General features: G+C 36.2%; 1 pseudogene; it reads left to right on the forward strand.

Moving 5' to 3' along the window:
* The first annotated feature begins 215,478 nt into the window (after positions 1–215,478).
* Positions 215,479–215,576, forward strand: LOC112587702 (annotated as a pseudogene).
* Positions 215,577–288,358: the final 72,782 nt, after the last annotated feature.

Consider the following 288,358-nt stretch of genomic DNA (forward strand, 5'->3'; position numbering starts at 1 on the left):
CAAGGGGCATGGGAAATATATTCTACCTCATTAGTGGTGGGGTGGAGGGGAGCAGCTGGAAAATCACATTGTACAAAGGATCCAAATATTTAAATTAATAAAGCCAAAAAAAAATCTACAGTCAAAGGAACCTCTGCTTTGCTGATGCAGGTTTATTTCATTTCACACTTATGTTGAAGTACAGGCCTTCGGCATTTTGTCTATGAACACAGGCTTTATGGAAAGAGCATAAAATGTACCAGGACAAAAATGAATGCAATGTTTTCAGGGCGTTTTGCATTCTAAAATATTATCAGTAAGGATTAACAAATAGGCAGCATTGATTGGTTGTTGAGCTCCTGTACTAAGACACAAGCTGCCGTGGTTCAAATCTCATTTTTCTCTGGTACTAAGTTAACTAGTTTTCAGTTGTTTTTACAGATTTCTTATACTTTCTTTTCCTCCATTTTCTTTAAGAAACATGTGATTATGATAGTACCTAGCTCATGGGAATTTCATTAGATTAAATGAGTTAAAACATGTAGAAGCACATAAAGCAATGCTTTATATATTACAAGTACTAAGATTAGGAAAGGTTATTCTGAGGGATGATATTTTAGTAGCTAGTTGAACAATAAAGAAAAATCAGCCAAGGAAATATATGTTAGATCATTCTAGGCAGAAGATACGATAATAGAAAAGCCCAAAGGAAAAAAGATCTTGACATCACTGAGGAGCAGGAAGAGTTAGTATATTGTTCATTCATACACTTGAGTTCCTTCAATGAAGATAAAGATCAATGCTTCATTACCACACTTTTAGTATTTTAAATTTTTATTAAAATTGGGGCTTTTTACTTAATTCCTGGTAGACTTCCCTATCTTGCTATCTACACTCCCTTCACAAAATAGAATTTTGAAACTGAATTATCAATTTTCCTCAAGGAGTCACGTTTTTCCTCCTTAATCAAAATGAATATCATTCACCAGATCCCACAAATAACTGGGATTTTCCTTAGATTTCTCAGCACTCTTATCTCATTTATACAGGTTTTATAGCTCCTATGTGGTATCTCTTAATGAAAGTGAAAGAGGAGAGTGAAAAAAGTTGGCTTAAAACTCAACATTCAGAAAACTAAGATCACAGCATCTGGTCCCATCACTTCATGGCAAATAGATGGAAAAACACTGGAAACAGTGACAGACTTTATGTTTTTGGGCTCCAAAATCACTGCAGATGGTGACTGCAGCCATGAAATTAAAAGATGCTTTCTCCTTGAAAGAAAAGCTATGACCAACCTAGACAGCATATTAAAAAGCAGAGACATTATTACTTTGCCAAAAAGGTCCATCTAGTCAATGCTATGGTTTTTCCAGTAGTCATGTGTGGATGTGAGAGTTGGACTATAAAGAAAGCTGAGTGCCAAAGAACTGATGCTTTTGAGCTGTGGTGTTTGAGAAGACACTTGAGAGTCCCTTGGACTGCAGGAGATCCAACCAGTGAATCCTAAAGCAAATTAGACCTGAATATTCATTGGCAGGACTGATGCTGAAGCAGAAACCCCAACACTTTGGCCACCTGATGTGAAGAACTGACTCATTGGAAAAGACCCTGATGCTGGGAAAGATTGAAGGCAGGAGGAGAAGGGGACAACAGAGGATGAGATGGTTGGATGGCATCACCAACTCTATGGACATGAGTTTGAGTAGGCTCTGAGAGTTGGTGATGGACAGAGAAGCCTGGTGTGTTGCAATCCATGGGGTCACAAAGAGTTGAACATGACTGAGTGACTGAACTGAACTGAACTGATGAGGTATCTGAAATACTGTCTTTTCCCTTATTGTATCTTCATTTAATATATCAATCCAGTTCATAATCACTTCATTCATGATCTATCTCCTAGTTCACTTTAGTCAATGTTTAAGCAGGTGTTAGGTTACTAGTTATAACTATGTTTATTTATATAGCAATTGTCACTCCTCAAACTGCTACCCCTACTCTTGCTTAAATAGTGTTTCCACTGATGAGAAGACTATCATAGTGAAGAGTCCTCAGTATCACAACAGGATCTTCAGTGTTTCCATTAATAATTATTTAAGTAATTTACTTAATATGTCCAAGACTAAAGGTCTTCAACTTTAAAATAGCATAAGTGATATTTCATTCATTCATTTTTCAAACCATCTAGTCTTTCAAACATGCATACATTCAATAAATATCTATTGTTTACTAAAGTCCAGAGTCTCAACTATAAGTAAGAAATAAAATAAATAACAATAAAACTTCATTTACAAAGAACACTATTCTCACCATTCGTATTTTTGTTTGTATTTCAAAGCAAATCAAACACAGACAAATGAGTTTAAATACAGTAGTTCAAGAAAAGTATATTATCAAAATCAGATTTTCTTAGATACCTATTTAAAACTTTATCCTTTGTCCATCTAAAAACAGTATTTTTCTGACATGGCAATTAAATTTTTTTTCATTTATTAGATAAAAACAATAAAAATGTACTCATTATGGTTTCTCCAGACTTACTTCCCTAGAATAGTTTTGTAGGAAACATTAAAGAAAGGATCATTTGGGGGTGCTTAATTTTCAGGTGTGACAATGACTAATAAAATCTTTGTTTTAAACAAATCTTCCTTGTCCTTGCCAATGCATACTTTAATTAAATTGATATCAATGAAGGTAATACAGCATAAAACATTACAGTGGATTTAATGTTCACTAACTTAATGTTCACTATACTATTTAGATTGGGATAATTAAACCTGGCATTTTTATTAAGGAAAAAACATATCAATTTAAGATTTCTCTTTAATGAATTTATTTGGTAGTAAAATCTTTATCATTAAATATTTAAAAGAGCTTATGAATATATTTTATTCCCTCAAATATACTAATGAATTTTTAATACTAAACAAATGTTCTGTTTTATTTCTTTTTTCTCTTCTCGCTCTGTGTATGTTTTATTTCATCTTTCCAATACTCTGTATTAATGTTTAAAATTGATTTCAACAGACTGTTTATAACTCATAAGAAACCTTAATGTGGACATCTTTTCTCTTTTTTTTTCTGTATAGATGAAATAGTAAATCCTGGCTTCACAGACTTTAAGGCTAAATGAAGGGAGGATTTAAAAGAGGATTTAATGTATTTATAGGCCAAAGACTAGGAAAGTCATGTCCTCAAATGTTCTGCCTTCTTCAGTGGAAAGCTTTCTAACTCTTAAGGATTAAGATCCTCAGGTGAAATTTTCACTTCCCTTTGCTAGACTCAGATTCAGCTCTCAAACATAATTAACTTAAAATAAGAGCCTTTAAAGTATCTTGCCAAAATCTAAATGATATTTCACAGTAAGATCATGGAATAATCTTGTTCAAACTGCATAGAGTGCTCTTCTATAACACTCTGCTTTGGGGAACGCTTCCAGCTATCACAGATCTGATTTATATTAAGGTGGACCTCTGTGATTTATTCATGATTTTTCTTTTCTCTTTTGGCCTCAATTTTTTTCCTTTAACTTTAATTTTATTGATATATAGTTGATTTATAACATATTAGTTTCACGTGTACAGCAAAGTGATTCAGTTTTATATATACACACACATATACATATATTCATTCTTTTTAGATTCTTTATTCTTATAGGTTATCACAGAATATGGAGTAGAGGTCCTGGTGCTACACAGTATGTCCTTGTTGGTTATCTGTCTTATTTATGCAAGACATAAGATATGTGTATGTTTATCCCAACCTCCACACTTATCCCCTCTTCCTCACCCCTGTGTTTCCCCTTTGATAACTATGAGCTTGTTTTTGATATATGTAAGGCTATTTCTGTTTTAAAAATAGTTCATTTGTATCATTTTTTAAGATTAGATTCCATGTATGTGTGGTATCATATGATATTTGCCTTTCTCTCTCTGACTTCCTTCACTTAGTATGATAATCTCTCTAGGTCCATCCATGTTGCTGTAAATGGCATTATTTGTTCTTTTTATAGATGAGTAATATTCCATTGTATATATGTACTGTCTCTTCTTTATCTTCTATCAGTGGGCATTTAGGTTGCTTTCATATTTTTGCTATTGTAAATAGTGCTGTAGTGAACATTGGGGTCCATGTATCTTTGTATTATTTTGAATTACAGTTTTCTCTGGGTATATTCCCAGGACTGGAATTGCAGGATCATATGGTGGTTCAGTATGAAAAGGCAAAATGATAGGATTCTGAAAGAGAAACTCCCCAGGTCAGTAGGTGCCCAATATGCTACTGGAGATCAGTGGAGAAATAACTCCAGAAAGAATGAAGAGATGGAGCCAAAGCAAAAACAATACCCAGTTGTGGATGTGAATGGTGATAGAAGCAAGGTCCGATGCTGTAAAGAGCAATATTGCATAGGAACCTGGAATGTCAGGTCCATGAATCAAGGCAAATTGGAAGTGGTCAAACAAGAGATGGCAAGAGTGAATGTCAACATTCTAGGAATCAGCGAACTGAAATGGACTGGAATGGGTGAATTTAACTCAGATGACCATTATATCTACTACTGCGGGCAGGAATCCCTCAGAAGAAATGGAGTGGCCATCATGGTCAACAAAGAGTCTGAAATGCAGTACTTGGATGCAATCTCAAAAATGACAGAATGATCTCTGTTCATTTCCAAGGCAAACCATTCAATATCACAGTAATCCAAGTCTATGCCCCAACCAGTAATGCTGAAGAAGCTGAAGTTGAACGGTTCTATGAAGACCTACAAGACCTTTTAGAACTAACACCCAAAAAAGATGTCCTTTTCATTATAGGGGACTGGAATGCAAAAGTAGGAAGCCAAGAAACACCTGGAGTAACAGGCAAATTTGGCCTTGGAATACGGAATGAAGCAGGGCAAAGGCTAATAGAGTTTTGCCAAGAAAATGCATGGGTCGTAGCAAACACCCTCTTCCAACAACACAAGAGAAGACTCTACACATGGACATCACCAGATGGTCCAGACCGAAATCAGATTGATTATATTCTTTGCAGCCAAAGATGGAGAGGCTCTATACAGTCAGCAAAAACAAGACCAGGAGCTGACTGTGGCTCAGACCATGAACTCCTTATTGCCAAATTCAGACTGAAATTGAAGAAAGAAGGGAAAACCACTAGACCATTCAGGTATGACCTAAATCAAATCCCTTATGATTATACAGTGGAAGTGAGAAACAGATTTAAGGGCCTAGATCTGATAGAGTGCCTGATGAACTGTGGAATGAGGTTTGTGACATTGTACAGGAGACAGGGATCAAGACCATCCCCATGGAAAAGAAATGCAAAAAAGCAAAATGGCTGTCTGGGGAGGTCTTACAAATAGCTGTGAAAAGAAGAGAAGCGAAAAGCAAAGGAGAAAAGGAAAGATATAAGCATCTGAATGCAGAGTTCCAAAGAATAGCAAGAAGAGATAAGAAAGCCTTCTTCAGCGATCAATGCAAAGAAATAGAGGAAAACAACAGAATGGGAAAGACTAGGGATCTCTTCAAGAAAATCAGAGATACCAAATGAACATTTCATGCAAAGATGAGCTCGATAAAGGACAGAAATGGTATGGACCTAACAGAAGCAGAAGATATTAAGAAGAGATGGCAAGAATACACAGAAGAACTGTACAAAAAAGATCTTCATGACCAAGATAATCACGATGGTGTGATCCCTGACCTAGAGCCAGACATCCTGGAATGTGAAGTCAAGTGGGCCTTAGAAAGCATCACTACGAACAAAGCTAGTGGAGGTGATGGCATTCCAGTTGAGCTCTTCCAAATCCTGAAAGATGATGCTGTGAAAGTGCTGCACTCAATATGTCAGCAAATTTGGAAAACTCAGCAGTGGCCACAGGACTGGAAAAGGTCAGTTTCCATTCCAATCCCAAAGAAAGGCAATGCCAAAGAATGCTCAAACTACCGCACAATTGCACTTCATCTCACACGCTAGCAAAGTAATGCTCAAAATTCTCCAAGCCAGGCTTCAGCAATATGTAGAACTGTGAAATTCCAGATGTTCAAGCTGGTTTTATAAAAGACAGAGGAACCAGAGATCAAATTGCCAACATCCGCTGGATCATGGAAAAAGCAAGAGAGTTCCAGAAAAACATCTATTTCTGCTTTATTGACTATGCCAAAGCCTTTGACTGTGTGCATCACAATAAACTGTGGAAAATTCTGAAAGAGATGGGAATACCAGACCACCTGATCTGCCTCTTGAGAAATTTGTATGCAGGTCAGGAAGCAACCGTTAAAACTGGACATGGAACAACAGACTGGTTCCAAATAGGAAAAGGAGTACGTCAAGGCTGTATATTGTCACCCTGTTTATTTAAATTCTATGCAGAGTACATCATGAGAAATGCTGGACTGGAAGAAACACAAGCTGGAATCAAGATTGCCTGGAGATATATCAATAACCTCAGATATGCAGATGACACCACCCTTATGGCAGAAAGTGAAGAGGAACTCAAAAGCCTCTTGATGAAAGTGAAAGTGGAGAGTGAAAAAGTTGGCTTAAAGCTCAACATTCAGAAAACGAAGATCATGGCCTCCAGTCCCATCACTTCATGGGAAATTGATGGGGAAACAGTGGAAAGAGTGTCAGACTTTATTTTTCTGGGCTCCAAAATCACTGCAGATGGTGACTGCAGCCATGAAATTAAAAGACACTTACTCCTTGGAAGGAAAGTTATGACCAACCTAGGTAGCATATTGAAAAGCAGAGACATTACTTTGCCAACAAAGGTTCGTCTAGTCAAGGCTATGGTTTTTTGTGGTCATGTATGGATGTGAGAATTGGACTGTGAAGAAGGCTGAGCACCGAAGAATTGATGCTTTTGAACTGTGGTGTTGGAGAAGACTCTTGAGAGTCCCTTGGACTGCAAGGAGATCCAACCAGTCCATTCTGAAGGGGATCAGCCCTGGGATTTCTTTGGAAGGAACGATGCTGAAGCTGAAACTCCAGTACTTTGGCCACCTCATGTGAAGAGTTGACTCATTGGATAAGACTCTGATGCTGGGACGGATTGGGAGCAAGAGGAGAAGTGGACGAAGAGGATGAGATGGCTGGATAGCATCACTGACTCGATGGACATGAGTCTGAGTGAACTCCGGGAGTTGATGATGGACAGGGAGGCCTTGCGTGCTGTGATTCATGGGGTCGCAAAGAGTCAGACACGACTGAGCGACTGATCTCATCTGATCTGATCTGATGGTGTTTCTACTTTAAGTTTCTTAGGGAACCTCCATACTATCTCCATAGTGTTTGTACCAATTTACATTCCGAGCAACATTGTAGGAGAGTTTCCTTTTCTCCAAACCCTCTCCAGCATTCATTATTTTTGGACGTTGTAATGATGACTATTCTGACAAGTGTCAAGTGATTCTTCAGTGTAGTTTTGATTTACACTTCTTTGATAATTAGTGATGTTGAACATCTTTTCATGGGTCTGTTGGTCATTTGTATGTCTTCTTTTGAAAAATGTCTACTTAGGTCTTCCACCCATTTTTTGACTGGATTGTTTGTTTTTTGTTTTTTTTTTTTGACATAATGTTGCCTAAGCTGCTGGTATATTTTAGAGATTGATGCATTGTTAGTTGCTTCATTTGCAAATATTTTCTCCCATTCTTTGGGATGCTTTTAGATTTCTTATTGTTTTCTTTGCTGTTCAAGAGCTTTTAAGTTTAATAAGTTCCCATTTATTTTTGTTTTTATTTTCATTACTCTAGGAAGTGGATCAAAAAATATATAACTGCAATTTATGCCCAAGGGTGTTCTATGTTTTCCTTTATAGAGTTATAGTGTCTGGCCTTACATTTTGATCTTTGATCCATTTTGAGTTTATTTTTGTATATGGTGTTAGGGAATATTCTAATTTCATTCTTTTACATGTTGCTGCCTAATTTAAGCAGAGAAGGCGATGGCACCCCACTCCAGTACTCTTGCCTGGAAAAATCCCATGGACAGAGGAGCCTGATAGGCTGCAGTCCATGGGATCGCAAAGAGTCAGACACGACTGAGCGACTTCACTTTCACTTTTCACTTTCATGCATTGGAGAAGGAAATGACAACCCACTCCAGTGTTCTTGCCTGGAGAATCCCAGGGATGAGGGAGCCTGATGGGCTGCCGTATCTGGGGTCGCAGAAAGTTGGACATGACTGAAGTGACTTAGCAGCAGCAGCAGCCTAATTTAAGAAACCTTTCTCCATTGTATATTCTTGCCTCTTTTGTTTTAGATTATCATAGGTGTATGGGGTTATTTCTGAGATTTATATCCTGCTCCATTGATCTGTATTTGTTTTAGTGGCAGTACCATACTGTTTTATTTCTGTAGCTTTGTAGTATGACTTGAAGTCAGAAAGCCTAACTCCTTTAGCTTTGTTTATCTTTCTCAAGATAGTTCTGGTTATTTGGGCTTTTTGGGTATCAGTATTTTAGATGCAGAAGAATTTAATACATGATTTGTATTTTTATTATTTGTATTTTATGAATTGGTTCTAAAATTGCATTTTTTCTAAAAATTCATTTTTCCTGCATATCATTTACCTCTTCTTAGTTCGAGATCGTGTTCTCTTAAGTGTAGGTACTGAAGATAAGAAAATTCTTTAGGATACTTTTTAATCATCTCAAGGTAAATGATAATCAGTGTCTAGATTTCTTTGTTTTACTTAATGTTCATTAACAGTAAATTTTATTAACTTTCTATTAATTTATCAAATGAATTAAAATTAAATTATTTGTAATTTAATTACAAATCTGCCTGGAATAACAGGCAGATTTGACCTTGGAATACAGAATGAAGCAGGGCAAAGGCTCATAGAGTCTCATGGTCATAGCAAACACCCTCTTCCAACAACACAAGAGAAGACTCTGCACATGGACATCACCAGATAGTCAATACTGAAATCAGATTGATTACATTCTTTGCAGCCAAAGAGGGAGAAGCTTGATACAGTCTGCAAATAAAGACTGGGAGGTTATTGTGGCTCAGATCATGAACTTCTTATTGCAAAATTCAGACTTAAGTTGAAGAAAGTATGGAAAACCTCTAGACCATTCAGATATGACCTAAATCAGATCCCTTATGATTATACAGTGGAAGTGACAAATGGATTCAAGGGAATAGATCTGATAGACTTACTGCCTGAAGAACTATGGACAGAGGTTCATGATATTGTATAGGAGGCAGTGATCAAGACCATCCCCGAGAAAAAGAAATGCAAAAAGGCAAAATGGTTGTCTGAGGAGGCCTTACAAGTAGCTGAGAAAAGAAGAGAAGTGAAAGTCAAAGGAGAAAAGGAAAGAGACACTGGTTTGAATGCAGAGTTCCAAAGAATAGCAAAGAGAGATAAGAAAGCCTTCCTCAGTGATCAGTGCAAAGAAATAGAGGAAAACAATAGAATGGGAAAGACTGCAGATCTCTTCAAGAAAAATAAAGATACCAAGGGAACACTTCATACAAAGATGGGCTCAATAAAGGACAGAAATGGTATGGACCTAACAGAAGCAGAAGATATTAAGAAGAGGTGACAGGAATACAGAGAAGAACTATAAGAAAAACATCTTATTGACCCAGATAACCATGATACTGAGATCACTCACTTAGAGCCAGACATCCTGGAATGCAAAGTCAATTGGGCCTTAGGAAGCATCACTATGAACAAAGCCAGTGCAGGTGATGGAATTCCAGTTGAGCTATTTCAAATCCAAAAAGATGATGCTGTGAAGGTGCTGCACTTCACAAATTTGAAAAACTCAGCAAATTTGGAAAACTCATCAGTGGCCATGGGACTGGAAAAGGTCAGTTTTCATTCCAATCCCAAAGAAAGGCAATGCCAAAGAATGTTCAAACTACTGCACCATTGCACTCATTTCACACACTAGCAAAGTAATGCTCAAAATTCTGCAAGCCAGGCTTCGACAGTATGTGAACCGAAAACTTCCAGTTGTTCAAGCTGGATTTAGAAAAGGCAGAGGAACCAGAGATCAAATTGCCAACATCCATTGGATCCTAGAAGAAGCAAGGGAGTTTCAGAGAAACATCTACTTCTGCTTTATTGACTATGCCAAAGACTTTGACAGTGTGGATCAGAACAAACTGTGGAAAATTTTCAAAGAGATGGGAATACTGGACCATCTTACCTGCCTTCTGAGAAATCTGTATGCAAGTCAAGATGCAACAGTTAGAACCAGATTTTGAACAATGTACTAGTTCCAAATTGGGAAAGGAATATGTCAAGGCTGTATATTGTCACCCTGCTTATTTTATATGCAAAGTACATCATGAGAAATGCAGGGCTGGATGAAGCACAAGCTTGGATCAAGATTGCCGGGAAAAATATCAATAACCTCAGATATTCAGATGACACCACCCTTATGGCAGAAAGCGACGGCAAGAGGAGAAAGGGATAACAGAGGATAAGATGTTTGGATGGCATCACCTACTGAATTGACATGAGTTTGATCAAGCTCCTGGAGTTGGTAATGGTCAGGGAAGCCTGGCATGCTGCTGTCCATGGGGTCGCAAAAAGTTGAACATGACTGAGTGACTGAACTGAACTGTCTTTTTTTTGGAACTCAGTCTTCTTTTAAAGAAATTTGTATACTTTTCTCACCTTAATCATGGTTACAAGACACTTTTGTATATATGATCCATTTACTGGTATTGTTTTTGTTCATTCGCTTAGTTGTGTCCAGCTTCTTACAACCCCATGAAATGCAACATACCAGGCTCTTCTGTCCTACACTATCTCCCAAAGTTTGCTCAAACTCATGTCCATTGAGTCGGTGATGTTATCTGACCAACTCATCCTCTGTTGTCCCCTTCTCCTCCAGCCTTCACTCATTCCCAGCATCAGGGTCTTTTCCAATGAGTTGGCTCTTTGCATCAGGTGGCCCAAGTATTAGAACTTCAAAATCTGTCCTTCCAACGAATATTCAAGGTTGATTTCCTTTAGGATTGAGTGATTCCATCTGCTTTCAGTCCAAAGGACTCTCAAGAGTCTTCTCCATCACCGCAATTCAAAAGCATCAATTCTTCAGTGTTCAGCCTTTATAGTCCAGCTAGCATATCTGTACATGATTACTGAAAAAAACACATACCTTTGACTATCTAATCTCACTTAGTTATTACTGTTGATTTCTTTATAAATGGTCACTTGTGAATTGCAGTAACTAAACTCTTTATGTTGGTGAAAAGTAATTGCAGTTTCAGATTGTGGATTTCAAATAATTATAGCCTAGCTATAGCTAGGCTCAAATGCATATTTATTCATCAAAATAGGAACCATTATAATCAACATATTTGTGTCAATGAGAAATAATTTTGTCTATTCCTTTAGTTAAAACATCCACGCTTTGGTATTCAACAAGCTTTTATAAAGCATTTTCTGCCCCCTGCTGATTGTGGAAACATTTTCCATGCAAAAAGTTGTTGAGATGTGAAGAACTGGTAGTCAGTTCAGTCAGTTCAGTTCAGTTCAGTTGCTCAGTAGTGTCTGACTCTTTGTGACCCCATCAACACAGCACTCCAGGCCTCCCTGTCCATCACCAACTCTCGGAGTCCACCCAAACCCATGTCCATTGAGTTGGTGATGCCATCCAACCATCTCATCCTCATCGTCCCCTTCTCCTCCTGCCCCCAATCTTTCCCAGTGTCAGGGTCTTTTCAAATGAGTCAGGTCTTTGCATCAGGTGGCCAAAGTATTGGAGTTTCAGCTTCAACATCAGTCCTTCCAATGAACACCCAGGAGTGGTCTCCTTTAGGATGGACTGGTTGGATCTCCTTGCAGTCCAAGGGACTCTCAAGAGTCTTCTCCAACACCACAGTTCAAAAGCATCAATTCTTCGGCACTCAGCTTTCTTTATAGTCCAACTCTCACACCCAGGCATGACCACTGGAAAAATCATAGCCTTGACTAGATGGACCTTTGTTGGCAAAGTAATGTCTCTGGTTTTTAATATATCTAGGTTGGTCATAAATTTCCTTCCAAGGAACAAGTGTCTTTTAATTTCATGGCTTCAATCACCATCTGCATTGATTTTGGAGCCCAGAAAAATAAAGTCAGCCACTGTTTCCCCATCTATTTGCCATGAAGTGATGGGACTGGATGCCATGATCTTCGTTTTCTGCATTTTGAGCTTTAAGCCAACTTTTTCACTCTCCTCTTTCACTTTCATCAAGAGGCTTTTTAGTTCTTCACTGGTTAGTCAGTTGGTGAGAAATCAGGTGAATATGGCAGATGAGGCAAAATTTCATAGCCCAATTCATCTAACTTCTGAAGCATTGGTTATGCGAGATGTGTGGGCACTTGTCATGGATAAGAATTGGGCCCATTCTGTTGACCAGTATTGGCTGCAAGAATTGCAGTTTTTGGTGTATCTCATGGATTTGCTGAGCATACTTTTCAGATGTAATGGTTTCACCAGAATTTAGAAATCTGTAGTGATCAGATGGTTAGCAGACCACCAAACAGTGACCATGACCTTTTTTTAGTGTAAGTTTTGCTTTAGGAAGTGCTTTGGAATTTCTTCTCAGTCCAGCCACTGAGCTGGTCATTGCAGAGTGACATATAAAATCTACTTTTCATCACATGTCACAATGATTGAGAAATGGTTCATTGTTGTTGTGCAGAATAAAGGAAGATAACACTTCAAAATAATTTTTTTTTAAATTTGGGATCAGCTCATGTTGTACCCACTTATCTAGCTTTTTCACCTTTCTAATTTGCTTCAAATGTTGAACGACCGTAGAATGATCAATGTTGAGCTCTTGGGCAACTTCTTGTGTAATTGTAAGAGGATCTGCTTCAATGATTGTTGTCACTGTGCTCCTCATCTTCAAGACTAGTCTGCTTTGTAAAACTTCTTGAACCACCACTGCACTGTATTAACATTTCCTGGGTCAAATGCCTTGTTGATGTTGCAAATTGTCTCTGCTGCTTTATGACCCATTTTGAACTCAAGAAAATTGCTTGAATTTAATTTTCGTCTAACATAATTTCTTTAGGCTACAATAAATATAAAATAAAGAGTAAGTAATATGTCATTAGGGCTTCTGTGGTAGCACAGATGGTAAAGAGTCTGCCTGCAATGCAGAAGACCTGGGTTTGGTCCTTGAGTCGGGAAGGTCCCCTGGAGAAGGAAATGGCTACCAACTCCAATATTCTTGCCTGGAGAATTCCATGGACAGAGGAGCCTAGAAAATCATTAGTAAAAGCAAAAATCATAAAATGAGAAATGCACATTAAAATGATGTAACATAGCCACATTTATTTAAGAATGTATTCTAATATCAAACAGCAAAGTTCAACAATGCAAAACTGCAATTACCTTTGCACCAACCTAAATATATCTAATTTTGCAGTTGGAAGAATATAAAGAAAGGAAATAATATAAAGAACAACAATAATAATAATAATAAAGAGGTTTTATGATTTTTTGTGTATGTTACTTCAGTTACTGTTAATTCATTATCTACATAATTCTAAGGAGGCTCAAGAATTAATCATGTTTTGTCTTGTACATAGTCATCATGACTGATTTATCAAATGCTTGGAATGATATGGACATAACTAATATTTTATGCTCTATACTAGTACATTTGATTATGTATTTACTTTCTTCACATCGTCTCTTCCACCTGTTCTCTCTTAAATCTTATCCAGTTATGTTATTTTTCTCACAGTCTACCAGCCCTGCTTTTGTCAAGGTCATTCATGATTTTCATGCTGTTAAATTCAATAGTTGGTTTGCAGTGTTCATCTTACTTGATTTATATAGCTGGGCTGATATGTTGATTGTTCCTTTACTTATAAGAACTGCTCACTGGACTTCAAGAACAAAATTCTCTTGTTTTTTGTGTATTTAGCACTTACACTTTTAATCTCCTTTTTATGTTTTCCCTTTTATTCTTAACTTATTAGTAGTGGAATACTCCAGAATTGAGAATGTCTTTAAAACTCTATTCTTTGCTATTTGTGTTCTCTCTTGGTGAACTCATGTAGTCTCAGGACTTGAAGCACCATTTGTATTCTGAAAATTCCAAATATATTTTCAGATCTCTCACCCTAAATTACAGACAAAAATACAACTGCCTACTCATCTCTATTTGCATTTCAAATAAATATCTCAAACTTAATATGTCTTAATCTTTTCCCCAAACCTTGGTTTTCCCTCTCTCTTCCCCTTAATGTTAACAACAACCCCGTTTTTCCAGTTTTAGATATCAGAAATCTTGGGGTCACTCCTTTACTTCTGTCTTCTTCTTTTATCCCAAATACCTTTCTTCAGAAGATACTGATGGATCATTATATATATCTAGAATCCAACTACTTATGCTAAGACTGCCATCCAAGCCATTATTATACTCTACCTAAACTTCCCCAGTAGCTTCCAAATATTTGTCCACAAAAAATCTACTCTCAATGTAATAGCCTCAGGGATCTTGTTTTATTAGGATAATGTCACCCCTCTGTTAAAAATCTTCCAAAGGTACTATTGTCTAAAAAGTACAAGCCAGTGTTTTCTATAAAAGCTGGTAAGAACTTACATGATATGGAACATGTTTCATTCTGCCTCTCCTTCTCTTGTAGCCTTATTGACCTCTTAGCGCATATGGGCCACACCAACCAAGGTCCAGTGTCCAACTGTGCTAACAGTTCCTGATGTCTGGAATGCCCCTCTCCAGATATGTACAAGTCCACTCCCTAATTCAAATTAGAAACTATTTGTCATAGTCTCTTCAGGCTGCAATAAAAATACCATATGCTAGATTGTTTATAAACCACAGGAATTTATTTCTCTCAGTTCTACATTCTGGAAGTCTGAAATTATGGTGTCATCATGGTTGGGTTCTGGTGAGGGCCATCATTTAGGTTGTAAACTACTGACATTGTGTTGTGTCCTCATTTGTCAGAAAGAGGGTGAGAGAGTTATCAATGGTCTCTTTCATAGCAGCTTAATTGTATCCATGAGGGCTGCACCATCATGATCTTATCACCTCCCAAATTCCTACCTCCCAGTCCTGTCACATGGTGGGGTAAGGATTTAAACATTAATTTGGGGAGAACACAGAGATTGTATATGGTGACCTGTTTGGTAGCCATTAACATAATCAAAGCTAAAAATAAAGAAGGTTGACTTAAGCAAGGGCAGAGGAATTAAAAAGTGGGTGGATTTTTATATACTGTGCAATACATCACTTCTAATTTTAGTGTACAGTGTGCAGAGAGTAGAGGATAACAATAAAATTAACCTTCATGAGAGCCTGACCATGTTGGTTTTTGCTTGTAATATGTAAACCTTGTATTTGTTTCAGGGGCTGGCCGATAGTTCACTCTCCAATAAGCATTTGATAAATAAGTGATCATATCAATTTTAACACACTACAAGTTTTCATAAAATAAAATAGGTCTGGTTAAGCCATAAATCATATAAATAGACTCTTATATCACCATGACTCTAAACAAGATCTCAAAACAGTAGGTACTTAACAGTCCTTATAAATAATGATGAAAATTCTTTACTAATTTTCTCTCTAGATTTATTATGATAAGCAATCTGGAGCCAGGGTGTTGAAGAGCATCTTAATCCACTCTAACACTGCAAATTATCACACCCCTTTTGAATGCTTTGTTGAAAGGACTGTAAATGTGACCCTGGCCATTATTTATCCTAATGATTCTCAAATTGATGACCCATTCTGTATACAGCAGATTCCTTCATTTTTCTATCCACAAGAACTTGTGCACCAGGACATTTCCCTGCTCTGTGATCCAGGCAGTAATGCCAGGCTGACTTCATGGTTGCTGCCTTGGTGCTTTGGTGGATGAGGAGATTGGCTTCCCTATTAAGGCATTCTCAGCGCCTTCCATTCCCTTGTTTTCCCCTGTTTTAATTAGCATTGGTGATTTAAGGCTAGCTACATTTTTCATCCAAGTTTTTCTTTCAAGTCACTGATCAATAACTCGTTAATGAAGCCAGTAAAAAAGAGAACGGAACATTCTGAAATGTCCACTACTCCTCCCTGAAGCAAACAAATAAACACACCAGTAGCTGTCCTGAGAAAATCATTCAGCTAGCTAAATCATGGAGCTGCTATGAGAAAGAGTAATTGATTTAGTGAGAAGGGTGCCAACATCCCTAAATATTAAAGTCGGTGCATGATATTTAAAAGATGTCTTTAATGACTATTAATATTTGCATTATCATTTTCAATTTAACTTTCATGACAGGTTATACAGTCTTAATAATACACTTTTCAAGCTATAGTTCAACTTAAGAGCCATTACTTTAACCTTCTCTAAATAGAGTTCCTTAGAAGACCATTACATTTTGAATCTCCAAAGGAACAGAGCAGTGTGTGATGCATATCCTCAGTATTCATGCAGAGACTAGACAAGGTCATTTGCACTTGTGTGCCAGACGTTTCAAAAATAAAGCCAAAACGTGGAGGTCTCAGTGCACAGTACTGGGCTCTGACCACTAGGTGGCAGAAGCGTTCCTTCAGGTCTTCTGCCTCTCCTGGTGTGGGCTGTAATTAGGTCAGTGTAAGTTAAAGTAGGGCTGAGAGATGAATAAAGTAGATTTTCTCCTCTGGAACACAGTGCAGTTTAATTTCACTTCTTTCTACATTGTGCAATGAAGGTGGATTTAACTTTTAAAGGCAAAGAGACAAACCTCTGTCAGGATAAATGAAAAGACACAGGGAGGGCAACAGGCACAAAACATAAAAGAAAGGAAATGCTTTCTGGCTGTTTTCCTAATTTTGATATCCGTGTCATCATCAGAAATCATTTTCAAAGGTAAAAATGCTATATGTATTATATAAGAAGTGGGGATGCCTTCTGAATCGTAAAGGGGCATGCTTATTGGAGGTAGATGTTAAAAATGGTCTCCTACTGGTAGCATTAAATGAAATAAAATTATTTTATCCTTGAAGCTGTTTTTCTAATTTTGCCAGCAGCCAGAAGCATTTTAATCTGAAGGGAAAACTCCACACCCCAGCACAGATTTCCTTTTCCTGCTTGAATGAGTCACTAAGGAGGGAAGTGGTCCTGAAGGTGAAAGTTGAAACTGGGTGTTCTACTGAATGGTGTGTGTCAGGGGCCCTGGGGAGGACAGGAATCCCTCAAAACTGGGGTCAGGCGCTGTGTGTGAAGCAGCCCCGGTAAGTATCAGGCCGCACTTGGGTCGTTTCATTATCAAAGAGCATCGGGGGTCATTGTGGTCACTTAGGTATAAATGGTGAGGAAAGGAAAAGAACAATCACAGGAAGATCTCTCCTTTCTCAAACTGCTGCTCGGGGACTTGAATAAGCAAGAACCAGAATTTTTTTTTTAATAAAGCAAATAAAGGCAAATAAAATATAAGAACAGGCATTAAATAGTCTTGTTTTCTGACTTTAAATTCTCTAGAGGTTGAGAGCATTCAGCTAATTTAGACTGTATTTTTGTTGTTGTTGAATTACTGGTCATCTCACGGCAGTGAGACGAGGAGCAATTGACAGCCTGGAAGCTGCTTCTGAGGTAATTGAGGAGATAAGCTCCGAGACAGGTGGTTCAGATAGACTGAGATTCTTCAAATAATTCTTAGATTTTTATAGAAAATGTTTAAGGTTGGACTTGAGAGTGCTTTCTCCTAACACCTCTTCAACATTGCCCAGTAGCTAATGTCTTTGTGTTTGTTACCCAAAGATTTGTTCAAACATATTGAAACTGGAAATCCACCTGGTTAGCAATACCTACTGTTTGTGCAGGCTGTTTTCCATCTGTAGCCACAGATGATATGACTACAGACTTTGTGTGCAGTTCAGTGTTATTATGTTTGCCTACGGAATCATAGACAATCACATTAGAGCTATGTGCAAACATGGTACATGACTGAATTCTCCATTCTTGAAATGATATTCTGTGTATGTCTCAATATTGTAAGAAAGGAACAGGAATCAGAGAGATTAGAGAAGAGGGCAAAAAATAAAGAACCGGAAAAAGAGACTCTTGAAATCTTGTTTCAAGGGCACAGTCACCGTATTGTAGCTTTTTGTTCTACTTATATGCTATCAGTTTCATCTGCTGACAGACACTAGTCAGATACGGGACAACTGAATACTGATAGAATGAAAACAGAAAAGACTGATGACTAATTGTATTGGATTCGTTGGATTGAATCTGAAGTTGGATTGATCTCTGATGTATATCTTAGAAATCAGGTATATATTTTATCAGGGTTTGGAATTTGGAGACAGATATCTGAAAAAGACTCTGTTAGCTAATCAAATTTGTTGAGAAGATACAGTGTAACTATGGAAGTAAAGATACCCTCATACACATCGGTACACACCCTCATACACATAGGTACACACACAAAGAGATTTGGTTTTAGTTGAAATCTATTAAAAATCCTCACTTAAAACTTCTAAATAGTTGTTTCAGAATATAATTCCAAAATTACTTTTGGGAAGCATGTGTTTGGTTCATTTGTGAATTTCATGAGAATAGTCTAACTATTCAGTCTTTTTAAAGTATAAACTGTAATCTCACCAAGTTTATAAACCAGGAATAGCTGGAAGCAGCATGAACAGTCATTGGATATAGTATAGACAGGATCCAATTCTTTCTTAAGAATATTTGCAGTGACCTGTTCCTTACATGCACAGCATGCATCAGAATTTCTGTGAGACACTGGTCCAGGAGTAGAGTCACAGCTTGGCTTTGGCTGTCACCCTGTTGTTATCCTCTCACATCTGTCCTTGTGTGTGTTTCTGCAGACCCATCCCTGTAATCCATTGTGTTTAATTATTCATTTCTATCTCTTGAGTCTGTGAAAAAGGAGATGAATAATAATTCCATTTATTTTAAATTCTCAGGCTGAAAAAAGCCCAGCATATAGTGGACATGTGATCAATAATGGGTTGAATTAATGAATACATAGCTAATTATGACATGCAAAGCTGTTTAACTTCTATGTAGAACAGAACTAAATCCCAAGTTTCTAATTTCTCTATGCCAAAGGTGGTGGTTGTTTATTTTGATGTTGTTGTTTTTGTTTTGTGCTACCAAACATTTCCTAGTGTTTTTGTTTTGTTTTTCATAGGTATTTTTATTCTATTTTTTTATTTGTGTGTGTGTGTTTTGATCCTTTTGTTTTTAATTTTATTTTATTTTTAAACCTCAAACACTGTATTAGTTTTGCCAAACATCAAAACGAATCCGCCACAGGTATACATGTGCTCCCCATCCTGAACCCTCCTCCCTCCTCCCTCCCCACACCATCCCTCTAGGTTGTCCCAGTGAACCAGCCCCAAGCATAGGTATTTTTAAAATTAATTAATTTATTTTAATTGGAGGCTAATTACTTTACAATTTTAGTGGTTTTTGCATACATTGACATGAATCAGCCATGGGTGTACATGTGTTCCCCATCCTAAACCCCCCTCCCACATCCCTCCCCATCCCATCCCTCAGGGTCATCCCAGTGTACCAGCCCTGAGCACCCTGTCTCGTGCATTGAACCTGGACTGGCAGTCTATTTCACATATGATAATATACATGTTTCAATGCTATTCTTTCAAATCATCCCACCCTTGCCTTCTCCCACCGAGTCCAAAAGACTGTTCTTTACACCTGTGTCTCTTTTGCTGTCTTGCATATAGGGTCATCGTTACCATCTTTCTAAATTCTATGCTGCTGCTGCTAAGTCACTTCAGTCGTGTCCGACTCTGTGCAACCCCATAGACAGCAGCCCACCAGGCTCCCCTGTCCCTGGGATTCTCCAGCAAGAACACTGGAGTGGGTCTAAATTCCATATATATATGTTAATATACTATATTGGTGTTTTTCTTTCTGACTTACTTCGCTGTGTATAATAGGCTCCAGTTTCATCCACCTCATTAGAACTGATTCAAATGCACTCTTTTTAATGTCTGAGTAATACTCTATTGTGTATATGTACCACAGCTTTCTTATCCATTTGCCTGCCTGTGGACATCTAGGTTGCTTCCATGTCCTGGCTATTGTAAACAGTGCTGCGATGAACATTGGGGTACACATGTCTCTTTCAATTCTGGTTTCCTCAGTGTGTATGCCCAGCAGTGGGATTGCTGGGTCATTTGGCAGTTCTATTTCCAGCTTTTTAAGGAAAAACTGTTCTCCATAGTGGCTGTACTAGTTTGCATTCCCACCAACAGTGTAAGAGGTTTCCCTTTTCTCCACACCCTGTCCAGCATTTATTGTTTGTAGACTTTTGGATAGCAGCCATTCTGACTGGTGTGAAATGATACCTCATTGTGGTTTTGATTTGCATTTCTCTGATAGTGATGTTGAGCATCTTTTCATGTGTTTGTTAGCCATCTGTATGTATTCTTTTTTTTATTTTATTTTATTTTATTTTTAAACTTTACATAATTGTATTAGTTTTGCCAAATATCAAAATGAATCCACCACAGGTATACCTGTGTTCCCCATCCTGAACCCTCCTCCCTCCTCCCTCCCCATACCATCCCTCTGGGTCGTCCCAGTGCACATCTGTATGTATTCTTTGGAGAAATGTCTGTTTAGTTCTTTGGCCCACTTTTTGATTGGGTCATTTATTTTTCTGGATTGAGCTGCAGGAGCTGCTTGTATATTTTTGAGATTAATTCTTTGTCAGTTGCTTTGTTTGCTATTATTTTCTCCTATTCTGAAGGCTATCTTTTCACCTTGATTATAGTTTCCTTTGTTTGCAAAGGTATTTTTAATGTATCTATTCCTGTTCCTCTTTGGAGAAGTACAGTCAGTTGTCCATAGTGTAAAATATTCTCAAATTTCTTTTTATTAACTAATGTTAATCACCCAAATCTTTTAAAGTCAATTCTGCCACTAGTTATATAAAGGCAATCTTTAATTGATATTTGCTCTGCAGAAGTATGTTATTCAGTTTAAGAAATGATGTATTTCCTGTTTCTTTTATTCAGGCAAAATTTTGGAAGAAAATAACATCTCTATATAATCATCATTATAACAATACAATTAGATGTGTATGTCAATTGATTATAATGGGAAACTTCTGTTACTTACTAGTAGAAGAAATTATGATATTCATTACTGATCCAAATTACAGAATGCTGTCTTCTGTAGAAACAATTATTGAGTAATCTGTTTGTTAGGCTATAGGGTATAAATATAAGTACATATATTATATTAAATTATATAAAATATAAATATATGTATTTATATGTTTTATTTTTGTTGGAGAAGACTCGAGAGTCCCTTGGACTGCAAGGAGATCCAACTAGTCCATTCTGAAGGAGATCAGCCCTGGGATTTCTTTGGAAGGAATGATGCTAAAGCTGAAACTCCAGTACTTTGGCCACCTCATGCGAAGAGTTGACTCAGTGGAAAAGACTCTGATGCTGGGAGGGATTGGGGGCAGGAGGAGAAGGGGACGCCAGAGGATGAGATGGCTGGATGGCATCACTGACTCGATGGACGTGAGTCTGAGTGAACTCCGGGAGTTGGTGATGGACAGGGAGGCCTGGTGTGCTGCGATTCATGGGGTCACAAAGAGTCGGGGTCACAAAGAGTCGGACATGACTGAGCGACTGATCTGATCTGATTTGTAAAGCAGTTTTTAATAGCTATGTTTATATTCTTTTAGACCGTATGTATATGCTTAATTACAATGAGGCCATTTAAATTTCTCTTTTTATGTAAAGCTTTTGAAAATGTATTATATATACACTAAAGATAAATACACAGTTTGGTAAATTGTCATATATTGAGCACATCTGGGGAATCAGAATCCAGTCAAGAAACAAAATACTCCTCAAGGTCCGTTATGTTCCTTTCCAGTTATTATTCACCAACTTACTGATAATCATTACCCTGAATTCTGACTGCATAGATTAGCTTTGTCTGATTTTGAATTTTATACAGTTTGAATCATACAGTATGGTCTAGATTCTTTCACTCGATATTTTATTTGTGAGATTCATCTGGGTGGTTGTATGTATGTATAGTTATAATGGTTGTTGTTTAGTGGCCAAGTCATGTCCGACTCTCTGCAACCCCATGGACTGCAGCATGACAGGCTTCCCTGTACCTCACCATCTCCTGGAGTTTGCCCAAGTTCATGTGCATTGAATTGGTGATGCCATCCAGTCATCTCATCCTCTGTCACCCTCTTCTCCTCTGCCTTCACTCTTTCCCAGTATTAGGATCACTGCTGCATAATGTTTCATTGAAGGAATGTAATACAAATTATTTGTTCATTTTATGTCAACAGTTAATTTTCCAACTTTGGAATATTAAAGAGGTGCTAAATTTTATACATATATATCTTGGGCTTCCCTAGTGGTGCAGAGGTTAAAGCATCTGCCCGGAATGCGGGAGACCCAGGTTCTATCTCTGGGTCAGGAAGATCCCCTGGAGAAGGAAATGGCAACCCAGTCCAGTACTCTTGCCTGGAGAATCCCATGGAGGGAGGAGCCTGGTAGGCTACAGTCCATGGGGTCTCAAAGAGTCGGACACGACTGAGTGACTTCACTTTCTTTCTTTCTTTCTATTATATGCATCTTTTGTGAAACTTATATAGACTTATATTTGGAAAGCCTATATACAGAATGTTGGATAAAATATGTACATTTCCATTTTTTGGACATACTAAAAGAATTTAAAGTAGATGCAGAAACATAATTTTATTAATGGCACATAAATATTTAATTTTATCTATGTCTTTGCCAATACTTGTTATTCTCTATCTTTCCCAATTTAACCATTCTGATTTTGCCTCTTTTCCCATAGAAATACTGATCAAACTAGGAGATGTTTACAGCCATATAGACAGTAGAAGCAGTTAGATGACTCAAAATTATTTTATTTCAGTTAGTTAGTCAACTTTTTGAATCTGTATATTAAGTTGATATATTCCTTAGGATCCACTGTAACTGCAAAAAGAAAAGTGTAATTTTGAATATTCTTTATGTTAGAAATCAGAAAAGACCTTAACTATAACTTCAATTTGTGAACATCAAATTGAAGAGCAAATGAATTCCCTTACTATTAAAATAACCATGAATTAAAAAAAAAAAAGTTGTAACACAAAGTTCAAAGAAATATTCATTATGCCTCTACCACTTTTGTTAAATTAGCCCCCAAGAGTGAAATCAGTATGAGATATACCAAAGCATTCCCCAATCATGAAACAAAAATTTTTGCCAACAGATACTGGGAAAATTAGAAATAAACCTGAAAATTATGTATCCTGCAGAATGTGTCAGATACAAATAGCTCATTTATATTAAATTAATGAAAGCAATTTTTTCTTATATAAAATTTATCTTATGATATCTTTCATAAAATCATTACATACCATCCAAATTCTATTTTATAATTGAAGCCACTCCCTATACTTTCTAATGTGATCAATAAATTTTATGTGATATATTTTAATAGATTGTTTTGTAGCCAAAAATGTGAGAAACTATGCATCATGCTACAGTTCTCTTCAGTCAAAACTTACAAAAGATATTGCAAAAGTCATGAGTGATCTAAATTATAGATATTGTTTCTTACATAAGAACAGGCATTTGATTAATAAAAAGTTTTGATCATTAGACTATCAGGGCAAAATCTTTAATATATATGTTGAGAGTGTTTGGCAAGTTTTTATGGAGATAATTCCAACTGATTTCTTGCTATCTGATTCACCATATATTATGGAAATATAAACTCCAATATTTAAGTAGTTAAATTCCAAATGTCTCATGTTCCATAATTTAATTAATATTTAGGCAGAATTTATTACATTTTACTACCATGCAAAGTTCTGTGTGAGGGATAGTCTTTGCTGAGAAAATAGTAATTTTAAAGAAGATTGGTACCATACCTAAAACAATTGTCCCTTTTATTTATTTAATATAAATTTATACTGCTCTGATAAGAATTGTGAATCCATTCCATGACTTCATCCAAATCATTTAAAATGTTTAAATCTGTAATTGCTTTTTATCCAGAATTATTTGTATAATTTGGAAGTTGAAAATTACAGTGGGGATTTTATGGAGACAAAGTTAATAGTTATAGTTAGAACACTATTCTACAAAGCTATGACTAAGGCTTTTTGTTTTGGGGAGGGGAGTATTTGGCAAAGATTTTAGGAGAGTTGTAAATAACGAGATATTTATTAGTCTTTGCAGATTCAAGCAAAGAACAAAATGCTCAGTGTGGGAGGCAGTGATCTTGGTTGGTCCTTTCAGCTGAATCTAAATCTATTGTTTAAAATCACTGTCAGGGTCAATGCCTTACCAAACGTATATTTATAATATAAAATATTCTTGAAGAAAAACATCTGATTCATTTCATAGCTTCAGAACAAGTGAAAATTTCAGTAAATCTTTCATATTTCTTCCCCTGTGTTTTCTCTGATATGTACAATATCAGGAGACTGAACTTCTCATTGAGTTAATACTTTAATGGAAATTACATATAATTAAAAGAACATATACTTTTTCTAGTGGGGATAAAATGTTTTCTTTCCCTTTAATACAATGATTATAGGAAAGGAGTTCACTAATGTGTGTGCGTGTATGTGTGTGTGTGAATGTGTAAAAGGAAGGTGAAGCAGCAGGAGGCAAAGGGCCTAAGAAAACAGTCTGTTATCAAAGAAAAATGTCAAAAGGTTTAGAAATTATCAACCATTTTACCCAAACAGCAAAAATACATTTATGCATTTACTATCTATTACTTTTCGTGTATCTCTTCTTTACCATTTTTATAAATAAGGTATTACAGCTTGAAATTACTGATTGAAGGAACACATTACTGACCATTGAAATTTTAGGAATTTGGTTCTCCTATTTCAGTGCAGTGTGGTCACTCTAACAAATGCCTCCTATGTAGGTTTCAGTGGTCCTTTGAGATTAGAAAAAGCTTTGGCAGACAAACATCAAATGAAACATGATATCCAGGCAGTCAGAATCTTGTCTGACCTTCATTCCCACATGGTCATGATAATTATTAAACAATTAGACCATTGTTTTACAACAAAGCATTTTCTTAAAAAATGCAAGTTTACTGCATCTCTATATTAGTCAAATTTTAAACTATTTATCATTGACATTTTGACTTTCATATTTTGGTCAGAATCTAGTCTACCACAGTTTTCTTTCTCTGGCTGTCTCTCTCTCTTCTTCTCCCTCTCTAATGGTAGATTGCAGTTCTCAAAGTTCTTCTAGATTGACTAAAATCACAAGCCCAAGATGTCAGTTCAGATAAGTCAGTCAATGTTTTACTCTTTGATATGTATTGTTTGTTTGAAGCAAGTATTTTCACTGAATTTTATGTTCTGGGGTATTAGAAATCAGAAACAGTACAAAGAAAATGACAGCATTACAGGGAACCAATTATATTAGAAAAATAGAGAAATTAATGTAAGTTTAGATTGCAACAGATATTAATATGGTATGAAGTAATTAAATTGGCTATATTGCCAACTTGGAGTAGCCCACTTCCAACTAAATTTTCATGATTCTGATAATATGTTCACTCTACTGCATAGTCTGAGAAATTTGAATATAAGATGTGAGAATCACTAATTTAGATAAACACTTTGATATTTAAATACTGAGGATTAAAGAAATGTAAATCCAAAAGACAATTTTTGATATATTCTTTCATGCACATGTACTTGCATATTTCAGTTTCATCCATCAACTTTTTTCCTGAATTTTATATTAATTAAAAAATAAGCTGATGAGAATTGCTTTAGAAGGATGTATGTATGAATATATGACTAAAGTAAAGGTTAACTCATTTTAAGATCTTATGTTAAAAATAAGAAAGGCAATATTAAAAAAATAAAAACATCTTCATTTAGAAAAGAGCAAAATTATCTAGTAGACAGAGAAAAGCCTCCAAGGTTAGAACACATAGAAATCTTTAAAACTCAGTTACTTTGGGGGTTCTAGAAGCAGTGGGAAAGATCAATTAAAATATGAGCTGATTTTTGGAAAAGATAAACAAAATTAATAAACCTTTACCTAGATTCATGACAAAAAAAGAGATAGGGCCCAAGTAAATAAAATTATAAATGAAAAGTTAGAAATGAAATACACAAATACAAAAAATCATAAGAGATTACTGTGAACAATTATATGCCAATAAAATGAACAACCTAGAAGAAATGGAAAAATTTCTATAAATGTACAATCTCCCAAAACTGAATCTGGAAGAAATAGAAAACATGAACAGATCAATTACCAGTATTGAAGTTAAATTGGTAATTTAAAAAACTCACAATAAACAAAAGTCTAGGAACCAGGCAGCTTCAAAGATGAATTCTACCAAACATTAAAAAAATAGTTGACACCTTTATTTCTAAAACTATTTCAAGAAATTACATAGGAAGAAACACTTCTGAACTCATTCTACTAAGCCAGCATCACCCTGATAACCAAAACCAGACCAACATACCACAAAAAAAGAAAATCACAGGGCAATATCACTGATGAACATAGATGCAAAAACCTTAATGAAATATTAACAAATAGAATTCAACAATACGTTAAAAGAATTATACATTATAAACAAGTGAAATTTATCCCAAGGATGCAAAAATGGTTCAGTATTCACAAGTCAAACAATGCGATGCACCATATTAACAGATTAAAGACAAACGGTCATGTGATCATATCAATAAGTGCAAAAAAAAAGTTTTTAAGAAAAGTCAACATCCAAAAAAAAAAAAAAAATTCAACATCCATTTAAGATTAAAAAAAACTCTTAACAAAGTGAGTATAATGGGAACATACCCAACAAGGTATATATGTCATACGCGCTGAAAGCATTTCCTCTAAGATAAATAACAAGACAAGGATGCCCACCAGCATCACTTTTATTCACCACAGTACTGGAAGTCCTAGCAAGAGCAATCAGACAAGAAAAAGAGATACAAGAAATCCAAATTAGAAATGAAAAAGGAAAACTATCACTGTTTGCAGGTGATATGATACCATATATAGAAAATCCTAAAGATACCACAAGAAAACCAAGAGAATTCATCAAGGAATTCAGTAAAGTTGTAGGGTACAAAATTAATATACAGAAATCTGTTGCATTTCTGTACACTAACAATGAAGTATCAAAAGAGAAATTAAGTAAAAAAAATCCCACTTATAATTGCAACCAAAAGAATAAAATACCTAGGAATAAATCTAAGGAGGTAAAAGACTTGTGCTCAGAAAACTGCTAAGATACTTCTGAAAGAAACTGAAAATGATAGAAAAATATACCACGTTCAGGGATTGAAAGAATTAATATTCTTAAAATGACCATAATTCTCAAGGTAATCTATACATTCAATGCAATTTCTGTCAAAATTCCAATGGCATTTTTCACAGATCTAGAACAGATAGTAATTTTTTTTATGCAAAAGAAGCATAAGAGATCCCAAATAGCAAAAACAATCTTGAAAAAGATGAACAAAACTGAATATATCATGCTCCCTGATTTTAAACTATACTACAAAGCTGTACAGTATCCAAGCAGTGTGATAATAGCAAAAACAGACCCACAGATCAATGGAACAGAATAGAGAGCCCAGTAATGAACCCACACTTATATGGTTCATACTTATGTGAACCCACATTTATTAGTCAATGACAAAGGAGCCAAGAATATACAATGGAAAAAAGACAATACATTTAATAAATTGTGTTGGGAAAACAGAACAATTGCATGCAAAGGAATCAAGCTGGACCACTTTCTCACACCATATACAAAAATAAACTCAAAATGGATTATAGAATTAAATATAAGACCTGAAACCATGAAACTTCTAGAAGCAAACATGCTGCTGCTGTTGCTAAGTCACTTCAGTCGTGTCCGACTCTGTGCGACCCCATAGACAGCAGCCCACCAGGTTCCCCCGTCCCTGGGATTCTCCAGGCAAGAACGCTGGAGTGGGTTGCCATTTCCTTCTCCAATGCATGAAAGTGAAAAGTGAAAGTGAAGTCGCTCAGTCGTGTCCGACTCTTAGCGACCCCGTGGACTGCAGCCTACCAGGCTCCTCCATCCATAGGATTTTCCAGGCAAGACTACTGGAGTGGGGTGCCATTGCCTTCTCTGGAAGCAAACATAGGCAGTACATTCATTGACATTGATCTTATGAATATTTTGGGGGAGGTATGTACAATGGGCAAATGACCTGAATAGACATTGTTTCAAGAAGACATACAGATGATTAACAGGTACATGAAAAGATGCTCAGCATCACTAATCATCAGGGAAATGCAAATCAAAATGGCAATGCAGTATCACCTCACACCTGTCAGAATGGTTATTATCAAAACAATGATAAATAAGTGTTGGCAGGGTTGTGGAGAAAAGGGAACCATTTTGCACTATTGTTGGGAATGTAAATTGATTCAACCACTGTGGAAAACAGCCTGGAGGCTCCTCAAAAAATAAATAAATAAATAAAAATAGAGCACTCCTGGATATTTATCCAAAGAAAATGAAACAATTATTTAAAAAGATATATCCACTAATATTTATCACAGCATTATTTACAATAGGCAAGATATAGAAGCAGCTTAAGTGTCCATAGATATATGACTGAATGGATGTGTGTGTGTGTGTGTGTGTGAAATGGAGTATTACTTAGTCATAACAAAGAATGGAATCTTGCCATTTGTAGACAACATGGATGGGCCTAGAGGGTAATATTCTCAGTGAAATGTCAGACAGAAAACTGCTGTAGGATTTTGTTTAAAAGTGAAATCTAAAACACAAAGCAATTGAACAAACATGACAATATGAAACAGTGGTGCTAATGGTAATGAACCTGTCTCCCTATGCAGGAGACATAAGAGACACAGGTTCAATTGCTGGATTGAGAAGATCCCCTGGAGGAGGAAATGGCAACCCACTCCAGTATTCTTGCCTGGAGAATCCCATGGACAGAGGAGCCTGAAGGGCTACGGTCTGCAGAGTCGGGCACAATTGAAGCTACTTAGCACGCACACAATAGATGCAAAGAGTAAACAGTTGGTTGCCAGAGGGTGGGGGAGGATAAAAATAGGTGAGGGAAATTAAGAGGTACAAACTTTCCATTGCAAAGTAAATGAGTCACAGGTATGAAATTTATAGTATAAGGAATACAGTCAGTAATTATTATCTTTGTATGGTGACAGATGACAATTAGACTTATCATGGTGATCATTTTAAATGGTATAGCAATACTGAATCACTATGTTGTGTACCAGAAACCAGTACAGAGTTATAGATCATTTATATGTCAAGAACAAACAAACTCATTATAAAAGAGATCGGATGTGTGCTTACCAGAGGTAGTGGTTGGGGCGGGGGTGGGAAGAAGGGACTTCCAATTATAAGATAAATAAGTACTAGAGATATAATGTACAAATGATAAATATAACTAACAGTACTGTATTTTATATGTGAAAGTTGATAAGAGAGTATACCCTAAATGTTTTTACCACAAGGACATTTTTTTATTTTCTTTATATCTATGAATATATGAGATGATAGATGGTCACTAAACTTACTGTGGCAATCATTTCTTGATGTATATAATTCAAATCATTATGCTGTATAACTTAAACTTGTACAGTTCAGTTCAGTTCAGTCGCTCAGTCGTGTCCGACTCTTTGTGACCCTATGAATCACAGCACGCCAGGCCTCCCTGTCCATCACCATCTCCCGGAGTTCACTCAGACTCACATCCATCGAGTCGGAACTTGTACAGTGGTGTATGTCAAATATATCTGAGTAAAACTGGAAGAAAATTACCTAGTTATTCTCAGTAGTCTACAAAAATCTTAGGAATTGTCAGTATTATATATCAATGGAATTGAAAGTGAAGGTGAGCCTAAATACTGAATAGATGAAAGTGTGTCTAAAAAGCAATTCAGTTGTCATATACCACTCTGTGCAATACTAAGGCATTATATGAGAGATTCTTTTGCAGGAGAGCATAAAACAGACGGTCAATAGGCAAAGTGCAGTCCAGGGTAATGTGATAATAAAGTGGTTAAGGAACATTTGCACATCAAATCAGAAAGGCCTCATGCTTTAATCCACAGAGTTCCTAGAACTTTGTCAATTTAGCTTAATGTGTTACCACATTCAATATGGTAAAAGTCTTCTTTGAGAAACTTAAACACACCAAGAGCTATGATCTATAGACACTGAAGTCAGAGAATCCCCAGTGAAATAGTTTATCCAGATCTTATTAACATGAAATTTACATTTGACAATCCCTACTTGTGCACATAGAGCTTCTGATAGTTTTTCTTTAGACTTCTTCTGGATATTGTTTTACAAAACATATATAGACGCATATAGGCAGATGGAAAAATGGGCAAACAGTAATTGTTACTTTAAAACTCTCAAACATCATTTGCTTATAAATATTTCTTTTATTAAAATCCTGGTGTAAGTATTCTTAAAGAAGATGAAGGAGGAAAAAGAGGAAAATAAAGAGAACAGGGAAAATAAAATAACAGTGATGCCTTTCAGATAATGTGATAAGAATATTTTATCATTTGCTCATGCCAAGAGTAGATGTTAAAATCATATCAGGTGTTGCCTGGGCCAGTATCTTTAAAAAGCCACACACCTGATAAAATGTGTCATCTCATAGTAAGGATTATACAGAATGAAATTGTTTTCAAAGTAGTAAGTTATAACTTTTGAGCAAAGTTTTTTTTTCAAATACAGATTCAGGTATATTTTCAAATACATGTAAGGCTGTGGTGGAAATAGAAAGATTCACTAATTTAAAAAAAGTAAACAATTTTGATGATTTTCTCCATTATCATTAAATTTGTGATGTAAAACACTTTGTTCCAATTAGTAAAAGAGTTTAATGCAAGCAACATTTCTGTAATTTAACAAGACATGAATTAATTCGTTTAATGGTTACATTTTTTATTTAAAAATAATCATAGTTTTGTTTTATTTTCTTTTAAACATTTATCAGAAGTGAGATATGACTTAGGAACCCAGTAAGTATACGATTTATACTAGAAAATTTTTGATATAGGTTTTATTATGTCTGAAAAAACTTCTAGGCACATTCAGTTCAGTTCAGTTCAGTTGCTCAGTTGTGTCCAACTCTTTGCGAGACCCCATGAACCGCAGCATGCCAAGCCTTTCTGTCTATCACCAACTCCCGGAGTTTACCCAAACTCATGTCCATCGAGTCGGTGATGCCATCCAACCATCTCATCCTCTGTTGTCTCCTTCTCCTCCTGCCCTCAATCTTTCCCAGCATCAGGGTCTTTTCAAATGAGCCAGCCCCTTGCATCAGGTGGCCAAAATATCAGAGTTTCAGCTTCAATATCAGTCCTTCCAGTGAACATCCAGGACTGATTTCCTTTAGGATGGACTGGTTGGATCTCCTTGCAGTCCAAGGGACTCTCAAGAGTCTTCTCCAACACCACAGTTCAAAAGCATCAATTCTTCGGCACTCAGCTTTCTTCACAGTCCAACTCTCAGATCCATACATGTCTAGGCACATTAGGATATATTAATCAGAAAAGAACATAATGATTATGGATGCTTTACTTTTCATCTAAACTTGTTCTTACTATAGCCATGTAACTTTCTAATTTTGATAGATTCCATGGATTCTATGTTAAGCTTGAGTGAACAATTTCAATTTCATTGTAGTGAGAAATAGTGTGAATTGCTACATTAGTGTGACCCTAGGTGAATAGAATAGTGATTATTACTTCCTGGTTTCTCCAACATGAAATTTAACATGCTATTGCAAAAGACAAGCTAAACTGGTCAAGTTTTTTGTGGGTTTTATATGTGTGTGTGTGTTTGTTTTATTTTTGTTTTTTTAGTATAAGAAATATACATTGATTATTTACTACACTTTCGGTTTATAAAATGGAAACAGACATTTAATACTTAATACTTTATAAAATTCCTCTTACATATATTCTAATTGTTAGATACTTTCTAAAAATACTGTTTCCATTCAGTGGTTCTACTCTCTTAAGAAGAAAATTTTAGTATTATAGATATTTAGAGAAGAGGGCACTTTGGGTGTTTAGATATCTGAGTTAAGGCCCAAAGAAGCTTGTATGGTGATTTCATGAGAATAAAATTGGCCATGTAACATATTTACAATAAATTATAGCAGAGATATAGGAACAAAGATAAACAAAATATTTTCCAAAAAATCTTCATTAATTTCCATATAAGAAGTGAGAGATCACTAAACTACAAGAAAAGTGTATACATTTCTGTTAAGAGAAAGGAAGTTAGCTGTTCAAGGAATAGAGTCAATAATGTTTCTTGACGTATGGATGACATGTTCTTTACTGGCTCCTTTTTTGCCATGTTGCTTCTTATGAATTCTATACACAGCTGTGATCTGTGGAACTGGAGAGCAGAAAGTGAGCCTTACTGTGTGAATAAAGATGTTTCTTTTGGTTACAGGTATAGGAAAGAATAATAGGTCATTTCCCTCTGAGATGAGAAAGAATGCCAGTTGAATAATTGCATGGACTCCTTTTGTGTCCAAAAGGTTTCATAGTATGCTTTTCTGTATCTTTGAGGGAAACTAAGAAACAGATTAAACTTTGTTGAATTCTATTTCTGAATAGCTATGTTAGCTGTATGTTTGAAACTCCAGATTGGACCGTGATCTACATAGATAACTCTAGACTTTTTAAGGCAAGAAAAATTCCTTCACTTCTTTCAAAAGATCCCATTATAACCCCTATAAAAACAGTTCAAGCCCTGAAGCATGAAATTTGATTGCCAACTCATCCACTTTCATTGCTCCCTACACAGTATCAAGATAATGTATCCTTGAATTTTAGTGAGATTTATTTCCACTACAGATTAAAAACCAGCCATTCCCTTCAGAAACACATTTGCCACTATCTTTTTAGATTTGAGAGAACTTTGTTACTAGCATTTAATGTTGCTGCATCTGGGTACAAGTTTGTTTATGCATTTGGAAATCAGGAATACAACAATTATACTTTCTGGAATTTGTAGAACTCCACAGAACACAGAGTTATTTGTAGAACTACACAGAGTCCCCAAGACACTTATAAATATCATATTTGTGCAACAAAAATTAGTCTTTTGTACTGTATCCATACTGATAAGTCTACTCTGGTCCTAGTCATGGGAATCTAAGCTGGCAGATGGAAATTCAAATATATATTATTTAAACTGGGACTACTTTGCTCACCTTCTTCATTGGTGGTGGTGGGGGGGTACTTTTCCCCCAAGTGTAAGATTTGAAGCCACTGTTAATGGTGCACACACTCAGAATAATCAGTCACGTTGAATTTGTAACAGAAGAGGTATGTTTTTGTCCACAGGAAGAGATGAGGAATTTTCAAGACTCTGTAATTCTCCATTATTGTTAATTAGTGAATACTTTGGTGGACAGTTAAAAGACAAACACATATCATTGACACTGAATCTTGAATTATTAGAATGACATATGCTGAGTCAGTCATATATCAGACTATTTATAAAAGTAAATTATGAAATTGATAGCATGTCTGCAGACAAGAAAAATAGAATTAAACAAAGGCAATATTGAATGTGATACTCTGGACACCTTTAACTGATTACAGAACTGCAAATAAAAGGTTACCTTTACTCAGTAAGTTTTCTATTGACTGTATTATGTGTGTAACAGTTTCAAAAATATTTTTGTACTTATTGTTAGAGTATAAAGGAAATGACTAAATATACTGACGCTCTTGAGAAGCAGTGCTTTCACTGTGGAGAAAGACAAATACACGAATCAAACAGGGGAGGGGACACTGTGCTTTTAGATTAGAATTTGAACTACTGTCTCCAATCCATATTGCAAAATTCAGTACCTATTCATGATAAAACTCTCAGAAGACCAGAAATAGAAGTAAATGTTCCTAATTTGAAAAATGGCATATAGGAAAAACAGAAAATTTATTCTTAATTGTTAAAGGCTGAATATTTCCCAGGAGTATCAGGAACAAGGCAGAGTTTAGCATTCTGAGCTATTGGAATAAAAGAAACAAGAAACCTGAATAAAACCCTGAAGACTAAAGAGGAAGATTTATAGGCATTATGAAATTATCAGTTGAATATTATGAATTTGTAAAAATATATAAAGGAGATCAAATTAGTAAATCGTAAAGGAAATGAGTTCTGAATATTCATTGAAAGGACTGATGCTGAAGCTGAAACTCCAATAATTTGGCCACCTGATGCGAAGAACGGACTCGCTGGAAAATACCCTAATGTTGGGAAAGATTGAAGACAGGAGAAGGGGATGAGAGAGGATGAGATGGTTGGATGGCATCACCAACTCAAAGGACATGAGTTTGAACAAGCTCTGGGAGTTGGTGATGTACAGGGAAGCCTGGCGTGATGCAGTCCATGGGGTCACAAAGAGTCAGACACGATTGAGCAACTGAACTGAACTGACAGAAGAATTAAAAAAATTATTTTAGCAAAGTATGAGCTTTAAGGTTAAAATATAAAAATCAGTTAGACATCTAAACTTTCAGTTCAGTTCAGTCACTCAATTGTGTCTGACTCTTTGCGACCCCATGAATTGCAGCACGCCAGACATCCCTGTCCATCACCAACTCCCAGAGTCTACCCAAACCCATGTCCATTGAGTCCGTAATGCCGTCCAACCAACTCATCCTCTGTTGTCCCCTTCACCTCCTGCCCTCAATATTTCCCAGGGTCTTTTCCAATGAGTCAGTTGTTCACACCAGGTGGCCATAGTATTGGAGCTTCAGCTTCAGCATCAGTCCTTCCAATGAATATTCAGGACTCATTTCCTTTAGGATGGACTGGTTGGACCTCCTTGTAGCCCAAGGGACTCCCAAGAGTCTTCTCCAACACCAGAGTTCAAAAGCATCAATTCTTCAGCGCTCAGCTTTCTTTATAGTCAATCTCTCAAATACATACATGATACTGGAAAAACCATAACTGTGACTAGTGGACCTTTGTTGGCAAAATAATGTCTCTGCTTTTTATTTATTTATTTATTTTATTTTATTTATTTTTTGTGTTTATTTTATTTTATTTTTTTAATTTTATTTTATTTTAAACTTTACAATATTGTATTGGTAGGTTGGTCATAACTTTTCTTCCAGGGAGCAAGTGTCTTTTAATTTCATGGGTGTAGTCACCATCTGCAGTGATTTTGGAGTCCCCCAAAATAAAGTCTGTCACTGTTTCCATTGTTTCCCCATCTATTTGCCATGAAGTGATGGGATGGCAATCAAGATTGCGGGGAGAAATATCAATAACCTCAGATATTCAGATGACATCACCCTTATGGCAGAAAGTGAAGAGGAACTCAAAAGCCTCTTGATGAAAGTGAAAGTGGAGAGTGAAAAAGTTGGCTTAAAGCTCAACATTCAGGAAACGAAGATCATAGCATCTGGTCCCATCACTTCATGGGAAATATATGGGGAAACCGTGGAAACAGAATCAGACTTTATTTTTTTGGTCTCCAAAATCACTGCAGATGGTGATTGCAGCCATGAAATTAAAAAACGCTTACTCCTTGGAAGGAAAATTATGACCAACCTAGATAGCATATTCAAAAGCAGAGACATTACTTTGCCAACAAAGGTCTGTCTAGTCAAGGCTATGGCTTTTCCAGTGGTCATGTATAGATGTGAGAATTGGACGTAAAGAGAGCTGAGGGCCAAAGAATTGATGCTTTTGAACTGTGGTGTTGGAGAAGACTCTTGAGAGTCCCTTGGACTGCAAGGAGATCCAACCAGTCCATTCTGAAGGAGATCGGTCCTAGGTGTTCTTTGGAAGGAATGATGCTAAAGCTGAAACTCCATTACTTTGGCCACCTCATGCGAAGAGTTGACTCATTGGAAAAGACTCTGATGCTGGGAGGGATTGGGGGCAGGAGGAGAAGGGGACGACAGAGGATGAGATGGCTGGATGGCATCAGTGACTCGATGGACGTGAGTTTGAGTGAACTCCAGGAGTTGGTTATGGACAGGGAGGCCTGGCGTGCTGCAATTCATGGGGTCACAAAGAGTTGGACACAACTGAGCTACTGAACTGAACTGAACTGATGGGACCAGATGCCATGATCTTAGTTTTCTGAATGTTGAATTTTAAGCCAACTTTTTCACTCTCCTCTTTCACTTTCATCAAGAGGCTCTTTAGTTCTTTGCTTTCTGCCATAAGGGTGGTGTCATCTGGATATCTGAGATTATTGATATTTCTCCCGGCAATCTTCCTTACAGCTCGTGCTTCATTCAGCGTGGCATTTTGCATGATGTGCATTTAAGTTAAATAAGGAGAGTGACAATTTACAGTCTTGAAGAACTCCTTTCCCTATTTGGAATCCGTCTGTTTTTATATGTCCAGTTCTAACTGTTGTTTCTTGACCTGCATACAGATTTCTCAGGAAGCAGGTAAGGTGGTCTAATATTCCCATCTCTTTAAGAATTTTCCGCAGTTTGTTGTGATCCACACAGTCAAAAGCTTTGGCATAGTCAATAAAACAGAAGTAGATGTTTTTCTGGAACTCTCTTGCTTTTTTGATGATCCAGCGGATGTTGGCAATTTGATCTCTGGTTCCTCTGCCTTTTCTAAATGCAGCTTGAACATCTGGAAGTTCATGGTTCATGTACTGTTGAAGCCTGGCTTGGAGAATTTTGAGCATTACTTTGCTAGTGTGTGAGATGAGTGCAATTGTGTGATAGTTTGAGCATTCTTTGGCATTGCCTTTCTTTGGGTTTTGAGTGAAAACTGACCTTTTCCAGTCCTGTGGCCACTGCTGAGTTTTCCAAATTTGCTGGCATATTGAGTGCAGCACTTTCACAGCATCATCTTTTAGAATTTGTAAGAGCTCAATGGGAATTCCATCACCTCTACTAGCTTTGTTCGTAGTGATGCTTCCTAAGGCCTACTTGACTTCACATTCCAGGATGTCTGGCTCTAGGTAAGTGATCTCACTATCGTGGTTATCTGGGTCATGAAGATCTTTTTTGTATATTTCTTCTGTGTATCTTGCCACCTCTTCTTAATATCTTCTGCTTCTGTTAGGTCCATACCATTTCTCTCCTTTATTGTGCCCATCTTTGCATGAAATGTTCCCTTGGTAGCTTTAATTTTCTTGAAGAGATCTCTAGTCTTTCCCATTTTATTGTTTCCCTCTATTTCTTTGCATTGATCACTGAGGAAGGCTTTCTTTCTCCTTGCTATTCTTTGGAGCTCTGCATTCAAATGGGCATATATTTCCTTTTGAGAAGTTAATGCCAAGTATATCTGGAAATGCAAATGACCTACAAGTCAAAGTGTATTTAGAAAATAATTGAGTTGAAGGACTTATACTTCAGGATTTGTAGTTTACTATAATAAAACAGTAATAAATGCAGCATGATATTTACATAAAAATAAATGTATAGATCAATGATACATAATTAGACTGATATAGTATACACCATTTTTTTTGGACAAAAATGCCAAGGTAGTCAGTGGGGATAGGGTTTCATTTCAACTAGTATTCTGGAATATTTGACCACAGTACCACATAGTTACCATTGGACAGAATTGAGGGAAAAAAATCATGATTTAGAAATAATATAAGGTCTGTTATAAAGACAAAAACTACATTCCTGGTTCTACTTATAGAAACAGCAAATAAAATATTGCTGCTAACAATGTAAAACAACCTTAAATCCAAGGTTTTTAAACAGTGAGATGTTTGTGAAGTTCATCTTCACACTTCTTTGATATTTAGAAAGCAGTATTGCCAAAGGGAGTTAAGTATAGATTAGGAGAAACAGAAAGCAAATCTGGACTTTAAATGTAAACAAAATAATAAATTATGTTGCAGTCAATTGCTAGTTCATTAAATACAAAGTCAACTTACACCACATATTATTCAGTATCTTATAGCTTCTTCCACAGTTATTTTAAATCTGTATTTCAGCAGCAGCTCAGAACTTATTGCTAAGTTCTTATGTGCCTCAGGGCATATTTTGTGTACCACATCTGTTGTTTTTCGTAGTTTTGATAGGAATTTTTGAAGTATGTATAGGGCCTTCACTACCTCTAGGAGAGAAATGCATCTTTTTTTTTTTTTCAGTTAGTTTCATAGCATATCCAGAGACTGAATACACTGTTACTGCATGCAATGTCTTAGAACAGGGAAAGGGAAGCATTCATTACAAGAAAGTGTAATTCTAAATAAAATAATTTCTTTGTCACTATTTTAAAGTGGCTATTAAATGGTAGTTCTTAATACAAGTTCTCCAACAGTTATGCTAAAATTCCTGTTGAAGAGTGACAGCAAAATAAAAGTAAACTGAAAAGCGAAGAGACTTTTATTTCTGGGAAGATGAAGTTAGGTATCTCATTTTACTCTTACTATGTAACTACAATGCCCGAACTTTGTATATAAAGCAAACATACCATTCTAAAAGGCAGGGAGAAGAAAATAACCAACTAAGACTTAAGGACCTGAGGGAAAACCTGGGGGAAGTTCCTTGGATTTTTCTTTTCTTCTCATATACCCCATAGCAGTTAACCTGAGGAGCCAGAGACCTAGAAGTGCTAACAGTTACAAACAAACGAAAAGCATTGGAGAACTCTGCTGTCTTTTGCTGAAGAGCTAGTTATTTTTTAATAAAATAACTGCTTCCTGCAGATAAAGAATAAGACAACTGTCGCATCACCCCCACTAGCAGGCAGAGAATCCAAACTTCCACTCTCACTAGGCTGTGGCTTCCATTCCAGAGCGGTGTCCGAGAAGGAAGTCATGGTCAAGAACATTCATTGCCAAGCAGACTCTCCCTTTGCATGGTCAGGGGAGACTTACCTGGGGAGCATGGAAAGTCCCCACCTGAAGGCAGTGATGTACTTCTCACCATCACCCCTGAGGAGGTATCAGATGATGCCGAGGAGAAGAGTCAGAATTCTCATCATCATTCAGCTTCAGTGAATCCACCCTTCACTTCTGTAGCATCAGTGGAGGCCACGTGGGGAGGAGTAATGAGACACTTATTGCACAAGCAGCCAAGGTAGTATTAGTGGAAGTGAAAGTGAAGTCGCTCAGTCGTGTCCGACTCTTTGCGACCCCATGGACTGTAGCCCACCAGGCTCCTCTGTCCATGGGATTCTCCAGGTAAGAATACTGGAGTGGGTTGCCATGTCCTTCTCCAGGAGATCTTCCCAACCCAGGGACTGAATCCAGGTCTCCTGCATTGTAGGCAGATGCTTTACTGTCTGAGCCACCAGGGAAGTCCTAGTGTTAGTATTAGTGAAGGCATAGTGAAAAGCCTGAATCCTGACCCCAAATCTAGTAGCAGCAAAAGGCCCCTTTCTCTCAGAGATAAAACAGAGAACCTGGACTCATTTCTCAACCTGGCCATAGTAAGGTGGTAGCCCCCTTCCCCAGCAAAAACAGTATCAGAGATACACTGTTAAAACACAAGATTTAAAGAAGATCAAGAGGCTCACAGGCTTCTCAGGTTGTACAGTGGTAAAGAATCCACCTGCCAATGCAGGACAAACAAGAGATGTGAATTCGATTCCTGAGTCAGGAAGATCTCCTGGAGTAGGAAATGTCACTCCACTCCACTATTCTTGCCTGGAAAATTCTATGGGCAGAGGAGCCTGAAGGACTACAGTCCATGGGGCTGCAAATTATTGGACATGACTGAGCACACACAAAGAATCTCACAACAGATGACTTAAATTGTTCATTTCAGTCAAGATCACTTATTATTGTAAGAACCAAGAAGATCTCTGATGAGAAAAGGCAATGGAGGCTGACTCTGAGAAAAAACAGATATTAGAATTATCTCAAGGATTTTGATAGAAGCTATCATATAAATGTTTCAGTGAAAATTATGAACATATTTCATTTTATTTATTTATTTTTGGCTGTGTTGGGTCTTCATTGCTGGTCTGGCTTTTCTCTAGTTGCAGCAAGTGGGGGCTACTCTCTAGTAGTGGCTTGCAGGCTTCTTATTGCGGTGGTTTCTCTTGTTGCGGAGCACAGGCTACAGGGCATGGTGGCATGGGCTTCAGGAGTTGCAGCAAGTGGGCTAAGTAGTTGTGCTTTTCTAGCTCTAGAACACAGGCTCAGTAACTGTGGTGCACAGGTTTAGTTGCTTCATGGCATGTGGGATCTTCTGGACCAGGTATCAAACCTGTGTCTCCTGCATTGGCAGGCGGATTCTTTACCACTGTGCCACCAGAGAAGACCTGAACATCTTTTAAATAAATTAAAAAAATTGAAAGTTTCAGAAAAGAAATAGGATATATAGAGAAGAATGAAATGGGAATTCTAGAACTGGGAAAAATACAATAACTTAAATTTCAAAAATGCAATGATTAAGCTCAACAGAAGAACTGAAAGACCAGAGAAAATCAAGTGAACTTGATGATTTAACTGTAGAAACTACATAATCTGAACGACATGATAAGGAAAAATAGGAGTAAATGGAGTGTCTCCCTTTTCTTCTCGAGTTTTGGAAATTATGTTTGGCAGTTGAAGCAAAAATCATAATAATATCTGATGTGGTTCTAAATGTATGTAGAGGAAATTTTATTATTTAAAAATAATTCTATTATAAATGGGGAAGGATTGCTGCTGCTGCTGCTAAGTCGCTTCAGTCGTGTCTGACTCTGTGTGACCCCACAGACGGCAGCCATCCAGGTTCCCCCGTACCTGGGATTCTCCAGGCAAGAACACTGGAGTGGGTTGCCATTTCCATCTCCAATGCATGAAACTGAAAAGGGAAAGTGAAAAGTGAAAGTGAAGTCGCTCAGTTGTGTCTGACTCTTAGCGACCCCATGGACTGCAGCCTACCAGGCTCCTCCATCCATGGGATTTTCCAGGCAAGAGTACTGGAGTGGGTTGCCATTGCCTTCTCCAGGGAAGGGTTAAGCCATGTAAAAAGAGATCATGTTTTTACAGGTCACAGGAACTGGTAAAATGACTACAATATATCATACACATATAATATAATTCAAAGCAAATTCTAAAATATGATTATTTAGCTCATAGAAAAATAAGGAAAACAAATTAGTGAGAATAGAAGAACAAAGAGAATAATAAGAAACATACCAATACAGATGGTACGTGGGGTCATAAAACAAGCTGCAGCAAGTTTAAATGTAGCTAAATCATGAAGAATTTTTCTGTTAACCACAGAAATCAAATAATTAGTGAAATCAAATCAAATCAATAAGTGAAAGATTAACAGAAACTCCCCAGATGCCTGAAAAGACACTACTAAATAATCCATGGGTAAAGAGGAAATCTCGAGGAATTCAACTGAATGATGAAAATATAACGTCAAGCTAAACTAGTGCTGGTATGGAAATTTATAGCATTAAATTCTTAACTTTAGAAAAAGGGGAAGTCTCAAAGTAATATTCTAAGTTTCTACCTCAAGAAAGTAGATAAAAGAGAACAAAATAAACCCAAAGTAAGTAGAAGAAATGAAACAGTAAAGATAAGAACTGATAGCCATGGGACTGAAACAGATAAAAATAGAGAAAATCTTTAGCCCAATATAATCTTTATGCTAAAGTGATATATTTTGAGGTGGCATATTCTGTCATCCTCCATTAGACACAAATGTCAATTAAATAATAGGATGCTTGTAAATATCCCCACACAAGTACAGCCATGTGGTATTTCATCCCTTCTTGGTGGGAATGTAAAATGACACAGCACTCTGGCAAGCAAACAATTTAAATAAACTCTGGTATATCCACACCGTGAGATACTTCTTAACAACAAAAAAGATTGACCTATCAACCTGCTCAATCTCAAAAGATTACATATGTGATGATTTAACTTATATAAAAAATATAAAAACTAAAAAATAAATTAGCAATTGACAGGAGTTTGGGATAGTAAGAGGATTTTGCTTTATGTGGGGAAATTTTTACCTTGATTGCAATGGTAGTTACACAAACCTACATGTGTGGTAAATGGCATAGACCTATATACACACATGGGCTTCCCAAGCGGTGCTAGTGGTAAAGAACCTGCCTATGAATACAGGAGATGAAAGAAATGTGGGTTTGATCCCTTGGTCAGGAAGGTCCCACGGAGGAGGGCATGGCAACCCACTCCAGTCTTCTTGCCTGGAGAATCCCACAGGCAGAGGAGCCTGGCGGGCTACAGTCCATAGGGTGTCACAGAGTTGAACACAACTGAAGTGACTTAGCATGCAGCATGCACATACACACGTACTGATATTAGTCATCTGACTTAACTATTGTTCTGTAATTACACAAGGGGAGCCTAAGTGAAGGGTATTGGGGGAACCATAAGGGGAACTTAAGTGAAGAGTATGTGGGATCTCTGTGCTATCCTTGGAACTTTCTATGAATCGATAATTATTTCAAAATATTTTTTTAAAGAGTGAGGATTTTGTCTAATATTGTTTGTAGAATCATGGAGAAATTGACTTTCTTTCAGCTGGTGGAAATGAAGTAGGAACAAACAGTTGTCCAAAGTTTTTTTGTTCATGCCATACTTTCCTCCATAATATGGAGATTACTTGACAAATGGTGGGATGTTGCTTTGAAACGTTCCCTTCAGCTTGACCTAGACTCAAAGAATCCTGTTGTGCACAAGTCAAAAAAAAATCTTAGAACTGTTCCAATATGTACTGTCTAGGGGCTGCTAAGCACCTCCCCTCCCAGGCTATGAACTTACATGTATTTCTAAACTTTGAAAATAGGAGGGAAGGAAATGGGATACCCAGGGGAGGGCGGATGATGGCAGTTACTATTATCAAGAATTATTTTTTTTTATTACTCATTAGTAAAGAGCTGTAGACAATGATGGAAAGCCAGTTACAGTAAGTGCTTCACATTTGTATAGCAGAAAGCAAGACAGATGAGGTAAAATGAGACCATATCCCTCCTGAATGAAACAGAATCAATACAGTACCCAAGAAAAATCATGCCATAGTTAAAAAAAAATGATAAAAAAAGCACTAAATTTGGAACATGTGCTTAGGTTTGAGTCTCTTCTCCACCATATTTTCCCTGAATTCTCGGAAAATAGAGTTAAAAATGCCTACAGTGAAACTTGATTTAAATGATTAACAATAAAATGTGCACAATAATGCAAAAATAGATTATGATTCAGTTCAGTTTTCTGTTTTTTCAAATAGCAATAATATTAAAGCATAAAAAGTAATTAGAAATCATTAATGTCATCAGTCCAGTTCAGTTCAGTCACTCAGTCATGTCCAACTCTTTGCGACCCCATGAATTGCAGCATGCCAGGCCTCCCTGTCCATCACCAACTCCCAGAGTTCACTCAGACTCACGTCCATCGAGTCAGTGATGCCATCCAGCCATCTCATCCTCTGTCGTCCCTTTCTCCTCCTGCCCTCAATCCCTCCCAGTATCAGAGTCTTTTCCAATGAGTCAACTCTTCGCATGAGGTGGCCAAAGTACTGTAGTTTCAGCTTTAGCATCATTCCTTTAGAATGGACTGGTTGGATCTCCTTGCAGTCCAAGGGACTCTCAAGAGTCTTCTCCAACACCACAGTTCAAAAGCATCAATACTTTATTGTAAATTTCTGATAAGACTGAAATATCTTTCTTACAGCCATCCAGTATATCCTCAGAAGTAATCATAATTAAAAATTGTGTGCATTTTTTGTTTTACATATGTTGTTACACATTTTGCAGGGAAGTATAATGTCAAATAAAAAAGTTTGCAGACTTCTATTTTAAAATATGTGTAATATCATATAAGAAACAAATCGCCAGTCCAGGTTCAATGCAGGATACAGGATGCTTGGGGCTGGTGCACTGGGATGACCCAGAGGGATGGTACAGGGAGGGAGGTGGGAGAGAGGTTCAGGAAGGGGAACACATGTACACCCGTGGTGGATTCATGTTGATGTATGGCAAAACCAATACAATGTTGTAAAGTAATTAGCCTCCAATTAAAATAAATAAATTTAAATTTAAAAAAAGGGGGGGGGGAAGAACCTGAAAATCAGGATTGTAATTCATTGCTTCGCCTCAGAATTTGTACAATTTACCTGCACTTAGAACACCTTGTTCCTGCTTTAATAATGGCATATATTAAAATAAAGTTTAATATAAATAATTAAAAAAAAATAAAATATTCACTGAATGGTTAGTCATAAATATAGATTCTCCAAAAGCTATGCTGAAATTTCTGTGAAGACTCACTAAAAACAAAAATTTAATTTCAAATATAGTTGGCATTCTGTATTCAGGTGTTCTGCACATAGGCTGATACAGAAGGCCTACTATAGGGAACTTGAGTACTCACAGATTTTTGTATCCATGGGCATCGTGGAACCAATCCACAATGGGTATGATTAACCATACATATATATAGTTACATATTTTAAATAAATTAAGCATTTTCATTTATCTTACATTTCTATAAGAATATATATATGTATCTATGACATTTTTGGGCTTCCCTGGTAGCTCAGCTGGTAAAGAATCTGCCTGCAATGCAGGAGACCTGGGTTTGATCCCTAGGTTGGGAAGGGCTTCCCTGGTGGTGCAACTGGTAAAGAATCCACTTGCAATGCAGGAGACCCCTTGTTGTATTCCTGGGTCAGGATGATCTGCTGGAGAAGGGATAGGCTACCCACTCTAGTATTCTTGGGCTTCCCTGGTGGCTCAGACATTAAAGAATCTGCCTGCAATGCAGGAGGCCTGGGTTCGATCCCTAGGTTGGGAAGATTCCCCTGGAGGAGGGCATGGCAACCCCCTCCAGTATTCCTGCCTGGAGAATCCCCATGGACAGAGGAGCCTGGCGAGCTATGGGGTCATAGAAAGTCAGGTATGACTGAGCAACTAAGCACAGCACATGACATTTGTATTTAATTAATATACATTTTATCACTTCCCTGGTTAGTGCATAGGCTCTACTTATTTCTCTTTAATGACTACATGATTTTCTATAAATGAATATATCATATTTTATTTAACCATGTCCTTTTGATGAGCATTTAGTGTCTTTGAAATGTACAAATGGGATTATAATAAGCATTCTAATATATTATATCCACAGACACACTGAGACTGAATTCTTAAGTGATTTTGAATTTAATACCTGGTCAAGTAGTTTTTCTAAGCATGAAAATCATAGAAATGTATTTTTACATATGCTAGGTCTCACAAAATAAGCATCCATGTACCATGTTTAAAAATAATTTTAAAACAGTTAAAATTAGAAAAGAAAAAAGATACACCTTATAGATTTTGACTCTAATTGTAACTTTTTTAAGGGAATAAAGAATTAGATTTTTTAAATGCTAAATTTACAATAACAATACTAGAAACAAAATTTATTTAGCAACTTCTTCTAATGGAAGAATACATTCTTAATATTTTTAAGAAAATTTTCTCAAACCAAAAACCTGTATCATATTGACTAGTAAACCCTAGAGTCATTCCCATTAAATTCAGTACAAGAATGGAATTTTTAACTTTTATCATTGGAAGCTGATGAAAATTCAATAAGATCAGAAAGCAAGATATAAATTTTGGAAATAAGTAAATCAGTATTTCTTCAATTTCAGGTGATCTTTATACAGCATGACAAATGGGATCTGTTGATATATCATCAATAATCAAGATTTTAGTTACAGAAGATAATGTAATAGTTTGTAATAACTTAGAAAAATAATGAAAAATAACTATATATAAATATTACTGGAATTTAAGTGGCTCCAGTATGTAATGTCAGTTTTTTATCCATCTGACTTTTTGATAAATAAGACATAAAACAAAGGTATTAAATTGATAGCCTATGAACATCATCTTTCCTGAGGAATCTAAAGGAAATTGGCTTTCTTCAAATAGTGAACCCAAGAATTAAAGAGACTTAAGACCTAAAATAGTGCTGGATCACTGCATGCCCCCAAAATGGTGGCCTGCACCTGTAAAATGTAGTGTGGAGGATTATAGCAGAACATGCTAGCTCTAAGGGAAGTTCATACCCAAGAGGCAATGGAGAAGTCTTGGATGATTGCATCAAGTTTCTCCTTGCAAAATCATCAGTCAGATGAAGTTACTCCTCTTCAAGTAAGTGTAAGGATAGAAAGGAGAAAGAAGTGATATGCTGGTTGAGCTGCTTCCACTAGGGAGGCAAGAATGATGTGAGGGAGAAGCAATCCAAACCAGCATTAAGCAGGCATAAGAATATAGTGTACAGGATAGATATGTTTTGTGTAGTATAGATATGAAGAGATCTACAAGAGTTGAGAGGGGAAATTTTGATTAAATTTTGGGAATTATGCAGTGCTTCTAAAGGGAAAGCATTTATTATAATGCTATTAATCCCTAATAGGATGCCAAAAAGGCATTGCTTTCAGTTCACTCTGTGGTATCTGGTTTAGCGTTTAATCTGCCATCTATGAAGAATGACTTTCTGCCACTTACATGTACTAGCTGCAAAGCAGTTTGAATCTTGCCCTAGGTAAGCACCCAACATGCGAAGTACAATCATGAGATATTTTTATAAATTGATCTCCAGTTTTGAGATATTTCACATTTCTGATTTAGAAATTACATTAAGTAGCATGTTTTAATAGAAACCATCATTTAAAATATGTGTATATGCTTTTATTTTCCTCTCTAGTGCTATATGATAAAAAAAATTCAGGGCTGAATTACATATTTAAACTGAATGATCAGAAAGTCTTCCTTGAGCAAAGAAAAACACTTAGCATTATACCAATCAATGGAAATATCAGTATGGTTTAAAAATTATAATCCTTAATAGAAAGTTCAAGATAACTCTAACTTCATCTAGTTGGAACACTTAAAAATACTGAGAAATAAATGCACTGTATTGAACTGGAGTCCTACTTCATTGACTGAGTGTGGAAGAGAAAGCAATCAGTGCTAAGATCCTTACCACAGTCATGGGATTTGTTGAGTCTTCTGTCTCCAACTTGGGAAATATATCTAATTAAGGGAAGTTTGCCTTTAATGATTTGCCTTAGGATCACAATTAGTGGAGACCTCTAGGGACTGTGGTTTCTATTTAGGGTCTTCCGGTTTGACTACACTGCTATCCAATACAGGAATTAATGAAAGTTTCATGAAAAATATACATTGTCTGCTCTACTGAATCATTTCCTCTTAAGAATATGTTTCCTTTCTTAAATATTTGTGTCTCTCTACATCTTGAAAGGAAAAGTTTCCAAATACTTCTATTTATGTATAAAGTATGACTTTTTCATTTTAAGTTATGACAGATGTCCACTATCTTTACGGGCCAAAGTGAAGATGAGTGATTATCTAGAGGTTCATCCTTCAAAAATTTTTGACACTCAGCCATGCAAACTGATTTTTCATATAAGAAGGACAACATGGTACTCATCTAATTCATGTTTACAATGGTAATGCATATTATATAGTAGTGCTTTATATAGTACTCTAAAAAAATATTGTGATAGGCAGCTTACAAGATGGCTCTTAATGATCCCCATTTGTTGGTATTCACAAGTTTGTCATCTGCTCTCCATGCGGACAGACTGGGCCTGCTGATACGCTTTTACAAATAGAATATGGGAAAGGTGAGGGAATGTTGATTCCATGATTAGTCTGTTAAAGACAGTGAGTCCCATTAGCCTGCACTCTCTAGGTTTTCTGTTCTTGCGCACTGTAGTCAAGCAAGGTGACGTATCATGAAGGGCCTTGTGATTTTATGGAGTAGTCACATGTCAAGGAACTGAAGGTATCCTTCAGCTAATGACCAGTGAGACACTGAAGTCCTCTAAGAATCCACAAGGAATTGATTCTTGCCAACTACATGAATGATCTTTGAAATCAGATCCCAAAGTATCTGTCCCCGAAGGCTTGAGATTTCTCCAGCCCTTTCTGATATATTTTTTTTTTTTTTCCCTTTCTGATAATTTGACTGCAACCTTGGAAAAGAGTCTGAGAAAGAGTAACAAAAAGGTTGAGCCTGGATTTCTGGCCCAAAGAAACTATAAGAAATAAATGTTTTAAACTATCTGGTTTTAGAGTAATTTGTTATGAAGCAGTATATAACTCATGCCAACCTACATGCCTATAATGTTTAAAATAGATGACATTATCCCAGGGGATAACCAATAATGAAGGGAGATGATATTACTAGTATCACCAAATTTTCCTTAGACTCATTTGAGTTTAAACAGCTATACTAAATATTGCTGTTCTTATAGTGTAGGCAGCTATGATATAAAACTACTAGATGCAAGTATCATTTTATATAAATGTAGAGGCTTAGTACAGTTCAAACTGGCTTGCCATAAGACAATATTGAGTTTGAAAATAATGAAATCAACCACTAGATACTTTTTGAATTAATGAAACTCTGTAAATACACTAATATTCTGTCAACAAAAGAGCAATTTATAACTATTTAAAAATAAATTAAATCTGATTTATTAGATTAATGATATAAACTGGTTTCTTCAGTTTATGCTGTAAGTTTTTGCCCTAGTTGAGTTTTTATTCAAATAGACTTTATTTTTTAGAAGAGTTTTAGGTTTAGCAAATTTGAGTGGAAAGTACAGAGACTTCCTATATCCTCCCTGCCTCCACACCTACATAATCTCTCCCATTCTCAACATTCCCCACAAGAGTAGTGTATATTTGTTAGAACTGATGAACATACATTGATACATCATTATTGCCCAAAGTTCATAGTTTACAAGGGGTTCATTTTTGGAATTATAAATTCTTTGGGGTTGAGAAAATGAATAATGTCTGTACCCACTTTCATTTCCCTAAAAATCCTGTGTGCTCTCCCTGTTTATCTTTTCCTCTCCATAACCGCTGGCGACCACTGATCATTTTACTCTCTCCACAGTTTTGGTTTTTTCAGAATGTAAAATAGTCAGAATCTTATAGTACAGTATAGTAGAGTAGCATGTAGCCTTTTCAGACTAGCTTCTCTCACTTAGTAAAATATAAAGATTCCTCCATGTCTTTTCATGGTTTGGTAATACAGTTCGTTTTTAGTTTTAATAATATTATGTTGCCTTGATTTATCACTTTATTTATCCATTCAGCTACTGAAGGTGATTTGTCTGAAATTAATATATAATAACTATTTCTGTTTTCTTTTGATTACTGTTAGCATGATATGTCTCCATTTATTAGCTTAATCTATATGTCTTTGTATTTAAAGTGAATTTCTCATAGACAACATATCAGTTCAGTTCAGTTCAGTCGCTCAGTCATGTCCGACTCTTTGCGACCCCATGAATTGCAGCACGCCAGGCCTCCCTGTCCATCACCAACTCCCGGAGTTCACTCAGACTCACGTCCATTGAGTGAGTGATGCTATCCAGCCATCTCATCCTCTGTCGTCCCCTTCTCCTCCTGCCCCCAATCCCTCCCAGCATCAGAGTCCCTTCCAATGAGTCAACTCTTCGTACGAGGTGGCCAAAGTACTGGAGTTTCAGCTTTAGCATCATTCCTTCCAAAGAACACCCAGAGCTGATCTCCTTTAGAATGGACTGGTTGGATCTCCTTGCAGTCCAAGGGACTCTCAAGAGTCTTCTCCAACACCACAGTTCAAAAGCATCAATTCTTCAGCACTCATCTTTCTTCACAGTCCAGCTCTCACATCCATACATGACCACTGGAAAAACCATAGCCTTGACTAGACAGACCTTTGTTGGCAAAGTAATGTCTCTGCTTTTGAATATGCTATCTAGGTTGGTCATAACTTTCCTTTCAAGGAGTAAGCATCTTTTAATTTCAAGGCTGTAATCACCATCTGAAGTGATTTTAAAGCCCCCCAAAATAAAGTCTGACACTGTTTCCCATCTATTTCCCATGAAGTGATGGGACCAGATGCCATGATCTTCATTTTCTGAATGTTGAGTTTTAAGCCAACTTTTTCACTCTCCCATTGGATCTTATTTCTTGAATTACTCTGACAGTCTTTTATGGTACATTGGTCTTCTAATTGGTACATTTAGACCACTGACATTCAAAGTAATTATTGATATAAATGGACTAATATCTATATGTGTCATACTATGCTTAGTCACTCAGTCATATCCAACTCTGCCACCCCATGGACAGAGGAACCTAGAGGGCTACAGTCCATGGGGATTCTCCAGGCCAGAATACTGGAGTGGGTAGCCGTTTGCTTCTCCAAGGCATCTTCCCAACCCAGGGATTGAATCCAGGTCTCCTGCATTGTGGGCGGATTCTTTACCAGTTGAGTCAACAGGGAAGCACAAGAATACTGGAGTGGTTAGCCTATCTCTTCTCCAGTGGATCTTCCTGACACAGGAATGAAACTGGGGTCTCCTGCATTGCAGGTGGATTCTTTACCAGCTGAACTACCAGGGAAGCCTGTATATGTGTATATATACACACACACACACACATATATGTATGTATATATGTAATTTGTGTCTTCCTTCTCATATTATTCTATTCAGAATGCCATAACAAAATACCGTAATGGCTTAATCAAGATAAATGTATTTTCTAGTTGCCCTGAAATATAGAATTCCAAGATGAATGTTACAGCAATGTTGCTTTCTGTGAGACCTCTCTTCCTGGCTTGCAGATAACTGTCTTCTCATGTAGCCTTTCCTTTGTACATACAGAGAGAGATCTCTGGTGTTTCTTCCTCTTATAAGGATACAAATCCCACTCGATTAGGGTTCCACCCTTACAACCTTATTTGGCTTTTATTATCTCCTTGGTAATAAGGATGTAAGAGATATACCTTACATTGCAGACACAAAATAGTCACATTACAGGGGGAGTTAGAGCTTTAACATATGAATTTCGGTGTCAAAATTTGGTTCTCATTTTCTTGGTTAACCTGACTATAAATTTATCAATTTTATTAATCTTGCCAAAGAATCAGCTTTTAGTTTTGTTGACTGTCTCTATAAATTTTTTTTTCAGCCATAGATTTGTCTTTTATTTATTTTTTTTTAATTTTTAATTGAAGAATAATTGCTTTACATAATTTTGTGGTTTTCTGTCGTATATCAGTAAGAATCAGCCATAGCAAGCTTTTGTTTTCTTTTACTTTCTTTAGAGTTAATTTGCTCTTCTTACTCTAGTTTACTAATGGGGAAGGTTAGATTTATTTTAGATTTTCTTTTTTAATATCTGTATTCAATACTGCAGATTTCTCTTTTTGCACTGCTTTCAATGCATTCTGTGTTATTTTATATATTGTATTTTCATTTAGTTTAAAATATTTTAAAATATTCTTGACTTGTTTTTCATGTATTTTATAGAAGTATTTTACTTCATTTAAAAATACTTCAGGAGTTTCTAGCTATCACACTGTTACCGATTTCTAGTTTAATTCCATTGTGATCTGAGAATGTATCTTGCATGACTTCTCTTTTATATTTGTTAGTTGGTTTTACAACCCAGAATGTGATATATCTTGGTGTGTAATCCAAGCAATCTTGAGAATAATACATATTCTGCTCTTGTTGGATGAATTATTCTATAAATGCCAATTAGATCACATTGATTGATGGTGCTATCCAAGTCAGCTCTATTCTTACTTATTTTTTGTCTGCTTGAGCTATCAGTTACAGACAGAGAAGTGTTGAAGCATGAACTATAATAGTGGATTTATTCCTTCTTGAAGTTCCGTTCATTTTTCCCTCATGTTTTCTGATGCTCTCTTATTTGATGCATACAGTTTATATTGTGTCCTTTTTGGAGAATTAACTCCCTTTTCATTATGTAATGTCACTTTTCATTTCTGAAAATCCTCTTTACCTGAAATGAATAGATCTATTCCTAAGTGTGGTCTGATTAGTGTTAGCATGGCTATCTTCTCCATCTCCCAGAAGGAGAGCATGTGAAGACACAGCAAAAAGGTGGCCACCTACAAGCTAGGGAGAGATTTGGGGAGAATTTAACTCTGTTGATATCTTGATCTTAGACTTCTGGTCTCCAGAACTGTGGAAAGATAAATTTCTGTTATTTAAGTCACCAAGTTTGTGATTTTTGTTATATTAGGCCTGGCAAATTAATGTATACATTACAGATCTCTATAGGGTGTGAATCCAAATTAATAACAGAATTTAGAATTATTAGTAATATTTACCTCTGTTTTACTGTCTTGAGGGAACCTGTTATAACATTGTTTTGTTCAACTTTAGAACTTTTACATATTTTTATTTTTAATTTATTATAGAACAAGTCATTTGTCACAACCCAAGTAATTTTTTAAAATAGCCATGGAATGTGTAACTTTTCTGTATTGCATTTCAAAATAGATCTTTCTGTTGATTTCTTAAATTACAGCTTGTGTGTGAAATCATCTGAAATTATGCTGAAGTTACCCTGGTATTCTGGTAATTTTTTTGTTTGTTCTGTTTTCACTGTAAGAATAATTATAAGCTTTTCTTCTCATGTCTTGTAATTTAAGTATTATGTTATAATTTATTCACAAATGGTAATTGTTCTTATCAATCTACATATTATGGACTCTTCATTGCAAAAAAATGTTATATGCATGATCATAGATCATAGCATCTGTTCCATATGCAAAAGTGTCTTTTCAAGAACATTAATTGTCTCTGTGTTCATACGTTCATCTCTATGTCTTCCCTGTACTTCACTATCTCTCACATTGTGTTATTCCTTTATCTTTGCCATGTGAAATTTTATCCATTGGTTCACATAAATGATTTAGGTCCTCATTGCCCTTCATGAATCTAATATTTGCTTAGTCCTTTTTTGTGTGATATTTTTTAAAACTTTAATCATTTTTTAATCCTTCTTGTAGCCTTTTTTATCCCCCTTTGTTGAAACACAACCTGAATCTATATATAACTAATTGTTAAAATGTATCATTATTTTTTAATGAAAATTATGGTATTTATTTTGGTCCTCTAAGCCCAATTCTCACCTTTGCTTTATTTCAAAGGTCCCTGTGAATATTTTCTGTTTTTATAGTCATTTGATTAAATGTGGTAAGATTCTATTTTGGGCCCACTGGACAAACAATGTTTTAAATTAGATCACTCCTTAAAAACTGGGGTGAGGAGGACTGACTACCAGAATCTCCAAAGCAAGATCATTATAGTTTGTCAAATGAGCAGTTGTTATAAATATGACAGTTATTTAGCTGGGACAGTAAAGAAGATTTTGAAAGATGTAGCTGTCTAAATATAGCAAGGCTGTGGTTAGGAAAACCAAGATATTTTTCTGGATGCAGCAAACTGCAGATTTTATCTTAAAGTATAAGCAATCTGTGTAAGATCTAATATAATGATTTAAATTGCTCAGAGAATTTAAATATCTATTTAAATATAAATATTTATATAGAGAATATCATAGGTGTTCATATACACCAAAATAACCTATTGCCAAAGATCTTTTTGAAACAGATTCATTATTTTGGTGGCTATTTAACTAAATAGTTTTTCCTACTATGACATTGTGTGTAAAAGGCATAAAGAAACATTAAGCAAAGCTTGATTTTATAATTTATATGGCCTTACTGTTTGAAAAGAGGTATTTAAAATTTTATTTTCCTTCATTTGAAAACCCGTACTTCCAAAATGCTAGAGTGTGATACTAATGATACAGTTGATGAATGCAAATTGGATTCTAAAGTAATTATGCTTTCCAGTCCAATAATCATAAATGACTTTAACAACTTTCCTTTTGCTCTAGATCAAAGTAAAATATATTTAAGTTAGTTATTTAGAAGTAAAAGGCATGCATAAAGGATATATGTAAAAGAAAATAATGTCTTAAAATTGAGTATTTATTTGTCAGATAGAGGCAGACCATTTCACATGAGCAAAATATGTAGTTGTTAGAATATTTATAAAAGTATTAACAGTTCAATCATGTATTTCTTGTATACAATTTTTAAATTGCTACCTAAATTTCTAATAAAATCTAATATGTTTCATCCTCTATAATATTGCCACCAGTTCAAGATTAAGAAGTCTACTGTTCATTTTATATTTACTGATTTAAACTAAATAAAATTACACATATTGATGAATTAATGGTTAGCAAAGTAGTTAAATTCTCTGTGCTTTACTTCCTTCCAATTTAGAAAGTATTCAATTAAGGTATCTCATCTGAGGCTATCCTGTGAGATATTGCTTCTAGGTACTCAGAATAATTTTCCTTTTATGTTAGTACCACAAGTGGCATTTTACCTGTTTAACGGATAAAAAGAAGCTCCCTTCCTTGCTGTAATTTCTATCTGTATATGATTTCAAAAATGACTTAGTCAATGCCCTCATTACCCTCACTGTGCCTGTATGCAAAGAAAACTATCCACACAATTTTCCACTGAAAATTACAAACCTTTGATTAGGTTGAAGCCGAACATAAAATATTCCCTTTTGTGGGAAATTAAGGTTGTATTTGAAAATAGGTATGGTGTTTTCACTTAGCTATAAATATATGTATATTTTTGTGTCCATTTTAATTTGCTCTTATTTCTAAACAATGACTTAAATTTACAGGGGTATTCAGTGTAAATGCAAATGCTAAATGTTCCATTTGAGTAGATGTAGTTTTATATATTTTCAAGAAAAAAAATATTAAACATGTTAGTTATTAAAGGCATTTTGACACAAAGCATTCAGATGGAGGACACTGTAGACTTAACTATGTATTTATCCCATGGCCACATAACTGTGAGTCTCAGTGCTGTATCAGGGAAAATGCCCATATTTGGAGCATAGTAGGCACATAGTAAATAATTGTGAATGAACCAGAATGAATAAAATAAACTCTCTGGTAGGAAAATTGAATGTCAGAAATTTCATATACTAATATTCTTCACTTTTTGAAATAGGAGAGTCCTTCAAATCCTCAATAACAAATAGCTTATGTACTATTAGTGGAAAATTAATTTCACAAATTTAAATGACAAGTTATTAAGGTCCTCAGGAGTTTAGGAGGAGCATACATTTTCAACAGGCTATGTAGTGCAAGTTTCAAAAGGGAGGTCAGCTAAATGTTGACCATAGCCACCCTGGAGAATAGAAGCTGGCATGATTGAACCACATAGAAAGCCTCCAGTACAGTTCCTAATAATGATAAACACTTGGCATCACTGGAGGGATGAAGGGGCAAAGTAAAGAGTCATATATCTCTAGAGCTCCAAATTATTTCACTAGGTAAATGCTTAAATTTAACAAGGTCATTAAACTATATTAATGTTCAGCATACTATGTTTGTGAATGTAGGAACAAGTCTTGCAAATTAATTTGCTAGATTAATACTAATAATATAACTAATAAATACATATTAGTTCCTACATTTAAGAATATATTTATATTCTTAAAAATAAAATATTTGTGAATGATGGATATAGTTCCCTTGCCTCTGAAATTTTTATATGACAAATACTTCATTTTTCAACAATGCTAAGCATGGCAGACTTCCCTGGTGGCTCAGACGGTAAAGCGTCTGCCTACAATGTGGGAGACCTGGGTTCCATCCCTGGGTCAGGAAAATCCTATGGATGGAGGAGCCTGGTAGGCTCCTGTAGCAGGCTACAGTCCATGGGGTTGCAAAGAATCAGACACAACTAAGGTAGTAACACACACACACACACACACACACACACACACACACACACAAAGTATGCGTTAGCTTTTTTCTTTTCCCAGGGTTCAACAGAAGCAGTATCTTTCATAAATACATATTAGTACTGCAAGTAAAGACAAAGTAGGTCATTTGCATTTATTATTCTCCTTATAGTCCTTAGAATACAGATTTATTTTTGCTTTTGGAAATTCCACGAATGTTCATGATTTTATACTCATTAAATAAGTCAGAAGATATAATTTAAAAAATATTTGTTCTTTTTTGCAGTCTGGGCACTTGAGATTGGAGAAGGCAATGGCACCCCACTCCAGTACTCTTGCCTGGAAAATCCCATGGACAGAGGAGCCTGGTGGGCTGCAGTCCGTGGGGTTGCTAGGAGTCGGACACGACTGAGTGACTTCCCTTTCACTTTTCACTTTCATGCATTGGAGAAGGAAATGGCAACCCACTCCAGTGTTCTTGCCTGGAGAATCCCAGGGACGGGGGAGCCTGGTGGGCTGCCGTCTCTGGGGTCGCACAGAGTCGGACACGACTTAGCAGCAGCAGCAGCAGCACTTGAGATAGCTGTCTCCTAAACAAATTTAGGCCTGGCTTCTATACCACTGCATATAATATCTTCATACACATTCTTGAAATAAATATTGATTTTCATATTATTTTATTAGCACTTTGATAAACACTTCTTTCTTTTTTGATGCTTTTATTGAGTATAATTTATATACCATAAAATTCACCCATGTTAATAGTAAATATCAATTAATGATTTTAATAAATATGTATTGTATGGTTATACACTTGTCATCAAAAATGATTTTTAGGACATATCCATTACACCTAACTTCCTCCCTGCTATTGTAGCTAATCACTGCTTCCATCCTTATGTCCAAGCAATTCTTATCTTGTTGTGTGTGAGTGTGTGTGTATGCGGACACTTCTAGAAATTTTAAATAAATGAAATTATGTACCATATGGGTTTCCCAGGTGGCTCAGTGGAAAAGAATCCACAAGCCAAGCAGGAGACCTGGTTGGGTCCCTCGGTCAGGAAAATCCTCTGGAGAAGGAAATGGCAACTCACTCTCGTATTCCTGCCTAAGAAGCCCTGGGAAAAAGAAGCCTGGCAGGCTACTGTCCATGGGGTTGCAAAGAATAAGATAGGACTTAGAGACTAAACAACAACAATATAGCTTATAGTCTTTTGTGTCTTTTCCTTAACATTATTTTTTGAGATTCACTAGTGTCCACTGACACTTAGTTCAAGTTTACTTGTAAGCACATATACATCCTGTTTTGTCCATTCACTGGTTGAAACATATTTTGTTTGTTACAATTTTGAACTATTATGCACACGTTGCTGTGAGCATTTGCATATAGTTCTTTCTGTGGACATGTTTTCATTTCTCTTGGATATATTCCTGAAATAAATTGCCAGGTCCTATGGTAAATGTTTGTTTTTCTTAAAACACACACACACATACAGAGCAACTGCCAAAATCAATTCTCTTTAATTTTAGCCATTTCAGTGGGCACACAGTGGTATCACATTGTTGTTTTAATTTCTATTTCCCCACTAACTAGATTTTTGAGCATCTTTTTATGTGTGATAATGCTTATATGTCCCTTAAACATCTCCTTTGGTTATGTGTTTATTTAAATCATTTGCATATTTACTTATTGGGTTATCTTATTGTCAAGTTGTAAGAATTCTTTATGTATTTTTGATTACATGTACTTTCTGAGATTTATATTTTGGAAGCATTTTCTTCCAGTCTGTGTCTTGCATTTTAATTTTTTAACTGTGTTTTTAAGGACAAACATTGAGAAAGACAAAAACAAATATATCACTTATATGTGAAACTTAAAAAAATGATACAAATGAACTTATTTACAAAACAGAGATAGACTCACAGAAATAAAAAACAAATTTATGGTTACCAAAAGTGAAAGGTGGGGGAAGGGATAAATTAAGGGTTTTGAATTAACATATACACACTACTATATATAAAATAGATAATCTACAAGGGCATACACAGGGAACTTTATTCAATATTCTATAATAAACTATGTAGGAAAAGAATCTGAAAAAGAATTGAAAGATGCATAACTGAATCACTTTACTGTATACCCGAAATTAACACATTATAAATCTACTATACTCCAATATAAAATAAAAATTAAATTAAAAATAAAAAATAAATGGCTATGTTTGAGATGTTTTTAGTAATGAACTCTTGTCCAGAAGAGAGTTGACTGTTTTAGTTGGTTTTATGACATTTCATTCAAAACTTTTATTGGCAAAGATACGTATACATTGCCTTTATGATGAAGTGTATATATTCAATTTTGTTTTTTAACTTTCTCTGATGTAATATGGAGTATTATTAGTAGTAGAAACACATGCTGCTTGTGAAAAACATGCTATTTTTCAGTATTGAGGCAGCATTGTCATTTTATATCTTTTAGACTATTCTCAAAAATTAAAGCCTTGCATCTTTTCCCTGCATTTAGAAGCAATACACTAACTTCTGTGCATGCTATTAGCCACTATGAGCACAGGCTTTGTGATCAAATAAATAAAGTTGGATAGGTTTTGTTTGATTAAAAAAAATGTTAATTTTGACAGAGTACAATTTATCAAGATTTCCTTTTTACAATTCTAGCTTTTGTTTCTAAGGACGTTTGCCTAATCCCAAAACACAAAACAAATTTCTCCCATGTTTTGTGTCAGAAGTTTTATAATTTTAGTAATTACATTTATCTGGAGAAGGGAAAGGCTACCCACTCCAGTATTCTGGCCTGGAGAATTCCATGGACTATACAGACCATGGGGTTGCAAAGAGTCGGACACGAATGAGTAACTTTCACTTTCACTTTCAATTACATTTATGACTATGATCAACCATGAGGTAATTATTGTGAATAGAGTGTGGTGAAAGCAAAACTTTTTTTTTTTGTCATTTGTGTATCTAGTTGTTCTACCACTACTTACTGAGAATGTTATACTTTCCCTATTGAATTTCCTTGGCACTTTCGTGAAAAATCAATTAACCATATGTCTTTGGGTCAATATCTGAATCTCTACTATGTGTAGGCTTTAACGAATAACACACTGTTTCAATTACTATGGAACCCCAAGGTGGAGTTTGATATCATATAAAAGAAGTCTTCCAACTTGGCACTACTTTTCAAAATTGTTTTCACAAGTGCAGATACTTTGGATTTCCATATAAATAAAAAAATCTGCCTGTCACTTTCTGAATAAAACCTAAGATTTTCACAGGCAATATTTTTAATCATAATCAGTTTAGAGAAAATTGACTCCTTAACAAGATTGAGTATTCCAATACATGAAATGGTTTATGACTGACACCTTATATAGATCTTCTTTACTTGTTCTTAGCATTCTTTTACAGTTTTTAGCATACATGCATTGCACATCTTCCATTAATTTTTTTTACAATTTTTTAATTGTTTTGTTAATAGAATTTTTGTAAAATTTTGTTTTAAATTGCTTGGTAATTGTATATAGAAATATAATTTATTTTTGCTATTGATTTGTATCCTGAAACTTTGTTAAATTCACTTATTAATTTCAGTAACTCTTTCATAGAAATTGTAAGATTTTCTGCACATATCATACCACCTGTGAATAGGTAAGTTTGCTTCTTATTTTCCAGTTGTGTGACTTTTTTTTCCCTTTGCTTATATTATTGACTAGAAATCCCTTTCCAATATTGAAAAGCAGTGTGACAGCAGATTTCCTTGCCTTGTTCCTGATCTTAGCTTTCTAATGACTGCCATAAGGTTTGCATTATGTATTTTTTATTTAAAATAATGTATTTAATGTTATCATTTACTGACACTGGTTAAAAAAACAACTATTCCCTAGAAGATCTTCATTTGCTTGCTCTCTCTCCTGATGTGTGGTGTGTGTATATCATTATTTTTAGTTGCTTTTATACTGACCATTTCTAGTGTTCTTCCTTTTTTCCTGTCCAACTGAGTTACAAATCTATGGTCACTTATTCTCAATCTGAAGGACTTTATTTGCTATTTCTAGTAGAACAGTACTTCTAAACATAAATTCTCTCAGTTTATAAGAGAAATATGAACAGCTTTTTATGGTTTTATTTTACGTTGACTTTTGAAAGAAAATTTTGTTGAATGTAGAGTTCATGGTTGGTAGTTTGTGTAGGTGTGTGTGTGTGTGTCTGTGTGTATCACTTTCACCTTATCATCCCTCTGCCTTCTGCTCCCTATTGTTTCTGATGAGAGGCTGCTGCTGCTGCTAAGTCACTTCAGTCGTGTCCGACTCTGTGCGACCCCATAGAGGGCAGCCCATCAGGCTCCCCCGTACCTGGGATTTTCCAGGCAAGAACACTGGAGTGGGCTGCCATTTCCTTCTCCAATGCATGAAGGTGAAAAGTGAAAGTGAAGTCGCTCAGTCGTGTTCGACTCTTAGCAACCCCATGGACTGTATGTAGCCCACCAGCCTCCTCCATCCATGGGATTTTCCAGGCAAGAGTACTGGAGTGGGGTGCCATTGCCTTCTCCGGATGAGAAGGTAGCCATTCATTAACAGATCGCTGTTTCCTATGTGTGACGCCAGTTTTCTCCTTCTGCCTTTAAGATTTTCAGTTTAGTTTTGGCTTATAGCAGTTTGATTGGAATGTATCTATTCCTAAGTCTCTTTGTTTTGATCCTTTATGGATTTTATTGATCTTATTGGATGTATGAATTAAAGTTTTACCTAAATTTTGGAAGTTTTCAAGTATTTTTTTTTCCAATATATGCTTTTCGGTGGCTCAGATGGTAAAGACTCTGTCTGCAATGTGCGATACCCGGGTTCGATCCCAGGGTCAGGAAGATCCCTTGGAGAAGGGAATGGCTACCCATTCCAGTATTCTTGCCTGGAGAATTTCAAGGACAGATGAGCCTGGTGGGCTACTGTCCATGGGGTCGCAAAAGAGTGGGAAATGGCTTAGCGACTAACACTTTCACTGTCATGTACTTTTAATTCTTTCTCTCCTTTCTGGGAGAGTTATTTATATGTTGGATTGCATAGTATTGTTTCACAATATTAGAATATGGGCTCTCTGAAACCATGCAATGTTAAGTTTGCTCTGATTTTTGTATTAAATAATCACTACTAATTCATTTTTCAGTTCAATATTTCTTTCTTTTTCCATCTCCAAAATGCTGCTTAACACATTGTGAAGTTTTTGTTTTGATGACTATATATTTTGCCAGTAGAATATTGTTGCATCATCCTTAATATGTCCATTGGTGTTAAAAATATTTCACTTTTCTGTTCAGTTCAGTCGCTCAGTCAGGTCCTACTCTTTGCAACCCCATGGATTGTAGCATGCCAGGCCTCCCTGTCCATCACCAACTCCTAGAGTTTACTCAAACATGTCCATAGAGTCAGTGATGCCATCCAACCATCTCATCCTCTGTTATCCCCTTCTCCTCCTGCCTTCAACCCAATCTTTGTCTTTTAGTTGTATGAAAATATTAAAATTATTGGTTTAAAGTTTTTGTGTGTTTAATTCAGCATGTGCCCACACTGAGTCAGTTTCTGTTGACTATTTTTTTCTTCCTCAATATGAATAATCTTAATTATGTTTTTTTTTTTTGCTTTTCTAGTAATTTTTGGTTGAAAACTATGTATTACAGATTATACTTTAGGGATGTTTTTCTGTTTTATTTTTTTAAGGTTACTGATTTTTCATTTGCCTGGACTCAAACAGCACAATGACTCCCTTCCTTACCCTGTGTGAGACATTAATGTCACCATACTTTTTTTTTTTTTTTAAAGCCTAAGCTCTTAAAGGTCTTCCTTTTGCTTCTTTTCTCTGCAAAGTACTCAGCCACCTTCAGTTTCTAAAACTCTGCTGATGGAGCTATATTTGGGTTGAGAAACAGTTTCAGTATTGGATAAATACTGTAGTTTCTCTTGAATTTTGCTCCACAGGCTCTTTCAGGATCAACAAGGCTAAAGTTCCCAGAAGAGCTCAGCCAGAGTAAACATTTCTAAATTTGTTGTTTATTGTTTTTTTTTTTTTTTCACTTCAGGACACTGGAAAGTCCCTTTGAGACAATTTAGTCCAGTTTTATTTTTGTTTTCTTCAGAGAACTGTCCAACTATTTTTATGCTACAATTACAAGAAGTACCTCCCTACATAATGTTTTTAATCAATACTCTACAAATACTTTGAAGAGAGTGGAAACATGTTTTTACTTATAGGTCTTCTGAACTAAAGAAAGTATGGTGCTCAGTGCTCACCGTGCTCATTTGCTAAGTTGTGTCCGACTCTTTGCCACCTTATGGACTGTAGCTGCCAGGCTCCTCTGTCCATGGGATTTTTCCAGTAAGAATATTGGAGTGAATTGCCATTTCCTCCTCCAGAGGATCTTTCCAACCCAGGGATCAAACCCGTATCTCCTGAGTCTCCTGCATTGCAGGCAGATTTTTTACCTCTGGGCCACCATGATGCTCACAGATATTAAATAACTTTGAGTTAATAAATTACTGTTATTTCCATGCTTTAATCTTCTTTTGTGTACAGTTTCATACCAGAAAATAACCTTTATAATTGTAATAATAGAATTTCACTTTATCCTCTAAATAGAATTTCAAAATCGTTCATTCACACTTCAAAATCTTGCTTTCATAGTGTTCTCCTAAAATTACCTAAATATATTTTCTTTGTTTTTTTTATAATATTGTAGTATATCTTTAGTTTTCTATGATAGTGTACAAAAATAACCCCCCAAAATCCTCTTATTGTTTTGACATAAAAAAGTGTCTTTTAATCTGCATTTTATGCAGTATCCCCCAACCTTTTGGCCACTGGGGACCAGTTTCATGCAAGACAGTTTTTCCATGGACTGGGGAGAATGGAGATGGTTTGGGGATGATTCAAGTGCTTTTCATCTATTGTGCACTTTGTTTCTATTGTTATTATATCAGCTCCAATCAGATTTTCACTATTAGATCCCAGAGGTTTGGACTCCTGATCAAGAGAGATTCCTTGATTTGTTGGTCCTCTAATGTGTGGTATATAAAGCTAAACTTTTCCCCTTTGTGTTTATTGCCAGGAATATATAAGTGGGAATAAATTAATCTATTTCTTAAGTATTTTGAAGAAGTTTCCGCAATTAATTGCAATATTTCACTGGTTAGCAACTTGATTGTGTTAAGGAAATTTCCATTAGATCTTCAAAGAATATCTTAAATGTATTTACTTTCTTCTGCCATAAGTATCTTTGTTTAGTTGGTTTCTATCTTTGAATTAAGTTTTATATATTGCAAAGTAATCCTGGTATATCTTGATAAGCAGTTGTTTCCCTAAAATATTTTGTTTTTTGGAAACAAAATGATCTAAATCTCAAATATCCTTCTATCAATGTGTTTTTTAAAAGTTACAAATTGCTAGGAATATTGAATAGTTTCAATATCTTGAAATATCTTTCAATATCTTGAAACTATGTTTCAAGAAGAAGGACACAGTACTAATACTAAAATTAAAACTAACCTTTGTTCTCCCATGAAAGGATAATTCCAGTGGAATAATAACTTGTGTGAGCCAATATTAGTCTGTGAGAAATGGTTTCTCAGATGCCATGTTTCGGCTGTGATTAGATCACATCCCCAAGGAATCTGACTATATTTTTCTTTTACCAATGTGGAAAGTAGAATAGTTATAACCTCAGTAGAAATCTATGAGACATTAAGAAGTTAATCTTAGAGAACTAAAAGCAATCTGGGACTAGGGTTATCTAAAGATACAATCTCAGGGAAAATATTATGCTTCTACTATTAAAAGACTTAGTTATTCAGATAGCTTTATATTTTAGAATTATTTGGAGATAACATTAACCTTATTTGGAGGTTTGTTTAAACACTTTATAATTCATTCCAAGCTTATAAATTAATTGAAAATAAGAAGTCTCCCAAATCCATTTAAACAAGCAATCCGTATTTTGTGTTCTAATTTGGTCTTCCCCAAATGCTAGTGACTGATCAGTTTTAAGCAGTGATGTCCACTTCTCAACTGATCTTCAAACCTAGATGTAAATCAGTTTACTTGAGATCTCTGCACTAGGAATCTCAAGTGTATGATACTGTTAATGCCTTCCTAAACTATTAATGGCTAAGCTTGCAAACCAATGACCCAGTATCCAATTTCCACTTCCAATGTATTTTCCTCATTGACTTCAGAATTATCTATCTACAGCACATATCTTAGTAGTAACATCAGGGTGCTCACCATTCATTTCACCATTCTTGCACTACTATCTGAGTAGTAACATCTGAGTGGTCACTATTCCTTGCAACATTGGGTGCTCTTTTATGTCTTACTTTTTTGTTACTATTTCTATCTCTACAACCTTTCTTTGTCCTTTGTATACCAGAAAGACATCTTCTGTTATTCAAGACCCAGTTCACATGTCACCTCATCTGAGATACTGTATTATTTATGCTCTTTAAGTTTTCAAGGAAGAAACACTCTCATGTTACTATCAAGATTGTTAGTTTATGGTAAACTTACCTGGAGGGTTGGGGGCATTATTTATTTATCTGTACAGTCACCCTAAATCTTAGTGCTTCCACATAGAAGGTGTATGGTTAATGAATGTAATTTTTTGCCTTATTATAATCATAGAACATTTCGGTATGTTTTCTTATGTATCAATTTCTATAAGTCCTGCTGTAGATACAGAGAAGGCAATGGCACCCCACTCCAGTACTCTTGCCTTTAAAATCCCATGCACAGAGGAGCCTGGTGGGCTGCAGTCCATGGTGTCGCTAAGAGTCGGACATGACTGAGCGACTTCACTTTCATGCACTGGAGAAGGAAATGGCAAACCACTCCAGTATTCTTGCCTGGAGAATCCCAAGGATGGGGGAGACTGGTGGGCTGCTGTCTACGGGATCACACAGAGTTGGACACGACTGAAGCGACTTAGCAGCAGCAGCTGCTGCTCTAGATAAACCCAGGGTAGTTTATATGACCAAATAAATTAGAATATAGTACTTCATTCTTAATTAATGTATACTTCAAGATGCTTGAGGGATAGAATGCTCATAGTTCATTAATTCTCCAACACATGTGTATCTTCATTCAGTAACTCTTCAATTTCTGCTTAAAGTTGGAGAAAGATATTCAAGGAGGGAAACATGAAAATGACATGTGCAAATACTATCAAAACACGGTAACTGAGCCCTGAACTTATGTAGAATAAGTGTCCTGAACCTGATTTAACTGACTTGACTGATGTATTAGTTAGAGTTTGGCTAGGGAAGTATACCAGAATATGTAATATGAAATAATGAGGTTTACTATATGGATGGAATTACATAATTGTGGAGGTTGGTGAAGAATTCTAAGGAAGACTTACATCATTGTCTGCTGCTGAACCTAAAATTGCTGTAGGTCAGAAAACTGACAGACTGGATAAAGCTTGCCTTGGAAAAGATGGAAATCAAAAGCAAATTGGAACTGATAGGAACAAACTGAAGCATGTGTGAATTTTTAACTGCCTTCAACCTCAAAATGCTAGTTTAATACAGAAGTTGCTGGCATCATTTACAGTGGGGCTGCATGTGTGCCATGACTTGGAGCAACTGAAGTAGAAGAGTTGATGGACTGTAGGATAGCGGCCCACCCGACAGGGTGAGTCAGTATACTGGCAACTTGAATAAGCTAAAGTGAAGCTCAGGCCATCATAAGGGTCTTCCAGCTTCAAATTTGCAAGCATTTCTGTTGTTTAGTTCAGTTCAGTTTAGTCACTCAGTCGTGTCCACTCTTTGCAACCCCACGGACTGCAGCACGCCAGGCTTCCCTGTCCATCACCAACTGTCAGACTTTACTCAAACTCATGTCCATCGAGTCGGTGATGCCATTCAACCATCTCATTCTCTGTCATCCCCTTCTCCTCCTGCCTTCAATCTTTCCCAGTTTCTCATCAGGTGGCCAAAGTATTGGAGTTTCAGCTTTAGCATCAGTCCTTCCAATGAATGTTCAGGACTGATTTCCTTTAGGATGGACAGGTTGGATCTCCTTGCTGTTCAAGGGACTCTCAAGAGTCTTCTCCAACACCACAGTTCAAAAGCATCAGTTCTTTGGTGCTCAGCTTTCTTCACAGTCCAACTCTCACATCCATACATGACCACAGGAAAAACCATAGCTTTTGACTAGACAGACCTTTTCTGGCAAAGTAATGTCTCTTCTGTTTAATATGCCGTCTAGTTTGATCATAACTTTTCTTCCAGGAGCAAATGTCTTTTAATTTTGTGGCTGCAGCCACCATCTGCAGTGATTTTGGAGCCCCTGAAAATAAAGTCTATATCTGTTTCCATTGTTTCCCCATCTATTTGCCATGAAGTGATGGGGCCAGATGCTATGATCTTAGTTTTCTGAATGTTGAGTTTTAAGCCAACTTTTTTACCCTCTCTTTCACTTTCATCAAGAGGCTCTTTAGTTCTTTTTCACTTTGTGCCGTAAGGGTGGTGTCATCTGCATATCTGAGGTCATTGATATTTCTCCCAGCAATCTTGATTCCAGCTTGGGCTTCATCCAGCCCAGCATTTCTCATGATGTACTCTGCAAATAAGTTAAATAATCAGGGTGACAATATACAGCCTTGACGTACTCCTTTCCCAGTTTGCAACCAGTCTGTTGTTCCATGTCTAGTTCTAGCTGTTGCTTCCTGACCTGCATACAGATTTCTCAGGAGGCAGGTCAGGTGATCTGTTAGTCCCATCTCTTTCAGAATTTTCCACAGGTTTTTTTTTGTGATCCCCACAGTCAAAGGCTTTGGCATAGTCAATAAAGCAGAAGTAGATGTTTTTCTGGAACTCTCTTGTGTTTTCAATGATGCAACTGCAGTTATGTTGCAATTTAATATCTGGTTCTTCTACCTTTTCTAAATCCGTCTTGAACATCTGGAAGTTCAAAGTTCATGTACATTTAAAGCATGGGTTGAAGAATTTTGAACATTATTTGCTAGTGTGTGAGATGAATGCAATTGTGTGGTAGTTTGAGCATTCTTTGGCATTGTCTTTCTTTGGGATTGGAATGAAAACTGAACTTTTCCAGTCCCATGGCCACTGCTGAGTTTTCCAAATTTGCTTGCATATTGACTGCAGCATTTTCACAGCATGGTCTTTTAGGATTTGAAATAGCTCAACTGGAATTCCATCACATTCACTAGCTTTGATTGTAGTAATGCTTCCTAAGCCTACTTGACTTTGCATTCCAGGATGTCTGGCTCTAGGTGAGCGATCACACCATCGTGGTTCTCAAGGTCATGAAGATCATTTTTTATAGTTCTTCTGTGTATTCTTGCCACCTCTTCTTAATATCTTCTGCTTCTGTTAGGTCCATACCATTTCTGTCCTTTATCGAGCCCATCTTTGCATGAAATGTTCCCTTGGTATCTCTAATTTTCTTGAAGAGATCTCTATTCTTTCCCATTCTATTGTTTCTCTCTATTTCTTTGTATTGATCACTGAGGAAGGCTTTCTTATCTCTCCTTGCCTTTCTTTGGAACTCTGCGTTCAAATTGGTATATCTTTCCTTTTCTCCTTTGCCTTTCACTTCTCTTCTTTTCTCAGCTATTTGTAAGGCCTCCTCAGAAAACCATTTTGCCTTTTTGCATTTCTTTTTCTTGGAATGGTCTTGATCCCTGCCTCCGGTACAAGGTTATGAACCTCCGTCCATATTTCTTCAGGCACTCTGTCTATCAGATCTGATCCCTTGAATATATTTGTCACTTCCACTGTATAATCGAAAGGTATTTGATTTAACATTCCTGAATGGTCTAGTGGTTTTCCCTACTTTCTTCAATTTAAGTCTGAAATTTGAAATAAGCAGTTAATGATCTGAGCCACAGTCAGCTCCCTGTCTTGTTTTTGCTGACTTTATAGAGCTTCTCCATCTTTGGCTAGAAAGAATATAATCAATCTGATTTTGGTATTGACCATCTGGTGATGTCCCTGTGTAGAGTCTTCTCTTGTGTTTTTGGAATAAAGTGTTTCCTATGACCAGTGCATTCTCTCAGCAGAACTTTGAGCCTTTGCCTGGCTTCATTCTGTACTCCAAGGCCAAATTTTCCTATTACTCCAGGTATTTCTTGGCTTCCTACTTTTGCATTCTAGTCCCCATAATGAAAAGGATGTCTTTTTTGGGTGTTAGTTCTAGAAGGTCTTGTAGGTCTTCATAGGTCCATTCAACTTCAGCTTTTTCAGGTTAGGGCATAAATTTGGATTAGTATGATATTGAATGGTTTGCCTTTGAAATGAACAGAGATCATTCTGTCATTTTTGAGACTGCATCCAAGTACTGCATTTTAGACCCTTTTGTTGACTATGATGTTTACTCCATTTCTTCTAAGGGATTCTTGCCCGCAGTAGTAGATATAAGGGTCATCTGAGTTAAATTCACCCATTCCAGTCCATTTTAGTTCACTCTAACCTGCAATCACAGGGGAAGAGAATTGGGGGGAAAGTAGTTTGCACATAGCTAATTGTCAGAATAAAATCATATCAACTGTTTCTTTGTCTAGAAATTAGGACAAAATCAGCTTATTATATGTGGCATTTCTTGTGGTTTCTTTCATATGAATTGTTCAGCAAATATTTCAAAACAAATAGAACTTTTTTTTTAAACAGATAATTTGTCTTTGAGTTCTAAGTCCTCTATTAATCATCTTATCAATATATCAGTAAGCTTAAAATTAAGTATTTTCCCCCCATATCAGGGTTCCAATATTTTTATTATAAAAATTTATTTGCTTGTTGATAACCTTTTAAAAATGTAGTTTTTAAAATTAATTAATTTATTTTATTTTTGTTTGTGCTGGGTCTACGTTGTTGCAGGTGGGCTTTCTCTAATTGCAGCAACTGGGGACTACTCTTTAGTTGCCACGTGGGAGCATCTCATTGTAATGGCTTTTCTTGTTGCAAAGCACAGGCTCTAGAGTGCTCAGGCTTCAGTAGTTGAGGCTCCCTTGGCCTCCAAGCTCAGACTCAGTAGTTTCAGTGCTCAAGCTTAGTGCTCAGAGCTCCATGGCATGTGGGATCTTGCTGGACAGGGGTGGAACTCCTGTCTCCTACATTAGCACTGAGCCAACAGGGAAGTTCAAAATCGAGGTTTACTGAGCAGTTTAACTTTATAAAAATAAGTACCTGACCAAATTTTGTAATAGGTTCAAATATTTCCAGAGAATAATCAGTGTTTAGTGCCATATCAGGAGAAGGCAATGGCACCCCACTCCAGTACTCTTGCCTGGAAAATCCCATGGAAGGAGGGGCCTGGTAGGCTGCAGTCCATGGGGTCGCTGAGTCTGACATGACTGAGCAACTTCACTTTCACTTTTCATTTTCGTGCACTGGAGAAGGAAATGGCAACCCACTCCAGTGTTCTTGCCTGGAGAATCCCAGGGACAGGGGCGCCTGGTGGGCTGCTGTGTATGGGGTCGCACAGAGTCGGACATGACTGAAGCGACTTAGCAGCAGCAGCAGCAGTGCCATATCATGTCATAAATTCTTTGTGTTTTCTAATGAAAGTCAAGCAAAAGCACCATTTGTATTTATGTGATCAAATAAGAAGAATTATTTATATATTTTTAATAAAGATGCTGTGTTATTTAAGAATAGGATAAGCTGAGTATAATCTGATAATGACTTTTTTCTTCAAATTGATGATCTAAAACATAAATTTGTGTGAAAAAAATTATCCAGCTGTGCCATCTTTTGTTCTCATTCTGAGAATCCTTTATTTTGTTATTATTTTAAGTGAATTACTAAATTAATTGTTTAAGATTGGCTTTGTTTTAAAATTAAATATTTCTCAAGAGCATTTTACTAACAAATCTATAATCAGTTAATTGGCATATTTATTTATACTTTGATATAATAATTAAGATAATTTTTATTTTGAAAGAAGACATTTTGTGGAAGTGTGTCATGTACTAGTTACTCAAAAAATAAAATCAAATTTTTTGTGTTCTAAATAATGTGTCTTTCCCTAAGTTTCCTTGGTACAGTAAACTCAAATGGACACAAAACAAACACACTCAAACTTTTTCTTAATTAAAAAAAATACTTTAAAAATTCAGATAAATTCTTTATACAAATGACTATAAATCTCAATTTCATAACCAATGATTATTCATGCATATATTTGTATATAAGTATATACATATATGCTTGCATTCATCCTATATACTGTACTTTTCTTTTTTTTCCTCCAAGAAAGCTATAATAGTAGAGTGGTTTGGCAGATTGCACTTTTCTCTTTTTTTCAGTTTTATTGAGATCTAATTGATGAACGTGAAAGAGGATAGTGAAAAAGTTGGCTTAAAACTCAACATTCAGAAAACTAAGATCATGGCATCTGGTCCCATCACTTCATGGGAAATAGATGGGAAAACAGTGGAAACTGTGTCAGACTTTATTTTTGGGGGCTCCAAAATCACTGCAGATGGTGATTGCAGCCATGAGATTAAAAGACACTTACTCCTTGTAAGGAAAGTTATGACCAACCTAGACAGCATATTCAAAATCAGAGACATTACTTTGCCAATAAAGGTCCGTCTAGTCAAGGCTATGGTTTTTCCAGTAGTCATGTATGGATGTGGGAGTTGGACTGTGAAGAAAGCTGAGTGCCGAAGAATTGATGCTTTTGAACTGTGGTGTTGGAGAAGAGTCTTGAGAGTCCGTTGGACTGCAAGGAGATCCAACCAGTCCATTCTAAAGGAGATCAGTCCTGGGATTTCTTTGGAAGGAATGATGCTAAAGCTGAAACTCCAGTACTTTGTCCACCTCATGCAAAGAGTTGACTCATTGGAAAAGACTCTGATGCTGGGAGGGATTGGGAGCAGTAGGAGAAGGGGACAACAGAGGATAAGATGGCTGGATGGCATCACCGACTCGATGGATGTGAGTTTGAGTGAACTCCGGGAGTTGGTGATGGACAGGGAGGCCAGGCATGCTGCAATTCATGGGGTCACAAAAAGTCAGACACGACTGAGCGACTGAACTGAACTGAACTGACTGAATTGATGAACAGCTCTGTATACATTTAATTTTTACAGCAAAATAAGCTGAGTCGCATACATTGCAAAACGATTAGCACTATTTTTAGTTATATTCATCATTTCTTGTGTAGCTAACAAAAACAAAAAAAAGTAATCTTTTTTTTCCTTATGATGAAAATTTTTGGGATCTATTCTCTTAGGAGTTTTCAAGTATACCGTACAACAATATTAACCATAAAGATCATGTAGATTATTTGTTTCAAAGATGGCTAAAACAGTATTTCCCATTACACATTCCCTTTCTGTAATGTAGTTTTGCCAGCTGTCTCATTGTGAAGTAGTAATGGATCCAGTAATGTTTGTGAACTTGACAAAAATAATGCTCTGTGATTTCTAAAGCTGGATTATCAAAATCAAAATAGTTTCCTTTTGATTCTATTGAGATACCTTTCTTGGAACTGAGTCATTGTGCTGTGTGGAAGACTAAGTAGACTGTGGAAAGGTCCACATGGAGAGAAAATAAGACATCACCCCCTACCCAAGATGTGCACACATAGTGACCCTGCTTGGGGTTCCGGGCTGCAGCCAGTATCAATTTTCCAACTATGTGGAACTGAGTTTTCTTGAAAGTGCATAACCTCATCCTCTGTTAAGCTGTCCTCTGAATATAGAAAGACATGAACCAGCCTCACTAAGCCCTGAACATACTCAGATATTTCAAAAAGTATATAATTGTTTTTGTTTTATGTCATGAAATTAGATCATATAAGGCAACTGAGTCTCCATCAGTTAACTTGGAAAACTTGCCTTTCAAGTTCTGAATGCCACGTTAGAAATCCAAGGCTACCATGTCTATCTACCATGCTGTCAAGATGCTCAAGTCACATAAAATAGTATTTGTAGATGAATTGACAGAGTGTCATCTACTTGACTGTCCCAGATGGCAATCACAGTGGCCATCACCATCACTGATGATGCCACCGTCACTAGTGGCATGTAATGGAATGTAAATGATGAAGCCTCTAGATGAGCCTTGCGCTGCTTCAGCTAGTCATTACCAATCTAAGACTTCTTCCCATTGAGTTCTTACATAGCAAGTTAGAGACAGGAAGCCACCTCACTGTGCCCTTTCTGAACTGGCATTTCACAGAGTATGTGAGCATAATGAAATGACTGTTTTAAGCCATTAGCTTTTGAAGTAATTTTTATAATAAATAACTAGATATTTTATCTAGTTAGATAACTAGTTATCTATTTTATAATATCTGCTTTATAGTAGATAACACTAGTTATCTATTTTATAGTAGATAACTAGTCTATTTTATAATAGATAACTACCAGTAATGGAATGTTGCCTTTAACAAATCTAAAATATGATGCAGTGCTATTGGTATGAGTGGTTGGGAAGAAGCTGAAAGGGCACTGAAGAAAGTATTAGTGAAAACCTAAAAGTCATCAAAGACAGTGTTACTAAAAGTGTAAAGCACTATAAGGAGGCTGATAATGGGGGTTTTAAAGGAAAGAGAGGAAAATGTTGTCAGGAGCTGGATGAAAGGAGACCCTTTTAGGCAGAGGCTGAAAGCATAAAACTGACAACCAGAGTAATGTAGAAAGTAGAGGATATACTAAGAACATGATGATCTAAGGTTAGGGCGTTTCTAAGCAAAGTTTTGAGTGTGCTGTCTATCATTTTCTAGCTGCCAAATACAAAAAGAGAAAGGGGAAAATTTAGTGTAAATATAAATGGTCCTAGACTTGCTGAGTTTGTAAATGAAGCTGTTTCTCATTCTTAACCTCCTTTAGAAGAGTCATAATGTAAGAAATAGCCATAGTTCATAGATCAGCTCTCAGACACCATCAGAAAAATATCTCATGGTAAAGATGAAACTTAGGGTGAAACTGTAAAAGTGTTTGCTAAGACCTCAAAAGCTAAGACCTCTATAAATCCTTTAAGACACACAAAATGCCTTCAGAATATCTTAATGAAATGCTCTGTGGCCATCTCTGTTAAAAAACAGGGTTTCTAAGAACCTTGAAAGGCTTATCACTTGCTAGATTCAAGGGAGCCCCCGGAGAAAAGTTTTTGTGGATATGACCGTTGTCTAGTGGAGTCTATTATAAATGAATACCCCCTTCATATTTGAATGAGATCCTTGCTGAGTACTGTAATCTGGGTTGCAGGTTTTTCACTTTGATCACTTTAAGTATGTCCTGCCATTCCCTTCTGGCCTTAAGAGTTTCTATTGAAAGATCAGCTGTTATCCTTATGGGAATCTCCTTGTGTGTTATTTGTTGTTTTTCCCTTGCTGCTTTTAATATTTGTTCTTTGTGTTTGGTCTTCATTAATTTGATTAATGCATGTCTTGGGGTGTTTCACCTTGGGTTTATCCTGTTTGGGACTCTCTGGGTTTCTTGGACTTGGGTGGCTATTTCCTTCCTCATTTTAAGGAAGTTTTCAACTATTATCTCCTCCAGTATTTTCTCATGGCCTTTCTTTTTGTATTCTTCTTCTGGGACTCCTATGATTCAAATGTTGGGGTGTTTGACATTATCCCAGAGGTCTCTGAGGTTGTCCTCATTTCTTTTAATTCCTTTTTCTTTTTTCCTCTCTGCTTCATTTATTTCCACCATTCTATCTTCCTCCTCACTTATCCTATCTTCTGCTTCAGTTATTCTACTGTTGGTTCCCTCCAGAGTGTTTTTGACCTCAGTTATTACATTATTCATTATTGAGTGACTCTTTTATTTCTTCTAGGCCCTTGTTAAACATTTCTTGCATCTTCTCAATCCTTGTCTCCAGACTATTTATCTGTAACTCCATTTTGTTTTCAAGATTTTGGATCATTTTTACTATCATTATTTTGAATTCTTTTTCAGGTAGACTCTTTATCCCCTCCTCTTTTGTTTGGTTTGGTGGGCGTTTATCATGTTCCTTTACCTGCTGAATAATTCTCTGCCTTTTCATTTTGTTTTAATTGCTGTGTTTGGGGTAGCCTTTATGTATGCTGGAAGTTTGTTGTTCATCTTTATTGTTGAAGTTCCTCCCTGTGAGTGAAGTTGGACAAGTGGCTTGTCAAGGTTTCCTGGTTAGGGAAGCTTGCATCATTGTTCTGGTGGGTGGACCTGGATCTCTTCTCTCTAAAGTGCAATGAAGTGTCCAGTTGTGTTTTGAGGTGTCTATAGAATAAAATACTTAAGAATAAATCTACCTAAAGAAACAAATGACCTATATATAGGAAACTATAAAACATTGATGAAAGAAATCAAAGATGACACAAATAGATGGAGAAATATACCATGTTCATGGATTGGAAGAATCAATATAGTGAAAACGAGTATTCTACCCAAAGCAATCTATAGATTCAATGCAATCCCTATCAAGCTACCAATAGTATTTTTCAGAGAACTAGGAAAAATAATTTCACAATTTGTATGGAAATACAAAAAACCTTGAATAGCCAAAGCAATCTTGAGAAAGAAGAAAGAAACTGGAAGAATCAACCTGCCTGACTTCAGGCTCTACTACAAAGCCATAGTCATCAAGACAGTATTGTACTTGCACAAAGACAGAAATATAGATCAATAGAACAAAATAGAAAGCCCAGAGATAAATCCATGCACTTATGGACACCTTATCTTCTATGAAGGAGGCAAGAATATACAATGGAGAAAAGACAATCTCTTTAACAAGTGGTTCTGGGAAAACTGGTCAACCACTTGTAAAAGAATGAAACTAGAACACTTTCTAACACCACACACAAAAATAAACTCAAAATCAATGAAAGATCTAAATGTAAGACCAGAAACTATAACACCCCTAGAGGAAAACATAGGCAAAACACTCTTTGACATATTTCATAGCAGGATCCTCTATGACCCACTTCCCAGAGTAATGGAAATAAAAGCAAAAATAAGCAAATGCGACCTAATTAAACTTAAAAGTTTTTGCACAATGAAGGAAACTATAAGCAAGGTGAAAAGACAGCCTTCAGAATGGGAGAAAATAATAGCAAATGAAGCAACTGACAAAGAATTAATCTCAAAAATATACAAGCAGCTCTTGAAGCTCAATTCCAGAAAACTAAACAACCAAATCAACAAATGGGCCAAAGAACTAAACAGACATTTCTCCAAAGAAGACATACAGATGGCTAATAAACACATGAAAAGATGCTCAACATCACTCATTATCAGAGAAATGTAAATCAAAACCACAATGAGGTACCATCTCATGCAGGTCAGAATGACTGCTATCCAAGAGTCTACAAACAATAAATGCTGGAGAGGGTGTGGAGAAAAGGGAACCCTCTTACACTGTTGGTGGGAATGCAAACTAGTACAGCCAGTATGGAGAACAGCATGGAGATTCCTTAAAAAACTGGAAATAGAACTGCCATACGACACAGCAATCCCACTGCTGGGCATACACACCGAGGAAACCAGAGTTGAAAGAGAAACATGAACCCCCTTGTTCATCACAGCACTGTTTACAATAGCCAGGACATGGAAGCAACCTAGATGCCCATTGATAGACAAATGGATAAGAAAGCTGTGGTACATATACACAATGGAATATTACTCTGCCATTAAAAAGAATGCATTTGAATCAGTTCTAATGAGGTGGATGAAACTGAAGCCTATTATACAGAGCCACGTAAATCAGAAAGAAAAACACCAATACAGTATACTAACACATATATATGGGATTTAGAAAGATGGTAACGATGACCCTATATGCGAGATAGCAAAAGAGACACAGATGTAAAGAACATTCTTTTGAACTCAGTGGGAGAAGGCGAGGGTGGGATGGTTTGAGAGGGTAACATTGAAACGTGTATATTATCATATGTGAAGTGGATCACCAGTTCAGGTTCAATGCATGAGACAGGGTGTTCAGGGCTGGTGCACTGGGATGACCCTGGGGGATGGGATTGGGAGGGAGGTGGGAGGGCAGTTCTGGATGGGGAACACATTTGCACCTGTGGCTGATTCATGTCGATGTATACCAAAACCCACTACAATATTGCAAAATAACTAGCTTCCAATTAAAATAAATAAATATACTTAAAAATAAAATAAAATGGGAATGTTGATACACAAAAACAAACAAAATAAATGAATACCCCCAAAACCTAGGCTTTTTTAAAAATGCTATCATATTGAGTTGAAGCCAGGAGAGACTATATAAAATAAAATAAGGTTTTCACACTCCTTCAAGTAATACAGGCAAGAAGCAGGCTGAGAAAACTACTCATTTACAATCACAAATAATTTCTTAAGGAAAAGGGAGGACCCTTCTGAAGGCAAAACCAAGATCTCAGAGTACATAGCCTAGGGCACCAAAAAATCTGTCATGAGGATTTCAGTTCAGTTCAGTCGCTCAGTCATATCTGACTCTTTGTGACCCCATGGATCGCAGCACGCCAGGCCTCCCTGTCCATCACCATCTCCCAGAATTCATTCAAACTCATGTCCATCAAGTCGGTGATGCCATCCAGCCATCATATCCTCTGTCGTCCCCTTTTCCTCCTGCCCCCAATCCCTCCCAGCATCAGAGTCTTTTCCAATGAGTCAACTCTTCGCATGAGGTGGCCAAAGTACTGGAGTTTCAGCTTTAGCATCATTCCTTCCAAAGAACACCTAGGACTGATCTCCTTTAGAATGGACTGGTTGGATCTCCTTGCAGACCAAGGGACTCTCAAGAGTCTTCTCCAACACCACAGTTCAAAAGCAGCAATTCTTCAGCACTCAGCTTTCTTCACAGTCCAACTCTCACATCCATACATGACCACAGGAAAAACCATAGCCTTGACTAGATGGACCTTTGTTGGCAAAGTAATATTTCTGCTTTTCAATATACTATCTAGGTTGGTCATAACCTTTCTTCCAAGGAGTAAGCATCCTTTAATGTCATGGCTGCAATCACCATCTTCAGTGATTTTGGAGCCCCCCAAAATAAAGTCTAACACTGTTTCCAGTGTTTCCCCATCTATTTGCCATGAAGTGATGGGGCCAGATTCCATGATCTTCATTTTCTGAATGTTGAGCTTTAAGCCAACAGTTTCACTCTCCTCTTTCACTTTCATCAAGAGACTTTTTAGTTCCTCTTCACTTTCTGCCATAAGGGTGGTGTCATCTGCATATCTGAGGTTATTGAGATTTCTCCCAGCAATCTTGATTCCAGCTTGTGCTTCTTCCAACACAGCGTTTCTCATGATGTACTATGCATATAAGTTAAATAAGTAGAGTGACAATATACAGCCTTGACATACTCCTCTCCCTATTTGGAACCAGTCTGTAGTACTAAATAATTAATTGGCTACATGTACCTGGCTGGATTCTGAACATTTTATATGGACCAGTTAACTGTTGTATCTCCTGTTTTTGAAGGGGGGTGTCTATATTGGCTATTCTATGCCTGTCCTATCACTGTATGCTGCCTATGTGGGAAACATATAATGTGCCTTTAGTTCACATGTCATCAGTTTGAGAGAAATTGTATTCAAAGTGATATGCACAAGGTGCAGGAGCTGAAGAGCTTCAGTTGTAGCTGAACCCGATTTACCTGAGATCTTGAACTTTGATGGACAGATATTGCTATGGTAGAAGGCTTAGGGGCTTTAGAGGGCAGATGTTGTTATACTTTCTGTGTGAGAGAAAAATGGACTCTTTTAGTTAGAAGGCAGATGGATTGTACAATAATATCTCCTCTGCCATATGTTCTTCTTACAATGTGTTTTGACAGCTTTTCCTTCCAGTGAGAACTGAGGTCTATGTTCTATTCCTTTTAATCCCTGCAGGCTTGTTAGTGTGTAGCAATAATAAGACAATGGTAAATCCAAGTATAGACCATAAAAGGTAATATGGTCTCCATCTGATCATTGGAACACTTGCTTTTATAGACATGAGCAACCATGCAATATATGTTGTTAAAAAATCAAGGCCACATGGTGACGCTCTGTGTAGGTAAAGCCCTCACCTTTTGCATCATTAAATTTAATTGATTTACATTTTTATAATCATGGCTATATTTAGATTTATGTCATATTTTATATTTGATGAATTTATTTTTTCTCATTTTAAGAACAGATCAATTTTTCTTCTGATTTAAAAATACTGCGTATTTCAAAAATCTGGTGGTTGGTTGTAATTTAGTAAAACTCTATTTGGTTCGGATTCCCTTGCAGTTTTTAAGTCATTGATTATTTTATTTTTCTCTTGGGCCAGAATAGACATTAAGAGTCTCTCTAGTCCCTGACACCTCTCCCTCTCATTGTATTAATATCTTCTGTGGTTTTAGTCTACCATAAAGGGATAACATTTTCAATTCTTTTCCATTTTTATTCTTAGTGTTTTTATATGATAATAACTTTTATTAAATTTTTACTAATCCTTGTTTTACATTTTCAATTAAGCATTTCCCTAAGTTGTTGATATTAATTCAATAGGCTACCCTCCAATACATATTTGTGTATGATAAAATCCCTGAGGTATCTTAAATTACATATTTATTTAATATATCGATTTAGTTTGCCATAAAAATAATAGTATGGTGCAATTCTTTATCTTTTTCATTTTGAAAACAATTTTCCACTGTGTGCCTTTGGTGTTGCTTATAAATCTAATAAAGAGTTAATTAGATTTTTCATTGTTCTATAAAATCTTAGTTTCACTATTATGTATCTGGTTTTGGCTTTTTAAGAGATTTTTTTCTTTATACTATGAGATAATTTAATGAGATATTTAATCTTCCTCTAATATTTGGATCTGTTCAAACCTTCCTGCTTCAATATCTTCTCTGCTCCATATATATTTTAACTCCTTCTAATACTCTTATTTTAGGGAACTTCATGTCTGTTTCTATCCAATAGATACCTAAAGTTCTTATCTCGTCCATCTTTTTTTATTATTTTCTGATGATTTCTGAAAGGTTTTTTAAGCTTAATATACTAGTTCAATAAGAGCATTTTTTGGCTGTATTATTCCATTATAAAATCCTTCTACTGAATTCTTTATTTCTTTTCTTTTTTTTGAATTCTTTATTTCTAATACAAGTATTTTATTTTTATGAAAGTGATTTCCATTTGGTTTTGTTTTATAATTTTCTCATTTTCATGTTAACAGTTTTTATAGTAGTTTTGCTTCCCTTTTTCTGAATATTTCATTTTTCTGTATATCATAACCTTTTATGCTTTAGAGGATTAGCATACAGAAAATAGAATACAGAAATGGGGTCAGAAGCCCCAAAATTTGAATTTAATAGCTAAGTTGAAAGTCATCAAGGACAGACAGCTGGTGCACTGACATTTCACTCCAAAAAATGTGAACTGCTCATCAGTTCTATTTATCTGCTTTTATGGAGTGTCTCCCCTCTTAATTAATCCTCTAGCCCTTGAGAAATGCAAGAAAGGGGGAGACAACAGGGACTAAGTCATCAGGAGGTCCATTTTGATTTGGCTTTATGCTTCTTTCTTGAGTCAAGTTCTGGCAGAATCCTGTAGCTTCTCTGCATTAGAGTCAATTTATACTAACCAATACTAAGTGCCAGTTTTATATATATAGAGAGAGAGAATTGACATAACATTATATTACTTTCAGGTGTACAACACAATGGTTCGATATTTGTATATATTAGAAAATGATCACCATATGCTCTACCATCTTCTCTACATTAGAGTCAATTTCTATTAAGCAATTCTAAGTACCAATAAAATGTATTTTCTGTTTATCTCACCCAGACCATTAAGTAGAAAATTGCATTATTTTTCTCTTTAGATTTCAAGAGCAATGTGCACAAAAACAGAAACTAAGAGAAAACCAGAGAGCCTAATCCCATACATTTTTTTTTTTTTTTGTGGGTTGAATTTAAAGACTTGCTTCTAAAAAATAGAATTAATTGGAAGAAACAATGTTTGTCTTTAGGGACCAGTCCATAAAAGGCACTGCCACTTACATGTTGTAAGGCATGATCAATGGAAGAAATCCATGATCCATGATCCATCAAAAATGTCTTCTCTGTATTCAAGTTTGTCTTGAAGTTCTTCTGTTATCTTCTTGCATTTTACATTTAGATATATATTCCATTATAATTCAATTTTTATGAAGAGTAAAATGTCTGTGTCAAGAATCTGCTGTTTGCATGTGGATGTCTAGTTATTTTAGTACTGTTATTTAAAAGACTGTATTTTCTCCATTTACTGACTCTGTGTAGTATACTTTTTAAAAATCAGTTTTATTTAGGCATGATTTTTATGTGGTGAATTTGATCAGTTTTAAGTGTAATATTAGATGCCCTTTGACATATGATTACAGTGTGGACCTACCATCATAATTATAATGGAGATTATCTTCATCACTTGAACCAGTTCCCTGGGGCTTTTTTGTTGTTAATCTCATGCCCAAGTACCAGTCTATGGCAATCAGTGATTTGATTTTCTATCAGTATAGATTTGACTTTTTGTAAATTCCATATAAAAGGAATTAAATATTATCTTTCTTGTATGTCTTTTCAATTAGAGTAATTCTTTCAATATTCATTTGAGTTGGGTGAATTGGTTATAGTTTGGGGCTTTATTGTATACGTCTACTATAAATACTTGACAGATCTTTCTTTGAACATATACTTCACATGATAAGTAAATACATAACTGTGAGAAATAGTAATTGCATTTTTACATTTTCACTAACAGTGTATGAGAGTTTCAGTAGCTCCCCATTCTCACCTACTCTTGATACCTTCAGACTCTTTAGTTTTAGCTATTCCACTAGGTAGATAGAAGTATCTTTCTGTGGCTTTAATTTGTATGTACCTCCCACTCCAGTACTCTTGCCTGGAAAATCCCATGGACGGAGGAGCCTGGTAGGCTGCAGTCCATGGGGTCGCTAAGAGTCGGACACAACTGAGCGACTTCACTTTCACTTTTCACTTTCATGCACTGGAGAAGGAAATGGCAACCCACTCCAGTGTTGTTGCCTGGAGAATCCCAGGGACGGTGGAGCCTGATGGGCTGCCGTCTATGGGGTTGCACAGAGTCGGACACGACTGAAGCGACTTAGCAGCAGCAGCAGCAATGACTAATGGTGCTGGGTACCGTTTTAATACAATTAAATCTTTTCCAATAAAATATGCAATAGAATATTTTGTCTTTTTTTACTGTTTATTCAGTTAATAAGAACTATTAATATTGTTATTGAGATTTCTATATATATTTTGAATAGAAACCTTTTATCAGATATATGGTTTGCAAGTATTTTATCCCAGTCTCAGAAGTAGTTTTGTATTTTCTTAGCAGTTTGTTTTGAAGAGTGGAAGTTAAATGTTTATGAAATCTAAATTTTATATCCTATCGTCCTTTGCTATGCCAAGGACCGAGTATTTTTTTTTTTCTTTTCTCTTCTAGAAACTTTATAATTTGACCTCTTACTTCACTGCCATAGTTCATTTTGAGTTAGTGTTTGTCAAAGAGTGAGCTATGGGATGCAGTTCATCCTTTTAGATAAAAATAATTAATTTTTCAGAACATTTTATTTTCCTTTTTTTGATAAAGATTATCCTTTTCTCTTTTTTCACTTTTTGTAAAGACCTCACATTACTCTTTTTGGAAAATAAGTTGACCAGATACGCCTCATTTGGATTCTATAATCTGTTCCTACTGATCCATTTGAGTCTCCTATACTCTAAAACCACGTTGGAGATTACTTTAAAAATATGAAATGCTCCCTAGATATTAATATTACTGCAGTAGTGCTTTCTTCTTAAAGCAAACCAAAACTAAAAAAGAAAGAAAGAAAGAAACAACTTATATTTTCAGTAAATATCTGCAATGCTTATTTGGAAGTGTCTGCATAAACTAGGGACTTTTTCCCTTAAATGTGTGGAGGGGAAATTAACAATCATTTAGCACATTTTAATAACTGAAAATATACAGTTAAGTGATAACAAATGTTTGGTTCATTTGTATTTTTATCGAGTTACAAAATGCAAAAATATAATGACTGTAGTGGTTCATTGTGAAAGATTTATATTAAATATAAATATCACTTTGATTTTATAAGCTCTTCAGAATTTAAGTCATACTTCTTAAAAATAATCTGCATAAAAGTCTTTAAAATATATGAGGGCTATTTATTTTTTCTTACCAAGGAAATATGATGTCACAGCATCATTAACAGTGAATTTTAGTAGTCTTAGATATTCCACTAAAATTGTACATATTTCCTAAATGTCACATCTCTTTTTAATATAAGTACAAAATTAAAGACTTGCTTCAGTGATTTCCATATTTATTTGTCTTATAAAATGCCATAATTAATAGAAAGAGTAAAGGGAAAATGACATACAATCTTGTTTGCTATGAATTATATTATATTGGGATTCAAAACCCTTGTTTTCCAAATAACTAGCTAATTATTTTTTGTATATGAATTAGTTTTCTCACTGGTAAATGATAAAAATTGGACCCAATATAATATCTTAATAATTTGTTTTTTTCAAATAATGATTAGTACTCTAGTTTCAGCTCAGCCTTGTAGAGAGATAAAAAGGCAGTAATTCTCACATTTATAAAAGTGAAAAAACTGAAAATTAATTACTTTTTGAATCCATAAGATACTGAGATTAGAGGATGAACTGCTAACCTGAAATCTAAGGAGAGCTCTGCAGGGAGAGACAGAACCCGAATATGTGCCTGTTTGACACTATCCATGGTCACCAAGCCAGTGCAGAGACAGAGCTAGATGTCCTTATATTGCTAAAGGCCAGAGGGAACCCACAGATGGAGGAGAATGTACTTCATTTTTGTAAGCTTTTCCTCCGGGGATACTACAAGCTCAAAGGACTATTCGGGAAAACCACAAGAAAGCTTGCCTCATGGAGCTACCTCGGGAATAAGAATAGCAGCCACTATCAAATTTGTCCAGGAAACCATCTCCCTAACTTCCCTATGGAACAAAATAATCTTCAGTGTGATAAACAACAAAATTGTAGAGTGAGGGTACTGGTGGTAACCAACTGCAGCTGGGAATTGAAGAACAAGGGTTAAAAAACAAAAAACAAGACTCAAAAGCTGGGGGAGGGAATGGCATACATATCAGAGCCTATATATATCTGGAGGAGAGGCAGGAACATTTCTAAAGGCTGTATCCCTGAGACCCACATTCAGAACACTAGAGAACTCTCTTCTTGCCCTCTATCCTGAAAGGGACAACTACCACTACAAGTGTTGGGAACACATAGTATGATAATGCAGCTCGGATAGTGGTAAGAGAGTCTCTGAGAAGCAGCACAAAGAGAAGAACCGGTTAGAACACGACACTCAAAATCTAGCACATTGCAAAGCATGATGTACTTTTGTCTGGTGAAACAACACTACACAAGAAAAAACCTAAAGCCTGAAAGGAAGGCATTCTGTCCATCCCCCTCTCTCTCTCTCTGAAGAGGCAAAAAAATGATCAGAGCCATAGTTAGATGTGATAAACATTTTAGACCTCTCAGAAAGGCATTTTGAAATAACTATGATTAGTATGTTAAAAGTTCTAATGGGAATAGGTAGGCAATATGAAAGCTAAAAGAAATAATTAAATTGAGATGATAAAAATTAAAAAAAAAACACGTAAATAAAGATTAAGAATATGTTAGATGGGCTTATCAGTAGACTTTGAATAGACTAGGAAAACAGCCTAGGAAAGATTTGGACAGTTTGAAGACAGGTCAATAGAATTTCCAAAGAGAGGAGGAAAACTAAATTTAAAGGGGAAAAAAGTGGGAAAAAAAGCTAGTCCAGGAGATCTATGACTTGAGGAACAATATTATTGTCATGCAATCTAAGGTAAATCTAGCTGAAACCTCAGGAGAAGCAGGAGAAGAAAGATGCAATTAGGATGAAAATATACTTCATGGAGTAATTGTTAGTGAAAGTGAAAGTTGCTCAGTCATGTGACACTCTTTGTGACCCCTTGGACTGTATAGTCCATTCTCCAGGCCAGAATACTGGAGTGGGTAGCCTTTTCCTTCTTCGGGGCATCTTCCCAACCCAGGGATTGAACCCAGGTCTCCCACATTGCAGGCAGATTCTTTACCAGCTGAGCCACCAGGGAAGCCCAAATTAGTGACATATATCAACCAAAATACCCAGTATTCTCAGAAATCAGAAAGTATTTAGCAGTTCACACTAAACAAAACAGCAAAAACCAATGTATATTACATTCAAACTGCAAATATGATAAAGAGAAAAAATTAAAGACAAATAGATAAAAGGGACATACTGATTAAAGAGAAGCAGATTAAGAATATAACACACCTCTCACCTAAGAGCATCAGGAAAAAATATAATGGAGTGATATTTTTAATGTGCTGAAATAAAAACTCATTTATTTTTGGCAAGAGTATAAAATGACTCAAGCACATTTTCAGTTAGTCTGGCAGGTTCCTTTTCTGTTTTCTTGATGTTGTTCAATCACTCAGTTGTGTCCAACTCTTTGCGACCCTAAAGACTGCAACATGCCTGGCTTCTCTGTCCTACACTATTTTCTGAAGCTTGCTCAGATTCATGTCCATTGAGTATGTGATGCTATCTAACCATCTCATTCTCTGCTGCCCCCTTCTCCTTTTGCCTTCAATCTTTCCAAACATCAGGGTCTTTTCCAATGAGTCAGCTCTTCACATCAGGTGGCCAAAGTATCAGGCTTCAGCTTCAGTATTAGCCCTTCCAATGAATATTCAGGACTGATTTCCTTTAGAACTGACTGACTTAATTAAAAAAAGTTCTGTTTTGGGATAATATATTTTAATAAGAAGGTACAAAGATAAAGGATAGTCTGGGAAGTTCTGTGTGTGTCTTTCACAGTTACCTTAAGTGGTTATGTCTTACCTGCCTATAGTATCATATCCAAACATACAAGATGTGTATATAAATCTGTTTCACTTTATAATATGTAGAGCCATGTAACTATCACCCAGAACCATGATAGAAAGCTATTTCATCCACAAGGATTTCACAACTTTCTCTCCAATAACCCTAACTCTTGAAAACCATTTTGTTCTCAATTTCCATATTTGTGTCACTCAGCTCTATATTTTTGTGATGCAAGATATTTTTTCACTCAGCATAATGGCCTTGAGATCAATCCAGATTATTGCATGTATAAATAATTTGTTCTTTTTTTATTACTGTTTATTATTTCATGGTATGGATTTGGGCTTCCCAGGTAGTGCTAGTCATTAAGAACTGGCCTGCTAATGTAGGAGACATGAGAGATGTGGGTTTGATCCCTGGGTTGGGAAGATGCCCTGTAGGAGGGCATGGCAACCCACTCCAGTATTCTTGCCCAGAGAATCCCATGGACAGAGGAGCCTGGCAGGATAGGATCCATAGAGTCATAAAGAGTCAGACACAACGAAAGCGATTTAACATGCATGTACACACCATATAGATTTAGCCATTTGTTAAGCCATACATACATTGTAGGGCATTTGGATTATTTACATTTGATTATGATGAATAAAGCTACTATGAAAAATCACATACAGCTTTTTGTGTGGATGCAAGTTTTTATATCTCTAGGATAAATGCCCAGAAGCATGATTGCTGAGTAATATTGTAAATTTTAATGTGCAGGTTTTCATTCAGAGGGGCTCTACAATTTTACATTCCCACCAGCCATAAATAAGGACAAAAAATTGGAAAGACACTAAAGATTGAATGTATATAAACCATTAACAAATTGATAAGAAAAAAGGAAAACAACTGCAAAGTGGAAAACGTACAAATAGCAAATCAGGAAAGGAAAAAAAAGTACAAATGGGCAGTTAAACATGTGAAAAGATGGTCAGCTTACCAATAATCAAGGAATTAATTACAAGTTAACATATAGTAAAACATTACTTCAATATCAAATTGACAAGAAATTTAATATTCTCCTAATAGCAAATATTGGTGAAAAGGCAAACCATTGGAACTTTTTATATTTTTTTTTGCAGAATTGTCTTTGACCATTGCCACATTGAGGAATAGTTTGGTACCATCTGATGAAGTCAAAGATGCAGTTTAGCATAACTCAGTGAAAGCATCCCTACACATGCATGTATCCTAGAGAAACTCTTATATATATACATCAAGATTTATTCAGTGCATAAAGATTTAGTAGATGCTGTTGATGCTTGACCCATGTCCCTTTGCCTGCCTGAGTTCACCTACTGCTTCTGTAAACAGCTCCTGACCTGCTGCCAGACCCTGACTTGTGTGTCTGGATCTTCCTTCTCTGGTTGTTAAGCAACAGAGGTTTATTTTATCACAATTGTGGTGACTAGAAGTCCAAGATCAAGGTTCCAGCTGAGTTATCCTTTGGTGAGAGCCCTCCCTTGTGATTTCAGACAGCTACCTTTTGCTTTGTGTTTACCTGATCTCTTCTTTGTGCATGCTCTGAGAGGGAAAAAGAGCAAGAGGGTGGTGATAGGAGCTCTCTACTGACTCTTCTTACAAGGACACTAATGCTATCAGATCACAGTTCTACCCTTATCAGGGCTTCCCTTGTGGCTCAGATGGGGGTAAAGCCTCTGCCTGCAATGCAGGAGACCCTGGTTTGATCCCTGAGTTGGAAGGATCCCCTGAAGAAGAGAATGGCAACACCCACTCCAGTGTTATTGCCTGGCGAATTCCATGGACAGAGGAACCTTGTGGGCTATATGTTGCAGGGTCTCAAAGAGGCATACACAACTGAGTGACTAACACTTCCACCCTTATGATCTCCTTTAACCTTAATTACCTCCTAAGATGTTCTATCCTTGGTCACAATGGGGCTTGGGGCTTCAACATACAAATTTTAGGGGATACAGACATTTAGTCCGATAAGTTATAATGAAATGGTCTCTCATTAATTACTAAGAGGCTTTGAAATTATACACAAATAAATTGTTTTTCAATGTTTATTTTTGGTTTCTAAGAACTTATTACAAAAAAAAAGAACTTATTACAAACTGTAATCATATAGAATATAAGGTTTGGGATAAAACTTTGAAATTATCCACAGTAAATACCCAACATAATTTACTTCCATGTGTTCTTGCCAAAATCATACTCTTAGACACAGGAAGCAATGCATTATGTTTACTTGAATATTTAAAAAAATTCTTCTTAATATTGGCCTGTAATAAGTATTCTTATATTATTCACACATTAGACCTATATCTGCCATCTGGAACACGCTGAACATACATGTTCTTTGCTTTCACATTTCATATAATTCATCTTCACGTTCACCTAACCCTAGAACAAATCAGGTGCTCAAACAGAATACTGTGATATGTATATTGGCTGTCAATTAATATGTATTTTTCCTATGATTTTCTCATAAAGAGAGTTAACATAGTGTAGACACTTTTTCTCATTTTATGCAATATCAGACATACCTGTTTCAAAATGAAAGTTATGTTGTGGTGGTGGTTTTTTTTGCTAAAAGAAAGAAGAGGAGGAAAAGAAAAATCAATTACATAATTACATTCTCCACTTCTCTCCTTTGGTATATATTGCTGCTGCTATCATTGAATAGTTGACATAGAGTTAAGTCTGGAGAAAAATTTATATCATATATACATGCTAAGTTGCCTTAATTTTATCTTTGTGACCCCATGGACTATAGCCCATCAGGCTCCTCTGTCCATAGGATTCTTCAAGCAAGAATACTGGAGTGGGTTGCATGCCCTCCTCCAGGGTATCTTCCTGACTCAAAGAATCTAACCCACGTCTCTTGCATTGGCAGGCAGTTTTTTGTTTGTTTGTTTTGTTTTGTTTTGTTTTTACCACTAGCGTTAACTGGGAAGCCCATTGGTAAAGAAAAATTCAATGATTGTCTCATTGAAGAGCTAGCTATACATGAGGTATCATTATTGTTGCTATTCCTTTAGTACTTTCAGGGATTGGATTCCTATTGTATTCAAATGTAGTTCTTCTAGATATTTTTGTAATATGATCATCTCTGACTTTCTAAGACACTTCCTATTCCTTAGGGGCATAAAGACTGGAAATTATAAGTGCTTACCATCCTTGCCATTGTGGTTTGATTATACTAAGCTGGTGAGAGGCTATCTCATGAGGTTGTGTAGGATTAGAAGCCAGTGTTCTCATGTGATAGTGGAGGGTAAATGGGCAGATTTTGGCAGATGGCAGATGTGGGTTTTTTTTCCCAGAGATCTTGGGCTATCTTGTTGATGGTTACTCTCAGAGCAATGGTAGGCAACTGAAATCATGAATGACTTCCTAAGATTCCTTTACTTAAGAATTCACTGAAATCAGCCCTTTTGATCTTCATTCCTCACCTCCCAATAATTGTATTGGCCTCTAATTCTATATATTAAACTCTTTTAGATATGCAATATTTGCAATGATTTTGATAACCAAATCCTGACTATTGGGTAGTGTATATTTGGCATTCTTTGATGTTGATAGCAAATTCTTTTTGTTTTATTAATAGTTTTATGGTTAGATGTGAGGAAAACCCCAGAATCTTTTAAAATTGATTTTATTAGATTGATTATGTGTCTCCATCATACCCAAAGCTCTGTTTTTCTTAATTATTTCAAAAATTCTTCTTGAGAGATTAAAAAACTTGATGCTAATGGTTTTCACAATTTATAATGTCAAAAATGGAGAAAATATGTAATAAAATAAAGTTAGTATCAGTACATTATGACAAAGACTGTCTCCTTGACCAGACTATTGACTGGCTCCTTGAGCCTGGCTTCCTGAGGCATGTCCTCAAGATTCTTGCTTAAACGCACGAATCCTGTTAAGTGAGAATTTACCACTCTGGATATCTGATCAAGTTCTTCATCTTCCACTACTCACAAGGGTTAGGTGATAACCCTGGTCTGATTTAGTAAGAATTGTGTTGAATCTTCTAAGCCAGAATTGCCACTTACCCCTGAGGTTTCCATCCACTGATCCTCTCAAACTGCCCCTTTGATATAAATCTCAACTTGTCCATGTTGTATTTGGAAATGAGATCAATATATACTGAGGTTCTCTTTTCCTCTATTGTAATAATTCCTTTGTAAAATCTGTTTGTTTCTGCTTCATCCACAATCTGGCTCTGATTTTTCTTACTTACTTTTATATTGTTCTATTTCTTGTTAAGATTTATTTATATTATATATGTTGCAAATGAAGTTTATCCAAAATTGGAATAAAAAACATTGAAAGATATGAGATAAAGTATCAACCCAATCTTCTTAATCTTGGCAAAAGAGATATTAAAATAGACTGTACTGTGGAAGACTCTTTGAGGCTTCCAAGTGAAATAGCAAATGTCAAGTTATATTGCATTGCTTCAGGAACTACAGAGGTTAGCTATCACATTCAAAACTAGAAAAAAAAAAATCTCAATCTAGTGAACAGGCTTGCGGTTAAGATTACTTCTTAGTTGGAGGGCAAATATTTAATAAATGACAGCAAAGAAACCAGATCTTGGTACAATAGCATTAAAAAGCTAAAAGTTTTTTTTTTTTTTTAAACTATGTCATTGAGAAGAAATAAGCTTATTTTGAGGTTTCAGTTTATTAGAGTTGTTAACATTGCTGATTTTTACCTAAATTATGGCAAGGGTTGGTTAGAAACCCGAAGCTCTGAAGGAAGTAGCTTAACTCTTTTTCCAGAATTTACTAACCACAAGTCCTAGAAAACTCCCAAGGGCAAATTTCACATTTCTGGCCTTGTTTAAGACTGAAATCATTTTTGGGAGAAATTCTGAAGAGCTTAGAGAAAGCATCCAAAATTTCAATTGCTTCTCTGAAACCTTGGAATCCTGCCTGTTAATAATCTCCATGCTCTTTGCTTAGAATTTACACACAAAATCAACTGACAGGAAACTGCCTATCACCACCCCCCACCCCGAAAGACTGTGCCAAAGCACTCATCAGAAACCACAATGACAAAAATAGATCCATTGACAATTATACAGTGACTAAGAAGTGGATGTTGGGATTGAAGCTATCTTACTCTTTTTTTTCTTGTTTTGATAATGGTGTTAAAAAGAAAGAGAAAGCTATGTAATAGCATCTGGCCAAACAGCTTGTTCACTAAGTCTAGCCCTGTGTAATTTAAAATATTTGAGTTCTTATAACATCCTTGAAAAGCATGGCATTCAATCCAAACACCACAGACATACAGTATAGAACATCTCACTCCAGTCATGCTGCTGGGTATAGCTTGCAGCAAAAGCAACAATAAGAAAAGAAAATTCTCTTTGTACAGCTGAATGGCTGCACTAGAATTTTCAGTGTTCAGATGTAATTAGAAAACAGCTGTGAAGGAAAATCAATTGTTCCTGGTAGTCAATGGCTAATTTTCCACAATCAGAATAAAGAATGCAATATGACATGTTTGTAATGAGCAAGTAATTGTTTCTCTTTCGTTTATTGTTTTAACATTTTTCCCTTTATTTGTGAGAGCTGTCATTTGCTTGCTTCAGGACAGCTTCTCCAGTGTCTGCTTCTCCCATCCATATTTAAAAACTCTCAACTGCCAAGCAGGCTACATAGTCCAGCTCAATTTATTCAATACTTATGATGATGATTTGTAGACTAGCAAGGAAATGTTGCCCTTGCTTTTATAAATTCACAATAAAGCTTCCATAAGTGGAATGGTTATTAAACACTAGCATTTATTCATGGGATTTAACTTTGATTCTTTCCTCAAAGGTCTCATGTGTCAAAAAGAGGCAGTTCCCAGAATTCATTGACCTGCTGGTCCAAATGCCTCTGCATTGCAAAATAAAACTAAACTAGAACAACCACAGGGCCCTTTTAAAAGAAAAAAAAAAAAAATATATATATATATATATATCCTTCTTCTATCATTAGCATAGACAGGAAGGGATTGATTGCTTCAACAGATGGATGGAAAACTAAACCTCTATGGTGCCCAACTGGAATGTAGATGGATGGGAAATGAACTTAAATGCTACAATAGGCCAATGAGAGTAAAATTGTTTTATCATGCAAAAGAGTCTGGTTGAGAAATACCAGGAGGAATAACACTCCTCTGCTGCTTCCAGCTGATAAAAAAAGACAAAAAGTACTTACATTATTTGGTGAAATTAACCTTTTACTTATTTTTTAATGCTTATTTTTTTTGTAGAACATTCTTTGAAAGCTAATGTAGTGACAGTGGAAGAAAGTAAAATGAATAGTAAGTAAGAATTGAGTCTCAGTTGCTGTGTAATCTTGGGACCATGCCTTAATTTTAGTTTCCCCTACATTTGTTTTTAAGAGAAAGATGATAATACATAAGTGAATATGTGCTCTTTCTCTTCCTAATAATTATGATACAAAATACACTAATACAGTAATTAACATTTGCAAAAATCTGAAGTCCTAGAGGAAAAGGATTCCTCAGCTTTTCAAAACTGCATGATTAGCAACCAATAGCCAGTAGTGATAACTGATTTCATAATGTCTATTTATGCTTATGATTGACACATAAGGTTGAAATTATAGTTAAATTTTTCTTAGCTTTTTAATCTTCAGAGAGCTTGCTCCAGATTCTGTGTGGTGTTTGTTACATACTATTTTCTGGGCCCCCCAAAAGATATTATGGGCCAAAGTAACAAATTATAAGAAAAAGAACTCTGTATTTTTATGAAGCAGTCTAAATTATTGACTGGGAGCTAAAATTTGAAAACCACTTGCATAATTAATATGCTATGGGTAATAAATATTATACATTTTAAGCTGAAATCTGTTTTTCAAATGATTAAGGTATTATACGATTTTTAAATAAAATTTCAGAAGGCACTGTCCTGTATGATTATCTGTCCACCTTTTATACAATGCTTCACAGTTTGGGGTACAATATGGGTAATTAAAACACAGACACATCCAAAAGATGGTTGACTGATTTTAAGTTTTATTTTTAAGAGTAAAATTTCACACATACAGTTTTATAGTTTTAGACTTTGTGCAAGAAAGTCAATGGAAGTTGGATAGAAAAATGAAATAAGAGAAGAAAGATGACACTTGTCATCCCAGAACTGTAGGAGGAGGTGATGTAACTGAAAGCTACTTAGGTGGTGTAATTATATATACATTCTAGGAAAACAGACAACCAATTTAAGTGAAGGAGAAAGACAACAGAAAAAAGTATGACAACTTCTCTACATTTTCCAGGATGGCAGCTACTAAATTATCATATAGTATGTATTAGTACATATCACATACTTTCTCCATGCTACCAGAAGCCTGTCACCCACCACCCTGGTCATATATCTGATAAAATATCTTTTCATCTGGCCACAAATGCAGGCATCTGGCAGAGGCTGTGTCAATTATAGTTATCTATTAGGAATTTTGAAAATTATGGAGTAACATACAGAGAGTGAAGGCTGTTAGAATTAAGTTGGAGTTAACTTATGACAACCTTAATGGTTTCATAACATCAAACTCCTGCTGCTGAAATTCCCAAATCTTCCCCTTTCCTTGCTCTTCCCAAGAACTGTTTTTTCAGCTTTTTCTCATTTCATGATTAACTGAAAAACTTGTCTAGGAAGTTCTATCACTCAGCTATCTCCCTGATTTTATTTAGTTGGTTTGTGGTACATGACACTCAAATACATTAAATCAATCAATCAATAAATTAAAATAATACAAAAGTTAGTACCTGAGAGTAGGTCACAGGCAACTGTTCTTGAGTAATAAATGTGGTTTTGGAATTCCTTAGACCGAAGGAGGGCAATAAGGAAAGTAATACCTCCTGGATGGTAATGCAGTAGTCATATCTGGCAATGGTAAAATACCTAATAAGATCTTTATTCCTAATCTTCTGAGAGTATCTTCCACTGACAGAAGCTCTGTGGAAAGGTAAGTGCTTGCATAGGCTAGTTTTTATAGGATATAAGCAATGACAATGCTCAAAATTCTCCAAGCAAGGTTTCAACAGTACATGAACTGAGATCTTCCTGATATTCAAACTGGATTTAGAAAAGGCAGAAGAATTTGCTGTATGGTTCAGGAAACTCAAACAGGGGATCTATATCAACCTAGAGGGGTGGGAAGGGAGGGAGGTGGAAGGAAGGTTCAAAAGGGTGGGGATATATGTATACCTATGGTTGATTCATGTTGAGGTTTGATAGAAAACAGCAAAATTCTGTAAAGCAATTATCCTTCAATAAAAAAATAAATTAATTAAAAAAAGAAAAAGAAAAGGCAGAGGAACCAGAGATCAAATTGCCAACATCTGCTGGATCATAGAAAAAGCAAGAGAGTTCCAGAAAAACATCTATTTCTGCTTTGTTGACTATGCCAAAGCCTTTGACTGTGTGGATCACAACAAACTGGAAAATTCTTAAAGAGATGGGAATAACAGACAACCTTACCTACCTCTTGAGAAATCTGTGTGCAGGTCAAGAAGCAACAGTTAGAACCAGACATGGAACAATGGAATGGTTCCAAATTGGGAAAGGAATACATAAAGTACTTCTACCCTGCTTATTTAAATTACATGCAGAGTACATCAGGTGAAATGCCAGGTTGGATGAAGCACAAGCTGGAATCAAGATTCCCATGAGAAACATCAATAACCTCAGATATGCAGATGACACCACCCTTGTGGCAGAAAGTGAAGAAGAACTAAAGAGCCTCTTGATGAAAGTGAAAGAGGAGAGTGAAAATGTTGGCTTAAAACTCAACATTCAAAAAACTAAGATCATGGCATCTAATTCCATAACTTCATGGCAAATAGATGGGAAAACAATGGAAACAATGAGAGACTTTGTTTTGAGGGGCTCCAAATCACTGCAGATGATGACTGAAGACATGAAATTAAAAGATGCTTGCTCCCTGGAAGAAAAGCTATAACCAACCTAGACAACGTATTAAAAAGCAGAGACATTGCTGACAAAAGTCTGTCTAGTCAAAGCTATGGTTTTTCCAGTAGTCATGTATGGATGTGAGAGTTGGGCTATAAAGAAAGCTGAGTGCTGAAGAATTGATGCTTTTGAACTGTGATGTTGGAGAAGACTCTTGAGAGTCCCTTGGACTGCAAGGATATAAAACCATCCAATCCTAAAGGAAATCAGTCCTGAAAATTCACTAGAAGGACTGATGTTGAAGGTGAACCTCTGATACTTTGGCCAACTGATGCAAAGAACTGACTCATTTGAAAAGACCCTGATGCTGGGAAAGATTGAAGGAAGGAGAAGGGGACAACAGAGAATGAGACGGTTGGATGGCATCACGGACTAGATGAACATGAGTTTGAGCAAGGTCTGGGAGTTGGTGATGGACAGGGAAGCCTGGCATGCTACAGTCCATGGAGTCACAAGGAGTTGGACATGACTGAGTGGCTGAATTGAGCTGAAGAAATGGCAAATCTGTGGGAAGGGCTAGTTGCTTCAGATACAATGGAATATTTAACATAAAATATAAGAACCCCAATTCTTCCTTCAAATAATGATATGAAACTTAAGTTGGACTCTAAGCAGGGCAAAACCTCCCCCAAAACGAAACTAAAACAAAGCCAAAAGCTGACTGTTTTGCCAATAAGAGTAAGAAGAGGGATAAAATCCACGTTCAAAGATTGATTCTAAATATTCCTGAAAATTTTCAGAATTGGACTAGTACACAATTCAGTCAGATTTGTTATATAAAAGCTTGGGTGTTGGTTAGAATACACTGAGTCCGTTATTTTGGGAATATCTTAGAATATGCAAACAATTTGGAAAGACATCCCCTAACCTCCGAATATCTTTCTTCTCCATCTGAAGAAGTTTCTATTTTATATTCTTTGCTAACCGAAGATGTGATTTTATGCTGAAAGGGGATAATTATTCTCTGAAATTCCATATTCAGGGCCACATCTCTCTTTGAAACTCGTTGCTGGATTAATAAAATCTGTTTTCACAAGGTCATAAAAATAGCATATGTAACTGACTTGGAAAGAAGAATTACATATATAAGTAAGTACAGAAATTTGGTACAGAATGTCATCAAAAACCTTATGGGAATTTTCTCAGTAAGGGTGAATATAATTTTCAAACAGGTTGGATTTTTTTTTCTACATATGCATTCAGCAGATAATTATCTATTATTTGTTTGGGAAACCATGTGGCTAAAACAAACTTGAAATGAATAGTGATATATACCATGTTCCAATTTTTTAATTTAAACTCTCCATGTAATATAGAGAATGCAAAGTAATGACAATGAGAAATAAGGATGTTGAATTAATTGTACCTTCTACATAACTCACCTGGTCTATATCCAATTCCTGCATCCATAGTTATATATTCTGTTCTCTTTTCTATTACATAAGTTAAAATATTTCTGATCACATCTAAGGCTAAAACCTCTACCAGTACTCTGGATTTCCTCTAAGAATATAGTCAAGATTGTTGTTCTTGCAATTAATCTTTCTCACTCCATCATCAAGTTCTCCTGTCTACTAAATACCTCTTTTGTAGTTTATAAACTTTTACAATCTTAAAAAATTAAAAATAAGCCTCATTATATATCCCTCCGGAGAAGGCAATGGCACCCCACTCCAGTACTCTTGCCTGGAAAATCCCATGGATGGAGGAGCCTGGTAGGCTTCAGTCCATGGGGTCGCTAATAGTCGGACACGACTGAACAACTTCACTTTCACTTTTCACTTTCATGCATTGGAGAAGGAAATGGCAACCCACTCTAGTATTCTTGCCTGGAGAATCCCAGAGATGGGGGAGCCTGGTTGGCTGCCATCTATGGGGTCGCACAGAGTCGGACATGACTGAAGCGACTTAGCAGCAGCATATATCCCTCCCCCACATTCAACCCTTATTCTTAGCTTTTATATATGTCAAAATTGTTTTACTCATTTTCTCAACTTCCTCTTGTCCCACTTTTTTTAGTCCTGTCTAAAATTCAGATTTTATTTTCACAACTCAATATCAACAACACTTGTTAAAATCACCAGTGATATCTAAATTGCCAAATTTGAAACTCAGTTCTTAATATCTGTACTAGAGACTTAAAATATAAACCCAATACAAGAGATAAGCTCACCCCTTCTTGAAATGCTTTATTCATGTGATGTATCTGACATCACTTTTTCTTGATTTATCATTCCTTCTAAACCTTCTTTGCTGTTTTTTCTTTATCTTATTGAATATAAATTTAGGAAAGCCTAGGCTCAATTCTTGGCCATTTTCTCTCTCCACTTTTATCTTCTAGCTGATTTTGTCCAGTCCCAAGATTTTACTATCATACAAAAAGTGATGTCTTCAAAATTTATACCTCAATTACCAATTTTTCTCCTGAAATTCAGCTTCTTATAGTCAAATAATGTTTACTTGGATGTCTAATAGTCTAATAGTTAATGTTACCATGTCTAAAATTAAACTTTCTTTTCCTAAGTCTCTACCTTCTGAAGAGTTAAAAGTTCTCATTGTTTTACAGTATTATAATGTATAATTATACCATATTTTTATATCCAACTATTTGGCATTGTTCCAGGTTTGGGGCTCATATAAATAATGCTAGTATGAACAACTTCTGTGCATATTTGGAAAATATATATGTTTTTATCTTAGGTATAGATCTAAAAGTAGAATTGAAGGGAATGTGTGAGATCAATTTCAGTAGATAAGAGCCAAAAGGTTTCTGAAAGTGGTGTGCAAATATATACACACATCAGCAGAGTATGAGGTCTTCACCTAAGGTATTTTATAACCAATACTTGGTACTTTGTCTTCTTTCTTTTGCTCTTAGCAATGGTAATTAGAAGTGTTTAGTTGTCATTTTATGGACATTGCTTTCATCATTGTTGAATTTGTGTATCTTTACATGTGTCCATTGGCTATTTGGTACACTTTACTTTAAGTGACTGTATTTTTCCAAGTTCTATAGGATTAACAGTTTTGAAACTGTCAGTATTTTGTAATATAAAGTCAAAATATGATTTGCCTATATTTTTGTCTATCAGTTTTGCTGTTTTAACTTTTATATTTAGATTTATAATCCATTTAGTTAGAAGTAATTATTTTGTGTAGAGATTGAGAATAGGGTTTAATACAAATTACTTTTGATTAGTGTTATGATGATTATATATATCAATTTAAGAACAGTGGAAATATTGGCAAAATATATTGTCTTCAAATCCATGAACATTTTCTATTCCTTTTATTTGGGTCTTTAATTTAGCTCAGTATTTTGTGATCTCTGTATATATATTTTTTCATCTTTCATTAAATTTATTACTAGATATTTAATGGCTGGCAGGCTTTTTATGAATTAATTCATTTGCACATTTAGTTTCTTTTTGTTGGTATGGATAATTCTTTTAAATAAGCCTTCTTTCTAACAGCTTGCTAGATAACTAACAACTTGCAAAATACTAATAATTGGTAACATTTTAGTATGGAACAACAGACTGGTTCCAAATAGGAAAAGGAGTTCGTCAAGGCTGTATATTGTTACCCTGTTTATTTAACTTATATGCAGAGTACATCATGAGAAACGCTGGACTGGAAGAAGCACAAGCTGGAATCAAGATTGCCGGGAGAAATATCAATAACCTCAGATATGCCGATGACACCACCCTTATGGCAGAAAGTGAAGAGGAACTAAAGAGCCTCTTGATGAAAGTGAAAGTGGAGAGTGAAAAAGCTGGCTTAAAGCTCAACATTCAGAAAATGAAGATCATGGCATCCGGTCCCATTACTTCATGGGAAATAGACGGGGAAACAGTGGAAACAGTGTCAGACTTTATTTTTAGGGCTCCAAAATCACTACAGATGGTGACTGCAGCCATGAAATTAAAAGACGCTTACTCCTTGGAAGGAAAGTTATGACCAACCTAGATAGCATATTCAAAAGCAGAGACATTAGTTTGCCAACAAAGGACCATCTAGTCAAGGCTATGGTTTTCCCAGTGGTCATGTATGGATGTGAGAGTTGGACTGTGAAGAAGGCTGAGCGCCAAAGAATTGATGCTTTTGAACTGTGGTGTTGGAGAAGACTCTTGAGAGTGTCTTGGACTGCAAGGAGATCCAACCAGTCCATTCTGAAGGAGATCAGCCCTGGGATTTCTTTGGAAGGAATGATGCTAAAGCTGAAACTCCAGTACTTTGGCCACCTCATGCGAAGAGTTGACTCATTGGAAAAGACTCTGATGCTGGGAGGGATTGGGGGCAGGAGGAGAAGGGGACGACAGAGGATGAGATGGCTGCATGGCATCACTGACTTGATGGACGTGAGTCTGGGTGAACTCCGGGAGTTGGCGATGGACAGGGAGGCCTGGCGTGCTGTGATTCATGGGGTCGCAAAGAGTCGGACACAACTGAGCAACTGATCTGATCTGATCTGATATTTATGACCATATCCTTTGTAAAAAATTTTTTTTATCCTCAAATTTTATACAGCTTATTTATTTTTGTTGACTTATTATACTAACAAGGACTTGTACAATGGTACCTGGAAATGGTTATAGGGAGTTGTTGTTCAGTCACTAGGTCGTGTCCGCCTCTTTGCAACCCCATGAACTTCAGTATACCAGGCTTCCCTGTTCTTCACCATCTCCCAGAGTTTGCTCAAATTCACATGCCTAGAGTCAGTGATGCCACCCAATCATCTAACCCTCTGTTGTCTGCTTCTGCTCTTGCCCTAAATCTTTCCCAGCATCAGGTTCTTTTCCAGTGATTTGGCTCTTCACATCAGGTGGCCAAAGTATTGGAGCTTCAACATCAGTCTTTCTAATGAATATTCTGTGTTGATTTCCTGTAAGATTGACTGGCTTGATCTCCTTGCCATCCAAAGGACTCTCAAGAGTCTTCTCCAGCACCACAGTTCAAAAGCATCAATTCTTTGGTGCTGAGCCATCTTTATGGCACAAGTCTCACATCTGTACAAGACTACTGGAAAAACCATAGCTTTGACCATCTGGACCTTAGTCAGCAAACTGATGTCTTTGCTTTTTAATATGCTGTCTGGTGGCTATATGCAGGTCAGGAAGCAACAGTTAGAACTGGACATGGAACAACAGACTGGTTCCAAATAGGAAAAGGAGTACGTCAAGGATGTATATTATCACCCTGCTTATTTAACTTCTATGCAGAGTACATCATGAGAAATGCTGGGCCGGAAGAAGCACAAGCTGGAATCAAGATTGCCGGGATAAATATCAATAACCTCAGATATGCAGATGACATCACCCTTATGGCAGAAAGTGAAGAGGAACTAAAAAGCCTTTTGATGAAAGTGAATGAAGAGAGTGAAAATGTTGGCTTAAAGCTCAACATTCAGAAAATGAAGATCATGGCAACCAGTCCCATGACTTCATGGGAAATAGACGGGGAAACAGTGGAAACAGTGTCAGACTTTATTATTTTGGGCTCCAAAATCACTGCAGACGGTGATTGCAGCCATGATATTAAAATATGCTTACTCCTTGGAAGGAAAGTTATGACCAACCTAGAAAGCATATTGAAAAGCAAAGACATTACTTTGCCAACAAAGGTTCATCTAGTCAAGGCTATGGTTTTTCCAGTGGTCATGTATGGATGTGAGAGTTGTACTGTGAAGAAAGCTGAGCACCGAAAGAATTGATGCTTTTGAACTGTGGTGTTGGAGAAGACTCTTGAGAGTGTCTTGGACTGCAAGGAGATCCAACCAATCCATTCTGAAGGAAATCAGCCCTGGGATTTCTTTGGAAGGAATGATGCTAAAGCTGAATCTCCAGTAGTTTGGCCACCTCATGCGAAGAGTTGACTCATTGGAAAAGACTCTGATGCTGGGAGGGATTGGGGGCAGGAGGAAAAGGGGACGACAGAGGATGAAATGGCTGGATGGCATCACTGACTCGATGGACATGAGTTTGAGTGAACTCCGGGAGTTGGTGATGGACAGGGAGGCCTGGCGTGCTGCGAATCATGGAGTCACAAAGAATCGTATACGACTGAGCAACTGAACTGAACAGAACTGAACTGGTGGCTCAGATGGTAAAGTGTCTGCCTACAGTGCGGGAGACCTGGGTTTGATCCCTGAGTCAGGAAGATCCTCTGAAGAAGGAAATGGCAACCCACTCCAGTACTCTTGCCTGGAAAGTACCATGGATGGAGGAGTGCAGTAGGCTACAGTCCATGGGGTCGCAAAGAATCAGACATGACTGAGTGACTTCACTTCACTTCACTTCTAGGTTTGTCATAGCTTTTCTTCCAAGGAGGAAAATCTTTTAATTTCATGGCTTCAGTCACTGTCTATAGTGATTTTGGAACCTGAAAAAATAAAATTTGTCACAGTTTCCAAGTTTTCCCCATCTATTTGTTGTGTAGTGATGGAACCAGATGCCATGATCTTAATTTTTTGAACGTTGAGTTTTAAGCCAACTTTTTCAGTCTCCTCTTTCACCTTCATCAGGAAGCTCTTTAGTACTTCTTTGCTTTTTGCCATTAGGGTGGTATCATCACCATATCTAAGGTTGTTGATAGTTCTTCCACCAATCTTGATTCCATTTTGTGCTTCATCTAGCCTGGCATTTCGCATCATGTACTCTGCATATAAGTTAAATAAGCAGGATGACAATACAGTCTTGATATACTCCTTTCCCAATTTGGAACCAGTCGATTGTTTCATGTCTGGTTCTAACTGTTGCTTATTGACCTGCATACAGATTTCTCAAGAGGCAGGTATGGTGGTCTGGTATTTCCATCTCTTGAAGAACTTTCCACAGTTTGTTGTGAAGCTTTAGCATAGTCAATGAAGCAGAAGTAGATGTTTTTCTGGAACTCTCTTGCTTTTTTCAATGATACAACAGTTGTTGGCAATTTGATCTCTGAATTCCTCTCCCTTTTCTAAATCCATTTGTACATCTGGAGGTTTTTGGTTCACATACTGCTGAAGCCTGGCTTGAAGAATTTTATGCACAGTCTTGTTAGTATACGAAATGAGCTCAACTATATGATAATTTGAACATTCTTTTGCATTGCCTTTATTTGGGATTGGAATGAAAACTGACCTTTTCCAGTCCCATGTCCACTGCTGAGTTTTCCAAATTTACTGGCATATTGAGTGCAGCTCTTTAGCAGCAGCATCTTTCAGGATTTCATTTCTGAGTTCAGAGTAATGCTTAAAGTTTTCATTATTAAGTATAATATTTAAAATTAGCTTTCTCTTATTATATTTAAATGGAGTATTAAAAATTCTATTGATTGATTTCTAATAAGTATAAGAAGAATTCATGTTGAATTTCATCAAACAACTTTTTGTGTAGCAATTCAGATGGTAAAATGACTTCAAAACTTATTTTTTGAGTAAGAACAGTTGCAGCATTGAGTGAATTCCAGCTTTTTATGCAAATCTTACATTTTGAAATACAATTAAATGTATTTTCTTTTTATAGGTTACTGGATTTGATGTACTAATATTTAAGACTTTTGCATTTATAGGGATATTTGTTTCAAATTCTTCTTTTTAACATCTTTCATATTTGAGCAACAGATTATTTCAAACAATGACTTTAAAGTCTTTCTTCTCTGATTTATGAAGTTTACTTAAGATTGCTGTTACTTCTACCTTTAAATATGAAGTCATTCTCCAATAAAACCAAATGATTAGGTCATGAGAATAGAGCCCTCATAAATGGAATAAAAGGGAATTTTTTATAAAGGGAATTCATGCCCTAATAAAAGTGACCTCAGAGAGCTTCCATATCGCTTCTGCCATGTGAGGGCACAGTGAGAAGACAGATGTCTCTGAACCAGGTAGCAGGCCCTCAGCAGTACCTCAATATCCCAGTGACTTGATCTTAGACTTCTCAATATGAAGAACTGTGAGAAATAAATTTATGTTGTTTATAAGCCACACTGTCATACTTTTTGTTCACACAGACTAAGATACTCATTGAGAAGTATGTCATAAGTTTCCCAGTATAATTATAGATTTGTCTATTTAACAACTGTGAAACTATGTTCTCATGTGCATAGAAATTTAGAATTGTTAATATTCCTGGTGAATTAACTATAACTGTTATTGAAGTATCTTTCTATAATACTTTTTCACTTGAAGTTACTGTGTTTGATATTAATATAGATTTTGCTAGATTAGTACTTGTACTGTCATTTACCTTCAGACTTTTTGAGCTCAAGTGGAAATTCTGTGGTGTGCAGAGTTTAAGCTTACTTTTCTTTGCCTCCTCATTCCTTTTTTTTTTTTTTAAATTTTATTTTATTTTTAAACTTTACATAATTGTATTAGTTTTGCCAAATATCAAAATGAATCCTCCACAGGTATACATGTGTTCCCCATCCTGAACCCTCCTCCCTCGCCATTCCCTCCCTCTGGGTTGTCCCAGTGCACGAGCCCCAAGCATCCAGTATCGTGCATCGAACCTGGACTGGCAACTCATTTCATACATGATATTTTACATGTTTCAATGCCATTCTCCCAAATCTTCCCACCCTCTCCCTCTCCCACAGAGTCCATAAGACTGTTCTATACATCAGTGTCTCTTTTGCTGTCTCGTACACAGGGTTATTGTTACCATTTTCTAAATTCCATATATATGCATTAGTATACTGTATTGGTGTTTTTCTTTCTGGCTTACTTCACTCTGTATAATAGGCTCCAGTTTCATCCACCTCATTAGAACTGATTCAAATGTATTCTTTTTAATGGCTGAGTAATACTCCATTGTGTATATGTACCACAGCTTTCTTATCCATTCATCTGCTGATGCACATCTAGGTTGCTTCCATGTCCTGGCTATTATAAACAGTGCTGCGATGAACATTGGGGTACACGTGTCTCTTTCCGTTCTGGTTTCCTCAGTGTGTATGCCCAGCAGTGGGATTGCTGGATCATAAGGCAGTTCTATTTCCAGTTTTTTAAGGAATCTGCACACTGTTCTCCATAGTGGCTGTACTAGTTTGCATTCCCACCAACAGTGTAAGAGGGTTCCCTTTTCTCCACACCCTCTCCAGCATTTATTACTTGTAGACTTTTGGATCGCAGCCATTCTGGTGTGAAATGGTACCTCATAGTGGTTTTGATTTGCATTTCTCTGATAATGAGTGATGTTGAGCATCTTTTCATGTGTTTGTTAGCCATCTGTATGTCTTCTTTGGAAAAATGTCTATTTAGTTCTTTAGCCCATTTTTTGATTGGGTCATTTATTTTTCTGGAGTTGAGCTGTAGGAGTTGCTTGTATATTCTCGAGATTAGTTGTTTGTCAGTTGCTTCATTTGCTATTATCTTCTCCCATTCTGAAGGCTGTCTTTTCACCTTGCTAATAGTTTCCTTTGATGTGCAGAAGCTTTTAAGGTTAATTAGGTCCCATTTGTTTATTTTTGCTTTTATTTCCAATATTCTGGGAGGTGGATCATAGAGGATCCTGCTGTGATGTATGTCAGAGAGTGTTTTGCCTATGTTCTCCTCTAGGAGTTTTATACTTTCTGGTCTTACGTTTAGATCTTTCATCCATTTTGAGTTTATTTTGGTGTATGGTGTTAGAAAGTGTTCTAGTTTCATTCTTTTACAAGTGGTTGACCAGATTTCCCAGCACCACTTGTTAAAGAGATTGTCTTTAGTCCATTGTATATTCTTGCCTCCTTTGTCAAAGATAAGGTGTCCATATGTGCGTGGATTTATCTCTGCGCTTTCTATTTTGTTCCATTGATCTATATTTCTGTCTTTGTGCAAGTACAATACTGTCTTGATAACTGTGGCTTTGTAGTAGAGCCTGAAGTCAGGTAGGTTGATTCCTCCAGTTCCATTCTTCTTTCTCAAGATCGCTTTGGCTATTCGAGGTTTTTTGTATTTCCATACAAATTGTGAAATTATTTGTTCTAGCTCTGTGAAGAGTACTGTTGGTAGCTTGATAGGGATTGCATTTAATCTATAGATTGCTTTGGGTAGTATACTCATTTTCACTATATTGATTCTTCCAATCCATGAACATGGTATATTTCTCCATCTGTTAGTGTCCTCTTTAATTTCTTTCACCAGTGTTTTATAGTTTTCTATATATAGGTCTTTAGTTTCTTTAGGTAGATATATTCCTAAGTATTTTATTCTTTCCGTTGCAATGGTGAATGGAATTGTTTCCTTAATTTCTCTTTCTGTTTTCTCATTATTAGTGTATAGGAATGCAAGGGATTTCTGTGTGTTGATTTTATATCCTGCAACTGTACTATAGTCATTGATTAGTTCTAGTAATTTTCTGGTGGAGTCTTTAGGGTTTTCTATGTAGAGGATCATATCATCTGCAAACAGTGAGAGCTTTACTTCTTCTTTTCCAATTTGGATTCCTTTTATTTCTTTTTCTGCTCTGATTGCTGTGGCCAAAACTTCCAAAACTATGTTGAATAGTAATGGTGAAAGTGGGCGTCCTTGTCTTGTTCCTGACTTTAGAGGAAATGCTTTCAATTTTTCACCATTGAGGATAATGTTTGCTGTGGGTTTGTCATATATAGCTTTGATTATGTTGAGGTATGTTCCTTCTATTCCTGCTTTCTGGAGAGTTTTGATCATAAATGGATGTTGAGTTTTGTCAAAGGCTTTCTCTGCATCTATTGAGATAATCATATGGTTTTTCTTTTTCAATTTGTTAATGTGGTGTATTACATTGATTGATTTGCGGATATTGAAGAATCCTTGCATCCCTGGGATAAAGCCCACTTGGTCATGGTGTATGATCTTTTTAATGTGTTGTTGGATTCTGATTGCTAGAATTTTGTTAAGGAGTTTTGCATCTATGTTCATCAGTGATATTGGCCTGTAGTTTTCTTTTTTTGTGGGATCTTTGTCAGGTTTTGGTATTAGGGTGATGGTGGCCTCATAGAATGAGTTTGGAAGTTTACCATCCTCTGCAATTTTCTGGAAGAGTTCGAGCAGGATAGGTGTTAGCTGTTCTCTAAATTTTTGGTAGAATTCAGCTGTGAAGCCGTCTGGACCTGGGCTTTTGTTTGCTGGAAGATTTTTGATTACAGTTTCAATTTCCGTGCTTGTGATGGGTCTGTTAAGATTTTCTATTTCTTCCTGATCGAGTTTTGGAAAGTTGTACTTTTCTAAGAATGTGTCCATTTCTGCCCCGTTGTCCATTTTATTGGCACATAATTGCTGATAGTAGTCTCTTATGATCCTTTGTATTTCTGTGTTGTCTGTTGTGATCTCTCCATTTTCATTTCTAATTTTATTGATTTGATTTTTCTCCCTTTGTTTCTTGATGAGTCTGGCTAATGGTTTGTCAATTTTATTTATCCTTTCAAAAAACCAGCTTTTGGTTTTGTTGATTTTTGCTATGATCTCTTTTGTTTCTTTTGCATTTATTTCTGCTCTAAGTTTTAAGATTTCTTTCCTTCTACTAACCCTGGGGTTCTTCATTTCTTCCTTTTCTAGTTGCTTTAGGTGTAGAGTTAGGTTATTTATTTGACTCTTTTCTTGTTTCTTGAGGTGTGCCTGTATTGCTATGAACTTTCTCCTTAGGACTGCTTTTACCGTGTCCCACAGGTTTTGGGTTGTTGTGTTTTCATTTTCATTCATTTCTATGCAAATTTTGATTTCTTCTGTGATTTGTTGGTTATTCAGCAGCATGTTGTTCAGCCTCCATATGTTGGAATTTTTAATAGTTTTTCTCTTGTAACTGAGATCTAATCTTACTGCATTGTGGTCAGAAAAGATGCTTGGAATGATTTCTACTGTTTTGAATTTACCAAGGCTAGCTTTATGGCCCAGGATGTGATCTATCCTGGAGAAGGTTCTATGTGCGCTTGAGAAAAAGGTGAAATTCATTGTTTTGGGATGAAATGTCCTATAGATATCAATTAGGTCTAACTGGTCTATTGTATCAATTAAAGTTTGTGTTTCCTTGTTAATTTTCTGTTTTGTTGATCTATCCATAGGTGTGAGTGGGGTATTAAAGTCTCCCACTATTATTGTGTTATTGTTAATTTCTCCTTTCATACTTGTTAGCATTTGTCTTACATACTGTGGTGCTCCCGTGTTGGGTGCATATATATTTATAATTGTTATATCTTCTTCTTGGATTGATCCTTTGATCATTATGTAGTGACCTTCTTTGTCTCTTTTCACAGTCTTTGTTTTAAAGTCTATTTTATCTGATATGAGTATTGCTACTCCTGCTTTCTTTTGGTCCCTATTTGCATGGAAAATCTTTTTCCAGCCCTTCACTTTCAGTCTGTATGTGTCCCGTGTTTTGAGGTGGGTCTCTTGTAGACAACATATGTAGGGGTCTTGTTTTTGTATCCATTCAGCCAGTCTTTGTCTTTTGGTTGGGGCATTCAACCCATTTACGTTTAAGGTAATTACTGATAAGTATGACCCCGTTGCCATTTACTTTACTGTTTTGGGTTCGAATTTATACACCGTTTTTGTGTTTCCTGTCTAGAGAATATCCTTTAGTATTTGTTGGAGAGCTGGTTTGGTGGTGCAGAATTCTCTCAGCTTTTGCTTGTCTGAAAAGCTTTTGATTTCTCCTTCATACTTGAATGAGATCCTTGCTGGGTACAATAATCTGGGCTGTAGGTTATTTTCTTTCATCATTTTAAGTATGTCTTGCCATTCCCTCCTGGCTTGAAGAGTTTCTATTGAAAGATCAGCTGTTATCCTTATGGGTATTCCCTTGTGTGTTATTTGTTGTTTTTCCCTTGCTGCTTTTAATATTTGTTCTTTGTGTTTGATCTTTGTTAATTTGATTAATATATGTCTTGGGGTGTTTTGCCTTGGGTTTATCCTGTTTGGGACTCTCTGGGTTTCTTGGACTTGGGTGATTATTTCCTTCCCCATTTTAGGGAAGTTTTTAACTATTATCTCCTCAAGTATTTTCTCATGGTCGTTCTTTTTGTCTTCTTCTTCTGGGACCCCTATGATTCGAATGTTGTAGCGTTTAATATTGTCATGGATGTCTCTGAGATTGTCCTCATTTCTTTTAATTCGTTTTTCTTTTATCCTCTCTGATTCATTTATTTCTACCATTCTATCTTCTAATTCACTAATCCTATCTTCTGCCTCTGTTATTCTACTATTTGTTGCCTCCAGAGTGTTTTTAATTTCACTTATTGCATTATTCATTATATATTGACTCTTTTATTTCTTCTAAGTCCTTGTTAAACCTTTCTTGCATCTTCTCAATCCTTGCCTCCAGGCTATTTATCTGTGATTCCATTTTAATTTCAAGATTTTGGATCAATTTCACTATCATTATTTGGAATTCTTTATCAGGTAGATTCCCTATCTCTTCCTCTTTTGTTTGGTTTGGTGGGCATTTATCCTGTTCCTTTATCTGCTGGGTATTCCTCTGTCTCTTCATCTTGTTTAAATTGCTGAGTTTGGGGTGTCCTTTCTGTATTCTGGCAGTTTGTGGAGTTCTCTTTATTGTGGCGTTTCCTCACTGTGTGTGGGTTTGTACAGGTGGCTTGTCATGGTTTCCTGGTGAGGGAAGCTTGTGTCGATGTTCTGGTGGATGGAGCTGTATTTCTTCTCTCTGGAGTGTAATGAGATGTTCAGTAATGAGTTATGAGATGTCTATGGTTTTGGGGTGACTTTGGGCAGCCTGTATCTTGAAGCTCAGGGCTGTGTTCCTTTGTTGCTGGAGAATTTGCTTGGTATGTCTTGCCCTGGAACTTGTTGGCCCTTGTGTGGTACCTGGTTTCAGTGTCGGTATGGAGGCGTTTGATGAGCTCCTGTCAATTAATGTTCCTTGGAGTCAGGAGTTCCCTGGAGTCAGGGTTTGGACTTAAGCCTCCTGCTTCCAGTTATCAGTCTTATTTTTACAGTAGTTTCAAAACTTCTCCTTCTATACAGCACCATTGATAAAACATCTACATTAAAGATGAAAAGTTTCTCTACTGTGAGGGTCACTCAGAGAGGTTCACAGCGTTACATGGAGAAGTGAAGTGGGAGGAGGGAGTTAGAGGTGACCCAAATGAGATGAGGTGGAATCAATAGTGGAGAGAGTGGGCTAGCCAGTAGTCACTTCCTTATCTGCACTCCACAACTGGACTGCTCAGAGATGTTCACGGAGTTATACAGAGAAGAGAAGAAGGAGGCAGGAGACAGAGGTGGCCAGAAGGATAAAAGGGCGAAATGAAAAGGAGGGAGACAGATCCAGCCAGTAATCAGTTCCTTAAGTGTTCTCCACCGTCTGGAACACACAGAAATTCACAGAGTTGGGTAGAGTAGAGAGGGGTTAGGGAGGAGATACAGGCGACCTGGTGGAGAAAATGGAGAGTCCAAAGGGAGAGAGAGCAGTCAAGCCAGTAATCTCGTACCCTAGTGAAAAATGGGTCCTGAAGATTGGGTTCTTAAAGGTACAAAATTGGTAACAAATACATAAAAGCAAAAATTAAAAATCTAGAGTAGAGTTTGGAATTTCAAAAATGCGATGTTAATGAAAAGAAGAAGGAAAAGAAAGAGAGAAAAAACGAACAAAGAAAAACAAACAAGGTTGCGAAAATTATAAAGAAGCTACAGGTACAAAATTGATAACTAATACCAAAAAGCAAAAATTAAAAATCTAGAGTAGAGTTTGGAATTTCAAAAATACAATGTTAAAAAAAAAAAGAAGAAGAAGAAGAAAAATAAAGAGAGAAAACAAACAAACCAACAAAAACACTGTCGCAAAAATTATAAAGAAAATACAGGTACAAAATTGATATCAAATACCAAAAAGCACAAATTAAAAATCTTGAGTAGAGTTTGGAATTGCAGATATACGATGTTATATAAAAGAAGAAGAGAAAGAAACAGAGGGGGAAAAAAAGAAGAAAAAAAAAGTCACAGAAATTATAAAAAAAAATAAAACTATATGTACAAAATTGATAACATATTCCAAAAGGTAAAATTAAAAATCTAGAGTACAGTTTGGAATTTCAAAAATATGATGTTAAAGAAAAGAAGAAGGAAAAGAAAGAGAGAAAAAATGAACAAAGAAAAACAAACAAGGTCGCGAAAATTATAAAGAAACTACAGGTACAAAATTGATAACTAATACCAAAAAGCAAAAGTTAAAAATTTAGAGTAGAGTTTGGAATTTCAAAAATACAATGTTAAAAAAAAGAAGAAGAAAAATAAAAAGAGAAAACAAACAAACCAACAAAAACAATGTCGCAAAAATTATAAAGAAAATACAGGTACAAAATTGGTATCAAATACCAAAAAGCATAAATTAAAAATCTTGAGTAGAGTTTGGAATTGCAGATATATGATGTTATACAAAAGAGAAAGAAACAGAGGGGAAAAAAAAGTCACAGAAATTATGAAAAAAACTATAGGTACAAAATTGATAACATATACCAGAAGGCTAAAATTAAAAATCTAGAGTAGGTTTTGGAATTTCAAAAATACAATGTTAAAGAAAAGAGGAAAAAGAAAAAAACAAAACAAAACATAACACGGTCAAAAAATTATAAAATATATATTTGAAGTTTGCTGAAGAAGAAAAAAAAACAGGGCCTTTTTTTTTTTTTTTTTTGCAAAGTAATAGTTATAGAAGTGAAAATTAAAGGACAATAGAGGACTTAAAAAAATTTTTTTTAATTAAAAAAAAAAGAAAAAAAGAAAGAAAGATTGATCTTAAAAATAGTAAAAATATATCTAGGTCTTTCTCTGGTTTTGTTGTGAGTATTGTGGGTTCAGTTCATTTTTGGCTAGTTCCTTGGTCTGACTTATATTTCTCAAGATCTATAGGCCCCTTCCTATGTAGTCCATAGTAACCACAGGGTTTTAATCTATGGCCTGTAGCTTCCAAGGCGTTTCCCTCTGTTATAGCTTCTTCTGTTTGCTGGTCTCTTCAGTGTCTGGTTCCCGCCCTGACACAAAGGGGACGGTGGAGGACACTATTTTTTTTATTTCATTTAGGCTCACTTGTTCAGCCACGCTGTGGGGAGGGAGGGAGGGATGCTGCAAACAGATAACACTGGCGTGCGCTCGCAGTGCCTCAGCCACACTGGGTCTGCCCCCGCTCGCGGCGCGTGTAGCCTCCCTGCCCACACTGCTCGGGCTCTAGGTTGTTCCACCGGGAACAATCAGAGGCCGGCCCTGGGCTGAGCTCCCAAGTCCAAGCCGCTCAGGTTCAGGCACTCAGGTAGTCCTCAGAGGCTCAGATTCGTTTGGGCCTGCGTTTTGTGCTCTTCCCAGATCCGAGCAGCTCAGGTGATGTGTTTGGCGGGCGCCAATGCTGCGACTTATCGCCTCCCCGCCACTCGGTTATCTGGGTGTAAAACCGGCGCACCTTCTCAGGCAGATGTTGACCGTCCAGACCCCCAAGAAGTTTTAGTTAGCAAAGAAGCCTGCTTACAGTTTTATAGATAGTGTCTCTCTTGGGCTGCGATTGCCCCCTTCCGGCTCTGGCTGCCTGTCACCGGAAGGGGAAGGTCTGCAGCCGGCTATCTCTGTTCAGTCCTTTGTTCTGTGCGCGGGCCTGGCGGTGTCTTAGGTTAGGGCTGGCTTTTCATGTGGTAGATATCCCACAGTCTGGTTTGCTAGCCCAAATTATTTCGCTCAGATAGCGCTCAGAACATTCGGGCCGATTCTTACTCTAAGGGACACAGCCCACGCCGCGCTTCCCTGCCCAGTCCCTGCTTGCTAATGCCGTGTGCAGGCGTCTGCGCTGCTTCTCCACTGGGGGAGTTACCGTAGGGCTCACAATCTGCGATTTTTAATTGTTTATTTATTTTTTTTCTCCCTTTTATGTTGCCCTCTGTGCTTCCAAAGCTCGGCACAGATTCGGCAGTGAGAAGGTTTCCTGGTGTTTGAAAACTTCTCTCTTTTTAAGACCCCTTCCCGGGACGGAACTCTGTCCCTCCCTCTTTTGTCTCTTTTTTTGTCTTTTATATTTTTTCCTACCTCCTTTTGAAGAGTTGGGTTGCTTTTCTGGGTGCCTGATGTCCTCTGCCGGCATTCGGAAGTTGTTTTGTGGAATTTACTCGACGTTTAAATGCTCTTTTGATGAATTTGTGGGGGAGAAAGTGTTCTCCCTGTCCTACTCCTCCGCCATCTTGGCTCCTGCCTCCTCATTCCTGTCCTATCTTTATTGGCAGCTATTACCTCCAGTATTGCCTATTTAGTCATCTGAAATATCCAAAAGTTATTCTGACTCTATGACTCTTAGCATTTGCCTTTTGCAGCAGATTTGTTGAAGAATCAGCAAATCTGCTTAGAGAAGAAGCAGATGTAAAATGTCAGTTCATCTCTCTGTTATTCCTCTATATCTGGAATCCCGATTCCTCAAGTTCTGTGAAACTCATCAGTTACTTTATGTCTCTCTCTCTCTCTTTTTTTTTTTTTTCATTTTTTCCACTTTTTTTATGGTTCTTGCTTAGACTATTTGTCTGGTGCAAGCAATTCTAATGTGGTCAGAAGTGTTAGCATAATCATTTAAAAATATATATATTCCATCAGCCCTCTGTTCAAAACATTCACATCACACTTAAAGTCAAGTTATTACCAAAGCATGAGTTCCCTATATGATCTTAACTGCTCAGATCTAATACTCTAGAATTCATCTCCACTTCACTCTTCATTGAGTTTCAACTATTTTGACCTTTTGCTACTATTTTTGATATTCCAAGATTAGCACATGCTACTTGTACTTCCTGGAATATTCTTCCCCAAGAGCATTACTCTTTCCTTCTCTATATTTAGTTCCCCACTCTAAAGCCATTTTATCCAAGGTGTCCTGCATCAGTCCATGTCCTCCTGATTTGTTTTTTCTTTTTTTGTCTTGATAACTCTTCCCCATCATAATAATATATATTTGTATTTATTTGGGGTTTGTCATTTTCTCTCCAGTAGATTATGTATTCCATGAAAACAGGGACCTTGTCTGCTTTGCTCACTGCTCAGTATCCAGCATTTGCAGTATTCCTGATAGTATATACAGGTATTTATAAGTATTTCTGTATTATGTCAGTTCATGCTTATATCCTGTTTTGCTTATCCAGAAAATTTTACTTTCTCTCTGGATATGTAAGAATAGATCAATGAGGAAATCCTACAATCTATTAAAAATAGGGAAAGGAACAAACACAAAATCCCCAAGAACAAAAACAACAACCCCAAAACTAATAAACAGACAAACAATCTTTACCTAAGATATATTAGAAATTCTGGTCTATAGATACTTCAATTAAATTTTGAATTCCTGAAAAAAATAGTGTCAGGGTGTCCTAGATTCTACCGGTCATATATGTGATAGTTTGAATTTTGTAGGAAAAAGTACATTTAAGTGAAATCATACACTATTTTTCTTTCTCTGACTTATTTCACTTAGCATGATCCCTCTAGATAAATCCATGTTATCATAAATGGCAAGGTTTCATTCTTTTTAATGGCTGAATAATGTTCGATTGGATACATATGTCATATCTTCTTTATCCATTTGTCTATTGATGGGCATTTAGGTTGCATTCATATCTTGGCTATTGTAAATAATGCTGCAGTGGACATAGGGGTGCATATATTTTTTAATCAAAAAATGAAATGAATAAACATAGCTAAAAAGAAACTGAGTCATGGATACGGATATTAGAAGAGATCACTGCTAGAGGGGAAGAAGATAGAGAGAAGAGAAAATGAATGAGGGAGATTAAGAGGTACAGACTTTCAGTTACAAAATAAATCAGTTACAGCTATGAAATATACAGTGTAGAGAATATAGTCGATAATTACATAATGCTTTTTTATAGTGACAGATGCAAACTGGTGACTTACTTTGGTGATCATTTTGAAACAGATAGCAATCCTTGGTGGCTCAGCAGTAAAGAGTCCATCTGCAATGCAAGAGATGTGGTTTGATTGCTGGATCAGGAAGATCTCCTTTAGAAGAAAATGGCCACTCACCCCAGTATTCTTTCCTGGGAAATCTCATGGACAGAGGAGCCTGGTGGATTACAGTCCATGGTGATGCAAGACTTGGAGGCAATTTAGTGACTAAACCACCCTGTTATGTAACACCCTGTTATGTTGTAGGCCAGTTATACTTGAAAAACAAATAAATAAATTCATGAGAAAAGAGGACTCATGGGGAGGGTGGGAAGAGGGGGAATTGGATGAAAGTAGTGATACACACGTCCAATTATGAGATAAATAAATAGTAGGGGTGTAATGTACAGCATAATAAATATAATTAATATTGCTGTGCATTATAGATGAAAGTTGCTAAGAGAGTAAATTCTAAGAATTTTCATCATAAAAAACTTTTTTTCCTATTTCTTTAATGTTGTATCCTTAGGTTCAGTTCAGTTCAGTCGCTCAGTCATGTCCGACTCTTTGAGACCCCATGAATCACAGCACGCCAGGCCTCCCTGTCCATCACCAACTCCCGGAGTTCACTCAGACTCACGTCCATCGAGTCAGTGATGCCATCCAGCCATCTCATCCTCTGTCGTCCCCTTCTCCTCCTGCCCCCAATCCCTCCCAGCATCAGAGTCTTTTCCAATGAGCCAACTCTTTGCATGAGGTGGCCAAAGTACTGGAGTTTCAGCTTTAGCATCATTCCTTCCAAAGAAATCCCAGGGCTGATATCCTTCAGAATGGACTGGTTGGATCTCCTTGCAGTCCAAGGGACTCTCAAGAGTCTTCTCCAACATCACAGTTCAAAAGCATCAGTTCTTCGGCACTTAGCTTTCTTCACAGTCCAACTCTCATATCCATACATGACCACTGGAAAAACCATAGCCTTGACTAGACGGACCTTTGTTGGCAAAGTAATGTCTCTGCTTTTCAATATGCTATCTAGGTTGGTGATGGTGTATATTCACTAAATTAATTGTGATGATTGCACGATATGTGTAACTCAAAGCATTATGTGCATGCATGCTGTCACCTCAGTCATATCCAACTCTTTGAGAACTTATGGACTGTAACCACCAGGCTCCTTTGTTCATGGGATTCTCCAAGCAAGAATACTGGAATGGGTTGCCATGCCCTCTTCCAGGGGATCGTCTCAACCCAGGGATTGGACCCACACCTCTTACATGCCCTGCATTGGCAGGTGGGTTCTTTACCATTAGCACCACCTGGGAAACACAAATCACTGTGCTACAACTTAAACTTATACAGTGTTGTATGTCAATTATATCTCAATAAAACTGAAAGAGAAAAACATTTAAAAGTTATAAAATTTGAGGCATGAAGCACAACTCTACAGAAAATAGATGCTATTGTATATAGTTATAGAAAAAATAGTTATCAGAATAATTTGTAAAACTGAAGCCATCTTTAGGTAGTGTTCAGAATGAATTTTCTCAGCATAGACATTAAAAACCAGTGAGTTAAGAGTTAAATAGATGGTGCTTATGCACAAAGATTGAATATGGAATACTCTCTTAAGTTTAAGAAAGAGAATGGTGAAATCATTTTACTAGAGGAGGGGTAGAGGGAATTTCCATGGAAAAAAAATTATTAGGATGATGTATAGGCATGTATTATAGGCTGAATTGTGTCCCTCTAAGATTCACATAATGAATTCTTAACCTGCAATATGTGATTCAGCATGTGACTGTATTGGGAGATAGACTCTTTAAAGTGATAATTAAAGTTAAAGGAGGTCATTAGAGAGGGCCCTAAAGCAATATGACTGATGTCTTTTTAAGATGAAGAGATTAGGATACAATACATGAACAGAGGGAAGATCACATGAAACATGGGGAGAAGATGGCCATGTACATGCCAAGGAGGGAGGCCCTCAGGAGAAATCAACACTACTGACACCTTGATCTTGAACTATCAGCCTCCAGAGTGAGAGGAAATACATTTCTGCTGTTTAAGTCACTCAGTATAGGGTATGGGAGAAGGCAATGGCACCCCACTCCAATACTCTTGCCTGGAAAATCCCATGGATGGAGAAGCCTGGTAGGCTGCAGTCCATGGGGTTGCTAAGAGTCGGACACGACTGAGCGACTTCACTTTCACTTTCCATTTTCATGCATTGGAGAAGGAAATGGCAACTCACTCCAGTGTTCTTGCCTGGAGAATCCCATGGACGGAGAAGCCTGGTAGGCTGCAGTCCATGGGGTCGCACAGAGTTGGACATGACTGAAGCAACTTAGCAGCAGCAGCAGTCTAGGGTACTTTGTTTTTCAGCTTTAGCAAGCTAACATAGTATGTTTTCAGGGTATGAGGAAAACCTAGAAGAAGGAAGATGAATAAAGCAGTGTACAAATGGAGGCAATTTTTGTAGCAAAGACAGAAAGGAAGTAGAGGAATGTGTCTCATGGTAGATTAGTGAGGTAGTAATAGAAACTGGAGAACTTGTTTATTCATTCTTATCATGACGATTTTTTAGCAAGGGTAGTTAACATCCATGTCAATACACAGACTAAATTTCAGTGTATGTCTCAGGTTTATTTCCAACACTTAACAACTTACTCAATGAGTTTGGACTCTAGACTTTCTAACACGCATATGGATGTATCTACAGGGGAATTACTTTTCTCACTGAAGACCCCCTCGGTTACTTCAAACTCAAGTACATTATTATTGCATATGTATCTTTAAGTCAGAAATATGATCAATAATACTGAACTGAAATTTTTAACAGTTATATATATTTGCAGGAGAAGATTTTTTAAAAATCTAAAGTTAACAACAGGAGTGTGAAGTAATAAGAAAGCAGAAGGAAAAACAGAAAGTGGATAATTGAAATAAATTCAGTGAACGTTAGCAGTTCTTAAACTAGCACCACTATAACAACAAACAGATTTCTAGCTGTTAGCAGATTTTAGAAGAGAGCCAGAAAATAATAGCCAAATATAAGCAAAGAATATGAAATATTTTAGAAAGAAAATGCTATAGCTTTGTGTTTTCTTAAAAGAGGGTAAAAAAAAAATTCTGAGAATTTGAGTATTTGGGTCACCCTGGACCATTTCTGCATGGGTTAGTACTGTGTGGACCAGAACCCTCAGTCTTAGCCATGGGTTAAGTGCCATCTGCATCAACTGATTTGAAAGCTGGACATCATTACACACAGGTGCAGATTCATTAGATGTCTAGTTGTAAATCATACCATAATATTCCTTTTGTCATATGGATTATTCAGGGATATTTGATTATGATTTCAGAGCTCTTAAAATCCTTATCTTATTATAAATTGTATATTCCAAAATTAAGATGTTTTCTCCCCTAAATATTTACTTTCCACACTGCTGATTTATATTTACTAACCTATTAAACTAGGGAGATGAGCCATTGGTTTTTGAATAATTACTTTTGTAGGAAAAACTTCATTGTTTACAGAAATGTTTGAAAAATACTGTCTTTCTAATTACTAGCAATTTGTATCAGCTAGAAATTCCAAGTTCAGAGTTGCCTAACTTATTCACTTCTGTTTTGTTTCCGTGTCTTACAGAATTTTGACTTCTCTGTCTTTTGCAGGTGATGATATTTAGATTTCAGAATACACAAGAGGGTATTGTAATTCTCTGCAGGCAGCAAATCTCTAGCCAGTGATGTTTGTGTCATTTTGCAAGACTGAGGTACAGCGATGCTATAGTCTAGCAATAGATTACAAAGACCTAAAATGACTTCAGATTCTGATGAAGATGAAGTTAATACTTTGAATCTGCTTATTTTATGTTAGAGACAGCCTGTAGTTTAACATATATATTACATTTGAAAATGAACAAAAACACTTAGTTGATTGTAGTAGCACTTGGAATGGTGGATTCATGTATATATATGTAATATTGAATTAAAGAAAAGACCCTAATCATCTGAGTATAAACATTGAAAATGGTGCAAAATGAAGAAAGCGGGGGTGGGGGTGCATAAAACAGACACTTGAGATATTTTTCAAGCATGATTCTTTGTCTTCTTGAACTCCGATTTAAACGTTGCTTAGCAACAGTGGCAGTAACAGCTGGGACACCCTTGATCTTGTTGTGTAAACTATTAAAAATAGGTGATGGAAAGTGGCACCATGGAAACAATGACTCTACTGAAGCAGGTGTCTGTAATGCTGCTTTTCAATTTAATGTTGGAGGTGTAAATTACAAAAGAAAAAAGAAACTGGTCTTTAATTCTCTTGGACTTTGATAACAGATCTATTTCTTGATTTTTTATTGTTCTTGCAATTTCCCCAAAACGTTGGTTCAGTAAATTGTTGATATTTTAGTTGATTACTTGATATTGTATTTATATTTCTAAAATCATTTCAAAATAGATGAATACATTTATAAAATCTTTTAGAAAAGATTCCATTTTAAAAATAACTCAGTTTTCATGGAATCTAGATTCTAAGTATCCATTTAACATGAATCAATAAAATGTGCTATATAATTGTTATTGTGCATGGATCTTTCAGGTCTCTCATTTATTAATGTTATTTTTCAAAGGCTGATCATCTCATTGTTGTTTATTTTAGGTTGATAGGAATCAGTCTTGAATAATTCTTGGATCTTGTTTAAATATTTTAAATAACAATATAAACATACTCCTGTTATCTATTTCTCATGGACTTAGTCCCTTATATTGATAAAGACAGCAGTAAACAATGCCTCAGTTCTTCCCTTCAGATAGCCTTGTAGGATGCCATACTTAATGACCTAGGCTGTCAGTATAAACCTCGATGTTGGTCAGAGTGGAGAGGGCACCTTTCCAGCAATGTCACCTAAATCAAGCTTTTCTTGTCTTCCTAGTCAACTTGTTTTTCCAGATATTCAATTGATGTACCCTTAAAAAAGGAATAAATGTTAAGAGATTATGTTTTAGATAATTTAAATAAAACATTTAATGATTGCAAGATCAGATCATTTTTACTCTTATTTCACAGATAGGAAACTGAATGCCTGAAAGGTATTAATTTTAACAAAGGACAGACTGAGATTTATAAGGTAATATATCTAATTAGTGATTTAAACTGAGATTTGAACCAGTGCTCTTTCCATTGTATTAGGGTGCTAAATTTAGCCTCTTATACTACAGATTTTAGAACCTTGGGAAGATTTGATAGTTATTGAATAATATGTAAGTGATAACACATTTCATGGAAACTTTTATTCATTTTAGTTTTGTGAACTGATGCATCAAATATTTATCTTCATAAAACTCATGAAAACAAATATGCATAAATAAAAAATATTAAGAAAAGCATATCCTGTTCAAACACAAGAGAACCCATTGGAACTAAATGAGAAGAAACACAAAGCAGTGAGTGATGCTGCTCTCTAATCTTCTGATTCCTAAGTTTGGAAGCAGGTAGAGTGGTAGGAAGTTTGGATTCAGTAGAACAATGGCAAAAAATAATTCTTCTATTTTAGATAGGTGTTTGGAGCCATGCTTAGTGTTTGAAATTAAATCATACAGTGAGACTCTTCTCACCAAAAAGAAAGTAAAACTCATTGCCTATGAGTATGGTGTATATTATCCCCATAAAAATCCATTAAAAATGGAGTAGAACTGATCATTTCAGCAAAGTTTCTATGTGAACTATTACTGTTGAATATTCATAAAATTAAAACAAATTAGGAAGTGAAGTAGTGTGTGCAAATACATTTCAGTGATAAAGCACAAGAATAGGGAGATAAATATATTTCAAATCTCGTATAAAGAAAATGATGAAACATTATTGAAGACCTTTAAAAGGTCATAAATAAAAAGAAAGTATGATTTTTATAAAGTCAGAATCAGTACTAGAAGTATAGCTATTCTAAAAATAGCTATAAATTAAATAGAATTCCAGTTAGCCTCTCAATAGGATTTTTCCTGGAAAAAGCTGACATTCCTAAATCATACAGAAGTGTGAATGATAACTAACTGCCAAGATGATTTTGCAGAAAGGACATAGTATGTATAATAACCCTGCTTTAACCTGTATCAAGGGAATTCTGGTTTGACTTTTTATAAAAAGAAGTGCAAACTATCAGAAAAGTTATTTGATGAACATAATTCTCAAATTATTGAAAAATATCACTGAACCCTTAATTATATTTTAAGCTATTCGTTGAAGTTGTCAGGGGAGTTAAATTTAGATAGTAAGACAGACTGGCTTGGCAAAATTTAAATGAGCTGTCTATTCTATTGCTGCTTATTCCTATCATATTGTAAAGGAAAAATTCAACAATTTTTTATATACTAATTTTAAACTCATTTTGAAGAAACAATAATATAATAATGATAATACATTCCTTCTGAACTGTTTTGAAAAATATTGGAATATTATCCTGCCCCAATTGTGCAGGTGTTTCGGAAGAATAACTTTTGTTCTGTGTTACTGTTTTCAAAGGTAACAATCCTGTTAGCTTATGTAAATTTAAAGGGCATTTGAAACTTCTGATTTTCTATTTCACACATAGGCAGAATCTCTATTTTTTAAGTCACCTAAGGACTGCAGATGGTGATTGCAGCCATGAAATTAAAAGACACATACTCCTTGGAAGGAAAGTTATGACCAACCTAGATAGCATGTTCAAAAACAGAGATGGCTGGATGGCATCACCAACTCGATGGACGTGAGTTTGAGTGAATGGGTAGGGGGGCCTGGTGTGCTGCAATTCATGGGGTCACAAAAAGTCGGACACGATTGAGCGACTGAACTGAACTGAACTAAGGAAATCTGCCTCAAATCTTTTCTTTATTGTTATTTTTGACTGAAGTGTAGTTGATTTACAGTACTGTGATAGTTTCAGGTATACAGCAAAATGATTCTGTTTATCTCTCTATATGCATATATATATATATATATATATATTCTTTTTAGGTTTCTTTTCAATTATGGGCTATTATTGCAAGATATTGAATATAGTTCCCTGTACTATACAGCAAATCCTTATCGTTTACCTATTTTATATATGATGATGTGTATCTGTTAATCTCATACTCCTAATTTATTTTCCCTCTCCTCTTTAGTACCCATAAGTTTGTTTTCTATGTCTGTGAGTCTGTTTCTACAGTTTTATTTTATTTTTAATTGGAGGTTACTTACAATATTGTAGTGACTTTGCCATACATTGACATGAATCCACCACGGGTGTACATGTGTTACCCATCCTGAACCCCCCTCCCACCTTACTCCCCATCCCATCCCTCTGGGTTATCCCAGTGCACCAACCCCGAGCACCCTATCTCATGCATCGAACCTGGACTGGTGACTTGTTTCACATATGATAATATACATGTTTCAATGCCATTTCCCAAATCTTCCCACCTTTGCCTCTCCAAAGAGTCCAAAAGACTGTTCTATACATCTGTGTCTCTTTTACTGTCTCACATATAGGTGTTCAGTTCAGTTCAGATGTTTAGTCATGTCCGACTCTTTGTGACCCCATGAATCACAGCATGCCAGGCCTCCCTGTCCATCACCAACTCCTGGAGTTCACTCAGATTCACGTCCATCGAGTCAGTGATGCCATCCAGCCATCTCATCCTCTGTCGTCCCCTTCTCCTCCTGCCCCCAATCCCTCCCAGCATCAGAGTCTTTTCCAATGAGTCAACTCTCTGCATGAGGTGGCCAATGTACTGGAGTTTCAGCGTTAGCATCATTCCTTCCAAAGAAATCCCAGGGCTGATCTCCTTCAGAATGGACTGGTTGGATCTCCTTGCAGTCCAAGGGACTCTCAAGAGTCTTCTCCAACACCACAGTTCAAAAGCATCAATTCTTCGGGGCTCAGCTTTCTTCACAGTCCAACTCTCAAATCCATGCATGACCACAGGGAAAACCATAGCCTTGACTAGACAAACCTTTGTTGGCAAAGTAATATCTCTGCTTTTGAATATGCTATCTAGGTTGGTCATAACTTTTCTTCCAAGGAGCAAGTGTCTTTTAATTTCATGGTGGCAGTCACCATCTGCAGTGATTTTGGAGCCCAAAAAAGTAAAGTCTGACACTGTTTCCCCATCTATTTCCCATGAAGTGATAGGACCAGATGCCATGATCTTCGTTTTCTGAATATTGGGTTTTAAGCCAACTTTTTCATTCTCCTCTTTCATCTGCATCAAGAGGCTTTTTAGTTCCTCTTCACTTTCTGCCATAAGGGTGGTGTCATGATGTACTCTGCATAGAAGTTAAATAAGCAGGGTGACAATATACAGCCTGACGTACTCCTTTTCAGGTCAGGTGGTCTGGTATTCCCATCTCTTTCAGAATTTTCCACAGTTTATTGTGATCCACACAAAGGCTTTGGCATAGTCAATAAAGCAGAAATAGATGTTTTTCTGGAACTCTCTTGCCTTTTCAATGATCCAGCGGATGTTGGCAATTTGATCTCTGGTTCTTGTGCCTTTTCTAAAACCAGCTTGAACATCTGGAATTTCACGGTTCATGTATTTACCATCTTTCTAAATTCCATATATATGCATTGCTGCTGCTGCTGCTGCTGCTAAGTTGCTTCAGTCATGTCCGACTCTGTGTAATCCCATAGATGCAAGCCAACCAGGCTCCCCCCATCTCTGGGATTCTCCAGGCAAGAGTACTGGAGTGGGTTGCCATTTCCTTCTCCAATGCATGAAAGTGAAAAGTGAAAGTGAAGGCGCTCCACCGTATCCGACTCTTAACGACCCCATGGACTGCAGCCTACCAGGCTCCGCTGCCCATGGCATTTTCCAGGCAAGAGTACTGGAGTGTAGTGCCATTGCCTTCTCCATATATGCATTAGTATACTGTATTGGTGTTTTTCTTTCTGGCTTACTTCACTCTGTATAATAGGCTCCAGTTTCATCCACCTCATTAGAACTGATTAAAAATGTATTTTTTTAATGGCTGAGTAATATTCCATTGTGTATATGTACCACAGCTTTCTTATCCATTTGTCTGCTGATGGACATCTAGGTTGCTTTCATGTCCTGGCTATTGTAAAGAGTGCTGCAATGAACATTGGGGTACACGTGTCTCTTTCATTTCCGGTTTCCTCAGTGTGTATGGCCAGCAGTGGGATTTCTGGGTCATATGGCAGTTCTGTTTCCAGATTTTTAAGGGATCTCCACATTGTTCTCCATAGTGGCTGTACTAGTTTGCGTTCCACCAATAGTGTAAGAGGGTTCCCTTTTCTCCACACCGTCTCCAGCATTAATTGCTTGTAGACTTTTGGATAGCAGCCACTCTGGTGTGAAATAGTACCTCATTGTGTTTTTTTGTTTTTTTGTTTTTGCATTTCTCTGATAATGAGTGATGTTGAGCATCCTTTCATGTGTTTGTTAGCCATCTGTATAGCTTCTTTGGAGAAATATCTGTTTAGTTCTTTGGCCCATTTTTTGATTGGGTCATTTATTTTTATGGAATTGAGCTGTAGGAACTGCTTGTATATTTTTGAGATTAATTCTTTGTCAATTGCTTCATTTGATATTATTTTCTCATGTTCTGAAGGCTGTCTTTTCACCTTGCTTATAGTTTCCTTCATTGTGCAAAAGCTTTTAATTTTAATTAGGTCCCATTTGTTTATTTTTGCTTTTATTTCAAATATTCTGGGAGGCAGGTCATAGAGGATCTTGCTGTGATTTATGTTGGAGAGTGTTTTGCCTATATTCTCCTCTAGGAGTTTTATAGTTTCTGGTCTTACATTTAGATCTTTAATCCATTTTGAGTTTATTTTTGTGTATGGTGTTAGAAAGAGTTCTAGTTTCATTCTTTTACAAGTAGATGACCAGTTTCCCAGCACCACTTGTTAAAGAGATTGTCTTTTCTCCATTGTATATTCTTGCCTCCTTTTCAAAGATAGGTGTCCATCCATAGGTGCGTGGATTTATCTCTGGGCTTTCTATTTTGTTCCGTTGATCTATATTTCTGTCTTTGTGCCAGAACCATACTGTCTTGATGACTGTGGCTTTGTAGTAGAGCCTGAAGTCAGGCAGGTTATTTCCTCCAGTTCCATTCTTCTTTCTCAAGAGCTTTGGCTATTCGAGGTTTTTTTGTATTTCCATACAAATTGTGAAATTATTTGTTCTAGTTCTATGAAAAGTACTGTTGGTAGCTTGATAGGGATTGCATTGAATCTATAGATTGCTTTGGGTAGTATACTCATTTTCACTATATTGATTCTTCCAATCCATGAACATGGTATATTTCTCCATATATTTGTGTCCTCTTTGATTTCTTTCACCAGTGTTTTATAGTTTTCTATATATAGGTCTTTTGTTTCTTTAGGTAGGTATATTCCTAAGTATTTTATTCTTTCCCATGCAATGGTGAATGGAATTGTTTCCTTAATTTCTGTTTTCTCATTGTTAGTGTATAGGAATGCAAGGTATTTCTGTCTGTTAATTTTATATCCTTCAACTTTAAATAAGTTTGTTTCCATTATTTTATAGATTCCAGATATAAGTGATAGCATATAATATTTGTCTTTTGCTCTGTGGTTTACTTCACTCAGTATGATAAAGTGAAAGTGAAAGTGAAGTCGGTCAGCCGTGTCCAACTCTTTGTGACCCCGTGGACTGTAGCTCACCAGGCTCCTCCATCCATGGGATTCTCCAGGCAAGAATACTGGAGTGGGTTGCCATTTCCTTCTCCAGGGGATCTTCCCAACCCAGGGATCAAACCCAGGTCTCTTTCATTGCAGGCAGACGCTTTAACCTCTGAGCCACAATCTCTGAAGAAAATGAAAGTTTTAGTCACTCAGCGTCTGACCTTTTGTGACCCCATGGACTATAGCCTACCAGAATTCTCTACCCATGAAATTCTCTAGGAAAAAATAATGGATTGGGTAGCCATTCCCATCTCCGGGGTATCTTCCCTACCCAGGGATTGAACCAGGTCTCCCACATTGCAATCAGATTCTTTTCATTCTGAGTCACCCAAGAAGGCCATAATAATCTCTAGGTCCATTTGTATTGCTGACAGTGGCAATATTTCATTTTTTTATTATGGCCAAATAATAGTGTATTGTATATGCATGGCACATCTTTATCCATTCATCTGTTAATGGACACTTTGGTTGCTTCCATGTCCTGACTATCACAGATAGTGCTGCTGTGAACATTAGGGTGCATGTATCTTTTCAAATTTGGGCTTCCCTGATAGCTCAGTTGGTAAAGAATCCACCAGCAATGTAGGAGATGCCAGTTCAATTCCTGGGTTGGGATGATCCACTGGAGAAGGGATAGGCTGCCCACTCCAGTATTCTTGGGCTTCCCTTGTGGCTCAGCTGGTAAAGAGTCCACCTGCAATGTGGGAGACACAGGTCTCCCACATTGCAGGTGGACTCTTTCTGGACTCATTCTGGCCTGGAGAATTCCTTGAACTTTATGGTCTATGGGTCAAAAAGAGTCGGACTCCACATAAAAACTCTCAGAGCTGATAAATGAGCTCAGCAAGGTGGCAATATATGAGATTAATATAAAGAAGTATATTGCATGTCTTTATAGTAACAGTGAAATAACATAAAATGTTTTTAAACATCCATTTTAAAAGCACATAAAAATAACCAGGAATAAACCTATCCAAGGAGTTGGAAGACCTATATGCTGTGAGGAAAAAAACATTGATAAAGGAAATTGAAGATGATTCAAAGAAATGGAAACATGTTCCATCCTCTTGGTTTGGAAGAATTAATTTTATTAAAATGGCCATACTACCCAAAGCAAACTGGAGATTTTATCCAACCCCTATCAAATTACCTATGCCATGTTTTTGTAGAACTGGAACAATCCTACAATTTATATGGACCCGCAAATGACTCCAAATTACCAAAGAAATTCTGAAGAAAAAGAAGAAAGCTGGATACAATACCACAAAGCTACAGTAATCAAAACAGCTTGGTATTGGCACAAAAAGCAGACACACAGATCAATGGAACAGAATAGAGAGCCCTAAAATAAACCTGCACACCTAAGATCATTTAATTTTTGACAAATGAGGCAAGAATATACAATGGAGAAAAGACAATATCTTCAGCAAATGGTATTTGCAAACCTGGACAACCTCATGTAAGTCAATGAAGTTATAACATTCCCTCACACTGTACACAAAAATAAAGTCAAAATGACACCATAAAACTCCTAAAAGAGAACATAGGCAAAACATTCTCTGACATAAATCATAGCAATGTTTACTTAGGTCAGTCTCCCAAAGCAAAAGAAATAAAATAAAAAATAAACAAATGAGACCTAATCAAACTTAAAAACTTTTGCACAAAGGAAACAATAAACAAAAGAAAAAGCCAACCAAAGGCTGGGGGAAAATATTTACAAGTGATGTGATTGACAAGTGGTTAATTTCCAAAATATCCAAGCAGCTTATATATCTCAATATAAAAAAAAGCCCAATTAAAAATTGACAGAAAATCTAAATTGACATTTCTTCAGAGAAGACATACAGATGGCCAAGAGGCATGTGAAAGGATACTTAACATAGCTAATTATTAGAGAAATGCAAATCAAAACTACAATGAAATATGACTTCACACCAGTCAGAATGGCTATCATCAAAATGTCTACAAATAATAAATGCTCAACAGGGTGTGAAAAAAAGGGAACCCTCCTATACTGTTCAGGGAATATAACTGGTATAACTGTTATGGAAAACAGTATGGAGGTTTCTTAAAAAACTAAAAGTAGAGCTAACGTATGATATGGCAATCCACTCCTGGGCATATATCCAGAAAATATAAAAATTTGAATCCTTTCTGATTAACCCATGATAAGTCTATGATCCATTTGATATTTTTAATATATTAATGAGAGGCAATAATTAATTACCTCTCATTAATTATTACCTCTCATTAATAATAATAATTAATGAGAGGTAATAATTAATTACCAATCTAATTGTTTAATTAATCTCAGCTAAATTTCTCTTCAAAAAGAGTCATCTCCTTGGGACTATGCTCCAATATGCAAAATATGTCACGATAAGCAACAAGTAAAGGAAAAAATTGTGCCTTTCAGTGTTACAAATGTGTTTTAAAAATATCAGTGGCTCCTATGATTGTTCATACACTTGAGGTGGACTTTTTATTAGGCTTTAACTACTATCAAATTTGATGTTGGGAAAGATTGAGGGCAGGAGGAGAACGAGGCAACAGAGGATGAGATGGTTGAGTGGCATCATCAACTCAATGGATATAGGTTTGAGCAAACTCCAGGAGATAGTGAAGAACAGGGAAGCCTGGCATGGGGTAGTACTTGGGGTCACATGGAGTTGGACACAACTGAGTGTGAACAACAACAACAACTATCAAATTGCCTAGTTATATTCTTGAGCAAAAACTCAGAATTTTCTAGGGACTATTTTAGTTGTTCCTGATAAAGTAGTGACTTTATTTACAATTGATATAGAAACCTACTTTTGTGGGTGAGTCATTGTAAACTGAATTTGGGAGCTAGGTTAGCTTGTTTCATATCCTAGACCCACCACTTATTAGCTGTATAACATTGAGCACATTTTTATTCTTCAATTTTCTCATTGGCAACTGCTTCACATGGTTCTCATGAGGGTTAAATGAATTAGTACATATAAACCTCCTAGGAGGAGTGTTTGACACAGCCAGCACTAGCTGGGTGTCAGCTGTGATGATCTGGTTGACTGAGTTGATGACCTACTCAAGCTCTAGGCATTCCCTTCAAAAGCACTTGAGATTTTTAGGATAAACATATGAAGCTTAATGAAATGAAATCAGAACCCTGTGGTCTAAATGCCAAATATTTATTTTATTGAAAGACAGGGCTAATCTAGGACTAAAATAGAAGAATAAATTTTAATCATACCAAAGAAGCCATTTTAAATTTAGCTTTTACTCTTTTAATTTGTATAAAAAACTGTTGTTAATTTATATCAATTCTTTATCACTATAAACTTCTAAACAGGTCAGCAACACATAGACACACACATATATGAGTGTATATTTACAATTGTGTATGTTACACTCATGTATCTGTATTTATACCAGGTTAATGATTAGTATGATCTCTGTTCATTTCCAAGGCAAACCATTCAATATCACAGTAATCCAAGTCTATATCCCAACCAGTAATGCTGAAGAAGCTGAAGTTGAATGGTTCTATGAAGACCTACAAGACCTTTTAGAATTAACACCCAAACAAGATGTCCTTTTCATTATAGGGGACTGGAATGCAAAAGTAGGCAGTCAAGGAACACCTCGGGTAACAGGCAAATTTGGCCTTAGAATATGGAATGAAGCAGGGGAAAGGCTAATAGAGTTTTTCCAAGAGAACGCACTGGTCATACCAAACACCCTCTTCCAACAACACAAGAAAAGACTCTACACATGAACATCACCAGATGGTCAACACCGAAATCAGATTGATTATATTCTTTGCAGCCAAAGATGGAGAAGCTCTGTACAGTCAGCAAAAACAAGACTGGGAGCTAACTGTGGCTCAGATCATGAACGCCTTATTGCCAAATTCAGACTTAAATTTGGGGAAAACCACTAGACCATTCAGGTATGACCTAAATCAAATTCCTACTTCCTGATGTTCAAGCTGGTTTTAGAAAAGGCAGAGGAACCAGAGATCAAACTGCCAACATCTGCTGGATCATGGAAAAAGCAAGAGAGTTCCAGAAAAACATCTATTTCTGCTTTATTGACTATGCCAAAGCCTTTGACTGTGTGGATCACAAGAAACTGTGGAAAATTCTGAAAGAGATGGGAATACCAGACCACCTGATCTGCCCCTTGAGAAATCTGTATGCAGGTCAGGAAGCAACAGTTAGAACTGGACATGGAACAACAGACTGGTTCCAAATAGGAAAAGGAGTACGTCAAGGATGTATATTGTCACCCTGCTTATTTAACTTATATGCAGAGTCCATCATGAGAAATGCTGGACTGAAAGAAACACAAGCTGGAATCAAGCTTGCCGGGAGAAATATCAATAACCTCAGATATGCAGATGACACCACCCTTATGGCAGAAAGTGAAGAGGAACTCAAAAGCCTCTTGATAAGTGAAAGTGGAGAGTGAAAAAGTTGGCTTAAAGCTCAACATTCAGAAAATGAAGGTCATGGCCTCCAGTCCCATCACTTCATGGGAAATAGATGGGGAAAGAGTGGAAACAGTATCAGACTTCATTTTTGGGGGCTCTAAAATCACTGCAGATGGTGACTGCAGCCATGAAATTAAAAGACGCTTACTCCTTGGAAGGAAAGTTATGACCAACCTAGATAGCATATTCAAAAGCAGAGACATTACTTTATCAACAAAGGTCCGTCTAGTCAAGGCTATGGTTTTTCCAGTGGTCATATATGGATGTGAGAGTTGGACTGTGAAGAAAGCTGAGCACTGAAAAACTGATGCTTTTGAACTGTGGTATTGGAGAAGACTCTTGAGAGTCCCTTGGACTGCAAGGAGATCCAACCAGTCCATTCTAAAGGAGATCAGTCCTGGGTGTTCATTGGAAGAACTGATGCTAAAGCCGAAACTCCAATACTTTGGCCACCTCATGTGAAGAGTTGACTCCTTGGAAAAGACTCTGATGCTGAGAGGGATTGAGGGCAGGAGGAGAAGGGGACGACAGAGGATGAGATGGCTGGATGGCATCACCAACTCTAAGGATATGAGTTTGGGTGAACTCCAGGAGTTGGTGATCGACAGGGAGGCCTGGCGTGCTGCAATTCATGGGGTCGGAAAGAGTCGGGGTCGGAAAGAGTCGGACATGACTGAGCGACTGAACTGAACTGACTGAACTGAATGATTAGTAAACACATATGCACATATTAAAATTAATTAATTCGTAAATTTATTTTGTTTTATTTTTACCTCTGCTGGGTTTTCATTGCTGTATCTGCTCTCCTCTAGTTGCATCGAGTGGAGACTACTCTTCATTGCAGTGCTTGGGCTTCTCATTGGAGTGGCTTCCCTTGTTGTGGAGCACAGGTTCTAGGGCATGTGGGCTTCAGTAGTTGCAGAATATGGGCTCAGTAGTTGCGGTTTCCAAACTTTAGATCATAGGTTCTATAGTTGTGACACATGAGCTGTCTTGCTGATCCTGCTCACAGAGCCTGTTGTCTCAGTGTATCTCACTGTGCACACTGTTTGCTGAACCCAGGGTAGGCAAGATGTGAGCTGAGAGGTGGAAGGAAATTCGAGGAGCGCAGGAACTGCAGACACATTTATTCTCTCCTGGCTGGCATCACAGCCGTACACAGCCTCTCTCCTGGTTAATGCAGCAGCTGTAGCAGCAGTCATAACATAACATAACCATCCATAGCATAACCTCACATAACATAACCATGATATTGTTCTAATGTAGCCCCAAGGCAGCAGCAGCCAGAACTTTAGTGGTGAAGCTCACACAGGCACACCACACGGAGTAGCCCGCAACCAAGTGAGTACCCTGTGAGGTATATGCACAGTGCTGTAAGTGATTTCAGCTATTACATAACAATGCAAAGTCATTGTTTATAGAACATGGTGCTAGAGGGTGAGATAGCCTGACTGGCACCATCTTGTTCATTTCCCCACATGGGCTTAGTTGCTTCGAGTCATGTAGGATTTTCCTGGTGGTGGTGGTGGTGGTGGTTTAGTCACTAAGTCATGTCCGACTCTTGCGATCCCATGGATAGAGGAGACTGGCAGGCTACCACCCATGGGATTCTCCAGGCAAGAATACTGGAGTTGGTTGTCATTTCCTTCTCCAGGGACCTTCCCAACCCAGGAATCAAAACCAGGTCTCCTGCATTATAGGAGGACTCTTTAGCAACTGAGCTACAAAGGAGGCCCAGGGATCAAACCCATGTTTCTTGCGTTGGTAGCCGGATTCTTTTACCACTGAGCCACCAGGGAAACCCTATGCAAAATACTTTCTGTATTAGTATATATTTGTAAAAGTGATGCAAAAGAAACATGCCATATGCATATCTGATTCTTTAGATAAATTTTTATTCAGAATTGCTATGACCTGAATGCTTGTAAAAAGAAAGTGAAGTCACTCAGTCGTGTCTGACTCTTTGTGACCCCATGGGCTGTACCCTACCAGACTCCTCCTCCCATGGGATTTTCCAGGCAAGATACTGGAGTGGGTTGCCATTTCCTTCTCCAGGAGATCTTCTCGATCCAGGGATTGAACTCGGGTCTCCTGCATTGTAGGCAGATGCTTTACCATCTGAGCCACCAGGAATGTCCTTCAGACTTGTATGCAAACTGAATGCTTTTTTCCTCCAAAATTTATGTGTTGAAATCTAGTGCTCAAAGAGATAGTATTAGGACGTGGCACCTCTGGGGAGATGTTAGGTCAGGAAGGTAGGACCTTCATGAATAGAATTAGTGTCCTTATGAAGGAGAATAGTAAAAGCTCCCTTGTTGCTTTGGTCATGTGAAGTTATAGCTAGAAGACAGTTAATTATGAGCCAGGAAGCTAGTACTCACCAAACATAGAACATGACCATGTTTGCACTCTGATCTTGGATTTTTCAGCCTCCAGAGTTGTGAGGAATAAATTTCTGTCGTTATAAGCTCACCAAATCTGTCCTTTTTTTGTCATACTAACCCAACTGGACTGAGACAGCAACAATTTTATATTTGGAGGAACCTTGCAAAAATGGTCAAAGAGTTTCCATATCCTCTTCACCAAGTTTCCCTAATATTAACTTCTTACATAACAGTGATATATTTGTTGAAACTAAGAAAGTAACCCTGAAGCTGGCAAAGACTTAAGGCAAAAGCAGAAGAAGGCAACACAGGATGAGATGATTAGATAATATCACTGACTCAACGGACATGAATTTGAGCAAATTCAGGGAGATAGTGGAGGACAGGGAAGCCTGGCATGCTGTAGTCCATGGGGTCGCAGAGTTGGACACAACTTAGTGGCTGAACACACATGCAAGAAAGTAATATTGGTATATTATTGTTAACTAGATGACAGATTTTATTTGAATTTTACCAGTTTTTTTTTTTTTTTTTTACTAATGTCTTTTTCTTTTCCAAGATCCAATCCAGGAAATCACATTGCATTTAGTCATTGTTTCTCCTTTGTCTTCTTTGATCCATGACAATTTCTAAGGCTTTGTTTTTGCTTTTTTGTTCGTTTGTTTGTTTCCCCACAACTTTAGTGGTTTGGAAGAATATTGATCAGATATTCTGTGGAATGTTCCAGTTACAGATGTTATTTATCTGACTGGTGGTATCATCAGTGCTTTTTATTTTCCTTCTTATCTCTTTTAATTATTTTTATAGCTTAATAATGAACAATTAAAATATATTACAGTCTTCCCTGGTGGCTGAGTGGTAAAGAATCCACCTGCCAGTTCAGGAAACCTGGGTTCAATACCTGGTCTGGGAAGATCCCACACGCTGTGGAGCAACTAAGCCCTTGTGCCACAACTATTTAGCCTGTGCTCTAGAGTCCAAGAAAACAACTATAGAGAACCTTGCACTGCACCTACTCAAGTGTGCATGCCCTTGAGCCTGTGCTCAGCAATAAGAGAAGTCACCACAATGAAAACACTGCACACCATAACTAGAGAGTAGCCCCTGCTTGCCACAACTAAACAAAAACCTGCACAACAACGAAGACCTAGCACAGCCAAGAAAGAAAGAAAATTTAAAGAAAAAAAAATTACTCTTGTAGTCATAATGTGGACTGGAATTTTACATCACATATCACAATATCTGAGATCCTCTTTGATCTTTGGCTATTCCTATGGCATCCAGCTACATGCAAGGATAAGCAGTACCCTCAGCACCTCAACCTGAGCTTGCTTTCTTTCTCAGGGCTTTTATACTGTGCATGGGGAGTCTGCCAAGCTTGCTTGGCTGTGCTGACACAGCACACAGCCTAACCCACACTTAACTGATAAGGGTCAGGGTATGATGGACATAAAACTCCTATCTTCCATGTTTCAGGCAGAAATTTCTCAAGTGTATTCTACCTGCTCTATTCTATTCTGTTATGTTCTATCATATTCTATTCTATCACAGTGTATATTCTATGCTGTGTCTATAGTCTATAGAAAGATCAACCCCTTGTATATAAGAGTGGTAACTCGTTCAAAAATTACTTTTGGATTGGCTTTTTTTCCTATGTACCTCACTCTTTTTAGTTCTCTGACTCCAGTTCCCTTGTTATAGACCTTTTTGTTTGTTTGTTTTTGTTTTCTGGGTGGTGGAGGTGGTAATACAAGCTTAGACACAGTAAAATAGAATAATTATTAAATTGCATGTGAACTCATCATGCATGAGTAATATTCTTGATTAGTACTCATGTTATTTTTTTCCAAACATTTACTGCATCTTTTTGTAGGCATAGAAGGATATACTGAAACAAAGAAAAAATTATCTGCTGCTTATTAAAATTATTCCCTTAAAGACCTACTTAGGGAAACTGGAAAGATTAGAAATTTGACCATTGAAATTAATTAAGCACAGTGAAGTCTCTTGAGCTCATAAAATTAGATAAAGTAAAATTGGAGGAAGGAAAATCTCAGTAGACATATTTATCTAAATTTTGGGCACTAAAATTAATCCACAAGGACAGGAAAATGGTAGATTAAGAAGATAAAAATTGGTTGTCAATCTCTGCTGTATTTTGTATTTGCACCATGAGACTGCTGGAGGAAATAGAGTCATAACAAATTGTTCTGTCAAACACAGGCATCTTTGTCTTTTGCAACTGGAAGAACTAAGCACTGGCACAAATAAGTATAAATATTGGAACTTAAGTGAGTGACATAATTCTGAGCATTTCCTATGCAAAAGAAAGTAACAAATGAAGGGTAGGTTTCCTCCCATTATTTCAACCCCCAAAGTTCATCCATTTATATCCTGTACAAGGCACTGCAATAGGCCTTTGGTAGATAAGGGTGGACAAAGCACACATGGTCATTGAGATCACAATATATACCATATAAGAGATCACAATTATATACCATATAATTGGTAGAGAAAGTGCATACTGAATAGTTGAAAACTCAAACAATACTTTAAAATGTGTTTCATTCATAAAGGAAAGCATTGGTATACTATAAAAGAGAAAAATCTTCATGGATTCTTAAGAGTTAATATTTAACTTAACACCTGAAAAATAGTTGACTTTTCCAGTGAAAAGCAGGACAAGGACTTCTAAAAAATGAATAAAGGGAAATTTTGAGAAGTAAAGAGAATTTGTAAAACATTATTTTGTAATGAGTGGTTATGAGAAATACTGTATAAGCCCTAGAAAATGTTGCATTTACTTGAGATTACTGAGATACTGGATGTTTCATTCACTTAATAACTTTGATCCCCTTGATAGATTGAAGTGATACATTTTCAGTGAAGAAAAGAAATAGAAAATACTAGAAGTACAAATTTGTCTCAAATATATTTACTGAAAAAAAAATGAGTTTTCACAAAAGATATTGAAATTGTTTTTCTTAAGGAAAATCAAACTTTTAAATAGGATTTATAATATCTATTAGCTTTGCTTCTGTAGAAACTCTAATACAATAGAGTAGCTTATTGAATATTTATCATACAAATATGGTAAATATCCAGCAGAAGATTGTGTAAAATATAGGAATTTGTTTTTTAAATGTAATTTTTCTTCAGTGTGTGGCTTTCAGAAAGTGAAACCTGTTAAATTAAAAAAAAAAAAAAAAGAAAGTGAAACCTGTTAGCAGAGTATTTACCCCATAATTTATATTTCTATTAAGAATATTTATATATTCCTTTATAAATGCAGACATCCCATTGATATATTTAAAAGAGCTGTTTGGGAATTGGATGAAGGTAGCTGACAGGATGGCTTAGTGGTAAACAATCTCCCTGGTGGGTTTAGTGGTAAACAATCTGCCTGCAATGTTGGAGACACATTCAGGAGACATGGGTTCAGGCTTGATCCCTGGGTGAATCAGGAAGATCCCTTGGAGAAGGAAATGGCAATCCACTCTGGTATTCTTGCCTGGAAAATCCCATGGACAGAGGAGTCCATGAAGTCACAAAAGAGTCAGACATAACAGCGATTCAACAACAACAACAATTTTTACCTATACCAGAGTTATTTGATAATGGCTCTGTAAGTTTCATATTCAATTATTAAGTTAAACTATATTTGTATACAATTTTGTTTGGCTTACCTGATAGCTCAGTTGGTAAAGAATATGCCTGAAATGCAGGAGACTGTGGTTCCATCCCTGGTGGGAAAATCTGCTGGATAAGGGGTAGGCTACCCACTACAGTATTCTTAGGTTTCCCTTGTGGCCCCGTGGTAAAATATCTGCCTACAATGCCTGGGTTCGATACCTGGCTTGGGAAGATCCCCTTGAAAAGGGAAAGGTTACCCACTCCAGTACTCTGGCCTAGAGAATCCCATAGATTGTATAGTTCACGGGGTTGCAGAGTCAGACACGACTAAGTGACTTTCACTTCACAGTTTTGTTTAGTTGCTAATTTTGTCACCTGCTCTTGAAAATGAGCTCCAATATTTTGCCCTTCTCTATGTTTTCACTGCTTCTGTCTACTATCTTTAATAAGGATTTATAAATTTTTGTTGAATAAATAAATGGAAAATTACTTTTTAAGATTTAGATTTGATTTAACAATAGATATTTACAAAACAGAAGCAAATATAAGTGTGTGTGTTAACTTAAAAAATTCAATTTCAGAACACTGTGTATCTGTGAATTGAAAAAAGTGGTTCAATTTCTGTTACAATTGTTAAAAAAAATAAAGTTTTAATAAAATGACCTCCTTAAGGCACTTCAGTTTTATGTGGTAAGGTTAGGAGTAGACACAGTGTTCTGTCATAGAGTAGTGTTCTTTCTGTTATACGATTGATCTTCATTCTGTAATTTGAGTTTATGTTGACTCCTATGCAAACTGATATAAGAAAACTACTGATTGTTTTCATCAGGTAGATTCAAGCCTAGTTTTTTATATAAATATATGTATGTATATATTCTTTATATGCTGCCTTTCCTAATTCATGAGGTTGCTGCATATTCGATTTATAATTATTATAATTATTCTTCTCTCCTGAATTATTTTTACTGTTCTCTTGATGACTGCTGCTTGATCTACATGATGAGGCTTGCTAATAAACTCCACCTCTCGATATTATACTTAGGTTCTCACTGGAGTGCATTACAGGGGTTAAAACTGCAGGCTCTAGCACTAGTATTCATGGATCTTACTCCTGGCTGTATCATTCACCAGTTGTGCAACCTTCAGCAAGTTATTTAATCTGCCTGAGACTTAGGTCTTCACAGGTACTAATAAAAGGAAGATGGTAAAAGTATATAGCTCAGTTGCTTTAAGTCAGAAAATTTTGTGGTAGGGCAAGATCTTTTCTGTGTGTCGGTGTGTATTAGCCTCCTTCACTCCCTTTAGGGCCACATATAATTTCTTTATGAACCATTTATCTTTAGGGCAAAGACAGCATTTAAAATTGTATATCAAAAATTAAACATAAAAAAGTATATAGCTATTATGGTTGTTGTAAGGGCAACATAAGATATTGATAATTCATCCTAATGACTAGAAGAATTTATGATCTATAATAAACATGGCATACAATGTTAGGAATTAATAATTTAATTCTTCAGAAACTCTTCTCTATTTTTCCAACAAGATTAAATAAGCTCTTAAAAGCATAATATTACTCCTTTATAACACATATAACACTTTCATGACTCACATTTTAATGGAGAATTTTGTTAACTTTTGAACACTGCCAATACTATAATCTCCATGAAAGCACTGTCTTTTTGTGTTTGTTTGTTTGTTTTTTTACTTATCGTTACATACATGATAGTCATTACAATGACCACCACATAGTACATGCTCATTATTTAAGTGTTGAATTAATAGATAAATGAAAGGAGATGAATGAATGATTGAATATTTGGTAGCATACTGTAATTGTACTGTCTTGACTATTCCATCTTACTAAGACCAGCTTTTGCTGTACAAAGTGCCAGTGTTCCTTCCTTTCCTCTTCCTGTCCTCATGCTACTTCCATTATTCTGACTTTATTGTATTCAAATTCAACTGAGTAAAATGATGAACATTTTAAATATTTTGCTGTACTCCTGAATTACAAATATGCACAAAATTTACATTATCTCTAGAATCCAGGTATACATGATATTTGATAAAATTATATCCAATGAGGGTAATAAAAAGTACTCTTTTTTTTCTGTCATTATAAAAATAGTGAACCTTGATGCTATAATCTATTCCTCAGAAATAATTTTTAGAAAGTTAAGAGAAGGTGTTCCAAGAGGACATTAATTTAGTTGTGGACCAAAGCTTAATTTTCAGACATGAAAATAGCAAATCTTCCTTTCTTTGATTTATTTATGGATGAATGGTTTCTTAGGTCAATAGCATTTCAATCAATTCTTAACAGAATTTTCAAAATGATTGTATTCCTTAGTAGGTAGAATTCCTTATGGGTATCCTCTATTTTAAAAAATCTAAATTTAAAATAAACAGTGTAACATTATTAGGTAGGACTTAATGGCAAATAGATGGGGAAACAGTGGCTGACTTTATTTTTCTGGGCTCCAAAATCACTGTGGGTGGTGATAGCAGCCATGAAATTAAAAGATGCTTGCTCCTTGGAAGGAAATTTATGACCAACCTAGACAGCATATTAAAAAGCACAGACATTACTTTGCCAACAAATGTTCCTCTAGTCAAGGCTATGGTTTTTCCAGTAGTCAGGTATGGATGTATGAATTGGACTATAAAGAAAGCTGAGCACTGAAGAATTGATGCTTTTGAACTGTGGTGTTGGAGAAGACGCTTGAGAGTCCCTTGGACTGCAAGGACATCCAACCAGTCCATCCTAAAGGAGATCAGTCCAGGGTGTTCATTGGAAGGACTGATGTTGAGAGTGAAACTCCAGTACTTTGGCCACCAGATGTGGAGAGCTGACTCCTTTGAAAAGACTCTGATACTGGGAAAGATTGAGGGTAGGTGGAGAAGGGGACGACAGAAGATAAGATGGTTGGATGGCATCACCGACACAATGGACATGAGTTTGGGTGGACTCTGGCAGTTGGTGATAGACAGGGAGACCTGGCGTGCTGCGGTTCATGGGGTCACAAAGAGTCGGACACGACTGAGGGACTGAATTGAACTGAATTGCTTTTTCTTTTTTTTAATATAAATTTATTTTAATTGGAGGTTAATTACTTTACAATGTTGTATTGGTTTTGCCATACATCAACATGAATCCGCCACAGGTGTACATGTGTTCCGCATCCTGAACCCCGCTCCCACCTCCTTCCCCATACCCACTGGGTCATCCCAGTGCACCAGCCCCAAGCATCCTGTATCAACGACCCAATCAAAAAATGGGCCAAAGAACTAAACAGACATTTCTCCAAAGGAGACATACAGATGGCTAACAAACACATGAAAAGATGCCCAACATCACTCATTATCAGAGAAATGCAAATCAAAACCACAATGAGGTACCATTTCACGCCAGTCAGAATGGCTGCTATCCAAAAGTCTACAAGCAATAAATGCTGGAGAGGGTGTGGAGAAAAGAGAACCCTCTTACACTGTTGGTGGGAATGCAAACTATACAGCCACTATGGAGAAAAATGCGAAGACTCCATAAAAAACTGGAAATAGAACTGCCTTATGACCCAGCAATCCCACTGGGCATACACACTGAGGAAACCAGAATTGAAAGAGATATGTGTACCCCAATGTTCATCGCAGTACTGTTTATAATAGCCAGGACATGGAAGCAACCTAGATGTCCATCAGCAGATGAATGGATAAGAAAGCTATGGTACATATACACAATAGAGTATTACTCAGCCATTAAAAAGAATACATTTGAATCAGTTCTAATGAGGTGGATGAAACTGGAGCCTATTATACAGAGTGAAGTAAGCCAGAAAGAAAAACACCAATACAGTATACTAAGACATATATATGGAATTTAGAAAGATGGTAATGATAACCCTGTATGCGAGATAGCAAAAAAGACACAGATGTATAGAACAGTCTTTTGGACTCTGTGGGAGAGGGTGAGGGTGGGATGATTCGGGAGAATGGCATTGAAACATGTATAATATCATATATGAAATGAATCACCAGTCCAGTTTCGATGAATTGCTTTTTCTAATTGAACAACAGTAAATATATGTTTCCTTTCGATTGAGGATTTGCACAATCTATATTTAAACTTAACTGCCCATATGGTGTTAAATAGAATTAAAATGAGAAGAAATATATAATTTCCTTAAGATATTTATAAAATTAGCATTTAAAACTCTCTAAGAACTTTTTTTCCACAGAGAATTCACAATGAAAAACTTTAACATGTTTTAAAATGGGAAAAAAGAAAGCATTTTGACACCAAAATTGTATCTAAATACTTATGACTCTTATTATTAAAGAAAATATCTTGAATTTATTCAATTAAAAATTAAAATAATAAACCTATAGAAGTCAGATGTTAAAATAAATCAACCTGATAGGTTCTTAGGTTATTGCCAATTTTTGTTGAGATCCAGAATGCTGTGAAATAGAGGCTCAATAAACCTATTTTAATCAACTGACCACAAAGGATAAGGCGTTAGAGGAGTATACTTGGGAAAATTTAATTAACAAATTTTATCAATTTCTTCCTCCAGGTAAAACTTTCAGGGCATTGTGGTTTTAGTCAAAGTTCTTTCAAATTCTAAAGGAACGTGTACTACAATTTTGTTTAAATTGAGAATTAAGCATCCTCCAAAATATGGTAAAGTGATATACAATTGTCTGTTCATTTTATGTAAACAAAATAGCTATTAACAAAACAAAAAAACCAGATTGAGTAATAAAAAATATAGAAATATTTATAAACCAATTTTACTTTATTAACCAAATAAGGAAAGCATAAATAAAATTTGAAAACTAAATTCAATTATTTACTAAAAGAATTAGTATCTTTTAGATTTTAATAGTAAAAGTATTTTTTCTTCTGTCCATGGTTTTTCCACAATAGTATATGACCCTACCTTAATTATTTTTGCTTATCCTTAATAATGAGTCATTATTTTTCAAAACTTATTTAATTACTCTACTGAATGACATCCATGTAGTTTTAGAATAGAAGGATATTACTTTCATATATTTATCAACTAACTTGCTTTCATATGCAAGTAGAAAAGCCAGCACAAATTATGGAAATTTATTATATTACTGAAAGCTCAGATGCTGCAGGTTAATTGCATGATTTAATATTCAAGCTTCATTTCTCTGATTTTTTCATGACTTGCCATCCTTTTTGTAGGCCGCCTTTCATCATGGTACCATAATTCCTGACAACTACTGGAACAAGATGCATCATTGTTTATGTCCAATAAGGCATCACCTTCAACTGTTCCCAATCATAGACTGAAATAGCTTCTATTAAGTTTGAATAGAGTAAGTGTACCCTAATTCACATCAATTTCATGGAAAAATATTCGATATTTGAACAAAAATGTGATTCCCTTAGGATAGATGATTGTGATTGGAGAAGCAACCCACCCAGATCACAATAGCAACAGGAGCAGCAACAATGATGATGATGACAACAACCACGTTATCATTATTGAGATGAAACTGTTAAGTACAAAATAGTGGCTCAATACTGTAATATTATCATTATTCTTTTAGAAATTAGTGTACCATATTGAAACTAATATTTTCCATCGTTCTAGAAGTGCAAAGTAACATTGTTTTTGTTCAGTTGCTCAGTCCTGTCCGACTCTTTACTACCCCGTGGACTGCAGCACAACAGTCTTCTCTGTCCTTCACCATCTCCTGGAGTTTGCTCAAACTCATGTCCATTGTTTCAGTGATGCCACCCAACCATCTCATCTTCTGCCACCCAATTCTCCTCTTGCCTTCGATCTTTCCCAGCATCAGGGTCTTTTCCAATGAGTTGGCTCTTCGTATCAGGTGGTCAGTGTTGCAGCTTCAGCTTTAGTGTCAGTCCTTCCAATGACTATTTGAGGTTGACTGTCTTTAGAATTGACTTGTTTGATCTCCTTGCTGTCCAAAAGCCTCTCAAGAGTCTTCTCCAACACTACAGTTGGAAGGCATCAATTCTTTGGCTCTCAGTCTTCTCTATGGTCCAACTCTCACATCCATACATGACTACTGGAAAGATGATAGTTTTGACTATATGGACATTTGTCAGCAAAGTGACATCTCTGTTTTGAATATGCTGTCTCAATTTGTCATAGCTTTCCTTCCAAGGAGCAAGCATCTTTTAATTTCATGACTGCAGTCCCTGTCCGCAGTGATTTTGGAGCCGAAGAAAATAAAATCTGATGCTGTTTCCATTATTTTCCCATCTATTTGTCATGAAGTAATGGGACTGGATGCCATGATCTTAATCTTTTGAATGTTGAGATTTAAACCAGCTTTTTCACTCTCTTCTTTCACCTTCATAAAGAAGCTCTTTAGTTCCTCTTAACTTTCTGCCATTAGTGTTGTGTCATTTCATTATTGAAATTTTTCATTTTTCTCATGGAAATCTTCATCCCAGCTTGTGATTCGGCCAGCTACCCATTTCGCTTGAGGTACTCTGCATATAAGTTAAATAAGCAGGGTGAGAAGATACAGCCTTGATGTACTCCTTTCTCAGTTTTGAAACAGCCAATTATTCCATGTCTGGTTATAACTATTGCTACTTGACCTGCATACAGGTTTCTCAGGAGGCAAGTAAGGTGGTCTGGTATTCCCAACTCTTTAAAAAATTTCTGCAGTGTGTTGTGATCCACACAAAGGCTTTAGCATAGTCACTGAAGCAGAAGTAGATGTTTTACTGGAATTCTCATGTTTTTCCTATGATCCCACAGACATTGGCAATTTGATCTCTGGTTCCTCAGCCTTTTCTAATCCAGCTTGTACACCTGGAAGTTCTTGGTTCACATACTATTGAAGCCTAGTTTGAAGGATTTTAACCATTACCTTACTAGCATGTGAAGTAAGCACAATTGTGTGGTAGTTTGAATATTCTTTGGCATTGTCTTTCTTTGGGATTTGAATGAAAACTGACCTTTTCCAGTCCTTTGGCCACGGATAAGTTTTCCAAATTTGCTGGCATATTGAGTACAGCACTTTAACAGCATCATCTTTCAGGATTTGAAATAGCTCAACTGGAATGCTATCACCTCTATTAGCTTTGTTTGTAATAATGTTTCCTAAGGCCCACTTGACTTCACACTTAAGGATATCTGGCTTGAGGTGAGTGACCACACCATCGTGGTTATCTAGGTAATTAAGACGTTTTTGTACAGTTCTTCTATGTATTCTTATCACCTCTTCTTAATCTCTTCTACCTCTGTTGGTTCCTACCATTTCTGTCCTTTATTGTACCCATCTTTCATGAAATAGTCCCTTGGTATCTCTAATTTTCTTGGAGCAATCTTTAGTCTTTCTCTTTATATTGTTTTCCTTTTTATCTTTAAATTGTTCACTTAAGAAGGCTTTCTTATCTCTTTTTGCTATTCTGTGGAACCCTGCATTCACATTGTTTGTCTTTCCCTTTCTCCTTTGCCTTTTGCTTATCTTCTTTTCTCAGCTATTTTTAAGGGCTCCTCAGACAACCATTTTGTCTTGTTGCACTTCTTTTTTCTTGGGGATGGTTTTGGTCATGGCCTCCTGTACAGTGTTCCAAATCCCTGTCTATAGTTCTTCAGGCACTCTATCAGATCTAAAACCTTGAACCTGTCACTTCCACTGTATAATCATAAGGGATACAAATGGTGCAGCTACTTTTTAAGACAGCTTGGCAGTTTTCTAACAATGCTAAATATAGTTTTATGATCTAGCTATCATATGCCTTAGAATTTGCACAAATGTGCTGAAAACTTAGCTTTTAAAAGGCCAGCAATGAATGTTTATAGCAATCTTGTCCAAAACTGCCCAAACTTGGAAGCAACCAAGATGTCTTCCAAATGGTGGGTAAATAAAGAAACTATGGTAAAACTGTGCAATGGAATATTATTCAACAATAAAAAATGTATAAGTCATCAGGCCACAAAAGACATAGAGGAACATTAAATGCACACTGTCAAGTGGAAGAAAGCCCATCTTAAATGGCTACAAACTGTTATTTCAACTACATGTTGTCAAGAAAGGACAGAACTGTGGGGACAGTATAAAGATGAGTAGTTTCCAGGGGTTTAGGAAGGGAAAGGAGAGAAATGAATAGGTAGAGCACAGGGAAATTTGCAAGCACTGGAACAATTCTGTATGATATCCTAATATTGTATAAGTTCAGTTCAGTTCAGTCGCTCAGTCATGTCTGACTCTTTGTGACCCCATGAATTGCAGCACACCAGGCCTCCCTGTCCATCACCAATTCCTGGAGTTCACCCAAACTCATGTCCATTGAGTCGGTGATGCCATCCAACCATCTCATCCTCTGTCATTCCCCTCTCCTCCTGCCCCCAATCCCTCCTAGCATCAGAGTCTTTTCCAATGAGTCAACTCTTTGCATGAGGTGGCCAAAGTAATGGAGTTTCAGCTTTAGCATCATTCCTTCCAAAGAACACCCAGGACTGATCTCCTTTAGAATGGACTGGTTGGATCTCCTTGCAAGTTTTCTCCAACACCACAGTTCAAAAGCATCAATTCTTCGGCGTTCAGCTTTCTTCACAGTCCAACTGTCACATCCATACATGACCATTGGAAAAACCATAGCCTGGACTAGATGGACCTTTGTTGGCAAAGTAATGTCTCTGCTTTTGAATATGCTATCTAGGTTGGTCATAACTTTTCTTCCAGGGAGTAAGCGTCTTTTAATGTTGTATACATGTCATTAAATATTTGTCAAACCCATAGAAGGTACAACACAGAAACTGAACCATATTGTAATCTACACATTGGGTTAATTGTTTACCAGTATTGGCTTTTTCATTATAACAAATTATTTCACTAATGCAAGATATTAGTAATGGGGGTGGAATGATGGGGCATAAGAGGTACTTGGGAACTCTGTACTTTCTGCTCATTTTTTCTGTACATCTAAACCTGTTTAACATATAAAGTCTAATATTTGAAAATAAGATTTTAAAAGTAATTTCAAAAATAACAATAAGTTAAATCACAAGGTAAAAATACAAGATCTCCTCTGGAAGGCTAAGTACTTTTACACACATTATATGGCAGACAAATGTTCTCAGAGTTATCTGATCATGAATATCATCTGGTATATTTGATGAAGATAAGGTATTGGTTGCTAAGTCAGAATCTATTTTGAGAGGACTAGAGGTCTATAGTTTTATTAGGTGCCTACACATGATTATTGTGATTGGACTCATTTTGAAATTGATGGGAGAACACTTTCCAGTGGCTGTAGATCAGTAGCTACTAGGCTCTTCCTAAAATTGTTTTTCTTACAGAACAAAATATCAAAATAACTTGAATATGTACATATAAATACATAAACCCACTAGAGAAAGACAATAGAGAGCATTAAATTTTTTAGCTGGGGTACTATCCTCCAAAATTTTCTGTTTTTTTCCACTCGGTGCATGTGATAGAATGATACATTCTTAATATTTTTAATTTAGGTTAAAATGTGACCTATTTTGGCCACAGGATTTTAATTGAAAGGGATGTGTGCCAGGGCTATTTTGGAGCTTAGAAGAGCTCTCAAGTGGCCACTGGCCATTTAATATTTTTGCCATATTAGAAATTGTGTCATTTGTGTACAGGGTTGAAGTAAATAGGTATAATAAGCAGACACCCCTTCTGAATGTAGCAAGGAAGAAAAATAAACTGTATTTTGTGATGCCACTATGATTTGGAGTTGTTAATTAGTACAACATAACTTTGGCTAATATGATTAATTTAGAATTTGGTACCAAGAATGAGCTGCTTTTATAATAGACACAGAAAACAAAAACAGAAACAAACCCTGAAAGATGCAGTGGCATTGGCTTACACAGTGAGTACTGAGTGGTGAAGCGTCTATTATTTAAGTCTGAATAAACAGTGATCACTGTTCTGCAGTAGGCAAAACATTTGCTAAAACTGTAGCTTAAGATCACTTGGAAGGCTGTTCTTGTATATTATGAACTTGAATTCCTTAATTAAAAGTTTAGAAAATAAAATAGTTAGCAAGAATTTGTTGGTATTTGCTACACAAAGCAAAGTATTACATATGAGAGAAAAATTCAAGAAAGAACTGACTAGTTTGCTAGCAGTTATAAAGGGTAATAGAGAGATACAGAATTCCAAGATTTAGGATTAGAGGAGGCAACTACTTTTCAATCCTAAACAGTGAAAGATAAAACTTAAAAATATTTTCAGTGTCAAAGACATGTTAAAACTACAGAATGGATTTAAATTGTTTCAGTCATTTTTTTTTTTTTTCATTTTGACTCCTGGTTTTAGAAACAGAGCCTAAGGTGTTAGTCTCCTATGAAATATTCCCACAATTAAATTGAGAAAAACAGGCATGGTGGGGGGGAATAAGAAATGTAGTGATTGTGAGAATTAAGTCTAGAAAGAAATTATAGTTATTATCTTATGATATTACTGGAATCCCATGAATAAGAAACCAGTGGGTTTTTAGGAAAGTTGTGCTGTCAAACAAAGTATATCCCTGATGTAAAGAAACCTTTAACTCTTCAATACAAAGATCCCTGGGATCCCAAGCTTATATGTAGAAATAGGCTTAAAAAAATTGGTCATTCCTCAATAAAAGTTTGTTCTCCAGTACCTGGCTTAAATACGTTCGGTGTAGACAGAAGAATCTTCCAGTGACTAAAACAATAGCCCCAGGGAAAATTGAAATAGAGAATTCATCCCAAGGAAAAAAAGTTGGACCATTGTCAGGGAATATTCTCCTGTACTTTGAGTAGAGGAATTCTAAGCATTTTCCTAGCAGATTTCAGAATTGTTACATATCAATGTCTGCTGTGTCTATTCCTTTTAAAGATGCAAGACTTTTGTGAGAAATCAGGTGTTTATTTACCTGTTACCTAGTTAATTAATTTTAGGTCATCAAGAGAATGTTCAACTTGTTTTATCAAGAGAATGTTTATTTGTATTGCTTTTTTGATTACCACAGATCACTCAGGATTAATGGACTTTAACTTATTTCTGGGTTTGGACAGAACTTGACATTTGTATAGCATGGAAAAATAAGAATAGATACTTGATTGCAGAAATACAGACCGTGGTCATTATGGCTGTTTCTAGCTCTCCCACTTTCAAGTGTATGCTGGGATTACACTTCCATGTCTTCTTGAAACTCTTCGTGATCACTTATCGTCTTTTGATCAGTGTAAAGGGAGCAAAAGTGATTTATCTCACTTCTGGCTGGATCCTTTAAAGCTAGTGTGCAATTCAGCATATTCTGTTTATCTCGACCAAAGTCACACTAGATGCATATGTCAATATGGAGACTCCCTCAGCATTCTTCCCAGGGTAACTGGAGTAAGCAGAATTCATTTTTAGTTCACACATGACATGTAGAACAAACAAAAAATTTTGTTCCATTAAACTACTGAGATTTGTGGAGACTTTCTTATTGCAGTATAACTTAGCCCATCATGATAAAATATTACCAATTAATTGTTTAAGATGGAAGATTCACTGACTTTTTTTTCAATATTTATTCTCTTAGTGCATCTATTTTTTTCTATATAAAGATTGCTTTTACTCATAAATAGCGAGGATTGAGGGGAAAACCTGTGACAAGCAAGTTAATATTAAAAAAATACCACATTGTTGATACTTATATATCAGTCAGAAGATTCAGCCTTAATTTTAATGCAATGGTTCTAGAAAATATACCCAAGTTTAAGAAGCTGATTTTTGAGTGGAAAAACATATATGTATATTTATTTTCATATATATATGCTGGGCTTCCCTGGTGGTTCAGTTGGTAAAGAGTCCACTTGCCAATGTAGGAGATGTGATATCATGGTCGGGAAGATCACATGGAGAAGAAAACGGAAACCCTTTCCAGTATTCTTGCTGGGAAATCCCATGGATAGAGGAGCCTGGTGGGCTACAATCCATGAACTTGAAGCATTGGGCGCAACTTAGTGATTAAACTACCACCACACACACACACACACACACACACACACACACGTTTCCCAGTACAGTGCCAAAGACAAATACAAAATTAATTGTATAATGTGGTTCCCAACAACAAAAATATATCAACTTTGAAGGAGATGGAATACCATGTGAATAAATCAGAATTTTTAGATTCACATATATATGTAATATAGTTTGAGGCTCTTTTATAAGTCTTGTTATCATATTAATAAAGTTATTCTCTACTCCTAGTTTCCAAAAATTGCCCATGAATGGCTACTGGACTATGTAAAATTATTTTTCTGAATATTTTGATGAATTGTATCATTTTATTATTATTTTTTATTATTATGTCAACATTATTGAAGTGCACTGATAAATTTTCAAATAGTAAGTCATTCTGGAATTCCTAAAATTATGCTTCCTTTGCTCTTGATGTAAGTGCCTCTTTAAATCATGGAGTTTTATTGGCTATTTGTTTTGGATTTTTGCTTCTAAGTGTTTTGTACTTTTATTATCACGAACTTGCCAAGTTGTGATATCAAAGTGAAATTGATTTCACAAAGAGTTGAGAAATATTTTTTTCTCTTCTTATTCACTATTACAGCTTTTGTAAAGAGAGATGCTATTTTTTATGGACTTCATACTTGCTACTTTTTTCTGAATGTAGTAATTTTATACTATTTTTCTATCTTATATGATCCTAGTGATACGTGAGAAAGCACATTCCTTCATCTGTTTTTTTTTTTTTTCAATTTAGTGCTATTCAAAATGATGTTCTGTGAAGAAACCAACTTAAAAAGAAACTGAATATATGGTATATTTTTATGATGTATGTATTTACTTTTATTCCCTATCTTCAATTCAGTTCAGTTCAGTCGTGTCCGACTCTTTGCGACCCCATGAACCGTAGCACGCCAGGTCTCCCTGTCTATCACCAACTCCCAGAGTCCACCCAAACCCATGTCCATCGAGTCGGTGATGCCATCCAGCCATCTCACCCCCTGTCGTCCCCTTCTCCTCCTGCCCTCAATCTTTCCCAGCATCAGGGTTTTTCTCAAATGAGTCAGCTTTCCACATCAGGTGGCCAAAGTTTTGGAGTTTCAGCTTGAACATCAGTTCTTCCAATGAACACCCAGGACTGATGCCCTTTAGGATCCTGGTTGGATCTCCTTGCAGTCCAAGGAACTCTCAAGAGTCTTCTCCAACACCACAGTTCAAAAGTATCAGTTCTTCGGTGCTCAGCTTTCTTTATAGTCCAACTCTCACATCCATACATGACCACTGGGAAAACCATAGCCTTGACTAGATAGACTTTTGTTGGCAAAGTAATGTCTCTGCTTTTTAATATGCTGTCTAGGTTGGTCATAACTTTCCTCCCTATCTTAGGAAGAACTGTTTTGTTTATAAATATAGAAAAATTTGGTCCATTAAAAATCCATATCCAATATAATAATGCAATATGAAAATACTTTTTAGTTCTATCTTTACATTTTATAAAAATCATGGCGTGCCCTGAGTGATGCAGTTGTTATGATGATCAATACATAGTGCTGCATATTCCTGTGTAATATTGTCATATATATAAGACATGTTTACCAGCTATGCAGCTAATCTGCTATGCTTCACAAGAAAAAATATTTAGGAATATTTTCTTGTATATTACTTCCCGGCGTTGATGGATGAAATAGGTAAGCATAATTAATGTAGCATTTTAAGAATATTTGTATGTATTAGTTCTGTCATCCTGTATTTTGTTAAAATAAATTTGAAAGAATTATGTTAGAACAAAAGGATAGATAAATTCTGGCTTAAGAAATTGAACAGATGTTACCTTTGAAATTCTTCAAGAAATAGTGGCACAGGTTTATTAATACCTAGATGAAAATACTACTAATCAGAGTCACAAGTCTGTTAAGTTTTAGGCTCAAATTATGGATGTTAAAAATTAAAAATATGAAACTAAAATTATGAAAGATGAAAAGCTAATTACTGTGATTATTCACTAGGCCAAGTCAATATTAATACATGAAGGTGGCTTAAAATATGTTCTCAGAGCATATTTTTCAGGTTCAATTTATACACATATATATATATATACACAAATTCATATCTACATATATACATATATATGTTTGTATACACACATACATGTATACACATGATGAGGGTGTTGCAACCCACTCCAGTATTCTTGCCTGGAGAATCCCTAAGGACAGAGGAGCCTAGCAGGCTACAGTCCATGGGGTCCCAAAGAGTCAGGAGTCGGATACAACTGATTGACTAAGCACAGCGTATGTATACACACACAGATACATCTATCTATCTATCTCTGTGTATATATATTTGAAATCAACTCAATGGACTTGAGTTTGAGCAAACTCTGGGGGATAGTGAACAGGGAAGCCTGGCATGGTGCAGTCCATGTGATTACAGAGTCAGACATGACTGAGCGAATGAGCAACAACAGCAATCAAATGTTTGCCCCCTTTCCTAGCGTTTGGGACTTTGTTTTATTTAACATAAAGCTTGTGATGACATGGGAGATAAGCTGCAATTCTGAAAGTACCAATTTGTAGGAGGGAACAAAGAAAAGGCCAATACTGTTAAAATTCAGAAGCTTTACTGTCTGTTACTCAGCCTGCAAGTGCTTCCCTTTAAAAATTGTTCTCCCTAAGATTTTTTCCAATCTTTTGTTGCATTTTTTTTTAAGTTTTAATGTCTCTGCAGATAGCAACTCCATTCACTCTTTAAAAAAATGCCTCATCTGTTTCATAAAGTTAATTACATACTTGGCTCCTTGCTAGAAGCAGAGCAGGTGCAGTTTAAAGACAAATGAAATTCAGAGTTAGTAAAGAATATCACAATTTAGTGGACTTCCCTGGTGGCTCAGATGGTAAAGAATCTGCTTACAATACAGGAGACATGGTTTCAGTCCCTGGGTTGGAAAGATCCCCTGGAGAAGGGAGTGGCTACCCACTCCAATGTTCTTACCTGGAGAAACCCATGGACAGAAGAGCGTGGTGGGCTATAGTCCCCATGGGGTTGCAAAGATTTTGAACATGACCGAGTGACTGACACATACATACATCACAATTTAGTATATTATAAGTAAGACCTTTCAATCAAGAATGAAAAGAATTTTTACTCAACAAACGGTTTTCCAAGAACTGGATAGTCAACCAGGAAAAAAAAAAAAGACTTTTTCCCCTGTTTTACTATTAAAAGTAAGTTCTAGGCAGGATGAGTTCAATGTAAAAACAATGAAATCACTAAATTACTAGAATTCCAGTATTGGATATCTATTTTCCATGTTTGAAATGGGGATGATCTTTTAGGTAAGGTACAAAACCAAAGCACTTTTAAAAAATCTAACACACACACACACACACAAAAACACACACACACAAGGTTACCCAAGTACATACTGAGACAAGGATATGGCAGCATTGAACTAAAAAAGAAATAATTAAAAATATCCTATGTACATGAATAAGGAAACGGTAAACATATTTTATATATATATATATATATATATATATATATATATATATAGTGATAGGACTTCCCTGGTGACTTGGATGGTAAATATCTGCCTGCAATGCAGGAGACCCAGGTCCAATTCCTGTGTTGGGAAGATCCCCTGGAGAAGGAGATGGAAACCCATGCCAATATTCTTGCCTAGAGAATTCCATGGACAGAGAAGCATGGCAGGCTACAGTCGAGGGTCGCAAAGAGTCAGATACAACTTAGTAACTAAATCACAACCATATATAGTGATATCCTGAATACTCTAAAATAAGTTAAATGAAAAGAAAGTAGTTTTATTTTTTATAAACTTTTTTAGAGTAGTTTAGATTTATAGAAATTACAAGAACAGAGATTTCATACATGTTTCACATCCATTTCCCCTGCTGTTAACATCTTATATTCCCTTTGTGCATTTCCCATAGCTGGTGAACCAATCTATTATTATCTAAGTGCATCCTTTCCTTAGATTTCCTAAATTTCTTCTTAATGTAGTTTTTCTGATATCATCTAGCATGCTATATTATATTAAGTCATTATGGTTCTTTATGCTTCTCTGTTGTGACAATTTCTTAGACTTTTCTTATTTTATAATCTTGTAGTTTTGAAGAATACTAATAAAGTGTTTTGCAGAATGTCCCTTAATTTCTTTTTTTCCAGTGTTTTTCTCATTTCTGAACAGGACTTAAGGATTTGGGGGAAGACAGTATAACTCTCACCACAAGCCAGTGATTCTTGCTACCAATATGATTTATCAATTACAATGTTAAGCTTATCTAGCTAAGGTAATATTTGTTGGTTTTCTCTGTTGTAAAGTTACTCTCTATCCACTATTCCATTCCATATTCTTTGAAAGAAAGTCACTATGTACAATACATAAAGAAGGAGGAATTGTGTTTCACCTTGTCCAGGTAGGAGGATCTACATAAAGTATATGGAATTCTTTTGTACAGGAAGTTTGCTTGTTCTTCCCAATGATATGTTTATTCCATCATGTACTTATATATGAAATCAATATTATTTATTTTATATTAGGGGATGTGATCAATACTATTTTATTTATTGTGTTGCTCAAATTATTACAGATTTGGTCACTGGGAGCTCTTTAGTTGATCCTGATTGCCTTTGACACACTCCCATCCCTACTGCGTGTGTCTATGTGTGTGTTTAACATTTTCTTACTTTCTGGCACTGTGTGATATAACAGGCTCATTTTGGGTAGTCCTGCTAAGCTTCAGAATCATCTAGTTTTCCATGAAGTCCACAATTCTTTGTCAGAGAATGGTATTAGAAACCAAGATCTGGGTAGTAGGTGTGCTTGTTACTACTGTTGTTTCTTTTAAGACATCTAAAGTGACGGCAATGGCACCCCACTCCAGGACTCTTGCCTGGAAAAGCCCATGGATGGAGGAGCCCGGTAGGCTGCAGTCCATGGGGTCGCTAAGAGTCAGACACGACTGAGCGACTTCACTTTCACCTTTCACTTGCATGCATTGGAGAAGGAAATGGCAACCCACTCCAGTGTTCTTGCCTTGAGAATCCCAGGGACGGGGGAGCCTGGTAGGCTGCAGTCCATGGGGTCACTAAGAGTCAGACACGACTTCACTTTCACCTTTCACTTTCATGCATTGGAGAAGGAAATGGCAACCCACTCTGGTGTTCTTGCCTGGACAATCCCAGGGATGGCTGAGCCTGGCGGGCTGCCGTCTATGGGGTCGCACAGAGTCGAACACAACTGAAGCGACTTAGCAGCAGCAGCAGTAAAGTGACAGAACAATGAAATCTATGAGTGTACTTATTCATATGTGTGTGTGTGTGTGTGTATATATATATATATATATATATAAAATCTATGTACAAAGTTAAGTGTGACTTAATACTCATGTGTGCATACACGCTAAGTCACTTCAGTCGTGTCTGACTAAAGGTTCTCAAAAGTTATGTCATGGTAGTTTTATTTTTAGCTTTTTGATAAATACCCGTACTGTTTTCCAAAGTGGCTGTACCAATTTACATTCTCAAAAACAGTGTACTAGGGTTCTCTTTTCTGAATATCCTTGTGAACATTTATTGTTTTTAGTCTGCTTAACATTAACCATTCTGATAGTTGTGAGTGATATCTCATTGTGGTTTGGTTTGCATTTCCCTCATGATTAATAATATTGAGCATCTTTTCATGTGCTTATTGACCATCTATATGTCTTCTTTTGAAAAATGTGTATCCAGGTTTTCTGCCCATTTTTATTTGGGTTGTTTATAATTTTGATATTGAATTGTGTGAGCTCTTTATATATTTTGTATATTAATCCCTTATCAGACATATAATTTGCAACTATTTTAGCTCATTTAATAGGTTGTCTTTTGTTTTTATCATTGGTTCCCTTTGGTATGCAAAAGCTTTTAAGTTTAATTAGATACTATTTCTTTATTTTAGCATTGGTTTCCTATGCCTGAGGAGTCAGATCTAAAAAAAATATTGCTTATATTTATGCTAAAGTGCCTTTGTCTTGTTCAGGTGTCATAATAATAGTGATGTCATTGAATGAATTTGGTAGTGTTCCCTCCTCTTCAGTTTTTTGGAATAATTTGAGAAGAATTGGCAATAACTTTTTTTTTATTATTACTGATTCAATTTCAATGCTAGTAGTTGGTCTGTTCAATTTCTTCCTGGTTTGGTTGTTGAAGACTGATAATTTCTGGAAATTCATCTATTCTATGTTGTGAAATTATAAATGTTCATCTTATTCTCTTATTTTTGTGTTTGTATGTCTCTGTTATATGGATTATAATTTCTCCTCTTTCACTTCTTGTTTTCTGTATTTGGATCTCTTCTCTTTTTTTCTTAATGAGTCTGAGTAAAAGCTTATCAATTTTGTTTGTCTTTGTGGGGAAAATTATATTTCTTGGTTTCATTGATCATTTCTATTGTTTTGGGGCCTCTATTTTATTTATTTCAGCTCTGATCTTTGTTGTTTTCTTCTCTCTGCTGACTTTGGGTTTTATTTTTTCTTATTTTTCTAATTCCTTTAGATAATAGGTTGTTTCCATGAAATTTTTCTTGTTTCTTGAGATAGATCTTATTGCAATAAACTTTCTTCTTAGAACTGCTTTTGTAGTGTCCCAGAGATTTTGAAAAGTTTTAAGTTTGTTTTCATTTATCTCAAGGTTTTCAGATTTTTCTTTGATTTCTTCCTTGACCCATTGGGTTTTTAGTAGCACATTGTTGTAGAGTCCACATTTTTGTGTTTTTCTCATCTTGTTCTTATAATAGATTTCTAGTGTCATAGCTCTATGGTCAAAAAAGATCTTGATATAATTTCTATTCTATTAAATTTGGTGAGACTTGTTTTGTTGCCTAGTATGTGGTCTATCCTTGGGAATGTTCCATGTGTACTTGAAAAGAATGTGTTTTCTGCTCTTTTTGGATGGAATATCTTGTAGATATTTAAGTCCAACTAGTCTAATGTGTCATCTAGGGTTATTGTTTCCTGATTGATTTCTGTCTGGGTGATCTGTCTGTTGATATAAATGGGGTTAAAAATGTGTCTTAAAATTCCATATTATTATTATATTGTTGTCCTTTTTTCCTATTTTTTTCTGTTAATATTTGCTTTATGTATTTAGATGTTCCAATATTAGGGCCATATGTGTTTATGAATGTCAGGTCCTCTTCTTGTATTGATCTCTTTATCATTATATAATACCATTGCTTCTCTTTTATTATAGACTTTGTTTTAAGCTCTACTTTGCCTGATATAACTATTGCTACCTATAGCTTTCTTTTTGTTTTCATTTGAATATTTTTTACCATTTCTTCATTTTCTGTATATATCTTTAGTTCTAGAGTGAGTCTCTTGTAACATCACAAAGATAGATCTTTTTTTTTCATCAAATGGAAAATAAAAAACTATTTTTAAGTGATTACCAATGACAGTGTGACCTTACAAAGACTGTGAAATGCAACTATATTTAAAAGAAAATTTTTTTATTTAAAAAGAAATATTTAAAAGAAATTTTTAATATTTAAAAGAAAATTAGCTTATATATAATTTAAAAATTTTTAAAAAACAGTGTAAGTTGAAAGTTAATTATTTATACTTTCACCTTAAAAACTAAAAAAAAGAGGAAAAATGTATGCTCCAAGAACGTTTTTACTTTTTTTTCCTACTTTTTCTTAAGAAATAAAAATATATGCCAAAAAGAGAGTAATAGGACACTAAAACCAAATAGAAGAATTCTTAATCTTTTAAAAAGTATCTCCAAAAAATAATATCATTGTTAATGGTCAAATGTTCAATCCTCTTTCCACCATCCAATGTTGATCTCAAACTTGGAATATTCACTATCTCCATTTCAATTTATTATCAGACTGGAGGTTAAAAATAGTACAATAATCAAAACACATAAAGTTTAGCAGGGAAGAAATAAAACTTGCACTATTTATTTGTATATTCAGGGAGAAAAGTCAGGGAACAAAAAAATATAAAATAAATTTCAACATAAGAAAAACTCATTTAAAATAGCATCAAAATGCATTACATTCCTAGGAATATATATGGCAAAAGTCATACAAGAAGAGCTCTCTGAAAATCATATAGACATTAATGGGAGAAAAGCTGATGAATATGCCATGTTCACTGATTGCAAGACACAGTAATGCAGAGGTGTAACTTCTCCTTAAATAAATGTATATATTCAGCACAATCCAAACAACATCCCAGCACTATGTGAATGTGTGTGTTTGTGTGTGTGTGTGTGTATGTGAAAATTTACCAGATAAGTAAAAGTTATATAGAAATATAGAATCAGGGATAATCAAAGCAGTCATGAAGAAGACAAGTAGAACCGAACAACTTATTCTTCAAAATATCAATGTGTATTATAAAGCTATACTAATTAGAATAGTATAGACAAAATTAACTGTAAAATGCAATAAGGAACTTAGAAATATATCCAAACATACACAACTTCATATTTTATAGTAACAGTGACAATGCAGTGTATCTTGCTTACATCTTAGATGTAAATCAATTCCAGAGAGATAGTAGATGAAAATATAAAATGTAAAAAAGTAACACTTTTCGAAGAAAACATAGAAGATTATCTTTCCAAACTTGAGGTGGGTCCATATTCTTTAAATAGCATATACAAGTGTGGACCAAGAAGGACAATAATTGATAAAATGAACTATGTTATACTTGTAACTTTCTGTTCTTCAAAAGGCGCTGTTGAGAGTTAAAGAACCACCTATGCACTGAGAGGTGATATTTGCAATATAAGTCCCTTACAAAGTATTCATCATTAAAATATATAAATATTTCTTTCAAATTGTAAGAAAACAACTCATTAGTCATTAAAGATCTTCATATTAAAGGTACCATGCCACACTTATACACACCCACCAGTATGGATAAAATGAAACAGACCGTGCCAAGTTTGATAAAACAATAATGTCAGAAGCTGCAGGGGAAAACGTCTATAGAAATATTTGTACAATTCATAAAACCCTTAAGCAGCATTTACTAAAGCTGGATGTATGTATACCTGTGACACACTCCTGGGTATATCCCAGAGAAATGTGGCTGCATGTGCCTCAGAATATTTGTATTAAAATGTTTGTTATAGCACTATTCATTATAATTTAAAATGCCTATCCAGAGTAGGCTGTATAAGTAAATGTTCACTCAATAGTATAGAAGACAGAAATAAGAATGAATAATTTACATGTGCACAAAACAACAGAAATGAATCTCCCAAGTAAAATATTGAGCAAAGGCACCAAACACAGGGGCTGCATTCTGTATGACTGTATGTAAATATACATAACATATTCAAACTAGAGAGAAAACTTTATTTCTTCAGAAGTCAGGATAGTGTTTAGCTTTGTTTGGGAAAGAGATGAGCAATAAATAGAAGCATGTAAACAGATCTTTCATTTCTAGTTTTAGTTGCGCTTAGCCAAGTGTGCTGAGTTATTATACATTTTAGTATATGCACTTCAGTTTCCTAATTTAGTAAATTGCTATTTGTGTCCTGATACAGTATATTATTAATACTGGTTTTCCTTCTACATATATATATATAAATATATATAAAAATATATATAAATATATATATACATTATATGAGTATATATATATGTGTATATATATATTATTGATTTTCCTCCAATTACTCTATTAAAATTTCTGTTGTGGATATCTGTGAGCACAAAGTCTTCTCATGCTGTAATATATAGATGGTAGTTGTAGCCTTTGAGAAAAAAATTCAATAACTGGTTCTGGAAATAGCAGGAAGGATGGGATTTAGTCGAGAACTATACATCATATTTTTTAGAGAGAGCAACATCAAACAGAGACCAGCCATCCTCTGATTATAATAAGTTTCAATAAGCACATTCCAACACAAGTAACAAAGGAAAAGGCACTACTTGATTCTACAACTATTGTCTTTAATATTAACCTCTACTTGCTCCGTCTTAATTTAAAACTAATCAAATTAACTATCTCCTGTCTCATTATTTCAGTTCATCTTCCCAGAGGGCCTCTTAAAACCAATCTATGATCAATTATTATCTCTGAGCTTATCTTTCTCTCACGATAAGTTTCATGATTCTAGCAATTCTACAAGTATTGCTAACATTTATAGGAATAATTTTTAATATCTTTTCCAGTTTATTGAGAAGTAACTGGTAATAAGTTCATGTTATTCCTGAATGTTCACCTATTTACCTCAAAATAGCTATTTGAGACATATCAGCTTGAGGGTCATCTCCCAGGCCTTGTTTTGTAGTACTACACAGTAGAGTAATATTACTGCACTTATAATTTACTGCACTAATTTTAATGTTTAAAATTTTAACATTTATAAAATTTCAGACTATTAACTTTTAAAGTACAATAGGCCATTTCATGTATTTTGCATCCTGAGTTTCCAACTCCATGTCTGGTCCCTGGGGGTGAAATGAGACTCAGATTTAATAGGTTAAGTTTGGCTCGAGGAAGGTAGAACTAAAAATTGTAGCTTAACAGAGTAGACATTATTTCTTACATTAAAAAATCTGAGGGTTTTTTTTGACCTGAGGGGTTGTATGATAGTCACATATTGCTGTATTCCTTGAATCTGTCTTTTCTTACTTCTCTGCGGCATGTGGCTCCCATTCAGAGTCATATGAGGATTCATAAAAAGAGGAGAAGAGTCTGAGACTTACTTGAAATTAAACTACCAAGACTGTCTGAGAGCATTTCCATTAGTACTGCATTGGCCACAGCTTAGTCACACATCCTTATCCACTTGCAATGGGGGCTCTGAATAGAGTGTGTCTCTTGTCTCCATCCTGTTCTTCCTCCACAGGCCCTTCTTCTACATCCTCTCCTCTTCCTCTTATGCTTAACTTTCTTTCCTTTCCCCAGTTCCTCCTTCAGCCTTTCCCCTTGACCTTCTAATTTCTCTCCAACACAGAGTATTTTTCCATTATTTACAGTGTCCTGTAAATCCACCTTGAGTAAAAGGCATAAGTGATGTAGACCAACAAGAACATACATCTGACAATATTGAATTTAAGATGAATATTTGAATTAAACATAATCCAGATAAACAAATATTATGTTGGTGTTATTCAGTCACTCAGTTGTGTCTGACTCTTTGCAAGCCCATACACTGTAGCTCTTCAGTCTCCTCTATTCATGAAATTTCCCAGGCAAGAATACTGGGGTGGGTTGATATTTCCATCTCCATGGGATGATACATATATTATGATCTAGGTTTTATACATGCATATATATTACTATATAGAGTCAGTTAATGGTCAAAATTGAATTATATAATCCTTGTCAGAACCCTGGAAATAAATACATATATGCTTAAAAATCTCTATATTGATTCGCTTTATGCATATATTTTTTCAGTTCAGTTCAGCTGCTCAGTTGTGTCTGACTCTTTGCGACCTCATGGACTGCAGTACACCAGGCTTCCCTGTCCATCACTAAATCCGAGAGTTTGCTCCAACTTAATGTCCCTCGAGTCGGTAATGCCATCCAACCATCTTATCCTCTGTTGTCCCCTTCTCCTCCTGCCTTCAATCTTTCCCAGCATCAGGGTCTTTTCCAAGGAGTCAGTTCTTTGCATTAGATGGCAAAAGTATTGGAGTTTCAGCATCAGTCCTTCCAATGAATATTCAAGATTGATTTCCTTTAGGATTGACTGGTTTGATCTTCTTGCAGTCCAAGGACTTTCAAGAGTCTTCTCCAACACCACAGTTCAAAAGCATCAATTCTTTGGTGCTCAGCTTTCTTTATGGTCCAACTCTCTTATTCATACATACATGACTACTAGAAAAACCATAGCTTTGACTACATGGAAGTTTTTCAGCAAAGTAATTTCTCTGCTTTTTAAAATGCTGTCTAGGTTGGTCATAACTTTTCTTCCAAGGAGTATGCATCTTTTAATTTCATGGATGCAGTCACCATCTGCAGAGATTATGGAGCCCAAGAAAATAAAGTCTCTTACTGTTTCCATTGTTTCTCCATCTATTTGCCACGCATGATGGGACTGGATGCCATGATCTTAGTTTTATGAATGTTAAGTTTTAAGCCAGCTTTTTCATTCTTCTCTTTCACTTTCATCAAGAGGCTCTTCAGTTCCTCTTCACTTTCTACCATTAGGATGGTGTCATTTGCATATCTGAGGCTTTTGATATTTCTCCCAGCAATCTTGATTCTAGCTTGTGCTTCATCCAGCCCGGCCTTTCTCATGATGTACTCTGTACATAAGTTAAATAAGCAGGGTGACAATATACAGCCTTGACATACTCCTTTCCCAATTTGTAACCAGTCTGTTGTTCCTTGTTCAGTTTTAACTGTTGCTTTTTCATCTGCATACAGATTTCTCAAGAGGCAGTTAAGATGGTCTGGTAATCCCATCACTTTAAGAACTTTCCAGTTTGTTGTGATCCACCCAGTCAAAGCCTTTGGTGCAGTAAATTAGGCAGAAATAGATGTTTTTCTAGAACTCTCTTGCTTTTTTGATGATCCAACAAATGTTGGCAATTTGATATCTGGTTCCTCTGCCTTTTCTAAAACCAGCTGGAACATCTGGAAGTTCACGGTTCAGGTACTGTTGAAATCTTTCTTGAAGAATATTGAGCATGACTTTGCCAGCATTTGAGATGACTGCAATTGTGCAATAGTTTGAACATTCTTTGGCATTGCCTTTCTTTGGGATTGGAGTAAAAACTGACCTTTTCCAGTCCTATAGCTACTGCTGAGTTTTCAAATGCCAGCACTTTCACAGCATCATCTTTTAGGGTTTGAAAGAGCTCAACTGGAATTTGATCACCTCCACTAGCTTTGTTCATAGTGATGCTTCCCAAGGCCCACTTGACTTCACATTCCAGGATGTCTGGCTGTAGGTGAGTGATCACACCATCATGGTTATCTGGGTCATGAAGATGTTTTTTGAATAGTTCTTCTGTGTATTCTTGCCACCTCTTCTTAATAGCATCTGCTTCTCTTAGGTCCATACCATTTCTGTCCTTTATTGTGCCCATCTTTGCATGAAATGTTCCCTTGGTATCTCTAATTTCTTGAAGAGATCTCTACTCTTTCCCATTCTATTGTTTCCCTAATTTTTTTTGCACTGATCACTGAAGAAGGCTTTCTTACATCTCCTTGCTATTCTTTGAAACTCTGCATTCAAATATATCATTATGATATATTTTTTTACCATACAGTAATTTAGTAAAATTTTAAAATGGTTTATAACTTTATGCATATAATCTGTAAGTGGGTGATTTATTTTTGATTCACCATAGCTAGGTATATATCTTAGCTAAATATATGGCTAAGGTGCTGTATTATTTCTCTTGTAATATTAATATTTCTGATGACAATTTGGAGATATTGAATTTGACAGTCTTGGACAGATTTGCCCATAGTCAAAAGATTCAGCCAAAGTATCTGTTGCCATGGTATTTCACTGTAGGGTACTTTGGTATGCTATTTTATTATTCTTATGGAAGCAAAGTTGCTTTTTAAGAAATGAAAAAAAAAATTTGAAACATTTGTTTTTGAAAGAAAAAAATAAGCATAAGCAGGTAAAATATTTCTTAAATAGTGAATTTAAAAGACCCCTTGATAATGTGTTACAAACACATACACGCACACACATCTAGGAAATAAAAAATGACATCTGTTTCAGTGATCTTATTTCATTTTAATAGCACTTTATATCTTTTTTATAAATTGAAATTGTGTTAATTCTAGACTGTGCATATACATGAAATATACATAAAATTTTGGTAGTAAACATCCCATTACATAGTCCAACCTTGTGGTTTAATGAAAAATTTAAGTAATCTTTGCATATATATACAAAAACACACTCATATAAGTCCATACCACAACCTTATGTTTTTGAATAGTGAATACACCCATGAAGTATACAAGATTTATTTATTATCTCTCAGATCAAGAAATAAATAACACCTATACCCTATCAGCCACCACTCTCCCACAAAGGGAACCAGTATCTTGCCTTCCATCAACATTAATTGGTTTTCCTGCGTGTTGAATTTAGTTAATAAGTGGGATTGTAAAATATACATCCACTGTTTGGTTTATTTTTCTCAATCTTATGTGTGTGGGATAAATCAGTGGTTTAGATATAGCATTAATTTGACCATTCTTAGGAAAATATATATTTATTGTAAAGATTATGATTTCTCAACCTAGACACTGTTGATATTTTTGACCAGATAATTCTTTGTTGTGAGGACTGTCTGGTGCATTGTATGACATTTAATGACATAATTGATGTCTCTCTGCTACATGCTATAACACCATTCCCATCTCCTCTAGGTTTTTGCAATTACAAATATCTCACAACCTCATCAAGTGTCCCCAGAGAGCCAAACTGCCCTGGATTGAGAGTCTCTGGGATAAAAGAAACAAAGAATTTATCCAGTCTTCTGCTGATAGACTTATAGTTTCTAGTTGAGTTCTTTTTGTAAATAGTGATGCTGCAAAATTCTTTAGTTTTTGTTGCCCATACATGCATGCCTTTTTGAGTTTATATCTAGGATTTAAATTGTTGGGTAATAAGAAATGGATATGTTCCAAGTAGTTTTTAGACTGATTATACCATTTATGGGCTTTTCCTGGTGGCTCAGCTGGTAAAGAACCCACCTGCAATGTGGGAGACTTGGGTTCAGTCCCTGGGTTGGGAAGATCCCTTGGAGAATGGAATGGCTACCCACTCCAGTATTCTGGCCTGGAGAATTCCATGGACTATATATTTCATGGGGTTGCAAAGAGTCAGACATGACTGAGTGACTTGCACTCGCACTTGCAGACCATTCACCAGCTCGCAGAATCCCAATTGCTCTAAATTCTTGTCAACACTTGTTTCTGTAAAATTTATCCTGAAGTAGTATTTAATGAAACATTGTTATGGTTTTACATTACATTTCCTTGATGAATCATAACCAGTAGCAGCTCTTCCAATGTTTATTAACTGAACATTTTCTTTTTTTGTTTTAAATTATTTAATTAAATTCCTTGAATGTTTTATCTGTTGGATTACCTATCTTGTTCTTATCAGTTTGGCTTCCCTGGTGGCTTAGATGGTAAAGAACCCCACCTGCAATGCAGGAAACCCAGGTTTGATCCCTAGGTCAGAAGATCCCTTGGATAAGGAAATGGCTACTCACTCCAGTATTCTTGCCTAGAGAATTTATGGACAGAGAAGTCTGGAGGGGTTATAAAGAGTCAGACATGACTGAGTAACTAATACTTTCAACACTTTGTTTTAAAATATTTAATTGAATTCCTTGAATGTTTTACCTGTCGGGCTACCTATCTTGTTTTTATCAATTTTAGGGAGTGCGTATATATTTTGAATGTAAAATTTTCAATATTCATGTTATAAAGGATACATGTATAGCAAGTATCGTCTCTGTTTCTGTGATTTGCCTTTTCATGCTCTTCACAGTATCTTTCACCTTGACTTTTTATTCTGGTTTACACCCATTTCAACCATGTGTCCTTCCAGATTCCAAACTGAGAGCTTGTGGTATTTAACTAGGTGGGCTGTGAACTAAATCTGTGACACTCATAACTGTCAGATATTGCAATCAAACTTTTAGCTGTTTCCCAGTGCTCACACTGCATGGCTTAGAAGGGGAAAGTCATGCCAAATACTAAGGCAGAGTGTTTGTATCATTAATCAGACTTCTCTTATCTCTGGAATCTTAGCCCCCCATATTTATTTGTGTTGACCTGGTATTGGTGGTTTAGTCTCTAAGTCGTGTTTTACTCTTGAGACCCCATGGACTGTAGCTCGGCAGGCTCCTCTATACAAAGGCTTTTCCAAGCAAGAATGCTGGAGTGGGTCGCCATTTCCTTCTCCAGAGGATCTTCCCAACCTGGGGATCAAACCCAGGTCTCTGCACTGCAGGCAGATTCTTTATCAACTGAACTACCAGGAAAGCCCTTGTATTGACTTGACATCTCCAAACTCTGGTTGTTCTCTCCCCAACTAACTTTTCTCCATCCTATAGTTGCTTTCTGCTAAACTCAGCTTCCTACACAGAGCAACTTCAATATTACCAAATAGCTCAAGGGCAAAAGTGTAGCACAGAAGTTAACTCACTTTAATGAGTTCTCCTTTTTATGGGTCCCTATCTCCTTGAATCCTGGCTGCTTCAGCTCTCTAACACCATTAAGCACCTTAAAAAAAATTATCCAGATTTCTAGTTCTTATAGGAAATGTTGTTTTTCTATAATATTGAAGTGGAATTCTATCAAGGAGCAGTATTACAGCAGTGAAAGCATAGATATGAGACAATACTTAACGAAGTTCATAAAATTCAGTCATGTTGTTTGTATATTGGCACCCATTTTAAGAAACGAGTAATTTTGACAGTCTTCTACTTAATGCTTCCAAACATATTTTGGATTCGAACTTTTACAAGTTCAAATTGTTTCTTTTTAGAATCATATGACTTTTTTGTTGTTTTATTTTGTTTTGTTTTACTATCCTGGCACTGTTTATTTAATACTTCCAACCTTGGAATTCTTACAAACTATCTTTTCTGATATAAAAACATGACTCTATTAAAACTGACAAATAGTATTGTGACAGTTCTGAGGAAAATATTCCTTTTTTATTGGTATTCAGCAAAGAACTATTTGCTGTCTTTCTGATATTTGATGCTTTTTGTTAGACTAAGTCAACTGTCTGCCATGAATTATGATTAAAGTATAAAAATAAATAGCAAGAGAAAGGAACATGCATGAATCTCCAATCCTCTAAATTAGTAGCAGAGCTAAAAAGCTATGTGAAATAGATCATTGTATTACTAACTACATTTATGCCTTGAGAAATAAGTCCATTGGAGCCTTGAAATTGTATGAATGTGTGCATGCTAAGTCGCTTCAGTCACGTCGGACTCTGCAATGCTATGGACTATATCCCGCCAGGCTCCTCTGTAATGGGATTCTTCAGGCAAGAATACTGGAGTGCGTTGCCATGTCCTCCTCCAGGGGATCTTTACTACCCAGGGATCGAACCTGCATCTCTTACATAGCATGAATTGACAGGCAGTTTCTTTATCACTAGTGTGACCTGGGAAGCCCCTGGAAATTGTATACATTTCTCCTTTTCCTTATTTTTAGTTTTTCATCATCATTCTTTTTATTTTTTATTTTTTTTAAATATTATTTTATTTTTAAACTTTACATAATTGTATTAGTTTTGCCAAATATCAAAATGAATCCGCCACAGGTATACACGTGTTCCCCATCCTGAATGCTCCTCCCTCCTCCCTCCCCATATCATCCCTCCAGGTCGTCCCAATGCACCAGCCCCAAGCATCCAGTATCGTGCATCGAACCTGGACTGTCAACTCGTTTCATACATGATATTTTACATGTTTCAATGCCATCCTCCCACATCATCCCACCCTCTCCCTCTCCCACAGAGTCCAAAAGACTGTTCTATACATCTGTGTCTCTTTTGTTGTCTTGTATACAGAGTTATTGTTATCATCTTTCTAAATTCCATATATATGCGTTAGTATACTGTATTGGTGTTTTTCTTTCTGGCTTACTTCACTCTGTATAATAGGCTCCAGTTTCATCCACCTCATTAGAACTGATTCAAATGTATTCTTTTTAATGGCTGAGTAATACTCCATTGTGTATATGTACCACAGCTTTCTTATCCATTCATCTGCTGATGGATATCTAGGTTGCTTCCATGTCCTGGCTATTACAAACAGTGCTGCGATGAACATTGGGGTACACATGTCTCTTTCCCTTCTTTTATCCTCTCTGATTCATTTATTTCTACCATTCTATCTTCTAATTCACTAATCCTATCTTCTGCCTCTGTTATTCTACTATTTGTTGCCTCCAGAGTGTTTTTAATTTCACTTATTGCATTATTCATTATATATTGACTCCTTTTTATTTCTTCTAAGTCCTTGTTAAACCTTTCTTGCATCTTCTCAATCCTTGCCTCCAGGCTATTTATCTGTGATTCCATTTTAATTTCAAGATTTTGGATCAATTTCACTATCATTATTTGAAATTCTTTATCAGGTAGATTCCCTATATCTTCCTCTTTTGTTTGGTTTGGTGGGCATTTATCCTGTTCCTTTATCTGCTGGGTATTCCTCTGTCTCTTCATCTTGTTTAAATTGCTGAGTTTGGGGTGTCCTTTCTGTATTCTGGCAGTTTGTGGGGTTCTCTTTATTGTGGCATTTCCTCGCTGTGTGTGGGTTTGTACAGGTGGCTTGTCAAGGTTCCTGGTTAGGGAAGCTTGTGTCGATGTTCTGGTGGATGGAGCTGTATTTCTTCTCTCTGGAGTGTAATGAAATGTCCCGTAATGAGTTATGAGATGTCTATGGTTTTGGGGTGACTTTGGGCAGCCTGTATCTTGGAGCTCAGGGCTGTGTTCCTTTGTTGCTGGAGAATTTGCTTGGTATGTCTTGTCCTGGAACTTGTTGGCCCTTGTGTGGTGCTTGGTTTCAGTGTCGGTATGGAGGCATTTGATGAGCTCCTGTCAATTAATGTTCCTTGGAGTCAGGAGTTCCCTGGAGTCAGGGTTTGGACTTAAGCCTCCTACTTTCAGTTATCGGTCTTATTTTTACAGTAGTTTCAAAACTTCTCCTTCTATACAGCACCATTGATAAAACATCTATGTTAAAGATGAAAAGTTTCTCGACTGTGAGGGTCACTCAGAGAGGTTCACAGCGTTACATGGAGAAGAGAAGAGGGAGGAGGGAGTTAGAGGTGACCCAAATGAGATGAGGTGGAATCAATAGTGGAGAGAGTGGGCTAGCCAGTAGTCACTTCCTTATGTGCACTCCACAACTGGACCGCTCAGAGATGTTCACAGAGTTATACAGAGAAGAGAAGAAGGAGGTAGGAGACAGAGGTGGCCAGAAGGATAAAAGGGGGAAATGAAAAGGAGGGAGACAGATCCAGCCAGTAATCAGTTCCCTAAGTGTTCTCCACCATCTGGAACACACAGAAATTCACAGAGTTAGGTAGAGTAGAGAGGGGTTAGGGAGGAGACACAGGCGACCTGGTGGAGAAAACGGAGAGTCCAAAGAGAGAGAGAGCAGTCAAGCCAGTACTCTCGCTCCCTAGTGAAAAATGGGTCCTGAAGATTGGGTTCTTAAAGGTACAAAATTGGTAACAAATACATAAAAGCAAAAATTAAAAATCTAGAGTAGAGTTTGGAATTTCAAAAATGCAATGTTAATGAAAAGAAGAAGGAAAAGAAAGAGAGAAAAAACGAACAAAGACAAACAAACAAGGTTGCGAAAATTATAAAGAAACTACAGGTACAAAATTGATAACTAATACCAAAAAGCAAAAATTAAAAATCTAGAGTAGAGTTTGGAATTTCAAAAATACAGTGTTAAAAAAAAAGAAGAAGAAAAATAAAGACAGAAAACAAACAAACCAACAAAAACACTGTCGCAAAAATTATAAAGAAAATACAGGTACAAAATTGATATCAAATACCAAAAAGCATAAATTAAAAATCTTGAGTCGAGTTTGGAATTGCAGATATACGATGTTATATAAAAGAAGAAGAGAAAGAAACAGAGGGAAAAAAAAGAAAAAAAAAAGTCACAGAAATTATAAAAAAAAACTATAGGTACAAAATTGATAACATATACCAAAAGGCTAAAATTAAAAATCTAGAGTAGAGTACGGAATTTCAAAAATACGATGTTAAAGAAAAGAAGAAGGAAAAGAAAGAGAGAAAAAACGAACAAAGAAAAACAAACAAGGTTGTGAAAATTATAAAGAAACTACAGGTACAAAATTGATAACTAATACCAAAAAGCAAAAATTAAAAATCTAGAGTAGAGTTTGGAATTTCAAAAATACAATGTTAAAAAAAAAAGAAGAAAAATAAAGAGAGAAAACAAACAAACCAACAAAAACAATGTCGCAAAAATTATAAAGAAAATACAGGTACAAAATTGGTATCAAATACCAAAAAGCATAAATTAAAAATCTTGAGTAGAGTTTGGAATTGCAGATATACGATGTTATATAAAAGAAGAAGAGAAAGAAACAAAGGAAAAAAAAAGTCACAGAAATTATAAAAAAAACTATAGGTACAAAATTGATAACATATACCAAAAGGCTAAAATTAAAAATCTAGAGTAGAGTTTGGAATTTCAAAAATACAATGTTAAAGAAAAGAAGAAAAAGAAAAAAACAAAAACAAAAACAAAACACGGTCAAAAAATTATAAAATATATATATGAAGTTTGCTGCAGAAGAAAAAATAATAGGGTCTTTTTTTTTTTTTTTGCAAAGTAATAGTTATAAAAGTGAAAATTAAAGGACAATAGAGGACTTAAAATTTTTTTAAAAAAATTAAAAAAGAAAGAAAGATTGATCGTAAAAATAGTAAAAATATATCTAGGTCTTTCTCTGGTTTTGTTATGAGTATTGTGGGTTCAGTTCATTTTTGGCTAGTTCCTTGGTCCGACTTATATTTCTCAAGATCTATAGGCCCCTTCCTATGTAGTCCGTAGTAACCACAGGGTTTTAATCTATGGCCTGTAGCTTCCAAGGCGTTTCCCTCTGTTATAGCTTCTTCTGTTTGCTGGTCTCTTCAGTGTCTGGTTCCCGCCCTGACACAAAGGGGACGGTGGAGGACACTTTTTTTTTTTTTTTTTTTTTTTTTAGGCTCACTTGTTCAGCCGCGCTGTGGGGAGGGAGGGAGGGATGCTGCAAACAGATAACACTGGCGTGCGCTCGCAGTGCCTCAGCCACACTGGGTCTGCCCCCGCTCGCGGCGCGTGTAGCCTCCCTGCCCACACTGCTCGGGCTCTAGGTTGTTCCGCCAGGGACAATCAGAGGCCGGCCCTGGGCTGAGCTCCCAGGTCCAAGCCGCTCAGGTTCAGGCACTCAGGTAGTCCTCAGAGGCGCAGATTCGTTTGGGCCTGCGTTTTGTGCTCTTCCCAGGTCCGAGCAGCTCAGGTGATGAGGTGTTTGGCGAGCGCCAATGCTGCGACTTATCGCCTCCCTGCCACTCGGTTATCTGGGGCAGATGTTGACCGTCCAGACCCCCAAGAAGTTTTAGTTAGAAAAGAAGCCTGCTTATAGTTTTATAGATAGTGGCTCTCTGGGGCTGCGATCGCCCCCTTCCGGTTCTGGCTGCCTGTCACCGGAGGAGGAAGGTCTGCAGCCGGCTATCTCTGTTCAGTCCTTTGTTCCGTGCGCGGGCCTGGCGGTGTCTTAGGTTAGGGCTGGCTTTTCGCATGGTAGATATCCCACAGTCTGGTTTGCTAGCCCAAATTATTTCGCTCAGATAGCGTTCAGGACATTCGGGCCAGATTCTTACTCTAAGCGACGCAGCCCGCGCCGCGCTTCCCTGCCCAGCCCCCGCTTGCTAATTCCGTGTGCAGGCGTCTGCGCTGCTTCTCCGCTGGGGGAGTTACCGTAGGGCTCGCAATCTGCGATTTTTACTTGTTTCTTTATTTTTTTCTCCCTGTTATGTTGCCCTCTGTGCTTCCAAAGCTCGGCACAGATTCGGCAGTGAGAAGGTTTCCTGGTGTTTGGAAACTTCTCTCTTTTTAAGACTCCCTTCCCGGGATGGAACTCCGTCCCTCCCTCTTCTGTCTCTTTTTTTTGTCTTTTATATTTTTTCCTACCTCCTTTCGAAGAGTTGGGTTGCTTTTCTGGGTGCCTGATGTCCTCTGCTGGCATTCAGAAGTTGTTTTGTGAAATTTACTCGACGTTTAAATGCTCTTTTGATGAATTTGTGGGGGAGAAAGTGTTCTCCCCATCCTACTCCTCTGCCATCTTGGCTCCTCCGCCATCATCATTCTTTTTAAAAAATAAATGGTAAGTTATTCCATGCTCATGGGTTGAAACAATTAATATTAAAATATCTATATTACCTAAAGCAATTTACAAATTTAATGAAATCTCTATCAAAATTATAATGGCGTTTCTCACAAAAATAGGACAAACCATCTTAAAATTTGTATAGAACCATGAAGGATCTTGAATAGCCAAACCAATCTTGAGAAAAAAGAACACAACTTTTTTTTTTTTTTTTTTTAAACTTTGGTCAGGGAAACACCTTCATTGAGGTCGAAGTGTTCATATCCAATTGTATAGGTGTACGTTTGAGAGTTCTTATAATTATTATTGTTACATTATAATTAAAATGAAATGTGTTAATATGTTATACTTTTAAGCAATGTACATTAATATCTATTACCTGACAAAAATCTCAAAATAATATGTTATATTGGTAAGTACAACTTATAGATTATCATGTTATAGCTAAGTGTTATCCAGAGATTTAAGTAAGATCAGAAGTTAAAACATGTAAAGGAGCACTTGAAAGAAAATCTATGAATTATAGAAGGGAACAAAGTACACAGGAAAAAATATGTGACTCAGCGTGTGATCAGAATACTTAGGCATGTATTTTCTTTTATGGTGAAATAAATCATTGATATTTTAAAGTATTTTTCTAAGTTATGTTAGCACAACCAATGCCCTGTTTTACCCTGTATCCTGGGACACCTAATGTGCTAGGCTAAGCTCCACTTTCACAAATGAGCAAGCCTTTTCTATCTGTTACTTTCCTGGCTGGGAGAGAAAAAGTACTAACAATATGCATCTAATAGAAAAGCTGAGTTTATAAAAAAAACATATTTTTGTTATTTTATATTGTTGAAAATATAAATTAAAAGTAAGACCCATGTAATGATAAACTCTGATATAAATACTGTTAATTCTTTTGTGTAAACTTAACTACCACATTCAACTTGTTTTAATTGTCTGCAACCATCCCCATGATCCAAAGGAAAGCATTACATAATTCTTGATTATTCTTTCTGCACATGGTTAATTAGATTAAATGTTGTCCTATTATGCCACATTCCATGCTAAAAAAATGTTGCTGTGCTGTGCTGTGCTTAGTCACTCAGTCGTGTCCGACTCTTTGTGACCCCGTGGACCTTAGCCTACCAGGCTCCTCTGTCCATGGGGTTCTCCATGCAAGAATACTGGAGTGGGTTGCCATGCCCTTCGCCAGGGGATCTTCCCAACCCAGGGATCGAACCCAAGTTAAACTGCAAAAACTTGTAAAAGGAAAGTTGTTACCACTTGAGCTAAAGATCCTGTAGCCTTCCTGTTGGAGTGGGCATATCTATTATCTCTGTGTCATGCTCAAATCAGGATGAAGTGGTTACCAAGCATATTCAGTTCAGTCACTCAGTCATGTCTGACTGTTTGTGACCCCATGGACTACAGAATTCCAGGCTTCCCTGTCCATCACCAACTCCTGGAGCTTGCTCAAATTCATGTCCATCGAGTTGGTAATGTCACCCAACCATCTCATCCTCTGTCGTCCCCTTCTCCTCCTGCCTTCAATCTTTCCCAGCATCAGGCTCTTTTCCAATGAGTCAGTTCTTCGTATCAGATGGCCAAAGTATTGGAGTTTCAACTTTAGCATCAGTCCTTTCAATGAATATTCAGGACTGATTTCCTTTAGAATTGACTGGTTTGATCTTGCAGTCCAAGCAACTCTCAAGAGTCTTCCCCAACACCACAGTTCAAAAGCATCAATTCTTTGGCGCACAGCTTTCTTTATAGTCCAACTCTTACATCCATAAATAACTACTGAAAAAACAATAGCTTTGACTAGACAGACCTTTGTCGGCAAAGTAATGTCTCTGCTTTTTAATATGCTGTCTAGGTGAGTCATAGCTTTTCTTCCATGGAGCACATGTCTTTTAATTTCATGGTTGCAGTCAGCATCTGCAGTGATTTTGAAGCCCCCCCAAATAAAGTTTCTCATTGGTTCCAGTGTTTCCCCATCTATTTGCCATGAAGTGATGGGACCAGATTCCATAATGTTAGTTTTCTGCATGTTGAGTTTTAAGCCAATTTTTTGACTCTCCTTTTAACGTTCATCAAAAGGCTATTTAGTTCTTCACTTTCTGCCATAAGGGTGGTGTCATCTGCATATCTGAGGTTATTGATATTTCTCCCAGCAATCTTGATTCCAGCTTGTGCATAACTGTGGACTATTAAAATCCAATAAAGGTCCTCACTTATTTAAAACACTCTGCAGCATTCTTTTATTACTCAGGAACACAGAAAATTCCTTCATATTCAGGTCTCTTGAAAACTTATTAATATTTGTAGTGTGACATAATAGTTAATCTTGGAAAAGGAAAATTACCTTGATGATGGTTTTAGTTGATGCACAATCTTCACCAGTCTTTGTTATAATGGAGTGCTAAGGGTTTTATTGCAACAGTATTGGGTGAGTTGGTCTAAGTTTCTTTGAGAAATTTAGAATTACAGACTGTACTAAATTCTTTTTTTTTTCTTTCAGAAATAGCCTTGATTCACATTGTTATGTAAAAGTCCAGAGCTACTTTAATATTTTAAAATTGTAAGTGAAGCAAATGTCATGATGCTAAAATAAAATATTCATAAATGAATGAGAAAATAAAACGTAAATTTGATTCCAGAAAACTAAGCAAACTTGACCTTAATAATAGCTGACATCCTGCATTAATAACCCAGAGAAGAGGAAGTATTTGATTCTTTTGTGATTGAAATAAGATGGCATATAAATTATATCTTTTAGCTAAAATCTTTTCTGTGGAACATAAAGTGCTAATATTTATATGCATAGTTTTTTTTTTTTCTAGCACTGTGTCCTTAGTAACATTTTCTTATAAACTCTAAATTCTAGTGTTCCACTTTCTTCTGTTATGTGTTAACTTTATCTTATGTGCTAGTATCTATAAGGTATTTTATTGAAATAATAAATGTCTGAAACATTATTTGTCTAACTTACTTAGTCATTGAAAGAAAAAAAATTGACCATTCCCCTGTACTTCCTTCTAAAATGAGAAAATACAACTTGATTTTGTTTAGGTTTAAATAAATGAGCGAATCAGAAATTGTATTAAGGCAACATGAGAAATTATTCAACACTTGAATGGCCCACAAGTGACAGTATAGATATCTTAGAATGATCTTTCATGTAGCATATTTGTTATAGGTGATACAAGTGAAATAGAGTTCCTGTTATATAAAGATTTCATTTCACAAGAAATGTATGCCATTCAGTTTAAAACATCTAACTTCATGAAATTACTTAATCAAATAATGACAATTGATGGCAAATGCAGAATCACAACTATACTAAAAAGTGCAATAGCAGCTTTTTGTTCTTAGATATTCCTGCCTCATTCACCTCATTCACTTTCTTATTCTATAAAGCATATTAATATATAGAACATAATGTTATTTCTCTTTTCTGAATATTCATATTAATATTTAATACATGCATAAATGATAGATGTGTAGATGGGTGGGTGGATGTTTAGATGAGTGAAGGATAGTTAGATAGACATATAGAACTGTTTATCTGAATCAAAAACCCCCACAAAATGATTTTTTAAACCTTAATGCACCTTTTTAACACTTAGGATTTAGGTTTTGGAACACAGTTTTGTACGATATAAATTTCAGTCTAAGTTGGTTCTCACTTCAATAATGAATTGATAACGATTATGCATTTATAGTCAAAATAGTTGGTATAGCTTCTGTAGTCCAAAAAAGCAATATTATGCTGATTAAAATATTGTGTATTATTTATTTATAAAGATAAATACACAACTTTTAATATAGAGAAAAATAACAATAAAATGCATCATGCTAAAAGCATTTATCTTTTCTATTAGTTATATGACTGAGCTTTAATGAACATTTCTAAAACTAGAAATATTTTTTGAAAGAAGAAAATTAACTACCCTTAAAATGTTTTAAATGATAACTTGGAGTGCTATTATGCAACTATACATGTTGATTATGCAGATTATGTAAAAATATGGAAAATGTTAATGAAATTATGTTAAGTGAAATAAAAATATATACATTGTGTTTGCACACACCATGCTAATTCTAGTCTCTATTTTTTTTATTTTAATTTCATTACATTTAGAATTCTGCAACTGACATTACATTCAGCCTAGATAACTCAGATGATTCTCACTCATATTTCAAGAGTTTTCAGGAATGAATCACTATTCCTGAAATATTTATTCTTTTTTTTTTTTTTTTTTTACTATAATAACTGGTAAAGAATTTACTACTATACTTGTCACATTGTATGGTAAGTGTCTATATAAACTCTCTCTTGCTTCTAGAATATGACATTCCTGAAGGCTATAATTGTAACCCCAGTACATAACACAGTGCTTGACATGGCCCTGAGGATTGTGAAGACTGATCCATTAGGTAAAACACAGTTGCCTTCTGCAGTCAAGCACCACTTCCAGTCAAGGATATCGCTGTTACTGCAGTTAAAAGTGACGTTAGAACACCTAGAGAAATTCCAAGTGATCACCTTCTTCCTCTGCCTTCATCCTTCAGTGCATTCCTGAATAATTCTTTTGAAAACCATATAGTTAACTAACCTCACAGTGTATCATGCCACTACAATTTTTTTTTTTATGTTCCAGAATGTAAGATAAGAACAGAACCAATGAGTAGAAAAGATTATTTGAAAAGACTAGTCAATTGACAAGCATGTATTTATACAAATGTTTTGAAGGAATGTTCATAGAAGACTGACATATAAAAATGAAAACCTAGAAAAAACCCATATGATCATTAATAAATAAGTAGTGTTATATTCTCAAAATGGTACCCTACCCACAAAGCAAAGGAATGAATCATAGATACACAAAACAATATGAATGGTGGTCTAGTCACTAAGTTGTGTCCGACTCTTGTGACCGCATGGACTATAGCCTGCCAGGCTCCTCTGTCCATGGGATTCTCCAGGCAAGAATATGAGTGGTTTGCCATTTCCTTCTCCGGGGAAACAATATGGATAAATGTCCAAAAATGATGTGTGAACTGAGAAAAGGAAATTTGCCAAAGGGTACATCCAATATGAATATACTTATGTAAAAGACAAAAAGAAAACCATCTATGGTGCCATAAATTAAGATATTAATAGCATCTTGTGTTTGAGATAGGAATTGCCCGAGAACGGAAGTAGTGAACTTTCTGAGGTAATGGAAATGTCCTATATTTTGGGAGAGCTGTGAATTGCACAAGTATGTGATTCTGTCATAAGTCACTAGTTTTCTGTGACTTTAATATTTGTGCAGTTTAATGTATGCAAATTATTCATTGATTCAGTAATTGAAAGTCAAATGCAAATGTGCTTAATATGCACAATTGAGAAGCTTATTCTAAAATGTATGTGTAAATATAAAAGGTGTAAATAGCCAAAACAGTCTTAAAAAATAAATTTCTAGAACTCACACATGCAATTTTTAAGAAGTGGTGTAAAGATACAGTGACCAAAGCTATGTTGAATAATAGTGGTGAAAGTGAACACCCTTGTCTTGTTCCTGATCTTAGGGGGAATGCTTTCAGTTTTTCACCATTGAGAATAATGTTTGCTGTAGATTTATCATATGTGCCCTTTACTATGTTGAGGTAGGTTCCTTCTGTGCCCATTTTTTGATGAGTTTTAATCATAAATGGGTGCTGAATTTCGTCAAAGGCTTTTTCTGCATCTATTGAGGTTATCATGTGGTTTTTATCTTTCAATTTGTTAATATGGTGTATCACACTGATTGATTTGTGTATATGGAAGAATCCTTGCATCCCTGGAATAAACCCAACTTGATCATGGTGTATGAGCTTTTTGATGAGTTGGTGAATTCTGTTTGCTAAAATTTTGTTGAGGATTTTTGCATATATGTTCATCAGTGCTATTGGCCTTTTTTTTTTTTTTTTTTCTTTGTGTGTGTTGTTTTGTCTTGTTTTGGTATCAGGGTGATGGCGGCCTCATAGATTGAGTTTGGAAATGTTCTTTCCTCTGCAATTTTAAAAAAGAGTTTTAGTGTAGGTATTATCTCTTCACTAAATGTTTGATAGAATTCTCCTGTGAAGCCATCTGGTCCTGAACTTTTGTCTTTTGGGAGATTTTTTGAATTTGATCACAGGTTCAATTTCAGTGCTTGTAACTGGGTTGTTCATAATTTCTATTTCTTCCTGGTTCAGTCTTGGAAGATTGAACTTTTATAAAAATTTGTCCATTTCTTCCAGGTTATCCATTTTATTGCCATGTAGTTGTTCATAATAGTCTCTTATAGTCCTTTGTATTTCTCATTGTCTGTTGTAACCTCCCTTTTTTAATCTCTAATTTTGTTGATTTGATTCTTCTCTCCTTTTTCCTTGATGAGTCTGGCTAAAGGTTTGTCAATTTTGCTTATCTTCTCAAAGAACCAGCTTTAGTTTTAGTAATCTTTACTGTTTCTTTCATTTCTTTTTCATTTATTTCTGCTTGGATCTTTATGATTTTTCCCTTCTACTAATTTTTTTTTTTTATTCTCCTTTTTCCAGTTGTTTAGGTGTAAAGTTAGGTTGTCTATTTGATGTTTTTCTTGTTTCTCAAGGTAGAATTGTATTGCTATAAACTTCCCTCTTAGGCCTGCTTTTGCTGCATCTCATAGGTTTTGAGTTGTCGTGTTTTCATTGTCACTTGTTTCTAGAAATTTTTTTATTTCCCTTTTGATTTCTTCAGTAACCTGTTGGTTATTTGGAAACGTGTTGTTTAATCTCCCATCTCCCTTTTTTTTTACAGTTTTTTTCTTGTAATTGATATCTAGTCTCATACCATTGTGGTTGAAGAAGATGCTTGACAATTTCAATTTTCTTAAATTTACTAAGGTTTGATTTGTGACACAAGAAGTGGTCTATCTTAGAGAATGTTCCATGTGCACTTGAGAAGAAGGTGTATTCTTTTGCATTTGGATGGAGTGTCCAACACTGTTCAATACTGTTATTTAACATAGTTTTGGAAGTCCTAGCTACAACAATCAGAGAAGAAAGCAAAGTTGCAGGATACACAGAATACACAGAAATCACTTGCATTTCTATATACTAACAATGAAAAATCAGAAGAGAAATTAAGGAATCAATCCCATTCACCATTGCAACAAAAAGAATTAAATATCAAGGAATAAGCTTGCCTAAGGAAACGAATACTACACAGAAAATTATAAGACACTGATGAAAGAAATTAAAGATGACATACATATATAGAAAGATATTCCATGTTCCTGGGTATGAGTAATCAATATTGTGAAAATGACTATATTACCAAATGCAATCTACAGATTCAACACGATTCCTATCAAATTACCAATGGCATTTTTCATAGAAATAGGACAAAAAATTTCACAATTCATATGGAAACAGAAAAGACCCCAAATAGCCAAAGCAGTCTTGAGGAAGAAGAATGAAGCTGGAGGAATCAACCTTCCTGAGTTCAGATTATCCTACAAAGCTACAGTCATCAAGTCAGTAAGATACTGGCACAAAAACAGAAATATAGACCAATGGAACAAGATAGAAAGCCCAGAAATAAACCCATGCACCTATCGGTACCTTATTTTTGAGAAAGGAAGCAAGAATATACAATGGGACAAAGACAGCCTCTTCAATAAATGCTGCTGGGAAAACTGGACAGCTACATGTAAAAAAAATGAAATTAAAACACTTCGTAATGCCATACACAAAGAGAAACTCAAAATAGGTTAAAGACCTAACTGTAAGACCAGAAACTATACAACTCTTGGAGGAAAACATAGGCAGGATATTCAATGACATAAATCTAAGCAAGATCCTCTATGAACCACCTCCTAGAGTAATGGAAATAAAAATAAACAAGGGAGACCAGATTAAACTTAAAAGCTTTTGCACAGCAATGGAAACTATAAGCAAGGTTAAAAAACAACCCTCAGAATGGGAGAAAATAATAGCAAATGAAACAACTGACAAAGGATTAATTTCTGAAATATACAAGCAACTCATACAACTCAATACCAGAAAAACAAATAACCAAATCAAAAAGTGGAAAAAATACCTAAACAGACATTTCTCCAAAAAAGACATACAGATGACTAACAAACACATGAAAAGATGCTCAACACTGCTCATTATTAGAGAAATACAAATCAAAGCCACAATGAGATATCACCTCACACCAATCAGAATGGCCATCATAAAAAAAATCTACAAATGCTAAATGCTGGAGAGGGTGTGGAGAAAAGGGAACACTCTTGCACGGTTGGTGGGAATGTAAGTTGCTACAGACACCATGGAAAACGCTATGGAGATTCCTTAGAAAACTAGGAGTAAAACCACCATATGACCCAGTAATCCCACTCCTAGGCATATAACCAGAGGTAAACAAAATTGAAACAGACACATGTATCCTGTTGTTCATTGCAGCACTTTTTACAATAGTTAGAACGTGAAGATTGCAGGGAGAAATATCAATAACCTCAGATATGCAGATGACACCACCCTTATGGCAGACAGTGAAGAGGAACTAAAAAGCCTCTTGATGAAAGTGAAAGAGGAGAGCGAAAAAGTTGGCTTAAAGCTCAACATTCAGAAAACTAAGATCATGGCATCCAGTCTCATCATTTCATGGCAAATAGATGGGGAAACAGTGGAAACAGTGGCTGATTGTTTTTCTGCGCTCCAAAGTCACTGCAGATGGTGATTGCAGCCATGAAATTAAAAGACGCTTACTCCTTGGAAGGAAAGTTATGACCAACCTAGACAGCATATTAAAAAGCAGAGACATTACTTTGCCAACAAAGGTCTGTCTAGTCAAGGCTATGGTTTTTCCATTGGTCATGTATGGATGTGAGAGTTGGACTGTGAAGAAAGCTGAGGGCAGAAGAATTGATGCTTTTGAACTGTGGTGTTGGAGAAGACTCTTGAGAGTCCCTTGGACTGCAAAGAGATCCAACCAGTCCTTCCTAAAGGAGATCAGTCCAGAGTGTTCATTGGAAGGACTGATCTTGAAGCTGAAACTCCAATACTTTGGCCACCTGATGTGAAGAGCTGACTCATTTGAAGAGACCCTGATGCTGGGAAAGATTGAAGGTAGAAGGAGAAGGGGACGACAGAGGATAAAATGGTAGGATGGCATCACAAACACAATGGACATGGATCTGGGTGGACTCTGAGAGTTGGTAATGGACTGGGAGGCCTGGTGTGCTGCAGTTCATAGGTTTTCAGAGTCGGACATGACTGAGCGACTGAACTGAACTGACTGAAAACATGGAATCAATCTAGATATCCATCAAAAGTTGGACATAAGTTATGGTACGTGTACACAATGGAATATTCAGTTCAGGTCAGTTCAGTTCAGTCACTCAGTCGTGTCCAACTCTTTGTGACCCCATGAATCGCAGCACGCCAGGCCTCCCTGTCCATCACCAACTCCCGGAGTTCACCCAGACTCACATCCATCGAGTCACTGATGCCATCCAGCCGTCTCATCCTCTGTCGTCCCCTTCTCCTCCTGCCCCCAGTCCCTCCCAGCATCAGAGTCTTTTCCAGTGAGTCAACTCTTCTCATGAGGTGGCCAAAGTACTGGAGTTTCAGCTTTAGTATCATTCCTTCCAAAGAAATCCCAGGGCTGATCTCCTTCAGAATGGACTGGTTGGACCTCCTTGCAGTCCAAGGGACTCTCAAGACTCTTCTCCAACACCACAGTTCAAAAGCAGCAATTCTTCGGCGCTCAGCTTTCTTCACAGTCCAACTGTCACATCCGTACATGACCACAGCAAAAACCATAGCCTTGACTAGACGGACCTTTGTTGGCAAAGTAATGTGTCTGCTTTTGAATATGCTATCTAGGTTGGTCATAACTTTCCTTCCAAAGAGTAAGCATCTTTTAATTTCATGGCTGCAGTCACCATCTGCAGTGATTTTGGAGCCCCCAAAAATAAAGTCTGACACTGTTTCCACTGTTTCCCCATCTATTTGCCATGAAGTGATGGGACCAGATGCCATGATCTTCGTTTTCTGAATGTTGAGCTTTAAAGCCAACTTTTTCACTCTCCATGTTCACTTTCATCAAGAAGCTTTTGAGTTCCTCTTCACTTTCTGCCATAAGGGTGGTGTCATCTGCATATCTGAGGTTATTGATATTTCTCCTGGCAATCTTGATTCCAACTTGTGTTTCTTCAGTCCAGCGTTTCTCATGATGGACTCCGCATATAAGTTAAATAAGCAGGGTAACAATATACAGCCTTGACGTACTCCTTTTCCTATTTGGAACCAGTCTGTTGTTCCATGTCCAGTTCTAACTGTTGCTTCCTGACCTACAAAGAAATTTCTCAAGAGGCAGATCAGGTGGTCTGGTATTCCCATCTCTTTCAGAATTTTCCACAGTTTATTGTGATCCACACAGTCAAAGGCTTTGGCATAGTCAATAGAGCAGAAATAGATGTTTTTCTGGAACTCTCTTGCTTTTTCCATGGTCCATGGAATATTACTCAGCCATAAAAAGGAATGCGTTTGAGTCAATTCTGATGAGATGGATGAACCTAGAGTCTCTTATACAGAGTGAAGTAAGTCAGAAAGAGTATGATAAATATCGTTATTACAATGCATATATATGAAATATAGAAAAATGGTACTGAAAAATTTATTTACAGGGCAGTAATGGAGACACAAACATAGAGAATAGATTTATGGGCATGGAGAAAGGGGAGGAGAGGGTGAGATGTATGGAAAGATTAACATGGAAACTTACATTACCATATGTAAAACAAATAACCAACAGGAATTTGCTGTATGACTCAGGAAACTCAAACATGGGCTCTGTATCAACCTAGATGGATGGGATGGGAGGGAGTTGGGAGGGAGTTTCAAAAGGGAGGGGCTATATATATGATGGCTGATTCATGTTGAGTTTTGTCAGAAAACAACAAAATTCTGTAAAAAAAAAATAAGATACAGTGATAAATATAGCATAATATTAGGGTAAAAATGGACAGATAAAAGAGTGGACTCTAACAGATAATACAGAAAAACCCACACAAACAGAATGAATAGATAGTTGAACAAATCCCCATGGGAAACTAAGGGGGAAAGTACATGTTATATTTTCAGTAAATCCCAAGGAATCACCTGCCTATTTCTGTGAGAAATATGAACCCCTCAAGTCTTACATCAATACACACACTGAAAATAATTCAATTCTGAGCCTAAGAACATGGCACAGAAACATTTTTGATCATTTATGCAACTATCCTTAATACTTAGAGTAGGCAAGTCTTTCTTATACAAAACAAAATGTTAAACATAAAAAAAGAATGCTATATTGAGGTTTATTAAGATTAAAATTTCTAATCTCAAAGGATATCAAAAGTAAAATGAGAAAAGTATTGCAGATTGGGAGAAAATATTTTATTTTGCATAGCTGACAAGGTACTTATACACGGTCTAATAAGGAGGCTTCCTGTAACTCAAAATTAAAATAACCCAATAACAAAGTGGCTAAAGACATGAACAAATACACCTCACAAAACAAAGTATGAGAATGAAAAAGCACTCAACATAAGTAATGATCAGAGAAATTTCAATAATATATCATTTTGTATCTAAAATGGCCAAGCTAATTAGACTAACTGAAAATTTTATAAATTTGTATAAAATTTATGTGTGAAGCAATTTTGGAAGTTCATTAAAAAGTTATAAACATATAGCTACCATATGGCTTAGCAATTCCACAGTTGCTTGAGTAAGAAATGAAAGCTGGTGTCTACAAGAAAGACCTGTATAAGAGTGGTTATAGATACCTTATTCATAATAGCCAAAAATAGGAAAAAAAAAATAAGCAGAGTAAAAGTCAAATGTCCATCAACATTAAAATGAATAAATAATGACATAAAATGAAAACTTTCTGTTGTAAAATGAGACAGCAAATTGATATTTCCTTGATATGGAAGCATCTCAAAAATATGATGGAAAATAGAAGTAGGTACAGAAGAATTTGATCATTCATATAATATGACTTAAAACAAGCAAGACTAATCAATGATAGAAGAATCTAAATTGTGGTCTCCCCTGGTAATGGTGGAAATTGATAGGGAAGGACAGGAAGACAAGTCCTGTGACCAACCAAAAGTACTATATATTGATTTGAATGGTGGTTATTCAGGTGTATATACTTACAAAAAAAGACCATATACAACAATCTGTACATTTTATTATCTGTAAGCTATATCTCCTTAAAAATTTATATGCTGATTACATGTTTTTCTTTTTTTTTTTTTTTTTTTTTTTTTTTTTTTTTTTAAAAATTTTATTTTTTTTTTAAACTTTACATAACTGTATTAGATTTGCCAAATATCAAAATGAATCCACCACAGGTATACATGTGTTCCCCATCCTGAACCCTCTTCCCTCCTCCCTCCATGTTTTTCTTAAGAATATATTGAATTCATATTTTTTCAATGACTTAAAAAAATGGGTACAGTCATACTGAGCATTTTTTTCAATTAAAAGGGTAACTAAATTTTCTTGTTTCTTATCCTTGTCCACCTTGTTCTTGTTAAAGGTCACTTTTATTTTTTAAAGATAATGATTTTAGTTGATATATGTTATTATCACTATTTTAAAAATCCAGCTGGAACAACAATAGTCAGTGCACAGTTAGTTTTTAGCTGTGCTTTTTTTGGTAATTTTTTTCTTTGGTTAAATATTATTTTTACCATTTAAGAGCTTCAGTGTCTGCAATCTTCAAACAGAATGAACTTTTATTTAATCCTTCCTCTGCTTCTTTAATGGATTTGCTTTTGGATAAATTAATATTTCACAAAACTAATCAGAACCCACATGACATGAAATTTGGGATGGGTTAGTTGTATAAGGCACCTCTACAAAAGAGTTAAAGGCTGCAGAAAGGAAGTGGGAAAGGAAGTAAACTGTAAACTTAGAGACAACTTTGGCATGAGGAGAATTTTGGAAACTGAAAGTTTTTGCTTAATGAGGTTCAACTGATTAGCAAGTGGTATAAGGTTATGGAATAAATACATGTCTGTGTAACATGAAAGACTTAGATTTAAACTTAGATTTATCATTTATAAGTTGTGTCACCTCATTATTGTTGTTCAGCTGCTCAGTCGTGTATGACTCTTCTGAGACACCATGGACTATAGCCTGCCAGGCTAATCTATCCATGGGATCCTCCAGTCTAAATTACTGGAGCGGGTTGCCACTTCTTACTTCAGGGGATCTTTCAGACCCAGGTATGGAACCCGTGTTACTGCATCTCCTGCACTGCAAGTGGATTCTTAACCACTGAGCCACTGGAGAAACCCTTTACCTTTCAGATATGTCAGATATAATATGTATCAGCCTATATACTAAGGCTGATAATATTCCTACTTGATAACTGTGAATATTAAATGCAATACCAACTGTAACAAATTGGCTCATAGTAGAATCTATATAAATATTAATTCCCTTTCATTTACCAGTATGAGGTAGTCAAGAGTTAGTGAGAAGACAACTCACAGAGGCACAAGCTGATATTTAAGCTGAATATTAATTATTCACATAATTTAGCCTGGAGTTGAAATTGACAGTAATATAATCAGATGGGACGTGCAGGAGATAAGTGTACCAAGTCTTTGGCCTAAGGTTTTCCCTTCATCTTGGTTTCTGACTTTTAAAATAACACTGGAGCTTTTATTTTAGTATAAATTTAGATGAGGGAAAATACAAACTATAAAATATTCAATAGGTTATTTGAAGTGCTTGAAATACGTGCCAAAGTTTCTGAAGTAAATTATGGCTTTCAAAATAAGCTGAGGTTTAAAAATAAAGATATTTTGCACCAGAACTTCTGAGTAAGTCTCTAAGAGCCATAAAGCTTTTCACTGCAAAATTACTTTTGGCCACATTTGCCATACCATTTTCTCTTCCTTCTGTCCATGCCAATCTCTTCCTTTTGATTCTTAGATAACTTTCCACATTAGAGAAATATTCTAATTTGTTTCATAAAAATGAATTCCCAGAAAAATGGAAATCATAGAATACAGAAATAAGCTTACTAAAGTTTACTGCAATAATTTGAGTTGGCACAGACATCAGTCATTCTTGGTCCTTAAACAGTGAGATGGGGAATCAACCAAGGGATTGGATGAGCTCCAGTTTCCATGGCAGGGCAAAAGTTGAAAGTGATCTGGTTATAGAGATGCCAAGGAATGGGGACTACTTAAACACCATGTCTGTAGCAGTGCATTACTGGCCATACTTTTTTTCTAATCCATGATGGACAGAAGCATTTGTAAAATTGAACAGAAATCAATTACTAAAAAAATGATCATGCGTTTAAATGTAATGGCAATGTCAAAATGCTCTAAACTTTTCCAAATACTTATATTCATCTGCTGTGCTTAATCTGAGGTAGAAATCAGTACAATGACCTGCATTAGTTCATGAACCACAACTTGAGTAGTATTGATCTATAAAACATATTAGTCTGAATCAGTGGTAAGTAGATAAGAAAGCTCTTTTAAAAAAAAGTGAACAAAAAACAAAACAAAATTTTGATTTGTAGTGCTTGACAATTTTCATAACAACCTCCATCCATGGCTGATTTCTAGCTACCAGTATGATGTCACTGAATGCATAGTTGAGAAAAAACTGCAAAATCTGCTTTTGATCCTCTTGAGAACTTCACTGGTTTAATGCTAATTCAAGTCATGGTCAGCAGAAGTTTTATAGCCCATCTGGTATGTCAGTGAGGAATGCGGCTGGCATTGAGTTTTGGGGAGTAACATCCCAAGGCACACATACTTTTGCTGGGGAGTGTGTTCTTAGGAGATTGCTTCACTAAACAAGTTACTCCGTGCTATATGCCTTAGGGAAGACATGAGTTAAAACATGAATTGGATATCGTTGTTCTCATTTAGCATAAAAAGTATCCAAAACTAAAAGGGTTTAAATTTGTTCATGATCTCAAAGCCAAAAATTATGAAGCTGAGGCTTGAAATGTAGTCTGACTCTAAAGCCCCAAATCTTGACCTGTAATTTACATGTATTCTTAGGATGTAGCCGAAAAGGAAAGAGATGTTGAATGGAGGGTTTTTGCTTTGTGTTTTTAGTTCTCAAGGTTCGGTGGAAATTCCTAAAGCCCTCTTGGAAAACCAGCAAAAAAATGGCCTATTGCAATTCACCAAAACCCTGGTTAAGTCAGTTGTTGATGGATGTGGTTATTGCAAAAATGTCTATGCTTTATTCTTTCATCAGTAAACTAGGAATGATAAATAGTAACTATATTAAGTGTTGTTTCAGATTTAAATGAGATAGTAATTGTACAGAACACTTGATAATTGTAAGTTGATGAATATTATCTTTTGATCATTTAATTCTTATGATGATCATCCGCTTAGAAATTAGGCAACCCTGAGCTTGCATATGAGGTAGAGTGGATTTAAGTACCTGGAGCTGAGAAATAAAAAGTAGTGAAAATGAGTGCTGCTGTAACTTTGGCTTTGATGTCTTAAAACATGGAGTGTTAGATGTATTCTTCCAGTGTTCTTTGTGCCTAAACCATATAAATTGTGTTCAGATCCATACGTGTAATAGCATTTCAGTTCAGTTCAGTTCAGTCGCTCAGTCCAGTCTGACTCTTTGCAACCCCATAAATCGCAGCACGCCAGACCTACCTGTCCATCACCGTCTCCCGGAGTTCACCCAGACTCACGACCATCGAGTTGGTGATGCCATCCAGCCATCTCATCCTCTGTCGTCCCCTTCTCCTCTTGCCCCCAATCCCTACCAGCATCAGAGTCTTTTCCAATGAGTCAACTCTTCGCATGAGGTGGCCAAAGTACTGGAGTTTCAGCTTTAGCATCATTCCTTCCAAAGAAATCCCAGGGCTGATCTCCTTCAGAATGGACTGGTTGGATCTCCTTGCAGTCCAAGGGACTGTCAAGAGTCTTCTCCAACACCACAGTTGAAAAGCATCAATTCTTCGGCGCTCAGCTTTCTTCACAGTCCAACTCTGACATCCATACATGACCACAGGAAAAATCATAGCCTTGACTAGACGGACCTTTGTTGGCAAAGTAATGTCTCTGCTTTTCAATATGCTATCTAGGTTGGTCATAACTTTCCTTCCAAGGAGTAAGTGTCTTTTAATTTCATGGCTGCAATCACCATCTGCAGTGATTTTGGAGCCCAGAAAAATAAAGTCTGACACTGTTTCCACTGTTTCCCCATCTATTTCCCATGAAGTGGTGGGACCGGATGCCATGATCTTCGTTTTCTGAATGTTGAGCTTTAAAGCCAACTTTTTCACTCTCCATGTTCACTTTCATCAAGAGGCTTTTTAGTTCCTCTTCACTTTCTGCCATAAGGGTGGTGTCATCTGCATATCTGAGGTTACTGATATTTCTCCTAGCAATCTTGATTCCAGCTTGTTCTTCTTACAGCCCAGCGTTTCTCATGATGGACTCTGCATAGAAGTTAAATAAGCAGGGTGATGATATACAGCCTTGACATACAACTTTTCCTATTTGGAACCAGTCTGTTGTTCCATGTCCAGTTCTAACTGTTGCTTCCTGACCTGCATATAGGTTTCTCAAGAAGCAGGTCAGGTGGTCTGGTATTCCCATCTCTTTCAGAATTTTCCAGTTTATTGTGGTCCAACAGTCAAAGGCTTTGGCATAGTCAACAAAGCAGAAATAGATGTTTTTCTGGAACTCTCTTGCTTTTTTGATGATCCAGCAGATGTTGGTAATTTGATCTCTGGTTCCTCTGCCTTTTCTAAAACCAGCTTGAACATCTGGAAGTTCACGATTCATGTACTGCTGCAGCCTGGCTTGGAGAATTTTGAGCATTACTTTACTAGCATGTGAGATGAGTACAATTGTGCGGTGGTTTGAGCATTCTTTGGCATTGCCTTTCTTTGGGATTGGAATGAAAACAGACCTTTTCCAGTCCTGTGGCCACTGCTGAGTTTTCCAAATTTGCTGGCATATTGAGTGCAGCACTTTCACAGCATCATCTTCCAGGATTTGAAATAGCTCAACTGGAATTCCATCACCTCCACTAGCTTTGTTCATAGTGATGCTTTCTAAGGCCCACTTGACTTCACATTCCAGGATGCCTGGCTCTGGGTCAGTGATCACACCATCGTGATTATCTGGGTCGTGAAGATCTTTTTTGTACAGTTCTTCTGTGTATTCTTGCCACCTCTTCTTAATATCTTCTGCTTCTGTTAGGTCCATACCATTTCTGTCCTTTATTGAGCCCATATTTGCATGAAATGTTCCCTTGGTATCTCTGATTTTCTTGAAGAGATCTCTAGTCTTTCCCATTCTGTTGTTTTCCTCTATTTCTTTGCATTGGTCACTGAGGAAGGCTTTCTTCTCTCTTCTTGCTATTCTTTGGACCTCTGCATTCAGATGTTTATATCTTTCTTTTTCTCCTTTGCTTTTCGCTTCTCTTCTTTTCACAGCTATTTGTAAGGCCTCCCCAGACAGCCATTTTGCTTTTTTGCATTTCTTTTCTATGGGGATAGTCTTGATCCCTGTCTCCTGTACAATGTCACGAACCTCATTCCATAGTTCATCAGGCACTGTCTCTCTCAGATCTAGGCCCTTAAATCTATTTCTCACTTCCACTCTATAATCATAAGGGATTTGATTTAGGTCATACCTGTATGGTCTAGTGGTTTTCCCTACTTTCTTCAATTTCAGTCTGAATTTGTCAATAAGGAGTTCATGATCTGAGCCACAGTCAGCTCCCGGTCTTGATTTTGCTGACTGTATAGAGCTTCTCCATCTTTGGCTGCAAAGAACATAATCAATCTGATTTTGGTGTTGACCATCTGGTGATGTCCATGTGTAGAGTCTTCTCTTGTGTTGTTGGAAGAGGGTGTTTGCTATGACCAGTGTGTTCTCTTGGCAAAACTCTATTAGCCTTTGCCCTGCTTCATTCCGTATTCCAAGGCCAAATTTGCCTGTTACTCCAGGCTTTTCTTGACTTCCTACTTTTGCATTCCATTCCGCTGTAATGAAAAGGATATCTTTTTTGGGTGTTAGTTCTAAAAGGTCTTGTAGGTCTTCATAGAACCATTCAACTTCAGCTCCTTCAGCATTACTGGTTGGGGCATAGACTTGGATTAGTGTGATATTGAATGGTTTGCCTTGGAAACGAACAGAGATTATTCTGTTGTAAGAGCAGTAGAAAGAAAGTAACTGTTATTTTTTGTGTCATTCAGATTTGCTCCTTCTTGTAGGTAGCTGCTCATAAATATACTTTTTTAAACTAAAAAATCTAGACATATAAAATTAGGTGATACTGCTTTAAGTTAATATTGATAACTTTATTAAAAATATGTATAGAGTTGGTGACTAATAGTGGTTTTTTTCAAGATAATACATTAGAGAATAAGAACATTTCTAACATAAGATACATAAAATACCCACACCTACTTCTTAAGGATTAATTTACATACCTGTTGGTAGATGTAATAGAAATTTTTATCCTGGTTTCATTATTGTAAGCCTGATGTTTTAAGTAGATTTAACATAAATAAATGAAGATAATATCAATATAAGGCCAGCAGACTCTGTAAGTCATTCAAAATACATACTGCTTTAATGATCATTCCACACAGGTGCAGAGTAATCAAATATAGAGATACAGTCAATAGACTGTCAAACTCTAGCTGTTGCTAAAATTGTAGAATTTAATTGATGAAATAACATCATTTGAGAATTTATTAGCATAAAGTGATATTCAGAGGGTTTTATGTATGTGTCATCACACCAATAATACATAGTCCAAGTCTGTTTTCAGAGGACAAAAAAAAAGTTTTTTTAAAATCAATAGTCGAGGAAGTTTACAGCAGTTTAGATAAGTAGTAGCATTTTAATATATTTTTTGTTTACACTAAGTAAAGAAAACTTACTTTTTGGGTATTCCAAGAATATAGACTTTTAATCTGTTTTTAAAAAGCCATCTTGACATCAATTACTAAGTGTAAATTAAAGATGATAGCAGTATTATTTAGAAAATATAATTTACACTCAAGGATGCTAGAGAGGAAATTTTGAAGATGGTGGTAATCATAAATTTATCTTCTGCTAGCAGAGAATTCCATACTTTCATAACTCTATGTGGGGAACTTTGGGAAGACAACCATAGGTGAAAAGGCAAAGTAACAACTTGCATAAATTTCTTGGAGAATTTAATGACAAAGTAGACCCTCTTTTAAGATCTAATAGTGAGGACAGATAAACAGAGAAACCCATACACTGGTTGTGAGTTTTCAAAAAGCTCATTAAAATAAACCATTTCTATCTTTTAATATTATCTAAAATTTTATTATGAAAATTTCTTCTATAGTTTCTGTGTTAGATCGAGTGCTGTGCTTAGTCACTTAGTCATGTCTGACTCTTTGGGGCCCCTTGGACTGCAGTCTACCAGGCTTCTTTGTGAATGGGATTCTCCAGGCAAGAATACTGGAGTGGGTTGCCATGCCCTCCTCCAGAGGATCTTCCCAACCCAGGGATCGAACCCAAGTCTCCCACATTGCAGGCTGATTCTTTACCAACTGAGCCATGAGGGAAGCTCAGTTTATTATTGATTTTTTAAAAAATTAAAGAGATGTTTAAGTTGACATGGGACATGTTTGAGATCTGCTAAATTTAAAAGCTTAGGCAACAAGATTTCATTAATGACCCTAACATCAACAACTGACAAAGACTGTCACTCCAACCAAAACCTCACTTAGAACATAGAAACAAAGTAGTAAAAAACCAAATAGAAAATAAAATTTAAAAATAGCAAACTTAGCAGACCTAATTTAATATTATTGAAAACTAGGAAATTTTATTCTGGAAATACAATGTAGTTTCTTTATAAGTAAAGCAATTAAATATAACAAATACATCAAGAAGGGCAAAGAAAAAGATTTATTTCCATCTTCAGTACTTACTTAACTGAGATCTCCATTATTATGTCCAGATCACATTTTGAGACGTCAATGGGGGGATTAATTCCTCCTACTGTGGAAAATTCTTCAAGAGATGGGAATACCAGACCACTTGACCTGCCTCTTGAGAAATTTGTATGCAGGTCAGGAAGCAACAGTTAGAACTGGACATGGAACAACAGACTGGTTCCAAATAGGAAAAGGAGTTCGTCAAGGCTGTATATTGTCACCCTGTTTATTTAACTTGTATGCAGAGTACATCATGAGAAACGCTGGACTGAAGAAACACAAGCTGGAATCAAGATTGCTGGGAGAAATATCAATAACCTCAGATATGCAGATGACACCACCCTTATGGCAGAAAGTGAAGAGGAACTCAAAAGCCTCTTGATGAAAGTGAAAGTGGAGAGTGAAAAAGTTGGCTTAAAGCTCAACATTCAGAAAATGAAGATCATGGCATCCGGTCCCACCACTTCATGGGAAATAGATGGGGAAACAGGGGAAACAGTGTCAGACTTTATTTTTCTGGGCTCCAAAATCACTACAGATGGTGACTGCAGCCATGAAATTAAAAGACACTTACTCCTTGGAAGGAAAGTTATGACCAACCTAGATAGCATATTCAAAAGCAGAGACATTACTTTGCCAACAAAGGACCATCTAGTCAAGGCTATGGTTTTTCCTGTGGTCATGTATGGATGTGAGAGTTGGACTGTGAAGACGGCTGAGTGCCAAAGAATTGATGCTTTTGAACTGTGGTGTTGGAGAAGACTCTTGAGAGTCCCATGGACTGCAAGGAAATCCAACTAGTCCATTCTGAAGGGGATCAGCCCTGGGATTTCTTTGGAAGGAATGATACTAAAGCTGAAACTCCAGTACTTTGGCCACCTCAAGCGAAGAGTTGACTCATTGGAAAAGACTCTGATGCTGGGAGGGGTTGGGGGCCGGAGGAGACGGGGACAACAGAGGATGAGATGGCTGGATGGCATCACTGACTTGATGGACTTGAATCTGAGTGAACTCCGGGAGTTGGTGATGGACATGGAGGCCTGGCGTGCTGCGATTCATGGGGTCACAAAGAGTCGGACACGACTGAGCGACTCATCTGATCTGATAGCAAATTACCAAAGCTACAGCCCCCTACACTGCCACATATGTTGACAGCTGGGAGAGTGATTATATACCAAGTAATCTGTATATCAGATTCACTTTTGGGCCTATGTAGGGTAGAAGACATGCTGGTAAAGAAGGCGAACACTGGAAATGATAATGTAAGAATCAGAAGAAATAAGAAACATAAAAACAGTCATTTCTAAGTCATGCAAAGAATGATCTGTGTCAAGGAAAAGGATCCTTTAAGGGATGATAATATTAACAACATGGTCCATGAAGATTCTATTACTCTACCAAGAACTCAAGCATAGAAAGTGGTTATTTATCATTTTTGTTTGAGTGGCAAAACTTTTTTCAAAAAAAGGTAATATTTGATTGAATAAAATACTATCATTTATATAATTTAGGCTTTTAAAGATAAAACCTATAAGATAAAGACTTTATTTTCCTCTTTTCTCTGAAGAAATGTTCTTTTAGAATAATATGGAAATTTTATATTTCCATAGAATCTACTGAATCATGTTTTAAATTCATGCAATTTGACTTCTATCCCATTTCTAATAAAAGGCATCTGTGACTTTCTGTTTATAAAATCAATCACCTTAATAGTAATAATAGTTATTTTCTTTTGTGATTCTATGCAAAATGCCTTACACACATTATATAATTGTGAATAACTTGAATTATTTAAATATTAGATATAATTTCTGAGAGAGGAGCTTGGGGAGAAGGGAGTCTCTTTGCTGTCTACCTGAGACCATCATGACATTGTTAATTGGCTATACTTGCAATACAAAATTAAAAGTTAAAAAAAATAATAAATACAATTCTCCAGAAAAATTGTATATATCTAGAGTTTTCTTTGAGGGAATATTTTAAATTGCTCTTGATTTCATTTCTTTGTTATAGGTCGACTTAAAGTCCTTATTTTTTCTTCAGTCAATTTTGGTGATGTTTTCTAGAAAAGTTTCCAGTTATTTATTTTGTTGGCCTCATAAAGTTGTTTATAGTATTTTGTCATACTCCTTTAATTTTTATAACATCAATACTGATGCCCCGTCTTTAATGCTTGATTTTTAGTGTCTTTTGTTTTTCATAGTCGGTCTAGTTAAGTTTCTAAATTTCATTTTTTTAAAAAAATCACATTTTTTATATCATTGATTTTCTCTATTGTTATATTTCTTTAATTTCTGTCCTAATTATATTATCTCTTGCCTTCTGCTAGTTTTTGCATTAGTTTGCTCTTTCCTTTTTATAGTTTACTGAAGCTTAAGGTATTCAGTGAGATCTTTCCTGGTTAAAAAAAATTGAAGTACTTAAAACTATAGATTTTTCTCTAAGCATAATTTACCTGCATTCTGTACATTTTGATTTTGTGCTTTTTTTTTTCTGTCATCTCAGAGTATTTTCAAAATTTTAAATTTTTTCTTTTAATCAAGAGTTATTTTGAAAAGTGTTTAATTCCAAATACATGAAGATTTTCAAATTTCTTTTTGTTATTGATTTGTAGTTTGCTTCTATCTAGTCGTATGTTTTCCATAGTTTTAATGCTTTGAAATATATTGTCTGAAAAGGAAAAGGAGGAGGAGGGAGAAGGGAGCATGAGGAGGAGGTGGGAGAAGAAAAAGTAGGAGAAAAGTAATAATAAGACAACCTTAATGAAATAATAAAATACTTACATAATAAGATTGAATATCTATAGCAAGATAATTTTTTATAAAGGATGTTCTTAGTGCTACAAAACAGGTGAAATTCAATATTTTAATACACCATGAATCTGACATTTTAGAGATGTTCAAAGCCATGCTAAATGAAGATGTGGAGTTTAACCCAAGTATAATGAATTTATTAATGTCAGGATATATTTTATGTAATATGAACATATTTTCACTTAATTATTATAAGATAAAGATTAGCCTAACTAATTAAAAAAGAATACATTTAATAATATTCCAAAGAATATTAATTACCTGAATAATTATTCTTCATACAAAAGAATAGCAGTTGATTCATGTGCCTCTATTCATGTTCCAATGGGATAGATTTGTTTTTACTGTTTCTAGTAAATATAAAAACACAATATCCTAAGCTTTGTAAATGTAATCCTTAATAAGAAAATAATTTACCTTTCAACTAATTTGAGGAGAACTTCTACTTTAAAAAAAAGAGGACAAATATATAATTGCCTAAAGAAAAAAACAAAGAGATGTTTATATGATCTTCCTTAAAATAAATGTAAGTTTATGATGGCATGATGCTTTTTCTAATTTTTAATTCAATATCATTTAGTGACTAAACCTTCGTAACTATACAAAATTATAATGAGGCAAACTTTATCACTATACAGTATAACTTCCCCCATGATCTCTTTGACTTTTTGGAATTTACTCCTTTTATTGTGTTTCTTTTGAAGCTTAATCTGGCAAATCAGGTACTGAGCGTTTGTAATGGAAAAGCAACAGTACGTTTATTAAATGAGGGCAAAGGAACCATTCAGAATTTATTTATAAGGGCTCCCTTGATAGTCCTAAAACTAGGAAACCTCTTCCATAGGTGAGAAAATAGTTCTACCTTCTGCGGCCTCTGTCACCAATGAGACTAATCAGTGCCAATGATGAAGACTGTTTGCCCAGGCCCTTGTTTACTCTGCCTCTGGAATAGAGGCTACCAGTTATTTTGGTGGTTGATTTTATTCAGTTATGTTTTAGGAGGGAGATATTTCACACATAAAGAAGTATTTCACCAACTTTAAGAATGTAATAATAAAAGATCCATCTTGAATTAGACTAAAAACTATAGCTTATAAACACTTCAGATTAAGATCAACATTTCCTCTGACCAAGTTGTGCAATTTTTTTCAAAAGTGACAGTCCTCTAGGCAATCTAAGATATATAGGTCAATGTTGTACTAACATGTCATCTAGCACATTTCCACCCAGCTTCTTTCATCAAGGAACCACTCAAACATATGACTGGGTCAGATATATAAAATTGACTTTGAACAATAGTGTTTTCCCTAAACATCCCTGTGAAAGTGTAAAGTTATTATTACTCATGTTAAGAGGGATCCCCATGTATATTCATTAACACTTTATGGTTTTCTAATAGTTTTATTTTAAAAAATGAATACCTAATTGCAGTCTTTGGATCATTTTTAGTATCTTTTGGAAAGTTCCAGCTAAGTTAATATAAACATAATATAAAAAGCAAGCCATTCATAAGTTCTGTTACTCTGTGTTTTCTGTTTGAGGAATGTGGCTGATGATCACTTACTGCTCTACTTCACAGGAAACTGACTTAAAAAGTGTTTTTAAAGTGCTTAAAGAGGGAAAGTACTGAATAATTACAAGTTCAATTAGTTAAAATAAGTAAAGTCATGTTTATTTTGCATTCCAAAACTGTCAATCCTCAACTAACTTATATTTCTTGATTGGGCTTGGAAAGCAATTAGTTTGAATTATTCCTTACTAACTTAAATCTGAATGTTAAATTTCATTAAAACATATTTGTGAGGGAAACAATATTTCCATAGGGATAATACAAACTCTTGGAGTGTTAATGTAGCAAATGATTATGATTACGGAACAGAAGTTTTAAGTCTTTAAAGCTTAACCTTTCTGAAAGTGAAAGTGAAGTCGTCCAGTTGTGTCTGACTCTTTGCGACCCCATGGACTGTAGCCTACCAGGCTCCTCTGTCTATGGGATTTTCCAGGCAAGAACACTGGAGTGGGTTGTCATTTCCTTCTCCAGGAGATCTTCCCTACCCAAGGATTGAACCCTGATCTCCCACATTGTAGGCAGATGCTTTACAGTCTGAGCCACCAGGGAAATCCTAACCTTTCTGGGACAGCCCAAATCTTAAGTGTAGAAAATGTATTGATGTCTAAGACTCAGCTAAAAAGCCAATACTTCCTATTTGGGGGACAATATTGGTTTCTTATTTCAAATTCCCCTTAAAAATGTAAGTTTTTCCATGATGATGCAATAATCAGAATTTAATGACAAGGGGCTAAAATATTTACTAGCCATATTTTTAGCAACAATTGAGGTATATAATGTTCTACTAGTTATAAAATTAATTTTGAAATAGAATACTCACCAATAGGCCTATCATACACACATACCACACACACACACACACACACCCCTTCATATCATATATATTTGGTAGCTAAATCAATTAAATAATCTGTTAATATATTCCCTAACATTGTATTAAATAATTAAATAATTTGATTACATTCTTTAGCAAAAGCCTTTGTAGAAATCTAAAGGATGAAGTTTTAATTTAAGTTTCTCCTACTCCTTTGAATTCCATTTCAGATAATGGTAATGTGTGCAAAGCTGACCTCCAATCCTTGTCCTGCTCCCTTTGTTTTCCCATCTCAGGCTCCATGACTACTCATGCGGACTTTTGTACACACATTTAGAACCCTAGTCTGCAGATAAAGGCTCAGACTACATACTGGATAGCTATTCCTTGACAACTTTTTTGATATAAGGTTGTTCAGAGGTGATTTCTGTCTCTCCTGTGGGTGCTAAGTACAAACAAAGGTGTGGCATATTATATCTAAAGCAAATATAAGAAGACTCTGAATGGTAGAGAAAAGAATGCAGATCCACTTGGGATATTGGTGCCCAAGAACTGATATGGCTGTGAGTTGCCTGGCTTTTCTGTCTTCTATATTCCAGACTCAGAACTGAAGAAGCAGGTAAACTGGGAAAGTCAATTGGTATAGAATAAAAATGTATTCATAGAATCATGCTTTCTATAACTAAAAAACCTAGAAAGGTGTGCCCTAGAAAAACAGCAAATTTTTGGATAGTAACAACTCTAGTCAAAGATTATTAGGAAAGAGGGGAGACCTGTGTGTGTGCTCCTTTGTGCACATGTACATGCACAGACTTCCCTGGTGCCTCAGATGGTAAAGCATCTGCCTACAATGTGGGAGACCCAGGTTCAATCCCTGGGTTGGGAAGATGCTCTGGAGAAGGAAATGGCAACCCATTCCAGTACTCTTGCCTGGAAAATCCCATGGATGGAGGAGTGTGGTAGGCTACAGTTCATGGGGTCGCAAAGAGTTGGACATGACTGAGCGATTTCACTTCACTTCACTTCACATGCACATACTTGGTGGGGGAAGGGGTGAATGGGGAGATTCCTGAGAAGAACAGAGTGATGCCCTTCTAAAGCATGGAATTAGGAAGAGGGGTGCCTCCTACCGTTGTCTAATGGCAGAATTAATTAATTATTGATAAGCAGTTTCCAGTATTTTTTTGGCAGATAGTGTGTCTCTTTGGCCTTCCATGTATGGCTGCAGGATAGCTATGACAGTCCTGCATGGTACAAAATGCCGCAGTGTGTGAAAGAGTATTCCTGTATCTCAAATTATAGTTATTAGGGAAAAAAGATTGTTCTGAAGCATCCAAGAATATATTCCCTAACATTTTATTGACCACAACTGGATACCTATAGTCCAGGAGCTGGAATCATTTCCACAGAAATTACAAAGTTTGTGGTGAATTTAAGGAAACCCCTTTAGCTAGACAGAAGAACTTGAGAGGATTGGGATAAACTACAAGTAGTTTAGATCTAAGTAAATAACAATATCTAATATAAGCTGTATTGATATAGCTTCCTATAATAACCATTGTTGTTGTTCAGTCACCCAATCATGTCCAACTCTTTGCAATCCCCTTCTCCTCCTGCCTTCAATCTTTTCAGCATCAGGCTCTTTTCCAATGAGTCAGTTCTTCACATCAGATGGCCAAAGGATTGGAGCTTCAGCTTCAGCATCAGTCCTTCCAAGAATATTCAGGATTGATTTCCTTTAGGATTGGTTGGTTTGTTCTTGCTGTCCTAGGGACTTTCAAGAGTCTTCTCCAGCACGACAGTTTCAAAAACACCATTTCTTCATTGCTCAGCCTTCTTTATGGTCCAACTCTCACATCCATACATGACTACTAGAAGAATCATAGTTTTGACTTTACAGACCTTTGTCAGCCAAATGATGTCTCTGCTCTTTAATACACTGTGTAGTTTTGTCATAGCTGTTCTTCCAAGGAGCAAGCATCTTTTAATAACCATTACATGTCTTCTAATCCATTGTGATTCACTGTTAGTTCTCTAAATATATGAAAATGTTCTGATGTAGCAAATTCCATTTCCAGTCAACAAGGCAGAAGTCCCAGTGGAAGCAGATCAGTCAACAAAACTGTTTTCATGTAGCTGTGCTGGCCTCCTGGGACTTAGATAACACAGGAAATTTAAGCTCTATTTACCAGGATCTAGTTACACTTTCACCCCTAATCTTTTAAAAGTCAAAGCCCCAGTGGAACATATATATGAAGAGACTTAGTGGCATCATAGTCCTTTCTTAGGCAAAAATTGCCTACCTCCTCCACTCACAGCTTTTCCCACTGTTCTTCTTAGAGTCCTCAAACTGATGCAAATGCATTATCCTTACTTCAAAGTATTAAAAAAATATTACCCTTTCACTTTTATCCTAATGTTAAGCCTGCCCTACCTACCCTCCCTGAGAACACCGCTGTTACTGCTCTTACTTCTGCAATACCCAAAACATGAATTGGCTGGTGTACAGTGGTGGCATTTTCCCTAAATATTTACTGCAAAATCTAGATAAGTTAGTTTTCTTTCTTCTAAGCATTTTTCTTATTTAAAGTTTATGTCAGTCGATTTTGCTGTCTAACCTGAGTGCATGCATGCTGTTGCTTCAGTCATGTCCGACTCTTTGCGACCCTTTGGACCACAGTCTGACAGGCTCCTCTGTCCATGGGATTCTCCAGGCAAGAATACTGGAGTGGGTTGCCGTGCCCTCCTCCATGGGATTTTCCCAACCCAGAGATCAAACCCACATCTCTTATGGCAGGCAGGTTCTTTACCACTAGCTCCACCTGGGAAGCTGCTATCTAGCCTACTTCACTGTAAATAACATTTACCTTTCCAAATACATTTCATTGTTTATTAAGATTTTAGCTTGTGAACAACAGTCATTTAAATTTAAATGTTGATTTAAATTAACATTGGCTATTCTTTTTCATCTATTTAAAAATAAAATTTTCTATCTGTTATATTATGAAGGACCTAATGCATACACATGGAAATAAAAACCAAAGCGGTACAAAAAGACTTCTATCCTGCTCAGTTTAATTCCTTATAGATATATATAGATGAACTCTTCTCTTTATATTTCCTGCACTGATTACTTTTAATGATCTTAGAAAATAGTTATGCACTTCTTTCTTGAATAATCAACTTTAATTTAAATTGACATGTCATTAGCTAAGGTTAATTGCTACTTTTATTTCTTCACAGACAACTCAGGAACTTAGAATATTATACTCCAGGAACACCACTCAAATTTACATACAATTCTGATCCTATATTTTAAATCCATCTTAATTTAAATGTATCAAGGTATTATAGCTATTGATTTTTAGAGATAGTCTCATTTTTTCTTTCAATTTTTCTATATTTTCCCCTGTATCTCTGAATTTCCACTTCAGAATATTTCTTTTCTGCTCATAAAGTACTCTTTATTTTAATAAACTCTCTAGGGGATCAGTTATCTATTTTTTGTCTAAAAAACATTTTTCATTCATATTTTGGAGGTTGTCTTTAGCATATATATTGTAGTTGTTGTTCGGTTGCTCAGTCATGTCCAACTTTTTGTGACCCCATGGACTACAGCACACCAGGCTCCTCTGTTCTCCTCCATCTCCTGAGTTTGCTCAAATTCATGACCATTGATGTTATCTAACCAGTATGCTATCTAACCATCTCATCCTCTGCCACCGCCCTCTTCTTTTCCCTTCAATGTTTCCCAGCATCAGGATCTTTCCCAATGAGTTGGCTCTTAAATTAGCTGTTATTTTCTCTTCTGTTGTCTTCGGATCACAATTGTTTCTTCTGAAAAATAATCTGAAATCTAATTCTTTTTTTCTTTTTTTATAATTTTATTTTATTTTTTAACTTTACAATATTCTATTGGTTTTGCCATATATCAACATGAATCCACCACAGGTATACACCTGTTCCCCATCCTGAACCCTCCTGCCTCCTCCCTCCCCATACCATCCCTCTGGGTCATCCCAGTGCACCAGCCCCAAGCATCCAGTATCGTGCATCGAACCTGGACTGGCAACTCATTTCATATATGATATTATACATGTTTCAATGCCATTCTCCCAAATCATCCCACCCTCTCCCTCTCCCACAGAGAAATCTAATTCTTTCTTTGGAGGAAGTTGTTTTGTTCAGATGTAAAATTACTGGAACACTTTTAGAAATTTGCTCATGTGTTTCATTTTTAGACGTATCATCAGGACTTATATTATGATAAGAGCAGGTAAGGTAAGTATTCCTTTCTCTTGTCTTAGGTTTGTAGAGTTTATTGAATGCATTATTTGATTTCTTTTATGATGTTTGAAAAGTAAATTTCATTTATTATCTCTTCAAATATTTCTTAGGCCTTATTCTATTCTTCTTTGCTTCAGAGCTCTGTTTAGGCCAGAATTAGATCTCTGAACATTGTATATTTTCTTCTATATTGTCAATAATTGTATCATTTATTTATTTATTTATTTACTTACTTCAACTCATATTTAATCCCAATAGTACACAAAGCCTGGTGGTAGATCCTAGTAATAAGAGTAATTAATCACAGAAGAGAACAGAGTCACAGTAGCCCATACAAAGCACTCTCTCATGAACTCAGGCTGAACTTTCTCTGCCAGTTGTGTACTTTTCCTTCCCAGAAATCATTTATCTTAGAATCATGGAATGTACAGTTGCAGAAAAATGAGATATTAGGAATAGAAGGTGTCACTCATTTTGTATTCTTCTTTCTTATTCTGGATAGTTTTTCTGATCTGTCTTTTAGTCACTATTTCTCAATTCATCTCCCTCAAATATGATGTTAAATGAATAAAGCAACTTTTAAATTTTATATAGTATTTTTCCAATAGTAGAAACTATTATTGTTGATGTTAAATTTGTTTTCAGAAATAGTTTTTAGTATTATACTAAAGATTTCCTAAACTTTTGAGAGTAGTGGGCATGGTTATTGTAAGTTATATGTCTATTTTCCTCTTAGTTTTTACAAACATTCCATATCCGCTCCTGTTTTTAAGTTTCTAAGTCTGTTCAGAATGTTAAAGAGAAAATGTGGGAATACTTGAGGACTGAACACACTTTATCTTTCTTCAGAAATAATTTATCTATCTATATAGATTGGGAAACAGTGGAAACAGTGTCAGACTTTATTTTTCTGGGCTCCAAAATCACTGCAGATGGTGACTGCAGCCATGAAATTAAAAGACGCTTAACTCCTTGGAAGGAAAGTTATGACCAACCCAGATAGCATATTCAAAAGCAGAGACATTACTTTGCCAACAAAGGTCCATCTAGTCAAGGCTATGGCTTTTTCTGTGGTCATGTATGGATGTGAGAGTTGGACTGTGAAGAAGGCTGAGCGCTGAAGAATTGATGCTTTTGAACTGTGGTGTTGGAGAAGACTCTTGAGAGTCCCTTGGACTGCAAGGAGGTCCAACCAGTCCATTCTGAAGGAGATCAGCCCTGGGATTTCTTTGGAAGGAATGATACTAAAGCTGAAACTCCAGTACTTTGGCCACCTCATGCGAAGAGTTGGCTCATTGGAAAAGACTCTGATGCTGGGAGGGATTGGGGGCAGGAGGAGAAGGGGACGCCAGAGGATGAGATGGCTGGATGGCATCACTGACTCGATGGACCTGAGTCTCAGTGAACTCCGGGAGTTGGTATTGGACAGGGAGGCCTGGCGTGCTGCGATTCATGGGGTCGCAAAGAGTCGGACACACTGAGCGATTGATCTGATCTGATCTGATCTGATATATATCTATCTATAACTATCCATCTATCTCAACTTAATTTTTTTATCTGTGTCGGACACTAACAACTTAAGCTATCTGATTGCCCTCTCACACAATTACAGGTATTGAGACAATTTGAATGTGAGCCCAGTCTATGCAAGGAATAGTTTATATCTGGTTTACTCTTATTCATAGGTGTATCCTTTCAGAAGTCCCTTTCCCCACAAAAAAGAAAACGGGGTTTTTGTTAGGGATCACTGTTCTTGGCTGACATTGGTCTATAATTTACTTGTCCTGATTCCATGAGTTTGTCCAAATCTTTGCACTGCTTCTCAACCTTTTGTGGGATATTTTGTGTACGTGTGCTCAATCGTGACAGATTCTTTGCAGTCTCATGGACTGTAGCCCACCAGGCTCCTCTCTCCATGGAATTTTCCCTGCTGGAATATTGGAGTGGCTTGCCATTTCCTACTCCAGGGGATCTTTCCGACCTAGGGATCAAACCTGTGTTTCTTGTGTCTCTTGCATTGGCAGGTGAGTTCTTTACCAACTGTACCACAGCCATAACTTTGTGTCTCCTTTAATCGACAGAAAACCCTCTCCCTAGCACTATCCAATAGAAACCTCTGTCACAATGAAATGTTCTCTATCTGTGCTTTACAACGTGATAGATACTGACCTTGTGAGATTTTTGAGCAATTAACATACTCGTGCATCCAAGGAACTTATTGTTGTTTTCATTAAATTTAATTAATTAAAATTTAAATATTCAACATGAAGCTAGTGGCTGTTCTATTGGGTAGCAGTTTTAGAGGGAAAGTGTTCCAAAATGGTAGGCTAATTCCCTTCTCCAGGGGATCTTCTCCACCCAGGGATTGAACTGGGATTTCTTGCACTGCAGTCAAATTCTTTGCCACTTGAGCCACCAGGGAAATACAATATTTCTGAGTTTTCTTATACTTGAAAATCTCATTTTCATGAATTTTCATTGCCTTATTAGCTGTGCATTTTCTTCAGGTGTTGTTTAGATTTTGCCTAGATTTTCCAGTTTTTTGTTTGTTTTGACCAGGTGGGTTGATGCATGTTAAGAAGTCTGGCATTTTCAAAAGAAGAAACATTTTCCTTTTTCATTACCTCTGTACACTTAACTGTAAAGTTAAACTTTTGTCTAGTTATTTATAGTATACTATATCTTTTGACAACTGGCTGTGTAAGTTAAGTAATTTAATGTTATCTGTCTTACTTCTACCATTTCTTTTGACTCTAAGACGTTCTAATAACTCTTAACAATTCCATTGCTTTTACAATGCAGACATTTATAAGGTTAGTGTTCTGTTTTATTGTTATAATAAAACTTTTAATTTTCTTTTATATTTATTGAAAATTGGAAAAAAATAGCATATACTTTTACCACATTATAATTAAATATGTATGGTTAAAGGATAACAGAACATGTAATTTGCTTGGTAGTGTAGGGGAAGATGTAACCACATTTTATTCATGGAAGAATGTTTTAAATATTTTTCTCTCTTTCTCTCACATATCACAAATTTCCAAAAACTGGTCAGTTGTTCAAATAAGCCCCTATTTCAATTTTTTCCAGGTGCATCACTGCTTTCATATATATCCTGGCATTTCTGATATTTCCAATGGCTTTCATATTAGATATGTTATTTTACAATAATATGTAAATTTTATTGTTATTTTGATATAGTTGTAGGTATTATTTTCAGTGCTCATTTTCATATTTTTCATGCATAGCTTTTTTATTCTTGGCAACTTATTTCTGATTTATTTTCTGGGTAACAGATTAGTATCTTTGCCTAAGTAATTTTTTCACTCTTTTTATGCCTTTACACATCATGCAAAGATTTTCTGACTTTAAATTGGCAGATTAAGATTAACAAATACATGCTACTATCACTACTGTATATAAATTAGATAACTAATAAGATCTAATGGCCACCTGATGCGAAGAGCAGACTCATTTGAAAAGACCCTGATGCTGGGAAAGATTGAGGGCAGGAGGAGAAGGTGACAACAGAGGATGAGATGGTTGGATGGCATCAACAACTCAATGGACATGAGTTTGGGTAAACTCCGGGAGTTGGTGATGGACAGGGAGGCCTGGCATGCTGTGGTTCATGGGGTCGCAAAGAGTTGGACATGACTGAACTGAACTGAATAAGATCTACTGTATAACACAGAGAATTCTGCTCAATACTCTATAATGAATAATATGGAAATAGAACCACCTAAACAATGGGTATTTTATATGTATAAATGATTGACTTTTCTGTACAACAAAAATGATTACAATATTGTAAATCAACTATACTACAATAAAAATAAGCAGAAAAAAAAAGCTTAGGATTGCATAGAGTCATTACAAATATATTTTTTTTAATTTTTTTTTAGTGTCCTGATATTTTTTATTTCATTGCACTAAACTTATATTTACTTGTAAATTTTAGAGGTTTAAATTTTTTTTAATTTTATTTGATTTTTTAACTTTACAATATTGTATTGGTTTTGCCATATATCAAAATGAATCCGCCACTGGTATACTTGTGTTCCCCATCCTGAACCCTCCTCCCTCCTCCCTTCCCATACCATCCTTCTGGGTCGTCCTATTGCACCAGCCCCAAGCATCCAGTATTGTGCATCGAACCTCGACTGGCAACTCGTTTCATACATGATATACATATTTTGATGCCATTCTCCCACATCATCCCACCCTCTCCCTCTCCCACAGAGTCCAAAAGACTGTTCTATACATCTGTGTCTCTTTTGTTGTCTCGTATACAGAGTTATTGTTATCATCTTTCTAAATTCCATATATATGCGTTAGTATACTGTATTGGTGTTTTTCTTTCTGGCTTACTTCACTCTGTATAATAGGCTCCAGTTTCATCCACCTCATTAGAACTGATTCAAATGTATTCTTTTTAATGGCTGAGTAATACTCCATTGTGTATATGTACCACAGCTTTCTTATCCATTCATCTGCTGATGGACATCTAGGTTGCTTCCATGTCCTGGCTATTATAAACAGTGCTGCGATGAACATTGGGGTACACGTGTCTCTTTCGATTCTGATTTAATCAGTGTGTATGCCCAGCAGTGGGATTGCTGGATCATAAGGCAGTTCTATTTCCAGTTTTTTAAGGAATCTCCACACTGTTCTCCATAGTGGCTGTACTAGTTTGCATTCCCACCAACAGTGTAAGAGGGTTCCCTTTTCTCCACACGCTCTCCAGCATTTATTACTTGTAGACTTTTGGATTGCAGCCATTCTGACTAGCGTGAAATGGTACCTCATAGTGGTTTTGATTTGCATTTCTCTGATAATGAGTGATGTTGAGCATCTTTTCATGTGTTTGTTAGCCATCTGTATGTCTTCTTTGGAGAAATGTCTATTTAGTTCTTTGGCACATTTTTTGATTGGGTCATTTATTTTTCTGGAGTTGAGCTGTAGGAGTTGCTTGTATATTTTTGAGATTAGTTGTTTGTCAGTTGCTTCATTTGCTATTATTTTCTCCCATTCTGAAGGCTGTCTTTTCACCTTGCTAATAGTTTCCTTTGTTGTGCAGAAGCTTTTAAGTTTAATTAGGTCCCATTTGTTTATTTTTGCTTTTATTTCCAATATTCTGGGAGGTGGGTCATAGAGGATCCTGCTGTGATGTATGTCAGACAGTGTTTTGCCTATGTTCTCCTCTAGGACTTTTATAGTTTCTGGTCTTACGTTTAGATCTTTAATCCATTTTGAGTTTATTTTGGTGTATGGTGTTAGAAAGTGTTCTAGTTTCATTCTTTTACAAGTGGTTGACCAGATTTCCCAGCACCACTTGTTAAAGAGATTGTCTTTAGTCCATTGTATATTCTTGCCTCCTTTGTCAAAGATAAGGTGTCCATAGGTGCGTGGATTTATCTCTGGGCTTTCTATTTTGTTCCATTGATCTATATTTCTGTCTTTGTGCCAGTACCATACTGTCTTGATGACTGTGGCTTTGTAGTAGAGCCTGAAGTCAGGCAGGTTGATTCCTCCAGTTCCATTCTTCTTTCTCAAGATTGCTTTGGCTATTCGAGGTTTTTTGTATTTCCATACAAATTGTGAAATTATTTGTTCTAGCTCTGTGAAGAATGCTGTTGGTAGCTTGATAGGGATTGCATTGAATCTATAGATTGCTTTGGGTAGTATACTCATTTTCACTATATTGATTCTTCCAATCCACGAACATGGTATATTTCTCCATCTATTAGTGTCCTCTTTGATTTCTTTCACCAGTGTTTTATAGTTTTCTATATATAGGTCTTTAGTTTCTTTGGGTAGATATATTCCTAAGTGTTTTATTCTTTTCATTGCAATGGTGAATGGAATTGTTTCCTTAATTTCTCTTTCTATTTTCTCATTATTAGTGTATAGTAATGCAAGTGATTTCTGTGTGTTGATTTTATATCCTGCAACTTTACTATACTCATTGATTAGTTCTAGTAATTTTCTGGTGGAGTCTTTAGGGTTTTCTATGTAGAGGATCATGTCATCTGCAAATAGTGAGAGTTTTACTTCTTCTTTTCCAATTTGGATTCCTTTTATTTCTTTTTCTGCTCTGATTGCTGTGGCCAAAACTTCCAAAACTATGTTGAATGGTAATGGTGAAAGTGGGCACCCTTGTCTTGTTCCTGACTTTAGAGGAAATGCTTTCAATTTTTCACCATTGAGGATAATGTTTGCTGTGGGTTTGTCATATATAGCTTTTATTATGTTGAGGTATGTTCCTTCTATTTCTGCTTCCTGGAGAGATTTTATCATAAATGGATGTTGAATTTTGTCAAAGGCTTTCTCTGCATCTATTGAGATAATCATATGATTTTTATTTTGCAATTTGTTAATGTGGTGTATTACATTGATTGATTTGTGGATATTGAAGAATCCTTGCATCCCTGGGATAAAGCCCACTTGGTCATGGTGTATGATCTTTTTAATGTGTTGTTGGATTCTGATTGCTAGAATTTTGTTAAGGATTTTTGCATCTATGTTCATCAGTGATATTGGCCTGTAGTTTTCTTTTTTTGTGGCATCTTTGTCAGGTTTTGGTATTAGGGTGATGGTGGCCTCATAGAATGAGTTTGGAAGTTTACCTTCCTCTGCAATTTTCTGGAAGAGTTTGAGCAGGATAGGTGTTAGCTCCTCTCTAAATTTTTGGTAGAATTCAGCTGTGAAGCTGTCTGGACCTGGGCTTTTGTTTGCTGGAAGATTTCTGATTACAGTTTCAATTTCCATGCTTGTGATGGGTCTGTTAAGATTTTCTATTTCTTCCTGGTCCAGTTTTGGAAAGTTGTACTTTTCTAAGAATATGTGCATTTCTTCCACGTTGTCCATTTTATTGGCATATAATTGCTGATAGTACTCTCTTATGATCCTTTGTATTTCTGTGTTGTCTGTTGTGATCTCTCCATTTTCATTTCTAATTTTATTGATTTGATTTTTCTCCCTTTGTTTCTTGATGAGTCTGGCTAATGGTTTGTCAATTTTATTTATCCTTTCAAAGAACCAGCTTTTGGCTTTGTTGATTTCTGCTATGGTCTCTTTTGTTTCTTTTGCATTTATTTCTGCTCTAAGTTTTAAGATTTCTTTCCCTCTACTAACCCTGGGGTTCTTCATTTCTTCCTTTTCTAGTTGCTTTAGGTGTAGAGTTAGGTTATTTATTTGACTTTTTTCTTGTTTCTTGAGGTATGCCTGTATTGCTATGAACTTTCCCCTTAGGACTGCTTTTACCGTGTCCCACAGGTTTTGGATTGTTGTGTTTTCATTTTCATTTGTTTCTATGCACATTTTGATTTCTTCTGTGATTTGTTGGTTATTCAGCAGCATGTTGTTCAGCCTCCATATGTTGGAATTTTTAATAGTTTTTCTCCTGTAATTGAGATCTAATCTTACTGCATTGTGGTCAGAAAAGATGCTTGGAATGATTTCTACTGTTTTGAATTTACCAAGGCTAGCTTTATGGCCCAGGATGTGATCTATCCTGGAGAAGGTTCCGTGTGCACTTGAGAAAAAGGTGAAATTCATTGTTTTGGGATGAAATGTCCTATAGATATCAATTAGGTCTAACTGGTCTATTGTATCATTTAAAGTTTGTGTTTCCTTGTTAATTTTCTGTTTAGTTGATCTATCCATAGGTGTGAGTGGAGTATTAAAGTCTCCCACTATTATTGTGTTATTGTTAGTTTCTCCTTTCATACTTGTTAGCATTTGTCTTACATATTGCAGTGCTCCCGTGTTGGGTGCATATATATTTATAACTGTTATATCTTCTTTTGGATTGATCCTTTGATCATTATGTAGTGACCATCTTTGTCTCTTTTCACAGTCTTTGTTTTAAAGTCTATATTATCTGATATGAGTTTTGCTACTCTTTCTTTCTTTTGGTCCCTATTTGCATGGAAAATCTTTTTCCAGCCCTTCACTTTCAGTCTGTATGTGTCCCGTGTTTTGAGGTGGGTCTCTTGTAGACAACATATGTAGGGGTCTTGTTTTTGTATCCATTCAGCCAGTCTTTGTCTTTTGGTTGGGGCATTCAACCCATTTACGTTTAAGGTAATTATTGATAAGTATGATCCCGTTGCCATTTACTTTATTGTTTGGGGTTTGAATTTATACACCATTTTTGTGTTTCCTATCTAGAGAATATCCTTTAGTATTTGTTGGAGAGCTGGTTTGGTGGTGCTGAATTCTCTCAGCTTTTGCTTGTACGTAAAGCTTTTGATTTCTCCTCCATATTTGAATGAGATCCTTGCTGGGTACAATAATCTGGGCTGTAGGTTATTTTCTTTCATCACTTTAAGTATGTCTTGCCATTCCCTCCAGGCTTGAAGAGTTTCTATTGAAAGATCAGCTGTTATCCTTATGGGAATTCCCTTGTGTGTTATTTGTTGTTTTTCTCTTGCTGCTTTTAATATTTGTTCTTTGTGTTTGATCTTTGTTAATTTGATTAATATGTGTCTTGGGGTGTTTTGCCTTGGGTTTATCCTGTTTGGGACTCTCTGGGTTTCTTGGACTTGAGTGATTATTTCCTTCCCCATTTTAGGGAAGCTTTCAACTATTATCTCCTCAAGTATTTTCTCATGGTCTTTATTTTTGTCTTCTTCTTCTGGGACCCCTATGGTTCGAATGTTGTAGCATTTGCTATTGTCCTAGAGGTCTCTGAGATTGCCCTCATTTCTTTTAATTCGTTTTTCTTTTATCCTCTCTGATTCATTTATTTCTACCATTCTATCTTCTAATTCACTAATCCTATCTTCTGCCTCTGTTATTCTATTTGTTGCCTCCAGAGTGTTTTTGATCTCATTTATTGCATTATTCATTATATATTGAGTCTTTTTTATTTCTTCTAGCTTCTTGTTAAACCTTTCTTGCATCTTCTCAATCCTTGTCTCCAGTCTATTTATCTGTGATTCCATTTTGATTTCAAGATTTTGGATCAATTTCACTATCATTATTTGGAATTCTTTATCAGGTAGATTCCCTATCTCTTCCTCTTTTGTTTGGTTTGGTGGGCATGTATCCTGTTCCTTTATCTGCTGGGTATTCCTCTGTCTCTTTATCTTGTTTAAATTGCTGAATTTGGGGTGTCCTTTCTGTATTCTGGCAGTTTGTAGAGTTCTCCTTATTGTGGTGTTTCCTCACTGTGTGTGGGTTTGTACAGGTGGCTTGTCAAGGTTTCTTGGTTAGGGAAGCTTGTGTTGGTGTTTTGGTGGGTGGAGCTGGATTTCTTTTCTCTGGAGTGCAATGAATTGTCCCGTAATGAGTTATGAGATGTCTATGGTTTTGGGGTGACTTTGGGCATCCTGTATCTTGGAGCTCAGGGCTGTGTTCCTTTGTTGCTGGAGAATTTGCTTGGTATGTCTTGCCCTGGAACTTGTTGGCCCTTGTGTGGTGCTTGGTTTCAGTGTAGGTATGGAGGCATTTGATGAGCTCCTGTCAATTAATGTTCCCTGGAGTCAGGAGTTCCCTGGAGTCAGGGTTTGGACGTAAGCCTCCTGCTACCATCAACTCTTCACATGAGGTGGCCAAAGTATTGGAGTTTCAGCTTTAGCATCAGTTCTTCCAATGAACACCCAGGACTGATCTCCTTTAGAATGGACTGGTTGGATCTCCTTGCAGTCCAAGGGACTCTCAAGAGTCTTCTCCAATACCACAGTTCAAAAGCATCAATTCTTCAGTGCTCAGCCTTCTTCACAGTCCAACTCTCACATCCATACATGACCACAGGAAAAACCATAGCCTTGACTAGATGGACCTTTGTTGGTAAAGTAATGTCTCTGCTTTTGAATATGCTATCTAGGTTGGTCATAACTTTCCTTCCAAGGAGTAAGTGTCTTTTAATTTCATGGCTGCAGTCACCATCCGCAGTGATTTTGGAGCTCAGAAAAATAAAGTCTGACACTGTTTCCACTGTTTCCCCATCCATTTCCCATGAAGTGATGGAACCGGATGCCATGATCTTCGTTTTCTGAATGTTGAGCTTTAAGCCAACTTTTTCACTCTCCACTTTCACCTTCATCAAGAGGCTTTTGAGTTCCTCTTCACTTTCTGCCATAAGGGTGGTATCATCTGCATATCTGAGGTTATTGATATTTCTCCCGGCAATCTTGATTCCAGCTTGTGTTTCTTCCAGTCCAGTGTTTCTCATGATGGACTCTGCATAGAAGTTAAATAAACAGGGTGACAATATACAGCCTTTACATACTCCTTTTCCTATTTGGAACCAGTCTGTTGTTCCATGTCCAGTTCTAACTGTTGCTTCCTGACCTGCATACAAATTTCTCAAGAGGCAGATCGGGTGGTCTGGTATTCCCATCTCTTCCAGAAGTTTCCAGAGTTTATTGTGATCCACACAGTCAAAGGCTTTGGCATAGTCAATAAAGCAGAAATGGATGTTTTTTCTGGAACTCTCTTGCTTTTTCCATGATCCAGCAGATGTTGGCAATTTGATCTCTGGTTCCTCTGCCTTTTCTAAAACCAGCTTGAACATCAGGAAGTTCACGGTTCACATATTGATGAAACCTGGCTTGGAGAATTTTGAACGTTACTTTACTAGCGTGTGAGATGAGTGCAATTGTGCGGTAGTTTGAGCATTCTTTGGCATTGCGTTTCTTTGGGATTGAAATGAAAACTGACCTTTTCCAGTCCTGTGTCCACTGCTGAGTTTTCCAAATTTGCTGGCATATTGAGTGCAACACTTTCAGAGCATCATCTTTCAGGATTTGGAATAGCTCAACTGGAATTCTATCACCTCCACTAGCTTTTTTCGTAGTGATGCTTTCTAAGGTGCATTTGACTTCACATTCCAGGATGTCTGGCTCTAAGTCAGTGATCACACCATCGTGATTGCATCTAAAATAGATTCCTTTGCCATTCTCGCCCCACCACTCCCAAATCTATCATCATCAAATTCTATTTATTTATCTATCATCTGCATATCTTTACGGTTATCTACCCACATGTTTTGCATACACACATGCCACATTTATCTATGTTATGTACATATTCATAAATAATTTCAGCTTAAGTCATCTAAACTTCCCCTTCAGTGTAAACATTATATACTGGTTTTTATGCTGTAATTAATATAATAGGGTATTGGATTATTAATGCAAATTTAACTTTATTTAAAGTATGTATGTAGCGAGAATTAAAAACTTTTATCACTGTTTAAACATCTTTACATCTTTCAATTTATTTTATATAAACTAGAAAGATTAAATCTATAGATCATGATATTTAGCTACTTTGTTATAGACTGAATAGAATGCAAATACAAAATAATAAGCAGCTAAAGAAAATAATTCTAAAAATCACAATGTTAATTATTCAATAATTTTGTTATAAAACATTTATGCATACTTTAGTAAAAGAGTCTATAATTTGCTTTAAGCCATTTGAGGTGCACAACACATACTTTTTATTTAATTTCCTTTTGTTAGTTCCTGCCTAGTTCTTTTAAATTTGAAAAACTAATTGTAATTAGGTATTAAATACTGTTGAATACATTGAACTTTTCTACAGATGGGTAATATATCTATCTAATTTTGAAGTTTCATTATTGCCTTAAGCCAAATAATTCTTTTTCTCTTACAATACAGGAATAAGCGCATGCTGTTGAAATTATATGTAACAATATAAATGTTCTAATCTCCTACCACATGCAAGAAATCAATATTCAATGATAAAAAGTAGAGTAAATAGATAATTTGCTCATTCTTTTATATTTAGTATATTTAATGTCAGTAGTGACTTCTGGGGCAAACTCCTGAAAATTATTGATTCCTGTCTCCTCTTTTAAGTTGACAAGTTTTAAGAAATGTCTAAATCTGTGTCTGTGACAGTAGTTCTTTTGCTTTTTCTAGTAAATACACTCTACTTAATTCTTTTAGATATTGTGTGGAATACAGGGCATCACCGACTCAATGGACATGACTTTGGGTAAACTCCAGGAGCTGGTGATGGACAGGGAGACCTGATATGGAATTATTTCCTAAGGTCTATTTTGCTTTGTGTGGCTTTATTTCTTTACATCACTAAAAGCCATGAGTCATTCTGATACTCTGCACTGCCTTCCAAGAGTCTTGGCTCCTTGGTCAATATAAGACTTTAATTATTGCTTGCTACTCTTCCTCTTTTTGATTGAATGAAGTATTGCTATAGCGATATTGCCTGTTAGAGTTCACTAATCATATTCATCACAATTTCTCTTTTCATTTTGAGTATAAATTTTCATTTTTTAATGTCTTTGTGTTAAATTATTAGAAACCTGTTATCTGCACTACAGCAAAGAAGTCTATACTATGAATCCCAGATCTTACAACATTTAATTGCAATGTTGTTTTGACTCTCATCAATTCATCTGTAAAAGAAAGTAACAAAAAATAAACACAACAAACATTTTACTATTTGTCACTCTGTACCAGAATTTGTGATTAGACTTTAATTTGACTTATTACTTTATCCCCTAAATCTAATTTGCATTTTATTTAACTTGACATCACAATGATTGTGTAAGAGAGATACGACTTATACCCATTTTAAAGATGAGAAAGGGAAGTCAAGGGAAGAAAGCAAACAAGTGTGTACTTTCTAAGATTAAATTCAGCATTTAATAATGGATGAAAATGAAACTGAAGATGACGCTTGTTTACCTAGTTAGAAACAGTTTGGTGAAGTTCTGTCCAGTTTGCCTTGTTTTTATCTTTACTGCCTCTGAGTTCATTCTACTGTTGGCATTTATACCTAGATCCCTTTTATTTGTTACCTCTTGCTTTGCTGGACTCTTAAAATCCATTGTTAAAATTTTGTAAAGTGTTCTGCTCATATAATTTGTGTGGAATCTTTTATTTAAATGAAAAGGACAAGTACATTTTAATTTTTATTATTGCTATGTTGAAAACATTAATATATATTTGTACAACATGTTACTTTTTCAGTGAAAAGACTATATATAATGTGATTAAAAAATTTTTTTTTTACTATCTGCCACCTAGATTCTTCAAGAAATTTAGAATATAATTATGAACCCAGAAAAAAAATAGTTTTAAGTTAAGGGAAGTAAACTTGATATTTAAGTGCAGAAGTGACGTTTATTGATTTAAATATCCTTTTCTTTTTAACAGATAAGAACCATTATTGTATAAAAGATCTTTTTTTTTTTTTACAAAATAGTTCTTTAGTGTAGTCCTACAGCAAAATTCAAGAGATAGAGAAATCTTTCAAATATACTTAAGAGTGAATTATTTGGGCATTTTTAAGACCCTAAGGATTACAGGTATAGTAAATTGATTCTAGTTTATTCAAATGGAAAATAGAGATCAATTTATATTTTATTGCAAGTCAGGCAGGCATTTTAGAAATATAATACATAGATAATGTCTTTTGGATTGAAAATGCACAAACAGGTACCCACACAGAGAAGGTCATGCGTACATATACATAGTTGTATCGATGCACATATACATAGAAAATATGCATAAATTTAGCAGCAACAGTATAGCACAATAGTTATTAAAAATCATGCACTGAAGTAAGGTTCCCTGAAATTAAATGACACATATTTTTTTCACCTGTAAAACTGGATCACAATAATTTTACTTCTAGGTCATATGTAAGTATCAATTGAGTTATGCCTTATAAAATTTTTAGAACAGTGCTTAAGTGATAGTTTATTTTCAATGTTACTTAGTAGGTATTAAGTAATAGATATATTTACTTTAAAAACTAGACAGATATAGATATAGTGCCCAAAATATGATTCTAGAGATGAATTTGCACATAATGACTTTGACATGCATACTTTTACATGTTCAGTAATTTTACATAGCATATAATGCTTTAATTGGAAATTAGTCAGTATAATTTTTCTCTTATTACATTACATATGTTTGGCATAACATGTTATTTAGAAGTTAAACTTAACAAACGTTAAGTTAAGACACATGGATAATGGTAATACAAAGGAAATATTTTGGTGAATATAGAAAAAGATCATTATAGGAAAAGACATATCATATGAATATGGCTTACAGAGATGTTCATCACTTATAGATAAAAGGTTACCACTTTACCTTATAGATCAATTTAAGAATAATTTCACATAATGATCAGTTAGCTTATTTTGTAAATAAATTCAGTTGAGTGCTGAATGTATTAGACAGTCCCACTGGGTATAAATCAAAATCTGTCACCATTTACATGTGCAAAAGGTATTATCATACTCATGACACCTTTACTCAGAAATAATATTATTAAATTTAAATTGTTTTATTTTGTTGTCTTAGTCTAAATTTGCCTGGGGAATAATATTTTCAGCTGATTCCTTCCTAACAGTAGAACTGTATAGTAATCATTATTGTTTCAAAGATTAGAAGAGTGGCAATTCAATAGTTTCCATTGCTAAAAATAGATTATTAAATGTTTATGTATATATTATATATAATACATATATAAATGCTTATTATATATATTGTCTATAATATATATGCTTATATATAAGCATATATATAAATCATTTATATATAATATATATATTATAATATATATAATATAGAAATAAATATATATAATGTAAGTAATGTTTATTTACATGAACTAGACTGCAAAGAGATCCAGCCAGTCCATTCTGAAGGAGATCAGCCCTGGGATTTCTTTGGAAGGAATGATGCTGAAGCTGAAACTCCAGTACTTTGGCCACCTCATGCGAAGAGTTGATTCATTGGAAAAGACCCTGATGCTGGGTGGGATTGGGGGCAGGAGGAGAAGGGGACGACAGAGGATGAGATGGCTGGATGGCATCACTGACTCGATGGACCTGAGTCTCAGTGAACTCCGGGAGTTGGTATTGGACAGGGAGGCCTGGCGTGCTGCGATTCATGGGGTTGCAAAGAGTCGGACACGACTGAGTGACTGATCTGATCTGATCTGATCTGATAATGTGTATATTTAATTCACAACAGGAAAAGAATCACTGTAAAATATACCCTTTCATGTATAAAATATATATTTTCTAAAAAAGAAGGATATTGCATCTTTTAATATTTGAGAGCTATATAGCAAAAAAAAATCAGCATAAATTTAAAAGTATAACAATATGAATTAGTAAAGTATTCATTTAAAATCTGCCTACTGAACAACATGACAATCATTAATTGTAATAATCAAAAGAATCCGCTTACTCTATTTAAATCAAAACAGGAGTTAAAGTGTTCACCAAAGATTTTTCATTCTGTTTTGTTTTGCTTTTTTTAATTCTTCAGAAGAGCAAATATACTTCTTCTAACAGGTAACTAATAAGAAAGGAATTATAGTTACTGAGCTCTTAGTTAAATGCACTGGCTAAATATTTATTCAAGAATGACCTGTTCTTATTATCAACAATGTAAATGAGAATAGTTTTTACCTTCCTCAATTTGTAGATTAGGAAACTGGCAACTCAAATATTCAGAAAAATGCATGAAATCAAACTTGTAATTCTTTGTGTTAAATTGAGTATATTATATTTTTTATAATAAATAGATAGCAAATAAAGAGAGTGTTATAAATCCAGCCTATACTGGGATGTCCCTGGTCTAGCGGAGGTACTGGGTTAATGATATGTAGCAGTAAGGGAAAGTGTCTCTGAAAGGGAGTCTTTAAAATGCCTGATGAGAAAGACTCTATTCTGAAGTGCCATTGGGATACATGCCCTCAATAGAGGGAAAAGCAAAGGGGCAGGAGGAGTTTGAATGTGAGATGTGAGAAAGAAAGGATGCCAAAATGAAGAATAATAGATTTTTGGCCTAACTAAATGATGGAATACTGGCATTATATATTGAGATAAGGAAGACTGGAGGGGAGAGAAATGCAAGGAGAGTAAAAGAATAAACTTATAAATCCAGCAAATGCCTGTATAATTAGTAGGATCAGGGAAGGATTTTATTGTTTCATTGTTTCATTTAAAAAAATCAATAAATTAATGAATCATAAAATGTTATTAACATTACGTAGCAAGATAATATATATATCATATTATGTGGGAACCAGCTGAGGTCCTAAAACTAAATATAATCATGGCTAAACACCTTCATGTTCTAATGCTATTACAGAAGAGTGGCTAAACATTCTTAACATGTTGCTGAGCATGCTAAACATTGTTCAGAGCTTAACAATGGATGACCAAGGTAGTCCTTTGACTTACCACTTTACTTCATCAGAATGGGCATTAGTTTCCAGAGATAATTAATTTATGCTATAAATCGTTAACTTATTGCCTTATTGCAGTGACTTGTGGTTTTTCCTCTGCACCAGTACTGGTTCACCAGTTAAGGGAAAGAAGATGCTAAATAAATATCATCTGCAGAGCATGATGGTGTGTGAACATAAGGTAGATTAGCATTTCATTCTCCAGATGGCTACTTAGTGAACTGTAGAATCACAACATCCACTCTGGTGGAACAGAGCAGAGTGTAGTAGGAGAGATCCTCAGATATTTTGGCATGTGTCATCTGCAATTTGAGGAATCATAGTGAATGGTGTTGTCTTCTTGCCTGTGGAGAATTCAAATATGGGGGGATAAACAGTGCAGTACAAACAGTAACAGCTTAATGAACAATATACAGTCTTGCACTATGCACAAAAGAATAAGGTATGATTAAGAGTCAAATGATGCAAATATCTTGTATATAGTACAGCATGAAAATACTAATCAAAGCAAATTTTTGTAGCTATATTAACATCAGATTCAGTAGATATTTAGGCCAGTAGAGATGCAATATTATGTAATTTAGAAAACTTGATTTCATCATTAAGATATAAAGATTATGAATTTACAATTCTGATATAGTAAAAACTGTCTGCTGCTGCTGCTGCTAAGTCGCGTCAGTCGTGTCCGACTCTGTGCCACCCCACAGACAGCAGCCTAACAGGGTCCTCTGTCCCTGGGATTCTCCAGGCAAGGATACTGGAGTGGGTTGCCATTTCCTTCTCCAATGTATGAAAGTGAAAAGTGGAAGTGAACTCATGGAAAAACTGTCTAGGGAGAGGTGATAGTTGTAAAGTATATGTTAGAAAAGAAAATAGCTGAAAATTAATAAGCTAAACATCAATTTCAATAAATTATTTTAGAAAGATAAAAAAATTAGCAATCATAGTGAAGTGAAGTCGCTCAGTCATGTCCGACTCTGCGACCCCATGGACTGTAGCCAATCATAGTCAACAATATATTATACACTTAAATTTTGTTTAGAGGATAGTCCTATGTTGAGTGTTCTAATCACAATAAAATGCAGTTTAATAAAATCACAATTGGAAACTGTCCTAAGTAAGAACTCTCCAAATTATTTTTTATCTATTCTACCAACATGTATTTCAAGATGCCAATTTTACACAAATTCTCCCACAGAATAGAAATGAGGAAATGCTGAACAATTCATTTTAAAAGCTATCATAATGTTCATATCACAACCTGATCAAACATTAAGATAAAGGAAAAAGACAGACTACCTCACTTATTGGAATAAGGTAATATCTTAAAAAATTGTAATTCAGGTGCGTTACAGTTGAATTCATACTTTCTTTAAGACGTATGACTATTGCATAACAATGTTGAATTTATTCTGGGAATGCAAGATTGACTTAATATTTCAAAAAAAGTATGGTTTGCCACATTAACACAGTCAAAAAGAAATCAACCCCTTGAGTAGCAGCAAAATTATAATGTATTCAAAATTCATTAAGTTAAATATAGAGAGATATTTATTATTGACTATCAAGAAAATCACAGTAAATGGTGAAATGGTGAAATCATTTCCTTTGGAGTCAAATAAAAGACAAAGGCTACTATAACCACTTTTAGTACCATTGTGCAAAAGCAATAAAGCAAGAAAAAGAAAGAAGAAAATTGAAAATGAAGCAAAAATAGTATCTTATTATCTGAAGAGAATATAAATGGGCTTTTCAATGGTGCTGAGATGTTTAGACTTCTATTCAAAAAGAAATAAAGCTTGATGTCTAATTCAAACATATGCAAAACTGTATTTCAGTTGAATTATAGTACTTAGTAAGAAAGGGTAATATATAAAGCCTAAGGAAATAATGTGGAAGATATGTTTATGATCTCAGAATGGAAAAGTTTTCTGAAATAGGCAACAAATGGCATTCAATAATAAAAGAGATACATAATATTAACCTAAATGAAATTGAGTTTCTCTTCACATACACACACAAAAAAAGCACAGGAAAACAAAGATAAAGTAGAATTTCAACATATAGTTTTAAAACTTTTTTTAAAATAAAAAGACAAAGAATTATGTGAAAACAGAGTTTGTTTCCAGAATATTTCTTTTGAATTCCTTTGAATAAATAAAGAAATACAAACAATCCAGGAAAAGAATAGAAAAGTTATTTTAATAATCATTACATAAAAACAGAATAGCCAAATAGACAATATACATATGAAAAATTGCTAAACATTTCTAATATCAAGGAAGCAAATTAAAGTCACAAAAATATACATTAGATATGTTGCTAAAGTTTAAAAATTGCTGAAAATTTAAATATGACAAGGATATAATTGGATAAAGTCTCAAAATCAGAAATTGATAAAATAACTTTGAAAAATTTCTTAAAAATATGGCCCCTGCGCAAGGATGACACGCAAATTCGTGAAGTGTTCCATATTTTTCAAACACATGAAAAGATGCTCAACATCACTCATTATCAGAGAAATGCAAATCAAAACCACTATGAGGTACCATTTCACACCAGTCAGCATGGCTGAGATCCAAAAGTCTACAAGTAATAAATGCTGGAGAGGGTGTGGAGAAAAGGGAACCCTCTTACACTGTTGGTGGGAATGCAAACTAGTACAGCCACTATGGAGAACAGTGTGGAGATTCCTTAAAAAACTGGAAATAGAACTGCCTTATGATCCAGCAATCCCACTGCTGGGCATACACACTGAGGAAACCAGAAGAGAAAGAGACACGTGTACCCCAATGTTCATCGCAGCACTGTTTATAATAGCCAGGACATGGAAGCAACCTAGATGTCCATCAGCAGATGAATGGATAAGAAAGTGGTGGTACATATACACAATGGAGTATTACTCAGCCATTAAAAAGAATACATTTGAATCAGTTCTAATGAGGTGGATGAAACTGGAGCCTATTATACAGAGTGAAGTAAGCCAGAAAGAAAAACACCAATACAGTATACTAACGCATATATATGGAATTTAGAAAGATGGTAACAATAACCCTGTGTACGAGACATCAAAAGAGACACTAATATATAGATCAGTCTTATGGACTCTGTGGGAGAGGGAGAGGGTGGGAAGATTTGGGAGAATGGCATTGAAACATGTAAAATATCATGTATGAAACGAGTTGCCAGGCCAGGTTCGATGCACGATACTGGATGCTTGGGGCTGGTGCACTGGGACGACCCAGAGGGATGGTGTGGGGAGGGAGGAGGGAGGAGGGTTCAGGATGGGGAACACATGTATACCTGTGGTGGATTCATTTTGATATTTGGCAAAACTAATACAATTATGTAAAGTTTAAAAATAAAATAAAATTTAAAAAAAAATCAACTGAAGCCTGACATAAGCATAAACTATGGCACAGCAAATGCCATCCATAGGTAGGTACCTGAGCAAAAAGCAAATTTGCATGTACCAAATAATACACACAAGAATAGTCTCAACAAAGAAATTTTTAAGAACGCCAAGCTAGAAACAGCCCAGTTGTTAATGGCAATGAACAAACCAATCACTTATAATGTATTTATGTAATAGAACAGAGAAGGCAATGGCACCCCACTCCAGTACTCTTGCCTGGAAAATCCCATGGATGGAGGAGCCTGGTAGGCTGCAGTCCATGGGGTCGCTAAGAGTCGGGCACGACTGAGCGACTTCACTTTCCCTTTTCCCTTTCATGCATTGGAGAAGGAAATGGCAACCCACTCCAGTGTTCTTGCCTGGAGAATCCCAGGAACGGGGGAGCCTGGTGGGCCGCCGTCTATGGGGTCGCACAGAGTCGGACACGACTGAAGTGACTTAGCAGCAGCATGTAATAGAATACTGTGGAACAGAGGTTACCAAACATTTTCTGTAAAGAAACAGTCAGTAAGTATTTTAGGCTTTGGGAAACAATGTGTCTAACTTATTCAGCTGTTCTCCTGTAGCATGAAATCTGATATGGACAACACATAAATAGGTGGTTGTGTTTGTGTTCTACTAAAACTTTATTTCCCTTAATTTGAAGGCTAGAATTGGTCTAAAGTCAGTAGTTTGCCAGTTTTTACTGTAGAGAAACAACGACAACAACAAAACTGCAGCTAAATACAATATCATTTTCACAGAATTGAGACATAGAAAAAAAATAACAGATCAAAATGCTAATAAAAAGAAACCAAGCTCCTTGGGAAATGACATATTTTAGAACTGAAGAAGGGAATTACAAGATAAACCTGAGCATATCATAGTTGCAGAAAGTACAAAAGTGCTTAAAAAATAAAGCAATCATGGAGTGGTAAATAAAGGTACACAAATGCTGACTGAACAAGCTTTCCATGACTAAAACTGGAAATACTTAAGGAACATAAGCAACAACAAAAAATACCAGAGTATTGGATTATAACCCAGAATATGAAATTAAATGTCCATGAGTCCATACTGATACAAATAAATTATTGAATAAATAAGTGGAAGATAAGAACCAAATCACCCATGCAGAAGAGTTCAAAATAATTCACATCATCTGCCATTAATGAGATGCTGCATAACTCCCTTCTCCTTAAATGTAGGCTGCATATAATAACTTTCCTCCAAAGCGTACTTTATAAAAAATGGAGTAAAAAAGAAACCTGACAAACAGTACTTCTGCAGGTAAGCAAGCCTAACATCATCAGCAATAAATCAGAAAAAGAAGAGTTTTAGATACGACTCTGCTCGTGCTGTAGTAGCATGAATACTGGACTCAGGACTTCTTTCTTTTTAATTAATTAATTTCAATTGGAGGATGATTACTTTACAATATTGTGATGGTTTTTGCTATACACTGACATGAATCAGTCATGGGGGCACATGTGTCCCCCCATCCTGAAACCCCCTCCCCCCTCCCTCCCCACCCTATCCCTCTGGGTTGTCCCAGAGCACAGACTTTGAGAGCCCTGCTTCATGCATCGATCTTGCACCTGTAATCTATTTAATATATAGTAATATACATGTTTTGATTCTATTCTCTCAAATCATCCCACCCTCACCTTCTCCCACAAAGAAAGGAAAATTGAGAGATGTGATTGGAATCTTCACTCAGAGTGGAGTTGAAAGTGCTATAGCCCAGTTATCTGTCTACTGCTTTTTATTAGCAGTTTCTCCCATGTCTTGGGGTGGAGGAGAAATTGACATCTTACAAACTGGGTCAAAAAGCTGGGTCAGGGAGTGTGTTCACCCTGGAAATGTTCCATTTAACATCTGAGGCATGTGCATCTGGTGTGGGAGCTAAGCAGTGATATGAATGGCACTTCACCTCTATGGTCTTCTTTTTCAAGATCCATAGCCCCAGTCCAATAACAAGAAAACAAATCAGACAAACCCAAACTGAGGACCATTATGCAATGTACCTGACCAGTACTCCTCAAATCTGTCAAGGTCATCTACAACTGGGAAAGTCTGAGAAATTATCCCCGTCTAGAGGAGCCTAAGGAGAGACATTATTACTAACTATAACATGGTTTCTTGGATGGGGTCCTGTTACAGGAAAAAAAAAAAGACTTTAGGTTAAAAAAGAAATATAAGTTGGAAATTTAATTAATAATTATGTGTTAAAATTGGCTTACTAGCTGTGATAAATATATCATACAGTGTAAAAATCTAAAGAACACGAGAAACTGGTTACAGGGTGTATAGGGACTATCTGCAACTTTTCTGTAAATATAAAATTATTTTAGATATAATAGAAAATACTTTATTTTGTGTAATATAAGTTTACTAAAATATGTATTTCATGATTCCATTTGTATAAAGTTAAAAAAAAAAAGCACTCAAAGCCAAACTATAATGCTTAGATATGCATGCCTGAATGGTAAAATATAAAGTAAAATAAGAAAGTGATTTTTCTTATAATCAAATTAATAATTACCTTGTGAAAAAGAACAGAAATTGTGAATGAGAATAAAATGTACTTTTTAGATGCTTGTAGTGTTCTATCGTTTGACCCGGGTGGTGGTAGCAATACATTTGCTTGTAGTAAATCTTTGAGCTGAATGTTTTTGCATGTTTTCTATATTTGTACTCTATCTGTACAGTCAGAAATTGTTTCACCAACATCAGGGAACTCTGTGGAAAAGAGTCCTTTCAAAGACCTTCCAAGATAAGTCTGTCATATGATTCACGAGAACTAAAATGTGAAGGCCTTTCACACAGACCTTGAACAAGAATCACACAGCATTGAGCAAGATTATAAGAATATCGTTTATGTGGACTCCTTTGACTCCTGTTTATTTCCTCCCCTCAGTCCTAATCATGCGAGGAGCAATTCATAGAAGAGAAAATTATATAGGTAGAGCAGACTGAAAGAACAGGCCTTGTGCCCTTTCCCATTGGGGAAAGGGGTTTCCAATTATGGACCCACCTTTTGCTGGGGAAAGCGAAAATATTTAAATTGAATGCAAATTGGTATTTTAAAATTAGGCTTCAGAATACTGTTTAGGACTCATGTTCCAACAGATCCACACCTGTTATTGGCAAGATTTTAAGAGGAGAAATTTCCACAACATGTTTAATTAGGTAAAATTCAAGCCTTTTCTGTTTGTAAATTCACTCCACTACCAATTTCATTGCAATATAATCTGAAACATATAGTTTGGCTTAAAACAAAGAAACATGCACACATATGTCTATTTTTAAAGATAGAACCTGATTATGAAATTTGTTTTCTTTCCTTCATAAACCACACACATAATGCATTTTCTATTATATTTTTTCTGTATCTAGTTTCTTCAAAATCTGAGCAAATTTTCAAAAAAATTAATAAACTTAGCAATTACATCTTAGTACCAATTTCTTGTAGATGTTTCTCATATCTTTTTCTCATAAGCACTTTCTGCTTTACAATTCATATGTCATTAGATAAGTTATTTTTAACAACTCATATTTGTCAAATATTTCCAAAGCTTTCAAGTAGATTTTCATTAATGATAGCTTTCTTGTATTAACCTCTTATGCTTTTATAATGTGTATTTAGATTACAAACCTATTTGAGAACAAATATCAATGACACTTGACAAGTTTTCAGTTAACTAGTATGAAAGAAGTATTCTAGGCATATGTTAGCATGTGTTATGAAGTTAATGGACACTAAACAAATTTAGCATATTAGAAGTTATAAGGTAGAGTGACTTTCCAGTGGTGATGTCATGATACAGTTTGATATAGATCTCTGGCTTTTTGGAAGGAGGTCTCAGACTTTGTGTATAAAGTTGATTGATGCTGGCATATATGTATTAAGCTACAAGAATGGATGAGATTACCCAGGAGGAAAAAAAAAAAATGAAGAAAATCTAAGGCAAAGCACTGAGGAATTGCAGACACTAGAATTAGCAAAGAGTATGCAAATTAGGAAAGTAGAAAGAGAGCAGGGATTGAAGTAATAATAAATCCAGGGAAATTTATATCCACTAAATGCAGAGAGATTATGCTGAGAAGGAGATGAATGTCACCTGGGAAGCATGCACCTAAGACTCTGAATATGGTGTAAATTGAAAAGTGGCCATTGGATTTAACAATTTGAGATCTTTTGATGATTGGGATCAGAGTGTTCAGTGTCCTTGTGAAGATATGAGTCAGATGATAAAAATATGGAAAGATAATGAGAGGAAAGGAAGTTGAAATAGCAGTATAATCTACATTTCCAAGCCATTTTCATGTGAAGAGAGTGGCTAGGACAGGATAATGAGAAATACTTGATTAGGTACATAATTTTAGAATGATAATACACAGAAAGGACCAAGTTGAAAATGTATAAAAGAACATGAACAGTGAAAGAAGAAAAAACTTTGTTAATATAAAGCATTAGACATGTTTAATTCCTAATAACACCAGGTAAATGTGTGGATAAGCACACATCCAAAGGACCAAAAACTTTTTTGGGGGAGAAATTCTAAGAGTCCTTAGTCAATGGTTGCTATTTTCTCCATAAAGTACAAAACAGTGTCATCAGGTAAAAGCTGGTGTATAGGTCTTATCAGTGGAGACCAGAGGATATATAAGTTTAACCGCAGATGATAAGAAATTGATAAAATTGCTTCTTCAGAGATTGAAAATAAGCTCTCAGGAAATATTTTAGAGCTTGTATTATTTAATATCTCTTTGGGTTTTGATGTCATATATCTAGAGTGAAGCATTCACCTATTTTATTTAAGTTTTTCCTGTAAAGTTCAACCATTCAAGTTCAAGAGAAAAAAAAATATTTGGTTCCATAAAGGATATGGCTTTTGCCATGATAGAAATTTGTAGATATTGATTAGGGGGAGATTTTGCTGATGGACCAAAAACTCTTAATCTGTAAAATATAGGCAGCAGAATGTATTGATGGATTGTGAGTTTTCGGCAGAGCTACTGGACTGGTGTTAATATTAAATGTTTAACAATGAAATGCTTTTAGACAGTCTTATTACTGCATCAGTCAATTCAGTCACTCAGTCGTGTGTGACTCTTTGCAACCCCATGGACTTGCAGCATGCCAGGCTTTCCTGTCCATCACCAATTCCCGGAACTTGCTCAAACTCATGTCCATTAAGTTGGTGATGCCATCCAAACATCTCATCCTCTGTCATCTTCTCCTTCTGCCTTCAATCTTTCCCAGCACCAGGAACTTTTCTAAGGAGTTAGTTCTTCGCATCAGGTGGCCAAAGTATTGGAGCTTCAGCTTCAGCATCAGTCTTTCCAATGAATATTCAGGATTGACTTCCTTTAGGATTGATTGGCTTGATTTCCTGGCAGTCCAAGGGACTCTCAAGAGTCTTCTCCAACACCACAGTTCAAAAGCATCATTTATTGGTGCTCAGCTTTTTTTATGATCCAGCTCTCACATCCATGCATGAATACAGGAAAAACCATAGCTTTGACTAGGCAGACCTTTGTCAGCAAAGTAATGTCTCTGCTTTGTAACATGCTGTCTAGGTTGGCCATAGCTTTTCTTCCAAGAAGCAAGCATCTTTTAATCTCACAGCTGCAGTCACCATCTGCAATAATTTTGCAATAAGAAAATAAAATCTCTCATTGTTTCCATTGTATCCCCATCTATTTGCCATGAAATGATGGAACCAGATACCATGATCTTCATTTTTTGAATGCTGAGTTTTAAGCCAGCTTTTTCACTTTCCTCTTTCACTTTCATCAAGAGGCTCTTTAGTTCCTCTTCGCTTTCTGCCATAAGGGTGGTGTTATCTGCATATCTGAGGTTATTGATATTTCTCCTGGCAATCTTGATTCCAGCTTTTGCTTTATCCAGCCCAGCGTTTCTCAGTATGTACTCAGCATATAAGTTAAATAAGCAAGGTGACAATATACAGCCTTGATGTACTCCTTTCCTGATTTGGAATCAGTCCATTGTTCATGTCCAGTTCTAACTGTTGCTTCTTGGCCTGCATACAGATTTCTCAGGAGGCAGGTAAGGTCTGGTATTCCCATCTCTTTAAGAATTTTCCACAGTTTGTTGTGATCCACACAGTCAAAGGCTTTGGCGTAGTCAATGAAGCAGAAGTGGATGTTTTTCTGGAATTCTCTTGCTTTTTTTTTATGATCCAGCAGATGTTAGCAATTTGATCTCTGGTTCCTCTGACCTTTCTAAATCCAGCTTGAACATACGTTCTTGGTTCATGTACTTTTGAAGCCTAGCTTGGAGAATTTAGCATTACTTTTGTAGTGTGTGAGATGTGTGCACTTGCAATACTCCGTTCATGGGGATATGTGTGCATGTGTGTGCTCAGTTGCTCAGTCATGATATGTGGATATAGGTTTACCAAATTCACTTTTAGGACATAAGGGACAAACTATTTATTATTCAAATATCTTGTTCCCTTGTATTTAGATTGATACCAAAATACAACTTTTGGTAAATAGGTCATGAATGAGTGTACAGGTACTTAAAACCAGTGATTGTTTGAGTAATTTATTGAAGAGAATGTTAGTCAGCTGAGATCAAGAGAAAGATGCCACAGAATACTTAGAAACTAAATGTTGCTATCCTAGGTTTAAAGATTAACTTTGGGGTCATAGATTGATATTGAAAAGTAAGAATATTGCCAAAATAATGTTTGGTTTGGAACAGCCCTTCTTAATTTGTCCATATTCTCTCTTCTTGGTCTAATCGCAGCTTCTTTTGCTTCTGACTTTGTGTTTCCATCCTTTTTTTCTACAGGCAGCTTTTAGCTAAATGCACTGTTACGTCTAATTTCATGAGTCACTAAGATGAGTCTCTTAAATTCAGAGTATGATAACTAAATGAAATCTTTTGTTTCTTGCATGCTTAGTTTCCCTTCCACAACAAAATTTTACAAACAATTAGTTCTTTTTTAAAAATAAACACAAGCTATCACTCATATATTCAAGTTCAGTGAGTTCTAAGGCCCAAGTGAAACATTATTTTGGATCTGGATTCTGCATTTTTAGCAGAATCTCCTTTCATGGAGGAAGACAGATCATCCTAGTATTGCTCATACTATTAATTAAAATGCTATCAGATATGTAACATTTGAAGGAGACAAATGGAAGGACATTTTAAAATAGTCCCCTACATTGAGCCTGTTGGGGTCAGTCTTCATAAAGATAATCACGTGACATATTTAGAGATAGAAGATCCGGGAGTGTGGATTTGGTACATATGTCATCCTATAAAATTACTGTCAAAAGGGAAGATGAGAATTACAAGAAAAATAAACCAAAATAATTTCAGAAAACAGTTATCTCTCCCAAGATCCTAGGCAGTCACTCTAGAGTTTCCTGGCAGCATAAAGCAGCAGGAGCCAGCTAATGAGGCAAGTCATCCGTTATCATTGCTGTGCTTAGCCTGATTTAGTTATCTGAATCAAAATGACAGATTCAGGAGGGAGGCTCCTGGGAACTTGACTGAAAATGTTATGTTGATGTAACCATGCATTGATCAGTCTAGTGGAGGGCTTCTCAGTTTCCATGCCAACAATAAAAAGAAGCAAAAAATAGCAGGTTAAAGGGCATGCTTTAGGAAAACGGATATTGGGCAAGATATTTTCTTTATAAACAGGCTGAGTTAAACATTGAAATAAGCTTCATGCCCTGACCAACCTAGGGCTTCTCAACACATAAGAGGTTTTATAAAGTAATTTCAGCTTGTCAGGAACAATTTTCCTCTTTCCCTTTAGGATTACTTATAACTTTAGCTTTTGCAACTATAACCCATGTTATTGGCAGCCTATTAACTTTATTCCAGTGTGAATACTGCAAGAATTAACTCTTTCTGTCCTTTCCTAATCCTGTGCTGTGCTCCATAGCCAGTAGTAGAGAGATGTTTTTAAAGTGCATTTGACATGCTAGGCATGGATTTAAGAAGCTTGATAAAAGAGGTACTAAAAATAAGAAAAAGAAAAGATCCAAATTACCTGAAGGGAATACATGCTGTTGACAAATGGCTCTGTCTGCTAACCCTCAGTTTGAGAAAGATTTTTGATATTTTTGATAGTGGGCTAGACAGATTTTTCTTGTCGTGGGCAAACTATCAACCTTCAGAAAATAGCATAGAGGGTACATTAAAAGCCACATATGATGAAGAAAAGATTGCTCTTCTAAAGATAGAATAGCTCATTGCCCAAACCTCATTCAGTCAAAGTTATCAGAATTGAAAATGGCTTATAAAAGAGAGGGGTTTTTTTGGACATGTGAACATGTTATCATTCTAGTATATGAATAGAACCAAGAATAGAGAAACCCACACACATTCTTCCATTTGATGTGCCTGGTTTATTTTATGCAGAGCACAAATATATAAAAGATCTTTAACTACTCCCCTGGAGTCATTTAAGTTGATTTGGGCATCACATTAGGATTTAACAGCTTTCTAAACTGATCCAATTTAACGCTTTTTAAAGATTCAGGTTTCTTGATTTTTCAAGTAGCCTTTCTACACCCCAAAACAAAATGCTCAGCTATATAAATGAATAAAATAAGGACCTGCAGGAAGCCAATATCCTGATTTTAACTTATACTAGGAAAAAAAAAATTTATCTGTTTTATTCAAGTTTTTCCTTCTCTCTTAAATGAGAACTCTACCTTTGTTAGTGACTTTTGTCTGGACTGTTGATTCAGTGTTTAGTCTATGCTGAGCATAGTTATGAGGATAAGCAGGCAGTACTTCATCTATTATCACATCTTTCCAGGAAATCCTTCATAGAGGATACTAGTAGGTCCTGACTTCCTAACATCAGTCATAGCTCAGCAGTCTTCCAGCTGTCCTCTAAATACCCCTAAAAATATTCAGACTTTTGGGAAAATACCAGAGCAACAAGAATGGTCTGAAAGCCTGAGGTGGGACAAATAGAACCTGGGTAAGTTATATTCTGTGTTCTGCTCTGAGCACAGATTTCACTGTTGTGATCTGTGTTGACTGCTGAAGCCCAGCTCCTCAGATGCCACTTCCATTTACATGCTGTAAGAAAGGTTCATGCATCCGTTAATATGCAGATGAGGAAGAAGAACTGAAAAGTCCTATCATGCTTCTGTCCATTGATTAGAATTTTAAAGGCTTGCTCTTCTCCTATCAAGGTCATGATGTTTTCATTGTTCTTCTTTCTTTTACTTTCCCTCAGTGTATTTAGCTAGCAGTTTCAATGGCACCCCACTCTAGTACTCTTGCCTGGAAATCCCATGGATGGAGGAGCCTCGTGGGCTGCAGTCCATGAGGTCACAAAGAGTCGGACACGACTGAGTGACTTCCCTTTCCTTTACCTTCTTAACAGTCTTTTTTTTTTTAATTTTATTTTATTTTTAAACTTTACAATATTGTATTAGTTTTGCCAAACATCGAAATGAATCCGCCACAGGTATCCCCGTGCTGCCCATCCTGAACCCTCCTCCCTCCTCCCTCCCCATACCCTCCCTCTGGGTCGTCCCAGTGCTCCAGCCCCAAGCATCCAGTATCGTGCATCGAACCTGGACTAGCGTCTTTTACTCAGATTTTTAAAATACAATCCTCTACTTCTTTGAAATTCAGGGAGGGGACTGAGAAATATTGTAGGTTTTTCCTTGCCCGTGAAGAACAATCCATTAAGTGAACTAAGAACCACATATAATAAGTTAGAATACAGGAAATTATATGATAATGGGAAGAATAAGATAAAAGATACTGTAGCTGAGTTCCCCTTGATTGCTTATCAAAACCAGGAAACATCAGAGCAAGGTTCAAGCTATAGTACACAAGCCTTGGGTGTAGCTGACTCTTCTTAGAGCTTGTCACATAATGCAGTGAACTTGAGATCCTGCTGCTGCTGCTGCTGCTGCTAAGTCAGCAACAGTCATGTCCAACTCTGTGCGACCCCATAGACGGTGGCCCACCAGGCTCCCCCGTCCCTGGGATTCTCCAGGCAAGAATACTGGAGTGGGTTGCCATTTCCTTCTCCAATGCATGAAAGTGAAAAGTGAAAGTGAAGTTGCTCAGTCGTGTCCAACTCTTAGCGACCCCATGGACTGCAGCCTACCAGGCTCCTCCGTCCATGGGATTTTCCATGCAAGAGTACTGGAGTGGGGTGCCAAGGAGGTCTGCCCCAGTTGTAGTTGGTCAGCTATCAATTAGGGAAGGAATAAATATAATACCGCATACCCAGAGCTCCCGGTAGCCTTCATAGGAATTCTTAATTTTTGACAGATCATCAAATAGTAAAATTTAAAATTTACATCTCTTCTTGTCTTTGATTTTTATAGAGAAGAGAGATCTTTGAACTTCAACAATCCCTTTCTTAATCCTTTCATCAAATGATTTCCAAAGGAACACTTCATGTTCTATTCTGTAACACTATCTTCACTATTCCCATTCTGTTGTCTTCCCTAATGGCTTTTTTTACACAATCTGTAAAAACAACAACAAGCTTTGTCTTTTCTTTCTATGGAAGATTAATAGGGTTTTCCTCTTGGAGTTCCTAGTCAATGATAAATTAGAGATCAAGCTGAAAAAGTGTTGTCATACAGACATTTTGAAAGAATTCTAGCTGGAATCTTCACAAATATTGGTAAGACCAAAACAACACAAACTTTCAATAATTTTGAATTCATGCAGAAAGATTTTATAGAGCCTTCAATAATTTTGAATTCATGCATAAAGATTTTATAGAGCCACCTGCCTGACTAAGATGGCGATGAGGCTTCATTGTTGTAAGTTCCCAGTAGCTTCATGCTCATTGTGATAACTTTTAAAACCATTGTATTTTATCATCAATACATTTCATCTGCCATGTATTTAAAAATATTCTAACCTTGACACTAATGTTCTAAACACTATGCAGAAATCACACACCCAAAACACAAAATAGGCTGATCAATACTAGTTAAGTGAAATTTGAATTCCTGTTTAGCTTTAGATTTATCTTAAGAGAAACAAAGCTATAATATCATGTATGAAACGAGTTGCCAGTCCAGGTTCGATGCACGATACTGGATGCTTGGGGCTAGTGGACTGGGACGACCCAGAGGGATGGTATGGGGAGGGAGGAGGGAGGAGGGTTCGGGATGGGGAACACATGTATACCTGTGGCGGATTCATTTTGATATTTGGCAAATCTAATACAGTTATGTAAAGTTTAAAAAAAAAATTCAATGGAAAATACTTGAATTTTCAAACATGAACACGGTAAAGAGCTCTTATTTAAAAAAGAAGTCCAAAAAACCCAAAACAAAGCAAGCAAAATAAACGAGGAGCCAGTTTGATTTAAAAAGGGGGAGAAGACAAGTGCTGCTACTGCTAAGTCACTTCAGTCGTGTCTGACTCTGTGCGACCCCATAGACGGCAGCCCACCAGGCTCCCCCATCCCTGGGATTCTCCAGGCAAGAACACTGGAGTGGGTTGCCATTTCCTTCTCCAATGCATGAAAGTGAAAAGTGAAAGTGAAGTCTCTCAGTCATGTCCGACTCTTAGCGACCCCATGGACTGCAGCCTACCAGGCTCCTCCGTCCATGGGATTTTCCAAGCAAGAGTACTGGAGTGGGGTGCCATTGCCTTCTCCGAAGACAAGTGCATTCCTTGCCAGATAGGAAACCTTCAATGGGAAATATGCAAACTGTTAAGTGAAACCATTCTAGATCTGGGAGAACAGTTGCCCAGAGTTTCTTTGCCTCTTTCTTTCCTTCTTTCTTTTCTTCCTTTCTCTCTTTCTTTTTTCTCTTCCTTTTCCCTCTTTCTTCCTCTCTCTCTCTCCCAGCCTCCTTTCCTTCCTTCCTTTTTTTTTTTCTCACTCTTCCCTACCTCTGTCTTCTCATTCTCACTCTAGCTCCTTTTTTAAACTTTCTTTCACTCTTTAGACAGAGTGGACACTACTTTTCAAGTTTTGATAGTATTCCTGAGAAGAGGCAGTTAGCTTCTTCTATTCAGGATCCCTTCTTCCCTGGAAGAAAAGCATGGAGTTCTTCAGTGAAGCAGTAGATGAATATATAATCTTGGTTTATAGATGCACAGATGTACTTTAAACCAGTTAGCTCTTTTATGTTGTCATACTCTCAAGGAAGGCATTCTCTGGTGGCCCAGCAGTAAATAGTCCACCTGCCAATGTGAATCCCTGGGTCAGGAAGATCCGCTGGAGAAGGAAATGGCTACCCACTCTGGTATTCTTGCCTGGGAAATCCCATGGACAGAGGAGCCTGGCAAACGTCCATGGGGTCACAAAAGAGTAGGACACAACTTGTTCTGTCCCACAACAATAACAACAGCAACAACAAGTCCAAAAGGATATTAAATTATTCTACTATATATTTGAAATGTTTGCAACTTAGTAATCTTTACTTTTTTTCTTTCTTTTATATCATGTGAAAATATAGACATCTTACCTTATAGCATCAATAAGCCCTAATGTAACAGAGAAGGCCTTATTGAATTAAACAGGAGTGTAACTATTGATTCTCACTTTTCTATGATTTTACAATGGGGATCCTTGAAGTTACGGATACTTGAAGTTAAGTTTGACTTTATTTCCTATCGCCTTATCCAAATGCTAAAAAAATGGCAATATTCTTTTTTCAAGAATGTATTCAGTTGCAACTTGAATCAACATCTAATTTCGAATATGATAGCTTAAATATACTGCTGAGTTGGCATTCCTTTCTGTATGCTAGCCACTCCTTGTAAAAAAGAGACATTTGTTTTTCTTAAATTGCTCCCATGCTTGTTAACTCCTCAGATTCAATCTAAGAATTCATGTTTTGTATTCAGTATTTTAAGAGGGGAAAGGAAAAACGTCCTGACAGATTATTTTTCCTTGGAGGACTTTGGTTTAAGTCTTTATGCAAAAAGAATACTAGATTAATGATAATCGAGAGGCAAGGAACATTCTTTCTGGTCTCTGAGCAGTGAAAATGACACATGATAGCGTGTGGTGTTGTGCAGACTCCTCAGATCCCAGCAGAATTTCACAGACTTGAAGCCAGTAGTGTGTTACTTTTCCTACTGCATGAATGTCATTTTAAGTATTCAAACTTGATAATCTTCTACTGAGAAACACCATTTTAAATCTTTCTTTCATCCTCATGGGTAAAAGAACCAAAATACAGCAAGGAGAAAAAAAAATATGGGGGAAAAATGTGGAACCCAAATTGTACTGCAATATTATGTTTCAATGTATACTATATTATGTTTTAATAGAAATATTTTACATATTTTATATATTTATGTAATTATATGTAAAGTTACATATTCAGTTAGAGCCCAAAATATTTTGAAATGTTATCTAACCATTTATGGTGAATCAGTCTCATATTGCAAGCTTTGTTGTTATCTAGTTTCTAAGTCTTGTCCAACCTTTTGTGACTCCATGGACTGTAGTCCGTCAGACTCCATCTGTCAATGGAATTTTCCAGGCAAGAATAATGGAGTGGATTGCCATTTCCTTCTCTGGGGATCTTCCCAACCCAGGGATCAAATCCTCATCTCCTGCATTGCAAGAAGATTCTTTACCAATGAGCCACCAGCGAGGCCCAGCAAGCAAGCTTAGCTGTTGGTTTTCATCTTGTACAATGAATGTGACCAGGTTATAGTGACTAGTGGAACATTAAGAAGTCTTTTAGTATTTATCTGTGCTCCAAAAGAAATGGTTTTAAACACCAGTTGTTTTTCACTTTCTACCAAGTTGTTAAAATTATCATCTGATTATATTTGTTTGGCTTGCCATCAAGCTTAGCGCTTGTGATGGTTAACTTATGTGTAAAATTGGTTAGCTACAATGCCCAGTTGTTTGATCAAATAGTTGTCTAGATATTGCTCTGCAGATGCTTTTCAGATGTGATTAATGTTTATAATCAGTTGACTTTGAGTAAAGCACATATTCTCTATAATGTGGGCGGGTCTCATCCAATCAGCTAAAGAAAGGCCTTAAGAGCAAAGATTGAGGTTTCTGGAGAAAAATCAATTCTTCCTCAAGGTTGAAACATAGATACACTGCCTAAATTTTCCACCTGCTGACCTGCCTTGCAGATAATATTCAGACCAAAGACTACAACATCAATTCTTACCTGAATTTCCAGTCCGCTAGCCCTTCCTACAAATTTCAGACTTACCAGTCCCCGCAGTCATGTGAGCCAGTTCCTTAAAATCTCTCTATTGCTACTTTTGTATATGTGTATATATGTGTGTGTGTGTATAAATATATATATATCATTTAAATATTTGTCTTTATTTTAAATACTATGAATATTCCATATATTATATAAATATATAGCATAAATGTATATATAATATGCACACATATATATGCATATATAAATGCAATGTGTTTTTATGTATAAAATCTACTATTGGTTCTGTTTTTCTGCAAAGCTCTGAATAGTACAGCCTACTCCCATGAGCTTTGCCATATCAGTTAATCTTAAACTCTTCAGAGATACTCCTCCTTAATTAAAATCACATTCTTTACATGTACCTGAAAGACTTATTTTCATCTGATTGTTACCTACCTTTTGATATTTAGCTTCTCATAATCCCAGCCTTTATCTTATTATCTAACATTACTGACCTATTTATGGCTTCCTAAATAAATCAAGTTACTTTATTCATTCCTTCCCCCAAGAACTGATTGATATTGGATACTATTTACTTGGAAATTTGACCTCATGAAAGCAAGGAAAATCAGAAACAATCTGATTCCTAAAGAGCTTTAAGACTACTAAGAGTATTCTTTTTCTGGAAATGTTATGGACTAGATAGCCAGAAAATCTATTACAAAATAACTAAAATGTTACATAAAATGCAATTTAGAAAAACTACATAGTTCAGCTTAAAAAAAAAAAATTAGTAAGGCAAATCTCTAAGGCTGGAAAGAGAGAGAAAAACTAAAAGTTAGAACTGTTAGTAAACGCTAAGATTTTTGCCTGCCTTGTGGAAACTTGCCAGCCACTGTAACTAAGGGACTTGAGAATTAAGGGTTCCCACATTCAGGAGAAAAGCCTTGGGCAAATTTGAGGAGATAGTCATAATTGAGACCTTCACATGCATCCAGAACATGTTTCGTGAAGGGCTGAACTAAAAAAAATCTACTTGTTAGTACTGGGAGGTGGGAAGGAAACCTTTTTTGCTTGGCCTTGATCTTAATGCTAAGGGGATAAAAATGTATTTGCCAGTCTTCTATAAATATTCTTACTTGGTTTGGGGTTTCAGTGATAATGGAACTCATTAAATGAGATAATAACTTAAATCTGTTTCTCTTACAAATATCCCAGGATACCTAATAAAAAAAAAAAATAACGAATGTGAAAACATTTCTGGAAGGATGAAATACACAGCTCATTTTTTTTCCAAAGAAAAAACCCCAAGGAGCATAGAGTCTTAGCATATAAAACGTTAACCAGAGTTAGCGAGAGGTTGACATTACCCATGCCAAAATGTCAGATACATGTAATAGGTAAAGATGGCATAAAATATATTTAATGTGATAAAAATAAGATGAAAGTGGAGTTTTGAGTAAATATCTATCAAATAGCCAGGAAGATGTAAAAATAAATTTAAAATCTTAAATGACAAAACAGTGCAGTCATTGATACTAAAACTGCAATAAATAGTTTAAGCAGAAAGTAGACATAGCAGGAGAGAAAATGAGTAAATAAGAAATTAAAGCTGAAAAACTACTAGGATTGCAAGCATCAAAGAAAAATAAATGTAGAAAGAGAGAAGGGTTAAGAAACATTGGGAAATGAATAAGCTAATACTCTATATAATAGGAATTCTGTACTGAAAGAATTGTAGGTTAGAGAGGCTATCTGGGGATTTACTAGAACTAATGCAAGATATGTACACTTAGGTGTCAGAATTCTGCAAAACTCCCAAAAATGTTTTAGTAGAACAGCAAAAGAAACATAGCACTTATAAAAGTAGGAAAAAAAAAATGCCCTGACAGTAAATTTCTCAATGACAACAAAAGATGGTAAAGGAATAATACATTCAAAGAGCTGAGAACCAAATTACCATTTGATGATAAGGGCAAAATGAATGTACCTATAGACAAATACAAATTTGTGAAATCATTTTGGAAAAATTTTTGGCAATATCTAATAAATTCAACAAAAGCAAACTCAATGATACAACTTTCACCTGCAAGCTTATACTTCACAAAATGTGTTCTTAAATGTAGTCCCCAAAGATCTGTTAAATAATGTTCATGGCAGCTTTAGATTTAGAGCCAATATTAATTGAATGCTGCTTCAAAATTTATAAATTATATAATGATATTTGATTGCAGCATTTTATAGAGGGATTTAATTTTTCTATATTCCACTCCAAGAATTAATCTCAAAATATTAGCATATGAAATACATAGTGTATAAATTTGAAAGAATGCAAAATCACTCTTGCTATTTTTGAGAAAAAGGGAAGATATTCCTAGGAAGTGGAGAGACTGCGATACTTTTGTGGGGGAATGGCAATATTTGATTTCTTGATCTGGGTGGTAATTACACAATTTATACTTTGTGAGAAATCAATTTGATCATTTAATATCTGTGCACATTTCTGTATAATATAATTTACTTTAAAAATTTACTATAAAAAATTGGGAAGGATATTAAAAAAAAACATTTCTACAGTAGCAAAAAACATTGACAAGACGCTTAGCCTCTCTGATAGGAAGATAAATATATTTTATTCAATGCCAAACAATGTTATGTGTCATTAGAGATTAATGGGAAAGACAAGACAAAAGGGCTTCAGAGACAAAATATTTTGTCTGAAGAAGCAGAATAGCAAAGAATGGTGAAAATTCTTTCTTTAAACAAATGTATTTTAAGTACTCAGGCAACAAATACACTTCCATGAGCACAGCCGGCAAGAGCAAATATTCTAAGACCAGACAGTTCCACCTCCCTGTATGCATCACTCATGCAAGATGATTTATTGAACCCATATGTCATTTGTGTTCTTTGTGTTAGGTAGTTATCCAAGTGCTGTTTGTGTTAACTCAGTTATCTACATAGAGCTCCAATCATTTTACATTTGAGGACACAGATTCAAAGGTTACAGAATTTCTCCAGATTAACTAATGATGAAGTAGCAAAAACTGAATTCACATCTATGTTTTAATGTTTGATTTAGTTGCCTTGAAGACTATAGTTACTGAATGCTTATTCTATGTTACTTACAGACTAAATGTTCATAGTGTTAGTCGCCCAGTTGTGTCCAACTCTTTGTGACCCCATGGACTGTAGCCTACCAGGCTCCTCTGTTCACGGACTTCTCCAGGCAAGAATACTGAAGTGAGCAGCAATTTCCTTCTCTGGGGGATCTTCCTGACCCAGGGATCAAACCAGCATCTCCTGTGTCTCCTGCATTGGCAGCGGGTTCTTTACCACTAGTGACCAGTATATTTTACTTTTCTATTCATGTTTTCATCTATACATCTATATATTATAAACCAGTACATATATGCTGCTGCTGCTGCTGCTGCTAAGTCGCTTCAGTCGTGTCCTCTGCCCATGGGATTTTCCAGGCAAGAGTACTGGAGTGGGGTGCCATTGCCTTCTCCAGTACATATATATATATATATATATATAGATGTATAATTTAAAGATGATGGAAGGAAGGATAAATATAATATCTAGAAAAATTATTATTCAGGTACAGGAAAATATGATTAGGGATGAGCACATAAAAGTGTTCAATGGCATTGATGCTGTGCTGTTTTTATAAAGTATAACATATAACCATCTTAAATACTTTAAAAATATTAATATATAAAAACTATATAGTTATATATTTTCATATTAATTTAGATATCTACTTAACATTATATATATATATAATATGAAATAAGATTAATTTAGTGATATTTAAAATGAAGACTTGATTTCAATAATTTATTAAATATGGAGGATAAGAAAAAATGTAATGTTTAGCATTATATAATATATTAGTTTGAGGGAATGGGCATATACTATTCCTTTAACTTAGACTAGTAGCTCTCAAACTTCAGTGGGCATCAGAATCACCTGAAGTCTTTGCTAGACTACAGCTTGATGACCCCACCCTAGACTTTATAATTCATTTTCTCTAGAGTGAGGCCTCAAATTTTGTATTTCTAACAAGTTTATTGATACTGCTGTTGCTGCTAATCCTGCTCACTTTGACAAGCACATATTTGTCGAGTGGTGAACAGATCTGAAAATTTGTTACATAATATACAGCTTTTGTCTTTATCTAGAAAACCCACACATTTATTTCTATTATCCACCCAAATAATTTCTACTTAGATCAAAAGAACCTTCCCTGAGAAGCAGATCAAGAAGAAACTCTTAGTCTTATTTATGTGCCTTCTATCCTCCCTTTGAATAATTCCTGTCTTGTTGAAAAATCTCTCTTCCCTTTTCTTTGATGATATAATGCTCTCTTAATTTATTTCTTGCCAGACCCTTTAAATCTCTTTTGGCTCTACAGTCCCATGAATTCTTGCTTCTTTCATAGAGATTGTTTTTACTTTATAAGAGTTTTTGGGAGCTCTAATCCATTCCCATGGCTACAATTAGATTTATACTTTATACAGATAAATTCAAAATCTGTATTTACATCCCAATCTCACCTCTGAGCTTTAGACTAGTAAAGTGAATTGCTTTCCAGAGATCAGTATTTAGATATCCACAAATACTTTAACCTCAACGTTTTCAAAATGGATTTACCATTCCCAACAAACACCACCCCACCACACAACCCCATACACAGTCTCTAGACATCATTTCATGCTCTCTGGCCCTTCATTCCAACCACCTCGCCCTCCTTAGTAAGTGTCATCACAGATACTCATGCCGGGAACCAGGGCATCATCTATGACTCTTGTTTTCTCTCACTTTGCAGCCAATCAATTTCATTGTGATTACTTTGCCACTTAAAGACATCTTAAATCCATCTATTTAATTCATTCTCCTTGACAGTTTGCTAGTCCATGCTCCATCATGCCTTCAAAGAGCCTTCTTATTTTCCTCCTGCCTGGTTTCTTTTTATTCCATCATTGGTGATAAGGTTGTCAGACAGAGTATTCTTGGAACATAAGAACCTTTACAAACAATCTCTGTGATTCAGAGATCACACTAGTTAAGAAACATAACCAGTTACCTCTTCTTTATATACTTCATCCTCTTACTAAATACCAGATAGAACATACTCATCTCCAGATCTTGGAGTTTTAATCTTATCAACTGTATTGAGATGTATTGAGACATCTACATTAGTCTAGTCAAAGCTGTGGTTTTCCCAGTAATCATGTATGAATGTGAGAGCTGGACTGTAAAGAAAGCTGAGTGTGGAAGAATTGATGCTTTTGAACTGTGGTATTGGAGAAAACTCTTGAGAGTCCCTAGGACAGCAAGGAGATCCAACCAGTCCATCCTAAAGGAAATCAGTCCTGACTATTCATTGGAAGGACTGATGCTGAAGCTGAAGCTCCAATACTTTGGTCACCTGATGAGAAGAACTGACTCATTGGAAAAGAGTCAGTGATGCTGGGAAAGATTGAAGGCAGGAGGAGAAGGGGAAGACAGGATGAGATTGTTGGATGGCTTCACCAAATCAATGAACATGAGTTTGAGCAAGCTCTGGGAGTTGGCGATGGACAGGGAAACCTGGAGTGTTGCAGTCCGTGGGTTCATAAAGAGTCAGACATGACTGAGTGACTGAACTGAACTGAACTGAGACATCTCATATCCAGTTTCAAATTTCCATAGGAAAAATGCCAGAAATCCTTCCTAATGCATCTGTATAAAATAGTTTCCTATATTTCTCTGTCCTACAGAATTTATTTGTCTTCATAGAATTCATCACAATATTTAAAATTTATTCTGAAATTTAAACATAAACTTTAAATTGCATCTAAAAAATAAAAGTCAAATAATATATAAGCTAATCACATATATTTATATATATATAAGTAGAAATGCTTTTTAGAAATCTTCCTTCACTTCTAGATTACAAGTTTCTTGTTGCTAAGAACAGTGATTTTTTATTTTTGGCTCATCAAAAATCATAAGAAGGTGAGTAAGATATATACATCTAAACACATCCAACAAAATGTAAAACACTAAAAATGAGGGAAATATTTTAAAATATAAAAAAGAGTGAGAAAAAAATATTTTCACTAAGGAATCAGAAACTAACAATAGAACTATCAATGGCAGGTATAGACGACAATGGAACAAGGTATACAAAATGCTAAGAAAAAGAACTATCATCCAAGAAGTGTAATCTCAGCTAAAGTATCACTTACAAAGCAGAGTATAATAGTCATTTTTCAGGCAAACAAATAAGTTTTAGTCATTAAAAATAGCTCTAAAAGTATCAGAAAGAAAAAATATGGTCAGAGTAGCTGCATCTGAAATACAAAAAGGAATACTGAATTTTTAATGGTGAATTTGTGTTTATATATAAATAATACTGACTGTATAACATTATATGGATAGTGTTTGAATAGTGGAGCTGTTGTTTTAATGCCTAACACATTAAATTTGTCATTCGATTTCCAATGGGTCTAATGTTTTTGGTTGAGAGAGAGGAAAGTCAAGCTACTGTATTGCCCTAGGAATTTTTATCTTAAATATAAATGAAATAACAATCAATTAGTAGAAATTGGAAGGATAAAACTTAACAAGGAAATCCTAAAGAAAAAACAAACTGAAAGTAACCATAGTAAGAAATAAGAGGCATAGGGAAGATATGTGGGAGAAATGTGTGAGAGAGAAAGTATAAATGTAGGATGAAACAATTCCAGATCTATAAACCAGAGTGCCTTTAATAGCATGTCTTCAATAGAGACTAAAGAAGGAGTGTACATTGAGAAATCTGCATATTAGGGTTTCATGTAATTTCTCTAGGTCAAATATCAAGCAGACAAGTGTCAATACGTTGAAATGGATATGCATAGTCTGTGTGTGTGTGTCTGTCTCTCACAAACACACATACATAGGACAATGAACCTTACTTTTGGTACCATAGTATGTATATGTGTGTATATATATATGTGTGTGTGTATATATATATATATATATATATATATATATATATTTAAATTGATCACATTCTAGAACATAAAGCAAGGAACAACACACTCTGAGGGACTGGTAGCAGACATACTGGGTTTACTGAATACATCACTTGTTAAATATAATAAATAAGACAAAAAGAAAAATAGATTTCATATGATGAATTTTTATAAAATAAAATATGCATCTAAATAACTTATGGTTTATGTCATAATAGAAATAAAAATGCACTTTGAATTGATAGATAAAAATACTACATGCATAAATTTATGCATTACAAAAGTATTTATAAATAAGCATATAGTCTTCATTAGGAAGAAAGAACAGTTAATATTGATTGAGCTGGTATCCAACTTAGAGTTCCCCCCAAAAGATAAGAAATAAAGAAAAAGATAACTTGTATATCATATGGAAGAAAAGAAGTAAGAGAAGAAATTAGTTAAGTAAAAATGATACATTAAAGAAAATCAACAAAATAAAAATATGGTTCCCTGGGAAGAAAAATGACATAGAGAAACTTTATATAATAATCACTTTAACAGATAAACAGCAGGAGGCAAATATTGGAAAAATTGTAAAAGGCTTAAAGCATATATTTATCAAAGCAAAATGATAGAAATATTGTGAATAGTTTTGTGACAGTACATTACTAATTTAGGTGAAATGAAACAGCTTAGAGAAAATGTAAATCCTCAAAATATCCTTAGGAAACTAGAATATCTAAATTGTCCTATCACTATGAAAGAGAAGACTCTCTAGCCCCAGTTCAGTTCAGTTCAGTCGCTCAGTCGTGTCCGACTGTTTGTGACCCCATGAATTGCAGCATGCCAGGCCTCCCTGTCCATCACCAACTCCCGGGTTTACTCAAACTCATGTACATCGAGTCGGTGATGCCATCCAGCCATCTCATCCTCTGTTGTCCCCTTCTCCTCTTGCCCCCAATCCCTCCCAGCATCAGAGTCTTTTCCAGTGAGTCAACTCTTCGCATGAGGTGGCCCAAGTATTGGAGTTTCAGCTTTAGCATCAGTCCTTCCAAAAACACCCAGGGCTGATCTCCTTTAGAATGGACTGGTTGGATCTCCTTGCAGTCCAAGGGACTCTCAAGAGTCTTCTCCAACACCACAGTTCAAAAGCATCAATTCTTCAGTGCTCAGCCTTCTTCACAGTCCAACTCTCACATCCATACATGACCAATGTAAAAACCATAGCCTTGACTAGATGCACTTCGTTGGCAAAGTCATGTCTCTGCTTTTCAATATGCTATCTAGGTTGGTCATAACTTTCCTTCCAAGGGGTAAGCGTCTTTTAATTTCATGGCTGCAATCATCATCTGCAGTGATTTTGGAGCCCCCAAAAATAAAGTCTGACGCTGTTTCCACTGTTTCCCCATCTATTTCCTGTGAAGTGATGGGACCAGATGCCATAACCTTCGTTTTCTGAATGTTGAGCTTTAAGCCAACTTTTTCACTCTCCTCTTTCACTTTCATCAAGAGGCTCTTTAGTTCTTCTTCACTTTCTTCCATAAGAGTGGTGTCATCTGCATATCTGAGGTTATTGATATTTCTCCCAGTAATCTTTATTCCAGCTTGTGCTTCTTCCAGCCCAGTGTTTCTCATGATGTACTCCGCATAGAAGTTAAATAAGCCCATAAGCAGGGTGACAATATGCAGCCTTGACGTACTCCTTTTCCTATTTGGAACCAGTCTGTTGTTCCATGTCCAGTTCTAACTTTTGCCTTCTGACCTGCATACAAATTTCTCAAGAGGCAGGTCAGGTGGTCTGGTATTGCCATCTCTTTCAGAATTTTCCACAGTTTATCGTGATGCACACAGTCAGAGGATTGGCATAGTCAATAAAGCAGAAATAGATGTTTTTCTGGAACTCTCTTACTTTTTCAATGATCCAGTGAATGTTGACAATTTGATCTCTGGTTTCTCTGCCCTTTCTAAAACCAGCTTGAACAGCTGGAAGTTCACGTTTCACATATTGCTGAAGCCTGGCTTGGAGAATGTTGATCACTACTTTACCAGCGTGTGAGATGAGTGCAATTGTGCGGTAGCTTGAACATTTTTTGGCATTGCCTTTCTTTGGGATTGGAATGAAAACAGACCTTTTCCAGTCCTGTGGCCACTGCTGAGTTTTCCAAATTTGCTGGCATATTGAGTGGAACACTTTCACAGCATCATCTTTTAAAATCTGAAATAGCTCAACTGGAATTCCATCACCTCCACTAGCTTTGTTCGTAATGATGCTTCCTCAGGCCCATTTGACCTTGTGTTCCAGTAAGTCTGGCTCTAGGTTGGTGATCACATCATCGTGATTATCTGGCCCATGAAGATCTTTTTGTATAGTTCTGTGTTTCTCGCCACCTCATCTTAATATCTTCTGCTTCTGTTAGGTCCATACCATTTCTATCATTTATTGATCCCATCTTTGCATGAAATGTTCCCTTTGTATCTCTAATTTTCTATTGTTTTCCTCCCTTTGCCAGACAGAAACAAATATCATATGTTAACATGCATATATATAGAATTTAGAATTATGATACAGGCGAACCTATTTGCAGGGCAGGAATAGAGGTGTAGATGTAGAGAAAGGCTGTGTGAACATGGGGAGAGATGGTGGGGTGGGAAAAATTGGGAGAGTATCATTGTCATATATGCACTATCATCTGTAAAATAGATATCTAATGGGAAGCTGCTGTATTGCACAGAGAGCTCAGCCCAGTGCTCTTTAATGACCTAGAGAGGTGAGATGGGTTGGGATGGAGTTAAAGCCTAAGAGCATGAGGATATATGTATACATATGTTGATTCACTCTATCTATCGTGGAAATTAATACTGCATTGTAAAATAATTACACTCCAATTATATATATATATATAATACATATATATTTAATTGCCTTATGTCAGAAAGTCTATCTGGCTCTTGTGCTTGGCTGTTCTTATGTTTCATTTACTCAGATTCATGTGTATTGACTCTAGGTTAGGATTTGGTTGGCTTATAAGTCCTTGGTGGATCTGATGGTAAAGAATCTGCCACAATGCAGGAGACCCGAGTTCGATCCGTGGCTCAGGAGAATCTCCTGGAGAAGGAAATGGCAACCAACTCCAGTATTCTTACCTGGAAAAATCCATGAACAGGAGGAGCCTGGCAGGCTATAGTCCATGGAGTCACAAAGAGTCAGACACTACTGAGCGACTAACACTATCATTTCACTTTTCAGTTGCAGTAGGGAGATATTGATTCAAGATTGAGAAAGGAGTATAGAGTATTGAAAATGGACTGTCTGCTTTTACTCTGTTTAATCTATACACTGAGCACATCATGAGAAATGCTGTGCTGGAATAGTTACAAGCTGGAATCAAGATAAGTGGGAGAAATATGAGCAACCTCAGATATGCAGATGATATCAAACTAATGACAGAAAGTAAAGAGGAGCTAAAGAGCTTCTTGATGAGTGTGAAAGAGGAGAGTGAAAGGGCTAGCTTAAAACTAAATATTAAAAAAAAAAAAAAAAAACACAGATCATGGCACATGGCCCCATCACTTCATGGCAAATAGAAGGGGAAAACGTGAAAGCAGTGACAGTTTTCCCCTCCTTGTGCTTTAAAATCACTGCAAATGGTGACTGCAGCCATGAAATTAGAAAACACTTGTTTCTTGGCAGGAAAGCTATGACAAACCTAGACAGTGTATTGAAAAGCAGAGACATTACTCTGCTGACAAAGGTGCATGTAGTCAAGGTTATGATTTTCCCAATTGTAACATATGATTGAGAGAGCTGGACCATAATGAAGGTAGAGAGAGCCAAAGAATTGATGCCTTCAAACTGTGTTTCTGGACATTGAAGACTCCTGAGAGTCCCTTGGACAGCAAGATCAGACCAGTCAATCTTAAGGGAGATCAACTCTGAATACTTTTTGGAAGGACTGATGCTGAAGCTGAAGCTCCAGTATTTTGGTCATCTTATGTGAACAGCTGACTCATTGGAAAAGTCCCTGATGCTGGGAAAGATTGAGGGAAGAAGGAGAAGAGAGCATCACAGGATAAGATGGCTGGATTGCATCACCGATGCAATAGACATGAACTTGGGCAAACTTTGGGAGATGGTGAGGGACAGAGAGGCCTGGTGTGTTTCAGTCAGTCCATGGGGTCCCAAAGTGTCAGACACAATTGGGTGACTGAATAACAACATGGAGACATTAGAACCACCTTAGTCTTATGTCTCTGTGTTTAATTACCTTTATATATTCGATAAATATTTTTTTCACCAAGAAATGTGCTGTTGAGGAGGTGGCATAACATTCAATAATACAAGTCTATTTGTGGTGTAAATGGTACTGTCACTCTTGTGTGTACTTGCATGCTAAGTCACTCCGGTCATAGACATGACCCCGTGACTCTTCATGACCCCACGGACTGCAGCCCGCCAGGCTCCTCTGTCCATAGGATTCTCCAGGCAAGAATACTGGAACGGATTTCCATGTCCTTCCTCAGGGATCTTCCCAATTCAGGGATCAAATTCCCATCTCTTATCTTTAAAAATCCCTCTTAAAAAATGTTCTCTAATATTGGCAGACCTTGTTTTATTGTTCTTTGCTTTATTGCACTTCACAGATTCTGTTTTCCTTTTTACAAATTGAATGTTTGTGGCACCCCTGTATCCAGCAAGTCAGCACCATTTTTTCAGCAACATCTCCTCATTTCATGTCTCTGTTGTCACATTTGTGGCATTTCTTGAAATACTTAAAACTTTCATTATTTTATTTGTTGTGATAACATGTAATAAGTCAGAGATGACTTAGCAAATGAGCAACAACATGATTATATGTGATTAGTGATGTCTGGTGTTACTGCTAAGATTTGCTGAAGGCTCAGATGATAGTAAGCATTTTTAGATAATAAAGTATTTTTAATGTATATACACTATTACTTTAGATGTACTGCTATTGTACACTTAATAGAATATAGCTTATAATAACTTTTATATGCACTGGAAAACTAGAAATTCATGTGACTTGATTTATTAAAATATTAGCTTTATCACAGTGGTCTGAAATGGACACTGCAGTAACTCCAAGGAATGCTTATAAAGTTAAACATGTAAATGCCTTAATAAGATTACCATTTCAACTTGTGTATTTCTTGAAATTATCTTCAAATTGAAATATACAGAATATATTAAATGTATCAGAATTCTTAAAAAAATATGAATCATATATTGCCTTATAAGCAATTGTGTTTGTTCAGTCACTAAGTCATGTCTGACTCTGTGACCCCATGAACTGCACCATGCCAGGCTCCTCTGTCCTCCACTATATCCTGGAGATTGCTCAAATTCATGTCCCTTTAGTTGATGATGCTAACCATCTCATCCTCTGCCACCCCCCTCTCTTTTCGTCTTCAGTCTTTCCCAGCATCAGGATATTTTCACTGAGTTGGCTCTTCTCACCAAGTGGCCAAAGTTTTGGAATTTCAGCTTCAGCAACAGTTCTTCCAATGAATATTCAGGGTTGATTTCCTTTAGAGTTGACTGGTTTGATCTCCTTGCAGTCCTAAGGACCCTCAAGAGTCTTCTCCAGCTCCACAATTTGAAAGCATCAATTCTTCTACACTCAGTGTTCTCTATGGACCAACTCTCACATTCATACATGACTACTGGAAAAACTATAGCTTTGACTATATAGACCTTTGTCAGAAAATGATGTCTTTAGTTTTTAATATGCTGTTCTAGGTTTGTTATAGCTTTCCTCCAAGGAGCAAGTGTCTTTTGATATTATGGCTGCAGTCATCACCCACAATGATTTTGGAGCCCAAGAAAAGAAAATCTGTCACTGCTTCCACTTTTTCCCTTTCTATTTTCCATGAAGTTATGGGACCAAATGCCATGTTCATAGTTTTTTAAATGCTGAGTTTCAAGTAAACTTTCTCACTTTCTTCTTTCTCCCTTATTAAGAGGCTCTTTAGTTCCTCTTCACTTTCTGTCATTAGAGTGGCATATCATCTGCATATCTGAGGCTGTTGATAATTCTCCTGGCAATTTTGATCCCAGCTTGTGATTCATCCAGTCCAGGATTTTACATGATTTACTCGACATATAAGTTAAATAAGCAGGGGGACAATATACAGCCTGTCCAAAGTTTGAAAGGACAGTATTCTTTCCCAGTTTTGAACCAGTCAATTGTTCCATGTCCAGTTCTAACTGTTGCTTCTTGACCTGCATACATGTTTCTCAGGAGACAGGTAAGATGATCTGATATTCCCATCTCTTAAGACTTTCTCACAGTTTGTTGTGATCTACACAAAGGCTTTAGCATTGTCAATGAAGCAGAAGTAGAGGCTTTCTTGGAATATTCTTGCTTTCTTTATGATCCAACGAATGTTGTCAATTTATCTCTCATTCCTCTGCCTTTTCTAAACTCAGCTTGTTTAGAAACTCAGCTTTTCTAAACATCTGGAAGTTCTTGATTCACATTCTGCTGGAGCCTACTGTAAAGTATTTTGAGCATAACCATACTAGCATTCAAAATGAGAGCTATTATATACCCAACCTTGCATGAAACGTTCTCCTAATTTCTCCAATTTTTTGGAAGAGATTTATAGTCTCTTCTATTCTATTAGTAATTGCCCTCAGTTCTTCCCCAGTAGCCTGGTGGACACTCTCTGACCTTGGGGCCTTAACTTTGGGTGTCATAGCTTTCTATTTATACTGCCCATGGAATTCCCCAGGCAAGATACTGGAGTGGGTTGCCATTTCCTTCTCTAGTGGGCTTCCCTGGTGGCTCAGACGGTAAAGCATCTGCCTGCAATGCAGGAGACCCCAGTCCGATTCCTGGGTCAGGAAGATCCCCTGGAGAAGGAAATGGCAATCCACTCCAGCACTCTTGCCTGGAAAATCCCATGGACGGAGGAGCCTGATAGGCTACAGTCCATGGGGTCGCAAAGAGTTGGACACCACTGAGCGACTTCACTTTCACTTTCTCTAGTGGGCCATGTTTTGTCAGAACTCTTCACTATGACCTGTTCCATCTTCAGTGGCTCTACACAGTATGGCTCTTAGTTCACTGAGTGGCACAAACCCCTTCGTCATGACAAATCTGTGATCCATGAGTAGGCTATAAGCAGTTGAATCTATTAATAGACTTTGGTACATTCAAATGAATCATTATATAACATAGAATAATGAACTCCAGGTGCATGTTTCTATATGTATAAACACAACGTTACTCTTGTAAAAAATAAATCAAGGGTATAGCCAATATGAAAACATTATGATAATAGTTTTAAAACAGGCAAAGTGAACAGAGATACATAAAAACCTGGTAGGCTAATATTAAGAAAGTGAAAGTGAAGTTGCTCAGTCGTGGCCGACTCTTTGTGACCCCATGGACTGTAGCCTACCAGGCTCCTCCATCTATCCATAGGATATTCCAGGCAAGAGTAGTGGAGTGGGTTGCCATTTCCTTCGCCAAGAGATCTTCCCGATCCAGGGATTGAACCCAGGTTTCCCACATTGTAGGCAGACGCTTTACCATCTGAGCACCAGGGAAGTCTAATCCCAAAGAAAGGCAATGCCAAAGAATGCTCAAACTACTGCACAATTGCACTCATCTCACACGCTAGTAAAGTAATGCTCAAAATTTTCCAAGCCAGGCTTCAGCAATATGTGAACCATGAACTTCCAGATGTTCCAGCTGGTTTTAGAAAAGGCAGAGGAACCAGAGATCAAATTGCCAACATCCACTGGATCATCAAAAAAGTAAGAGAGTTCCAGAAAAACATCTATTTCTGCTTTATTGACTATGCCAAAGCCTTTGACTGTGTGGATCACAATTAACTGTGGAAAATTCTGAAAGAGATGGGAATACCAGACCACCTGACCTGCCTCTTGAGAAACCTATATGCAGGTCAGGAAGCAACAGTTAGAACTGGACATGGAACAATAGACTGGTTCCAAATAGGAAAAGGAGTATGTCAAGGCTTCATATTGTCACCCTACCTATTTAACTTCTATGCAGAGTACATCATGAGAAACGCTGGGCTGGAAGAAGCACAAGCTGGAATCAAGATTGCAGGGAGAAATATCAATAAGCTCAGATATGCAGATGACACCACTCTTATGGCAGAAAGTGAAGAGGAACTAAAAAGCCTCTTGATGAAGGTGAAAGTTAAGAGTGAAAAAGTTGGCTTAAAGCTCAACATTCAGAAAATGAAGATCATGGCATCTGGTCCCATCACTTCAGGGGAAATAGTTGGGGAAACAGTGGAAACTGTGTCAGACTTCATTTTTGGGGGCTGCAAAATCATTGCAGATGGTGATTGCAGCCATGAAATTAAAAGACACTTACTCCTTGGAAGGAAATTTATGACCAACCTAAATAGCGTATTCAAAAGCAGAGACATTACTTTGCCAACAAAGTCCGTCTAGGTAAAGCTATGGTTTTTCCAGTGGTCATGTGTGGATGTGAGGGTTGGACTATGAAGAAAGCTCCTCTGTCCATAGGATTTTTCAGGCAAGAATACTGGAGTGGGTTGCCATTTCCTCCTCCAGGAGATCTTCCCGACCCAGGGACTGAACCCAGGTCTCTCTCATTGTAGGCTGACGCTTTACCATCTGAGCCACCAGGGACGTCTTTGCATAATTATTTCATTGTATTGGTTATCTAGCAGAGGAAGTTTGGTATTATATAATCAACAGAGGTGCAGAGTGGAATTGAAGCATTTGGTAATGTCTTATTTCTTAAGCTCTGTGGTGGGCACAGATCACAATTATTTATTTTGATGTATATTCATAAATTACTTTACTAGTGTGTGAGATGAGTGCAATTGTGTGGTAGTTTGAGCATTCTTTGGCATTGCCTTTCTTTGGGACTGGAATGAAAACTGACCTTTTCCAGTCTTGTGGCCACTGCTGAGTTTTCCAAATTTGCTGGCATATTGAATGCAGCACTTTCACAGCATCATCTTTCAGGATTTGAAATAGCTCAACTGGAATTCTATCACCTCCACTAGCTTTGTTCACAGTGATGCTTTCTAAGGCCCACTTGACTTCACATTCCAGGATGTCTGGCTCTAGGTCAGTGCCGGGAGAAATATCAATAACCTCAGATACGCAGATGACACCACCCTTATGGCGGAAAGTGAAGAGGAACTAAAAAGCCTCTTGATGAAGGTGAAAGTCAAGAGTGAAAAAGTTGGCTTAAAGCGCAACATTCAGGAAACAAAGATCATGGCATCCGGTCCCATCACTTCATGGGAAATAGATGGGGAAATAGTGGAAACAGTGTCAGACTTTATTTTTCTGGGCTCCAAAATCACTACAGATGGCGACTGCAGCCATGAAATTAAAAGACGCTTACTCCTTGGAAAGAAAGTTATGACCAACCTAGATAGCATATTCAAAAGCAGAGACATTACTTTGCCAACAAATGTTTGTCTAGTCAAGGCTATGGTTTTTCCTGTGGTCATGTATGGATGTGAGAGTTGGACTGTGAAGAAGGCTGAGTGCTGAAGAATTGATGCTTTTGAACTGTGGTGTTGGATAAGACTCTTGAGAGTCCCTTGGACTGCAAGAAGATCCAACCAGTCCATCCTGAAGGAGATCAGCCCTGGGATTTCTTTGGAAGGACTGATGCTAAAGTTGAAACTCCAGTACTTTGGCCACCTCATGTGAAGAGTTGACTCATTGGAAAAGACTCTGATGCTGGGAGGGATTGGGGGCAAGAGGAGAAGGGGACAACAGAGGATGAGATGGCTGGATGGCATCACTGACTCGATGGACATGAGTCTGAGTGAACTCCGGGAGTTGGTGATGGACAGGGAGGCCTGGCGTGCTGCAGTTCATGGGGTGGCAAAGAGTCGGACACGACTGAGCAACTGATCTGATCTGATCTGATATTCATAAATGTGTATGACATTTTGCACAATTAATGCCATATTTAGCAATAATGTATAATTTTTTTGTCCCATGCAATATTGGGGATATACTTATATAAAATGTATTCATTAGTTATCTGAAATTTGAATTTAACTGAGCATCCTGCATTATATTTGGTAACCTTATTCACAATGATTATTATTTAAAAATAAACTAATTGTGGTATATTGCTCTATCTGGCAATCTGATAAAACTCTTGCATTATTTCTATTTGTTGCCATGTTGATTCATTTGATTCCCTTTTGTTTCCCATGCAGATTTATATCATGAATATTCATCTATTATTTTCCAAAATTTATACTTCTGATTTTATCATTTTTAATACATTGATTATTTCAACAAGTACAAAATTAGTAACACTATCAGTTTGGTCACATTGTCTTGTTCTTCATTTGAATAGAATTATTTAATTAGTTAATATTTTACCAAGAAGGCAATGTTTGCTTAAAATATGGTGGTTAACGGGAAAGAAGCTTGAAATAAAGCAGCTAGGTCAAAATCCCACATCATCCCATGTTGTAGTTACATGAGTATAGAAGTGGGCAGCATTTTGGAAATATCTTGAAGGTTATACTGGTTCACTCTCAGAGGTACAGGTTTGAAACTGGGTAGACTTCAAAAGAGGAAACAAAATATGAGAAATGAAGTAAGAAACAAAAGAAAAAACAAATTTGTGGTTTTGAATGACTATAAATTCAAGCAAACCATTTAAAAAACTTGTGGGTTCAGTTGACCTGTTGTTTTTCCCAATGACTCTGTAACAACTATAAGTTGCTGCTGCTGCTAAGTCACTTCAGTCGTGTCCGACTCTGTGTGACCCCATAGACGGCAGCCCACCAGGCTCCCCTGTCCCTGGGATTCTCCAGGCAAGAACACTGGAGTGAGTTGCCATTTCCTTCTCCAATGCATGAAAGTGAAAAGTGAAAGTGAAGTCGCTCAGTCATGTCCGACTCTTAGCGACCTCATGGACTGCAGCCTACCAGGCTTCTCCATCCATGGGATTTTCCTGGCAAGAGTACTGGAGTGGGGTGCCATTGCCTTCTCCAACAACTATAAGTAAATGATTCTAAATTTAAAGATCCGTATTTGTTTTTCTTTTCTCTATTCATGTATATTATTGCAAAGGCTGGCACATACTTTGAAAGATGCAGAATCTCTTCTCTTGATAGCTTGTTACTTGACTTGGGATTGTTGTTGATTCCAGCAGCCATGGACCACAGAACCATACTCCCTGTTACCTTTGGCCACCAAGGAGTACTGTGCAGTAGTCCTGGTCATGTGTAGGGATGTACTATATTTGTATATATATTATTCTTTTAATAGGCAACTGGGTTTAATTTATTAGATTTAGAATTTTATTTTCATCGAGGCTTATAAATGAGATTGATTTAGAGTTTCCTTTTCCTTTGCTTGTTTAGTTTAATATCAGGGTTTGGGGAAAATATCTTGAAAAGTATATTATTTCCCAGAAGGTACTATACCATGCTTAGTGCAAAAGTTGGAAATTTTCTTCCGGGAATGGTTGGGGAGAAGTTCTTGTTATGCATTTGTCCAATATTACGGAGCTGTAAATTATTAAATACTCTTGGGTATTTCTTATCTCAGTTATTTAAAATTGAATGAACCCAAAGAAAATAGACATATATGTATACATACTTTTTTTTTTTCAATTATTATCAGCAATTGTCATTTTAAATTTAGCATTCTGCTACACTAGGGATATATTAGTAATTCAGAAGCTCCATGAAAATAAATTCTTTCGCTACCCTAAGAACAAACATCTTTGAAGTTAGCTGTTACTTCCTAATGCTATCCTCTCTACGTGTTATACAAATCTCAGTGGACCACTAAGCATTTGAGAAGTTGGATTTTCTATTTATTCCCTCTTACTGAAACTGAAAGGAAAAAACACTGACTTTGTGGACCATATTGAGAACTGAAGTTTTAGAAACAAAACTTCAAAATATTTTATTTAAATTGAATGAATTTTCATTTTTTTACTCCCTCCTATCTTTTTCTCTTCAAGCCCATTCCCCAAAATTCTAAAGGACTCATTTATAAAGTTGAAATAGAATATCCCTGGGGTAGTGAAAACTTTTGAAAGCTTCTAAATAAAGAAACAAACTTTTTGGACTGAAAACAAGAGAATGTTTAAATTCCTTTTCTCACTTACGTGACCCCATAAAAGGTTCCCTTTGGAAAATCTAGCAGAATTTGCAAGCTGCAAGAAACAACATTGTGCCCTAAAGTTCAGTAACTTTATTCCTTGGATAAAATGTTTAATTTAATGAGGATTCATTGGCTAAGGGCCTTGTCAATTGATAGCTTGGTGTTCAGTGGCAGATCCTTGGAGGACAAAAATACACTCTAAGGAATCATAAACATATGGAATTGTTAAATTGGAGTTCACTTAAAAATACTTATTTTCGAAGTTGGCAGTGTCCAATTACCATTATTACAAACATCAACATTACCTACTTTTGTTTTATTTTAATTTTTTATCATGACTTATTCCTTATTTGTATTCTTACATTTACTTTTATTTTCCATTTACATCATGAACTATTTCCACTTTTTAAGCCAGTTTTTGCTTTGCTTCTTTATTTTGGCTAAAATATTATTTCTTTAGGGTTTTCTGTAATTTCCTTCCTTCCCCTTCTTATGTCTGGCCATGTAAGTTTTATTTGCTCCTATTCTGCAACTTAGGTATATGTTTGGAAAACTTTAATTGGCTGATTTAAATTTCATTTCATTGCAAAGCTATATCTTCCAAACTATCAAATTTAACTTTCTAGATTAAATTATGCAAGATAATGATATAGGACATAATTTTAGTAAGGACCAATCTGTTTCATGATTGGCTTAAAACCACATTTGCTTTTAAATAAAACATTGCAAAAACTGGAGAATTAAATAGTTTCTTAAACTATACATTATATTCACTGAATTAAAATTGTATTATTCCAGTTTCTTTATCATTCAGGACTCTAGTTACAAAAATAGTAAAATAATTTTTTTTTGGCATATCTTCACAGGAAAAAAAAGAAACTAAAAAGTAACATTCCTTTTGATATTTTATTTCCTTTCCTATGGATTACCAATAAACATTTCATGAAGACTTATGTAAAGAATTATCGAGTCTTAAACCAGCATATTTCAGATAGCGTTTTTTAAGATCTTTATATCTTAAAACAATGATACATGTTGGTATTTTACAATGTACATGCAATTATTTGAAGTTTAGATCTCAAAGGATGCCATCATTACACTGTATAATGCAATGAGTTCCAGTAATGATGTGTTTCTAAAATCTTTACATTTTGATTTAATAAAGAGTGATTGGAATGTCTTTGAAAAGATGATAGTTTTAAATATCAATTATAAAAATGGCCTAACCATTCCCTTCTCCAGGGGATCTTCTCAACCCAGGGATTGAACCCAGGTCTCACACATTGTAGGCAGATCCTTACCTGGGCAACCATGGAAGCCCATAAAAATGGCCATTTAAGTATTAATCTAGAAGGTGCTAGAATAAGAGTCCCCAGACCCTCCTTCCCTGAAAGAACACACCAACTTAACAACAATACATTGACCAATTCCTTTTGTGAGAAATTCAGAAGTCAGATAAGAAGCTTCTGTAGCTCAGGTAAGCTTGAAATCAGTATTGTTGAAGCCAGTAGGAAAACTTTACATGGACACTATGTAAAGTGTCCACGTAGGGTAAATGAAACTATGGCAAGTTTCATTTGCCATAGCTCTTCCTTCTAGCACAAGACAATCTAGGGGAAACTCCCAGCTCCTGTCTTCTTCCTAGGGAGGAAAAGACTGAAATATATGTCCAATGTTCAGACTTTTCATTGGACAAACTGATGGGCAGATTTTGATCTTGCCTGATTCTATACACTGATAAGAAAGGATGGTAGGTTAGGGGCCATTGAGATCAAATGCTTGGGTTAGTCTCCACAACTCAGCACAGAATGAGTGGGAGAAAGTCCCCAACTCCGTTTCTCCTTGAGAAGGGAAGGTTGAAGCACATGTTCAAGATGCTGACCAAGAGACTGGTTTGTGTCTCACTGATTTAGAGCAATGATGCTACCCAGCATACTTTGGAAGCCTGCAGCCACTGAGAACAAGGAAAGCTGAGCGACTTGTGGCAACCCCAGAGAACCTGTAGTACCACAGAAAGACACCAGAGGGAACAACATTATGAACTCCTGGAAAAAAGAAAAAACAAACCAGTAAATCTCGAACTTGGAATTTGTACACACAAATGCAGAGAAAGTACATCCAAAGAAAAGAAAGCTTTGAGAGCCCCCATCCTCCTCTTACCAAGCCAAGAATCTCTAGCTGTGCTGACTGATAAAAGCTTTTCTTGATATAAACCAGTTTGTGAAGACTGGGAGAGGTGGCTTTTTTTTCAAACGCACAGATACAAACACAAAGTTAAAGGCATATGAAGAACTAGGGAAATACGACTCAATCAAAGGAACAAAATAAGTCTCCAGATATTGACTCTAAAGAAAAGGAGGTACATAAATTACCTGACAAAAAATTAAAACTAGCTATTACCATAAAAATGCACAGTGAGCTCAGGAAATCTATGAATGAGCAAAACGAGAGTAACAACCAAGGTACAGAAAATATAAAAACAGCAAAACAGAAATTTGGAACTAAAAGGTTGAAAAATCCACTAGAAGGTTTCCAGGGCAGATTTGATCAAGCAGACAAAAGAAACAGTGAAACTGAAGACAGGTGATGTGAAATCATCCTGTTGTAGGAACAACACAGCCACAAAAAGAATGAAGAATGTAAAGAATTTATGGGAATCTACTTAGCTGACGAATTATAGAAGTACCAGAGGGAGAAGTTGGATAAAGGACTAAAAGCTTATTGGAAGAAATAATGGGAGAAAATTTTCCAAATCTAGGAGAGGAATGGCCATTTGGATATAAGAAGCCCAATGGAATCCAACTAGGAAGAACCAAAAGAAATCCACACCAAAACACATTATAATTAATCTGTCACAAATCAAAGACAAAGAATGAATTCTGAGGCAGGACAAGAAAAATAACTCATTATATACAATAAAGTTCCCATATGAATGACTTTCTCAGGAGAAAAACTTCCAGGCTAGAATGGAATGAAATAATATATTCAACATGCTGAAAGATAAAAATTACCAACCAAGGTACCAATATGGCAATATTCTTCTTAAAAAATAATAAAGAAATGAAGATTTTCCCAGAAAAACAAAAGCTGAGGAAATTCATCACCTGTAGACCTCCTTACAGATGTTAGTCTGAGTGAACTCCAGGAGTTGGTGATGGACAGGGAGGCCTGGTGTTCTGCGATTCATGGGGTCGCAAAGAATCAGACACGACTGAGTGATTGAACTAACAGAGACCTCCTTATAAGAAATGTTGAAGAGAGTCCTTCAAGGTTCTAGACAACAACAATGTGAAGCATATGAAAGTATAAAGTTTGCTGGTAAGATAAATACATAGAGAAATATAGCATACTGTGATCCTGTAATGGTAGTGTGTTAACCACTTTTAAGAGTCTTACAGAAACCAAAAGAAAAAAGTATGACTATAACTATAGAAAAAGACTCTTGATGAAAGTGAAAGTGGAGAGTAAAAAAGTTGGCTTAAAGCTCCACATTCAGAAAATGAAGATCATGGCATCCGGTCCCATCACTTCATGGGAAATAGATGGGGAAACAGTGGAAACAGTGTCAGACTTTATTTTTCTGGGCTCCAAAATCACTGCAGATGGTGACTGCAGCCATGAAATTAAAAGACGCTTACTCCTTAGAAGAAAAGTTATGACCAACCTAGATAGCATATTCAAAAGCAGAGACCTTACTTTGCCAACAAAGATCCGTCTAGTCAAGGCTATGGTTTTTCCTGTGGTCATGTATGGATGTGAGAGTTGGACTGTGAAGAAGGCTGAGTGCTGAAGAATTGATGCTTTTGAACTGTGGTGTTGGAGAAGACTCTTGAGAGTCCCTTGGACTGCAAGGAGGTCCAACCAGTCCATTCTGAAGGAGATCAGTCCTGGGATTTCTTTGGAAGGACTGATGCTAAAGCTGAAACTCCAGTACTTTGGCCACCTCATGTGAAGAGTTGACTCATTGAAAAAGACTCTGATGCTGGGAGGGACTGGGGGCAAGAGGAGAAGGGGACGACAGAGGATGAGATGGCTGGATGGCATCACTGACTCCATGGACGTGAGTCTGGGTGAACTCTGGGAGTTGGTGATGGACAGGGAGTCCTGGCGTGCTGCAATTCATGGGGTGGCAAAGAGTCGGACACGACTGAGTGACTGATCTGATCTGAAAACTATAGAATAAATAAATGGATGCACATTATAAAAAGAAGTAATAAGTGATAGTAATAATATATTAATAGAACCCATGTGGGTTGGGGGAGAAATTAAACAGTATATTTTTTGTATGCAGTAAAAATAAATTGTTATCAGGTTAAAACATATTGTTATGACTATGAGATGCTTTATGTAAACCACATAATAATCTTTTGAAGAAAATATCTATAGATGATATTTTTAAAAAAGAAAAAATGAATCAAACCATACCATTACAAAAAATCAGCAAAAACAAAGAATGAAAGAAAGATAGGGAAAGAGAGAAAGAGAGCTATAGGACAGATAGAAAGCAATTAGCAAAATGGTAATAATAAGCCTGTCTCTACCTGTAATATTTTGGTGTAAATGGATTGAACTACTTGATCATAAAACATAAAGTGAAGTGAAAGTTGCTCAGTCATGTCTGACTCTTTGCAACCCCATGAACTATACAGACCATGGAATTCTCCAGGCCAGAATACTGGAGTGGGTAGCCATTCCCTTCTCCAGGGGATCTTCCCAACCCATGGATTGAACCCAGGTCTCCCGCATTGCAGATGGATTCTTTACCAACTGAACTACCAAGGAAGCCCCATAAGACATAGAGTCACTGACTAAATAAAAATAAATAAACAAATAAATAAAACACAATATCCAGCTATATGCTATATATAAAACACTCACTTTGGTTTTAAGGACATACTGAAGTTGAAGTTGAACATATAGAAAAATGCATTCTATGCATATAATAAACAAAAGAAATCAGAGCTTGTCATACTTATAGACTTTAAGTCAAAATTGTTAAAAGAGGCAAAGATGTTGTACCATTATATAATAATAAATAAAAGATCAATTTATCAGGGAGACATAACAATTATAATGTATTCACCCAACATTAGAGTATCCAAATTATGAAGAACACATTTTTAGAATTGAAGGGAGAAATAGTAAAATAGTAATAGGAACTTTCAATATCGCATTTTAAATAATGAATAAAACATCCAGACAGAAAACTGTTTAGAGAATAAATTATACATGATTCTGTGTGCTTTATACCAAGCATTACACTCAAGAAGAACACAGTTCACATCATTCTCCAGTGCATATGGAATATTCTCCAGCATAGAGCACATCAGTTCACTTCAGTTCAGTCGCTCAGTCATGTCTGACTCTTTGCGACCCCATGAAATCGCAGCACACCAGGCCTCCCTGTCCATCACCAATTCCCGAAGCTCACTCAGACTCCCGTCCATCGAGTCAGTGATGCCATCCAGCCATCTCATCCTCTGTTGTCCCCTTCTCCTCCTGCCCCCATTCCCTCCCAGCATCAGAGTCTTTTCCAATGAGTCAACTCTTCACACGAGGTGGCCAAAGTACTGGAGTTTCAGCTTTAGCATCATTCCTTCCAAAGAAATCCCAGGACTGATCTCCTTCAGAATGGACTGGTTGGATCTCCTTGCAGTCCAAGGGACTCTCAAGAGTCTTCTCCAACACCACAGTTCAAAAGCATCATTCTTCGGCACTCAGCTTTCTTCACAGTCCACCTCTCACATCCATACATGACCACTGGAAAAACCATAGCCTTGACTAGACTGACCTTGTTGGCAAAGTAATGTCTCTGCTTTTCAATATACATGCTAGACCACAAAACAAGTCTTAACAAATTTAAGAATGAAGTTATACCAAGTATCTTTTCTGACCACAATGGAATGAAACTAGAAACTAATACGAGGGGGGAAACCTGGAAAATTCACAAATATGTGGTAATTAAACAACACACTCTTTTTGAAAATTTATTTTTGATTGAAGGACAATTGCTTTACAATGTTGTGTTGATTTCTGCCATACAACAACATGAATCAGCCATAAATATCCATATATCCCCTCCCTCTTGACATTGATCCTGGCTATGATATCCTGGATATGACACCAAAATCTCAAGAAACTAAAGCCAAAAAGGCAAATGGGATTACATCAAACTAAAAGTCTTCTGCATAGCAAAGGAAAACATCAATACAGTGAAAAGGCAACCTACGACATGATAGAAAATATTTGCAAATCACTTATCTGATAAGGAACTACAGCTCAATAGAAATAACCCAATTTTAAAATGGTCAACGGGCTTGAATACACATTTCTCAGAACAAGAGAAAATTATTGTCTCACAGTTCTGGAGACTAGATATCCAAAATCAGTGTCAACAGAATGATACCCCCTTTGAAATTTGTAGAGGGAGAATCCTTTCTTTGCCTTAAAAAAAAATGTTCAGGTTGTGCAGCAATTTTTGGCATTCCTTGGCTTTTAGATTCATCACGCCAGAAAATGGCCATCTTATCCCTGTGTGTATTCACATTATCTTCCCTCCTGCATATCTGTCTCTGTGTCCCAACTTCTCTTTTTATAAGGACACCAGTCACTTGCTAATTTTGTTTTCCCTAACATTTCTTTCCTCAATGATTATGCTGTAGGGTTTTCTAAAATTTATTAAGCAGGTCTATCCATATTCAGTTATTCATTATTATTGAATTCATTTGTCATATCCTTCTTCAGCCTTCATCTTTTGATGAAGAAGTAGAAGATAGTGAGATTGTAGCATATACTTTTTCAATTTTGATTTTTAAAAGTTTATGATTTAAACTATTTAAGCTGAAATCAGAGGGTAACCTCCATACTGAAAACAATTATAAAAGAGGTATTGGTCTCAACTTTTTTCAAAAGCCTGCTATTGCATTTCAGAGTCTTTGTCGATGATTAGATTTTTCTTTACGAATATCCTGTCACAGAATGTTAAATGTGCAAAATCAAGTCATGTTATTTTTATCTAAGTATTAATTTTTATCCAAGTATTAATGTTTATCTTATTATTTAACTGATAGAATTTCTTGCCTACTCTATCATTGTACAATATAAAAATATTCATTATAAATTTCCAGTAAAATATTTTAATAACTTTAATAATTACTGAGTCACTAAAACATACATTTTGAGATACTTCTATCCTATTGTATGTTTAGTTTTGTCTCAGTTCAAAACATCTAGGATTTAGAGACATAAAGATGATTAATTAATTTTCCATTTGTTTGGGGATAGGCCACCATTAATAAAGCAAACAGACAAATCACTTCAAACAGAGAGGACACTCAAAAGCAAAGTGGTGTACTTCTTCAACTGATACCCCGTGACCTTTCAAGATGAAAGGATAATAATAGTCATTCACCCAGAGAAGGAGAAAAGTTCTATGTGCTATTTACAGAGTTTAGAGGTCACTTGGTTATGCAGAAAACAAAATACAAAGGAAACTGCAGAAAGCACTAGCAAGAGGATTCATGGTTACATATTTTTCTAAACTTCCTATTCACCACCAGTTTTCATCTTTTAATAAGCCCCTCTGTTCCCCAAACTAAGGCTGCATTCTGTTAATTGTGTGGCTGGGGTCCCCCTTACGTTCAGCTGTCTATCTGTGCCCTCTTTAGAGCACAAGTAATTGGCCTATATCAAGAGCCAAATGGCATGTCTAACTTATTCAGCGTTCTGGTGATCATATGACAGAGCTTAGAGAATTTGAGGGAGGTCTCAAACAACAAAGCAGGATATTATTTTCAGTGAAGTCTTGTGGCTATGTGCACCTCTGTTGCAAGAACAATTAGAGTCTTTGTTTCTTCTATGATCCTAAGAGTCAGCTTGACTGTCTCATTGAAAAAACTCAAAGGCGCTCCCATAGCCTTTCCAAAGCATCATGGATTATATAGAGACCATTCTGTATTCAACCCTTCAAAACATATGCTTAGGAAAAATGAGAGATTTCTCCACCCTACTAGTCAGAATTTGTTATGTTCTCAAATGAAGTATGACTATGATGGCAAAATCCTAGTTTAAAAGGAATAAAATAGCTAAAATTTAATAAATGTAAATTTTGTTTTAAATCATTTAAAATGCAAATTTTGGAGTTGTGAGTTCAGATTTTAACTCAAGATTTTACTTGTTCTTAATACGTCCATTTTATTTTTTCTATACTAGTTTACCTACCCATAGGTTGAAAATGAATCTGATTTGTATTCAGAGACTTCTTAGAACTACTCATAACATATTGTTGGGTTTTTCTCAGGGAAACATATCATAAGATATAATAGTAAAACTTGTGACATATATAAAGGTATTGATTTATTTAAAAAGAGGTAAAATATATGCATATTATTTAATAAGTATCAGGATTAGAAGGACACTGTGATTGTCACCAAGTGTGGCTAATTTATTTTATAGATAACTTGTTCAGAATCACAATTGAGGGATCTAGAATCCAATACCTCTGATTTTCAAGCTCAGTATTTTCCTTCACTCTTAATCTTTTTCTGCAGACACATGGTGTTAATTAAGACTAGAAATTCCTATATTTCCCAAAATTTTATGAAGAGATTACACATTTCTACCTCCAAGTTAGGTAGTATGGGGAAAACGCACTTCAATTTGCACAAAACCGTGAATCAGCAGAGACAGCAAAAGTCAAAGCTTCAAAGTCCTTAGGGCACTGCCAACATGACCACTTCACATCAGAACTGCTCAGCACGGGCTTGACGATGGCACTGTAAATTCATGAGACTATTTTTATGTAATGTCTTTTATTCTTTCAGTTTGAAACTCTGACTGCTTTAATTCCTCAGAGACATCTATCAAAAATTGACCACCTTAATAAAATACCCCACAGTTTAATTTTGAAAATTCATTGTGTGTGTGTGTGTGTGTGTGTGTGTGTGTGTTAGTTGCTCAGTTGTGTCCAGCTCTTTGCGACCCCATGGACTATAGCTCACAAGGCTCCTCTGTCTGTGAGATTTTCTAGGCAAGGATACTGGAGTGGTTTGCTATTTCCTTCTCTAGGGTAAAAATTCATTAGCACATACATTTAATAAATGGGGGAACAAACACTGTTTTATCATAATATTCATGACACCAGATCTCCAGGACAAAGAGTAGAAAAGAAAAGCAGCCTTTTTTTTTTTGTCCTTACTCTAGATTCACAGTAACTCAGGGCTGTTCAGATATATACATTAACAAAACTTAGAAGTATACTGTAATTGGCCAGAATTGTAAAAATTAAATGATTGTACATGGTACACGTGTATATTGGTTTTAGAAATGTAAATCTCCATCTTGGTGGAAAGAAACTTTTCTTGAGGATAGGGCTTAAGAACATTTTCTTTTTCATTTAGCCTTATAGATTCCACTCATATCCAGAGTTCCCAAGGGTAGCACCTCATTCCCCAATCACTCTGGGTAAGATTATTTCATACATTTGTCTTGTATGTGGAGTCTTTTCTCATGTTCTGCAGTATATCTGGGGATTCTCTCACTTTATCAAAGTTTTTAAACTGCATACATTAAGGTTTATTTTGCATGCTATTAAGTTCTGTTGTTTAGAAACTACTTATGACTCACCATTATATTACCATACAAAATAGGTTTATCATCCTAAGCACTCCCCACTTTGCTTCATCTATTCAACCCTCCCCCTAAACCCTGTTAATATGTTTGAAAGAATAATGTAATGTGATCAAGTTAGGGTTATTTTTGTTCCCTTTCAAATGCAAGATCTTTCATCAGTAGACAATCTAGCACTGTAATAAATTTTGATACATAGAGAGAAGAAAAGAAAAACACGATTATATTATCATTGATGCCATAAAAACACTTGATCGACTATGCCAGGCTTCCTGTTACAGCACCTAGAAGGATAGACATAGAGGGAAAACTCCCATATAGCATTAGGATTAATCATCAGTAACTAAATCTTTATGGAGAAACAAATATATAGGGGTATCAAAAATCATGAGCAGCTTGAATAGACAAAAGGGATTATGAGTACTGTTTTGACAGAGTGTAGGAATTGATATGTTATTGTCTTGGCTTATTCACTAATCTTTAGAAACAAAGGTGAATTTGTAGGTTTATTTATCTGGTGGAAAAGCAAGTGATTTCAGTTTGGTGGAAGAGCAAGACCCAGTGGTTGCTTGCAGATAGCACTGCTAGCCATTAACCACTTTTTCATTTTACCCAGCAGTAATTACAATCCTAACATTTCTTTGTTAACTGTTCAATGAAAAGATCATAAGACATCACAATGTCTTACCATTTATTTATGAATTAATGAGGCAATTCATTTATGAGTTTATTTTATACTTCTTGGTACTTTTCATCTTTTTTTGAAAATAGTTCTTTAACAAGGTTAACTATAAGTAAAATATCACACTTTTGAAATAAATAAATTAACAGTATAAGGAATAGAGGAAAACAATAGAATGGAAAAGACTAGAGATCTCTTCAAGAAAGTTAGAGCTACCAAGGGAACATTTCATGCAAAGATGGGCACAACACAGGACAGAAATGCTATGGACTTAACAGAAGCAGAAGATATCGAGAAGAGGTGGCAATAGTACACAGAAGCACTGTACAAAAAAGGGTTTAATGACCTAAATAACTATGATGGTGTGATAACTCAGAGTCAGATATCCTGGAATGTGATGTCAAGTGGGCCTTGGGAAGCATCAACATGAACAAAGCCAGTGGAGGTGATGGAATTCCAGTTGAGCTATTTCAAATCCTAAAAGATGATGCTGTGAAAGTACTACACTCAATATGCCAGCAGATTTGGAAAACACAGCAGTGTCCACAGGACTGGAAAAGGTCCGTTTTCATTCCAATCCTGAAGAAAGGCAGTACCAAAGAATGCTCACAACCACACAATTGCACTAATCTCATGCTCTAGCAATGTAGAGCTCAATTTTCTTCAAAACAGGCTTCAACGGTATGTGAACCATGAACTTTCAGCTGTTCAAGCTGGATTTAGAAAAGAGGAGGAACCAAAGATCAAATTGCCAACATCCACTGAATTATAGAAATACAAGAGAGTTCCATTAAAACATCAACTTCTGCTTTATTGACTGTGCGAAGCCTTTGACTGTGTGGACCACAACAAACTATGGAAAATTCTTAAAAAGATGGAAATACTAGACCACCTGACCTGCCTCCTGAGATTCTGTATGCAGGTCAAGAAGCAACACTTAGAACTCGATATGAAACAACAGACTGGCTCCAAATTGAAAAGGAGTACGTCAAGGCTGTATATTGTCACCCAGCTTATTTAACTTATATGGAGAATAGTAGTGGAGTTGCTCAGTCGTGTCCGACTCTTTGCGACCCCATGGACTGTAGCCCACCAGGTTCCTCTGTCCATGGGATTCTCCAGGCAAGGATACTGGAGTGGGTTGCCATTTTCTTTTCCAGGGGATCTTCCTGACTCAGGGATTGAACCCAGGTCTCCCGCATTGCAGGCATATGCTTTAACCTCTGAGCCACAATGGCAGGCTGGATGAAGCACAAGCTGGAATCAAGATTGTCAGGAGAAATATCAATAACCTCAGATATGCAGATGACACCACCCTTATAGCAGAAAGTGAAGAAGAACTAAAGAGCCTTTTGATGAAAGTGAAAGAAGAGAGTGAAAAAGTTGGTTTAAAACTCAGCATTCAGGAAACTAAGATCGTGGCATCTGGTCCCATCTCTTCATGGCAAATAGATGGGGAAACAGTAGAAACAGTGACAGACTTTATTTCTTTGGGCTCCAAAATCACTGCAGATGGTGGCTGCACCCATGAAATTAAAAGACGCTTGCTCCTTGGAAGAAAAGTTATGACCAACCTAGACAGCATATGAAAAAGCAGAGACATTACTTTGCCAACAAAGGTCTGTCTAGTCAAAGCTGTGTTTTTTCCAGTATTCATATATGAATGTGAGAGTTGGACTATAAAGAAAGCTGAGTGCCAAAGAATTTATATCTTTGAACTGTGGTGTTGAAGAAGACTCTTGAGAGTCCCTTGGACCGCAAGGAGATCCAAACATTCCATTTAAAAGAAATGAATCCTGAATATTCATTGGAAGGACTGATGCTGAAGCTGAAATTCCAATACTTTGGCCACATGATATGAAGAACTGACTCATTCGAAAAGATCCTGATTCTGGGAAAGATGATGACAGGAGGAGAAGGGGATGACAGAGGATGAGATGGTTGGATGGCAGCATGACCCAATGGACATGAGTTTGAGTAAACTCCGGCAGTTGGTGATGGACAGGGAGACCTGTCGTGCTGCAGTCCATGGGGTTGCAAAGAGTCAGGTATGACTGAGTGACTGAACTGAACTTAACAATATAAGAAAAGAATGACTTTTTAAAACCAAAAATATTGTCTTTAAAAATAGCATAGAACTTTCCTATCATTTTCACTGTAATCCTAAAAAATAATCTAACAAATTAGTCTTTAAAAAATGGTACAGATAATAAGAATTTTGACAAATTCCATTAATCCAATAATATTATAATAGCTTTCCAGGTGACTCAAGTGGTAAAGAATCTGGCTGCAATGCCGGATACCCGAGTTTGATTCCTGGGTCAGGAAGATCCCCTGGAGAAGGATATGGCAGCCCACTCCAGCATTCTTGCCTGGAAAATCCCATGGCTAGAGGAACTTGGTGGGCTACAGCCCATCGGGTCACAAAAGAACTGGACCATGACTTAGCTTCTAAACATGAGCAGCATAGCAACAGCTTATCAAACATTAGGAGAAAACAAAATATCAAACCAGAAGAAGCCAAATAATAAGTAAGCACATAATTAGCAGAATGTGTCTGTGGGTGAGAAATGGGACAGAAACACAGAACACTGACTAACTAGGATTGAAGTTACCAAAGTCCTCTGGGAGCCAAGGATAAGCTTCCTCTTAGTAAAGGGAGATTGAAAGGAACCAGGTTAAAACACTGTGTCTGAGGTCTTGAGTGGGGCTCTCTGCTGATGAAAGGGGACCAAATGAAAAGATCTGCAACCTCTGCAACCTACTGCTGGATCAGTTCAGTCAGTTCAGTTGCTCAGTCATGTCTGACTCTTTGCAACCCCATGGACTGCAGCATGCCAGGCTTCCCTGTCCATCACCAGTTCCTAGAGCTTGCTCAAACTCATGTCCATTGAGTCGATGATGCCATCCAACCATCTCATCCTCTATCGTCCCCTTCTCCTCCCGCCTTCAATCGTTCCCAGCATCAGGGTCTTTTCTAGTGAATCAGTTCTTCGCATCACGAGGTCAAAGTATTAGAGTTTCAGCTTCAGCGTCAGTCCTTCCAGTGAATATGCAGGACTGATTTCCTTTAGGATTGACTGGTTTGGTCTCTTTGCAGTCCAAGGGACTCTCACAGTACTTCCAGGTACTGTGCATTGTCAGAAATTCTGGGACTAGCTTAGTTCTACCATTATTCTCCCCAACCCTGGCCAAAAATCACATATGCCTGGACATTTTAAAATATATATCTAAAGAACTCAGTGGATAGAGATAAAATCAACTTGGAATTTTGAAGCTTTTATTAAACAATTACTTTAAGATAATTGAATCTGTACTGAACAATTTCAAAATTTCTTGTCTCAAATACATCCACAGGTACAAATATTCAGGCCCATTTTTCTTAAAAGTCCAAGCATATATTCCAGATTTTTTCCCCATGTGATTCTGAGAAATAAACAAAGCTATCTGATCCATTTTACTAGGCTAAAACCAAAGACAGTGCAGAAAAATTAAAATCACAAATCATCCTAACTTACATATGAAAAATCTGAGATTAAGCTGAAGTACTTTGAAACACATCAAAACCAATTACAGCTCATCCAGGAATGTTTGGATGGTCAACAATTTTAAAATCTGTTAAAATAATATATCATATTGGTAAAGAACATCTTAATGATTATCTTAAAAGATACAATTTCACTTTTAACTGAAACTATTTTTCAAAATTTACAAAAAAATAAAAGAATTTTCTTAATCTAATAAAGGGCATCTGTTAAATTCTATAGCAAATAAGATACTAATTATGAAAGTAAAACATTCTCATTAAAATCTGGGACAAGAAACTGCATTATTCTGACACAAGTAAAGAAAATATACAAAGACTAGAGATTAAAGGAAGAATAAAGCCAGATCTTTTTGCAAGTAACATAATGGTCCACTTAGAAAATGCAAGAGAATGTGAGTATATACTATTAGAACTAATGAAAAACATTTAGTAATGAGCAAGGATTTTTGAAGAAAATTACAATAAGTGTACTGATGGATATGAAAGATCTAAATAGAAAGTTGTACTAAATTCACAGTTTGGAAGAATTATTAAAATGATACATTCTCTCTAAGATAAACTAGAAATCCAATGCCATTTCAAAACTCATTGCAACGAAGTAAATGGCAGTTGTGATTAAGACAATTTTGAAGGAAAAGCATGAAATGGGACATATGCCTGACTTATGGAAAACTATAATTATGCTTCTATAGGTATGAACAAAGTGGCTACCAATACTGCATAGACCACTGAGCAAATACTTATGTAGCATTCAGTGCAGTTCAGTTCAGTTCAGTCTCTCAGTTGTGTCTGACTCTTTGCGACTCCATGAATAACAGCACAACAGGCCTCCCTGTCCATCACCAACTCCCGGAGTTTACTCAAACTCATGTCCATCGAGTTGGTGATGCCATCCAGCCATCTCATCCTCTGCCGTCCCCTTCTCCTCCTTCCCTCAATCCCTCCCAGCATCAGAGTCTTTTCCAATGAGTCAACCCTTCGCATGAGGTGGCCAAAGTATTGGAGTTTCAGCTTTAGCATCAGTCCTTCCAAAGAAAACCCAGGACTGATCTCCTTTAGAATGGACTGGTTGGATCTCCCTGCAGTCCAATGGACTCTCAAAAGTCTTGTCCAACACCACAGTTCAAAAGCATAAAATCTTCAGTGCTCAGCTTTCTTCACAGTCCACCTCTCACATCCACACATGACCACAGGAAAAACCATAGCCTTGACTAGATGGACATTTGTTGGCAAAGTAATGTCTCTGCTTTTTAGTATACTATCTAGATTGGTCATAAATTTCCTTCCAAAGAGTAAGTGTCTTTTAATTTCATGACTGCAATCACCATCTGCAGTGATTTTGGAGCCCCAAAAAATAAAGTCTGACATTGTTTCCACTGTTTCCCCATCTACTTGCAATGAAGTGATGGGACCAGATGCCATGATCTTCGTTTTCTGAATGTTGAGCTTTAAGTCAACTTTTTCACTCTCTTCTTTCACTTTTATCAAGTGGCTTTTTAGTTCCTCTTCACTTTCTGCCATAAGGGTGGTGTCATCTGCATATCTGAGGTTATTGATATTTCTCCCTGCAATCTTGATTCCAGCTTGTGCTTCATCCAGCCCAGTGTTTCTCATGATGTAATCTGCATATAAGTTAAATAAGCAGGGTGACAACATACAGCTTTGACGGACTCCTTTTCCTATTTGGAACCAGTCTGTTGTTCCATGTCCAGTTCTAACTGTTGCTTCCTGATCTGCATATAGGTTTCTCAAGATGCAGTTCAGGTTGAGCTATTTCAAATCCTGAAAGATGATGCTATGAAAGTGCTGCACTCAATATGCCAGCAAATCTGGAAAACTCAGCAGTGGCCACAGGACTGGAAAAGGTCAGTTTTCATTCCAATCCCAAAGAAAGGCAATGCCAAAGAATGCTCAAACTACTGCACAATTGCACTCATCTCACATGCTAGTAAAGTAATGCTCAAAATTCTCCAAGCCAGGCTTTAGCAACACGTGAACCATGAACTTCCAGATGTTCAAGCTGGTTTTAGAAAAGGCAGAGGAATCAGAGATCAAATTGCCAATATCTGCTGGATCATGGAAAGAGCAAGAGAGTTCCAGAAAACCATCTATTTCTGCTTTATTGACTATGCCTAAGCCTCTGACTGTGTGGATCACAATAAACTGTGGGAAATTCTGAAAGAGATGGGACTACCAGACCACCTGACCTGCCTCTTGAGAAACCTATATGCAGGTCAGGAAGCAACAGTTATTAATCAGCAAAGACAGTGTGTGACTATTTCCTACATGGACAATTGGTTAATCATAGTAAAGACAAACAAATTTATATGCTTACCATATATATTTCTATATTTCCTATAGCCAAATTAAAGACATTTTGGAACAAAATAGGAGAATTCATACATGAACCTGGTGTATGAAAATGCTTCATATTTATGAGAGTTTTGACTACTATAGATGAATACTGATAAACTAATTTGCCATTTCTAAAGAAAAAACTCAGGAAGATAAAAAATATTTGATGTGTGAAGGTGATATATGATAATGAGAAGCATTGTCGTTTATAGATTATTTGATATGATTTAAATTGGAAATCTTTGGAAGATACTTGATTTAGTATCAAGAATAGTGTTTATGTCAGATTTTTACCTGCTCATTATATGGTAACATTTCTATATGTAATTATCATAAAAATGACTTTCTTAATTTGATCATAAAAAGTACTTCAAGTAACACATTAATAAAGTGTTGAAGTTATCTCCTTTGAAATATTAATCTTGATGCTATTTATACTAACTTGTCATGGAAAAGAATGTAATTCATCTTTATTATTTTAAATCATATATGAAGTGTTTGATAGACAGGAAGCCTCAGAGTCCATGTTAGTTTTATTTCTCCATACTTATATAGTGTGAGATCCTTTTTTAAATTTTTATCCCTAAAAAATATAAAAGCAGCACTCTACTCATCTACTACAATGAAATTAAAAACTGCTGGTCAACAGAATATTATAAGTTTCAAAGACAAGTTATAATTGGTGGAAATAGTGTAATTAATTATCAAATTATGTTTACTATGAAACATTTGTGAAAAATTCCTACAGGTTTATACAAGAGCTGATACAACTGAGTAATATTGCTAAAAAACCCAAAAGAGAAACAACCCAATTGAAAAAATGGGAAATATGTGGGAAAAAAGGGAAAAAATATAACTAGCTAGGGAAAAAATATAAACTTTTTCACAAAAAGGGAAAAATAAAGAAAATGTTTGATATCACTGATACTCAGGAATATGCAAATTAGAAAACATATTATTTCACATATAGCAATTTGTTAACATTTTAAATCTTGATAATATCAATTGTTAGCATAGGTAGAGAGTAACAAGAACTACTCTATCTGTAGAAATATAAATAAATAAAAACGATTTGAGCAAATAATTTACAAAGAGAATAAAGCTGATGTGTTCCTGTTAAGTAAACATGAATCAAAATAGAAACAAATGAAAAAGCTAACAGTAGTCTCAGTTCTCATCCACAAGATATGGACAAATAAATTATACTGTAGAAATCATAATAGAAAATAGTAGGCAGAAGTTACAGAATCTAGAACTATACATATAAAATGGATACATTTCAAAAATATTTTAAAAAGCAAGTTGCTGAATATGTGCAGGCATTTTAAAGTTGAAAAACTTGCAAAATTACTATTTCTCTTTGTGAATGCATATATTTATAGCAGTCCAAAAAATTATACAGATACATTGAAGAGATACAAATATTCATAAAAGTGATTGCTTATAAGGAGGGACATTAAGACAATTTAACCAGAAATATGCTTTTAAAATGTAGGTATAATACAAAAAGAAACATAGAAAAATGCTATTATTTTGATGAGGACCAGAAATATGAATGTAGATATTTATTTTTAATAACTTTCTGAATTTTTGAAATAAATATTAAAACAAATTCCATTGAAGAATGCCCTTACATGTTTATTTTAAAATTTATGGCAAATAATAAATGGATAATAATGCAGAAGACAATGCTGAAAATTAAAACAATGATTTGACAGTTGCCTGCTGCTGCTAAGTCGCTTCAGTCGTGTCCAACTCTGTGCGACCCTGTAGATGGCAGCCCACCAGGCTCCCCCGTCCCTGGGATTCTCCAGGCAAGAACACTGGCGTGGGTTGCCATTTCCTTCTCCAATGCATGAAAGTGAAAAGTGAAAGTGAAGTCGCTCAGTCGTGTCTGACTCCTAGCGACCCCATGGACTGCAGCCCACCAGGCTCCTCCATCCATGGGATTTTCCAGGCAAGAGTACTGGAGTGGGGTACCATTGCCTTCTCCGACAGTTGCCTAGAAGATGTTAATATTAACATAAACCTACTGTAATGGAAATTATATAAATGATCTTGACAAAGGAACATAACAAATTATTTGAAGGCAGGGGAAAAATACCAGAAAGAAATAAAATAAAATATTATTAACTAACAAACGATCAGGAATGTATTTCATAACAATGAGTGAAATAATAGGTTATTCTTTATGTATTTTTTAACAGTTAACTAGCTAATGTGAAGGAAAAGTCATAGAGGTATTTCTTATCGTATTTCAGTTCAGTTCAGTTCAATCACTCCGTCCTGTACGACTCTTTGCAACCACAGGTATTGCAGGATGCCAGACCTCCCTGTCCATTGTCAACTCCCAAGGTTTACTCAACCTCATGTCCGTTGAGTTAGTGATGCCTTCCAACCATTTCATCCTCTGTGAGCCCCTTCTCCTCCTGCCTTCAATCTTTTCCAGCAACAAGGTCTTTTCAAATTAGGCAGCTCTTCGCATTAGGTAGCCAAAGTATCGGAGTTTCAGCTTCAGCATCAGTCCTTCCAAAGAATATTCAGGACTGATTTCCTTTAGAATGGACTGGGTGGATCTCCTTGTAGTTCAAGGAACTCTCAAGAGTCTTCTCTAATACCACAGTTCAAAAACATTAATTCTTGGGCACTCAGCTTTCTTTATAGTCCAACTCTCACATCCATATATGAATACTGGATGCTTTGATTAGACAGACCTTTGTTGGTAACGTAATGTCTCTGCTTTTTAATATGCTGTCTAGGTTGGTCATAGCTTTTCTTCCAAGGAGCAAGCGTCTTTTAATTTCATGGGTATAGTCACCATCTGCAGTGATTTTGGAGCCCAAAGAAATAAAGACTGTCATTGATTCCCCATCTATTTGCCATGAAGTGATGGGACCGGATGCCATGATCTTAGTTTTTGAATGTTGAGTTTTAAGCCAACTTTTTCACTCTCCTCTTTCACTTTCAGCAAGAGGCTCTTTAGTTCTTCTTCACTTTCTGCCATAATGGTGGTGTCATCTGCATATCTGAGGTTATTGATATTTCTCCCGGCAATCTTGATTCCAGCTTGTGCTTCATCCAGCCCAGTGTTTCTCATGATACACTTTGCATATAAATTAAATAAGCAGGGTGACAATATACAGCCTTGATGTACACCTTTCCCTATTTGGAACCAGTCAGTTGTTCTATGTCCAATTCTAACTGTTGCTTCTTGATCTGCGTACAGATTTCTCAGGGGGCAGGTCAGATGGTCTGGTATTCCCACCTCTTTAAGAATTTTCCAGAGTTTGTTGTGGTCCACACAGTCAAAGGCTTTGGCAAAGTCAATAAGGCAGAACTAGATATTTTTCTGGAACTCTCTTGCTTTTTCAATGATCCATCGGATGTTGGCCATTTGATCTCTGGTTCCTCTGCCTTTTCTAAAACCAGCTTGAACATCTGGAAGTTCATGGTTCATGTACTGTAGGAGCCTGGCTTGGAGAATTTTGAGCACTGTTTACTAGCATGTGAGATGAGTGCAGTTGTGAGGTAGTTTGAACATTCTTTGGCATTGCCTTTCTTTCGGATTGGAATGAAAACTGACCTTTTCCAGTCCTGTGGCCACTGCTTAATTTTCCAAATTTGCTGGCATACTGAGTGCAGCACTTTCACAGCATCATCTTTCAGGATTTGAAATAGCTCAACTGGACTTCCATCACCTCCACTAGCTTTGTTCATAGTGATGCTTCCTAAGGCCCACTTGACTTCACATTCTAGGTTGTCTGGCTCTAGGTTGGTGATCACACCATCATGATTATCTGGGTCATGAAGATCTTTTGTATAGTTCTGTGTATTTTTGCCACCTCTTCTTAATATCTTCTGCTTCAGTTAGCTCCATACCATTTCTGTCCTTTATTGTGCCCATCTTTCCATGAAATGTTCCCTTGGTATCTCTAATTTTTTTTTAAGAGATCTGTATAGTTTTTTCCATTCTATTGTTTTCCTCTATTTCTTTTCATTGATTACTGAGGAAGGCTTTCTTACCTCTCCTTGCTGTTCTTTGGAACTCTGCATTCAAATGGGTATATCTTTCCTTTTCTCCTTTGCCTTTCACTTCTCTTCTTTTCACAGCTATATGTAAGGCCTCCTCAGACAACCATTTTGACTTTTTGCATTTCTTTTTCTTGGGGATGGTCTTGATCCCTGCCTCCTGTACAGTGTCACAAACCTCCATCCATAGTTCTTCCGGCACTCTGTCTATCAGATATAATCTCCTGAATCTTTGTGACATCCACTGTATAATCATAAGGGATTTGAGTTAGGTCATACCTGAATGGTTAGTGGTTTTCCCTTCTTTCTTCAATTTAAGTCTGAATTTGGCAATAAGGAGGTCATGATCTGAGCCACAGTCTGGTCCTGGTCTTGTTTTTGCTGACTGTATAGAGCTTCTCTACCTTTGCCTACAAAGAATATAATCAACCTGATTTTGGTTGACCATCTGGTGATGTCCATGTGTAGAGTCATCTCTTATGTTTTTGGAAGAGGGAGTTTGCCATAGCCAGTGTGTTCTCTTGGCAAAACTCTATTAGCCTTTGCCCGGCTTCATTCTGTACTCCAAAGCCAAAGTTACCTGTTACTCCAGGTATTTCTTGACTCCCTACTTTTGCATTCAAGTCACCTATAATGAAAAGGACATCTTTTTTTTGGGGGGGGGGTGTTAGTTCTAGAAGGCCTTGTAGGTCTTCATGGAACCATTCACCTTCAGCTTCTTCAGCATTACTGGTCGGGGCATAGACTTAGATTACTGTGATACTGAATGGTTTGCCTTGAAAATGAACAGAGATCATTCTGTCATTTTAGAGATTGCATCCAAGTACTGTATTTCAGACTCTTTTGTCAACTATGAGGGCTGCTCCATTTCTTCTAAGGGATTCTTGCCCACGGTAGTAGATATAATGGTCATCTGAGTTAAATTCGCCCATTCCAGTCAATTTTAGTTTGCTGATTCCTAAAATGTCAATGTTCATTCTTGCCGTCTCCTGTTTGACCATCTCCAATGTGCCTTGATTCATGGACCTGACATTCCAGGTTCCTATGCAGTATTGCTCTTTACAGCATTGGTCTTTACTTCCATCACCAGTCACATCCACAGCTGGGTGTTGTTTTTGCTTTGGCTCCATCCCTTCATTCTTTCTGGAGTTATTTCTCCACTGATCTCCAGTAGCATATTGGGCATCTACTGACCTGGGGTGTGCATCTTTCAGTGTCCTATCTTTTTGCCTTTTCATCCTGTTCATGGGGTTCTCAAGGCAAGACTACTGAAGTGGTTTGCCATTCCCTTCTCCAGTGGGAATATTTAATATACACTATATATCTTACGCGTTAAATGTATAAGATGTGTTTTATTATTCTTTGCCAAGAAATACTCATAGAAAGTCCTCATCATATTTTAAATCTATTTAACTACCTAAAACTAATAACAGTTGTCTTAATTTTATTTTAAAACACCACCTAATGTGTCAATCTGGGTTGTGGTAACACAAGTTGTACATCTATTTGGGGGTGTGTGTTTGAGATCTGTGTATGTTACAGAGCACATTATGCAGTTATACTGGAAAAGCATGATTACCTCTAAGTAGAGGGTGGTAATCAGGTAGACAAATTAGACAGAATAAATAGACTTTGATTATAACTTGTTCTTGGTGTTTTATTTTGAAAACTCATTAGTATTTTATAAACTTAAATTGAAAAATGGAATGAAATAAATGAATTAAAAGGGTTGACCAAGATAAGTTCACAAAGGCTATGTGAACTTAGCCTTTATTTATTGAAAAGAGTAAAAAAACTGGAACAGAATAAGGGAGAATGCATGAGTAATTTGATGATATGCTTCATCAGTTCAAGAATAAGAGAAAGCTGGAACCCATAAGTGAAAAATATCAAAATACTTACATAAATATTTAAAATGTGTAGCATATAGGAGATATAATATCAAAGGAAAAATAATAAAAAGAAAATGTTGAACATTCTGTCACATATAAAAGCCTAAAACCTCTAGTAAATATTGATAAAGGATAGATGATTGCCTTGATAAGAAATACAAATGGTCTGTACACATATGAGAAGATCTCAGATTTAAAGGACATACTGTTATTGACACACCAGATTGATATAAGAGGCTGATACATATACATATATCTGTGTGTATGTATATATATATATATCCAGTGTTGCTAAATGTTTCCAGAAACTGGACACTTTAAAAATTGTTCATAATTTTTTTACAATAATTAGGAAAATTATAGTTGGAAAATTTATGTGAGGCAACTGGAAGTTTATGTTAATATTTTTAAATGACTTTGACCTTAAAATATTATCCTGCATATTTATCAGGTAGAAATTTACTTATTTATAATCAACTATATTTAACACATCCTATGCTTAAATATCAAATATTTAGAAACAGCTAAATGTATAGCATACTAAATGTGGCAATATATAAAATAAACAGAAGCATTTTCTTTTAAATTGGGGTAAAACTACAGTGTCTATTAAGAGAAAACAGTAACATGTTATACCTTGCTGCCATTCACATCAGATCAGATCACATCAGATCAGTCGCTCAGTCATGTCCGACTCTTTGCGACCCCATGAATCGCAGCATGCCAGGCCTCCCTGTCCATCACCAACTCGCAGAGTTCACCCAGACTCATCTCCATTGAGTCAGTGATGCCATCCAGCCATCTCATCCTCTGTCGTCCCCTTCTCCTCCTGTCCCCAATCCCTCCCAGCACCAGAGTCTTTTCCAAAAAGTCAACTCTTCGCATGAGGTGGCCAAAGTACTGGAGGTTCAGCTTTAGCATCATTCCTTCCGAAGAAATCCCAGGGCGGATCTCCTTCCTAATGGACTGGTTGGATCTCCAAGAGTCTTCTCCAACACCACAGTTCAAAAGCATCAAAACTTCGGTGCTCAGCCTTCTTTACAGTCCAACTCTCACATCCATACATGACCACAGGAAAAACCATAGCCTTGACTAGACGGACCTTTGTTGGCAAAGTAATGTCTCTGCTTTTGAATATGCTATCTAGGTTGGTCATAACTTTCCTTCCAAGGAGTAAGCGTCTTTTAATTTTATGGCTGCAGTCACCATCTGCAGTGATTTTGGAGCCCAGAAAAATAAAGTCTGACACTGTTTCCACTGTTTCCCCATCTATTTCCCATGAAGTGATGGGACCAGATGCCATGATCTTCGTTTTCTGAATGTTGAGCTTTAAGCCAACTTTTTCACTCTCCACTTTCACTTTCACCAAGATGCTGTTGAGTTCCTCTTCACTTTCTGCCATAAGGGTGGTGTCATCTGCATATCTGAGGTTATTGATGTGTCTCCCAGCAATCTTGATTCCAGCTTGTGCTTCTTCCAGTCCAGCGTTTGTCATGATGTACTCTGCATATAAGTTAAATAAACAGGGTGACAATATACAGCCTTGATGTACTCCTTTTCCTATTTGGAACCAGTCTGTTGTTCCATGTCCAGTTCTAACTGTTGCTTCCTCACCTGCATACAGATTTCTCAAGAGGCAGATCAGGTGGTCTGGTATTCCTATCTCCTTCAGAATTTTCAACAGTTTCTTGTGATCCACACAGTCAAAGGCTTTGGCATAGTCAATAAAGCAGAAATAGATGTTTTTCTGGAACTCTCTTGCTTTTTCCATGATCCAGAGGATGTTGGCAATTTGATCTCTGGTTCCTCTGCCTTTTCTAAAACCAGCTTGAACATCAGGATGTTCATGGTTAACATATTGCAGAAGCCTGGCTTGGAGAATTTTGAGCATTACTTTACTAGTGTGTGAGATGAGTGCAATTGTGTGGTAGTTTGAGCATTCTTTGGCATTGCCTTTCTTTGGGATTGGAATGAAAACTGACCTTTTCCAGTCCTGTGGCCACTGCTGAGTTTTCCAAATTTGCTGGCATATTGAGTGCAGCACTTTCACAGCATCATCTTTCAGGATTTGAAATAGCTCAACTGCAATTCTATCACCTCCACTAGCTTTGTTCATAGTGATGCTTTCTAAGGTGCACTTGACTTCACATTCCAGTATGTCTGGCTCTAGGTCAGTGATCACACCATCGTGATTATCTAGGTCATGAAGATCTTTTTTGTACATTTCTTCTGTGTAGTCTTGCCATCTGTTTTTAACATCTTCTGCTTCTGTTAGGTCCATACCATTTCTGTCCTTTATCGAGCCCATCTTCGCATGAAATATTCCCTTGGTATCTCTGATTTTCTTGAAGAGATCCCTAGTCTTTCCCATTCTGTTGTTTTCCTCTATTTCTTTGCATTGATGGCTGAAGAAGGCTGTCTTATCTCTTCTTGCTATTCTTTGGAACTCTGCATTCAGATGCTTATATCTTTCCTTTTCTCCTTTGCTTTTCGCTTCTCTTCTTTTCACAGCTATTTATAAGGCCTCCCCAGACAGCCATTTTGCTTTTTTGCATTTCTTTTCCATGGGGATGGTCTTGATCCCTGTCTCCTGCACAATGTCACAAACCTCATTCCATAGTTCATCAGGCACTCTATCTATCAGATCTAGTCCCTTAAATCTATTTCTCACTTCCACTGTATAATCATAAGGGTTTTGATTTAGGTCTTACCTGAATGGTTTAGATGAAAAAATTGTTGAAGAATAGTCTGAAGGGCAATGCTTAGGAAGGGTACTGCTGCTGTTGCTGCTGCTGCTAAGTCGCTACAGTCGTGTCTGACTCTGTGCGACCCCATAGATGGCAGCCCGCCAGGCTTCCCTGTCCCTGGGATTCTCCAGGCAAGAACAATGGAGTGTTTTGCTATTTCCTTCGCCAATGCATGAAAGTGAAAAGTGAAAGTGAAGTCGCTCAGTCATGTCCGACTCTAGCGACCCCATGGATTGCAGTCTACTAGGCTCTTCTGTCCATTGGATTTTCCAGGCAAAAGTACTGGAGTGGGGTGCTATTGCCTTCTTCATGGAAGGGTACTAGGAGTCTGTAATTGCAAGAGACAAAAATAAGCTTGATGAGTTACTCCAAACAGAGGCCTATTCAAAGTATTATTCCAGCTCAAAGACATGAAAAGAGTTGTGAATTCAAGCTCACAAAAGGCAAAGACTCCTGGTAACAGTTTCTGTGGGTCCATCATGAATCTTGTTTTTTATCTGGTTTCTACTTCTCTCCAAGTATAGTGATCATTGTCTCGAAGATTCCACCATGCCCATCAAGAACCCCAGGCTTGTTTGCTTTACTTTGAAATTAAAGAGGATAACATTACTGTCTACCACATCTAGTTCAAACTTTTGGGAAAACAAACAAACAAACGAACAAAACAAAACTAACAAAAAAGAAAAATTCTCTTTGACCAAGGTACTTCAGATCAGTGTAATCAAAGAATTAGAGTGCAATCATTGATCTCTCTTGGTCTAACTAATCTCAGTGGTCAAGGAGACATAACAAAAATGTAAAAGATTCTGACAGTGTGGCTAGAGTACAGAATATTCTGTTTTTATAATAAGTAGAAGAAAGTCTCTCAGTTGTGTCCAACTCTGCAACCCCATGGGCTGTAGCCCACCAGGTTCCTCTGTCCATGGAATTCTCCAGGCAAGAATATTGGCATGGGTAGCCATTTCCATTTCCAGGGGATCTTCCCAAGACAGGGATCAAACCCAGGTCTTCCATATTGCAGGCAGATTCTTTACTGTCTGATCCAGTAATGAGATACTTAAAAGATAACCCAGATTACTCACTATTTAGCAAGGGAAATAACTGGCTGACACTGGAGAGAAGTCTTGATTCTATATGGGATTCAGAGTTACTTTGAATCACTAGCTCAACAATGTTATTAAAGACCTATCTCATACCATTTCTTCTTTCTGCTGTGTCAGTTTTGCCCTAATGCTGGTTGCAGGATGACTGTCAATATTCTTGAACCTACAGGCATTGTCATTGTTATCTAGAGAAAAAGACGTCTTCTGGAAGCTCTGTCCAGAGAATGAGAAAGCCTCTTTCCCAGGCACACCTCCAGCAACACACCCCCCACTCCCCGCCCACCATTTCATTCCCTTTGCATCTCTGGGACAAGTTTGATCACATAACTTTGGCTGAACCAATACCGTGACTGAAAAATGAGATTGTGCACAATATTTAGGGCTAGGTTGGTGCTCCCTTCCCCTAAAAGCTTTTGTGTTATGCATGGAGGGGAAAAAATAAACATGTAAAAATGAGAGAGGAGAGAAAGAGAAGAAAGAATAGGTTCTTAGAAAATGAGCTCAACCACAAATAATTTGAACCTAATTTAAGACTTCAGATAATATAAATGGTTTTTAAGTGGATAGAACTCTGTGACTATAATAAGGAGATTTTTATTTTATTCATAATGCCCTTAAGCACATTCTATTGGATTCCTTTTCTCCAAATCTGGAAGATATGTGAGACAGATTTTAAAGTTTTTCTGGTCATTTTGTCTTTTGGAATAATATTTCAGGTATTTAAAAGCCAAATACAAGCAAACCCCAAATCAGTCTCTCATTCCATACAGAATTATTCTTTCTCTGCCCTAATCTCCCATTTTCATCCCTGTTTCTACCATCACAGCCTTAATTTATGGCATGTAAGTTTCTTATTCTCCTTGATATACTTTCCTTTTTGTTTCTAAGCAGGGGAAAGATTTAAAGGACAAGGAGAAATATCTTTTATTTACCATATTTTGCTTTTTGCATTTGTTGGGTTTTGTTTGTTTGGTTTTGGCTCCCACATTCATTGTAGTGATATAACTGTCATCTCTGGCTCTTTATCTCCTGAGGCATTTTGTTGAATTTTTGGAAGATAATCCTGCCAACATGAAGAAAGTCCCTATATCCCTCTCTCAATAACTCTCATCATGAGCTGCTTTGGACCAAGGAGGACTCCAGTAAAAAATTTCATGTATCAGTTCATATCCATCCATAGTGAGATGCTTACTCTCAGTTATATATCTCAACTCTGCATACTATATTGTTTTCTTTGTTGTAAGCACCCTTCTCTTGGATTTTTGGGGAGGAAAAAAACAAAACAAAACAAAACTGCAGTTCTAGTTTTCACACTTACTTCCCCTACAGTTACTTTGAATGGTGTTGATTTCAGCATAATTTTAGTCTCACCATCATAAATGTTGGCTGAAGGTTGTTGATGAGGTTTTATAGTTGTTACTAACTTAGATCTGCATGTACTTTTCTAGATTCATTCTTTAGAATCTTTGGACTTTTTTTCACTAATATCTTCAACATTGACTCCTGTTTATAACTCCCATGGAAAATCAGTATTCTATTTTTTGTTTAAAAGCCTATGTAGCAGCTTGAATTAGAAGAGTAGAAGAGGGGGATTTCATGTTTTTGTTGAAAATTTTAAAAATAATTGAAAAACTGCTTACTTAAAAATATGTTTAAAATAATCTTTTAAAAATTTCCATAATGAAAATGCATTATCAAACAGAAAAAAATGCAGGGTGCATGTTTTGAAATCATTATATCTTAAATAACTATTTGTTGTCTAGGGTCTCACAGAGAAATTGACAAAGAGAATGTTTTAAAGTTTCCTTTGTGCTCTGAATGGTATCTATAGCCCATCGGCATGCTTTTGTGGAGAACATAGATAAGGAACCGACAATACATTTCAACAAGCTTAATTTTGAATTGAGAGTTCCAAAGAAAGTGCATATTTAGGCCATGTTTATTTCTGAGAAAACTCAAATTATAACTTTCTTGTGAAAGTAATTAATTTCTGAATAAAAAGATAAAAGAAGTAATTAAAGTTTAAACAAGTCCTCAAATACCCCAAGCAAACCATCTAAACATAACTTTTGTTTAAGGAAATATAGATATAATAATTGCTGATTTATTCCCATGCCAAAATGATAATTATATCTGATACTGGTATTGATAGAGTTAAGAATTAACAGCCTGTAGTTATTGAATAATGGTGTTTCTACAGCTCAGCTGATTCTGTTTCTGAATATAACCTTAAATCTCATTTGTCTAATCAAATAAATAATTTTCTTTAATATGTAAAAATATAGAGATGTTCCTATAGAAGGCATTCTCTGTATAATTTAGAAAATCTAAAATATCCAAGGTGGGGGGAATTCATATTTGCACTAGAAGGCTTGCTAATTGGAGACTATTTTTAATTGCTATTGGACAGGTTTAAATCTTAGAAGCTCACCTAATGTTTTGTTTTTATTTTTTTCCTTGTCCTACTGAAAAATTCTGGATAGAGAGTAAATATGAAATAACTCTCTTTGCTTGTGTCACTATATTTTCAGAAAATACTAGGGTCTCTGATAAACTCAGACTAAATTCTGTGATTCTCAAAAGTCAAAACAGGTATGAATATGGACACATGAATTTATCTACACACATATCTGTAGAGAAGTTCCTTTCCTTTCAAGAAAATTTTTAAAGTCTATTATAATGATAATAAATAAATAAATATATCTATATTCATAATAAATATATCTATAAGTCTGTATATGCTTCTTATTGTCTTGATTTCAATGACACATTTCACATATGTGAGAGATCTTTAAGTACTAATTTTAATGTATGGTGATAATTTCCTTTGATTTCAGTAGCTCATATAAATATAAATACTTTCTATGACTAGCTTCTAATTTCTATTTTGTAGTGAATGAAACAATCTGAGAAATACATGTAAAATGCCATAGTGTCTATATGATTTATGGGATGCAAATGTATATATCTAATTGGTGTATGTTGATATTCAATACTTTAAAATAAAGAAAATAAATTAAAAAAATAGAGAGATACAAAGTGAGACAGGGAAGGAAAAGAAAAAAAAGTTTCACGTTTTCTAAAGCCATACAATTGTGTGTTAATAATGTATCAAATTTTGATTACTGATTTATGTATCCAGACATTAGCAGCAATACAGTTTTTATCTGAAATGATTAATAAAGGATATTCCATATAAACTTCTTCCACTTGTCACTCTCATATCTTGTTATTATGGAAAAACAAAATAAAAGGTTGTTTCCCTGTATCTGTCTTTATGCATGAGTGTGTGTGTGTACATATAGTCACTGTGCAATAGTAATTGTTTCACAGTGTTATATATAAAACCCAAAATCATGAGAGTAGCATTTATTAAGAACACATGATGGCTTATTTTGGTCACCATGACTTTTTTGCTCTCTGCTAGTAATTAGATAAGTGCTGTCACATGGCGAGAAACATTAAACAAATGGTCTGGGGTAAGGTTACATACATTTGTGCAGTAACCTTCTGTCTAAGTGAATAGTTAATTGGACACCTATGTGAAACCCTATTGAAAAGTGGCAGTTCCATTAAGCCCTCAGTCAATAAAAACAACATGAGCCTAATTTGTTTTTATTACTACACAAAAGAAAATTATAGAAACATTTAAAATCTGTGGGAATTCATTGTAGGATATAAATATGCTTACTTGTCTCTCCTTTTTGTTTCTTGGCTGTAGTCTATGCTCTTCAGAGAGCCTTGTTAATATTCAGGATTGGTATTTTTGCAAGGTGAGAGTTAAAACAAAATATTTGGAAAGCTGAATTCCCAATCTAGTGACTGCTGGGACCAAAGAAACTGTTCTTTCCATAATTTCAGTCATAAATCTTTCACTCCCTGAATATAGCTCTGAACACAGGACCCAGCAGAAGAACCAGGGCAGAAGGAATTCAAGAACTCATTCTCTGATGCCCTTTCTCTCCTAATCCCTGCCCACTCCATTTCCATATTTGGCATCTTTGAAAAATGGAGCTAAATTGAAGGTTACTTAGAATGCAGTAATAAAAATAGATGCTGTTTTTTAATCCAATTTAGACATTCTATAGCAATAGGGAAATAATTTGATCATTTTAAGAGAAGATATGTTATGCAGAAGACTGTAGCCTGTTAAGTCCGGACACAAGGATTCAAACTTGCCACCAAAGAGCTGGCTTTTTCATCTGAAAAATGGGGATTATATTAAATAATATCTACTTCATACAGTTTTCCTGAAGTTTAAATGAATCCATTTATGTAAAGTGCTTAAAAGAGTACCTGGTCATTATAAGCTCTACTTAGCTACTTATTATTACCCAAGTTGATTAGATAAACTCTCAGATTAGAAGTTAAATCCTTTATCAGTATACACAAATGTTTTTCCTGATATGAGCACTGTAGTGAGGCTAAGATAAAGAACTGTAAAATTAGCTATTTAGATCAACAGTATTCCTTTCAATAGAAAGGTGTCAAAATTACTTTAACTTATCAAGCTACTCCAAATAAATAATGATTTTTTGTTGTTGTTTAGAGATACTAATATGTGAATACTCTAAAATTCACGTATAAAAATAGAAAAATATCCAAGAATGCTTAACAACCCTATCATGTCTTCTTGTAAATAACGTTAACAAATACTGAGTATATATATAAAAACTGAACAGAAATTGTGGGGGATTAAAAATACCACATAGGGTCCTTGTTTTCAGAGACTTCACAAAAGGATGGAGGGAAAGACAAATAAGCAAAATCTAGTTTAGAAAAGTGAAAAATGGTTTACTAATGGTTTTTATGGGGCTTCCCTGGTGGCTCAGCAGTAAAGAATCCACCTTTCTGTACAGGAGATGTGGGTTTGATCCCTGGGTTGGAAAGATCTCCTGGAGAAGGAAATAGCAACTCACTCCAGTCTTCCTGCCTGAAGAATCCCATGGACAGAGGAGCCTGGTGGACTGTAGTACATGGGGTCACAAAAGAGCTGGACAAGACTCAGCCATTAAACAGCAGAGGAAGGCAAAATGAATTCTGACTTACTATTGAGAGCAGAGATTTCACATTTATTGAATATTTGGCCCCCTGCCTGTTTAGACCATGATCCATGATTTGTGGTTGCTGCAATGCATGGCGCTTTTAAATATGAAAAACAGCTCAACACCGTATGCTTGTAAGATTCAGTAAGTTAATGCATTTAGTAAGCATGTGTAGGTTAACCATAATCTATAGCCATTCTACGTAGCACAGAGCAAACTGAAAATGAATACAAAGCAAATATGACAATTTAGATGTATAATATGTATTCTTTAGCACAGTTCAGACAAATAGCACATACATAAACACATGCACACAAAGAAATTGTTCTCCATTTTGTTTTAAAATCTTGTCTGCTGGTCAAAAACTATTGTAAATGAAAAAAAAAAGGCCAGCAATAGCTAGTTAAGTGAAAAGATGTCAAAGTCATTGCTAAGAAACCACTATAAAAATATATATAAATTAAAAAGTTTATTGCTGCGGTTTTAGTTTTAATCCAACCATTAAGGGAACCTGTATCTAGTATCTGATAGACAATATGTGGCTTCCTCACCATGAAAACAGGAAGAGATTTATTTTTGGCTAGGGAAATAATTACCAATTGTTTTATGTACATCAGCAGCATTATGGTGATTTAAATGTCCTTGTCTTTCTGCTTTTCCACAAGATAAGAGCTATATTTAGCAAGTAGAAGTAAATGGGAGAGAAATTCTTATATGAACATAGTTACTTCAAAGTGCTAAGAAAGCAATTAAACACCTGCCTGATTAAGTGGGAAGCAAATGGGTCTCTCCCACTAGGATTACAAAGAATGAGGAGATGTACGAGAGACTTGAAATAAAAGTGATTATACAAAAGATTGGGAGACCCAAAAAGGGAAATTCTGAAGTCCCAGGAAGTGGCATGGGAAAGAAGAACGCTGTAAGTACTATAAGAGTCAGAAGGCAGTGTTAAACACAGGGAAACTAGCAGAGTATGAATGCCAGGGTGTAAGCAAGTGAATAGAGAACTTTGAATGTCAGAGTTAATTTGAGTGACACTAAAGAGGAGAAGACATCAATGTCATTTTTTTCTCTCTGAGCCAAGTCTGTTTTTGTCCTCAATATTATACTTGGTGATAGGTAAAGCTTGAAAAAATGTGTTTGCTTGCCAGAAAAATAAAAGCATATCCAGAAAACACAGCACAGGTTTCCAAACTTGCTGGCATTGAGCCACATTTTTGATCTGTTTAAAGTTAGAAAGAAGATAGACAAGATAATTTTTTTTTATAGTCAGATATAATTTTATAAGTGGCTCCAGAGTAAATTGTGGGCTTCCCAGGTGGTAAAGTGGTTAATCTGCCTGCCAATGCAGGAGACCCAAGAGATACGGGTTCAAGCCCTGGTTAGGAAGATCCCCTAGAGTGGGAAATGGCAACCCATTCTAGTACTCTTGCCTGAAAAATTGCATGGACAGAGCCACCTGGCAGGCTATAGTCCATGACATCACAAAGAGTCAGACATGACTGAGTGCACACACACACACACACACACACACACACACATATACACTTTCACTGAAGCATGAGCAGAAAAACTATGTGCTCTATTACTTTGAACAGTGTACAAAGATAGTAATGCAAAGGAATTGGATAAAGTCATAAACCATTGTTCTTTGGCTCAAATCTATCATCTATATTTTACTGTGAGAGAGTTGGAGTAGGGCCTCTGCAAACTAGATTTCTGCTTTGCCACTTGTCTACCTGCCTAGAAGAGACCGAAAGCAGGAAGAAGAGGGAAACTTTACTCTTTTCACCTACAGAGCTTCCCAGGTGGCACTAGTGGTAAACAACCTGCTTGACAGTACAGGTAGACATAAGAGACATGGGTTTGATCCCTGGGGTGGAAGATTCCCTGGAGAAGGGCATGGCAACCCGCTCCAGTATTCTTGCCTGGAGAATCCCATGGACAGAGGCTCTTGGTGGGCTACAGTCCATAGGGTCGTGAAGAGTTGGACAAAAGTGTAGACTGAAGTGACTTATTTTTTTTTAAATATTTGTTTTGAAAATTCCAGAGTCAAGACTCTGATAAAGAAAAAGTAAAAACTACCAAGGAAAAGGTCAGTGCCATATTTTCAAACAATAAAGGTTTTAGATCTATAGTATAAGAAAAAAAAAACATTTATTTTTTTCATATTCCTTTTTTGCACTTAATCAATGGACTGGCATTTCTACATGAAGGAAAGCCAAATTTCCAAAAGCCTGTTAAAGGCTTTCAGGATTCATTTATTTTAGTTATTACACTTCTAAGCTGCAAGCTCATTTCTCAAATAAGAAGACTCAATAGATGTCAGTGTTGAGGGGATTTAAAATTCATCCCCAAATTTATTACTCTCACTTCAAGGATGAAAGATGATTTCTAAAGCCAAAGTGACAGAAAAAAAAATACTTGTTTAGGGAAGAATCAAATCAGATTGAAAAGAAAGCTTACATTCTTCATTACACTGACCTCCATAGAATAAATACAGGATATTTATATATCACTAGGATTTTTCTGATTTGTGTTCAATTGTTCTATTTGAATATTGTACATAATTTTTCTAGTTCTAATTGCACTTGTATTTTCATACTATCCTTCATTAAGTCTAATAAATATCATTATTATCTTGTTAAAGTAAAATTTCTGATAACTAAAATGTCCAACCAAGTATTCATTTTTTCCTAAAGAATACAAAGCTATCATACATCCATCTTTTTTGTTTTTTTAATGTAATTCTTCTGAATCATTTCAAGAGTACAGTGGTTAGGGAATGTAATCAAGGTCATTTATTCTTAAGACAATCATAATTTTGGAACTGGAATGACTGCTTTTATTTGAGGAAGGCAATATCACCATTATCTATAGCATTATTAGGAGCTTCTTGATAGCTCAGTAAAAAATCTGCCAGCAGTACAGGAGACCCCGGTTCGAATCCTGGATGGGGAAGATCCTCTGGAGAAGTGATAGGCTACCCACTCCAGTATTCTTGGGCTTCCCTTGAGGCTCAGCTGGTAAAGAATCCACCTGCAATGGGGGAGACCTGGGTTCGATCCCTGGGTTCAATCCCTGGGTTGAGAAGATCCCCTGGAGAAAGGTAAAGGCTACCCACTCCTATATTCTGGCCTGGAGAATTCCATGGACTGTATAGCTCTTGGGGTCACAAAGGGTCAGACGTGACTAAGCAATTTTCACTTTCTTTCTTAATTATTATTAATAGTCATAAGCTTACTTCAAATGAATCTAGATTCCTAACTATGTAACTGTTTCTCAAGCATTCCTTTTAGAAACATTTTTTTGGAGTTATAGACAGGAAAACATTTTGAAACAAATGCCATCATTTTACTCACAGAGCATCTAAAGCTTCTATGATACATGTCTGTGTGAACTTGAATTTATTCTCCTTGGCAGCTGAGAGTGGAAATAATTTTAATATATATTACAAAGTTATCCCTCAGAGCTCATAAAACAAAGGACAGAAGATTTTTTCTACCAGTCCTTTCATTTATAACTTTCAATTTTCTGCATTTCTATTATGATTATGATGATCAATTCTTCCATAAAGAATAAAATGATTATTAAACCTTCTAAATGAAATCTCAAAAATTAACATGCCTCTTAAAAACTCTTCACATTATTTGTTTTTCCCAATTCTTCTTGCATACATTTCATTGCAGCCTACTCCTAAAACACACTTTCAGTAAAATGTATTTTTTCTACTATGAACTTAATTTTAAAAGTGTGCATAATACAATTATGTAAGGTTTAAAAATAAAATAAAATTAAAAAAAATAAAATAAAAGAAGACAAATTAAATACAGCAGAATGTTAATGGCAACTCTTCTTTCTTGTTGATATTTTTGACCTCTTCTCATTCTTTTATTTTCTAAGTTCTCTATAATAAATATGTATTACTGTTATTATTATGAAATTCAATTATTAAAATGAATCTACCTCATCACTATAATGCTCAACTTGAATAATTGAATAAACTTGAAAATTTTTCTGTTCCCTACTATTTTAAGCATTCTTTTTCCTTAAATAGGTTATATTCAACTTATCTCTTTTACTTCATGTCCTCTAATACAGGCACCAAGAGTGAGTTAAATTTGTCAGTTTTTTATTAGGGAGATATCTATGCAAAGTGAAATAGAACAGAGTCAGTAGAAGCTGGATAGCTCTGGGACCTCAAAGCAGATCCAATCCCAAGTGAAGAGGGTGGGAGAGATTGTTGGGTGCAAGCATCCTAGACTGCAGAGTACTCTAAAGACAAGCCAGGAAAGTCATTAGGGATTATTTGGATTCTGTCTTCCTTTTTCTTCCTAGATGAAATGTACATTAATATCCCTTCCACACTGTCATTGGGGGCTTGCCTGGTGGCTCAGTGGTAAAGAATTCACCTGCAGTGCAGGAGACGGAGACCCGGGTTCAATCCCTGGGTCAGGAAGATCACCTGGAAAAGGAAATGGCAACACACTCCAGTATTCTTTCTTGGAAAATCCCATTGATAGAAGAGCTTGGTGGGCTACAGTCCTTGGGGTCGCAAAGAGTCGGGCACAAGTGAGCAAGAAGACAGCAGCAACGCTGTCATTGGTGCATACAGCCTGTGGGAGATTTGTGTTGTGCAAAAAACAGGGAAAGATGTAAACATACAGCAACTTGGTTAGCTTTGCATTCTGTAGTAAGAGGTCTGCCAGTGGCATTATCATGGTCACCACACAGCTAACATAGTTTCTTTCCCTAAATCTAAGGTCAATTTCCTCCTTTATGCATCACAGCCTTGTAGTAGTGAAGGGGCTTGTATAACTCAATGAAGCTATGAGCCATGCCACACAGTGTTATAGTGAAGATTTCTGACAGAACATGGTCCACTAGAGGAGGGAATGTCAAACCACTGCAGTATACTTGCCACAAGAACCTTATGAACAGTTTGAAAAGGCAAAAAAATAAGACACCAGAAGATGAGCCCCGACCCCTGCCAGGTTGGAAGGTGTCCAGTATTCTACTGGGGAAGAAAGGAGGATGATTACAAATAGCTCTGGAAAGAATAAAGTGGAAACAATGCTTAGCTGTGGATGTGTTTGGTGGTATAAAGTTAGATGCTGTAAAAAACAATATTGCATAGAAACCTGGAATATTAGGTCCATTGAATGTGATCAAGCAGGAGATGGAAAGAGTGAACATCAACATCCTAGCAATCAGTGAATTAAAATGGACTGGAATGGGAGAATGTAATTCAGATGACCATTATACTATGGTGGGCAAGACTCCCTTAGAAGAAATGGCATGGCCCTCATAGTCAACAAGAATCTAAAATGCAGTACTTGGTTGCAACCTCAAAAATGACAGAATGATGTTGGCTCATTTCCAAGGCAAATGATTCAACATTACAATACTGCAAATGTATGTCCCAACACTTGATGCCAAAGAAGCTGAAATTAACTGGTTCTGTGAAGACCTACCATATTTTCTTGAACTAACACCAAAAAAAGGTTGTCGTTTCTATCATAGGGGATTGAAATGCAAAAGTAGGAAGTCAAGAGATACTCAGAAAACAGGCAAGTTTGGTCTTTGAGTACAAAATGAAGCTGGGCAAAGGCTGACATAGTTCTGTCAATAGAACACTGGTCATAGAAAACACCCTTTTTCAACAATACAAGAGACAATTCTACACATGGACATCACCAGATGGTCAATACAGAAATCATATTGATTATCTACTTCACAGCCAAAGATGGAAAAGTTCTACACAGTCAGCAAAAATAAGATGTAAAGTTGACTGAGGCTCAGATCATGAGCTCCTTGCAAAATTCAGACTTAAATTGAAGAAAGTAGGGAAAACCACTAGAAAAATCTGTATGCCGGTCAAGAAGCACCAGTTAGAACTGGACATGGAATACCTGACTGATTCCAAATTGGGAAAGGAGTATAACAAGGCTGTATATTGTCACCCTGCTTATTTAACTTATGTACAGAGCACATCATGCAAAATGGCAGGCTGGATGAACCACAGACTGGAATTAAGATTGCTGGAGAAATATCAACACCCTCAGATATGCAGATGATACCACTCTAATGATACAAAGTGAAGAGGAACTAAAGAACCTCTTGATGAGGGTAAAAGATGAGAGTGAAAAAGCTGGCTTGAAGCTCAAAATTCAAAAAACTAAGATCATTTCTTCCAGTCCCATTACTTCAAGGCAAATAGATGGGGAAGAAACAGAAACAGTAACAGATTTTAACTTCTTGGGGTCCAAAATCACTGCAAACTGTAATTGCAGCTTTGAAATTAAAGCACACTTGCTCCTTACAAAGCTACAGTTTTTCCAGTAGTCCTGTACGGACACGAGAGCTGGATCATAAAGAAGGCTGAGTGCCAAAAAATTGATGCTTTTGAATTATGGTGCTGGAGAAGACTCTTGAGAGTCCCTTGGACTGCAAGAAAATCAAACCAGTCAATCCTGAAGGAAATCAACTCTGAATATTCATTAGAAGGATTGATGCTAAAGCTGAAATTCCAATAATTTGGCCACTTGATGCAAAGAGCCAACTCACTGGAAAAGACCCTGATGCTGGGAAAGATTGAAGACAGAGAAGGGGGCAGCAGAGAATGAGATGATTGGATGGCATCATCAACTCAATGGGCATGAATTTGAGCACACTCTGGGAGACAGTGAAGCACAGATGAGTCTGACATGTTGCAGTCACAGGGTCACAGTCAGACATGACTTAGGGACTGAACAACAATGACAAGGCCAATTTTATTCATTCAGATCTGGTTGATTCCTGCTAATATGAATGACTTAAGTTCTCTGTCTTATTCAAATTCAACCTGTCACTGTAGGCCAGTTTCAAGGTCTTAGAAGGCTTGCATTTACATCTTATGTTAGAGTTTATACTGCAAAACATATAGTGCAACACAATATTAAATATTGTTTTATGCTATTATAAACAACAATTTGTTAATAAAATTGTTACTTTTACACTGTTTTCTAGTTTATTACTCCACTGATCCAGTGCAAAGTCACCTCAGTCATCTCTGACTCTTTGAGACCCTATGGACTGTAGCCTGCCAGGTTCCCCTGTCTATGGGATTCTCCAGGCAAGAATACAGGAGTGGGTTGCCATGCCCTTCTCCAGAGGATCTTCCTGACCCAGGGATTGAATGCATGTCTCTTATGTCTACCTGTATTGGCAAGCGAGTTCTTTACCATTAGTGCCACCTGGAAAGCTGCATGTTTATTACTATTTTACCTCAAAACAAAAACCCTAAGAAACATAAGCCTAAAAGGAAACAGCTTGAAGTGACCCTATGAAGGAAGTTTGAGTTCAGATAGGTTATTTTACAAAGTTCCCCAGTTACATATCATCATAATTATGTGTGGTTTATTATTATAAAGCTCCACGTCAAGTGCAGTTGTATTGATTCTTACTAATTGGTGAAGGAAAGTTAATGGTCCTTACAGAATGAAAAGGCAAGAACTAGCCATAAAGCTGTGATAGCATCTGAAAATCTTTCCAATCATTATTTTTGTGACCTTTCAGAAAGAAAAAGCAATATCAGCAAAGAGTCATC

Source organism: Bubalus bubalis, chromosome 10, assembly GCF_019923935.1.
Source record: "Bubalus bubalis isolate 160015118507 breed Murrah chromosome 10, NDDB_SH_1, whole genome shotgun sequence".
Taxonomy (NCBI): domain Eukaryota; kingdom Metazoa; phylum Chordata; class Mammalia; order Artiodactyla; family Bovidae; genus Bubalus; species Bubalus bubalis.